General features: G+C 32.9%; 1 long non-coding RNA gene across 1 annotated transcript; it reads left to right on the plus strand.

The window, feature by feature from the left end:
- Positions 1-22,937: 22,937 nt before the first annotated feature.
- LOC144378434 (uncharacterized) lies at positions 22,938-215,035 on the plus strand. The gene is made up of 4 exons (XR_013440083.1): positions 22,938-23,108; positions 45,289-45,444; positions 157,215-157,333; positions 214,717-215,035. It is a non-coding gene; the product is annotated as an uncharacterized LOC144378434 (long non-coding RNA).
- Positions 215,036-288,358: the final 73,323 nt, after the last annotated feature.

Genomic DNA, 288,358 nt, shown 5'->3' on the forward strand with positions numbered 1-288,358 from the left:
TAAGCTTTTTCTTTCTCCAGATGTAAATTCAATAAGTGGCCTAAAAATCAATCTCTAAGCTATCCACACCCCGTAGCTCCCTTCACTTTATTGCAGACCTCCCTTTACTTTATTTCTCATTTGAACTGCAAACACACTTTTCTAGTGATATCACTAATGAACCACCAACAACTCTTTAAAAATATTCATAAGGAATAAGAATGACGTATATAAAACATAAGCTTATTATTAATCAACTACTTCCTTTCAAAGGTTTCGTGTGTCCTAACTCTGAAACTTTATCCCATAAGCCACTTACTAAGTTTTGTTATTTAGCTATTCCTGTTTCAGAATCCCTAAGGATCTTGCTATAGGTTTTAAAATTTTTTAAATTATTTTAAATTAATTCCATCATGTGCAGTTTTTTCAGGATGCACTAACAGGCTGACTTTGTCCACCTAAGAGTCATTTTTCTTGAGAATCTTTCTATAGACAACTTGTTTTCTCTGCCTGGCATATTTCTCTACATATCCCAGAAGAGCTTAACTAAATAGTACATCTTTGCAGATTTTTCCCCAAAATGGTAGGCTTTCATTCTAATTAATTATTGTGTAATACTTTTTTTTTTTTTGGTACCTGGATTGAACCCAGAGGCAATTAACCACTGAGACACATTCTTTGCCCTTTTTTGAATTTAATTTAGAGACAGGGTCTTGATAAGTTGCTTAGGGCCTACTAAGTTGCTGAGGCTGGCTTTGAACTTGCAATCCTCTTGCTTCAGCTTCCTGGTCTGCTGGGATTACAGGAGTGTGCCACCATGCTCAGCTGTCATACCTTATTTTACAGTTTATTTTTATGATCATGCACATTAATATTAAATAAAGTATTTACTTGATTTTTTTCACTTGTTTACTTTCCCTATTCTCTTGTCAGTTTGCAAGTATCTTGGAAATAGAGCCAATGCATGAAGAATCATTGCTACATATCTGGCACCCAAGACAAATGAGTCACATATTCTCTTAAATACACAAATACAAAGATGGTAAACACATGAATTCATTAGTAGAACGGAAATAGGCAATCAAATACAGGATATAATGAGAAATGAGAAAAGTAAGACTGTTTAAAATACTGTTTTTCAAACTGTTGTGTAAATAAAGTCTCTTGCAAAAAAAGTCTTGAGGGCTGGTGTAGACTCACCCTGCTCTACCTTGGCAAGTACTGCAGCCTCTTGTCCACCTGGTAGCACCATTATATGTTGGCCTAGACTCACTAAGAAGCAAAGAAGAAGAAAAAAGCAAACTTTTGATCTGTTGAGAAACAGAGACCTAGGCCTTTAATGTGATAAGAATTCTGTTTACATGCTTCAGGCAGTCAAGGAATTCATTTAAAATATATGCTAAATGTTGACTACATATGCATTTTTTTGTTTGTTTGTTTGAGAAAAGTGTTATCAGTCTCATCAGAAATTCAGGGAGTATCCATATCTTTGTTATCAACATAGTCTCTCACAACGCCTTAAATTAAACAACCCCCCCCCCAAAAAAAAACCAAGACAACTTAGTTTGTATGTTTATATACAAGTAGAAGTGTTTCATATCAAACAAGTTGGGCTGAGTGGTGTTAAATTAAAATCTTAGTTGCATCTTTACACTCTTTCTAGAGTGTTTAGTATAATATTATCCAATTCTGAAAAGAGGACACCATGCTTTATTCATCTGTGTCTATTATTGTCAAATAATGAAGTCTTAAAACAACTCATCTCTTCACAGAGTCTTTAATAACATTACTCTAATGAAAAATCACAAAGAACATAAAACATTATATACCCAGTACATTAGCTATATTGTTTAATCTCTTTAGAATCCCACAGGTAATAAGGCGGGGGCTAAGTGCACAGAATCCAATACAAAGATCTGGTTTTGAACTATAATTACAGGTAATTATGTGCCTTTGGATTAATTATTTCACATCTCTGTGCTGAAGTTTCATCATAAGTTGAAAGAAGATGATAATAGCACCTGGTTACTATGGTTCTGAGCAGTATTAGTAGATGGAAAGCACAAAGTGTGGCATATACATAGTAGGCATGAGACTCCTCGTTTTGCATGGTTCTGATGGGAAGACATTCCATTCTACCACGTTTAAGTAAATACCATCAGTCCCTCAAAATCAAATTCAAATTTTAGTGTTAGATGAACTGCTGTATTTAAGTACAAACTGAACTGCTAACTTTTTAGTACACAAATCAATTTGATTCATGTCACTTCCTTCAAAGACTGTGTTTGGTCATGACACAGATTTTGTTGGGTCTACTCCATGTCTTACAGAGCAGTTTATAAAACTAGATAAGTGAAAGAATCAATGGGACAACAAAGATGAAGGTGGAACAAATAAATGAAAAGAAATAGCACTAGAATAAGAATTAGCCATTAATATGCATGAGAAGATAGGTAATAACATGTATGAGGAAAAACTGGTTGTAACAAAAAAAGCATGGAGGTGTCATAGAGGAAGTATCACTGGCAAAACAAACCAACAAACTAACAACAACTTTGTTTTAAGGAAATCTCAGGGGATCCCACAACATTGATAGTACAAAGGATAAAATGTTAAGAGCTAGTCCTGCACAGTGGGAAGCCCTATAATCCCAGCAGCTCAGGAGGCTAAGACAGGAGGATGTTGAGTTCAAGGCCAGCCTCAGTAAAAGCAAGGAGTTAAGCAACTCAGGGAGTTCCCCGTGTCTAAATAAAATACAAAATAGGGCTGGGGATGTGACTCAGTGGTTGTGTGCCCCTAAATTCAATCCCTGGTACCTCCCCCAAAAAAGTTAAGAGCTGTTCCACTCTTACAAAGGATAATGAATGTTTAAGAAAGCATAGAAAAGCTGTGCATTCTCTTTCCTAAATTAAACAAAGGTGAAGTAGAAGGGAAAATATCTGAATTACTGATTTTTTTTATAAAGAATTAAAATAACTTGCTTCTAAATATTTCTAAAATTACCATGTACTAAATAAATGTTAATTTTCATAATTTTATTTCTTACATATTCATAACTTATAATAAGAGTTTTTTATATTTTCACACAAAAAATTAAATGTTGTAGTATAATTATAATTTTCCCCACTTATTATGATTAATTTGCATGGTTTCAGGTTGCAAGGTCATTTTATAGTGTTCTACTAGTACCATGCAAAGTGCCTGCATTAAATAAAACTTAGCCACATATTACTGATACAATTTTAATTATCCGATTGATATTTGCCTTTTCCATATTTGTGCTTTTTATTTCATCTTGTTTGTATGGTTCTGCATAGGTACTTTGTTAACTAAGATTTCTACTCTTTTTCTTTTAAAATATTCTTCTTTCCAATTTTAGTGCATTTTTAGGACAGAAAATGGTATTTTATAGAGAAATTTTAAAAACTTTAAATAGCAAAGTTGTTTAGTCTTTTCTTTCAGAATTTTGTAGTAGAACCACTATTTTAATAGCCTTTGAGAAGGTGATTAACCTCTCAGTCATTAGATTTATTTTAATTTATAAACTATATAGTACGTTACTACTTACCTAACACAATTGATATGAGTCGTAAATACACATATTTGTGTTAAGCCATAAAACCCAGACTGATCAGTGAGATGAACTATGTGAATCATAGTTATTTGTTTCAGCTAATACTAGTAGATCTATAAATTGAATGAGAGCAATAACAGGCATAATGGCTGTTTCTAGAAAGTTCTGAATATGCAAGACACACACAAGCAAAGATGCTTTCCTAGTGATAAGGTTAAAATAGAGAGAAACATAGAGGACTAAGAGAGCTTCCCTCCGTGTAAGCCAACCCATGTTATTGGTGCCAGGAAAGTAATTCTAGGACAGGTGGCATTTGTACTGAAAGAAGCACATTTAGAACAAAATCAATGAGATACGCAAAAGGGAGATAGAACAAAAATATTAAATTTAGGGAAATGCACATGGCTTGGGAGGACTGAAAATTAGTGAAGTGTTTAACTGGTTGGAGCTCATGCTTCAAATACATCTGAAAGGGAAAGACCAGGCCACATATAGAGTCAAATAAATAGCAACTAGAGCAAGCGAAATCTGCTGAACATAGGATTGTCATAGACTTATTTACAATTTAGAAAAACACAGAGTGGAAGTGGAAAGGAGACTGGATTAAGGAGGAATGAGGTTAATAGCAACAGTAGGTGTAAGGGGCAGCTGGAAGAATGATGTATGTGAGAGGTAGGAAAAACTGAATGGTGGAGGTAGTGAATGCTTGATGGATGAGGAGGAGGAGCCTAGGTGTTAGGAAGCAGAATTACAGACTTGGCACCAAGGAGTAGCAAGAAGTTGTTGATTTTGAAAGTGAATTTCTAACAGGAAAAAAAAGAGAAGAAAGAAATGGTTGTGGAATTTAATATCATCCACCTTTATTGTAACAGATGACTCTTGCTTTTTAAATATAACATGTTAATTTCAAAAGTAAGTTTAGCAATACCTCTATTTCAATTACAGATCTACATTTTTTCCAATGGTTATTTTCCTGTGAAGAGAATCTGGATTATTTTTTTTAAAGGGGGTGGACCACACAATGTAGTGCTGTATCTCAAAACACTCCAGATACTGTAACAAAAGGAACTCTCATCTCTTAAGAGCAGAGTGGGACACTCTGAGTATACCTGAATCCTTTGCATCTCAATGTCTTTTTGTTAAGGGCCCTCAAGAGAAATTGCTGTCTGATTTCAATGTGAACTAGAGTATATTTTCTCTTTAGCGATCATTTTGTTTGTATCTCATAGATAGTGTAAATTTTATAACTTACAAGCTTTTTTTATCAGTCAGATGTATTTCTGTGGTTTATCCACGGTAGACTTGTAGGTTATTATGACTTTTTTTTTTTATTCTGCTTTGTTCCTACATTTTTTTCTTTTTTTCTGAAATGTCACTCTTACCCTCCCATTTTATGCATCCTTGTAAGATATCTTAAATCATTTTGGGAACAATATGTGACATGCATAATAGACCAAAATCATTCTCAGCTTGATTCTTTCTGCATTGGGAAATGTGTTTCCTATTCATCAAGGTTAAAGAGTCCTCTGTATCCCTTTGCTACATTCTGTAAAATCACTCTGTCTGGAATCACTTTCCAAGAAGTTGATGCTTTGGATACATACAAAAAGAATGTCAAGTTTAGCTACTGCTCGTAACTCTAAAATCTTAATGCAGCCCCTGTTTTGAATTATGTCTTGGAAAATAATGAATTTTGACAAATGTGAAAGAATGACCACTAGAGGTACTCACCTAGACAAAAGATCTTTGGTGACTGTTAGGAGACACTGCCTAAGCTGCCCTACTCAGTTAATGCTATTGCTGTGGTATAAAGAGTGGACTAGAAAAAAGCATTGCTGATACCTAGTGTTTGACATTCCCCAAGTAAGTATAGCTACACACTACTTATGAAACTCCACTGGGAATTTCAATTTCATTATGTTATGGAAGAATGATCTAATTCAAAGGCATTTCTGCTTTGATAACTTATCTACCTTTAAAAATCACATTTCTTATTTCTATTTTCTGGCTGTATAAGAAGTAAAGAGAACATGTTTGACAGCTTATGAAAGATAATTGATGGTGATAGAGAAAATCATATAGCTTTGAACTAGAGCATAAAAATGACAAATCTATTACATGGGATCTTTCTCTTCCTCTGCAGCTTTAGGTATTTAGTCCTAAAATGGATCTAATTCATATAAAGGCAGCATTGTTGTAGCGTTTGGGGCTTACATTTTGATACATCAGTTATTAGGGTATGAAAGTCTGAAACTCCGGAATGAGATGCATATTGTGCCTGGTGAAGAGCAAGGGAGGTTGTCTTAAAGAGAACTGTGATATTTCTTGCACTGTAAGTATTCTCTTATCAAGGTAGAAGATGAACTACTCATAAGTTCTTCTCCCTGGGTAAAAGTTATTTAGAGATAGAATAAATGAAAATAAATTATGTTCTATAGAGCAGTAAAGCTTGTCAACTGATTCTGTTAATTAAGCCTTTAGATCAATGAAGTAAATTATTTACATTTTGGCATATTGAATTCTTTATGTCTGGATATATTCCCTACATAATTCTTACACATGATAAAACATACATTAATTAGTGTGTCATTTAAACAAGTTCTACTATAGGAACAAAAAGAACAACAACAAAAAAAATCTCTCTCTGAAACAGGATCTGGCGCTTTTACAGAAGAAAAAGGATCAAATGGTCTCTGTTGATCAGAAGTTACACAGGGGAAAATAAGTGTTTAAGGGTCGAGTTAGTTTTATTCTCAGTAATGTATAGGGAATATGCTAGATTTTCTAGCCTCTACCTCTCTACATATGGTATATAAGTCTTAATTTTTTTTTAGATAATATGGTAAGGATTAAATTGGAACAAAATACTTAAGAGCTTTTAAGATATGCATAGGAATTCTAGAATATAAAGTCCTAAATTCAAATCCTTTCTCTTCTAATTCTGACTTTTAAACACTTCCCTGCAATCATAAGATATATGCTGTGATCTGCAGGGAGTTGCGTGCAGCCAAGCCTGGATAAAACTGTGAAGAATATTCTCATTAATGTGCTGGAAATGGGATTGATAACACAGTATTCTAGGAAGTTTGACCTTTGCTGCCCACACTGAAGTTAAGAAATGTGTAAATATTCCTCCATGCTAACATTTGTTAAAAGAAAAAAAATGGACAAATGGTGGCTGAGCTGGTGTTTAGAGTATTTTCTCCTTTGACACTGTGAATATAGGGATTTTGGAGAGTAGCAAGTTTGTCACCAGAGGCCTCAGCAGAGGGCTGACAGCATGCCTTGTAATTCACAGCTTCAGGGTCAGACCCTTCGTGTTTGTACTTTCCAGGTTCCCACAAAGATAAAGGATCTTTTGTGTAGACCTTCAGTTTTGAAAATCAGAAGAAAGATAAGATTCACCTATAGAGAAGAGAGCAGATGAAAGAAAAAAAAAGAAATAGAGAAATAAGGAAAGACAGTATTAAAACTCAAAGCTCAAAATCTCAAATAAAACACTCAAAAACATACCATAAATAAATAAATATTAGTACAAAAAGAAGTCATTGTGGAGCTTAAATATATAACTTCATCTAAAAGTTTCCATTCAGAATGAAAGAAGAACATTATCTTTATTAATATTCAATTATGAGAACGGGGGTGTAGCTCCGTGGTGGAGCACTTGCCCCGCATCGGGGATGCCTGCTTTCAAAAGCAGACATATAAATAAATATCTATGTTCTAATAAAACTTTATTTACAAAAACAAGTAGCAAGCTAGATTTGGTGTATACATGCTTCTTTTGCAATTTCTATATAAATATACATATGTACACATGTGCATAAATATATGTATGTTTATACATATTGCATACACACATAAATACATAAAAATGCAAAAAAACCTCATATCCTACAGTAATAAAATGAAAGCCATGAGAGAAAGTTAAGATTACCGAATAAATCTAGGAAAATTAAAATGGAAACAGTAAGTGTTCTAGAGGAATAAATGAACAGATTTACAATGGAAATGAATGTATACCAGAAAAGGAATTATTAAGATAAACAAATTATTTATCAGAACCTGCAAATCAAATCAGCATATTGTACAGACTCACCAATTCCCAGGTCAGATTAAAGTAACGAAAGAAAAGTCTAGTCATGTTTGTTTAAACTTCTTAATGACTAATGTAAACAAAAAACCTTAACATTTTCATGCAATACAACTTATGCACAAGAAAAAATCAAGATTAAACCTGTCTCATAAATTGCTTTACTAGAAATTTTTTCTAATAAACACTGAACAATAATAATGCTGTATTCTTTATTCAGTCAAGTTATCATGATCCAAAAATATATGTGGAGGCTTAATAAAACATTTGAGTTTCCTAAACCTGAAATACAACAGCTGTCTACAAAGCTTCCATCTGGACCAATCCCCATAGCCCACATAGAACCTGAGGTGCAAGTGAACCAGACATAAGCACGAAGACCAAGCTGACTGCCAGGCTGCACATTAGAGTCTTTTGTCTTCGCTTCAAGAGTTTTGTGTCTTCTGCTAGAGTCCACAAAACTTTGGTAAGTTAACTTGGTAGCCTGCAAGAAGGGTGAAATATCAGGTCTTGACACAAATTACAATTCATCTCTCTCATGAAAGGTCCTTTATAGTAAAGGAAAATAAAAATGAAAGCCCATAGATAAGAAAATTATAGAGATCTTAGTGCATATATACCATGTTACATAGAACATATTGCATAATTGATTTAGCAGAAAATATGGTAGCATTTTAATATAGCTCTTCTCAGGTAGGAAGGAGAGAAAAGTTGTGGAAAAACCGAAAATAGTCATAATTTATGACAGTAATTTTCTTATTTGGTTGTATCCAATAGACTTTGTGGACCCTGGCTCTGCTAAATACATTATTCACAAACACTAAACAGTTTCATGAACAAATTAACGACACACCCGAATCCTAAGAAGACTGGAGGAGGGATGTGGAATGAGAAAGACCTCAGCAATCCTAAACTAGTGATCCATTGTACATATGAGTCATGATGCAGACAAGAGCATGGCATGTGAGATGATACTCAGTGTAGGAAAAGATGGCTCAAAGTAACTAGACTTAGGATTTCTAAAAAGATCTTATAGCATCAGGGTCCAGTGGTGTTAATACCGGTTCACTCTGTGTATGACAAGGGAGTTGCCTGGGATCATTTTCACCCTGGATCAGTGGATAAGAGTCCACAATAAAAATAAAAACAAGAAATCAGTACTGAAGGAGGGATGCTTAGAAGACCTCAAAGTGTTTTCCAGTTCCAAAATAATGTCTAGCTGATGCATCCACCCATGGCTCCTGAGGGCTTTCTTTTTAGTCCTAGTATTGGACTTATTTTTTGCTCTTGAATATGTGGTTGTTTTCATCTAGATGAGTTTTCTGAAGGAAAAAAAAAAACTAAAGAAATAAAATTTAACCAAATGACCTTTTTAATGTTTTCAATGTTAAAATTATTTTAAAATAGTTTTATTTTATTACTATAGGAATAGCATGAATATCTGCAGGATAGTAGTTTTTGATGCTTTTTAACAGAATCTGGTTACTCTCATGTGCCGTATCCTTCCCAACATAGCATAATTACTATTGTCATTAATTCAACCCAAGAAGAGATGCGAGAGTGTAACTCAGGGGTTTTGCTCTGCATTTGAGATTATGAGCATATATGCACGAGTATGCACATATTCATTTACTATGTTGACATTTAGTTTGTTTTCATCTCTTCACCAGAAATGGAAAACTGTAATTGTAAAGAAATGCTGATCATTTATTTAGTAGAAATTAGTCTATGTTACTATTGCTATTCCTATTTCTAGAAGAGGGAAAAAATACCGGAAGTGTGAGATGAGTTTTACTGAGATTTTGGTAGCAGGAGAAGCCATATCGATTGACATTACAAGTGTGCTGGGGAAGAAGGTGGTTTAGATTAAAGTAATAACCATAGAACAAAAGAGGTCCGGGGGGAACTACAAATGCACTGATGTTCTTTACACTTTATAGGTATATTTCCTTGGTGTTTCTTTGGTTTAACGTCTTCAACAATTTTTGCCTCTTTCAAAATATATTTCATCCTAGGTATTCAGAATGCCAAGTGTTATGGTTTTTCCTTGAATATGTATTTGTATTTTAAGAATTTCAATCCCAGGAAAACCTAGTACTAAACATTTTCAGGTATTCCGGGCAAATTTTTTTCATTATGTCTTTTTGTTAATCTATTTTATCTAATTAATACTTTGACTAAAAGAGAATTATTGGACTAATATAAATATGTCTTCCTTAATAAATAGGGAGAAGACACAAATAGTGCATGGTGACTCTTAACCACACTGCTTGAATTTTGTGCAAGTTTTAAAATATCTCTCATATAATTTTCTCATCATAAAACAAGGATGTGCTGTTGGTAAGATAGTACCTATAAAGATATAATAATATGATTTACACAAAGTAATCAATAAATGCTGTTAGGATTATGACTTTGTAAGCTGTTTGTTTCCTAGCACACTCATAGCAGCCAGCAAAATGTGATAATTACTCCTATTTTCATTTAGCTTTGATATTTCATTTCTTATATATATCATGAATATATAGTACCTATGAATCATTATTCAAGTTGGTCAGACACATGCTTTAATACTTTTGGAATGAAGCCAGAGATGCCAACACCAAAATTCCAGTGGAAAAGTGGGAGCCAAGAAAGAGTTAAGAAGTACAGCCAAGATTTGCTGAGTACATTGTTTTTCCCCTAATTAATCAATCTAGGAGAAGCTCCCGGAGAACACTCCTCTTATATGTTTCAAGTAGGCTGAACTCTAGGCTACCATGACTCTTAGAGGAAGACAAAAGAAGGCATTACAGACACAGGTTACTGTCCTTCTACCATTAAAAACAACAACAACAACAAAACATTTTTCCTAGGTTTTTATTCATAAGTATGTTTGTTGTATGTACTAGGGCCTCACTGGGATCCGTACCATTTTGTTCCTTGCAAAGATGGTGTATCACATAAAAATTACATATGATTTAGATCTTATGATGAACTGAATTGTTCCCTCTGCAATTTACATGTGGAGGCCTTAACTCCCGATACTTCACAATGGAACTATATTTGGACATAAGAACTTTAAATAGTAATTTAGATTTAATGAGGTCATAAGGGTGCAGCCATAATCTACCATGATAAATGTCCCCATAAGAAATGAATTAGAACCCAGGGAGTGCACATCACAGAGAAAAGATCACCTGAGGACACAGAAGAAAAGGGGGACTCCAAACTAGGATGAGAAATGTTAGAAGCCTAACCTGACGACAGCTTGACTTTGGACTTTCAGTTTCCAGAATAGTGAGAAAATAAATTTATGTGGTTCAAGCCACACAGTCTGTGGCATTTTGTTGTGGCCATCCTTATCAACAGAGTTACTAAACATGGATGAAAAGACCCCAAGATCTGGATGTACCAGCACCATCTAAAAGTTCTTGTACTATTGACATGACTCCCCAGTCATACCTGGATGAGTAAATAAACATACAATCCTGTCACAGAAAATCAGGGTCTGTTATGTTCTATGTAATATTTTTCTATTTCATGGAGGAAGAAGACCCTGTGAATTATATTTTCATAACTCTCTTCCATCATCCGCTTATAGGAAAAAGTACAGGTAAATATACCTACACTCATCCATTTGTAGATGGATGAGTGTAGGTATATTTTTCACCCTGCACAAAAGTCATATCAAAATGTAGCAAAGACTTAGGAATTAGACCACAAACCATGCACTTGGTAGAAAAAAAAAAAAACACAGGGTCTATGCTCCATCATATAGGTACAGGCTCTGACTTCTTAAAAAATAAAACAAACAAACCAACAAACAAACCCTAAATTTGAAGAAATAAAACCAAGAATCGATAAGTGGGGTACCATCAAACTAAAAAGCTTCTGTACATCAAATAAAACAAGTAAGAGTGTAAAGAGAACCAACAGAATGGGAAAAAAAAAATCTTTGTCTGCCACTTGTCTGACAGAGGATAGCCAGAGTGCATAAAGAACTCAAAACACCTAATGCCAAGAAAACAAATAATCCACAATTAATAAATGGGTCAAAGAAGTAAATAGAAATTCCTCTGAAGTGGAAATACAAATGGTTAACAAATATATGAAAAAATGCTAAATATCTTTAGTTATCAGGAAAATGAAAACTCCAATAGATTTCATCTCACCCCAGTCAGACAGAATGTCAACTTTCAAGACAGAAATGATAATAAATTCTGGAGAAGATTTTTGGAAAAAGATACACTTCATACATTGCTGGTGGGACTCTAAATGAGTATAATCACTACGGAAAATAGTGAGGAGACTCCTCAAAGAATGGAACCACTGTATAGTCCAGCTATCCCATTCCTTGGTACTTATCCAAAAAAAATTAAAATCAGCATACTATACTGATAGAGCCACTTCAGTGTTTATAGCAGCACAATTCACAAAAGCCAAATTATGGGATCAGCCCAGAGGCCATCAATAGATGAATGGATTAAAAAATGTGATGTATAAATATATATAGTGGAGTTTTACTTAGCCATTAAGGATGAAATTATGGCATTTGCTGGTAGATGGATGGAAATAGAGAATATATCATGCCAAGTGAAATAAGGCATTTTCAGAAAATCTAGGGTCAAATGATTTTTCTCATATGTGGAAGTTAGAGCAAAATAAGAGAAAGAAGGTGTTAGGGAAGGATGTTGGATATCATAAAAGTAAATGTAGATCAGTAGAATAGAAGGAGGAGAATGAGAAGAAGGGAAGAAAGATGGAAAGGGGATGAATTAAAATGTATGGAATGAATTAAACAATAGCATGTTATACACACATATAAATATACCAAAAAGAATCTCACCTGTTTATGTAGAAAATACCAATCAAAAATAGATAAATAAAGGAATGAAATCAAGCTCAGTAGAGGAGAGAGGAGAGAACAGTGGGAGGGTGGGCAGGGAGGGCAGAGGAAAGGGAGGAGAGAAATGGGGATTGAAACCAAATTTATTTCATGCAATATTTGCCAAATGAACCCTAATACTATGTATAAGAAAAACCAATTTGAAGAAAAGGTACCTACTCTCATCTCTCAACATTGACCTTCACATCTGGAGGTAGAGGCTTTAGGCAAGTGAGAGCTAAGGATGGATTCTTCTCTCTCTAAGCTTCTCTATAAGGATCATGAAACTTGGAATTGGATTAAAGATTAAATATTGCTCTCTAGCCAGTTCAAAACAATACCAGGTTAATAATGTTTGAAGACCTGGATTTTTGCCACTCTTTTCAGGCTTGATGTCCCTAGAAGACCAAAAGGCACTTTCTCAATTACATATCTTTGCAAAAAGTATAAGTTCACCCCACTGGACCAGTAGTTATTTGTCCACAAATCTTGAGGTACAATACCATCAGGTCTTTTAGTAGCAAATATGCCCACTCTGGTTCATATTAATCCCCAACAATGAAAGCCTTTTTAACTCCAGATAGATTGGTCTCCTTTTCTTTGAACTTGCCTTTTTATCTATTTTGAAGGATCCTGAATTTCTGGAAGTAGTTAAGTGAGAATGGAATAAATAATTGCCAGTTGGCCCAAGTCATGCTTTAAGAGGATGTACGTTACATCATGTGTACCAAATGCTCTACTCATTTTTGCTTATGGAATAATCTTGGAGAACATTAGCTCTTTTTGCTTTAAGTATGGTTGCAAAATCCATCCAGTCTTTTCAAAGCTATATCATTGGAAAGCAGACTTTTTTGGACTGGCGTCATATCTCAAAATGACATTAGGATGAAACTATTATTTGTAGTTCCAATTTCCATTTGAGAAAAGTGAAGTACACAAAAAATTAAGGAATTGTCTAAGTAACCAGCCAGTTGGTGGAGCCCGTATTCAAAGACAAGCAGTATGTTTTCCACACAGGCATTCTTCACAATCAATGTTCTTTTGGCCAGTATTAATCTTATATTCCTTTCCAATCTCATGCAGTGTCCAAAAGCTTGATGTATTATTTTAACCATTCTAAAATTACGCAGTAAAAGTGTTCTAGGGGAATGATAAAGGGGTGGGCAGGAAGTGATAAAGATCCTGGACTAATAGTGGGGGATAACTGAGATTTTAATGTAGGAACTCAGGTTGGAAAGTTTTTATGAGATTGATACCAATTGATATTGGACTTGCTCAACACTTAAATAAGAAACTAATTAGACACTTAGAATTAAATAGATTTTAGTATGCACCTGAATAAAGTGGCATTTTATTGGTGATCATCTTCCTTAATGAAACGCCAATCTTTTTTTTTTTTTACACTTAAGCACCTTATAAAATGTATCCAAAAGAGAGCGCATGGTCAGTTAAGCTAGAGACTATTAGAGATCATCTAAACCTGGCATCTTTTCTTAATATTACACTATCACAGCCTGTCAGATTTTACCTTTGGCTTCCTGGATTTATGAACAGATATTTTTTTTTTGCACAGCTTCTATTTTCAGTTCAGGCTCCATGCTTATTGAATCAGGAAGAACTTTTTAAGATATTTATGTCTACCTAATCTGACATCTGATTCTTCAAGGAGTTCTTATTTGCTTCAAAGTCTCCTAACAGTTCTGATTCTATTCTTGGACATCTCTCTAAATTCTCCCAACAGTAGTCAGGATGATACAAAGAATATAAACATAAATACATGTGCATAAATAAACTAGATTATACCAGTTCACACTTAAAATCTCTCAATTGGCATTTCTTCGTATTTGAAATAAAATTCCAACTCTTTCTCATAAGCTACATAGCTCTGCTTTATCTGGTCTCTGGCAAACTCACAGGCTCTATTAACTAATGAGGCTTCAGCTCACTAGCCTTCTTTCTATGGTTTGAATCTTTCAAGATTTCAAGCTCATTTTCACATAAGGATCTTTGTACTTGCTATATCCTATGGGATGCTTTTATTACAGCTGTCTCTGTCATGTTTCCAATAAAGCCTCATCACCTCAGAGATGCATATATCCATCCCTTTTCTCTCCCCTAGGATTCTTATTACTTTGACCCATTCACTTATTTTTTTTCCATAGAACTTAAAAAGGCACACCCACACACTGCTGGTGGGACTGCAAATTGGTACAGCCAATATGGAAAGCAGTATAGAGATTTCTTGGAAAATAGGAAATGTAACCACCATTTGACCCAGCTATCCCTCTCCTCCATCTATACCCAAAGGACTTAAAAACAGCATACTAAGGGACACAGCCACATCAATGTTTATAGCAGCACAATTCACAATAGCTAAACTGTGGAACCAACCTAGATGTCCTTCAATGGATGAATGGATAAAAAAAATGTGGCAATAAAAGATAATAAAATCATGGCATTTGCAGATAAATGGATGGAGTTAGAGAAATAAAGCTAAATGAAGTTAGCTAATCCCCCAAAACCAAATGTAGAATGTTTTCTTTGATATAAGGAGTCTGATTCAGAGTGGGGTAGAAAGCGGGAGGATGGGAGGAATAGATGAACTCTAGATAGGGCAGGGGGGCTGGAGGGGAAGGGAGGGGGCATGGAATTATCAATGATGGTGGAAGGTGATGATCATTATTATACAAAGTACATGTATGAAGACATGAATTGGTATGAATATATTGTGTATACAACCAGAGATATGAAAAATTATGCTCTATTACGTAATAAGAATTGTAATGCATTCTGCTGTTATATAAATTTTTAAAAAGGTACTGAAATTATTTCCCCACTTTGTTTACATGATGTTTCCCTCCCTTCTCAATTTATATCCTCAACTGGAACATCGATCCATGACAGCAGAATATGGCTAAGCTCATCCACCTCTGAACTGCCATAGTTTGATTTAGACATGATTTCTCCCTTAGAGGTTCATGTGTTTGAATTTTAGTTGCAGTTTGGTGGCATTGAAGTTTCACAAACCTTAAGAGGCTGGGTCTAATGGCAGATGATGAGCTCATGAGGATACCATGCATATGAAGAGATAAATGCTGTCTGAGACTGGGTCGGGTCTCTTGGGACTGGCCATTAAGGAAAAAGCCTTGCTCCCTCACTGAACATGTGCCCCTTCTGCAGTTGGTCGTTTCCCTTTCCTCTTTTCTACCAAGTTGTGATATAGCTGGGACCCCTCACAGATATGGAGTTTCTTTATCCACGCCCCCCCCCCACCATAGCGGCTACATGTAAAAGAAGACACACAATACTCTTCTGGGTCTAACTGGGTCTAACTGCTTTTGCTCAAAATTTTGATCCCCAGTTTGAGAGATGATCTCCATCTTCCTGCAAATGACCTAACTTCATTCTTCTTTAATGTGATATATATATCACATTTTCCTTACCATTAATGTGTTGATAAATACCTGGGCTGCTTCGATAACTTGGGTATTGTATTCTGATGTGATAAATATAGCTGTGCACATGTGTCTAAAGTTTGTTACATTTAATTCTTTTGGGTAAGTACCAAGGAGTGATATAACTGTATCATATGATATTTCCATTGTTAGCCTTTTGAGTAAGTGCCTTAGTGATTTCTGTAGTGGCAGTACCAATTTATATTTCTCAACAGAGTTAATTTTTCCCTACATCTTCATCAGTAATTAAATTCTTAGTATTCTCAATGACTGCCATTCTAACTGGAGTAAGATAGAATCTTAGTACATTTTTACTTTGCATTTCCTTGATGGTTGAAGATGTAGAACTTTTTTTTATACACTTGCTAGCCAAGCATCTGCTCAGTTTATATGGTCATTATTGATTGGGCTATTGGTCTTCTCAATATTGAGTTTTAAAAATTCCTCTATATTCTGGACATAAGTCCTCTGTCAGAAGAGTAGCCAGCGAAGATTTTCTGCCATTCTGACTGCTGTATCTTTACTCAGTTGTTTCCTTTGTTGTGCAGAGGCCTTTTAATTTGATGCCATCCTACTTACTCATTCTTTCTCCTATTTGCTGAGCTATCAGGTTCTTCTTTGGCAAGTCTTTGCCTGTGCCTATACATTGAAGAGTTTCCCCTAATTTTTATTCTGACAGTTATAATGTTTCTGGTCTTACAATGAATTCTTTGACCCATTTTAAATTGATTTTTATACATGGCAAGAGATATGGACCTAGTTTCATTCTTTACATCTGAATAACCAGTTTTCCCAGCACCACCAGTTAAAGAGGCTATTTTTTATGCACTGTATATTTTTGGCATTTTTTGTTTCAGAGTCAAGATAATGGTTGCTGTGTGGGTTTGTTTCTGAGGCTTCTATTCTGTTCCATTGGTTTATGTGCTTGTTTTATGACTTTGCCATGCTGTTTTGTTACCATGGCTCTGTAATATAATTTAAAATGAAATATCCTGATTGCACTGAATCTGCAGATTGCTTTTGATAATAAGACCACTTTAACAACATAACTTTTTTTATTCATGATCATGAGAGAGATCTTTATATCTTCTGTTGTCTTCTTCAACTTTACTATTCAGTTTTCTGTAAGTTTTATTAAAGAGGTCCTTCACCTCCTTGGTTTATTCAAAATATCCCCCCCCCCATTCTTTTCTCTTTGTCTTTTCTTTTGAGGCTATTATGAATAAAATTGTTTTCCTGATTTTTTTTTGAGCAGAATATTGGTGAACAGAAAAGTTACTGATTTTTTTTTTTATGATGGCTTGTATCCTGCTACTTCATTAAATTTGTTTATCAGCTCTAGAAGTCTTCTGGTTAAATATTTTTTCAGCATGCGATATCTCACCTGCAGATAGGGATATTTTAACTTCTTTATTTATGATTTGTATCATTTTTATTTCTTTCTCCAGCCTAAGTGTTCTGGCTAAAATTTAAAGTACTTTATCGAGTAGGAGTGGTGAGAGTGGACATTCTTGTTTTATTTCTGATTTTAGTGCAAATGCTTTCAATTTTTCCCCATTCAATATGATGTTGGCTTTGGTTTTGACATGTATAGCCTTTGTGATGGTGAGGTAAATTCCCTTTGTCCCTAATTTTTTCAGGATTTTTATCATGAAAGGGTATTGAAGGTTTTTTTTTTTTTTGCTTGTTTCATTTTTTTCTTCATCTATTGACAAGATTATGTGATTTTTGTCCTTAGTTCTTTATGTGGCATATAAAATATATTGATTTGCATCTGTTGAACCAGTCTTGCATCCTTGGAATGAAAGCAACTTGATGATGGTGTATACTCATTTTGAAGTGTGGTTAAATTTGCTTTACTAATATTTCATTGAGGTATTTGTATCTGCGTCCATCAATGTTATTAGTCTGTAGTTTCTGCTAGTGAAATGTTTTTGTCCTGTTTTGGTATCACAGTGATACTGGCTTTAAAGAGTGAGTTTGGAAGTATCCACTCTATTTCAAATTTATGAAATAATTTCAGGAGTATTGATATAAGTTCCTTGAAGATCTGTGACTTTGACTGTTCCTGGGTTTTTCTTTACTGGGAGGCATTTTAATATAGTTTCAATTTTATTGCTTGCTACTGGCTTATTTAGGTTTTCTATATCCTCTTCATTTAGTTTTGGTTGGCCATATATGTTAGAATTTCATTGATTTCTTTTAAATTTTCCTACTTACTGGAATATAAATTTTCAAAAGCATCCCTAATAACATTCTGGATTTCAGTTGTTTTTGCTATAATATCCCAATTTTTGTCACTGATTTTTAAAACTTGTGTCTTTTCTCTATTTATTTTGATTATTCTGGCTAGACAGTTGTCATAGTTTTAAATTTTTTTTCAATCAACTCTTTGTTTTGTTGAAACTTTGGATTGTTCCTTTACTTTCTATTTCATTATTTTCACCTCTCCCTTTATTATTTATTATTACTTTCCTTTCACTAATTTTAGGATGGGTTTGTTCTTGTTTTTCTAAGATCTTAAGATAGATGCATCATTTGGTTGTTTGAGATCCCTCTGGCTTGTCAATATAGAACACATAGCTATAGGCTTTCCTCCTAAAACTTTCATTGTGTTCCAGAGATTCTGGTATATTGTGTTTTCATCTTCATTTGTTTGTTAGAGTTGTTTATATTTTCTTTAATTTCTTTAATGATCTCTCACCATTTAAAAGTATATTAGTCAATCTCTACATAGTCCGAAAAGATGTAAAGCATTATTTCAGGTCTTCTTTTATTTTATTTTTTTTATTTATTACCACTTGCTTTATGCCCAATTCATCATGTGAAAATTTGGAAAAAAAATTCAAAAGCAGTTGAAAGATCGTCGTGTACTCCAAATGGACAGGAAAGAAAAAAACAACACTCCATGGTATAATATGGCTAAAAATGACAAAAAAAAGATTTTTCATAAAATATTCTGTAGATTTCTGTTCAATTGATTTATGGTAAAGTGTAAATCTGATGTGTCTTTGTTGATTTTCTGTCTAGTTGACCTGTCTGATAGTGAAAATTGTGTATTAAAGTTTCCCACTATCATTTTATTGAGGTCAATCAATATTTTTATAATGAGTAAAATTTGTTTTATGTATCTGGGTTCACCAACATTCAGAGCATGACTATTTACAATTCTTATATCTTCTTGTTGGACTGCTTCTTTTCCCAATATGTCATAGCCTTCTTTTTCTCTTCTGGCAAATTTTGGCTTGAAGTAAGCTTTTTTTTTTTTTTTAATAAAAGAAGAGCTATTGTTGCTTTGTTCCTATACAATTTGCATGGAATTTAATTTTTCCTCATTTCAGTTTCAGTCTGTGAATGTTTTTGTCTATGAGGTGTGGGAATTTTTAAAAATGCAATCTGCTAATATATGTGCCTTTTATTTGAAGAATTTGGACTATTTATATCAGTGTTATTGTAATCTGCTAGTATATGTCTTTTAGTTTGAGAATTTATACCATTTAAACCAGTGTTATTGTAGAAAGGTATATGTTACTAATATGATTTATTCTTCCTCATAGTCTTCATTATTGTCATCTTCTTCTGAGCAAATCCTATTCTTTCAATATGCTATGCAATGCTAGCATAGTGATCACAAATTCCTTTATTTTATGCTCATTTGGGTAGGTTTTTGTTTCTACCTTGATTCTGATGCATAGCTTTCCTGGCTGTAGTGATCGAGGTTGGCAGTTGCTTTCTTTCAGGGCTTGAATTTACCCATCCCTGCCCTTCTGGCTTTTGAAGTCTTTGCTGAGAAATCTGCTATTATTATGATTGGACTGCCTTTATAAGTGAGTTGGAACTTCTCTCTTGTAGCTTTTAAAATTCTTTCTTCATTCTGATTTTTTTTGTCATTTTTTGTTATATTATACCATGGAGTGTTTTTTTTTTTCCTGTCCACTTGGAGTTCTAAATGTCTTAAGTACATGCATATACATCTTGTTGTAAAATTTCAAAAAGTTTTCTATTGTTTTACTGAATAAATTTTCAATACCATTAGTCTCCTCTCCTTCCTCAAGACCTATGAGTTTTAAGTTTATCCTCTTAACATTTTCCTAGAACTCTTGTATATTCTGTTCATAGTTTCTAATTATTTTCATTTATGAATGTTATGATTGACCTTTTATTCAAGCCCTCATATTCTCTTTCTTGTCTGATCTGGTCTCTTGGTGAGACTCTTTACTGAGGGTTTTTTTTTTTTAATTATTGAATTTTTACATCCTAGTTTTCTGTTTGGTTCTTTCTCAGAATCTTTATTTTTGTTTTACATTCTGTATTTTCCCCCTTAGCTCATTTCTTAGGTCTCTCTTTTAGTTTATGGATCATTTTAACAATTAACTTTTTCAATTTTTCATCTGGCATTTCCTCCATTTAGATGTCTATGGGATCATAGTTATTGGAGTGCTATGTATTTTTGGAGACATCTCATTACCCTGATTTCTCATCTTACATGTTTCTATGTTGAAATTTGCACAGATGCTAGGACTGATCTCTCTCCTATTATAATAAGGTCCATTTAGTGAGTTGCTTTCTCTTTACTGTGTGCCTGGGCTGGGTACATCTCAGTGTCAAATCACCCACTCAATGTTATCAAAGAGCTATGATCATTCCCTAGCCTGCTTTGTGAGGAGATAAGTATCTGCTGAAATCAGCCATGTCAGAAAGAACCATATACTAAGAAACCATAAAAATTTATTGTAAATATTCTCTAGTCCAAAAGTGGAAATAGAAGAGCTCTCTTTCTCAAAATAAAATTACTATTAAACAATATAGGACATGGAAATAAAAAAGGAAGGAAGAAGAAGCCAGAAAAGATCTGTAGGGGCATGTGGAGATAAGCATATAATGCAAGAAGAAAAAAAAGAGAGTCTAAAAACCAGCAAGAAGAAAAAAGATGGAAATAATAAATCCATTTAAACCACTAAAACACACTGGGCAAGACCTTAGTGCATGCCTGTAATCCCAGATACTTGGGAGGCTGAGGGAGGAGGATCACAAGTTTGATTCCAAATTAGGCAACTTAGCAAGACCCTTTTTCAAAACAAAACAACAACAACAACAACAACTGGCAGTATAGCTCAGTAGTAGTTTAATCCATAGTACTGGGAAACAAACAAACAAACAAACATAAAAATGAATTAGTATGCAATATCAAATAATGTGGGGAATCTATCAAATCAACAGAGAAGAAATTATCAGTAAAATAAAAAAAAAACACTAACAAAGAGCCTTAAATAATTCCTTGTTGAGGTACTGGTGATAGATGTCTTACGGGGTCTTCCAGATTTGGATTCTATCAGGTTTTTTGGAGGTGCAGTAATTACCCGGGCCTCCTTGGCTCATTTATAAAGTTGATTGGGTGTGGATGTAGCAAGTACACCAACTATCACTGTGCTTGGCTGGGGAGCTGTGTATTTAATTTTCCTTCTACCCTAGTTTGCCTTTCTGTAGAATCCATGTCTTGGCACTTAGCTGTTCAACAGAAAGTGATGGAAGAAATGTCCTGTTATGCATAAATTATGATATGTGATGTGAGACTTCTTTTGTTTATTTTTAATCTAGATGTTCCTGAACATTAAATTTAACAAAATAATGATAAAAAAATATTTCTAAAGCTCTCAATCTTGATGTGGATAACCAAGGCCTTTACCACATGCCCAACACTGAACATATGCTAAATGCACCATGAGACTTCAAACATGCTCCCTAACTTGAACAAACTTCCACTTTTTTTCCAAGTAATCAAGCTATATATGCTGAAATAATTAAGAAATAAAAAAAATATATAACAGGAGGAATTTGGGTTTGGATCTAACAGGGAACCAGGAAGTCATTATTCCCATTTTTTCACAACAAGAAAAATAGCCAAGGAAACAACTAAAACCTTGCCTAATATCCATTAAAATGGCTAAAATAGGAAACACTGACAGCACAAGTTCTGGTAAGAATGTGAGGCAATAGGAACTCTCAGTCATCACAGGTTGGAATACAAAATGGCACAACCATGTTGGAAGGTATCTGCAGTTTCTTAGAAAGCTAATCATAACCTTACCAAATGGCCCAACAGTGATGTTCCTTGGGGCCAGCTTCTGCAACTTAGTGAGACCCTGTCCCCTATCTGGGATTGCAGATAAACAAACAAATAGGAAAAAGACTGCCCAAGTACCAAAACAAAGAACAACACCGGTTGACTTCTACCTGATGGTGGACACATGCAGAAACGCTTGGGGGAACTCACATTCTTTGGCGGTCAGCCCCTGGTGATTCAGGCTCCTGCTTCCTGTTGCTTTTACCCTATTCTGAGCCAAGTATGAATTTGTTTTACATGGGAAGAAGAGACTGTTCACTACCATCACATCATGTAAGCCCCGATGTTCCAAATCAGTTTACTCAATGGTCATCATTTTGTGAGATGCTTACAAAAAACTTCCATCAAGTGGTCGCCAATGTACCTCCACATGAAAGGTGAGTGAATTCCGGCATAGAAAGATTTGACTTGTTCCTTAGTGACTAAACAGTGTTTTTAATCCAGGAGTTCTGCACTGGTCCTGGGCTTGCTTCCCCTGGGCTTGCTTCCCCTGTGCTTGGGAAGTGGTGCACGGTGCCACTGTCTCCTGCGCAGAGTCAGGAGGCTGAGCATCATTAAGTACTTTCTACTTGGCCACCGCTGGCCTCAGGATGGGTCCCAGGTACTTTGAGGACAGGGGCCGCACTGGCTCCTACCCCACCTGGCTGAGCCGGCACCCTTCAGTGGAAGGCACCCGACCTGTAGCGCTAGCTGAGGGGCCTGTGCGAGCCGGGGCGGGGTCTGTGCGAGCCGGGGCGGGGTCTGTGCGAGCCGGGGCGGGGTCTGTGCGAGCCGGGGCGGGGTCTGTGCGATCCGGGGCGGGGCCTGTGCGAGCCGGGGCGGGGCCTGGCGGGAGCCGGGGCGGGGCCTGGCGGGAGCCCCTTCCCGGCCCAGAATTGGCGGCGGCTGCTGCAGTGAGGCGCTGAGTTGGCGTCCTGCAGTCTGCGAAGACTACAGCAGTGAACTTCTCTGGTTTCCAAGGCTCCTTGCAGATGTCCCACAGTAGGTGACCAGAACATCCGACAGGGGCGTGGCAGGTGGGTGTGTGGCCCGTTTGAGCTCCTGCAGGTGGGCTGTGGGTGGTGGCACTGAACGCGCAGGAGTGGTCACCACTGCCGCTAGCAGCCAGTTTGGGTTGAGTTCAGCAGTGGCCTCAGCAGCTCTTCCGCAGCGTGGGAGAAAGACCCAGTTACTCTCCGCTGTAGTCGGCAAACCCCGGCAGCGGTTTCTGCTCACCAGCTGTGTTTTGCTAAGTTCCGCAAACTTCTGACCTTTGTCTTTGTGTGTGTTACCTGCAAGGCAAGGAGTGCCCGATCCTTACTAGGGACAAGTATGATGGTATCTGTAATTTATAGCTCTCTGCCCCTGTGTGGGCCTCCAAGCTTGTCCTCACTCCAGGGTCAGGGTCCGAGGGGAGTACCTGTGGGGTTCAGGCGTTCGTGTTTTTCTTTCCCTTACTTTCTGAAGGAGAAGAGAAATATGTGTCTCATATGTGAAAGGAATGTGTAATAAAATATATTTATTAGTTGCACTTTCTGTGGATAAGCTATATTTAAGTGAATAAAAGTTTCTTCTTTTTTTAAAAAAAAAATTGCATGACATTTAAAAAGAGGTTGGTAGATTCTGTCCCCAGCTTTATGTTATCTTTAAGTACAATTTGCCTAGCAGCTTGGTTTCTTCAAAAGATCAAAGGAGTGGAATCAGATGATCAGTTCCAAAGTTCTGACAAATTTGTGGTACTTTTAATCTTCAAAATGGTAACACGTTTTGACATAGAACCCATTTTTGAACTCGGTGTAGGGAGAGGGGTCTTGGAATTGAATCCAGGGACATAGCTACACATCCAACCATTACTCTTTATTTTGAGATAGGGTCTCCCTAAGTTGCCCAGGTTGGCCTCCAACTTTCCATCCTTCTGCCTCAACCTCATGAGTGGCTGGGATTTATAGGTATGCATCACCCAGCCCATCTCATCTTGAATTTTCTCTGTTCCTATTTGAAAGATTCAGATAAATGCATGATGATAAAATGTAGATTTTTGGCTTGTTTTGCCTTATGGAGTGAAAGGAGATATTTCAACATAAAATAATTTTAAAATGTTTCGAATGATCCTTGGAAACAATCTCAGTAAATCTTTAGGTTCACTTTCTGAGTGAAGGGGTTGCAAAGATTTTACCTGCTGGAAAACAGGGAGGAAAATGATATGTCTTTTCAGACAAATGAAATACTAATGGCTTTGGCCAGTTGTAAACAGGTTTATAGATACTGCAAATATATTTGCAGAAGTCAAGGAGGTGACTCTCAGTTGGAAAAGTTGAGGTTCCAAAAGGCTACTGTCCTCTGCACTCCAGGTGAAGTAGAAAGGGAGGGTGCCATGTGCTTCCTCACTTGCTTTGCTTGCTACAGTTGGTTTGTTTGCTACTCACCAGATGCTCATAGCACTCCTGCCTTCCCTGTCCTCCACTAGTCAGAGTTGTGACAATGCAAAATGTTTTCAGACTATGACATTTGCCACATGTCACACAGGGGTGAAACTGCCAGTGAGAACCAATAGGTTAACATGAGAACCAATAGGTTGACCTATTTCTAGAACATGACAGTAATCTGTAACATTCATTAAATATACTACTGTACTTAATTGAGACAATCTTTGAGAAAATTAAATGTTTTGAACTTCTAAACAGTGAGGAAACATTAAAGGAATACATTAGCTTTACTGTTTCTTAAATTTATTGTTTTTTAGTATCTTAAAACTTTCTTAAAGTTTTATGGAGCACAGGCTATGTGAATTTTATTTTTTAGCTCAGTCCAAATCCTGAGAATGAAAATAGAATTGTTGCCTGGCACACAACTATAATCCCAGTGTCTCAGGAGGCTGAGGCAGGAGATCTGTAGTTCAAAGCCAGCTTCAGCAAAAGTGGGGCGCTAAGCAACTCAGTGAGATCCTGTCTGTAAATAAAAATACAAAATAGGGTTGGGGATGTGGCTCAGTGTTAAGCGCCCTTGAGTTCAATCCCCAGTAACCCCCCAAAAGAAATAAAACTGAATTGTTAAATATTCATTTAGATGTTCCATTTTTCAGTGGGTCTTTGCTTATGTTTATCTTACATTGGTTCAATTTTATAATGGTATTATTGGTCTACTTCTGTGGATTTGTATATACTATTACTATCTGCAGTGATTATAGAAAAAATTGACCATAAGTAGTGTTCACAGCAGGGTCATAATTGAGGCTGACTGTGTGGGTTGTGGTTGATGCTGATTATCTCTTTGTAACTTTTGAGTAAATGTAATTGATGTATCTGCTTTGTGACTTGATTTTTAGGGAATTATTATAATAATTTGATTTTTTCATGTACATTCTTAGAAAGCAAAAATGATTCTTAAGAGTATTATAAGTGATCCGTGTTTACTATTGTTTCAGACACTGAACTCTTATTGCTGAACTGTTTTGGTTGAATTCAAATGAGTCTGGATAGATTCTTAGTTTTTGGAAAAGATCTGTTTTCAAGAAACAAAAAAGAAAAAGAAAGAAAAATAAAGCCTGCATGAAAAGTGAATATTACTAGTGTACATTTATATATCTATAAAAGAGCATGCATAGTGTAATATAGATCAGGATAAACAATTTCTGAGTCTCTTGTTGGGCCACCCTCCAAATACTTTATATCTGAATGTGTCAAGCTTGTCTCCATGCTTTATTTCTTACCTATGTTTCCTCTAAATGAAGGGAGGTGTCATTTCAGATTCTACAATCCTAGGATCACTAATTTATTCCTCAAACCCTAAACATGGTGTTGATTAATAGAGGAAGAAAGTGACATACAAAATTTAAGTTTCTCCTTTGAGGTTATCATAGCTGGTCACTGGACTGATTCCTTGGTCAAGATGTTCCTAGAAAACACTTTCCTACTTTACTAGATGTAAATAAGAGAGCATTCATAGGCAATAGAGAGTTACACATTTTAAAGAGTAGTCCAGATCTTATGCAAGTGAGATTTGGAGACAAGTTGAAGCTTAAATTCTGACTGCTTGACTTATCTAAAGTAGATAATGAAATGTTTTTAGAAATAACAGAATAGCAGCAATCTTTAGAGGTCATGGTCTGTTGTACTAATATTTGTTTCAACTCTTATTTGTCTTAGGTTTGATAAATAAATAGTTTCCAAGTAGCAGGTAGGGAATTGGTGTTTGTCTAGTAAACTCGGCATCAAAAAAAAAAAAAAAAAGTAAAGAAAAAGAAAAAAATTAATCTTGTATAAGTTTGGACATGTTTACTTGTGATTTCCTGAGCTTATCATTTATGAAAGTATTTTTTTTAATATAACCAAGATAGTGTGTTTGGATTTTGATGCTTTAGGGGAAATATCCCAGGATGGTATTTTTGGTAGTTAAAGGTGAATGAGAAGAGGGTTCCTGAAAAAGCTAAATTGTGTCATGCTTGGAGGACTCTGGAAACAGTGTGGTTCATAGGTCCATGCTGTCCTGCTCTATCATGTTCTTAAATTATTTATTTAGTATCATTCAACCTATAAAACTTCCTGTTTCCCATATTTATGTAGCAAGTTAATATAGAAAAGCTAGTTTATTCCCACTAAGTTTTTTTTTTTCATGTCACTGAAGCTTTATATTCCCTCCTAGTTTTACTCCATTCAATTGTCTTATTGATTGCAGACTCATAAGTGGCTCAGATTTATCTTTTACAATATGTATGCCAACCTACTTGCAGCTCAGGTGTAAACCTTAACATGGCACATGGAAATAAGATCATTAGCCCAGAAATCTGTGTTGCTGGGGATTAAACACATTCTAATCTCTAGGAGTTTGGATCCTGCATGTCCTTTGCTGTCTTGCCTCTGGTGCTTGGGTACTATGGGAGGTTTTGGGGGTAGCAATTCTTAGATTATTTTAGGAGCACTGAATACCAAGTTGTTTTAAAATGGCTTCTTTAAGGGTTCTTACTTGGCGTTGCTTTATTTTTCCTCTGATTTCTTTGGCTCACTTAAAGTTCTTTCACTTTATCCAAGTCTTCAGTGAGACGTTATTTAACTGTAAGGTGGAAAGCCTTAGTTCCCAAAGAATATTAAAACTTGACTTAATGCAGTAGTCATAAATTTTAAGTAAATCTTAAACTTACATTTATCTAAAAAGGTAGGAAGGCAATTTGAAGCAGCAGTTTCCTTAAACATAATTCCCCTTAATTCCTTGTTTTTGTACTGATGTATTTTTTTAGACTACCTTAAGGACAATCATGACTTTCCATATCTGTGCCAAAGTACCCTAAAAATAAAGCAATAATATATTCAGCAAAAATGGCTTAAATGAGCCACTGAATTTTCAGAGGATTGTTGAAAAGTGTAACTCATTTTCTTTTTATTATTTCTGCTTTTCTTCTTTGAAATTTTCCCAAATAGCACTTCACTACAATGAAAAATAATATGGTGGTAGTAAGATTTTGTAAACTTGTTTTCTTTCTGTGAGGTGAAAATTTTGCTTTATTTTTATGCCTACCCCATCTTTGCAGTAGATTATCATTTCTGATTAAACAGGAACCAAATTTTTGCTCTGTATACAAGTATTTAAGGCACCAGGAAGCTCAAAATTTAATAGTTTATTCATTAAGGAATATCTATCTATCTATCTATCTATCTATCTATCTATCTATCTCTCTATATATATGATTCATTTTATATGTATTTATATATATGGCACATATATATGAAGTCATGTAGACCCTGACACTAAATCCCGGTATTATCTCTTACAGTGGGTTTAGAAGTTTTGCTTATCTGCTACAGAACTTTTTCTTTCTCTCAAATACAGATCATATGTACCTCATAGGGTTCCTATGAAGATCAGGTCAGTGGGATTAATACAGTGCCTGGTACATTACTAATCACTGCTGCAAGATCTCGCCTGTTCTGCCCTCCTCCTCACCCCAATCCCCATCTCCTCTTCTCTGATTTCACTTCCCACTGTTGGTTCCCTTCTCAGGCCCTGCTGGCCTCCAGGTCTATCACAGCACACTCCTACCTCCTGGCCTTTGCTTGTATTGGTCTCTGTTCTTTCCCCAGATATCCTCACAGCTGGCTTCCTCTGTTTATTCATCACTGTATCAGAGAAGTCTTTTCTGACATCCCATTTAAAGCATTCTCCTCCTTATACTACATTATTTTCTTAGTGCTATTTAACACATATTTAGTGATTTATTTTACAGAATGTGAAAGACAACAAATTTCCAGCAAACTTGGATTTTAAATTTTTTCACTCTTCTGTATCATCCCCGGAACATCATTTGGCATACAGTAGCCTCAGAACTTTTTAATGAATTACAATTCACATTTTCAGGAAAGACCAAACCCAACATTTGAAGAGAGTAGTTGTATCCCTTAAGTAGTCACCACCTAACCAAGACAACCAATTACATGAAGAGGACACGTGTTCACCTTGCTAGTTAGTACGTAGTAGGTTATCTTGGGCATATCAACAGGAATTTATATTATTTATCAAGAAGTTGAGTAGCATTACGTTATTTTTTAACAATAAATTAGGCTAAAATTGGAGACTAACTGAATTTGATGAAGTACAATGAAGTTTTTTTCTTCTTAATTCTCTTCTAGAATTCTTGTGCATGCTTTATGTTTTAACAGGAAAAACATCAACAAAATTTGATTGCCTGTTTAATTTTTCAGCTATTTGTAAAAATTGTTGAGTTTATATGAACTGGTATGAGAACAGAGTGAAGTTCAGGGCAGGCAAGAAGAAGTTTGGGAACAAGGTGGGACCCAGTGGTTTAGATTTAACTTGCAGGACTTTGGAAGGCCCCAACAGGATTTTAAGCACAATGAAATTGTACTTCTGACAACATTATGAACAGCTTACTGGGAGAGCTATTTAAGAAGATAGTACAAAATTGCTCTGTAGGGAAGATGAAGGCTGAATGATTTAATCACAACATACTGAATAGTGACTTCTGCATGTATAAGGAAGCTTTCTACTCTACAGGAATTTATAGTTCTACCACCCAAAGTAACATGTGAAGACATTTTATAATTAACCTAAATTTTGTAATTTGGAATCAGATTTCAAGATAGAAAGGCATGTAGCTCTACATTTTACATGCTTGATGAAATTGAAGCTCAGAGGTGACCTGACCTGTTCTAGGGAACAGAACTGGTTAATGACAGCTACTTGTCTTTACATTAGTGGAATATGTAATTCATTTTTATTCAATTATAAGCTGAAGGATTTAATAATAAGCAATAGCCATTTTATTTATTGAAATAAGCATATTTGTAAAACTACTTAGTGGATTATATTATGAGAAGTAATAGTTAATACACAATTGTTTTGGAATTTTATTTTCTTCTACTCTGACCCAGAATCTAGTTCCAGCTGTGACTGTGAGCAAATAAACTGGAGTCTCTAGGTCTCCATTCTAAATTTAAACAATAGAGATTGAATTTTTATGTCTTTTCAGATTTGTGTAGTAGTGGATAACTTATGCTATAGCCAGAAAAATTAAAATATATATCAAGCTAAACTTTTTTTCTACGGTACATTATCTAGCCCTTTATTTAAAATAGTCATGTATATATGCATAGAAATTTATACTGGCTGGTTACAAACATGAAATAGTAAATTAGGCACTGTGGGTATATTTGTTTTTCCTCGCCTTTTAAAATAATGTATTTCCCCTTAGGAAATATGAATGTCTGTGTGTAACAATTGAGTGCTTATAATACATTCCAGTCTGATGATGTTGGGCATAAGCAAAAACTTTCCCAAGTAACCAGATAGGGCTTGGTCAAACTTTTGTTTTATGACATTCACAGATATTATGTTAGAGACATCTGTTAATCTACTGTTTAAGTTAGCTTTTTTTGCTGCTATGACTAAAGGACCCAGCCAGAACAACTGTAAAGGAAGAAAGGCTTATTTAGGAGCTGGTGGTTTCAGAGGTCTTAGTCCTTAGAAGGCTGGCTCCATTCCTCAGGGCTGAAGGTAAGGCAGAACATCATGGTGGAAGAGTGTGGCGGAGGGAAGCAGCTCATATGATCAGAGGCAGAAGGAGACTCCATTCGCCAGATACAAAATATATACCCCCAAGTATCTGCAATTCCCACCTCTTGTAGTTATACCCTACCACTTCAATTACCACTCAGTTAATCCTGATAAGAGGATTAATTCTTCAATTGGGTTAAGACTCTTACAACCCAATCATTTCTCTGCTGAACATTCTTGCATTGTCTCACAGGTGAGCTTTGGGGGACACCTCACATGCAAACCATAACAACTGCGTATCTTAAATTTATAATGGGAGTGCAGAACTCAGACAAGATCTTACTGAAGACCACATATTTCTTTTGGGGGAAACAGAAAATAATTAATTTCAACATCAACCAAAATAAGCTGGATGTGGATGAGTATCAATCTATTATATCACTAAATATGCAGTGTTCAGATTTTCTATTTATCTTAAGTGATTTTTTGTAGTGTTTTAAAAACAATAAGAGAACAAATAAAGTCAATAACTCACCATTAGTAAATGTGCTTCACTTTTTTTTTTTTCCAGTTCTGAAGATCAAATCCAGGGCATTGTGTTTGCTAGACAAGCACACTGCCACATCCACAGCCATTCAATTTCTTTTAATGTGTAGTGTTGGACTTTTTTCTTTAAACCATTTTCATTTTGTGATTATTACATAAACTCCATTGGTTTTCCTTATTCTTGAGTTTCACATGACCTGAATTTTGCCTAATGCAAGCCCTTTTATCATGTATTTCTCTTATTTTTTTAATAAGTTGATTATTTTAGCTAAAAGCTTTAACAACTTTTTAACCAATTTAATGATTATTTTAGATCTGTTGTACTCATGATAATCTGGAAGATAGACAATTATACAGTTCATCAATTTTTTAAAAGTAAATTAATACAATAATTTACTCCTTCCTTCTTTACTTCTTTCCTTTCTTCCTACTAAGAATTGAACCAGGAGGCACTTATCACTACATTCCCAGCCCTTTTGATCTTTTTCTTTTTTGAGATAGGTTTGTCTTGAACTTGTGATCCTCCTGCCTCAGTCTCCCAAGTCACTGGGATTACAGATGCACACCACTGTACCTGACTAGTCTATTTTCTTAATGAAACAGAAAATGTGTTATAAGGCTGTGATAGAATTATGGAGCTGCCTTTTGCATAGTATAGGACCTATTTTGTCTCATCTTTCCAAATGTGGAACATCTATATTTTAAAATGGTATATAATATATAGTTATGTAGTATATACTATAAATTATGTAATACAATTATACTATAATACAAAGATTATAATTTTAAATGTAATAATAAATATGTGTTAGGTTTTTTTTGTTGTTGTTGTTGTTGTGAACAAAATACCTGACAAGATCAACATACAGAGGAAAGGTTTATTTAGGGCTCTCAATTTCAGAGGTTCAGACCATGGCTGGCTGACTCCATCACTCTAGTCCTAAATGAGGCAAGACATCATGTCAAAAGAATATGGCAGAGGAGAGCTCCTGAGATCACAGCAGCCAAGAAAACAGAGAGCAAGACGCCAAAATATAAGTCCTAAAGCCCACCTCCAGTGACTTCTTTTCTCCAGCCAGCTCCACCTGCAGTAATCTCCTGCATAATTCATTTATATTTAATCCACTGATTAATGCAATCATTATTATTTCTAATCATTTCACTTTGGAATATTCTTATATTAATACAGGAGCTCTTGGAGGACACTTCAATCCAAATAGTAATAAGATATAATACATAGATTATGACTTTCAGCCTATTTTAATGCATCTGCATCAATTTTATTGACATATCCCCAGAATTAAAACTTGGGACTTAATGGGTTAGCAGTGAAATAGAAGAAATTAGACTCTTTATGATTTATTTTTGAGGACATTTTTCAGAAACAAGATTAATGGAATATTGATGATATATGAATGACCCACATATGTGGGTCACTATCACACAATAATCATTATAGTGCAATAATTGAACAGCATGATTATTTGGCAAATAAAACTAATACCTTTCCTTCAAACAAAGATGGATCTGCTTATTTATATTTATGTTCCTAAAAGATTCAACATTCTTATACACAAAACTATGAAAAATATTCTACTAAAACCATAGTTATATGAGCTTTTAAGAAAACTTGATCATATTTATTGAAAGCATTTCTGAAAAATTTAAATTAGACATCCAGTATTACCCTGAGTATCTTGGGCAACCAACCCTCTTGTATTTATTAGTATGTCAATCACTTTGCTATGCATCTGCATTCATTCATCTATAATGTCTTTTAGTGAAATATTCCCTACTCATATAAAGTTACTATAAGTCTTGTCACTCTCCAACTTGGTAAACCAGGGCTGAATGTCTTATGCGAGGGCAGCTCACCTATAGGCTGACACTAACTTGTAATTTAAAATGTTTGTAGCTTACATCTGCAGAAACTCTGTGCAATTGGGCATAAAATATGAATTTTTTAATTCAAAATAATTCAAATCAACAAACTTTCATTTTGTGATAATTTGGTACAATATAGCATGCAGATCAATTAAACATAATTCCTCTCATCCAGTCCTTCATAATTTTCTATTTTAACATCTTACATATGTGAATTTTTGTTACTGAGTTAATAATGATTATAAATCACTTATTCCACATATGGCTGTAATCTGTTTCTGAGTTTGAGATGGAATATTTGCATTCTAGAGGCCAAAGTGAAAGTCACTGTTTGATTCACTTTTTAATTTAGGGCAAAAATTCTGTCTGCCGATGGTTCTTTAAACATTCAGTCTTGAACTTTGGCCTTGACATGTTTTCCACTTATGCTGTTCTATATACATCAGAATTTATGGAACCTTTGACATACTGTCTGCAAATTACCATAGAGATTATAGTTAGTTTGTTAACATCCACATAGCTCTTCAGTGCTCTGGTCATATTGTTGACATTTATCCCCTTTTACTTTGTGATATGCTTCAAAATGTATAACAGATATCTAGTGCTCAAGTGTTTATCTTGACTGTTTAGATACATCATCTAGTAATACTTACATATTTAATTGTCTATACATAGTTTTGATAATTGTTGTATAGAAATATTTAGAGAAGTTTCTGAGAAGTCTTTTTAATCAGGTAACTTTTAAATCAGCATGTATATCATGATTTCTAAATCCAACAAGTTCACTTCAACCTTATCTTAATGTATTGCTTCCAATACGCTAAAGGGTAAGTGAATTCCAATTTAAGCTTGCTTCTTCTTAAATATCTTTAATATTAAAAATTGCATATTCCTCATTCCGATTAGCCTATGTTTCAAATGCTAATTCCATGAGAGGATTTGTTCTTTGTATTCCATGAGAGGAAGAAATGTAGAGAAAAGATGAAACTAGCAAAAGTGATTCTTAACACTTTCAAAAAAGAAAAAAAAAAACTGGTAAAATTGTATGAATATCACATCAAGTGATCCAAGAGTGACATGGAAAGAATACAAAATCCTCCTTAGCATTTTAACTTACTATATTTCCAAAAAAATTAAATATGTTAAAATGGAGTTTCATCAACAGAATAAGGATAACACAAAATCGATTATGAAATATTGATGTTTGCAACATCAGCATTTATGATAGTCCTGAACATATTACACAAGTTATAAGTATTCAGGAATTAATCCAGAAATTTAAATGTTAAAATAACCTTTTTCTAATAGAATCACCTCATTGCAAAGGCATTAATTTGAACTAAAATTGCAGTAAATTCAAAACTGCATATATATATATATATCATAGCATGCTATTTCAACATTTGTTCTCATTTGTTTAATTTTTTTCCTTTGTGTTTCTAAGTTGCTATGATTTTTGATAGTTTTAATTTAAAAGAATACTATCAAGTTCTATGATGAAACTTTGTTCATGATTCTGTGCATATATGTATGTTTACTTGAATCTCAAATGTAAAAGTGTTTAAAATTCCTCTCTGAGTTCATCATTATAATTATTAACACAGAACAAATTATACAATTTATAGACTGCCATTTGTTCTAAGAAGAAACGACCTTTGAAGTCAACCAGTCAAGTTTAGGTAATTAATTGATGACTTCAAAATACTCAGAACTATGATATTATCATGTTATTAAGATTATGTGATACTTCTCAGGGTACAAAATGTAAATTAAGTGGAGGAATTAAGACATTATACTTTTAGAGAAGCTTGCAGGCTAGGAAAAAAGAAAAATAAAATCATATTTGAATACATAAAGTAAATATCTCTTAATGGAAGCTCATTTTTTCTGAATTTCCTTAATGTTTATGGAAAATTGCTCATTTCTACATTAATGTAAATTAGAATGCAGTTAATTTCAGGTCATTTAATGAAGTCTCACTTAGATAAGTATATCTGTTTTTCACACCATCTAACAGAGTAACACCACTTACCTGAGTTTTCAGTCAGTGGAGTTGTTAAGCAATCTTTTGTAAATTGGAATACTTCAATAGTACTTTACAGGTTCTTTTTATGCTAATGAGGCACTTGAGAAGCACTTTGAGTGTATCTAGAATTCCCTTGACTGTGTCAATCAAACTTGGAAAATGGTTTGCTAAATCACTCTTGTTCATGCTCTTTTTAAAAGAAAGCACTGTCCTGTCACTATCTTAATTCATAAATATAATAATAATTATAATAATCATTTAACATGTATGGAAGACATTTCTTTAAATAGACTGGGGCCTTCTAAATCATATTATCTAAAACCAAAACTTAAATAAAATTATAAGATTTTTCTTTTCTTTTGCCTTTAAAGAATGTATGAAAAGATGATTTCAATTAATTATATTTCATGTTATATCATATTCAATGTGATAATTCATTTAATCTAATGTGAAACAGAACACTGTGTTTTAACTCTATTAAAAAGCCAAATATTTGAAATTTTCTCAACTGCTTTTGTTATGCTCGAATTTGGGACCCCCACAAGACCACCAGAGACCAAGATCAATGTAAGCAGCAAAGAGGTGTTTATTGCCAGCTAGCTAGCTCCTCCTCACGCACACAGCAACTGGTAACACTGAGAGGCTCCTAGCCCAGGGTTTGCAGCAGTTTTATACACTCTTTGGGGATGGCAGGGACTTCACATACATCATAGCATCTCTTAGCAAATCATCACACAGCGAGGGAAAATCATAAAACAACTCTAAGACATGATTAGCACATTCACTGGTGGGAACAAGCTGGGTAAGGGTGATTGGTTAGTACAAGAGGGGGATTCATTTGAACTAATTGGTTTAAGCCATGAGGGGAGTACATGCTGACTTACATGGTTTCCCAACATGTTATCAACCACCATAAACTATTGGGAGAGTCATCTGGAATCCCAGGTATTTTCCCTGTCTCATGCTAGGGGGTTGCTATGGGTCCCCACCTAGCCTGACTGAGTCAGGGACACCTGGCTCAGCAGATCTCTCCAGTTATCTTCAGATAAACAACTCAGCAGGGTGGGTAATGTCTAGGAGTGCTCTGTGGGTCTTTCCATGGACAAGGGTCATGCCCCCTTCCTTGGACAGGCTTTGCTCTGAGGCAGAGGCTGGTTTTTCACTTTATATTCAATAATAAATTTTTATATAATTATGATCTCACAGATAACTCTTATACTTTTCTCTCAAATCACTGAAATCACAGATGGAAGAAATAAAGTTGCCAGAAATCAAATGACTTTCCCAAGGTCTGTAGCTAAGATTTGAGATAGATCTCTGGGTCACTAGTCCACAGATATTAATTGGATTTAATGCTTTCAAAACCTCACTGAGAATCCATACTAATAAATACCGATGTTATAACATATCTTGGCCTCCCACACCCAGAACATACAGGCAAACTCAGGTACATTTGTATCCATATCATTCTATTAATTAATTAATTAATTTTTTTTTTGTGTGTGTGTGTTTGTGTGTGCATTTTCTTGTTATATTGAAAAGTTCCTTTTCTTACAGCTGTCCACTGTAACCTATAGTATTGGAGAATTAAAATTAAGAGATGTTTAATAATGACAAGTAAGAACTGGAGTTTCTGTGGGGTGAGGTTTTCAGAGAAGAAGTTACTTTTCTAACTAAAATGCAACTCCAAAAATGTAGGCAGGGGAGGAAAATGAGTCAATTGTGAAGTATCTACAGGTGCATTAAGTGAAGATTTTAATGAAGTTTCAAGCTGTAACTGTGGAGCAAAAAATAAAAATTAAAAACAAAGCCATAGGGCTGGGGTTGTGACTCAGTGGTAGAGCACCGGACTAGCATGTGTGAAGCACTAGGTTTGATCCTCAGCACCATGTAAAAATAAAATAAAGGTATTGTGTCTACCTACAACTAAAATTATGTATTAAAAAATAAAACACAAAAACAAGGCTTAACCTGTAACTTAGTCATATGGAGGTAACAATCAAGTAGTCTTTGTGTGTTTAGGAAAAAATGAAGAATTTGCAGGGCTTAGAAGTGTAGGTCAGAACACCTCCTACCCATCACTCCTGCTGCAAGCCCTTCCCACCACAGAAAATTGGATCTGAGGTGGACATTACCTCAACCCCCAAGTTTGCTTCACTTCAGATTTAGTATCCTGCATGCTTCTGGCATCTGATTGGTGAAACTAGTTCCTACACATGCTCCCTAGTACCCAGGCAAGTGGCTGGAAGCACTAAATGTAAATTGTCCCAAGGACCAAGGGCGATCTAATATAGGATTTCATATACGTAGGAAAAGTGTTTGGATATAAAAAAGAAAAAAAATATGTTATTGCTATGCAGGGTTTATTATTCTAAATTCTTAAACTTTTTAAAAAATATTAAAGAATCTCCCTCTACATATATGAATAGGGAGGACTCCCTTAATTCATATGTTCAGCGAAAACAAGAAACATCTTTTGCACATCATTGATTTGGGTAAGATATTTTCTTTTTTCTGGGCACAAAACACACTGTTAGACTACAAGAAATATAAAAGTGCAGTCACATACAGGTATAACAATAACACTGATTTATAATATTGGAAAAACGTATCTAGCTGATATTTGTAATGAAGTATTAAGTATATTTCTTTATGTAGACAATGTCTAGCTTACTTGAATTACTGAACTGAAATAACATTAAAATTCATTTGGTACCCTCTCCAAGACTCCTCTGGTAAATATTGTCAGATGTATCAAATGACATTGTAGAAATTTGAATCATGGGTATTTCTCTCTTTTTCCTCATAAATAACTTTTGAAATGCCTCCTAATACCTAGAATATTTTGCTGCAGGTTTAAGCCACAATCTTTTAAAATTTGGATTAGATTGGTTTTCACTCATGAGCCCAAGCCTAACTGTATTCCAGTTCCCATATCTTTCTCTACAAAAACAGCAAAAGTTCTCTGGAATCATAGCAGAAATAATTGCCATCAATGATTGAACAAGGGAATGAGGAAATGTTGGGGTGTTAGGAAGTTGCATCCTTAATAAGAATGGGAACCTGTAAGGGTCCGGCAGAGCATCGGAGAAAGAGACCACACAAGAGACTGGCTCCATGCAATTGGCAAAAAGGGATTTATTGGGGATCCATTCCAGCACACTGGGGCTCCGTGCTCACTCAAGAAGGGAGAGCAGCCCAGAGCCCAGAGCAGAGGTCAAGCAGAGCTTAAGTACACTTTCTGGAGAGGGCGGTGGGCTTTGCATACATCAGAACAAATCATCATGAGGCGCGGAAAAATTGAACAACAACTCTGAGACGTGATTAGCACATTCATTGGCGGGAACAGGTCGGGCGGGGGTGATTGGTCATTCCTAAGCGGGTTACACATTCAAACTGATTGGTTTGGGCCCTGTGACAAACTGCACAGGGCCCTAGGCTAAATGGCCAGTAGGGCATTGTTTTAACTATCTCAGGAATTTCAGGTTCTGGGTGTAACAGAAGAACTTAATAAAACCTAATCTTTTACATTCAAGCTTTCCAGCTTAGAAACTTTACCCTTTCAAACCTAAGAAATGAGGGAGAAGAAATCTCAATTGAGCTGTCTTTCCATTATGGTAATGTTATGGAGCAGCATGGTTCCTCCTGAAAGAAGATAAAGGATAGCTGTGGATTTTTAAGTTGCCTTACCAACTCTTGTTTCTAGAACATCTCAGTAGCTAAATGTCTAAGAAGGTGTGGTCAACATTATCATCTAGTACTTGATAAATCCTTTGAACTATGTTTTTTGATAGCAATATCTCAAGCTTTTATTTGGCTTCCCCATCTCCTGACAATATTGCAATATCTTTTTTTCCTCTACTATCTGTCTGGGTCTGATAACTCTATGTCAGTCTTCATGGTAAGAATTTAAGGATCTTGACAGAGTCTCACTAAAACAATGGCTGAGATTAGCTAAAAGCTACCCTTTTAAATGCTAATTTTCATTGTAGTAGGACTTTTTAAATATACTAAATAGATATTTTAACAACAAAAAAATCAACAAAATGAAGAAGGAACCATGCAATACCCAAGCATCCTTAATTAATAGAGTTTCAAGATGCTTTATGGTTGAGTATATATATCTTGGCATCCTTGCAAGTCTGTCTGCACTTTTCCTCAGTAGCCAGGAAGAAAGTGTGGTTTCTGTAAACTACACAGCTCTGCAGCTTATTTCTGAATCAGTTCTCGAGTCCTTTTCTTCCTCTTCATAACATGATATACCCAATGAATACAGATATATGTGCAAATATACAATTAAAATAAACAAAAAAATAAAACTTTTTTAGTGATACAATGAAGAAACTAGACCCAAGTTTCTTGACATTGGTTCCTGACTACTTAGATCCGGGTATAGGAAACTAAGCAAAGTTACTGAGCATTTAAAAAAAAAAAAAAAAAAAGAAGCTAGTAAAGTCAAAGTAAATTGTATAGTCCATGAACCCATAGCTATGACATTATATATGTGTGTGTTTGTGTGTGTGTGTGTGCTCTATATTGTACCTGGGAATTGAATTCAGGGGCACTCAATCCCTGAGCCAGGGCCCCAGCCCTATTTTGTAATTTATTTAGATTCAGGGTCTCACCGAATTGTTTAGCACTTTGCTTTTTCTGAGGCTGGTTTTGAACTTGAGATCCTCCTATCTCAGCCTCCCAAGCCAGTGGGATTACAGGCATGTGCCACCATGGCCTGGGAGATTACATCTTAATGCCCAGCAACTAATTTTCTCTAGTCTGATAACATTTCTCTTTCAAGCAGCTAAATTTCTAATGGAGTGATTGATCTTCCTCATTATAGATGAATCAAGAGGGTGTGAGTTAAACAACAACAACAATACTCTCTCTGTGCAATACACAGGGACTGTCATTTACAATGCAATTTAAAAGATGTGTTCTGTATTTTGCAAACAATGTTATTAGGGTGTAAATAAATGCAACATATTTTTTAAATTCAAAATTATAATTCTGCAGTCTCAGTTTCATCTCTGAATCCTCTAGCCTCATTATTATCTCAACACACAAGTTAATCATAAAATCTGAGGTTTAATTGGGTTATTGGTAAATTTTGTAATGATGAAATCTGAGAGCTTACTACATTTACAGTGGTGAGAGCAAATCCCTTAAAGCTCAGTGACTTCATATTCTTAGGAATTTTATTACTATAATCTTTGTAAGACTAATGTTAATTTCATTCTCAAGTAAGTTCACGATCTTCTCTGTAATTTGCTCTTTGTGAGACATACAAATCTCTAATTTTGTCTGAGGGCTTTCCTGTCTTTGTGCTGATATTAGGTAGCCTTGGCTAGGGAAGTGGAGCTTTCTTCCATGTGGCTTCTTAACCACTGGGGGCTAGCTTCAACATTTTTCCTTGGCAGTGGCAGATTCTAAGAGAACAAGAGAAATGCTCCAGGACTCTCAAGGTCTAAGCTTAAACTGTCAAATGGTGTTTTCATGGAGAGACTGGATATACCACAGACAAGAATCAGACTACAATGAAAATAAAACTATGACCTACAATCTGCAGTAATCATCCCAGAAGTCCAGCTACTATTTCCAGTGAAACAGCCCAGGAAGACAAACAATAATGCCTTAATGTCAGCCCAGAATAGCCAGGGCTTTATTAATAATCAAGAACTTCTTTGATTATTGTTCTCACTTTCAGTTTTGAACCAACCAGAGACAGTCAAATGTGTACTCCTAACCCTTCGTGGAGGATGTTCTGTTTTAAGTAGCCTTTATGCAGTTCTCTGAACCCAGCAGTCTCCATCAGAACATAACTGAAGTCTTCCCTTTTTCCGTGATAAAGCTTTCCCATATTCTTTGCTTATTCTCATTTGGATGCACTGTTTTGACCATACCACTCTGTTCTCTTGGCCAAAAGTAGTCATAAATCTAGTTAGATTCAAAGAGTGAGGGAGGATGTTCTACTCCTCACATGAGGAGCTGCAAGGTTACCTTTTAGAGAAGAGAGCGTGGATACGGTGGGGGATATTTTGCAATCAATCTACCACAACTACCTCTATGGGTAAAAAACTTTCCTGTAAGTAATATTGAAACCTTTTTTGTTTTGTTTTGTTTTGAGGTGCTGGGGATTGAACCCAGGGCCTTGCACATACCCTAACATTGAAATATTTGTGTTTATTTTCTAGAGCCTCCAATTAAAGAAAGGTGAAAGTAATTAATTGCCTGTAATCTTTAATAATTTCAAATTAAGGAATCAATACATTTTAGATATTGTTTCTTTTCCTAACCAAGTCCTTTCAGTATATTTTTTATTAATTTTGAGAAAATAACGATTGCAAAACACATTCCTACTGGGTGAGTGTGAAGCAGTGAAGGACATATACGATAAAACAATGCCAAGATATTGTCAGTTCCTACTTAGAGACTTTGCATCAATCAACCTTCATTTCATGGACTCTTAACCCATTCCCTAATAGATTGCCCTTTTTTGTTTGTAACAGGTTTTCATGCCATTGAACTGACAGCATCTTATAATGAACTTTGATTCTGAGCTTTGAAAAAATAAAATAAAAATGAAAGCCTTCAGTGAGCAATCTTTTTAGCGGGTGACATATAGCATTTACCGCCAGAATTAAGGAGACAGTTTTCTAACTGATTTGAAAAGCTATGAGAAAGAATATATCTGCAGAAACAGCACATCTGCACAATTTTTTCCTTAATTGTCTATGTACAGTTAAGCTTCGGTAAAATAACTGTGAATCTTTCAAAATTTTATGCCTCAGTGGAGATGTTAGTCTACTTTTGTCTAACAAACTGAGGTGCTCTTTGCCTAAACTCATCAGATAATTTTGTTTATGTATAGGTGTACTAGCTTCACAACAGTCTCAGAATTTCTGTTAATTTGGCTTGAAGAATAATTAACATAAAATATTTATGTGTACTGTGTTATACTCTAGGGGAAGATCAGAACAGAAATATAGAATTAGGAACATAAAATTTCTGGAGTTATCTAAATAATCAGATACTTTTTTGTTGTATACTCTGAAAAAGTAGTTTAGCATGATGGAAAATCAGTTACCTCAATCATTTATCAGTTTGTAATGTAAATTTCCCTTTGACATGTCCTGTGAAAATGTAACATAATAATCGTTAAAAAAATACTATGTCAATTTTGAACTATTTTGTTTATGTGTCAAGTGAAATATAATATGTTGATTTCAAGAAAAATAGAATATTGTCATGCATTGTTAACAGAGACCTCTTCTGAAGAATGAGTCCTTAGATTTCTTTGTCTTCATGACAACATGGAGTATGTATCCAAAGATGGCTCTGATGCCCACAGGCAGTATGATCTTAAGACTACCTGGAAGTGCAGATATAACTGTATGGAAAAGGAGAAAGTATGAGTACAGTTTAAAATCACCTAACCGATAAACAAACATTTTGAAGTTTTGTTTATGTTGCATACATTATTAAGCCTATACATTTGTATGAATTCCTTTGTCTGGAAAATATAGACCATGCATTTCAAAGTCTGCTTCATTTTTTTTTTCACACAAATATATCATGCCAAACCTTTTCAAGGCAGTAAATATACATCTACATGATTTTTATTATCTGTTGCATGGTATCTTTTTATGTATCACTACTTTACAAATAGACTTTTAGTTTCTTTTTGTTTATATCAACTATAATAATTTTGAAAAATAATTCTATACATTTGTGGTCTTTTCTGTTTGTTATATGAAAATTCAGGAATTGCTATATTTTATAAAATTTCAAGTATTTTCTTGGTAATATTTACTCTGGATTCTTATGCTTTCTGATTGACTAGAAGAAAACTTCAATTATTTTTTTTTTATTTTACATGTTTAATCTTTAAAGGGAGATTAAGCTTATTTTTTAATTCTGATATTTTCTAATTTAAGTGAACCATTTGTATATTAAATATATTTAATCATTATACATATTTTGCTTAAATATACATTTGTACATTTATTTTAAAAAGTAATTAGATCCAACAATTCTTCTGGGTTTCTGCTTTTGGAGGGTCCTATACTTACATGTATATAGTTAATTGATAAAATTTAATAAACATCCAAATAATTCACTGAACAATACCAATGTTCTCCAACCCACAAAAGGACTAAGGAAAGAACTAGTTTTATATTGTGTGAAGCATATGCTATTGTGTCATTCAGAGTTGAAACACTGAACTATTTCTAAGTAAATATATCGCAATTGTGTTACAGCAAGCTTTTGAGGGCTCCATATAAAATGGAAATATTAATGGTAAACATTAATGGTATATAGATGTTCAGTAAGAAAGAAATAGTTTCTACATATTTTAGAAAGTCATAATTATGTTGACCTTTTTGGAAATCATATGAACATCTGAATAATTAAGATTTTAAGTATAAGAGTTACTCCAACTATGTACAATACCCTAGGCCACTGTCATACCAGTGCATGCCTCTCTCAAGTATCTACTTAGCCCTATCTAGCTTTCAGGAAACAAATTGCAACAAAAGAAACTGTTCTCAGTGGGTGGGTTGTATCTATATATTGCTTGAGCAATAGTATGAAAATATGTCATATAATAATACTGTTTTACTTGGCTTTCATTCTAATCATCTGGCAATTTCTTCCTCTCCGATGTGGGTTCTATATGACAAATTTCATCATTTTCCATGTTTATACTTTCCATTTACCAGGTCTTCTAAGTTTATATATTCTGCCTGAAAAAAAAACAACAACTACATTTTGCATTAGGAAAATATTAAATACAAATATATACTGATAGCTTTGGAAGACAGCATGATCTGAGTCATGAAGAATCTTAGGCTGATTTCCATCTTTTTAAAGCACTAGGAAAGCAGGGATAAGCATATTACAAGTTGGAGTAAGCTACAAATGCAGACTGTGTCAATCACTAAATAATTTGGGAATACAAATCAGTGGATTCCCTAGACCTTGAAGATAGACATGAAAAATGTAGAAAAAATAAAAGAATCTACTTCACTTTGAATTAGATCATAATCTCACTTTCAGAATAAGGTGTTTCATCTTCATGCCAACTATGATTTATATTCTCTGACTATTCTTTGCATACTTCAGGAAGTACATGATCCCCTTCATGCAATTTTGGATACTTGAATTTTGGATAGAATGTGACAACTCCTATATAACACCCAATCACATAGTTCTTTATTGTTCTTTTCCAAAGCACTCATAAATTCAGAAAAAAAAAACATTTTAGATGCTGTGAAATTTTTCCCTGTAATACTAAATGTTTCAATATTCTCCCAATTTCTATAAAATTGACCTCTGTTGTAGTCCAACAATCTTTGTAAGGCCTGGACATTTGTGAAAAATAAACCAACTTTATTGGACACCTCATACAAGGAAGAGGATAGGATCCAGAATTTAGGGATAAATCAGAACTAAATTCAAATTTCAAATAAAAAAATCAGGATGATTTTCCTTTTCTGAAATGATGGTCACCATAGAGGTCTTTGTGTGTCTTGATATTAGCTTAAATACAAACTCTAGGCACACAGCAGTTCTTTAATAAACAGAGTTTTAGGGGAGCCACATGTAGAAGCCTCAGGTAGTACTTCATTAAAGAGCAAAAGCAGCTGAATAGGTTTATGAGGCAAGATATTCTGAGAGAACAGGCCACCTCTGAACTACTTGTTCTCTACGAGGTCATTTTCTCTGTGGGGACTTCATACTTGTGACTCTCTGCCTGGAAAGCTTTTTCCTGGTCTTGTTACAGGTCTTTGCTGAAATGACACCTCCTCCAAGAAGCACCACCCTTGTTTCCCTTACTCTGCTGTAGTTTATTATCATTTCCTGAAAAATTGTAGAATACTTGTTTCTGTGTGTTTGATATAATGCAAATTGTAAGTGCAGGCACTGTTCTCCTTCTAAACTGAAAATGACATCTCCCCATGGCCTCTTGCTGCATTCTCCAGGCTTCCTATAAGCCTCTGTTTGTCTTGAATTTCTGATTATATTTCTCTCACTCCTCAGGTCACAATAATATCTAAAATAAATGAACGAGTTCCTTGGACATACTGTGATATTCACACATTCTTTAAATAAACAACTTCAAAGCATTACTTCTCCTTGGAGTATCCTTTAAGCACTTCTCTATATCAGATGGTTCTTGTTTATCTAGCAAATATGATTTTAACGTGGTTAGCACATCAACACACTAAGTAGACATTGGAGAAAAACTGAAATGAGGTGTGTTATTAATAAACACAAAGCATTTTGGCTAGATGACCTTTTCACCAATTCTCTTCTGGTAATCCTTCATTGCACGGTTATACTTGTAAAGAGCCCTCAATTACTTAACTTTTTTGTATCATAAAAATCCAGGTACAAGTGTTATCTTCTTATGAGGCTATATACTTCCGAGGGCAAAATGTAAGTCAGACTACTATTACTTGTTTGTAATTATAGTTTCAAACACAGTGTCACAGTAGCCAGTGGAAATGTGCAAAATAATTACTACAGCATATTTTAATTGGAAAATATTTTTATTGGGTGACATAGCATGGGCTTAATTACTGCCTCCACAATTTACAGTTCTTGTGATATGAATCAAGTTACTTCAACTTCTTTTACCTTAGATTATTTACATAAAGAGCCTGACATAGTTTGTTGACAGAATTATTTGTGAAAAAAGTAAATAAAACGTATATCCAGTAGAGGTGCAATCAATGTTGGTTCTGTTTTTTCTCTAGGCTCAGAATGAAGTCTGTTAGAAATGATCTCCTCTTCACCCTGTCCTGACAAAGTTGAAAGTTGACTGCACACTGCATGGTTTATCAGCTCTTTCATTTTCAAATGTGATTGGTGACCCAAGTGGTATTTTACCATTTTAACCATCACGATGCCCTGTAAGTCAATTTTGTTTATTTTTATTGTTTTAGAAGCATGTGCTTCTGAGAATCTGTATTCTCCTTTCTTTAAGAGCAATCAGCTGTATGTACTGGTAATCACTCCCATATTTTCAGAAGATGTGGTTTCCAGGACATTTATATATTTGCTTTTTAATTACTGTGCCCTCTTGTTTATCTAAAGTTGTGTTTTCACACTTTTTGACCTTAAGAATGATTTTCCTTAAAAATCTTTGAAAAGTTTGTAGAGCTTCTGTTTATCTGGGCTATAACTACCTATACTTATCAAATGTAAATATTATGTGTTTAATTCATTTAAAAATAATAAATGTCTTGTGTTAATGGACATAAGATTTTCACAAGATATAACTATATTTTTCAAAACAAAAATGGTATTTTAGTTCATAGAGTACAAATCTCTCTAATTCCCCACTTAAGAAAACACAGGGGCATTGTCATTTTTCATATGCCTTTGTCTTCTGTGATATGTTATCTTCTTAAAGTATTAGAAAAAAAATCAGCCTCATACAGATATTTAGAAAAAAGAGGCGTATTTTAGTCATTCTATTTTCAGAAAATTGTGGATAGTGTTTGCCGATACTACACTAATACTGAACAAGTTGTAGTTTCTTATAAGTTTGGTTGCAATGTGGAATTTAAAACTATAGACAGAAACTGAATTCTGTTCTAAAATCTATTGGTCTGTTTTGTACAGTGAATGGATTTGTACTCACCCATGGTTTTATAACATAACATGTTCATTAGAAAATATAGTCCCCCTTTGTCCGGCAATTATTTCAAAAGTTGGCACATTTTAATACAAAGAATAAAAAAGACACTTGTTATTAGAGATGATATTTAGAGAAAAACAATGTCAAGCATGAAAGAAGATACATGTTTCTCTAAATCTTAATATTGATGGAAAGCTTGAGTTGTATCATTGGCAACAAATACTATCAGTTGTTTGCCTGAGTGTGACCAGCTAAATGTTTGAAAAATGTCACAATGTGCATAACCATTGTTGGCCGATTAGTTGGTCACTGGAATGGAAATGATATTACATGAAAAACTTCTAGTTTGACTTGGAATTCAACAAAAATAAAAATAAGGAAGCTTACTTCTTCCTGTTAGAAATGGAGAGACTTCTCCCTCTCAGAGTATTTACTTAAAAAACTTTGTAAGTTCCTTTTCCATGTCTTTGAAAAGTATTAAGTCTCTCAACAATCCAGCTTTGTGAACTAGGAAAATCTTTTTCAAAGATCCTGACAATCATCTCCTCCAAATGTAACTGTCCAAAGACCATAGAACCCCTCCTTTCAGTTTCTGAGAGAAGATCTGTGAGTAAGGTAGAAATTTAATCTTGCTGGTTGTCTTGCTACCAACTACAAAACTTACTGCCATTAAAACAGACATTTGTTTTCCCATTGTACAATAATCAATTTTACTAAAATAGATGGTCACCCCAATTACTAGGTGAGTTTAGGGAGAAATGTGTTTAATAAGTGGTGTAGTCAAATCCTCTGTCTTGGGCTCTCATTATTTTAAGAACAGGATGTAACAAGTTGTAACACTTGACTACATAAAAGAGTGATACTTTTTTCTATCTTTGCAATATGTTAACAGATTGCCTGTGATGTGCATCTCATTCTGGTTTAATGTTTATTCAGTAATAAAGCAGTTTTTCCTCTCTGTTGCCTTCATGGATAAGTTTTCTGAGTTAGGGAATGTTCTTGTTTTCAAAATATATGTTGACATATTTTATGTGTACTTCCTGTTTTATCACCCAAGATTTTAAAATCATGTAAGAACCAGGTTCAAGGTTTAATTACATCAATCATTTTAATGCTTTACCAAGAACATCCTTAATTAAAATTGCTTTTTGTTTGTTCTTCTGAAAGTGCTTGGCAGTGAAGAATTCAGCTTCCAGACATTACCTTAGTTCACTCTAAAACATTGGAAGGTATATTTACCATTGGTTTTGTGCCAGTAGTGAAAATGTAAGTAAAGTAGAAGAGACAAATAATATCTCAGCATTATGAAAAACACAGTTTGGGATTCAGAGAAGTCTTGAGTGTCAGTATTCTTGAGTGTCAGTATTCTCCAGGGTTCCCAGACTCAGCTTGGATTTCAATGTAACTGTCCAAATTTCTATTCAGGTTTAGGTTGGAGGCCAAAGTCCAGTTACTTGGACCACATGATCTAATTAAAAGATGGTGGGCACCACACCTTTATTTTGATCAACATAATCATTTTTGAGGTTTTAACAATGAGACGAAGGCTATAAAGTTAATTGGGCCCTTGTTTTAAGGACAATTGATGGAGTTGTCTGAGATCTCCAGGACTGTGGTAGAGCTGCAGATGTTAAGGAGTTAATGTCCTCAGAGCTCTTGTAATGCCAGAGCAAGCAAGAACAGCAGACTGTTCTCAGGACATGCTCAGTTGACATGGCCAGACATGCCACAAGTTCCCCTTGAGATTGTGGACTTGCTTCATGTTTTTCCTTGTGGTGGGATTATTTAGGAAATATTCTTGTTATTTTATGCTTAGCTGCTAATTTAGATCTAGGACAAAGATTAAGGGAATAAATGTAAATGTAAAATTGTTTTTAAAAAGATATTTTGCTATTTTGCTTACTTAACCTCAAGGTTGCATTCCACGGTTGGGAACCCAGTGTGAACTATAAAATGCTGTTCTTGACAATAATCAACGTCCTTAGCTGCACCAAGCTTTGGATCTCCTATGTCCTTTCTTTTGTCTAGCTCAGCTCTTCAGTCCCTGTCAACAGACAACTAGTTCTTTAATTCTATAAAATGCATAACTTTATAATTTGCTCTTTGGTGTAAAGAATCATCTTTCTTTTCTCATGGCCCCAAATTTCTGGACTTTGTTTCTTTACATTTCTGATTCCAAGACAGCCATTTTTTTTCTTTTCTTTTTTTTTAATATTTCAAATTTAATTAAATATTTGCTTTTGCTGTTAAATTACTGAAGTGGAGTTGTAAATCCATATATTATAGATTTAGCCTTGAGTCCTCCAAGAAACTCCCACAGATTCTGGCCTAAGTATAGCAATAACATAGATCACTTGATAAGAAGATTCCATTCCTAAACTTACTGAATATAAAAACAGACTTCATGACTTAGTCTTCAAGAATATTTTCTAGAGTTTAAGTTAGTTATTATAGTACAATCTCCAGAGAGAAAGAATAGATCTATGGGTGTACATATACTTATTCATTCATTTATTAATTATAAGAACTGGCTCATGTTATTGTGATTGCAGAGGCTGAGAAGTTCTAGGATCTGTTGTCTTTTAGATGCAGAATCAGGAAGCCCTGTGATGTATAATTGAGTCTGACTCTGAAGGGCTGAGAACCAAGAGTGTCAATCTGCAAGAGCAAGAAAAGATGAACTTCTCATTTCATAGAGAGTTTGACCTTCCTCTGCTTCTTTGTTCTTGTGAGCCCCTAATAGAATGGATTTTGCCTGCCCACTTGGTGGAGGGTGGTCTTGATTACTTGATTTATTTATTCAGATACTCATCTTTTCCAGAAACACCCTTACAGTCTTGTCTTATCAGTTATCTGCACATTGCTTAGTCCAATCAAATTGAAGCATAAAACTAAACATCACCTACTAACAGTAGAAGCATAGAGAGGCAGTTCTGGCAGTAGATTTCTATTTATGTACACACATAATAGTATTATCAATGAAAATATTAAATATGAATTTCAAATTGCTTTTATTTAAGAGAATTTGAGAGCTTGGGAGTTAATGGTAGCTAAATAGTTATCATGTGTACATTAATTTGAATTTCCCATACTGAATTTCTTGCATTTTTGTAGTTGACCATCTATTAGCTGATAATGCTATTGCAGCATGAAATAAACAATAGTATTCTATTTAATAGATCCTTCAATAATAGTATGATATACTTAAAAATACCTGTATTCAATTAAGGTGGTATTATATTATTACCCATTGAATCTCCCTTTAATTACAGATAGGACAAACAATATCATAAACATTGAGATAGACTGACCTATGGAACAAAATAAAAACATATACAAGTTGAGTGAAATGAGGACTGTCTTTTTATAGAAACTGATACTGTACCATATACAAACTTTAACTTAAAATAGACTGCATATGGGTTAATAACACTGAAATCTCTGTGCAGGTATACTCATATTGAACAAATAACATGATGGCAAAGGGTGGCTTCCTTTTTTTTTAATTAGAAGAGGCAGAAACTAAAGATAGAAATGAGAGAGACTAGAAGGAACCATTTGTTAATTCAGTAGATTGAGAGTCATCAGTATGAATTCATGTTTAGCATAAAATAGACAGATAAATTATTATGAATGTTTGCATATGTGGGTTAGTGTACATAGGGATATTTCCACACAGAGAAAACCTAAATGCAACAATTCCCTGGTAACAATGAATACACCCAACACTCTGATCTTAGTTTACAATACCACTTTCCAATAAAAATAACCAGTGCTGGAGTTGGTTATTTATTCAGTGGCAGAGCACTTGCATCACAAGTGTGAGGCACTGGGTTCGATCCTAGCACCACATAAAAACAAAGATGTTGAGTCCACATACAACTTAAATAAAAATAAATAACCAGTGATACTTGGAGAAATGTCTGAGTTTAAGGCAGGAATATAAAGTATCAAAGATAAGTCTCAAGCATCTTGTGCTAGCGAGTAACAAAACTGAAATCCACTGATGGAGGTATGTCACAGTCAAAGAGGAAATAACTGAAAGACTCACTGGCGAAGGCTGGATAAATTTGAACGATAAAATAACATAGTATTAGATTATAACCCAAACTATGAATACTCAGTATTTCTAGACTGAAATAAATAAATGATTGGACATATTCATTGGGAAATAACCTAATTTTCTATGTAGAATTCCATGTATATTATATATAATCTATATCTGTGGATTCCATATCCATTTGACCCACGTGGATTGAAAATATTCAAGAAAAACAAATTCATCATTACTGAACATGTACAGATTATTTTTGTTTTATCCCACCCCCAAAAATCACATTCTAACAACTATTTACATTTACCTTGTACTAGTTACTATGAGTAAGAGATGATTTAAAAGTATATAAGGGATGTGTGTAAGTTACATGTAAATGCTATGTCATTTAAAGAAAGGATTTTGGTATCCATGATTTCAAAGAACCAATCCTACATGGATCCTGAGGAATGACTGTAATTTATGTAGCTACCCACTTCCTCAAGGAGGTGAAACATAATTCTCCATCCCTTAAAAATGAGCTACTTGAAGTACCTTGCTTCCAAACATTAAAGTAAATAAAATAAAAGAGTTTATTTTATGGGGTAGAAACCTGGCCAACTAAGTATCAGTTTTAATATCCAAGTCAGTTAATGGCATGTTCTCTTGATGTGATGTGACAATATTGGCTTTTCCCTTTTGTGCTTATTTTGCCCCAAACCTATAATCACAGTAATACTGTTACCGCTGTTTACCTCCCTTCCCCGAATGCTGAAGTATAACACCAGAGAAGCATGCTGAGGCAAGTCTAGAGTGGAAAGTGGAAGTCTTTATTAAAGGATAGCAAAAAAGACTTCCTCCCAGAGGAAGAAAGGGACCCCAAAGGCGGAATGCATGGAAAGGGGAGGTCTTCCCTTTTTTATATCTTAGGTCTTATTTTATTCCTCCCACATTCCTGTGCTTGTTTCCCTCTATCCTGCAGTGATAGAATGCACGTGGGAAGGCCAAAAGGTGGAGATAGGTGGACTGATGGGGCAGGGAGGAGTAATCTGGGCACAAAAGGCCTAGGGGGGTTTTATTAGTACCTCTCAGTTTGCTGGGAGCTACTTCTTTAACAGTTCTTTAGGATGAGTTCCTGGCCTTGGGGACATTACCATTTCAATTTCTCCAGGTATTGTTCTGGTTTCCTGGACTCCATTCTTGATAATGGTCTCCATTTTCATTAGACCTGACTTACCTAACTACAGCAAAAACTATCTGTAAATATGTTTTCAATACCATGAGGAAAAAAAAATCCATATTGTGTTACTTTCTACAAAACATCTGACCAGTACTTCTCCAAGTGTCAAGGTCATCAAAAATAAGGAAAGCCTAATGAGAAATTATAGTCCTGAAGGTCCTAAAAGACACTTAACACAATGCAGATGTGACTCTGCAACATGACTCTAAAATATGGCGACTGTGGGAAACCTAAGGAAAGAAAAGAAATTTAGTAAAAAGCCCACCCAAACCCCAAATCGAAATTTGTTTGAAATTTCTTTGAGTGTCATGGCTTTCTTATAGCTAAGAGACCTCACATACCAAAACCTCTTTCTTTAGTGAAGCATATATACTCTGTCTCATATCACTTAAAGTTCCAAGATTCTTGAAAATTAAAAAAAAAGGCACAAAAATGTTCTGCTGGGATAACTTTACTGTGACTTAAATATAGTTACATTTGTTCAGTTGTCATTTATCTTTGTAAAACTACATTAATTTAAATTTTATTTAAAAAGTGTATCTTCATTACTCTAAATCATACTTGTTTATGAAGACAGGGGAACATTAGATCTGTCCATCATCTGCTATGGTGTTTAAAATGCCAGAATTACAAAAATATCAAAATCAGAACATAAGATGGAATTTGAAATACTGGAAAGATTACTGAAAAAAATAACCACTGTGGTAATGTACCTAAAACAATTTTGTGATTGAAAAAATGGGCAAAGAAGATTATGTCTGGTAGTCTGATCTATGCTTTGATTCTACCTTTTGACTTCTAATATCATGATTCCCACCCTCAACTGGTAGACTTTTCCACATTGTGCATTTGTGTTTTTTTTAAAAAATAGTGGACCATAGCTTCTCAAAAGATTTAAAAAATATCACTAAGTTTCTACATTTTATTCTATGGCAGTTTATCACTCAGGAATGATAGAATAAATGTGCTGAAACAAAAGATAATGAAATCTAAAGTTTCTTAATATGAGAGAATAAGATTAATATCAATTCCTTATCGTATTCAAGGATATATTATCTAGTTTATGAACCATTCTTTGGCTTAAATTTCAGTCAGGTATACACATGATCATAAACTCTGTACTACCAAAATGAGTAGGGAAATGATGTCCTTAAAATCAAATATATATTTTATATGTCTTACATTGGCTTTTGGATAACTCATCTTTCAAAACACATTACCAAGCCCTTATTTTTTCAATATCAAAGTGTTATGGATGCCACCTATCCTATTTCTTATTTTTATTCCATATTTATACTTCATTGTAATAGAAATGCTTTCATTGACTTTTCAAATCATTTTGCAAGCACTTACTTCAATAGCAAAGGTACAGGTAAATGCATACAACTTACCCAGTTATATAAATGGTAATTTTGATAAATGTCATACACAGATGATAACTAGATATTTGCTTTTTTTTTCCAGATGGATTTATTCCAATAAGTAGTTCAATAGAGTATATAAATTGTGAGTTCAAATGATCGTATTTTGCATAAAATACTGAACTGAAACACAGTTCTCAATGATATAAATTGAAAAGTTTGCTGTTGTTTAAGATACTCTAAAACTAGACCTGATCTTTATACATCAAGAAATGAAAAATAATAACTCCAAAGACATTCAGCCATAATAAATGTGAAAATAAATCAATCACAGAAATTGATCCAAATATATTTGGGAATATAATCTGTAAAAACACTGTTAGTTTACTGGAAAAGATGTAATTGTTTATTCATACACAGAGGAACTCCTGAATATCAATTTGGAAATAAACAAAGTTGGAAACTTATGTAACAGAACATATAATTCAGACTTGATTGGAGACTTGAATATTAAAAGTGAAGAGCAGAAGGAAAAGTTTAGAAAACTAGCAACATTTTTAAATAACAATAAGTTTGGGGTGACTTTTTCTTATCATTAAGTCCCAAGTTTTCAAATTTGCAAATATTAAAATGAAATTTAATGGTTATGTTAAGATAGGTTGAAAATCATAATCTAAAGCATATGTATATTAATATTATAACACAATTATATTCATATTATTATTATCAAATAATTGTATACTCTATACTATATTTAAGTTTTTATGGGCATTCCACTTCTGGAAGGATGGGACAAAATGGATTAAAACAGAAATTTTAGCTTCTCTAAAAAGAAATATAGGTAATTTTATTCTGCAAACATTTAATTTTTTGGATGTCAAATTTAGAAAAGTTCTATCTAGATGCCAGAAAAGATTTAAAGTATAGATGAGATGTGATATTCATAATACATATGAAAATTTTGCAAATTGATAAAATAATGGAAGTGTCTATGACCAAATTCACATTAACTTGTATATGAACTAGAGGCTAAATGTTGGATTTTTTATTTCATAGTGGATCTAAGGCTGCTCCACACAATTTCTTAGAATGACTGTCTTTTCAGCTTTAAATTATTTTAGTTCCTTCATAAAAAAAAAAAGTATTGGCCATATATATGTGAGTCTATTTCTTGATCTCTGATTTATCTTGATCTCTGGTTTACCTTTATTCCCATACCACAGTGTTCTGATAACTGTAGATTCAGGGTACATTTTTAAACCAAAGTTAAAAATATGTATTTTTTCAAAAATGTTTTAAATATACTAGGTTATTTGATTTTCTAAATGAATTTTATAGTTTGTCAATTTCTTAAAAATAAATGCCAGTTTTGATTAGGATTGTGTTGAATCAGTAAATAAATTTGAGTAAAGAATGCCATTGTAACAATATTAATTCGTCCAACTTATAAGCAGATAATCATTATGACTTTTACTTCTTAATCTCCTAATAAACCTGGCAAGAATATTTGTTTTATTCTTGTTCTTAAGGTGAACACAGGTTGAAACAGTTGAACAACAATATGTATCAAATAAGATTAAATATAAATTTTATATTGAAATCCTTTATCAGATGAGAAAGATTCCCTGCCATGCAATATATGGATTAGTTTTAATTGTGGATTGGCATGAATTTGTTGGTTTCTTTTCTTCCAGCTATATTGAGGCAGTCATATTTTTTTTAGTTATCTAGTCAATTGATATTGTTAATTGCATTTATTAATTTTTAAATATTGATTCAGGCTTGCAATCCTGGGGTAAATCCAGCTTGATTTTTAATCCTTTTATGCATTGATGGACTTTGTTTTCTAAAATTTTATTAAGGATGGTTTCATCAAGTTTATAATGAATATGTATTATTGCTTTCTTAAATCTTTGTTAGTTTTTATTAGTGATATTAACTAGGCCTGGATTATATATTATGAGGAGGTTACTTGACTGTTTAGATCAAATCTAATTCTTCTTGCACAAAATTTAGTTTTGTGTCTTTTTAAGAGTTTGACATTTTATCTGTTATGTATTTAACTGAACAGATAATAGATTCTTCATATGATTCCTTTATGATAATTCTAATGCCTGATTAAAATCTCTCTGTTCCTAGCAACATTCCTTACTTAGAACTCTACTTATTTATTTTATTTAATATAACCAATGGCTAGTAATATGGCTTATATGCTGGACAGTTATCCATCCTTGTTCTGTAGCCTGTCTTCATCTGTCTACATATTTGTTTTGAAAATGGATTATTTAAAAAAAGTGTATGTGTAAGTTTTGCCATATCATCCAGTTTTACATTTTTTTCTTTACTTGGAGTATTTGGCTCATTTACATTTAATGTACTTTCATATTGGGTTCAAAACCATTGCCTTGCTGTTTGTTTGTTTTCTGTTTGTTCTATTATTTCTATAATGAAAACAAAAACAAAATACCAAAAAAACCCCTCCTTGCTTTCCTTTAGAATAGCATTATTTTCTTGTGCTTCAGATTACCTTTTCTGTTTGTTCATTAGGTATGCCTTCTTCATTTATACTTTGCTGATACTGCAGCTGAGGTTTGTTTGTTAATGTCTGGAGACATTTTAGGTTGATATGTTGGATGGGGAGTATGTGTGTAATTGGCATATTTGGGTCGAGGCTGGTGATTCAGTTGATCATCCTGCAAGGCAAACAGTAGCTTCCTACAACAATGAGTTATCAAATCCAAAATGCTATTAGTGCTGAGGTTGAAGAATCCTTATCTAAGATGTGTATTATATCATCCAGTGATATTAAAGCAGTTCTGTTAAAGCATAATTATCTTAAATCAGTGTATTTCTACTTCCTCCTATTATGTGCACTATCATTCTCCATTTTCTTCTGCATGTGTTAAAATCCTCACAGAGTATCACTTGTAATTTTGTTTTAATTGATTATTTAAAAATGATTATAAATGAGGAAAATAATTTATATTTACCCACATCATTTTATCTGACCCTTTATTCCATTATATGTATCTAAATCTCCTATAGTATTTTTTCATATTACCATGAAAAAATTCCTTTGACATTTCTTGCATACATTTCTATTGGCAATACATTCATTCTGAGGCAGATTTTATTTTAAAGATTTATCTTAACTGTGTTTAGAATTCTAAATTGATAATAGTTGCTTCTCTTTTACGTTATTCTTTTTTTTTCAGTCTTGAATAGTTATTGATAAAAGTTGAGTGTCATGATACACCATTGTTCCTCTCTAGATGGAGTGTATTTTCCCCTACTGCTATTAAGATTATCCCCCACTACTTGTATTCAACCATTTTATTATGGTGTGATTCTTTTTGTGTTTACTATGTTTACTGTCCATTATTATGTCTGTGGATTTCTAAATTCCATTTTCTGCATCACCCCACATGTTTTCTAGTATTCTTATGAGATATCTATTGACTGCTAACTTTTGTCCCTTAGATTACTGATGTTCTGCTGAGTTTTTAATGTCTGTCTCCTTCTATGTTTTACTTTGAATATTCTTAATTACTGTCTTTAAGTACATTGACATTTATTTTCTTCTGTAGTGTATATCCTACTAATAATCTTATCCAGTTTACTAAGATATTAAATATTTTATTCATTTATCATATAACAATTATGTATTTATTATATATGAATAGTAATATAACAATATAAGGTAAGTTATAAGTTAAGTTAATTGGGATCAATTTGCCCCCAGATTTGTGTGAAGGTTGACCATTCCCTGATGCTATTATAGCCCCTTCACTAAAATACATTTGTTCTGTAGATTCTATCTAATGTCCTGTGCATTATGAAGTTTTTACATTCTCCTTAGTGAAAATGAAAACAGTTCCCATCTCTGTGTGAACTGCAGGAATTGTTTGATCAACTGCTTTCCAGTGGGTCTTTTTTGGCTTTGGCATTTTAGTTCATTCACTCACAGATTGTCTGCCAAATACTTGAGGTGGGGAGTGTTTCTCTAGGCAACATATATATTTTTTTAATCTCTCTGTGTGCAGCCCCTTCAGCTCTGCTATTGTGCTACACAAATAATAGCCACATTGGCTTTTTCAAACTCTGGTATCTGTCTCTATCTCAGCAAGACTACTAGACTCTAATTTCACACTACCTTTGTTGGCATTTGGAAAGTGACTCTTGCAGTAATCTGGGACAATATTTAGATTTATCTTTTCTCTGTTTCCCTTCACCCCCTCAGTTACAACAGTCCTGCAAGGTCTGTTGTCCAATATCTAAAAAGAAAAAGCTCTGTCCAGTGTTCCATATATCTGTGATGAGATTACATCACAGATTCCTGAAGCAGGGAAGATTCTTTGGGAAGTTTTATAAACTTTATATAAAATGGAATGCTTTTTGAGCTTTTAAACAAATAGCTGATATCTTAATTTCTGCATCTTTTTTATGAAAATAAATGTGGTTCTCTATGTTTTATTAGAGTAGGTTTTATTATTATTTTCTCTCTAATAGTTAAGAGGGAAGAGGAAATAGGAGAATATTAGTCAAAGGATACAGTTAGGAAAAATAAGTTCAAGAGGTCTATTTGACAGCAAGGTGAGTATAGTTAATCTTATATTGTATTCTTGAAAAATGCAACGGCTTTATGTTCAGTGTTCTTAACACAGCATTGTTAACTCTGTGAGGGTAATGCATTTGTTATTTAGCTAAATTCAACCATTCCATTATTCATACATATATTTAAAAAATGTGTACATGTTAAAAACCTATATTGTTATCAATTTAAAATAATTAAGTATAATAAATGAAATGTTTCTTCTCTCAATCTCTTCTGCCTTCCACAAATGCACAATTCCACACAGTATTATCACACATGAAATACATATACACACAATATGCACTCACAAAATGAATGAACTTATGATAAGGTCACCTGTGATATCCTGTTGCTAAATTACCATCTCACTTGGGTAATCAGTTAATTACCCACTGAAGCATATTCGTCACTTTTCTTTCAGAATACCATTATATCTTTTTTTCTATTCATACTGAGTGGGTGGCTTCTACTCTGATTCCTTTAATGTTGATCTTGGAAAACTCTGGGGCTTAGTATTTATTCATCTAATCTTCTGTACCTGTGCTTTATTGACCTCATCTAGTTTCATGTATATATGTACCAGCAGCTAGAACATTGGTATCTTGAACTACACCTTTTATTTAAAGTCTTAATTCATATACACAAATGTTTGCTAATATTTCTACTAAAATTTCTCTAGATATTAAAGGAAGCTAAACTTTTCTTTCAACTCTAAAGGAACTCTCTCTCATATTCTTAGCTAATTTAATAGTAGTGATATCCTTCCAACTCCTTTTCTTTATTCTTTTGCATCTTTGATAACCACTCTGCAGTGCATTTGGAATTGACCACATTGTTGCTTTCAAAATACATGCAGGAGCCAGTTACTTCTCTTTGCTGCTTATTAGTACCATCTAATACTGTGCAAACCACAGTGAATGCTTGAGTGCAACATATATTTATTGAATTGGTATATTTAAATTATTCTAACCATAGATACTTTAATAATATTCACTGAATTTTTGGTATATCCCATATTTACTATATCAATAACCCTGTATAGTCAGGTTTTTTATTAGATTGGTCATAGTTTTATTTCAAGGCAAAATAAAACTATCAAGTTAGCTTTTGACCAAAGATGCTAATTTATATTGAAAATAATTGAGTGCATCTCATGGAACATAAAAATGAAAGTAGAGTGTGAAGTCATGTAGAAGTAATAAGGCAATGACAGATTATTAAGATTAATTATGTTTTAAATTTATGGATCACATGGATTTCTGCTTAATATTCTGTTTTTTTCATGGCCTTTACTATAACTTGCCCCTCCTCCACCTGTGGATGTATGTGATTACCCAGGTCCAACACACTTAGCTGTTTATTTTAAATTTAATATTATGGCTTTATAAGACTTGTATAAACCATTCCTTGTTGGGTATTTATGCTTATTCAGTTGTCTTAGGTTCCCTACCTGTAGTCACAGAATATAAAAAAGAACCTTAGTGACCCCAATTGTGTATAAAGTGGGTAATGATGGAAAGATATCTGAAATATAAAGATATTTTGATGTAATTATTTTTATATAACATATTGCTAGGAAAGAGAATCTTCAGGAGCCTAAGGAATTTGCCCAAGTTCATACAACTAAATTGTGAACATGTGACTTTTATTTATGTAGCAATGGAATAAAATTATCAAATTGGCTTTTAGAACGAATCAGTTTACATAAACTTCTGTCTTTTAAGAAAATTGCTAACCTAATCCATTCTTCTAGCCTGAAGAATGATGTGGGTAGTTTGCCATTTTTATATAAATTTGAAACATTGTAAGTAATTATCATAAAGAGTGCTTACCTGTTAATTGAAGTTTTAACTTAAAAAACCATTAGAATGATGAATAAAATATGGGTGATGTCTCTGTCTCTCTGTCTTTTCATCTCTCTTGCTCGCTCTCTAGTCTTTCAGTTTTCATTTAAGATAATGTAAGTGAACTTATTAAAGTTTCACTAATATAAAAACACAATCTTAATGACAGTTTTCCCCAAAGCCTTTTCAAAAATTGATAGAATAAAGGAAAACAAGTAGATAAGTTCTAGAAATTCATAGAATTTTAAACCCTGACAATATATGTAAATTCAAGAAAACTGGAAAGTTTTCTCAGAAAATAGAAATTAACAAAATTGACTTAAGTATGAAGATATTGGCCCAATTCTAATTAATAGAATGCAAAAGATTGTTTTTTTTTTAAAGAGAGAGTGAGAGAATTTTTTTAATATTTATTTTTTAGTTTTTGGCAGACACAACATCTTTGTTGGTATGTGGTGCTGAGGATCGAACCCGGGCCGCATGCATGCCAGGCGAGCGCATTACCGCCTGAGCCACATCCCCAGCCCAAGACTGTTCTTTACTCAAAACAGCACCAATGATTTTTGCAAAAATACATAAAGTTATGTTTATATATTATATTTCTATTTTCAAAAAACCTTTTTGAAATAAAATATTTGTAAACACCTCTTGAAATATATATATCTGTATGGCTATAGATACATTATTCTTTGAGTAAAGAAACTTTCAGATTGAAATGCAGTACAGAGACTTTCAGGGTTTATGAAAAGAATCAAATAGAAAATACCAACTGTGAAAAATTACTCTAGGATATATTCAAGAAAGTAAATTAGGAGCAAAGAGGAATAAGTTAGATTTAAACTATTTTTTTTTTTCAAAAGCATACATTGCAGCTTACATGTTTCCTCCAGATTGTGTATTCATATCTTTATTAAGCTACTTTACGTTTCTTGCTGGATCATTCATTAATAACTCAGAATAACTAATTGCGTAGTAGATTTTGTTCATCTTTCCCTCAGCCCAGTTGAATTTAGTTATATGTGTTCTGTATTCCTATGGTGTAAAGTAAAATTTTCACCTAGTACATATTTGCAAAGTGTTGTAGTAACTGATTTATTTTGTTTCATTTCCTTTTTCTCGACTAAACTGAAAGCCACTGAAAAAGACTTGGGATATGGTTTAAATGCCTTTGTGTTTCTAATACCAAGCACAATGTCTAGCAGATGGTAAAAAAATAATTAATATTGGTTTCATAATGTTGAGAAACAAATTTTATAGGATCTTGCAAAAGTGGTATGTAAATTAAAACAGTTACATATTAGACACACATAGATACTTCTAAACTCTAGTTGAGTAAAAACTTGCATTTATGGTAATAAAAGGTGTGGCAGCAATCTGTGGGAAGAGGAGAATGTGTTCTTTAGTTTAGACTCATTTGAAATAATAGCATGATGTGTCTTCTCCTAAGTAGATTTTTTTTTAGTTTGTGCTAAAATTGGGGAGATATTACCTCCTACTCTAGGGAAGCAAGCTGAATGGTACACAGTCCCTAGAACTCCAGGAAGAGGAAGTAGCTTATGTAAGATCTTGGAGGTGAAAAGTATAGCTCATTCATGTTGTTAAGTATTCAATCTGATTGAGCAGTGATAATGGTCAATTCACTTATAGTCATTTTTAATTCATTTTGATAACTGATAAGAGAGAATTTACAAGAAAGTTTAAGAGTAGATAAGAGGCAGCTGCTGCATCCTTTGAAGGCCTGACATCATTCAAACAATCAGGAGTAGATTGGAGGAACTAGAACTCCCAGAAGAGGAAGGAACTTATGCAAGATCTTGGAAGTGAAAGTATAGCACGTACGGGGGTTATTAACTATTCAATCTGATTGAGCAGGCATGATGATATAGGAAGCTGAAATGTATTCTCCATTTTATAAGGCAAATGATCTTTCTGCAGTAGATGGGATCATAGAAAATCAGGTTTCATTTTATAAAATATTTTAGTATTATTACTTTAATGTAGCATTGAATTTAAAGTCAGATTTTTGTATGAATAATCTCTTCCTTCATATTATAAAATAACTCATTTGGATTCGTTGTATTGGAGTCAGAACTATTGACTCAATCCTATGTAGGAAAAAAAAGAAGAGATACACAGGTAATGTACATCCTGTATTTGTATTTGTATTTGCTTCTTCCTTCCTCTCTTCCTCTTTTCCTTTGTCCTTTCTTCTTGCCAGCCTGTTCCTGCCTTTCATTTTGCTAGAATAACAATCTATTTCTTTTCACTGACGTGAGAATGACTTTTCATGGGTAGAATTATTTCTCCGTATATTATCCATAATGTTATTCCTCTCTCATGAGGAAAAGACAGTGGGTCCTCACTCAATCTTAGTTGTTGGAAATAGTGCAGGTTTATGTGAAATGGAGAGAAATACATTTTCATCCTTCTGTTTAGCAAAAACAAACAAACAAACATACAACAACAACAACAACAAATGAGTCAAGGCTGTGGCTGTGGCTTAGTGGTAGAGAGAGACACTAGGTTCTATCCTCAGCACCATATACTTATACCTCATACTTGTGTCACTAACTACAGTGTTATGTGAGGTATCCCCCCAAAGCTCCTGTGTTAATGAGGGAATCTTCAGAGGTAAAGTGATTAAATTGTGAGAGCAGTGACCTAATTAGTTCATCCTAGTTAGAATGGACTGGGCAGTAACTGTAGGCAAGTGAGACATGGCTGGAGGCGGTAGGTCACTGGGGGCATCCCTGGAAGGAAGTATCTTCCCTGAAGCCCTTCCTGCTCTCTCTCTGCTCCCTGATCATGATTTGAATAGCTCTTTCAACAGGGCGCTTCCTCTACGATGTTCTTTCTCATCATGGGCCCAGAGCAAGTGAGTCAGCCATCTGTGGACTCAGACCTCTGAAATCACTAGACTCAAATAAGCTTTTCCTCCTCTAAGTTGTTCTTTTCAGGTGTATTGGTCACAGAGATGAAAAAAAAAAACTCACTAAAACAATGTCATTTTACATATTTATTATTATCATCAATATTGTTCTTGAAGACTTACTTTGTGTTCAGTCACCAAGGAGAAATAATAAAACATGAAACTTTGGGGACACTTGTTTAGCTAATTAACCTGTTTGACTAGCTTCATTTAATCTGGTGCTTATGATATAAAATCACATTGAAATGTTAATTGAGCGTAAGGCAGAGTTGCATCTTTAGGTGGATCCTGTCCTAACTTGGAGTATCATAGGTCTTTAATTAAAATAATTGTTTATAAGTATTTGTGAATTTAAAATCATTAAGAAATATACCTGTTACATCAATTCTAAGGATTTTAAAATATCTTCAATCATTAAGTGGCCAAATTACCTTTAGTAAAAAGCCCAAAGCAGAATTATTCTACATAAAATATTTGCTTTAACTGGTAGTCTTATATTTGAATTGAGTTGATGTTTTTATTTAAGCCAGTTCATATTTTCTTTCTGCAGAGGTATAGCTGGAATTTAAAGCTCAATAATAAAAAAAAAAAACCAAGATTGCGATTTTTCTAATGAAAGGGATCTATAACTGTGCTGATAATCTTTCAATATATATGTGATTATCGATGAGTATGTTTAAATTTAAAGTATCATGATAAAGTTAAGTTTATTCAATGGCAGAGAAGGACAATTGTGATGGGTTTTGGATATAACAACCAAACTTCTTACCCTAGAATGAGAGGTTTTAAGAATATGTATTATACACAATGTTATTCCTCTCTCATGAGGAAGACCATAGGTCCTCCTCAATCTCAATTGTTGGAAATAGTGCAGGTTTATGTGAGGTGGAGAAAAATATATTTCCATCTTCTGTTTAGCAAAAAACAAACAAATGAATGAGTGAAGGGTTGAGGTTGTGGCTCAGTGTTGGAGTGCTTACAAATAAGTGTGAGGCACTTGGTTTCATCCTCAGCACTACATAAAAAATAAATTAATAAGCAAAGATATCGTGTGTCCATCTACAACTAAAAAATATAAACAAAAAACAAAACAAAAAAAGTCAGGAGGTGAAGAGTGTTCTGCAAATAGGACATTGACTGCTATTCTACCAGCATCTTTGTGTTGATTTGTGGAAGTTGTGCTACATTTCCTCTAAACCAGTGTTGTTCTGCAGTGCTATCAATAATCCTAGTATATGCAGAAAAAATGCAAACTAAACAAAGCAGAGAGAAAAGGATTTTAAATTGATTAAAAAATATTTGTGGTTTTAGTGAGCTCCATGCTGCCTCTTTGATTAAAACTTTTTTTTTTAGGTCACCCATATAGGATCCATTTCAACTCATTATTGAAAATTACCTCCCCTTAGTTATTTCAACTTGCTTTTTCACTGTATCTGTAAATCATGTTTACTTAAGTCCCTCAGATATAATAATTTCTAGTGTTCCTTTGAGCTTGTAAATATGAACTTTGGAGAAAATAATTAGTTGGTGACCTTATATAACATTACTGAATATCGATCGACAAGTTTGATCCTCTGATCTTTGATATAGAAACGATGATACATTTGTATTCTCAGGATTGTTGTAAATCCTTAGCTATAATCTCTTTTGAAGAATTTATCACAGTGATTGATGTAGAGATAATCCTGCAAAACATAGTTGATCCAAAAAGAGTTAAGGGTTCATCTGTGCAACCTGGTAAAACAGTATCTGTTAATATGATAGGCTTACTAACATTCCCAAACCAACAGGGCTAAGTATGTGTACTAGTATTTCTAAGTAAGATGTTTTCATCTTACTAAGAATTATTATAAAATAATGATTTCATATAATTTGAAACTGAAAAGCATCAAAAATACCATGGATGACCAGATTTAGAGGGAGAAAATTTTAACATATTCAAAAGAAAAATTACCTTTGTGGGTTTGTGCCATCCTATAATAATACCAGTAATGATTGTTTTTTAACAACATTTGTTTTACAGTTCTAAATTTAATTTCAAAGTTATTTCATTTTATTCATGGTATAAATCATACTAAAAATACTTGTCTTGATATGTCTAATAAATATCTTAATAAATATCATATCAATTAATAGATATATGTACAATGTATAGTATTTAGGAATATTTATTTCTAGTAGATTAATATTATTCTATAATAGAAATATAAACACATTAATAAATATGAACAACAAAAAATATTGTGTTTTCTATAACCTGTGTAATGGTAACATCCAAATATCTTTTCCTGGTGAAAGAAGTCCTCAAAACTAGCTTAATCCTTCTATTTATCTCTATATATCCTATCTTGCAGGCATACTGCATTATAGATGAGTGCTATGGTAATAAGATTTCCATTAATTGGGATTGGTAGAGAATAAATTGATACATGTTGTGGTTCTGCTTTTATAAACTGCATGCTAATTATACAAAATTTCAAAATGTAAAATATTATTTTGTCCTTGAAAACATTCACAAAACGAGTGTCATCTTGAACTTTTTACAGATTAATAAAGTGATAATCACAAACCTATAATACTTAAATTCATCTTAATAAGGGTCAGAGATGTGTTTTGACCCTCCATTTTTCTGGTGGTGTTTGTCTTTCTATTCTGCCCAACATTGCCTCATTTCTTTTTTTGTTTTTGTTTTTGGTGCTAGGGATTACACCAAGGCCTCAAACATGCTAGGAAACATGCTCTACCAATGAGCTACTTCTGCAACTCCTGCAGAATGTTCTTAAGGCAACAGTGCTTCATCTGTAAAAACCAAATCTTCCCCCAACACAAAGACTTAAACTTAAACTGTATTAAATTCATCATCTCTTTAAGTGGAAACCTCAGCCTTGTACCAGAATTTGTACAGAGTGTTATGTATACTAAGTTCTATAAAAGGCTACGCTAAAATAGTATTAGTATCTATATCACATTTTACTTGCTACCTTGCATTTTATACAAGCTATTTTACAATTGTATGTGTTCATGACAAACCTGTATTATAGAAAACAAATTTCAGGTAATATCTTTACATGTTTATACATCAGAAATTCAACTAAAATAACGTGGAACATAGATAATGTATGATTATCATATTTTAGTCATGGAAATGAAGGCATAATCTCATAAATTGAATGTATCTCTAATTTTTTATTCCATGTTTGGACCAGCCATTATTACTAGATTAACAATAAGCAAAATACAATTGTATAATAAACAATAAATTATTTTATGCAAAACCTACCTCCTGTACATGAAAACAAACTATGATAAGAAAAGTCATCCTGGAAATTACACCAATGCCAAAATAATCAAATGGTTTGTCACAAAGAATGGTCAATGTTAAAGGAAAATTATAGATTTCTGGTGAGTATCTTGCAGCATTTTAATCTCTTTGTAAGTGTTTTTCTAGGCAAGTATTGATGAACTAATGATTTGATGTGAACTGGTGTCAGAGCAAAAGTTGGATGGGGTAAAAGAAAGAGATAAGGAGGAAACACTGTGAATTTAACTCTCCTGAAATAAAAGGCAGGGGAAATTTTAAGGATAGAGGTGCGGGAATCTTAAGCCATCTGTGCTAATTGGCCTAACCCAGGACAAAATAGCCTTTCTTGTGTCTTTAAGACTGGAGGTAATTTTAAAACCTGGTGAAGGTGCCTGCCCAGTTAGGCTGCTAACCTCCCACAGAGAGGGGAATAAGGAGTGCTATATTCCATGATTACTTTTCAAAGGGATGCCTTCCAGGTCCTTGAGAAAGAAAGTCCTAGGTTATAAAAGTAATGAGAAGCTTTTGTAGAGATTTACATCTCAGAGGGCCTAAAAAGAGTTTACAGTTAGAGGTTTTCTGGAAAATCCTGTAAAAAATTGTAGGAGAGGAATTTTTAATGTTAGGCCATCTGAATTCTATAAAAGTGAGAAAAATCCAGGGACCAGAGACTTAGAGGCAGTAAGAAGTCTTTCTAAAATTCACTTAAACTGATGGGAATTTTATGTCTTTCTTAGTTACTAGAATAATCCTACCTGGCTTTACAGGGAGGGAGGAAGATTTAGGGAGAGAGAGGAAGAAAGAGAAGGAAACACATTTTAATCATACAAAGTAATCAGTAATGTTTCTCAATGGTATCAGGAATAAGGCTTTAATTTGGTTTAAGATGATGGACTGCTCATGCATATCTACATTTTCCCTTGTCCTCAACTACTGACAATTTTTTTCCATTGAAAAATATAGCCTGCCTCATATATGTTATTGAGCTACCTTCCCACAGAAAGTACCCCGAGTATTTCCAATATAGCTCTGTAATATAAAAAAGCATAAATAATGTGCATGTAAATTTTTTTTAGAATAACTAAACAGATGTATTTAAGGGCTGAGATTGTAGCCAGGTGGCAAAGTGCTTGCCCAGCTTGTGTGAGGCACTGGGTTCAATCCTTAGTACTGCATAAAAATAAATAAAGACATGCTGTCCATCTACAACTGCAAAAAAAAAAAAAAATTAAAAATGGTGCAACACTACATTGTGTACAGAGAAATGAAAAATTGTGCTACAGTTGTGTACAATTAAATTAAAATGCATTCTGCTGTCATATATAACTAATTAAAATAAATAAATAAATTTAAAATAAAAGAAACAACACAAAATGTGCAGATTAGAATTTTTTTCAAAAAAGGCAGAATCCTTGTCTCTATCATCTAATAAAAAAAATCCAAGAATGATATTAAGCTCAGGAGTAATTAATTGCAAAAGCTGTATGTAATAAGGAATCTGAATTTTAGGCAGTTGGATAGGATGGCAGAATCACCCTGTACATTTGTACTAAGAACCAATATGGGAGTCCGTGTTAGCATTTTTAGTTGATATTATAAAAAACAAGTAGATACCAGTAAAAACAAGTAGAAGTAACAGGCAAAAACCACCTCTTTTTCTACCACAGTCTAGTATTTGATTAATCATTTAACTCACACACACAAAAAAAAACTACTATAATCAGAACTAGTATTTACCAAGAAGTGAATTTGGCATAAAAAACACAAAACATTCAGAGAACTAAGAATCACTAAACATTATTGTGGCAAAAGGCCAATATGCTTAACAAAAGGAAGAACTATTATTTCACAAAGTGGAATTAACATGGTGCACATAAAAATTAAAGTAAACGTAGCATATTGAATAGTAATAGAGAATCCATAGGAATTAATTGAAAACTGTAAACCAAAGACAGATCATAAATGAAAAGGACAATTTGAGATGTTTGAAATTTAAAATGTACTCTCTAAAAGTAATAGTTGGGCTGATTTGCTTCATATTTTTTTTTTTATCAAAGTCAAATTGATGAAGCTAGAGGATTTTCCTAGGTGTCATGACAAAAGAAGCAGAAAAAGATGTGCTGAACTGGAGAGGGATGGGAAGCTGAGAGAGGATATTGTGTGTGGTAGTGCTCCTACATTTAAAGAGAAATTCAGAAGGAGGCGAGGAATGAAGTACAGAAAGTAATAAAATAATAAAGGGGAAAAACTGAGTTGAAGAAAATCATAAATCTTTGCATGACAGTTCCCAAGAGAACTTGAAGAGAATAAATGAAAAAGATATAAAACCAGGCAGAGGGTGATGCCACTTCTCAGAAAGAGAAAAACCTTAAAGGTTTGCAGGAGAAAAATTCCAAATTAACTACTGAAGAAAAACAAGCAACAGGACACCAGATTTTTCATGCTTAATTGAAAGACATTGGAAAGAAAAGTTTAGGACCTATCTGTGAACTGATTGCATTTAATCCCATGGAATTTAGGGAGATAGGGTAACCAAAATGGAGGTTACCCTATCAACCAAAAAGGAGGGTTCATGACCAGGGTCTGATCAAACTTACCAACTGAAATTGAAGACAGGAGTCAGTAAAGTAGACTGAAATTCAATGGGCAATATGATAGGGAGGTATTCTGGATTGTATAGTGTCAAGTGTTTTAAGAAAAAGAATTTGCTCCCGTTTAATCATGTTGAGAAATTGAGAATGATGCAGATAGAGGTAGGCATATTAAATTCAAAACATATAGTTTTGATGGCCTGATCAAAAATAACTTCACTGGAACAGTGGAAACTTAAACCAAATTCATGTAGGTTGATAAAACTAAGAAAGGAAGTGAAACATTTTATATATAATCATTTGGTATGATTTTAATGTCAATAAGATCAAATGGGATGTGAAAATTCTGAATAAGATATGGGAAAAAATAAAATCTAAGGGAAAGGTTAGGTCATGTTTGTATGTTTGAGGAATTGTGAGGAAGATGGTTAGCAGGTATTCAAATTTTTGTAAAATAAAGGGAGAGGTTTTGCTTTGATTTGAGGAGGAATATGTTCTCATTGTAAAACATAGAAAGTAGATAAAAATGACCTCATAAAATTTTATTTGCAGACTAATTGGGGGGGAATGTAAATGCATTTTATTCTGATTAAATCTATTTTATCAAGGAAGTATGAGGCTATAAGCTATCTTAAAAATGGAGTTGCAAGGAGAATCAGGAATTCTGGGGAGCACATGATTTTTAATAATCCTTGTAAGAAAAAAAAAGTTAATCTATCAATGTTCACTGGCTGGGTGGGATATAATTGGATTCACATATTTAACTGAATTCATTTGAGTGTCTGCATCATTCTCCAGCTGTTTAGGTATAGATATGGAAATAATTCAAGAAAGTTTTGAATTATTTTGAAAGGATTGGACAATCTTAAATCTAAGCAAGATCTCTGGATTGCACGTTGACCAACATAGAGGTGAAACCATGGGAGAACATGGCACGATGAAAACATTAAAAATAATGATGAGTTTTGGTACAATATGACCTCAGAATTGCTTTTCTGGGAGTATTTATTTAAGTTAGTTAGGAAGTTGTGATCATTGTGCATGTTTGAGAGGCAAGATAAATATTAAACTGAATTATCTCTAAGTACATTTCTTCCCCTGTTTTCTAAATTGTAGCAAGATTTTGCAGTTATTTATTTCAGGGAATTTCTAAAGGTAAAAGGCAGAAGAGACTAAAGTTAACTTCCTTGCCTACCTTTCTAAAAAAAATAAACAATGAAGATCAGTGATGATAAGGGTAGCTAGTAGAAGGACAGAAATTGCAGCCAGGCAGGACAAATGATTTTTGAAGACTAGGATTATCCTTAGGGACAATGTTGAATTTTGAATGAGCCCTGTACTCCTGTAAAACGTTCAAGATTAAAAAAAAAAACAAACAAAAAACTTCACCCTTTGTATTCAAAGAAATGACTCAGCACAAAGAACACCTCTTCCCCTTGTGGTTTATATAAGACTCATGTTGGCCAATCTTGTTCAGCAATAACAAGGCCGAACATAGAACCTACAAAGTCTGTTTATTTTCCTCATAAATGGTTTGCAGGGGGAACAAAATGCTTGTCGCCTTTCATTAAGATCTGTCTTTCCTCCAGGATCCTGGAGTGAGAATAGGCTGATCACAGGGTGAAATATCCTCATATCTGTTGGGCCACCTATACAGAACTTTTTCTACTCTTACTTAGGTCCCACTATAAAAAATCAAAACAAAAACCAAGGCGAAACAGTAGTTGTCTCCAGATAAATGTATGCAGGTTGGCTATCTGAAGTTTGATTTGAGATTGATGTTTACATATCTAGGCATAGCGGGAAGCCCAGAGTTAGAATTCATTTCATTTACGGTACAGAAAGGATAAATAGTCAGACTGCCCAAATCCTAGTTGTAATCAGCATCAACATAGACAAGGTTCTTTGATATGTTCTTTGTTATTTATTCCCATACAGATATTCCCTAAATGTAATCACATTAGTATGACTTGTGTTGCCCTATTTGGTTAAATTTACTTAAAACATGTTTGAGTTAAATTTCATTGTTTCCAGAACTGTTTTAATGATCCATTAGCTTTTTGGCATGTCCATTTAATGCATAGCTTCTAAATGCTGCATTTTGTTCTTTGTCTTGAATCCATTACACTTCACTTAACTATTCCCCTAAATAGAGCATGAAAGTTGCTAAGTAAATATATTTGTATAGTACTTTATGCTGATTTTTGTGAAAATAATCTCTAGCATATAAAGTCAAGGGTCATATAGAAATGTTTAATTAGATAAATCTATTTTACTTAGGTTTTTATTAAATGAATATGATGAATTTTCAGAATAGTTGAAATAATCTTCGATCTTACCACAAGCAAATGGGACTTCCTTCTTATGAAATACACTTAAATACATGGTATTGTAGATAATCTTTTGATAATAACAATAAATTTAGAGTAGTAAAATAATTATGATGTTAATTTGCATTTGTAGGATTACTAGTGATTTTAAGTATCTCAACTTATGTATATTAGCTAATTTTTTTCTGCAAAAATTTTTTTCATGCTTTGAGAAATTCTATTATATGCTCTAAATATCAATTCTTTATTACTTTAATATGTGGCAAATATATTTTCTTATTACCCATTCTATATCATCTTTTGCTTAATATAAATCTTTAACTTGGTACAGTCAAATCTAGCAGGTAAGCCTTATTTTTTTTGTATTTTTTTTAAAAAGTTCACTCCGATGCAAAGATATTTTTCACTCTTGCTTGTTAGGTTTACAATATGTACTTTTGTGTTTGAGGACATAATTAATCTCAGGCTCACTTTCATATGTGGCAAAAAGCAGGGTCTTGCTTCATTTTTGGCCATGAAGTGAACCAGTTTTCCCAAAACCATCTTATATACATTTATAATCTTATTACTTTTCGTAAGTTCTCATCATATATTTTTCCTTGAGCTCTTTATTTGGTTCCAGGAAATTGTTTATTTCTAAGCCAAGAATAAACTGTTTTCAGAATTAAAACTTCACACTGCTTAATTTATAAATTCATTGAGAACTGACAAAAGAGCAAACTAAATTCACAGACACCAAGATTTTGGTAAAATTTTCTTTGTATTTAAATATATTTTTAGATTAATGGAATATTAAAAAATTTTCCTTTAGGGCCATGGTTGTTGCTTAGCAGTAGAGTGCTCGCCTAATATGTGTGAGGCCCTAGGTTCGATCCTCAGCACCACATAAAATAAAAGATATTGTGTTCATCTACAACTAAAAATAAATTTATTTTTTAAAAAATTCCCTTTAATTTCTGATACATTCCTGTTATTTTTCTCCAGTAAGGAAATTTTTTTTTCAGGAAAAATTTAATCATTTTTGTATTTTCCTAAGATGTGAACATTTCTACCTCAATATTCAATGCTCTTTTATTATCTTACACTGTTTTTAAATACAATTTAAATGTATTTCTATGCTGATGGCTTCTTTTAATTGTAAAACAATACTACCCATCATAGGAAATATGGGATGAAGAAAAACTGCATGAGTCACATATTCTATTACTCTAGAACACCACCTTTAAGCATTAAACATCATTTAAGTCAGTTTTTCTACTCAGATATTTTCCAGTGATTTAGAGACTGTTTCTTTCTTTCATTTTTGTTTTTTAGAAATTCTATAACCTAAATAATTTTGGAGTAATCCTACAATTGATATTTCTTTAATTGTATCAAGTTAAAATTGTATCCTTTAAAATTTCTCATGTAGCCAAATTTGAGTAAATGTTTCATAGGTGAATAAGCATATGAAATTTTATCTGAAGTCTTTATTGTGTTTTCTGAAATATGCAGTTATTCTTAGGGATAAGAAAACTTCAGATTAGGTTGAAAGGAAATACTGAATATATTGTAAACATGCAGAGCCACTTATTTTGGACACAATATATTTTATTTAAAGTAATGGATATAATTAGTTAATAATGTGGGAAATGGAAATTGTAAAAAAACAAAAAACTAATTTTTCCACAGTCACTGTGTCCATGTAAGAATGGAGTTCAAACCAGTGTAAATCCTCTCATATAGGTAAGACATGAATGTATTATTTGCAATGAATAGCATAGTATTAAAAGAAGGCAATTCAGCTTTAAGTTCTTAATAAGCAAATATATTTGCACAAGGATATATAACAAAATTGACAATAAAAAAATAGAAGTGATTTTTATCACAAAATATTTTATCAGTCATTTCATAAATTTAGAACATTTTCTGCCTACATTAATGTAACCTAAACCCTATTATGGAGCACTGTATTTTTAAATTTTTCCTTATTTTGAAATATATTTACATGTTAGTTTTTATGAATATAATTGCCCATCAAAAGTAAAATCTGAATAACTACTGCCAATAACATGAATGATGTTTTAATTTAATATGTACCTCTTAGATTTGGCACATTTTGTGAAACTAACCTGTGGCTTCCAAATCAATAACACTAAATCAAAATCTTTAGGTCTACAAACTCTATCTTGGTGTTTGTAACTTCAGTCAGGTAGAATGAAGATAGCCTTAAATGTCTTCTTCCTCTATTTCATTTCTAATATTATCATGTGTTTTCCATTAAAAAATAAACAGTATTCAGGAGAAAAAAATAACATAGATAAATAGAAAATAAAATCTATAGCATTTAATAAATCCATGTATAATAATATCTTTTCTTAGGTACATGTTACTAATTCTAGATATAACATTATTAGTTGAATTATGCCTTGCCCCATTAACCCCAGATTCATATGGTGGAAGACCTAACTCCTAGTACCAAGAATGCAACAACACATTCTTATTTGGACATTGACTCATTGTGGATGTAATGAAGGTGATGTCAGTGGTGTGGAATTGGTCTCTAATTCCAATATGACTGCTGCTCCCTTAAAAATGGAATAGACAAGAGCAGAGGGAGAGCATTGCCTGACGCTAAGGAATCACCAAGATCTAAGAGAGAAGAGCCCCACCCACACTTTGGTTTGAGACGTCTGGCCTTTGGCACTGCATAATGGTGCATTTTTATTTTTTAAAGTCACCCAGTTTGTGGGATTTTGTTACTTCAGCCTTAGCAGATTTGATGCCAGAGAGGGTGGTGCTTTTGTAATGAATACTAAACATGTACATAGATGGTTGTGACTGAGCCAAGATAGACGCTGGAAGAACTCTGAGGTACATGATAGAAGAAGACTAGATTGGCTTGAAGAGATTCTAGAAATGAGAATGTTAAAAGTGCATCTGGTGAGGTCCTAGAAATGTTGATATGTTATGGAGAAACTGGTAGAAGATAATCCTTGGTATAAAATAGAAGAGAACTTGACTGAAGTGTTCTCTGTTTTATAGAAAGTGGATCTTATACATTATGAATGGTGTTCTCCTTTCTGCTTATAGTAAAATGAGGGAGGAAAGAAAGTATAGAAGAACCTGTTAATCAAAAAGGAACTAAAATCCTCAAAAATCTTCAGCTTATCCGTACTGAAAAACAAAATTAAAAAAAAAAATGTGCTTTGGAGAGACCTCCAAGAGTAGGGCAAGATACTTTGCTGCATCTCTCCATACACAATGCTAGTTTGATCTGAAGGAGACAGACAGGATGAGGTGCAGGAGGTTGTTGGACCTCTGGAATTTTATAGCAAAAATGGACCAACAGGGCTATGGATGTGTGTCCTTCAAGAAAAGGGAAAACTCATCTCAAAGGGGGCTAGAGTCCGTCTTCTATTTTCCTTGGATCCTGAGGGCCAGGCCATCACTGAGGGACGACAGCACTGGAATAAACTAGTACACTGCAGTAACCAACCAAGTCTGTTTTACTGCCCTCCTTTTGTAAGAAATAACATATGCAGGTACCATTTAATTCAGAATAATAGAAGCCTTCCTATAACCCTAGGTTAAAAGGAATCATTTCATTCTGTCATGTAGGCCCTTCACCTGTTGGTAGATAGAAAGTGTTATCTTTGAAACTCATCCCTAGAATTCTATTAGCTGACACTAGGAGAGAAATTTAATAAGGAATTAATGTTGATGGGTCTGACGTGTTCAGTGTTGCAAGGAAATGTCTAGTGAGTGTATTGACTGATAAAATGTAGAGCTAGATGTTTTCCAGCAATTTTCCAAGGATGAGGTTTAAAAAAATGAAGACATTAAGCATCCAATGAAACAAACCTACACAGGAACAGAACTGTTTTTGTAGAGCCTGAGAGAAATGTTGTTTTAGGAAGCACCATATTCATATCCCATCGTGTATGAATGAGCTCTATAGAAGGAATATGCACCTGAGTCAAAATGTCAAGAACTTATAAAAGTGTGAAATATAACTGATTTGAATGCGAAATTTAAAGCAAATATAGTACAAAATAGAAAGTTTAAAATATATACCACAGTTGACTACTCAAAAATAAACAACAAATTAATGTTAAAAGTATCTGGCAACCTTGAATGTCAAGTTATTTTATTATGTTGATCTAAAATAAAAGATCCAACGTATGCTGTGGTTTGCTTGATAAATCATAAGACTTTCCTTGCCAATTACCTTCAAAGTTACATGTTGCAGTTATAACCAAATGTTTGTTCAAATTAAACATTCAGATAATATTGCAATGAGAATATATAATACTAGTTCCTTTAGACCAAGGAATAGCCTTTTGGTGGAGAGGCCATGAGAGAGAGGAAAATTCCTTCTGGAACAGATCTTTATAATATTTTGAGGAGTTTTTTTATGGCTCGGATAAATTTCTAGGAAGCCTTAGTGATTTCTCTAGCTGATAGGGAATATCTAATTGGTTTGGTAGCTCCTTTGTTGTATCAATTTTAAGGATTGTAGACCAAGGCAATGTACACCTGAATTGAAAGTTCTCATCTTTTTCTCTGAAGGACTTTTAGGAAATTTAAAGGGACCATTACTTCTACTCAACAAACATAGTTTTGAAATATGTTGCCTGTATTCCCCACACATTTATCACAGAATGTTAACTCTTCAAAGCTGATAGACATTACCTATAATGTCAAGTATTTTGCAGGCAAAGATTTTGTAATATACTAACACAGTTAAGTGTTAATTTGGCAAAGGTCTTGGGAATTTTTATTCATTCAACCTCTGCTGTGAAGAGTCTAATTAAATGTGTCTTATCTCACCAGGCTTAACTGTGATAAATTTCTGCTTCAAAATTAATCTTTTGTCTTGGTATCATTCTTATTTTTTGTATAAATTGTATTGTACTTTTACTTTTCAGAGTGAGAGATGTCATTCTAATTAGGGTGCTAGCCTAAATAAAACAGGTACTTTTTGTTCAATAAATATAAGAAATACACGTGTGTAAAAGAAAGGAATTAAATAGGGAAATTATTGTATTAACTATTTGGATGGTTGTTTGCATGGATGACCTTTGAGAATTACTGGTTGGAAATAGTCACATGATAAATCTGCAGATACGTTTATAAAATGTTAACAAATTTAACTTGATTCAGGAAAAATAAGAAAAAATATACATGACTCAAGTATTTGTAAGTGAATACAAACTTTTATGGTAATGTTAAAAAGATTCCAACTAATATCTAAATTTATTTCCCATTTCATGTGTAAAAACTCTTACCCATTATGGTATTTACTGTAGTCTTAAATTTTAAATTTAACAGTGCATTATGATCATTGCTGTCATAAAGCCTTAACCTAATTATGACTTCCATGTGTTATGATTGAAACAACCAATTTCTCTTGCAGCTAGACAAAATGTATAATATAATATGCTTTCCATAATATTCTATATTATTCTGGTTTTAAAGTCTTGCATGTGCTAGTTCTGCAACTCTCAGTTAGTTTTAGAAATCAAAGCCTTAAAATGTTTTCTTCCCTTATTTAATAACTTATGAATTATTTAATTGATCTACTCTATCTTCAGTATCAAATGTAGCTTTGTATTTAAAAGTTGATTTTCAAAAGACTTTGGAATTCTTCACTAGATTTAAGGTTCCAGGATAACTACATTTGAAATGAGCCATTTGACTACTTAAAAACAAGCAAATTAGTCATTTTATCATACATATATTATAATATTTAGTTATTACAAAGTTATTAATGATGGTAGCAGTCACTTATCACATTTTTAACAGAATTAGTCAATAGTAGGGTTGGCTCATTTTTTTCTGCAAAGTTCCAGATAGTAAATATTTTGAATGTTTGCAGTTGTATAGTTTCTGTCACGAATACTCACCTCTGCTATTGTATTGTGAAAGCAGCCATAGACAATACATGAAGGAGAGTATGGTTGGGTCCAAAAAAACTCTAATGAAAACAGGCACCAGCCCCAAGTGCCCATGCAGGCCTTAGTTGATGTCCAACAACTTTATATCATTTTTAGTGTGAAATATATATTTTCAGTTTTCTCCTACTTATCTCCGCTTGTTGTTGCTACTTTTATTCTATTCTATACCAAACCTGAGTTTCTCTTTTTTGTCTTGCTTTTCTATTTCTTCTGCCATGATCACTGTCCTTCAGGCACAACATTTTTATAAACCAGAACCCCGTTTTTATACTTTATTCAAATACTTTTGTAAGTTTTTGTGCCACAGTCTCGTTTTGTCCTTCCATTCTGTTGTTCCTGTTGTTGTCCTAGTTTAGCAATTTACACTCTTGCTTTGAATATTAAAAATATTCTAAATGACCAGCACAGTGGAGCATGCCTATGACCTAGCAGCTTGGGAGACTGAGGCAGGAGGTTCCTAAGTTCAAAGCCAGCCTCAGCAACTTAGGGAAGTTCTGAGCAACTGGGTGAGACAATCGTGTCTCAAGATAAAAAGTAAAAGGAAATGTTGATGTGGCTCAGGCACCACTGGATTTAATTCTCAGTTCCAAATACACACACACACACACACACACACACACACACACATTCTAATCAATTTCTCCCCAAGTTTTTCTGACTCTCAAATATATTCATTCATACTGCTAAAACATTTTTAAACATTAGTGCAACTTCAAATCATACACCCACTTCTCTTCTGCACCTTCTCTAGTCCTGTTTCTGAGGATTCATTCTGCATTGTTCTTACTTTAGTCAGAAATGCCTGTGGATAAAAACAGTTGTCAAGGCTCAGTTTTCCTCCAGCCTGATCATTTGGTGACTTTTGACAGAGTACCCATTCCCTTCTGGAAACACTGTCTTCCTCTGAATTTCAGCACCCTGAACTTCCTTGGTTTTATCTCCTATGCTGCTGGCTACTGCTTTTATCTTCTTTGCTCCTTACTTCTCAGCTCTCTTAATGTTGATGTGCTTAGAACTGAGACTTCCCATTGAATTAAAATCAGCACCTGTTTTTCTTTCATGCTGTGGGAGGCTTAAACCACCATCATTCCCTTTGTTTGTGGTGTGGCTCATTTCTATTTTTTTAAAGGATATTAGTGTTTGATTTTTGTTGCAAAAGAGACAGATTTCAATATCAGGAGATTATCTGAGGGATTTGTTCATTTAATTATGGATTTTGGCATTATCAGATAAAAAGGAAAGTTGCTTTTATAATGGTTGTAATAAAAACAATATATTTTTCTTACCTGTCCTACAGGTTGAAAATGTATGTGAGAGAAAGTAAGTGGTAAAATGTTCTAATGCCTACAGCATTTTATTGCTTATACTATGTCCTTAAACCTAATTAATAATTAATTAAATACATTTCTGCTCACTGTTCTAAATATCAGTAATGTTTTTTTTGTGTGACAGTTTTCATCAAGGTGATAGTATTCTTGGAAATTCACAATTGTTTTATTACTTAGGGTATGAGAATTGCTTTTTTTCTACTCTCAGATTCTTATTTCACTCTATCATATTTCTTTACTCAATAATGTGTTATAATTTACGAGGAAGAAAAATACATGTTTATTCTAGCTTTATTAGATTCATTGTTTGCTAGATTCATCACATTTCTTCATGGGTTGAGAGATCACTCCTTTTTATTGGTGGAAGTTATTTCACTATATGTATGTGTCTCTCTCTCTGTGTGTATACATACACAAAATGTGTTCATCTATTCAGAGTAGTTGATTTTAGGGCATTTGGAGGAATTCCTGTTTGTGTGCTTTTACTTCTGTTGTATGCCCAACTTAATTGAATAACTGGAAATAACTAGGTTCCAAATCAGGATAGTTTTGTTAACTCAAGGTAAAGGTTTAATAATTAATAAAATAGCTCAACAAAAGAAATATAGTTTCTTTAGGCAGAAATTGCCTTTAGTGAATACAAAGTGTGAAAAAAGCCAAATGGATCAGCATTATGGTGGCCAATGTATAGTAATAAGACCTTAACCCTCATTACTTTGTGTGTAGATACATAGTCTTACCTCCATTTATCATGATCCTATACAAAATCCTGGCAGAGCACTGAAACTTTCTGCTACCCATTTCATCCTCTCCTTTCTAAAAACAGATTTAAGCCCTCTCAAAACCATGTTATATTTTTGCTTAGTGTCTTTGTTGTTCTTAAACATACCTATTACTTTTCCACTTTTCTCTCTCCCACCACAGTTTTATTTGTAAAAAGGCTACTTTGATTATTATTTAATGTGATCATAATTTAGAAGAATGAGATAATATAATAAAAGGTAGTCTTTAAGAAATTTTCTAGGAGATAATGAAATTACTGTTCATTCCTTAAGAGTGAATTATTAACAGGGGTGTGGTAGGCAAGGAAAAGGGTATTTTTTCAATGTCATTCCAAGTTATGGAAGACATAATGCCAATTATAATGTATTGACATGAGAGTAAAGGAAGAGACATTTTCAGATATGATAGGATAGAAACTTTGGGAAAAATGAGTGAAAGAAAAATTTGTGAATTAAAGAACATTAGCATCAATTGCCTAGTCAAAAATGAATTATCAGAGGTCATTGGTGAATCTGGGTGTGAAAAAAGTCTCCATTAAATCCTCATATAATGAACCAAGGCCAATAGTTGGCCAATAATGATTCCCATTTTACTTTGAAAAGGATCATCTCTTTTACTAGCATTTAAAGCATACCCTATGCAGAAAAATTCTCTACTCAACTCTGATAATCTGCCTTTCTTCATTGCAAAATTGAAAACAATTAAGTCAATTCTTTTAAATCAAGGATGAAGAACAGAAACTTCTGAGAACAGAACTGGTGAGTTTTATGGTTGAATTTTCCAGTTTGCTTTGGTTTGGCTGTGTTTCTGCATTCCTTTTCCATGCTGATTGGTGGCAGACAGCTGTGTCTACTTTAGGGCATAAACATATATTGAAAGGCCCTGTGTAATTTTTTGTCATTTTAGATGTCTATTATTTGTGATTCAAAATAATAAGGATGACAATAATTATTATTTTTATGTAAATGTTTTAGCATTAAATTTACATATAATATTTCTGTTGGTGCCTTGGTTTTATATAATTATAGGGCTTTTGATTAACTGGCTCTTGACAATGAAAATCATTTTCTTCAAAATTGACTCCATACACAAACCACAATATGTGTTTGCTTTTGTCTCTTTCATGTATTTTATCAGGTCTTTCTGTGAAAAAAAATTAAAAATGTCTACTGAATCGTTTGAATTTGCCAGCTACTAGAAATACACATATTATGTGTATTTCTGTACATTGGTATGGACTGATTCAAAACTGAACACTAAACCCTATAATTTGTGAAAATATTCAGGAAGTTAAAAATTATGTTATATAGATTAGTAAGGTTCTCCAGCAAAGCAGAACCAATATTATGTGAGTGAGTGTGTGTGTGTGTGTGTGTGTGTGTATGTGTGTGTGTTTGTGTTTGTGTGTGTGTGCATGCATGTGCATGGAATTAGTTCACAAATGTTGGACACTAAAAAGTCCTAAAATCTTCAGGGTGAATTGGAGAGTTGAAGACCCAAGAAAGCTAATGATGTATTTTTAGTCCAGGTCTGAAGGCACTAAAGCCAGATGGGGCAATGGTGAGGTTGTTTTGCAAAAGCTGTCAGACTGGAGACCCAGGAAATACCAATGTTTCTGTTTGAGTCTGAATGCAGGAAAAAAAAGCTAATGTTTGAAGGCAATCTAGCAAGCGCATTCTGTTCTATTTGGAGCTGGGTCAGCCTTTATGTACTCTTCAAGCCTTGAGTTGATTGGAAGAGGTGCCCTCACATTAGGGATGGTGAGGTGCTTTCACTATTTGACTAATTGAGTGTTATTCTTATCCACGGTCACCCTCTCAGACTCGCCCAGAATAATCTCTGACTCAATATCTGGACACTTCATGTCTTAGTCAAGTTAACATTTACAATTAATCATCATTCTATATCTGAATTTCCTACAAAAAAAATGAATACTGTATTACTAATTGATTGAGGAAGGAAATCTTGATGCATGCCGCTTAACAGTCTGCCAGGTTATAGATAGATACATAGCTACTTAGAGTGAGAGATAAATCCTGTATCTTACATTGCTACCTTTAAGTGCTAGCATAGGAATTTGTAGATTATTCATCACATCTTTGGTCATCTACTAAACTAACTCAGAATGAGTTTTGTATACTGCATTGGGACACTCCTGTGTCCATGTTCTTTTGGTCAACAGTAAATATGGGGCGTGATCCCTTCATGATACTGACAAAGGAAATGCTGGTATGGATGGGCACTGTTGGGCCATGCTGCCCTTTAGCCTTGTGCAGTAGTCTCTTAATAACATATAAACACCCAAATTCTTTAAAAAGTGTTTTAGTTAATGAATGTTTTAAAAGTTAATGTTCATAGTTGAGCAAAATGGAACGAGAGAGAGAGAGAGAGAGAGAGAGAGAGAGAGAGAGAGAGAGAGAAAAGAAAAACACAAGCCATCAAGTTAGCCACTAAAGCTACATGAGGTCACACAGAATAGGGTGCTACTTCTGGTTTTCTCTCTATTTGGCTTTCCAAATTCTGGGCAGTCTGCTTTCTCCAGGTCACCATAAGTTGTCCCTTTTCTGTGCTCATACAAAATCATTTTGGAAGCATCTGGAATTGCTGGGCAACTCTAAATAGGACACAGGTGGTATGAGGGAGAAGCACTTGCTTGTGCTGGCTCTGGGGCAGCTTGACCTGTCCTTCCTTATGAAAGTCTCAGGCAGGTCTGGCTCCTGTTTGGAATCTGAGTTCACTATTCTTCATGTCTATACTCAGAAGACCCATGTAATCACTTGGTATAGGGTTGACTCTGGGAAGACAACTACAACTTTATCCTCCCAGTCTTAGTGAAATTACTGGAAAGCACAATTAATACTTCTGGGAAATACAAGCTGGGATAAGAACTCAATTTTTAAATTTTAAATAATTCAACTTAAAACATGTGACCTCTATTTGCACACTTGGCTTGTGCTATGATGGTTAAAGCAATATGAGACCCTGCAGCTCATGCAAAGTGTGAGGAAAATCAATCAGAGGGCCAAGATTTTTGTAACCATATCCCTAAAGCAGGTTTGGGAACTGCATCAGTCATTGTAAAGTCAATGGGTGGGAGAGCTGAAAACAAGGTAGCAAAATCTTTGAAAATATATGCCTGCATTAGAGGGATTTGAGGGCTAATCAAAAATGCAATGAAAGTGTCAGAGCTAAGATTGCAAATCAGTGAACAGTATGTCTGTAAGGGCTGAGTCCCTGAATGCAGCTCCTTCTGAGAGTGCTGTCCACTGGCGGTGCATGACGTCTGATGTGCAGAAGGCAGCTTTTCCTCCAAGTCCTGCCAGGTAAGGACTCTGTAATTGCCTATGGTCAGATTGGAAAAATGACATAGGTTTTTAAGCAGAAGCTGGACCCAATCTACAAGCAGACTAGTGACATATTTTCTGAGACAATGACGTGGCATTTTTGATTAGTGCAAGTCAGCCAGCAAAAGAGGAGAAGGTAATCCAAATAAAGGCAGGGATCTCAGAAGTTCACCATCCTTGACCTCCCAAAGTACATTGTTGTAAGGAAATACACTTACTGAAATATGTTAGGGCTATGAACATAGGGAACAGAGTATTTAATCAAGAGAACAGGCTAGAGAAGAAGCACAGCAATTTCTAGAAGTACTCTTTAGAATTTTGGAAACTGAGATAGAAAAATACCACAATATGATATGACATTAAAAGCATACAGATAAATGTAAATGGAACAATATATAATCATATCACTGCAATAAGACCAGAAGAAAATAATAATAATGAACTAACGGTGGTTAAAGATACAGCTTTAAATTTTTTCTGTCAGTTATGTTTTCAAATTATCACTTCTTCTAATTGTCTCATGCTTGAATTTTATAAAATGATTCTTAGGCTCTTTTTAAATACCATCTCTCATTATATAGATTTCCTTTGTTTTCTTTAGAAATATTAGTTTATCATTTTCTCCATCTTAGAGAGACTATAATTTAGAGTGTCTTTAATATCAGTGGGAATATTGTCTTGACCTTTTTTTCTTCTTCAGTGACTCTAAATAAGGTTTGATCATATTTTGGTTCTTTAGTTATATTTAAGAAAAATGACTTTTTTTTCTAACTCCAGAATGCAGAGAATAGGCCAAGATAGCTCGTAGAATGCCTCACAATTTCTAAGATATCCTTGCTTTCCTCACGTTTTGTTTTAGCTAAAGCTTTTTACTTTGTTTCTATGTTTCCAGTCCTACTGTATTTGAATATATATATATATATGTCAGTTTCTCCTTAATAGGAGTTTTTATATAAATGATAAGATTTGACAAATTCCATGAGTTCAGGGAGCTCATATATTTGCACTCTGACCAATCACTGAAGGGTTATTTTATATAATTTATATGCAGCTTATATAATATATTGCCACTTTCTTCTGCAGTATTTAAATTGGCCATTTGTGGTTTCCAGTTGCCAATTAGGATAGTTTCCAATTCTTAAGACATGCTTGTGTTTCTTCTCCATTTATCAATGTTTTAGAGATTCAAATGAAGATCTTATTGCTTAGATTTTCTTTATATGTTTTATAAAAGTTTCTGGTTTCCTATTCTATTTGCTCTGATTTTCTGGAGGTATATGGGGAGATATCCATAGATTCAGTAATGTTTTATTTTCAGAATCTTTAGGTTTTTAAAAGTATATTAACTAGACCTACTGTTTATTTATTGAGTTTTACATAGTAGTGATCATCACATATATTAAGTATAAAGATGTATAGTATCCTTATATATTATGTTTTCTATTACAGTAACACCCAGAAAACCAGAATTATAGTGCTTAGCTGTAGTGGAAAACAAAGGGTAATATCTGAGCACATAGGAAGGGAGACAGTTCAAATAAGAGTATGTAAGTTGTGTCCACCATGAAGATCCGTTTTCCAGGAAGGTAGTATCTTAACGTCTTATAATTTATTTTATTTTACCAGGGATTGAATCCAGGAGGCGCTAGACCAACATCATCCCCATTCCTTTTTTATATTTTATTTACAGACAGGATCTTGCTGAGTTTCTTGGGGCTTGCTAAGTAAGTTGCTGAGGGTAGCTTTGAACTCACAATCCTCCTGCCTCAGTCTTCCCAACTGCCGGGATTACAGGCATGAGTGCACCACTTAAACCATTTTTTTTTTCATACCAAGGATTGAACTCAGGGGTACTTTACCTTTGAGCTACATCCCCAGCCCTATTTTGTATTTTATTAAGAGACAGGGTCTCACTGAGTTGCTTAGTGCCTTACCATTGATGAGGTTGGCCTTGATATCATGATGCTCCTGCCTTAGTTTCCCAAGCTGCTGGAATTACAAGCATGAGCAACTGTGCCCAGCCTTAACCAATTTTAATAGAAGTTAAATATGTTTTTAAATTAGTAGTCTATAAAGATGCTTGTGTTAATGATTGAACAGGAAAGATACATTTTCTGGTACTTATAATTTAATATGACTGATAAAGACATGCCAGCTAAAGAGTTTGTATTTTATATGGAAAGAAATGAATAGCAAATTAAACGTTTTTGGCATGAGAGTGACATGATCCTGTTTTATAACTGCCATTTGTCCCGAATTACAGTGAATACAATACATTCCTTGCATCTGCTTCAGTGATGGTAGGTCAGTGATCTACTCAAATTTATTTAATACACAATAAAAACAAGAGTAACCATAGTCAATATGCTTTGGCATTAAAAGTACAGTAGCCTGAAACTATTGCCTTGTTAGACCTTACAATCCATGTAATGTAATGTAAAGAGTATGTGCACAGTGAAAAATTAAATGAGAAAAAAGTCATTTGTCAAGAGTAATCAAAGAGCCTATTGTGGAATGAAAGAGAAAAGAATTAATCAGATACTAAATTTTTATTTTGTATGCCAGAATTTTTTTGTGGATTAACACAATAGCAGCAATATCTCCTCAGAATTTCTACATTTTGTCCAGAATCTTAAGGTCTAGTATTTTCCCACCTTTACTGAAGTATAATTGGCAAATAAAAAATAAATATGTTTGAAGTGCAAAACATGATGGTTAGATATAAATATACATTTTGAAATAATTCCCACAGTAAGCTAATGAACATATACATTTCCTTATAGAGTTGCATTATCTTTCTTTGTTTTTCCCAATGCTGAAATATGCTCTATTCACACCTTTCTCTTAGTGAATTTCAACTCTATCATGCATCATTATTAATTATAATCATTACTGTTAACCTTGATATAGTTATCCTGTCATAGGTTGTCAGAACTGCAAGTTTGTATTGTGACCAGCATCACCCTAATCCCAAGCCTCTGGTAATGGCCATTTTACTCTGTTTTTAGAAATTTGATTTCTTTGCACTCTGTATGTAAAGTGAAATTGTGTTCCTTATCTTTTGGGCTTTGGCTTATTTTACTTAACATATCGTCCCCCAGGTTCTTCCACATTATTGCAAATGTCAGGATTGCTCTTGTAAGGCTGATTAGTTTAAAATTCTGTGTATACCTACTATGTTTCATTTTATGCATTTGTTGCTAGATATTTCAGTTGATTCCTTATCTTGGTATTATGAATAATGGGTGGTGAAACATGGGAGTCTTGATATCTCCTTAATATATTAACTTCAGTTCCTTTAGATGTAAATCCATAAGTAGAGTTTTATACTATACAGTAGTCACAATTTTTGAGCAACTTCAACCATATTTTCTATAATAACTCTCTCATTTTGTATTTCCACCAACAGTGTAAAAGCATTCCCTTTATATTCTCTTCAAAACTTGTTTTCTTTTGATTTTTTGATAACAGCCATCATAACAGAGGTTAAGATGATATCTCATTGTGCTTTTGATTTGAATTCGTTTGATGCATATTTATTCTGTTGCACATTTTACCTGTATCTATTGGCCATTTCTATCTCTTTTTTAGAAAAATGTCCACTTAATTCTTTAGCTCTTTTTTCCTTTTTTTAAATTTTAAAGTTTTTTTTCTTTTTTAAAATTTTAACATTTTATCCATTGTATTTTTTAGCTCCAGAATTTCTCTCTTTTTTTTTTAGTATGATTTCTGTCACTTTTTAAACTTTTTTTTCCAATTTACCTTTTATTTCATTGAATTATCTTCGTATCTTTGTATTTTGATGAACCTCCTTTAAAAAAAAAAAACTCTTTGGCAATTCACGCAGCTTCAATTCTTTGCATTTCATTAGAAACATATTTCTGTGTTCCTTTGGTGGCATGTTTTCTTGATTTTTAATTTTAATTTTTATTTATTTTTTTATTCTTGTTCCTTAAAGCCTTGAATTTCTACCTAAAAGCAATAGCCACCTTCATTTTTCCTGAGTTTCTTTGGTGAAAAAAATACTTCACCACCAGACAACCTAGTTGGGGGCTCTCAGGATCTCTCAGACATTTATATGGTTGTTCCCACATCACACTGCTTGATAGCATATCATCTCTCCATCCTGTGAAGGCAAGCTTGGAGGTGAAAGTCTTCCATTTGTTTTTTCTAGAGGGGTGTCATGAAATGCTCAAATATGTGTACCTTCTTCAGTTGTGCACATTCACGCTGGATGTCTGCATTAGATTCTACCACTTATTCTCTGCAGGATCACACTCAGTGAGCCAAGGTGGTGCAGTGGGTTAGTGAGGGATGAGACTTGAAAAGTATTTGGGTTGCTTACTGGCTGGCTTGGTGGAGGATCCACAGGTTTATTTCTGGTTTTTATCATTTTCAGGATTTTGAGGGAAAAAATGAGCAGAGCATAGATTTTTATCTAAGTTTTGACATTCCAAAGTTCTGTGGCACTAACAAAAGAAAGAATGTCTCTAAATTATTTTTTTTTAATTTTTGACAATAAAATATATGCCATAAAGTATAAAGAAGAAGAATATTGTTCCAGCATGTTCCAGGGTTTGAGTTATGTATGATAAAGACATTTTGACTTTGCATGGACATTTAAGAAAAACACTCAAGGATACACTTTTTATTCTTCCAACTGTAAAATTAAGATATATGGCTTACCAGTTCCTTTTGTTTTCTTTTACACATGACATGTGGTCCAGACACATTATAGGTGAGAGTATTTTTGATTTTTTGCTGACTGAAAGTGGAGTGAATACAAGTTAAGTAGGGAAGAAAAGGACCAGCTTTCCTATTATTTTTTCCTTTTTCCTAGCTTGGTTAATAAAAGTTGACTTTATTATCTTTATTTTATGTTGCTAGTTTTTGTGTTTTCGGACTGTATGTATCTTTAAAATATAAGGTGACTTTGATCTGCTCTAATCCCTACAAAATCATGCTAAACAAAACAAATACACATTTATTCTGGAAACAATTGTTGAAGTTTAATTGAACACCAGGAAAGAAGAGGAGTTAATTTTAACAAAGGTAATCAGGCTCTGCATATGTAATGTGTCAATATTATATTTGAGCCTAAATATTCTTAGAAAGAGATATTTCGATCTAAAAATGATATTCTAATGTTTTGGGAAAGTTTATAGCACTGAACTAATTTTTTAAAAGAATAGAAATTCACCAAATAAATAACCTAACATTTCACCTCAAGTTCCTTGAAAAAAGAAGAACAAATCAATGCTAAAAGTAGTAGAAGATAGGGAATAACTAAAACAAGAGCTTAAATAAGTGGAATTGAAACAAAAGTGAAAAAATCAACAAAACAAAAAGTTGGTTCATTGAAAATATCAATAAATTTGATAAACCCTTAGCCATGCTAAAAAAGAGAAAGTGGGAAAAATCCCTCAAATTTCTAAACTTTGTGATGTAAAAGAAAATATCACCATGGACATAACTGAAATATAGAGGATAATCAGAAACTATTTTGCAAACATAGTCCAATGAAATATAAAATATTGAAGATATTGGATAATTTTTAGAGCTATATGACCTTTCCAAATTGAATCAGGAAGACATAGAAAATTTTAACCAATCAATTTCAAGCAATGGAATTGAAGATGCCATAAAAGCCTATCAACTAAGAAAAGCAAAGGACCAGATGGATTCTTAGCCATGATTTAGCATACCTTCAGAGAAGAACTAATACCAATTCTTCTCAAACTATTCCATTAAATAGAAAAAAGGGAACTCTTCTAAACTTGATATATGAAGCTAGTATCACCCTGATTGCAAAACTAGACAAAGACACACCAAGGAAAGAATTACTTCAGGCCAGTATCCCTAATGAACATAGATGCAAAAATTCTTAAAAAATACTGGCAAATTGCATACAAAAGTGCATTAAAAAGATAGTGCACCATGATCAAGTGGGGTTCAGGTTGAACATATGGTTCAACATATGGAACATATGGAATTTTAAACATATGGAAACCAATAAATGTAATTCACCATATCAATAGGCATAAAGACAAGAATCACATGATTATTTCAATAGATGAAGAAAAACCATTTGACAAAATACAACATCCATTCATGTTCAAAACACTAGAAAAACTAGGAATAGTAGGAACATATCTCAAGATTGTAAAAGATATATATATATATATATATATATATATATATATATATATATATGTTAAACCCAACATAATTCAAAATGGAGAAAAACTGAAAGCATTCCCTCTAAAAACTGGAACAAGACAGAGATGTGCATTTTCACTACTTCTGTTCAAAATAACCCTTGGAACTGTAACCAGAGCAATTAGGCAAAAGAAAGAATTTAAATTTAAAGGGATTCAAATAGAAAAGAAGAGGTCAAACTAGCCTCTTTTTTCTGATGACATGATTCTATATGTAAAAACCCCAAAAATCTCTACCAGAAAATTTCTAGAATTCAGAAAATATTTCAACAAATAGCATTATATAAAATTAACACCCATAAATCAATTGCATTCCTATACACCAATGATGAATCAGCTGAAAGAAAAGTTAGGAAAACTACCCCATTCACAATGACCTCAAAAAAAAAAAAGGAGGGGGGTGAAAATAAAAACTATGAACACTAAAGCAAGATTTTGAAGATAACCTTAGAATATGGAAAGGTCTCCTCTGTTGTTGGAAAGGCAGAATTAATATTATCAAAATGTCCATAATACCAAAAGTGCCATATAGATTTAATGCAATTCCTATTTAAATTCCAATGATGTTATTTGTAGAAATAGAAAAATTAGTCATGAAATTTAGAAAAATAAGAAGTCCAGAATAGCCAAAGCAATCCTTAGAAAAGTGAAGCAGGAAGCATCATAATACAAGACCTTAAATTGTACTACAGACCTATAATAATAAAATTGGCATGGTATTGGTACCAAAACAGACATTAAGATTAATGGAACAGAATAGAAGACACAGAGACAAAACCACATAAATGCAGTTATCTTATACTGGATAAAGGTATCACAAACATATGCTGGAGAAAAGATAGCTACTTCAACAAATGGTGCTGGGAAAAATGGAAATCTTTATGTAGCAGAATGAAATTTAACCCCTGTATCTCACCTTGCACAAAACTCAGTGAAGATCAAAGACCCAGACATTAGGCTAGAAACCCTAAATCTACTAGAAAAAAAGATAGGCCCAACATTCCCTTGTGTCAGCTTAGGGTATTAACTTTCTTCACAAGACTCCTAAAGTGCAAGAATCAACAAATGGGATTGTATCAAACTAAAAACCTTCTTCAAACTAAAAAGCACAGGAAAAAAAGAGTGCAGAGAGAGAGCCCAAAGAATGGGAGGAAATCTTTGGCAGCTGCACCTCAGATGGAGCATTAATCTCCAGGGTATATAAAGATCTCAAAAATCACCATAAAACCACTGCCCCCCAAAACAAAACAAAACAAAACAAATAACAATAAATGAGCTAAGTAATGGAATAGGTACTTCACAGAAGAAGAAATATGAATGGTCAAAAAATATATGAAAATATGTTCAACATCTCTATTAGAGAAATGCAAATTAAAACTACACGTAGATTTCATCTCACTCCAATCAGAATGCAACAATCAAGAATACAAGTAGTAATAAATTTTGACTAGGATCTGGGGAAGAGGGTACACTTATACATTGCTGGTGTATCTACAAATTGGTGCAACCACTTTGGAAAGCAGACTAGAGATTCCTCAGAAAACTTGAAATGGGACCACACTTTGACTTGGTTATCCCACAACTCAGCCAAAGGACTTAACATCAGCATACTACAGTAATACTGCCACATAAGTGTTTATAGCAGCTCAATTCACAATAGTGAAGATATGGAGCCAACCCAGGTGCCCTATAACAGATGAATTGATAAAGAAAATATGGTATATATACACAATGGCATATTACTCAGCCAAAATAAAAGCGTGGCTCTATTGCAATTGCTGGTAAATGGATGGATATGGAGATTATTTTGCTAAGTACAATAAGCCAATCATTAAAAACCAAAGGTTGAATGTTTTCTCTGAAATGTGGATTATAACACACAATTGGATGGGAAGGGGAAGAATAGAAGCTCATGAAATTAGACAAAGGGGAATAAGGGTACGGAAGGCAGAAAATGATAGGAAACAGTGGAATGCTTATGACATAACTCTTCTTCTATGTACATACATAAATACACCAAAGTGAATCACTCATCATCTACAACCTTAAGATTGGGATCCTAATTAGAATAAGATGTACTCTGTGTTTGAATAAATAAGTTAAATTATGCTCTACTGAAAGGTTTAACTAAAAAGAACAAAAATTAAAAATTATAAAAAGAAACAGTACTATGTGATTTTGTTTTAAGCATTTAGAATCAATGTGAGAGTTGCGGAAATACATTTAAGACATTGACTGGCAATTTTGTAGCAATAGATTATTGAAAGGACAATTATTTCTTTGGTCTAAACATTTATCTATGTAAATATGTGCCAAACTCATATCCAAACTAACACACTCATCTTTTTGTTTACTGTGATAGATGCTCATCATATTTAGGCCCTGATCTAAGGGCAATCAAAACCAAAGTCAGGAATTTAATTCATTAATTTTACCTAATTGCCTGTGTGATTGGTCAAGTCAGTTTTAATTGTTGAAAAGTCAGAAAATATTGCCACACAAATCTTTTAATTCACTAGGCAAGTCAAACATTCATAATAAGCAAAATAAAATATAAATATTTTGGTGGTTTATATTTTTTATTTAGAATTCATATAATTAACAGAATATTTTGAGAGTTGTTTCAATTTTTCACAACCACACTATTTGCAACTTACCATTTTGGGTAAAGTTCATTCTTTGATGATGTATTTGAATGTAATGACACATTTAAATATAACAATTATTTGTAAATATATATCAAAGTTTATGTTCAGAAAATATATTTGAAATGTTTGGTGGACATCTATACTTCTTTCTCATGTTTTCCTTATAGCCATTAGTGTTAAAATATTTTTCCTATTTTTTGCTGAAAAGATATTGAAATAGATTTCTTGCTGAGAAGACATTAGACATCAGAGTAGTTTAATTAGTGAGTGTGAAAATATTGAGTTTCCATAGGTTAGAGAAATTATATACCAGAAGAAGCCCAGGTGGAAGTTATGCACTATTCTACTATCACTTCTGAATTCATAGAGGTATTAATAACTGAACTTCAGTTATCTACACTGCATAAACAAATAAAGTAATGTATATATATACTCTATTTTATATTGTTCATTTGAATATGCATGTGTCTGCACACACATGATATACAGAATCTACATTATTTCCAATGCAAAGAAAGACAATGATGAGAAAATTAGATTGAATATGGAATACCTCATTATGGGAGAATTTCTTCTCACGAAAAATAATAATGAAGCTTCAAGTAAATTCCATGAGTAACTTGTTTGATAAGCAAGGATATCCATTTACTATTTGTAAATTGAATTATGTGTGATTGCCGTAGCTAACAAGTTGTGTGTTTGTGTGTGTGTGTGTGTGTGTGTGTGTTTGTAAATTCTTTATTAAAGACTGAAAGCCTTTGAGAGAGAGAAATTACATGAAGAATTGAGGTGACTGGATAGAACATCTAAAATCAATTACAAAACAAGACAAATACTCTTTTTTATTTTTTCTTGATTCTTGGATAGTTAACAGATGTTACCAATATTGGTATTTTGATGTTACCTATCAAGTAGATGAGACATTGCCAAGTTGAAAAAGCCTGAAAAACTCAACTCTACAAATAGTCTGTTTGAAACAACTACAAGAGGTAATATTTTCAACATAGCTAAATAAACAATAATTGAGGGAATGCTGAAGTGGAATCTACTAAGATGTGTTAGTGCTAATGTTGGTAAAAAAAAACATATCAAGCAAATAAAAGATCAGTAGGGGAAAATTTACAAAGTTTATACAAATAGAAGTTGTTTTATCTTTCAACTATTTATTAATTTATTGTATTATCCATTAGCAGGCATTTCATAAAATATACATTATACTCTTATGTACCAGAAGTTCATTGATTAATTTCATTTCCTCTTCAAACATTGTCAGTTATAAGACTTAGGAAAATAAGTGGAGTAACTTGATTTTCTTTATTAGACTTCAGTGTGATAGTTTAGCCATGGAGAACTTTTACTGGGACTTTTTCCATCCTTTGGACTAAAGCTGGCATTTATGACCTGATTAATCATTCTCAATTACTATTGGAAACACAGTGGCTTAGATATTGTTATTTTAATGTAGACTAGCTAATGCTTCTCAATGGATTTAACTAATAATTAAAAGGTAAAATTGTATTTATGTGTGAAATTCACATTGTGGTGTATTCATTTTGATGACAATCAGTTTTATTTGAATTACAATTGATATTACCCCTTTATGTACCTTCCATATAGTCAAAAATTATAAGAAGAAATGGGGTCTTCGTTTCAACACAGAATTTTAGTGGATACATTTTCTTATATTTTCCAAAGAAATTCAAAGATTTATGAAATTACTTAATGGTACAAATTATGAATTCTGCATAGCTTTCTATTGTATATGACTACTTTATAATGCAGTTATATGCTTACAGGCAAATAGTAAATAAAGAATATAATAGACTTCCATAAATGCATTCAAAGCATAAATATGCTCAAAAAGCATGTGCTTGACGATTAATAGTAATAACGGATAGTACATATCTGTGTGAAGATATTTTGAAGATAAATACATGAATTCATATTTCTTAGTAAATTATGAAACATTTTAGCCAGATTGTTGATAAGAAATAATATATTTGAGAACCACATAAATTGTTGTTATTCCCCTACAAATTTCAATCCCTTCAATAGATGAATGGATAAAGAAACTGTGATATATAAATACACACACACACACACACACAATGGAATAGTACTCAGCATTAAAAGAGAATAAAATCATGGCGTTTTCAGGTAAAGTGATGGAGTGGGAGAATATTGTGCTAAGCAAAGTAAGCCAATCCCCAAGAAACAAAGGCTGAATGTTCTTTCTGATAAATGGATGCCGATCCATAATGCAGGAGGTGTGGGGAGAATGGAGGAAGTTTGATTGGGTCAAGCATAGGGAGGTAAGGAGATGGGGTATTGAGGTAGGAAAGACAGTGGAATGAGACAAATATTATTCACCTAGGTACATGTATGACTACACATGTGGTGCAGCTGTACATCTTGTACAATCAGAAATGAAACATTATGCTCTATTTGTGTACAGTGAATCATAAAGCTTTCTGATGTCATGTATAACTGATTAGAACTAGTAAAAAATAAATTTAACAAAATTCTGTATTTTATGCCTAATAATAATTCATAATTAATTATGAATATTAATATCACATAGTAATATTGTGAAATTAATTAATATTATATGATATTATGTAATAATATTATGAACATTAACATATATAATGATATTCATAGTTAATTAATATAATATTCCTAATAATATTTTATTCCTAATAATCCTTCACTGTGTAATATTATGTTTATTATTATTAATGCAACATTTGCCTTAAATATAATATGAATGAAATATTATACGAAATTCTGTGTAAGAGTTTTATACCTTGTTATATGAACATCTACATAATGTGCTGATTTTACCTGTTGGTCTATATTGCCTAAAATATTTACTCTCTAACCCTTTATAGAATGTTTCCTGATCCTTGATATAGAAGACTATGTTAGTGTGAATGTATCTGTGTTGGGACTCAGATACATTGCATTAATATTAGAGCATAATATCAGTGCGTGAAAACTCTGAGTCAGGATCTTCTTCCTTACATGAAATGGAAAGTGCTAACATGATGATAGAACCCTCTTTGAATATGATTTATGATACAGAAAGCTTTTTTTTCTGATTGCCATCTCCATAAGGAATGAACAAAAAGAGCATACACAAGGCAGAGTGTCTCTCTTCTGATGGTTATTCCTCTCAGAGACAGAGTGGTAAATTGATATAAGGATTACTCTTAGTCATTTTTTCCATTTTGCTTCTATCATAAGCATCTGCTCATTTTATTGCTTGAGAACTCAGGAAGTCTCATTTATTTTTCAATTTCTGCTTGTCAGGAAATTTGGAATGGATTTGACAGGAAAGGAAAAGCATATTTCATTAAAAGATCATCAAATAATAAGTTCATCATTTTATTGTGCCCTTGTTATTAAAACTTAGCTTAAAGTTTGAGTTACTAAAGGGTTAGTAACTCAAAAAGAAAAAAGGAGTCATGCTTAGTGGCACACACACACATGTAATCACAGGTACTCCAGAGGTTAAAGCAGTAGAATTCCAAGTTTGAGGCCAGACTCTCAGCAACTTACTGAGGCTGTAAGCAATTTAGTGAGACCCTGTTTCAAATAAATAAATAAATAAATAAATAAATAAATAGGTCTGGGAATTTGGATCAGTGGAAAAATGCTCCTGAGTTCAATCCCCAGTACAAAACAACAACAACAAAAATGTGTGGGTTACAATCAGGTAATTTTTTTTCCCTTTTAACTCAGGTCTGTTTGTATAAATAGCACAGGAGGACAGCAGTCCCAATATATAATCAATATCCCAAAGGTCATACCAGCACACCAGTAAAATCATACCAGCATACCAGTCCTTCTGACCTAACATTGGTAGGCAGACATCACCACTGTGAAGTCTTTGTGGGGTCCTGGGCACCTATGAGAGCCTGGTCTATATTTAGAACTGATACAGGAACTGTGGCTGCAGCCTAAGTCACAGCCTGGACTTGGATTGATTCTTGATCTTGGGCTTTGGCATGCAGAGCCTGAGATCTTGGCAGTATAAGCATGAGCCCACTCCCCAGCTTGGCGGGGGAAGTGAGTGCAAGTAGATTTGAGCCTGCAGCTGATGGCCTTTGGGATTCAGGGCTAGAACTCCTTGGGCTTTACTAATCACCTTGATAAGCCTAGTATATGCACTTGGGGCTTTGATAGTGTTTGCGTGCATCTTCTTCAGGCACTTTTGTGTTTCTTGATAAATTATATGTTCCTTAGAATTCCTTATTCCTCCTTATTCCTTAATAGAATCATATCTTCATAAATAAGGTTCATTGATGCTATTTCTGTGCTCTTTGGAGAATAGTTGTGGGCAATATGGTTCTTGAATTTGGCCTTGCCTGCACCATAACCTACCTGACTCTGGTATTGATTAAACAGTTTGATCACACATTTGGTTTCTTCTTAATAAAACTATATTATTGAATGTGTTATTTCTAGCATTTGTAGATGGTTTCCTAGGAGATATAGGGAGGCTACCCTTGATAAATGGCAAGGAACCCGTTAATATGCCATTTGTGTTCTCATAAAGTTGCTGAATTTATGAGAATGCTCTTTAATGCTGAAATCTTTTTTAAGATAAAATTATCAAGAAGGTGGGAATCACATTGTTATATGAATTTATATGAGAACTTTGCTGAATTACTGTTATGAAAGGAAGGAGGATTTCTACTACCAAATCCATCACAATTCAAACCCTGAAACAGGAAAATGATGATCTTTCCTCAACCTCATCATATAATCTTATATGACTTAGTGATGCCTAAATTGACATAACTACAATTATCTTCTCATCATGTGATTTTTTAGTAGCTCTTATCATATCTCCAAACACTCATAAATCAGTTTTTTTTCTGGTGATTATGGTTTTCAACTATAAATTCAGGTACAGAGGATACGTTAATAGATTATAAAACATACAATAATTCTACTGGTGTTGGATCAGAGAATAATTTATCAAAGACAGAAAAGTCTCTAACAAATTGCAGGCTACTATGCTTCAGGATCTTTAAAACTTTTAAAAATGTACATTTCTCTTAAATTTATTGCATTACATTCACCTTTGAATACAAAACAGGACAAAAATTAAAGGACATTTAGATACGCATTTAAACATTATCATGGTATAGAAACTGAACAGTCCAGAATTTTTTTTATTTTTAACACAGACATATTTATTTTGATTGTCAGTCTGAACCAAATTATAAATACCAAAGCAAAGAATAGCAGAAATAGTGACATTTGGATAGAATTTAAGAACAAAAAGATTGGAAGTGTATTGGAAGGTATCTGTTACTATATAGAGATAATATATTGGTGAACAAAATAGCTTTAAAACTGTGCAGAGAGAATTCTAAATCTTATGTGAGAGACTTGTAAAACCTGATTCCAGAAACATTGTATCAAAAATACAGTTCTAGGTTTTCTTATTCCTTAAAGATTAATATTCATTAGAATGTCTTAATAACCAAGGCTTTCAATTTTTAGAACAGATGTTTACATGCATGCTTCACTGCTTTGTGAATAATATGACAAATATAATTACTTTTCAAAATGCTGAAATGCTTGCTTTGCAGAAATATAAGCATATAATAAGAATTTCCAAAATTTACAATTGGTTGTCTGATCTGCACATAAAGTATATGTATTTTGTCATACCACCTAACGTGCTCTGTCACTCTCACCAATTTAATTGCTTTGGTAGCAACTACTATTATACCAATGACTTCCAAGGAGTTTTATATTCAGTGTATAGCTTTCTGAATTCCTTGAATGTATTGATATTAAGATAGAAGATAAAAGCTGTGATGTTCTATGAAAGGTAAACAATAAAATCATTCCAATTTCCTAAGAACAAAGGAGGTTAATATTATACAAGCTTTAATAGAACAATTTATCATTGTGATTTAGAGCTTAGATTTATTTGTCCTTTGTGTTATACACTATATGATATGTGAAGTGATGCTGTTTTAGTCAGCTTTTCGCTGCTGTGACTAAAGAATCTGACCAGAACAGCTGTAAGAAGGAAAAGTTCATTTTAGGTCTCATGGTTTCAGAGGTGTCAGTCTGTAGACTGATGGCTCCATTCCTCAGGGCTCCAGTAAGACAGGAACATCATGGTGGAAGAGTGTGGCAGAGGGAAGCAGCTCACATCATCAAGAAGGAGAGAGAGAGAGAAAGAGAGAGGGGGGGGTGACTCTTCTTGCTAGATACAAATATATATACCAAATCGGTGCCCCAATTCCCACCTTGTCCAGCCACAGCCACACCCTATACTTCAGTTAATCCATCAGGGATCAACTCACTGATTAGGCTAAGGCTATAACCCAATCATTTCTCCTCCAAACCTTCTTGCATTGTCTCACATGTGAGCTTTCGGAGGATACCACATCTAAACCACAACAGATGCTAACATGTTGATAAAGTAACTTTACAATTAATTAATATCATATATCAGAGTTTGTCTATCTGATTATTACTTGAAATGATATTCTTTCTATGTTATGGCTTAGGAAATGTTCAGCACAATTGAATTTTGTAATCTAACGTTTCCCTCATCATTCAGCATGTCTCCTTTATTAATTCTGGCACTTGAAGGTGAGCTCTGACATTACAGTTGATAAAGTCTTCATTTAATGTGTCTTTTTTGGTTGGCATTATTTGGTTTACATGTGTAATTCTGTTACTAATGCCTTGCTTTCTAAACATGACAATATTTTTTTTCTGAGATGGGAATTCCAGTGTAACATTATAACCATACCATGTCACTTCCATCCTGTCTTAACTACTATAGATTTGTGTGTTAACGTTTGACATCTGGAATGGTGTCTTCTCCAACATTAGCTCTGTTCATTATTCTTTTATTATATCTTCTTTTCTTATTCTTCAAACTGGTCAATGTCAGTCGGCTTGTCTTCACGTGCACTGATTCTGCCTGCTTCAGTCTGCTACAGAGCTTCTGTCGTGAAATTTTCATTCCAGTTCTTATTCTTTTCCACTCCAGAATTTCTACTTGGAACATATAATTAATTTCTGTCTTTCTGTCTCTTTATATTTATTCTGTTTTATCAGATCTCATTCTCACACTTTGATTTTTTTTTTTTTGAAACAGTGGTAACCTCTAGCTCATTGAACACATTTAAAATTGTTGAGAGCCACTGCCAGTCAGAATGACACCTGGCATTTGCGAGAGGGAGTGTTTGAAAGTTGATGCCAGTGAACCATTGAGATGATGATTTGAGTTAAGCTATATATAATTGCTGTGATACTGGATTGATTGTATTGTATATTTGACCTTTACCATGGGGCAATGGGGCAGCTCTTGCTGCCTCAGGCGCCCCCACTGCTTTGGAGTCTGTAACAAAAAAGAGACAAAATGAAAGAATCACTGGAATTGAACAGGGGTGTGAAATGCAGGCTAACGTCATGTATGACCTCTTCAATTAAATAATAATAGAAAAAATTTCAAACCTTGACAAAAAGGTAGACATCTAGATGCAGAAGTTGTTCAGAATCTCAAGTAAACAAGACCAAAAAAAGAACCTCTTTATGACATATTATAATTAAAATGCCTAATGTACAGATAAAGGATATAATTGTAAAATCCTCAAGAGAAAAAAGTCATGTTATATTTAGAGGTAAGAGAGTCAAAATTACTTCTGATTATCAGCAAAAACACTAAAATCCAGAAAGGCTTGGAATAATGTGTTCCAAGCCCTGAAAGAAAATAATTGGTAAACAACATTGTCTCATGCACCGCATCTATATTTCAGAATCAAAGAAGACATGAAAATTTTCCCAGATAAGCAGAATCTAAAGCAATTCACATCTACTAAGCGAGCACTACAACTTTAAGTAATATTTCATACAGAACAAATTAAACAAACAAAAAACCCAACAGAGCTTAAAAATGGACAAATCTTATGTGAAGTAAGAAAATGAGAAACAAGACCAATTTAAATATTAGAAATAAATCAAAATGATAGGTATCAATAAACATCTCTAGAATAGCAATGAATGTAAATTGTCTCAACTCTCTAATTGAATGATATATGCTTGCAGAATGAATTAAAAAACAAGACCCAATGTGATCCTGCAACTTGTACACGTGGAAAAATAAGAATTCATACCCCATTTGAATCAAATGTATGATATGTCAAGATCATTATATTGTCTTGAGCAACCAATAAAAAAAAGAAAGAAAAAAAATCAAGACCCAAGTATATGTTATTTGCAAGCCAATTTAGTCATAATGTTCAATCTTCTTAATATGCTGTTAAATATGATTTGTTAATATTTTTATTAAGAACTTTTGCAGGCACGAACAGCCATAGGCTGAAATGGAAAGTATGGAAATTGATATACTATGCTAATTGAGACTGAAAAAAGCAGAAGTAGCTGTTCTCGTGTTCAAGAACAGAATTTAATCCAAAATAAATTAAAAAAATGTCACTATGTACTGGTAAGCCAAAAATATAACAAGAGTAAATATCTGTGTCCCAAATGTTGATGCACCAAATTATATAAAACAGACAGTATTCAGATTAAAAACTCAGATAAATTTCAGTACAATAATACTGGGTGACTTCTGTAACCAATGAATAGGTTATCTAGAAATAGACTAGTGAAAACTCTTGAGACATATAACATAAGTCAAATGAATGAAACAGACATTTACAGAATACACCATTCAACCAGAGCCTAATACACATTATTCTCAACTATCATGAAAATTTATTCAAAATAATCTATATTTTAGGCCACAAATCAACTCTTAGCAAATATAAAAAATAGAAATATATAATTACTTCCATCTTATCTAATCATAATGAAATGAAATTATAAATCAACACTAAAAATAAAGTAATCCTGACAGAAACTGTATGGATGATAGGAGAAATTAAAACACTTTTAAAATTAAATGAGAATAATGATACAGCATAGTAGAACCTCTGGAACATTATTAAGGGGGTTCCAAGAGGAAAGTTTAAGTGCTTACTGAGAATATAAGAAATATCCTACATAAAAACCTAATGATACATCTCAAATACCTTGAAAACAATAATAAACCAATTCCAAAATGATTAGAGGAAAGTAAATGATTAATATCAGTGCTGAAATCAATGAAATTGAGAATCAAAAACAATACAAAGGATTAAAGAAATAAAGAGTTGTTTCTCTTAAAAGATAAAAAAAAAGAGAAAAGGAGAATGATGGAATCCAAACTAACCAAGAGAAAAGGAGAGAAGAAACAAATTAACAAAATTAGAGGTGAAAAAGGAGAAATTACCACAGACATCACAGAAATCCAGAGGATCATTAAGGACTATTTTGAAAACTTATACTCCAATAAATTGGAATACATTTCTAGACACATACAGCCTGCCAAAGTTGAAATCAAGCAGACTTAGAAGATCTAAACAAACCAAAAAGTAGCAATAAGACAGAGGTAGCATACATAGCCTTCCAAGGATGACAACAACAACAAAAGCCCAGTAGCAGATGAATTCAGATCTTTAAAGAAGCAGTAATTTAAATGCTCCTTAAATTACTCCTTGAAATAGAAAGGAATGGAATGCTAGCATCACCCTCACACCAAAACCAGTTGAGGATAGATCAAGGAAAGAAATCTAAAGACCAATATTCTTGATGTACTTAGATGCAAAAGTTCTTAATAAAAATGTTAACAAATCATATTTAACAGCATATTAAGAAATTGTACATCATGACTACATTGACTTTAGCCCAGGGATGTAAGTATGGTCTAACATATGCAGATCAATAAATAAAATTTACTACATAAATAGGATTAATGACAAAATCTCAGCAGATACATAGAAAGACTTTCATAAAACTCAGCACCCATTCATGTAAAAATAACAAAACAATGAAGAAACTGGGAATAGAAGGAACCTACCTTAACATGAGTCTATATGTGAGAAACCTGAAGCCAACATCATAATAAATGGAGAAAAAACTGAAAGCATTTCCTTTAAAATCCTGAGTAAGACAATAATGTGCACTCTCACCATTCATCTTCAATGCAGTACTAGATGTTCAAGACAGAAGAATTAGGCAAAAGAAACCAATAATAGGTATAAAAATAGGAAAGGTAAATATCAAATTATCACTGTTTAAAAATGTCATGATTTTATACTTAGAAGATTTATAAATCTCCACCATAATAGAGATAGATTTAATAAACCAATTCATCACATTAACATATTTTAAAATCACCGTGCAAAAATTAAAAGCTTTCTCATTCACCAATAATGAGTCTGCTGAGAAAGGACTCAGGAAAATGATTCCATTCAGAGTCCCCTCAAAAGAAAGCAAACAAGCTAAATGACGAATAATCTAGCCAAGGAATTGAAAGACCTCTATAATGAAAACTATAGAACAGGGAAGAAAGAAACTGAAGAACACAGGAGAAGATGGAAAGACATCCTATGTTCAAGGGTAGGCAGAATTAATATTCCTAAAATGGCCATACTGCCTAAAGCAGTATATAGATTTAATGTACTCCCCATCAAAATACTAATGAAATTCTTCACATAACTAGAAAAAAATGGCCTTAAAAATTCACTTGGAAGAATAAGAGATTCACAAGATCAATGCAATTCTATGACAAATGAGCAATGCAGGAGGCATCACAATAGCTGACTAAAAATCACTTTTATTTACTATCTTTTTTTGGTACAAGAGTTTGAACCCAGGGCACTTAGCCACTGAACCACATCCAAGCCCTTTTCTGTTTTATTTCTTTTTATTTATTTATTTATTTATTTACTTACTTACTTACTTATTTTTGTGACAGGGCCTCACTAAATTGCTGAGACTGCCTTTGAACTTGAGGTCCTCAGGCCTTAGCCTCCCAAGATACTGAGATTACAGGCATTCACCACCATGCCTGGTTTACTTCATGATATACTACAGAGCTATAGTAATATAAACTGTGAGGTACTGACATAAAAAGAGACATAGACTAATGATATATAGAATAGAAGACCCAGGGACAAACCAACACCGATACAATCATCTGATCCTTACAAAGTTGCTGAAAACAAATGTCGTTTTAAAACAGCCTTTTTACAAATGATATTGGGAAAACTTGTTATCCACAAGTAGGAGAATGAGAGTAGATCCTTATCTGCTACCCTGAACAAAAGCCAACTCAAAATGGATAGGAATTAGACCAGAAACTATGCAACTCCTGGACAATACATAGATCTTCTCTTCAATATATAGACCCAGGCAATGACTATGTCAATAGGACCCATCAACTTCATGAAATGGTGCCAAAGGTCAATAAGTGGGATGGTAACAAATCAAAAAGCTTCTTCACAGTAAAAGAAAAATCAATTAAGAATGTGAAGAGAGAATCTGCATAATGGGATAAAATTCTTGCTAATAATTTTCTGACAGGGGATTAATATCCAGAATATATAAAGAACTCAAGAAACAACATCAGAACTTCAAATAACACAATTAATAAATGGACACATGCACTAAACAGATACTTCTCAAAAATACAAATGTAAAAAATCATTAGCTATTAGGAAAATGCAAATCCAAACTACACTGAGATTTCATCTTGTTCCTGCCGGAATGGCATTCATCAAGAAAACAAGCCATAATAAATAACTGGAGAAGGTAGAGAAAAGGGACACTTTTACACTGTTGGTGGGATTGTAAATTACTACAATCACCATGGAAACATTCCTCAAAGTTTAGGAATATAACCACCATATGACCTGGCGATACCACTCCTAAATATTTATCTTAAAACATTAAAGGCAGCATCATATAGTGATACATGCATACCCATGTTTATAGTGGGATAATTCACAATAACTAAACTATGGAACTATCCTGCTTCCTTCAAGGGATGAATGTATAATCATAATGTGGTTTATATACAGGATTGAGTTGTAGTCAACTATGAAGAAGAATGAAATTTTGACCATTGCAGGAAAAATGGATAGAACTTGAAAATATTATGTTAAGTGAAATAAGTCAAACTTGGAAAGTCAAGGTCATATGATTTCTCTCATATGTGGAAGTTAGGAAAAAGGAAGATAAAGTTGGGGAGGGACCTAATAAAAAATGCAGGGAGATAGGGAGAGTATGGAAAAGGGACCAGTGGGAGGGAAACAGGGATAGAAAAGGGAAATACTGGGGAAAGATATTCGCCAAATTACATTGGTATATTTTGTGCATGTATGAATATGTAACAACAAATCCTAGCATTTTATACAACAGTGTTATGTTCTGATGAAAATAAAAAAGATAAATAATTAAAATAACATACATCATTTATATAACTTAATTTCTAAGGAGCATTAAACAATTGGAAATTATACTCAACATTTGCTCAAAACATTCTGCATAGTTTTTATGTTTTATCAATAAATTTAAGAAATTTGAAACATAACAAATAACTATGCATGTGTATATATTTACATGTATACATATGTCTTCCTAATATGATTTTATAAAAATATATAATTTGAAACTTCTCAATGAGTGGAGTTGAATGTTGTCTTTAAACAAAATCAATCACTATAAAATTTGTACTTTTATAAGTTGTAAAAATCTAAGAAGTTTAAAAGTTGCTCCAAAATTTAATTTTAAGTATTTATGAGAATAAAAACCTACTATAATTAAACTGTTTTTTATTATTGTGTATTGTATTGGGAATTGAACCCAGAGCCTTTAACATTCAAGGAAAGTGCTTGACCACTGAGCTATATCCCTAGGGTAAAGCATACTTCTTAAGAAAACATGACTTTTATAGAACTCTTTTGAAAGCGTTCCAATATTCTCTGTATTCTAATTGGAAATGGTTCAACTGATATGATCAGTTATCAGAAAATCATTTTTTACAACATTGATTCTCTTGACACAGGTCTCAGATAAGTGTTTTTATAGATGATGGAACATTTCAGAAAAGAAATATGGTAAATGGGAAGTATGAAGAATTGTTTATGGTAATATTTAACATTTAATAGAAGTAGATGAAATTACTGATGTAAAAGTTTAATTTAAATGTTTTAAACATATAATTTTGAGTTTAATTTACAAGAGTAGTATATTCCTTAGCTGAGTGAGTTGGTACAAGCCTGTGTAATCCCAGAAGCTTGGGAGGCTGAGGCAGGAGGATCATGAGTTCAAAGCCAGCCTCAGCAAAAGCAAGGCACTAAGCAACTCAGTGAGACTGTCTTCAAATAAAACACAAAAGAGGGCTGGGAATGTAGGTCAATGGTTGAGTGCCCCTGAGTTTAATCCCCAGTACTGCCCCCACCCCCCTCAAAAAACCAAAACAAAACAGAGTAGTGTATTCCTTGATTGGTGCTGATGATAAACCATAGATTAAAAAAAAAAAAAGAAAAAAATGAAATGCTGGTGACACTTCCTTATATGAAGCATGGTTCATGTTTAGTAAGGCTAGAGTTCAGAGAACAAAAGATAAATAAACACTAATAACTAAAGATTTTTACATTTAGAATTGGCAATTAAGATGCACAGAAATGAACAGCATGGATAAAGGCTATTATAGCATGTGTTGATTATAGGAATAATGTTTACAATTTGCTCAATTACTAAAGCATATGTGATTTTAATGTGTTGATTGTTGATGACTAATTTCATATCTGTTATTGTAGAGGCAGAAGTCTTTCTAGTGTAATTTTAGAAATATCAACTAGGAAAAGATGCTTCTAAAATTTTTTTTCTCCAATTTATTTGTATTCATTTCTCAAATGTCAATCATTTTCACACCACTGGATTATTTATATAAAGCTAGTGCAAATTTGTAATTCTGATATTGAATAAATAGGACATTTAAAAAGTTTGATGTCAATTATCTTCTCAGATAAAGTATTTCATCAATTTATAGGAACATACATCAAATAAAGAATATACTAAAGGCCTGTAGAATGATAGACTTTCTAGAAGAATGGAAAGTTCTAAAATTAGAATCTGGAATTTGTGTGAAGGAACAATGATTCCTGTATTTGACTCCAAGAGTTGCTTGATGTGATATTCCTAAATACAGGAATATGCTAGCAACAATAGAGGCAAAATAATCTTAGGCTTCAGTTGTCTGTACACTGTTGACCTATTTTTTGTAATACTGTTCTGCTGACTTCATTTTTGGGAAATATCTAGAGAATGTGAGATATGGCAATGAATAAATATATTAAGTAAATTTGAGTAATATTTTCATTACCATACTCTACCACAAATACACTAAGAACTTTCATAGTTTGTTTTAACTTTAAAGAAAGTTTCTTATTTAATAAATTGAGGATATTTATTTCAGTAATTCCTTTCTAAGCCTAGATTCTAGATGAAATCATTATTCCTCCTTAAGCTATAAGAATATAATAGATAATAATAATGGATATAATATAATATATATGAATATACACAATATATATGAATAACATAATATAAATATATGAATATATAATATATTAATATAAAATATATATGAATTTATATGTAATATTAATATAATGGATATAATAGAAATTTTAAAAAATTATCTTAAATTTGACAATAAGTTAAAAAGTTGGGTAGCCTGTCATTTCAATATCATTCAATGACAAAGATTTATGTTTTGGGATGTATATGACTCAAAGTAGTATTTACAGTTGGATTATGTTCCAAGTGATAGTGCAGTTACATATGAACTTGTGAGAGAAATTTTGTAGAGTTGTAAATTATTTTTGTGTATGAGAATAGATAAACCCTCTGGTAATTATGCATTATTACATCTGGTAATGCTAGATGTTATCCAGGTTGTATCTAGGCTAATGGGTTTATTTTTTCACTGTCTAAAAATGACCAAAGTTCTCCATTGCTCTTTGTTTAACTACCTACAGTTCTCTTTTAGTTCAATAAAATATTTGGCATATGCTTATTCCATATTTGTAAGAGGGACATTTAAATATCTTTTAGCATTAAATAAATTTAAAATTACTTTTTATTGTAATGTGTGTGTTCAGAGAAAAATCATCATCTTTGTCTCAAATTTATTGCTACTAGGGACATTATTTATAAGAAGGGGATATTGTATATTAATTTTCATAAATTAGAAGATGATAATACTTGGAAGTATATGGTTTTGAAAGAACAGCATTAACATAATTCTGCTATGGTAAAGATGATTTTCAATTTTCAAAAATACCAAAGAAAACACTATTAAGGTGAAATATATTGATTTTTATTAGCATATAGTGTAAATATTACAATTTTGCAGGCCACTTTTTTCCCCCATTGCAGGAATATTATTATATCATTGGGAATTCTCTAAAAATAAAAATCCCCATGGTGACATCCAGACTTATTGAGGCAGTATATCTAGGAATGAGCCACATAATAAGTTTTATTTTTTTAAATATCAGTTAATTAAGATGTAAAATCTGATTTTGAGTTATATATCTAGTTTAATACTGGAGAGCTTTTCTATAATGATTTAAAAATTCATGCTAGCTTATGATTAGTAGACATGATAATTAAAGAATGATTGAAGTTATGATGATAAACTCTCCTTCCGGAAGGTACATTTTGATATATATAACAGTTATAGAAAGTTTAATGTAATATTCATTATTCATATTGAACTCAAGTATATAGATATTCAATTCCTTTTTTTTAAAAATTAGAACAGAAACAAATCTTCAAGTTTCAAGGGACAACTTTTTAATGTCATTTTGATAATCATAAGAATTCATGGAGGCCAGTGTTAAAGAAGTCAACTTTAGAAAAGAAATCAAATTCCTGAAAAATTATTATTGGTTTGAAAGAGACATCAGAGGACATTAGGGTAGTGGAAACCTTGAAACTTCAGGAGCATGTTGGAAACATAATTTGACTTTAGTTTGAGTATTGAAAGAAGAGTGATCCTGAAAAGTCAATCAAGTGAAAGGAAGAATGCGTTAGGACAGGATCACCAAGCATCTAGTTCCTTAGAGAGCTAAGGATGCACAACTTTATGCAAGTATTTTAGTTCATTGACATTTTTCTTAATTATATCCTAATAACATCCACAAAACTTAACAGTTTAAAAACTAGTCAATTACCAGAAACACTCAGATATGCTGGGATAACTAACAAAACAAAAATGAAAATACAATAAAAATTAACTGCCAGAAACTAATACTATCTAATGTGAAATTATCCCACTGAGTTTAAAGCCAGTGCCACTATTCTGAGGAAAATCTTAGTTTGCCAAGTAGTGGTTTAACTGGTCACAAATGACTGGAGAAATGTTAATTATAAGACATGTGGTGCCTGTTTCCACAGACTCATTCTCATTTAGAGACCCAAAGTTTAATGCTCAGGGTGTTCTGTGTATCATATCCACACTATGCTCCTATACTCTTGTACATGATTTCTATGTCCAGTCAAAATAGAAATACACAAAATTTAATTACACCATAAGTGTATGTGCAAGTTTGTAAATGTGTTTTATTGTGTGTGTGTGTGTGTGTATGTGTGTGTGTGTGTAAATGTGTGTGTGAGTGAAAGAGGGAGTGTGTTAGGGAGTGGGTGGGAATAATGTAGAGATTGAATGTGCATGCAAGTATTATGTTTCCCTTGTGAAGCCAGAATTTCTCTGCTGGTGAGTGGAATCTACCTAAGCTGCAAGCTTCTGCAGCCAAGAAAAGTGTTGCAGCTCTTAATGAGAGGCTATGTATAGACTATCCACTGTTGCAGCAGATCTCAGAAGCTCACCATTTGTTTCTTCTTTCTGGGTTCTTGTTTCACAAATATGAATAATTAGATGAGGAAGAGTGACTGCAAGAGTAGGATTTATTCAAATTTGAATAGAAACAGAACTCCTGCAGGGTGAGAGGGAATCCAAGAGTGGTTGCCATCTGAGTGTACTGATCTAGGGTTTTCTATAGCACCTGGGTCAATACTATTGATCCAAACTTATGCTAATCAAAGTTTGAAAAAACAGGAAGTCTATATTGGTTAACACTTGAGCCTAAACTTCCATTCAAGTCTGCCTTATTCTGTTGCCACTGGCTGTAATCATAGCTTATCAGGAGGTTGAGTTCAGCAGATCATCCATGCTAAGGGGTCAGAGGTACAGTGCTGTGTGGAGTGGGTGTCTGTATCAAACTGGGATGCAAGGCCCCTGGATGAGAAGTTGGTGAGATCTGCCTTGCCTTGACATTCAGTTGCCCATAATTTTAGGCATGCTTCATGCCAACCAGGCCTCAGACCCTGCTGGAATGGCAGGCTTCACATAGCTGCAGTCAGGGCTTGCCTCCTGCACTCCAGTGCCCCAGAGATGCCAATCTGGCAGTCCACCACTGTTTCTGGCTGGAATTAGTGGGCTGGCTATGCAGCTTGGTGGCTGGGAGCCATGCCATTTGTATGTGTGTATACTTGTGTGTGTTTATATAGGAGTATGAATGTGTGTGTATAATTATAGTATATTTTATTGTCCAGATAAAGAAGTCACTATGGAAAGTCTTATTCTGAAAGGGCTCAAGAGAAAAATGTCACCATAGCACACGAAGGGCTCTACCTGAGTGTTTAAAGATCTTCTGTATTAAAAAGACAAGTTCAATCCCTCATGGTGGTAGGAGTAATTTATTTCCCACTTCAGTTGAGTTAAAATAATTTAATATTTGCTAGAGTAGTGTGTACTGCAAAGAGGCTTTGCAGAACTGTGTGCTGTTTCATTGTGGATTTCATACAAAAGTTTCCATTTCCATTCAACTTATCAGACATCAAAATCAAAAGAAATGAAAATCCCCATTTTTTTAATGTACAGAGTCAATGTAGGTCTTGTCTCAAGGAATGTTAAAGTGATATACTCACAATGGTATAAGAAAACAGAAAAGAAATGCAAAATTCATTCTGTGCTTTTCAATTTTAGCATTGATGTTAAAGAACAAAGAAGCAATTCTTTTATTCTCATACACTTTCTCATACTGTGTCCTGCAGAACTATCCTAATGGATGATCTATGAAGAAAGGTCCTAATCAAAAGTATTTAGGAAAAATAGTAACTGTCTAATATACTTACTATATATTTCAATTTTGTTATATTGTTTAATTCTCACGACTAGAAAGGAAAATAAATTGTATTACTGTGATGATTTTCAGATGAGGAGATTGAGTATGGGCATGGTGTCCAGCTGTTAAGTAGTAGATCCAGAGTTCAAGTTCAAATCAGTTACTGAAGCTTCACTTAACCACAGTGCATGGAGTACTTCTTTCCCATGCCTTTCATCAGTAGAAAAAAAATTCTTGTTTTTTATAGTAAATTAGCCAATGCACTTTTATTTAAGATTGAATTTCCAACGTGTTTTTTATATGAAGTTATTTTTGTTGTATACGTAAAAGATGTACGAATTGATAATTTGATATACACGTACATCGTAAACTTATCACCACATAAAGTTAATTATCATATCTATCATCCTGCACCATTCTATTCTTTTTTCTTTTTTTATTTCTTCTTTTGTTTTTTTCCTCTTTCTTTTTTTTGGCAAAAGAGCATAAGTTCTATCCTTTCAATAAACATCAAATATACAGTACAGTATTAGTACCTCAAGTCCCCATATATGTGTTTAAAATCCAAATAGGCAGAAAACGTTTATCTTGTTTAACAGAAATACAGGCCTGTAGTAATGAATTCTGTGATTTTCTTTATTTCAATATATTTTTTCCTTCATTTTTGGAATTACCATTTGTTGGTTTGGGAGGTTTTTGTTAAAAAAAATATTTCTTTAAGAATGTTGAAGTTATCCCTTCATTGTCTTTTGGCTTACATAAATTTGATGAGAATTCCACTTTTCTTATTTTTGTTTCTCTTATGAAATGAAACCCCCTCCGCTGTTGTCTGTTTACTTTTGGTTTTCATTAGATTGAATATGTTCTCTAGGATGGCTTGTTGTTTATTTGTTTATTTATAGTTTGTTCTTGGCTTTAGCATACTCTGAGCTTCTTAGGGATGTGGTTGGTTATTTTTTGGCATCATGTGGACTCAGCCATTGTGCTTTCAGATGTTTCTTCTTCACAGTTTTTGCCCTTTTTCTAATGGGACTTCAAATTACAGCTGTTATATAATTTGATATTGTCCCACACTTCTTGGAGACTCAGGTTTTTGCTTTGCCCCTTACCTGTATTCTTCTGGCCTTCTTGGTTGACTTGTGTAATTTCTGTTGACTTATCTTAAAGTTCACTGATCCTTTTCCTGCCTCTGCCAAGTGTTCTGATGAGCCCTTCAAAGTATTGTTCTTCCTGCCTGTGTGTTTATTTCAGTACTACATCACCAATTCTTTTATATAATTCCCATCTTTATTGAACTTATCCATCTGCTCATACATGCTGAATTACTTTTTCCACTAGAGCCTTTAGCATATTAAATGTAGTAATTTTATTGCCTCTCCCAGATAAATCCACACTGGGATCATCTCTGAATATTGTTCTGTTAATCACTTTGCTTCTTGACAGAGATTTGTTTTATTCTGATGTCTTTATGTTTGAAAATTTTAATAGATTGCTTACCCTAGTGTCTAGACTATTAGAGGATGGGATATATAAAATATATCCCCTGAAATAATATACTTCTTTGGTAGGGTTAGCTCAATTCTGTCACAAGTTGAGCTGGGATTGGATTTTGTTGTTACTATGGTTACCCGGCAGGCACAACAGACTTCACATTTTTCTGGTGTTACCTTAGAATGAGGTCAGTATGTAGGAGCGTGTTTCTCAATATTCCATTCCTATCTTCCCCTTAACTTTTCCTCCACATATGCCCCTCAAATAAGCCTCATTCTATCCTCCTGTCTTCCTAAATAGTAGGCTAGTGTGTGTTACCTGCTGGCTGTCTGAGAAGAGGCTTTCTCATTCATCCTGCCCCTTTCCTAGTGGTAGAAGATCTCCAATGGATTGGACTCAAGATAATTTTATGAAAGGAATTTTTTTACTTTTAATCTTAATTCACCTGCGGCATGCTTTCTCCTTCTTGGGAAGTTTGTAAACAATTTTGCTTCATTTAATTTTCTTTTAATAAATTAAAATCACATTTCATTAATTTTAAAATGTCAGATAACTTCAGGTTGTTCCATACATAACAGGAAAATAGGAAAACAAAATTTTATCTTTTGCTAATTGATGCCTTCTTATTCTTCCTTCTTCTTGTGCTACAACTGCTGACTATTAGTAACTTTATTAATATTAACTTATTACATCTTAAGTAATTATTCATAATCCTGGCATTTTGTGTATAAATTGTGTACTAAAGATATAGGAAAAAACTATCTATTCTAATATTCACCATGAAATGTTTAAAATTAATTTTCTATTTTTATTATTCTCTACTTCTTTTGCCTTCATCTTTTCATTTTACTTTTCTTTCTTCCATTGGACATTTATTTTTTGCTTATTACATGCCAAACATATTGCTATGTCTGTACTTTGCTGAAATAATTTAAATTTTAAGAGGATGGTATTATAAGTTACATGAAAATTATAATATTACTAATAAATATTTCCTAATTACATAGCTGGTAAAAGGAAAGTCAAAAACTGGAGCTGGGAAGACTAACTTTTTCTCTGATATTCTTAATCATTATTAATCTTTAAGTTTGTATATGCATACATGCAGACTTGTGTTTTCAAAAACTTTGCAGTTCTAAGAATGTCTTTTTCTAATGCATACACATGTGAATGCTAACATTTTTTGAAAAAAAATTTACTCACTTATCTTCATTTCATTCTTCTACAAATGCTGCTCTATTGTTTTTTTAATTTAGTAATGTGAATCTAAAATTTGTCCTTATTTAACTAAACTGAATTTTCCTGAATAATATATTATTCTTAATGCTCCCTTTATTCTTAATATGAAACTATTATCCATCAACTTAGTCCATTTCTCTCAAATTTATCAGATATGACTGTTTTTTTATACAACATATATGTCATGCTAATTTTAGTAAGATGTTTTTATTTAAAAAATAACATCTTTGTGAATTTATCCTTGAGTGTTGATTATTGAACATTAATTATCCACATTGAGACCCAAGTGTTCTACAATCTGCATCTATTTTTCCAATCTCTGTTTTTGATTGTATTCTAGTGTAATTTATTTCAAAGCCTTCAACATCACTGATTACATTTTCTTCTGTGTTACTTTTGCCTATACTTAATCAAATGCAGATTTTATTCTCATTGTTTCACTTTTAAGGTCCACAAATTATTTTTCACTCTCTGGATTTGCACTGCATTTTAGTTTGCTAACAAAATGTGTAATCTTCCAAGATTTTATACCCCATGCATATTAAAATGTATTTTAAAATGTGATAGAGAATATAAGATGAGCACTATCAAAACATATACATATGGGTTTTTTATATAATTTTCAAAAAGTTTTATGTTCTTCCACTCATTTTATAGATATTTTAGGAAGGAAAATTTTCTCCCCTTTTAGTCACTCTTGAGAGAGATCAATCCAAACCTAGTATGTGCTGGAAAAGTATGGATTTTTCGAAAACAGTGTAAATGTCCAATTGGTTTCCATTAACATCATCCTCTAAAAAGCCAAGGAAGAAAACTTGGGTTGATGTAAATTTTAAGAGCCAGTTCAATTATCCAGCCATCAGAAAAAGTTGGCAGGCATCCAAGGCCCTAGGAATTCATTTAGATAAATTCTGTATTCATATAATATATTCCGTCTGTTTGGTGAGAATGCTGTGCCAGAGGCCCTTGTTTCCTGTGAACCAATTTCAGTTTGACCCAATTACCATCCCAATTAGTCTCTTCTGCCTTTGTGCTTTTACTGCATTCTCCTTTAGAAGAAGCAAGCAATGCCTCATTAAGAAGCAGTTGTCCAATGGCATGGTTTTGCTCCAGGGTGCTGATATAAAAAGCCAAAGCCCTACAACTTGACTACTGTGGAAGTCATTGAGTTAGAGATGTGAAAGGAACACCACTAAGAATTTTTCTAGTTTGTTCTCTGTGCATTAAATCTGGATGTAAATTTGGGATTGCTACAGTGATCACCTTATACAGTATCCTGAAGAGAGCAAGTTTTTCTTCCTAAAGAACTAGATTTTCTAAACTAGATTTAAGTGACTTTCTAGTCGTGATATAGGTCTTAATATTTTAAGAAATTTACATTGGCCATTTCAATATTGATAAATATATGACTTGCTTAAGTCATCATTATCACCTGTATGCTTTTCAACTTGAAACATTTATATATTTTGATATTTTTTATACATCTTCTGTTATATTTAATAGTCATTTTTTTCTCCCAACATTTCATATTTCTTCCTATTTTGGCTTTTATGGTTTCTTTTCTTGAAATATTTTATCTCTCACCTTTCTTTTCTGAATATCTGCCTTTAGACTCTACACAGTCACCATAGAAAGAAAAATATTATATACATGTCATAACATGATTTCAAATAACACATGCACAAACACAAACACATACTTTTAAATAATGTAGATCATTTACCCGTTCTAAGTTTTAATGCTTCATATTCAACTTCATTTGGGAAATCATAATTTGGATATCCAACAGTTACTTCAAATGCCACATACACCAATCTGTTTAATAATCAAGGGCTCCTTTTTATTTTAATTTGACTTGAATGACATCACATTCAAAATTACGCTAATCCAGAGGCTATGAGCCAACACTTCATTACATCTTTTCCATGCATCTAATAACTAAAAAATCCCAATTCTCTAAATGTTCTACTATCTTTATATTTTTTGTTCACGTTTCACTACTGCTATGACTGGTATCTTAGATCCATTGATTGAATTTATTTTTAGCCATCCTATAGTAACTCTCTCCAATATGACATCCTGATTTATAATAATCATCTAAAACCTCTATCATTTTTTCATATGAGTAACAATTTTATTTTGTTAAATACAAAAATTAATAAATACGTGTATTAGAAAATGCAATCACGATCTTTAAAGAAATATTTCAAATATGAACTCCACAGATAAAATTATTGCTGACAACAAATTTTCCTTTTTTATTTATTCTTTTGGTAATGTTATTGTGTGACAATTTTGTAACTTACTTTTCATGTTGTAAATTTTGTAATAAGTATTCTCCTAAGCTTTAAGACTTTAGTTTTTTTTAATATGTTGCCTTGTTTCATAAGAGGATTGCTATCTGTTGCCCTCCCACTTGCCATGTTTCTTAGTAATGGTTAGTAATGGTTGCATGTATTTGTCTTATTTCATTGGACTTTGAGGCCCTTGAAATCATAAGCTGTTTGTTAGTAATTCTGATATTTTCAGGCTATATTTTAGTGGACAGTATATGGAATCTGTTTATTAAATTTTGCTGAAGGAAACACTGCAGCATTACTAAATTGTTAAATATTTATGGTTTTTCTTCTAAATGATTGTAACATTTATTATACTTATCTCTTCCTTCTATTAAAATAGGGCCTACAGGAGTTGATGGGGAACTAGAACTATCAAAACTTAAGCCAATCTGTCTTATTTTTATCTTCTTTGGTTAACAATAACATTTCAGAGGAGAGAAAACAATAATTTGCCCTTTATTTTTCCAAAATTTGTCAACTTTCAAAATCTGAAGTCTTGAAAAATGCTATCATGATCATCCCAAATAGTCTATATCAAAGCAACAAATTCTTTTGATATTGCAGATATCAAACTGAATCATTAGAAGAAAGTTTAAGAATGTATTTTTTGAAAATGTAAAGGTTGATTTTCAATGATTAAAAATCAGTACTACAAATTATAAGGATAACATTACCATGTACAGCCAGGTATGATGGAACACACCTGTAATCCCAGCAACTGGGGGAGGCTAAAGCAGGGGGATCTCAAGTTTGAGGCCAGCCTCAGCAACTATCAAGATTCTGTCTATAAATAAAACATTAAAAAGGACCGGGGCTATAGCTCAGTGGCAAAGCACCCCTGGATCAATCTCCAGGAACAAACAAACAAACAAAAAAAAACTATAGTTACTTGAATCTGTTATGAATTCTATTTGTCATCTAACAATTTTATTCTATTCTGAATTAATTTTTAAATTAGCATAATTAAAAATTTTGAGAAAAATCGATAGTTCACAGAGAAGTGTGGATATTTAAAAAGCAGGACATAAATTGAAGGGACATGAAGTTTAATTTACTTTTTAAAATATTTTTTAGTTATACACGGACACAATATCTTTATTTTGTTTATTCATTTTTATGTGGTGCTGAGGATTGAACCCAGTGCCTCACATGTGTGAGGCAAGTGCTCTCAATTTACTTTTAACATTATTTAGGCATATTTTTAGCATAACAGCATCATGGAATTCTGTCTAGGTTCACTTTTAAGCAAGCAAATTTACAAATTTGGTAAAAGTAAAATGGAAAGACATTTGTTAAAGGAAAAGAATGACAAGACTGATTCAATTTCAATCACTGAAAAGCCGCCGACAATAGTGGAGAGTTGAGAATAATAGTGACTTGTATCTGTGTTTCTGTACACAGAGGAATTTACATAAAACATGGACACAGGATAGTCACATAGAATCTATTTTGCAACATACCCTGTAGAATCTAAAAGACCATGTAACGTGCCAGAAACATTTGATGAGATAGGGAAACACTTCTAGTTTTTTTTTTTTCAATCCCAGAGTTAAAAGCATTCTCAAAGTATAATTAACATAACCTTGAGTATCTCATCAGTTCAAAAGAATTGAAACCTGATGTGACAGAAAATTTAACTTCTCATGTGGAGTACTTTGAGAATGCTCTAGAATGTATAATATGGAAAAGGAAACAGGACGGCAGTACAGAATGAAATTAGGGTACCACTTCAAAGGATGATGGGAGAAAAAATAAGCATTAAAAACAAACAAATGATATATTTTCAGATGACATAAATAAATTCAAGCAGAAATGGTCAAGTTAGATAATCTGGAGTTATTTTAGATAATTGATACCTGACTTTACTTTGAAAAATAAGCAAACAAAACAGAATTTTTGAAAGTCAAAGCTAGTAGGCAAATCACAAAATATTGAAAAAATAATAGTTTTGAGGTTATTTTAAAGGCATAGAAAAATCAAGTGCTTTTGTATTTCATAGTAAGTGAGCCATTCTAATTTTAAAATTATTCCAGAGACATATGCAAAATCTAAGTAAATAGATGTATTTAATAAAGCAAATCATGTAAGACACAGGGAGCATTGAACAAATGGCCCTCCATGGAACTGTGTTGCCTACACTCAGGAAATTAGCAGTGTGAATTTCAAATTGACTTTAGGATTGGACACATTGGTTATTGAAATAAGATATCTTGCTTAAACATGGCAGAAATTAAATAAAATTTATTTGTATATAACTATACTCCAGTGGAAAACTTTTAAACTGTTGTATTATGTGAGAAATGTGTTTTTGCTTTTAGAGCCCTGCTCTATTAAGTACTGTAGTTTTTGCCAACAAAGTAAGTTGAAAGTATAGTAAAAGTCAGAAATCAACCAAATTATTATCTGATTAATGGAATAAGTGTATTTAACCAAACTTTTATATGGCTAATGGGATAAGTGTTTATGTATGGGTGATTTTAAGGACCATTGTTCTTAAAAATGAGAAAACCCTAGAAATACATAGCAATAAATTGAAAAGTACCTTTAGAAAGAGATGGGTATATCTTTTCTTATTCAATGGCAATTAAATTTACTCATAATTGAGTAAGTGTGAGCTTGAGTTTTTTAAAAAAGTGACTATGATTGGAACTGTGAACTTACATACTATTAACAATAACAACATATTAAAAGGGAAAAAATTAAATTGACACATAATAAATGCTAACCAGTCCATTGAGCATGTGGAGAATTATAAACTCTCTCGCTTTTGCTATGAGAGCATCCTAACACATTAATAAAAATCGTAATTCCTCTTTATTTTCAAGGAAAGTTCTGTCCAAAGGTCATTTTTACCTAAAATTGAATGATAATTAGAAAAAATATTTAGTTTATATTATGTATTTTTCTATTTATGTTTATATTTTATTGGTGCATTGCAGTTTTACATAGTTATAGAGTACATTTTGACATATTCCTAAATGCATATAACATCAGTGGCTCCATTTCAATCCCCAGTATGTCCCCTTACTTCCCCTCCTCCCTCCCTTGTCTGTCTTCATCTACTCTCCTATTAATCTATTTTTATTTTTGTTGTATTAATTAGATATAAATGACAGCAGAGTGCATTTTGACTCATTGTACACAAATGAAGCACAGCTTTTCACTTCTTTGGTTGTACATGATGTAGACTCACACAATTCATGCAGTCATACATGCACCTAGGATAATGATGTCTGTCTCATTCCACCATATTTCTTATCCCCATGCTCCCTGCCCACTCTTCCCTCCTTTTTGTCCAATCCAAAGTTCCTCAATTCTTGCCATGCACCTCCCCCCCATTATGGATCACCATTCATTTATCAATGAAAACATTTAGCTTTTGATTTTGGGGGGATTGGCTTATTTCACTTAGCATGATATTCTCTGACTCCATCCATTTACCTAGAAATGCCATAATTTTATTCTCTTTGAATGCTGAGTAATAGTCTATTGTATATATACCCATGGTTTCTTTATCCATTCATCTATTGAAGGGCATCTAGGTTGATTGGAGAGTTTAGCTATTGTGAATTGAGCTGATATAAACAAGTGATATGACTTCATCACTATACTATGCTGATTTTAAGTCCTTTAGGTATAGACTGAGGATTGGGATAGCTGGGACAAATCGTTGTTCCCTTCCAAGTTTTTTAAGGAATCTCCATATTGCCTATAAGAGTGTTTGCACCAATTTGCAGTCCCACCAGTAATGTATGAGTGTACCTTTCCCCCTACATCCATACTAACACTTATTGTTGCTTGTGTTCTTGATAAGTGAGATGAAATCTTAGAGTAGTTTTGATTTGCATTTCTCTAATTGCTAGAGATATTGAACATTTTTTCATCTATTTGTTGATTGGTTAAATATCTTCTTCTGATAAATGTCTGTTCATTTTCTTATTGATTGGGTTATTTGTGTATATTTTTAGTGTTGTTTTTGAGTTCTTTATATATCCTGGAAATTAGTGCTCTATCTGATATGTGTGTGGTATATATTATGTGTTAAGAAATGTTAATATAATAGATAAAAATCTTGAAAACCTTAATTTTTAGCCATAAACATACTGAATTCATGTTAGTATTTGAATTTAGTTCTTATCTGATCATTTACACCAATAACCACTATCTCAAATTTGATGTTTTAAATAAGTAATGAAAATGTAAAGTAAATACAAAAAATAAATAATCCAGTACATTGTATGCCTATACAGCCATCACCAAGTACCAAAAACTTTAATACATGATCAGTTTTATTTCAGGATATCAGGTAACTCCTGCAAGCTAATCATGGAGGAAATGATTAGATAATGAGATCTGAAATCTATTGTGGATTAAAGCATTTGTTGGATTGCTAATTTTAATGGCTTAATGAGCAGTAACTATAGATATAGCTGAAGGATTTAGGTAACCAAAGGTGTGCTCTTGGGGAATATATTATTTCTGTTTTTTCTTTTCTTTTATTATTATTTTTTCATTCAAACTCTCTCTGCTTTTGGGGGTTGCCATGTTCTGAGCTACTTTCCTCTGCCATGCCTTTTTTCCATGATGTTATGACTCACCTTGACCCTAGAGCAATTGAGGCGGCTAACTGTGGACTGAACCTCTGTAACTGTGAGCCAAAATATATTTCCTCCTCAAACTTATTCTTGGAGTATACTGATGACCTTGATAAAAATTTGACTAACACAGAAATTGATACTAAGAAGTAGGGTAGTTGCTACAACTAACCTAGCCATGTAGTTTGCAAACATTTGGAACTTATTTATTTGAGTAGATTGGAAAAAATTAGAAATGCATGCTGGGCAAACTTTAAAATGAACTTTGTAAGCAGAGTTTAATGGGGGATTCAAGTGAGAGCTCAGGAGACCAAAATGCTGATAGGACTCTGGACAGTAAAGACAGGGCTCGTGTGATTTCAGTGAGGAAGGAGGACTATATAGGAAATTGGAATAGAAGTTATTTGGGAAAAAAAGTTGTCTACATTTCCCCCATGTCCTAAGACTTTATGTGAGGCTGAATTTAAAAGTAATGGACTAATTAATATGGCAATGGAAATTTCAAGCCTGTACCACATTCAGGTGATCCCATGAATATTTCTTGTGGTTTTTTAGCCAAGTTTACTATGATAATCATGAGAAAAATTAAGAGAAAAAAATTTTAAAAGCTTGCAATTAGGTTAAAAAAGTGAATATAAAAATGGTTCCTTGAGGGTGTGTTTTTTTGAAGTGATTGTAGCTGCTAAAGAGATGCTAAGTACTTTTCAAATAGGATAGGAAAAATAGCTTGAGGGAATCTCAAGAATTGACAGCATCATTTTTATTTCAAGCTCAGGGTATAAAAGCAAAAATTACTTGTTGAAGAAACAAGGAAAGCATCTTCAGAATGAGGTTGAAGGGGTAGGAAGTTATTTCACTGTTATTAGCCTCCCAGATCCTAAAAGCTAATGTAGCCATGGGTGGTCCCAGGAGTCCTGGTGACTGCTATAGATGGCATCAGACTTAGCTTCATCCATGTGTATCTGGTTCTGCAAGAATTCAGGATGCTGTAATTAAAGGGTCATGGAGGTGTCAATCATGAATAAAGGGAAGATGTAGGAGGCCAGGGAAACTAGCAGGGTTGAAATCCCACCTGGAAGTTCCTGGGAGGGTTGAGTGTAAAGATGTGAGAAGAGAAACAAATTTACAGTGAAGACACCTGAGATAAAGAAAGATGAGTAATATGGAAAGTTTAACAAAGGAGGTAATCAAGCAGAGAAAAGCCAACATGAGGTTATGGGCTGAAATCAGTAACGCCATGTGGTAGAGCTATACAAGCAAATGTATTTTGTGTTGTCAGGTGAGTGTGGAATGTCATGGTTTGGATGTGAGGTATCCCCTAAAAGCTCACATGTGAGACATTGTGAGAGGGTTCAGAGGGGAAACAGTTAGGTTATGAGAACCTTAATCCAATCAGTGAATTAATCACCCAATGAGATTAATTGAGCAGTAACTGAAGATGGATGGCATGTGGTTAGAGGAGTTTTGGCTTTGGGAGCATGGCTTTAGGGAATATATTTGTATCTGGCAAGTGAAGGTATCTCTGTCTCTGCTTTCTGATGATAGTGTGAGCTTCTTCCCTCTGCCACATTCTTCCTCTATGATTTTCTGCCTTACCTTGAACTCCAAGGAATGGAGCCCGCTTTCTATGGACTAAGATTTCTACAACTATGAGCCCTCAAATAAACTTTTACTCCTCTACAGTTGTTTTGGTCAGATCCTTTAGTCACAGCAGCAAAAAAAGCTGACTAAAACTATGAAGGTATAGAAATTAACAGTAGGAAAATACAACACATAATGTGGGACCTGAAAGAAATTTTAGAACTGTCAAAGAAAATAACCAAAAATAAAATTTTTAGTGAAATGTTTTTAGTGATGAATGGAAATTATTGTAGAAATCAGTACAGTTGAGACTACAGAAAGGTAAATTATTCAATTTGAACAATAGGAATTATATGAAAAAGAATAAAAAGAAAAAACCAGCATTACAATCACAAATGATCTAACATTTTTGTCATTATCATCTTAAAAACAGAGAGTGAATATGATGTATTAAAAATGTGAATCTGAAAACTGAAAAAAAATACAGAGAAAATATTTTTATTTCTCTGCATGGTTAGGGTTTACAAAACAAAATAAAACTGGAATGAATCTAAGTTGAGTTAAACTTTTTTTTACATTAAAAGAGGACCGAATAGACAGATATTTCTATATCTATATTTTTACATTTCAGAGGGTATTAAAGATAAAACATAATATAGGCTCCCAACATTTATAATTTGGGGTTCTCCTTTAGTTCAAAGAATTAAAATAACTCAAAAAGAAAAGATTACATGAATATCCCTATATTTTAAAAATATATTAAATTGGTATAACTTTCTAAGGAGAAATTCCATGAATAAGTAATTTCACTGGCTTAATGCTGGTGATCATTAAAACAATATATTATGACCAATAATACATGATTCAAAAGATGTTATAGTTTTATATTTTACATTTAGACAGAGGTTGAATGGAATTTTTAGAAGCCACCAAAATTGTAAAGCAAAGAAAACAGAAATTAAAAGGGAAATAGGAGGATTCAAGAACTCTGGGACAACTACAAAAGGGAGTACAAGAAGTAGTAAAATGTCATTAAAGACTAGAAAAAAATCTGTGAAAGTAATATGATTTAAAATTTTCCAAAATTTCTACAAATCACAGATCCAGGAATCTCAGTAAAAATCAAGCAAGATGATTATGAAAATCTAATTTAGGCATATAATTTTTAAGCTACAGAATTTAAGAAATAAATAAAATACCTTGAAATAAGATATGGTAAAAACACAATATCTATTAAAAAACAACAGCAAGAATTGTGTGTAGATACTCTCCAGAAATTGTGTAACCAAGAAAATAGTGAAGTGAAATACATTACTAAAAAACAATAAAATTATCACATTTGCTGGATAGAACTGGAGAATATCACGCTAAGTGAAATAAGCCTGATTCAGAAAGTAAAATGTGGGAGTTAGTCCAAAATGCTAAACAAACAAACAAAAAAAAAAAAAAAACAAGAAAAGTGAGAGAGAAAGGAGAGAAAGGGAAAAGAGGAAGAATTCCATCAAAAATGAAGGAAGACTGTAGGTTAGATGACGGGGACTAAGGGCTATGGAGAAGGGACAAGATAATAGAAGAACAGGACAATGAATCTTACCTATCTTTTGTTTTTAGCAAACATTTTTAAAAAATAAGAATAAAAAAAATAAATTTCAACTTAGAATTGTGGTAGGCTATACCATTTAGGTTGTATAAGTATACTTGGTGATGTTCACATAACAAGTCATCTAAAGATGCACTTTTTAGTTCACATCCTCATCATTAAGTGATAAAGAATAAAAGGATGTGACGTATACTAATCCAGCTACATCAATAATCAATTTGAATTGCTGGTAGGCAATAGATACTAAGTAAACAACAGGTTATCAGAGTGGATCAAAAAACAAGATCTCCAATATATTATCTAGAGAAAACCAATTTAAACATAAATACACTTATAGATTAAAAATAAAGATGGGGAATAATATTTTTATCCTAACACTAATCAAAAGAAAGTGGAAGGCACTATATGGCAGTACATAATTCAAAATAAGGAAAGTTATGATAGATAAAGAAGGGTAGTACATATCAACAAAGGGCCTACTACCCCAGAAGACATAATCTCAACATGTATGCACCTGACAGCAGAGTATCAAAATGTCTGAGGCAAAATGGAGAGAATTCCAAGTAAGAGTAGACAAATCAAGTGTTGTATTTGGAGACTTTAACACTCATCTGTCATAAACGGAAAGATCCAATATGAAGAAAATCAGTAAGGACATAGTGTAATTCAACAATACCATCATTAAATTGATGTAATTCAGGGCTACAGACTGCTTTAGTCAACATCAACCACATTTCACATTCTTCTCAAACTTACATGGAAGTCTGAACAAATTAAACCACATTCTGAGACATGAAGAACCTCTAGGAATGTCTCCTACAGGTTCATATGTTGGACACTTGATCCCAGCTTCTAACAGTGTTGGGAAGTGGTGGAGATTTTAGGAGATTTGGGGCCTAATGTGGAGAGGAGTGTTCCTAGAGCATATCCTAAGCGGTTTTAGTCCTGGTCCCTTCCTCTCTTCCCTGGCCCTCTCTCCCTCCCTTTCTCTGCTTCCTAGGTGTCACAAGGTTAGTGGCTAGGCTTCAACATGCCCTTTTAATCCATTTCAAAAGTCAAATGTTAACTAAATATGATTATTGTACAATTAGAAGATTTTTAATAAAAACATATCCAGATAACTCCAAGATATTTACAAATTAACAGATACATTTTTTATTAAATGTATTCATTGATCAATGAGTAAATCACAAGACAAGTCAGAAAATATTTTTTATTTGAACACTTATGAGTACACAACCTAAAATTTTATGGGATGCAGCTAAAATACCACCATGAGAAGTAGTCATAATTATACATTTTTATTAACCACAAAAAACTTAAAATCTAAACATAAACTCAACATTAATAGAAGAAAGGGGAAAAAGAGTATAACCTATATCATTTTATTTATAAAATGTCCTAGAACTTGCAAAGCACATATATTGAAATCAGAATAGTGAATGCCTCTGTAATGTGAAGATAAATAGATTTGAAAGGGGCCTGAGAAAAGATTCAGGGTAATCACAATGCTCTATATTTTGATTGAGGTGTTGATTACATGGGTGAATAAATTGGTCAAAGCACAAGGATCTGCATAATTAACATCAGTGTATTTTCTGTATGCAACTCCACCTTAGTTAAAACAGAAAACCTGAATGTAAAAGAGAGGTTGTTTTTGTATTTGTTTTGCTTTGTTTTTGTAAACATGTTAACATATCTAAAGCAAAATATGAAGGACAACACTTATTCTTAGTACTTAAGTTGGACTGTGATATTTTATATTCATTTTGACTGCTTATTCTCCTATTTTATGTTTAGTGCAGCCCATTACAAATCTTTGTGTCGATTTCATAAACTCGCTGGTGAATAAACAATGCCATAGAATCCAGAATGTATTTCTCATCTCTATTTTTATAGTTAGGACTCAGTGTTATTATTGATTATATAAAGAGGAGAATATTTGAAACATTTTTTCTGTATTTGAGATAAAAACACAATAAAAAAACTTCATTACTAATTCATTCAATGTTTATGACTGTCTTACTTGGAAAAAATTAAATAAATTCAAAATCTTTACTCAGCAGCTGTAATATGATGGAAGAATAAAATGAGACCAACGTTGTTTATCTATAATACAATCCTCACAGCTGGCAAGTGTCAGAAAATTATTTCTTGGGACTGCTGCAATTTTCTTTTAAAACTACAAAAAATCAGTATCTATTGAGTTTTTTTTGTCATTTTCATTTCTTTGATTTTTAAATAGTTGGTTGAAAATCACACGTATGCATACATACATATTCACAAGCATATACAAGCTCAAATGCCATAAGAAATCAGGTTGAAGACTGGAATATTGTCACAAATGAGGAGTTATGAAGATCAGCCAGAAACAATTTCTTTCAAGTACAGTACATTTTTTCACAGGTGAGATAAAACATGTGAGAGTGGAAGTGGGAGAGTGGTAAAAATATCACATGAAATATATGATTTTAAACATATAATTTTTAGTTCAAATTGAGATATATTTCATGGAAGTGGTATGCAGGTTAAGTGTAAACCGTGAGATGAGAAATTAGTTAATGGGTACTGTAAACCCTCTGTGTCTTCATGTTTCACATTCATGGGTGAGGCTAACTGTGAATTAGAAAGCTGTAAATAAAAAAGTATCTGCATTAAACATATACAGACAATTTTCGACATTATCATTGTCTAAATAATATAGCATAACAACTATTTACATAGCATTTACATAGTGTTAGTTATAAGTAATCTAGTGATGATTGAATGTATTTGGGAAGATTGCATAAACTTTATACAAATATGCTATATTTTATATTAGGGATTCTAGCATCTTCAAGTTTGGGCATTAAAAAGTGGCTGGGAATCAATCCTCCTCAGATAGCAAGGAGTGACTATTTTATTGTCAAGAGACACATCTTCAGTTTATAAGACATCAATAACAAATATGTATGGGTACTAGGCCTTTTTGTTTTGATTAGATTGTATTGCATAGTAGAATTAAAGGAAACTCAAACTGATTTTATCTGTTTTACATTGGAAAATTCAGAGCACTGTTTATGGGAGGAGGAAAAAGTATACCCTCAAGATAGAGTGGAGGTGCCCCTCTACAATCACATATAAGGGGCTTAATTTCAGGAAAAGTCTAGGGAAACACAAGTAAGAGAAATTTGGTGGTACATGCAATATCTATGCTTGAAGCTTTGGAGAGAGAATTAGTCAAAAGTACTTCAAGAAAAGTTCCCTAGGTTTTATGAATTGAAACACCTTTGATATTTTTTAAAAGACTCTAGTAAAGAATTAAATTGCTTTGTCATTGCTTTTGCACATTTATGTGGTTTTTATAATATGCTGAAAGGACCATAATGAGACCCCGTTTTATTGAGTTATTTAAATAAATAAATTCAGAGTACATTTCTTTTTAAAGCATACATTGTTGTGAAAACAAATCATTGTATAATTACAATAATTGACAGGGTCTTGCTAAGTTACTTAGGAACTTAATAAGTTGCTGAGAACTGGCTTTGAACTTGCTATTCTCTTGTCTCAGCCTCCCACGCCACTCAGATTACAGAAGTGCACCACCACACCTGGCCTCACTTCTTTTTGAATTCATATTTAGCATTCTGTATCTTCCAAAATAAATTCATGCTATTTCCCAATTTTTCTTTCAGGTTTTATGTCCTAACACCTACTTATTCTCTGAATTTTTTAAACTTACTTTATTCAGTGCTTTGGCATGTGTGCACAGCTACAACCGGTTTTCTTGTGTACTCCTTCATTTTCCTTTCAATTTCCCCATTATTGACAGCTCTATGCCAAGTTGATAGTTATTTTATGCACTAATAAATTGATTATCCCTTTTCTCTGAAAGATTCAATGTCTAATGACTGCTTAAACCTACTCCTGTAATGGCTATGTCTTCAGTGTTTCTGATGTCTCTTTTTTCTTTTCTTTTTCTTTCTTTTTTTTTTTTTCATTGATTGTTAGGCAGCCCTCTGTTGTTTCACCTGTCCTGACTTTCTTTTGGACTGTGGTGATCTCTTTTGCAAAGTTCAATTTTTGGTCCAATTATGTTCCTTTTTTCTTTCTTCTAATGCAGTCCTACCAGGCGTCCTACATATGTTAACCAGCTTCTTAACCTTTACATCCAAAAGTGCAGAAGGGCTAAAATAATTTATAGTAGATCAGGAAACCAGAAAGCAGTCTTTGGCACACCCTTTGCTTTTAATGAGAATCATGATTTGATTAATCAGATGGATGAACAAAAACTTGTGTCATGCCCAGCTGTAGCACTTTATGATCAGCCCCTCCCAATACTGAATCATTTATAGCATTGGATTTCTGCCTTGGCATGTTCTCTTGAGTTTGAAATTTGAACTGTTGCCTAGGAAGCCTTGTTTTTGTCTTTTACTTATTAGTTTGGAACTCTGGAGGCCAATAATTGCCTGAATAGTATCCAAAATACTAATTTTTTAGACTGCATTCATTTCACCATTTGGCTGTCTACATTGGGACCAACCTTTGCAATTTTAATGATTCCTATATCCCCTATAATTACGTAATCCTGACTCCTTGAAACTCTATTTGTGTATAAAATCAAATTGGTTTGTATGTGAATTCATCAATAAACAGATAATGTACAGTTATCATTTGGGCTGATGATATTAAGAACCTTAATTCTACATAATGTTTATTGGCTATAAGATAACTCCTACAATGTCTCTAAATAATTAAGACTTTAATTAATAATTGAGGGTGCTCCAAAATTTTTTGCCTATTCTTAAAATGGAAACTAAATATATGACAACATTTTTTTTTTTTGGATCTAAATGTATCTTTAGGTTATAACTTACTGTGAAGCTCTTGATCAGGGAGGGGAAGGGGGCACTTCTTGGAAGGGGCCATTATGCAAGAAGGACAAATGAACCTAGAAGTTTATTTATTTTACTATAATTGACTTAATTATACCCAACTATATATACCTCTATAGAAGTGAAATAGTGGCAGATATAACTTAGAATTCTATGGGTTTTTAATTACTAAATGCAATTGATAGTCAAAACATGTCTCTAAATACACCACGGATAAAGTTTTCTATGCAATATTAAGCACGTTTTTTTCCTTACATTTAAAACAATATTTTCAAGGTTAAACTTGCAGTTTCTCAAAGTGTCACATAATGGAATAAAAAAAAAAATGACACCGATGTCCTAAGAAACTATTCAAACTTCCCTCTCAGTCCATTGACACCTCTGTAGCTCTCAGTATTTCTCACTTCCATCATTGTAAGAGTCACTTAAATGTTTTCTGCTCTTTTAATGCTATTCTCTTTTATTTTCATCTGGTACACTGATTTCAAGTGTTGTTTCTAAAATATTATTGGTCACTATGTTCCCATCAGTGCAAGCTACACCACATACACTCAGTACAAAATTTAAGGTCTCTATGCAAGATACAAAAACAAACAAACAAACAAACAAACAAACAAACCCAAATCTGAGTTCTGGGTACCCACCTACTCTTTCTTAATTTCATGTCTTTTATAATTGAATGTTTGTTCTTAGGGATTGATTTTGCAAATGAGAGTTTGTATGTTCTTTGATCAGCTAGATTTATGTTGGCTGTAGTTAATAGGCAACATTAGAGAAAGATCAGAAGTTGAAAGAAAGATTATCTTTTTATTGTTGTTTCAAGTCCCTGTCAGTATTCCTTCAGTGACAGCGGTCAGTTGCCAGCAACTACTTGTATTCCTAGCACCAGGATCTCTGGGTTCACTCAGGGATACTGAGAGCAAAGAAACAATGCCCTATGTCAAACAGAATCTATACCCTCCCATATCCACTAGGAATCAAACTCTGACTTGTCTGAGATCCTCAAAGGCTTCTGTTCACAAAAAGTGTGAATTTCATGCACAGTCCATGTCTGTGGTGTGAACAAGCTCGAGGTCCAAGAGCTGGGAGTGCAGTGCTACCTCCTTTCACCTCACACACACTTTCCCTGGGCCCTTAGATTATCATAAAAACAACAGTTCCCTATGGTTTTCTGCCTGTGGCAGTTAGAATATATTCTTTCAATTATTGATTTCTGAATAGCTACAAGGATACTTTTTAATCTATAGCTATATAATGTTTAATGAATTACCTCTATTAAAAATCTTTTGCTTGAAATATGTAAGGGCAAAAAGGTGATGATAAAAGTTTAACTACTGGCTATGGCAGAGGCAGGGGAGGCTTGGAAAGAAGAAATCGTGACTTTGCAGAATTTGGTATTTCTTAGATAAATTCTGCCTTTGTGGATGATTTCAGATCACCAATATGTCATTGACTGCAGAGTTATGAAGACAGGTACACAATGTATTCGCCATGATGGGCTCACTTCAGCACACTACTATATGTATTTTCTGTGCTCTTACTGGTCCATGAATGAAGCAGTGATAGATACAACCAGATGTAGGCAATGACCTTGATGATGACATTCTGGAATTGTTATAGTTTAGCTGTTGCCCTTGGCACCATATTGAATTTCTTTATAAGGGAAAGATGTCTACTGGGACCATGGCATGTGTTGATGTATGTACTAATTTAATTATCAACACTGACTGCTCAGTATGATAGACCTGGGGAAGATAAAACTATGGCTACTGTTCTTGACATTACAATAATGACACCTACTAGCAACTCAGGATGGCTATATATGACTGAAATACAGAGTTGACAGAATAAAAAATAATGAGATAAGGGAAGAAAACTTTTAGTTCAAGAAATAATGGTAGAATTGGTGTTCTCCTGGAGCAAGACTTCTTGTAGTTAAAGTTAGATATGACTGAATATTTTACCAAAAATGTAATTGAGTATGTTGTAGAATAACCATATAAACTGGAGGTTTGTCAAGCATGTAGTGTAACAACCAAGACCCTTTTGAGACTAAGTGGATTCACGACTTGAAATGACATTCAGATGAAACTAAGAATCTTGATTCTCCAAGATACTCTTGGTTTCCATTGTCAGTAGTCTCCACCCATTTAAAAATAATTACTTAAAGAACATTGTAACAGTTTTGTCTTTAGGAAACCCTTCAAAAGAGACTATTTATACTTCTGAAAATACACTACTTCCATACTTTGTGTCTTCTAAGATTATTCCTAGAATTATATATCAACCAACTGTGGGAATTCAAGTATCAAATGTGACACAGGAAGTAAAGATATATTCTCAAGAAATGTAACCAATTTATACTAATTTGCTTTTATGCAGGCTTATGAGAAAACATATACTACTAGATTATTAAGGTGTTAGAGTAAAGAGGATCCCTCTGGTTTGGATAAAGTTTGTCTCCCAAAAGTTTTTTGCTGGAAGCTTGGTCTTAAATATTATGTTGTTGAGAGATGGGAGGAAATTTTAAGAGGTGAGGCTTAGTGGGAGATAATTAGGTCATGGAGGAACCACCCTCAGAAGGAATTAATATCCATGGTTGTGGGACAGGTCTTCTGGGACTGGTTGGAGTAAGTTGTTAATGACAAAGCATAGAGTAAAAAAGCAAGGCCACTCCATGTGTTCAGTTCCTGCTACACATACTACTCACCTCAAAATTCATGAGCCAAAATATACCTCATTTTCTCGTGAATTTACCTAGCCTCAGATATTTTATAATAGCAACACAAAATAGACTAAGATAAAGTAAGAGTAAATTATTTTTAAGATACTTTATCAGAGATGCTGGATTTTGTATATTAGTTCTACAGTTGGAGTGGCTAAATTTGTTTGGTTAACCTATTGAAATATGAAAATAGTGACTTGTATCCAAGGACTATAAGAGTCAGCATTTCTCTATATAATGTAAAGGAACAATGAGAGAGAGAGAGGGAGAGAGAGAGGGAGAGAGAGAGAGAGAGAGAGAGAGAGAGAGAGAGAGAGAGAGAGAGAGAGAGAGAGAGAGAGAGGAGAAACAGATGCTAAAGGTGATGGAAAAATTGAGAAACTTCTTTAGAAAAGATCTTCACATACACATCCTCCTAAATACAGAGAGATGTCAAAAGAAAATTGCTTTACTGAGATTTGAGAAATTCACATAAAGTACTGCAATAGTTGGACAATTTAGGTAGACTGATCATAAGAAGTACTGCTGTGAAGACCATATTCTCGATTTCAAAGGAACATAATTGCTGTCCTCAAAGGCTCATATTTGGAAGCAAAGACAAAAGGTTAACATAATGATGTAAACCACAGGGGTTTTATTGATGATGAAATAATCTCAAATTTACCAGGAAATGTTTAGATAATGTGCTAAAGTGTTATTTAGTTAAATAGATACATAATTTACAGATATGCAGCATAAATCTGACTCCAATTGATGCAATGGAATATTTCGACCTCTCACTAAAGTGCAAGACCATGGTCTAGCTTTCCAGCCTATACCTCCTTAACTTCAGTTTCCTAAGCCATCTTCATTGGGATCTGTGGCCACTCACAGATCCATATAGCTGGGATAGTTCAATAAATCAATACCACTAGCACACACACACACACACACACACACACACAATATACATACTTTAAAGATGAAGGTAGTGCTTTCTATCACAATTTACATGTTTAGTCTGTGCAGAGCTTTGTTAAACTCTGTTGTAGCTGCAGTTTTTAATGCAATATCTTTACTGGTGCAAGGCCTGTATAACTTCATATGGAGCTATTAATCTATCAATTGCTCTTTTCACTATACTAATTAAGAAGGATGACTAGAATCAATTTATTTTACCTGAAAAGAAAAACAATACATTTTTTGTGGACTTGCCTCACATCAATATTACTTCTCATTCTCTAAGCAGAGAATAGTGCAAAGATCCTGACACCTTTGACACAGCAGAATATAACAGTTTATGTGTTCCATTGACAGCAGCATACTGACTACTCTGAGGAGGAGGAAATTGCAAATAATTCAACGAACGAGGTATGACACGTGCATGTTAAAGAGTGAGTAATAAATCTCATGCAAAATTCAAGGTCCATTCATGTCAGTGAAATTCCCAGGCATCTTACAGTCTAAAAAAAATTGTCATGGTATCCTTTTCAAATAGGGTCACAAGTTGTTGCTATTTCCATAGTCTGTTGTCAAGAAATAGACATACAATACTTGGGGGTCCTCTTCCATTTCAGGCACCATAAACTGCTATGAAGTACTTCACTAGACTGCAGGTTTGAGGGTGATGCTGAGCAAGAAAAGACTGCAACAATTCCAGGATACATCACAAGCTGTGTTACTTGACTGGACTTTAGAACCCAGCAGGTCCAACTGCTCTTTAATAGTCTGTTTCAAATAAGTATGTCATAATAAATCTCTAAAAATCCCCAATAGAAGATTCACAGAGGTGATCCTTAGGGATTTAGGCTCTTCTTCAGATGCAGGAGATACTCATCATAGCAGGCTATTAGGACTTAGAAACTTAATGCCTATCTGTGGGACATAAGGTGCTTAAATAGCCTGAGGTGTCATGTTTAATTTAATTTGAAACCATCTATATCCTTGATCTTGAGTGAGAGCTGTTTCTCAGGCACAGTTTTGTTTCTCACCCTCCCTCTGGCTGTCTTCCTTTCTCCCTCAAACCATGACTGCCTACCTTTTCCTGGGGAATTCTCTGAATATTTGTCAGACTTTATTTTCTTTTTTAAATCTGGGTTCTACATACTACTTTGATTTCCACTGAAGATAGGTTACAGTAGTAATGGGAACATGCCTTAATGACACCAGCCAGTTCATCAATTCCTTTGGCTTCACTGTTTAAATAAGGAGTTGGTCAAAGTTTTGGCTGGATAGTAAGGAATTGTGTAGCAACCATTGGTAATATCTCCAAAATGCATGACTAGAGTTTTGGATTAACAACTGGGAATAGGATTAGAACAAATATGTTAATACAATGTGCACGCTGCGTGCATACATGTAGATGAAAGCTATATATGAAATTACCTTGTGTCACTCACATACATTGTATATCTTAATAAACTTCTACTTCTGCATCTAAAATTTCATTATTTGGTCAATAAAACACATTGTTACTGTGTTTACTACTATATTTGTTAGTGTTTAAGAGGTAGAGAGTGAGGGTTAGAAGAATTAATAATGCATTTAATGATAAAAACTATGAATATGTATGTATGTATACAATGCATGTATATTTGCATGTGTTTATTCACATAAATATGCCTTATGTAGTTATACAAAAAATACACACCAAATTCATATATATGAGGTGTGTGTGTATATATATAACTATAAATATATATATATATATGTATATATATATAGTTGTGATTTTTTTGTTTGCTAAAGCAAAGGGTGATATACATCTTAAATGCATAATCCATTTTATTCAAAAATGGAGAGAAAATAAATATCAGGTTAGCAAGTAAACTGAGTTAGGATGGAGGGATAATCTCAGACAAAGAAGTACATGTTAATCATACAAAATGATCATGAAAAGTTTTAATATCTTTATATATAATTCATTCATATATATATATTCCATCTTATGAATTTCTTCCATAATGGAAGCACTAGGATGATGACTTTGTGGTCCACACTTTCATTCAAGTTTGACTTTTTTGAAGAGCTCTTTGAGGAGACTTTGAAAAACTCTGTCCTTGTCTAGTTTATTAATTTAAGTCATTATTATATTTGTATTGTTTTAATTTTTCATTTGCTATATTTTTGTGCCAAATATTAATTTTGTGGCTCTGTTATTAACACTATAAGGAACCTGGTTTAAAAACTATTTCTTGGGTAAATTTAAGAAAGTTTAAGGTCTTGAAGAAGATCATAGTCATAATGCAATTACTGGTTCTGCCACCAACTGGTCATTAACTTTTTTGTATACATTATAATTTCATAAAGTCTCAGTTTCATCACTTAGTAAATAGGGAAAATAAAAGTATTTTCCACAAAAATTATTTTCATGAGGCAACATACTATATTAGAAAGAACTTATGCAAATGCTTAATATTTATTTACTAACTAGAAAATTTATTTGCATTCCTAGTTACTTAAGGTATTGTGTTAGTCTAATTTGCATATTTGATTGAAGATGATGAACATTTACTTAAGCATAAAACATGTTATCAGTCATGTATTGTACATATCATGGGTTTGAAAATGTTTGAAGACATTACAATAACTATAATCCAAAATTTTTTTTATTCCAACAATTTATCTGAATTTAAACATTACTTTAGCAAGTTTATTTATTTATTATTTTTCTATGCATTGAATTTCTGTATTTAAACTGCATGAGACTTCAAGCTGTGCTTTCAATTAACTCCAAAAAACTTCCATTTGCAGCAGCAAGGAGTCCCATCACAGAGGGTAATATCTGCAATCTGTTTTTCATCTTATAATTACACACGAAATCTTCTAACAAAGGAATGCTCACAAGAGACACAATCCAGTATAATCACACATAGATGTAGATCACTTAAAATGTCTTGCTTTTCATTATCATCTTTTTTAAAAGATCTAAGTTCTTTTGATAGATTTGATTCAAAGGCAAAGAAACATTTAAGAAATGTATGTGTATATGTTGTTTTCATTTGTTTTAAATGATGATGATTTTCTGTTTCTGGTGTTATTCTTTATATAATGCAGCAGTTATATGCACAGGCTCTTGCAGCCCGGCTTTGCATTCTGTATTCATTCATAATCAACGCTACAATCTTGAGCAAGTTACACAATTTTTCTGGACCATAATTTCATTCATATAATAAAATTAATACCCAGTTTGATTATTATGATTTTCAAAGAAACTAATATACTTGATAGAACAAACCTGAAAAAAGTACTTATTGGCTGTCAATATTTACTTGCATATTCTCCTCATTCAAGCACATGAAATTTTAACTGCTTTCTGAGCTTGGAAGCACAATCTTCAAATGTGCCAGTGCAGGTTTGACTTCATTCATTTTGATTGGTGGGTATATGTGCAAATTCACTTTCAGTTCTTTCAATTGTTTTCAATATTCTTTTTACTTATTTATTGATATGTGATTAATTGTCATAATTATGTGTAAAGTCTGATGATTCTAAGGATTAATCTTTACTCATTCCACAAAATATCTTGACTTCATATGTGCAAGTATGTTTTAATCCTAGTAGTGTTATTAATTTGAAGTTGCATATAGTAGAAAAAATAAGTGAAAATCCTTCACATGCACACATATACACCCAGCAATGGTCAAGGAGAAAAGAGGAGAAGAAAAAAATTCATCCACCTCTATTTTGGGCTTGCCCTATTTGAAAGAAAATGTAAGAATTGAGATTATAGGTAAATAAAAATAAATTAGGTAAAATACAATACAATAGGTAACTAATAGAAAAGAGGCAAGTGAACAGATATGTTTCTGGCTTTAAAATGCTAGGAAGAAATATCTTTTGTATGTAAAAATTAGGTCCCTCATATTTAGTTATTCCCACATTACCTATCTTGACCCTAGATTTATATGTGTGAGCCAATATAATTAGATTTAAAATATAAATATCTCTCCTTAAAAATGGCTACCTCTGTTTGTGTATATAGGGGTCTGTGCAAAATTTATTGCCATTTTCTCTTTAATCATCTGCAGATTTATGTCTCTCGGGCTTATATCTCATAAAGAAAGAAGAAGAAGGTTTCAGTGAAAGTTTTTAATGCACATACTTTGCAGTTTTTGAAGGAAAAATATACTTGGTCCTGCTGTTTTGTCCTTGAGTCAGATAGACTTTGTAAAAAGGAACCTGAATGAAATACATTCAAATTATAGATAATTAGCATCCACAAAAATCTTACAGTCTTAAATGAAACTAGTAGGTTTGTGTGCCCTGTATATTCTTACAGCTTACCTCTTTACCTCTCCTTATTCCTCCTTTCATTCCTTACTTTATAAAATTCAAAATACATATTATGCAAGACAGATAAATTGTAAAGCTTTAAATATGCAAGTTTTACCAGAGAGACAAATTCTTTCAATATTTGGAACTGGAAAATAAAGGACATATATGAGTCAATAATGGGTAATCAGGGTTGTACATAAGAATGTCATGGAAAAGAACATCATGTACATCATGAAAAAAGAACATCATGCCTAGAGTTCAGGAAGGACAGAGAATGTTAATAAAAGTGAAAAAAAGTTTGGCATGTTTGGATCTTAGGTATCTGGAGAGTAGAGGAGAGAATAATAAATGCAACTGCTTGTAGATATATTCAGTTTGTTTGAGCATTTTCACAGTAAGATGAATGACTACCGAAGTTTCAGTTGTTAGGTGAATGACATTGTCAAATACAAGTGTTAGGAAAACAACCTCTGTTCCTGTTTGAATGGGAAAAAAATGGCTAAAGGTTAGAGAAGCAGTAATAGTATAAGTTCCAATGTGCTAAGAGAGAAGATGATCATCTATAATTATGTTAGAACATTAAAAATAGAAAAAAATTGTACTTATTTAAAATTATTTTCCAGGTCTTCATAAATTAAAAATGAAAGGATCAGGCAACATAAAGATGATGCTCCTATTTCCAGCATTGGCAGATATATGAATGTTGGTGGTACTTGCTAAACTAGAGATCATGAAATTTCTCAAAGTACATTAGAGGGAAAAACATCAATTTAATTATGGACACATTGAGTTATAAAGTCATACAAATTTTTAAGTGTACATGTGCAGTTGTCAATTTCTGCCTCAATTGGAGAGAGATAATACAGAAGTGTGACTATAATAACCTATTACATAGTTCACAATAACCTAGTATATAGTTATGCATGAATATAAGAAAGGAGCTAGAAGTCTCCAAACACAATGTAAAGATGGAAATGTCAATCACCCTGATATAATTAGTACACACTGTATACACAAATCATCACATGGCACCCCATAAATATGGACAATTAAAGGAACAATAAAAATCGAATCTATTGGATTGTGAAGATTATAAAAACAAAGGGTCAATGACATGCTGGGGAAAAACTCAGCATGTAAAATTGGTGAAACAGGAAGACATTGACAAGTTTGGGGTGGGAATAGAAAGGTGGGAAAAAAAAGCTGGTCAATATGAAAACAATTGAAGAGGAGATTCAAAGAAATGTCAGATTAGGACATTTAATATCAAAATAATTTAATTAATTTGGAAAATAATGTCATTATTCTGACAATTGAATATGCACACAGTACTGTATCTCAACTGTGCTTTTCTTAGATCTTTATCCTGGAGGAAATCTTAAATTTGAATATGAAGATAACCATCAAAACATGCAGAGCAGTATTCATTGTATTACTATAAGATAATAACACCAATATCTTTATAATAATATCTGAAAATAACTTCCTTTAGTAAGAAAGTAAAAAATGAATTATAGAAAAATCTTAAAAGAACATTATAAAACTATTAAAATCAATAAAATTATACTTGCAGATCAAAGTAGATAAAGTGTTAGAAATAGAATGTTAGTAAAAAACACAAAAAAACATAACATCTGCATGGAAATTATGATGTATCTCAAAACCAAGGAAAACATCAATTTTTCCTGTATGGATATGTGCATGAATTAATAAAAATTATTTTAAAGGACAGAAAAGGAATTTTTAAGTTTAAATTTAAAGGAGTAACCCTAGGAGGCAAGCAAAGGGTTGTTGTGACAAAACTAAGTGGCTATGTGCGAAAACCCGTCCTTCCCTCATCACAAAACTGGATAACTCAGCAGGGGTCATTTATGAGAGCAGATGAGACACCCTTATCTTCAAGAGAATGTTCATGACAATGATACACACAATTTAATATCTAGATCAAAGATAGTAAGACTTCACATATTTTTTTATACATTCTACACAGAAATTTTGATGTGACAGCAATCCAATTTCAACCATGGAAATGAAGAAAATAGCTATGGTTGAGAGAAAAAATATTATGGAGTAACCAGTTTTAAAAAGACCTATAGCCCTCAGATTGACTTACAAGGTTCACCTTGGACTGTTACTAAAGATAAAAATATTTTCATCTTTTTAAAGCCACTGAAACAGTCATTGTTTTATGACCTTCTTAAGCAACCTGAACTTCCCATAGCCAACACAAATGGGGAAGGAGAGATGCACTATCAATGTTTATTTTACTTATGTATATGGGGAAAATAAAGACATGAGAAAAAAAGTAAATGACCTTCCATGAATTATAACATTAAAACATAAATATGATATGGTCCCTAATTAAGGAATGAACTTTCATGAAAGAAAAAAATAATAAAACATTCAAATATATGTTGACTTGAATTTCTCAGAACCAGTTTATTAATATAGACAACTGTAACATAAACAATATGTTACATGTTTCCTTTTTCAGTCTTTACCTGTGTTTAAGGAGTAACAGTAAAAACGTTAGACTATATTGTTATCCCAGTGTACAAAGGTTCTATTACCTTATAATTTTATTGTAGAAGCCACACAACTCTCTTGGTTGCCCCTGAAAGTAAAGAGAGTAAGAGACTCTCATTCCAAATCACATATATTTAGATCTGGAAGACACATATGCTATAACTAAATTACTCACATTCTTCACATCACAACAGTCTCAGGTCCTTGCTGATTACAGAGGAGATGAAAGACAATTTTTCCAAATTCTATAGAAGAGTAGATACAGAGATCTCATCAAAATTAAAGCTCAGGATCACTAGCTGATGATCAGTAGCACTATTTTGAGGGGGAAGAAAGGTGGTTGTATATGCTTCAACTGTGAAACATGTTTGTAACAGATCTTTAGCAGCAATTAATTATTATAAAATACATGGTTAAAGATTACCTGAGAAAATTGACTCTACTTGAGAAAAGTGACTCTTGAGTATCTTTAATATGCAAAGCATCATGCCTTATAATGTGTTCTGCTTTCAATTATTCACTTTATTTTTATAAATAAAATACTCTTTCTCAAATAAGGAGGACATTGCAAAATAATAATAAATCAGCTAACAGTTTAATTATAAATACCTTGACAGATTGCATAACAAATAATTGAATTATTACAGATGTTTCTTATTCTACTGTATTAGGTTGTTCATTGACATAGGTTATAAAATTTTCCCTGCTCTACAGCCTGAGAGCACTAACATATTTGGTGTTTAATGGGCAATATTACTGTAATACTGTTTTACTCCACAATAATTCAATTCCCAAAACGGCATTTGGGTGTGGAATCGTGGTTTAATTTAAAAGGGAACGTGAATTAATTCTTAATTTAAAAAATCATAATGTTATTGATTCTGAATAAACTTGTTTAAAACCTTTTCTCTAGTTAATAATCTTGTTGAAATTTTATTTTTAAGTCAGCATAAAATCAAAATAATATAACAATAAGAACTATGAAAGCCAATTGCAAAAAACCATAACAAAATTTGTATTATCTTTCCTATCTTTTTGGGCAGATGTAAAAATTTCCTACAGTGGCATCATCAGTTTTCTAGGTAATATAAAATAAGTAGTAATTGCATAAATTTCGGAATTATATTCTACCTGCTCAGTAGATTAACATTGTTTTCATCTTGAAAAATTTGTTTGATATTAAAATTTGGTTTTCTAATTTATAAAATGTAGTTAATAAAAATAGATACCACATTGGAATGTGAAAAGGATTATTCTAAGATTCTTGGTATCCCTCGGACATATAGCATATACTATTGTCCAAACAATTCCTCCCTTTGTTTTCAAAAAAGAAAAATGATACAGGGAAAATGTGAGGACTGTCAGCCCTGGTGTAAACATCTTCACCTACTCTCAGAGAACAACTTTACCAGAACATTTCCTGTGATGGCAGAACTAATATTTTATTTTTAGGCCATAGGTGAAAAAAAAAGAGATATAATAATACCAAGGAAGACCCTCTCATATAACTGAAATGCTTGCTAGTCTTTTCTTTGAAAGGATAGCATCATTAGCTCTGGGAACTTATCTTTTTAAATTAAGAATTAATTTGCATTCCCTTTTAATTAAGATTTCTTTTCCAAAAAAAAAATCACTGAAATGGCCTAAATAATTTTATTAACTTTTGTTACTTTCCTAACTGCTTATGTTTATCCCTTTAGAAAAAGATAGCTCTTCAAGTGTTCAGTACTCTACTGAATAAAAGATTTAGATGGGCTCAGTTGCTGCTGATATAAAAACATAATAACCATTGAGTGATTTGAAATAAGACCAAAAGCATTGACTCTTAAGGCCGAAGAACAATACTTGGCATAGAATAAGAGCTGGATACATGCTAATGAATAGAAAATGTAAACATGTATGCGATTTTTCCTAAGATTTATTTTGTAACCATTCTTTATTCATTGTTTCTAACAATAAAGATTTTGTCTTATTGACAAATTAATAAAATGCATAAAAGTAAGTAAATTTGATTTTAGTTTTTTTCTCAGGGTAAGAAACTTCGTTTTACAATTTTGCATACGGGCAGGTCAAACTGTATCAAGAGGATCACTTCTTAAGCTCATATGTGTCACACATTATGTTTGAGTTCCTATTTTCCAAATATTTGTACTATACAAATTAAGAGATGCAAATATGTATTGTAGTGATAATTCAAAATCAGTTTTTTCTTTTTATAAAATCATGAGTTTATTTGTATTATATCCATGTATTGATGATATTTTTGTGCCTATAAAATGGTACTTTGGGTGAAAAAAATGAGATATTTTAGTTGCTGAGGGATGAGGAAAAAACAAATGTGGTGTTCATTTATAAATAACATAATTTGTCAACGAAGACTAAGCAGGGTCACAATTTCCTATATATATGATTTATAAATGCTATAAGTCAAAAAAGAACAGGAAAATTGAATTATGGCATAGAACACAATAATGAAAGCATGCCAAATATATAACAGAAGCTAGATTACAGCAGATGGTATAATATTTCTCATTATTTCCTTTTTATATAAATAGTTCGGTCATTAACAGCAACCCTCTCACATATTGCATCTTTATTGTAATGAAAATTGTAATAAAAGATTTAAGTATGTTTTTATTAGTTTTCAGTGAAATATTGTGGGGTAAACTATTAAACTGAATGACCAAGAACAAAAATGGATGGGTAGTTTAAAACTATATCATCACAACATATGAAAAAGATAATGCAATAAATATGACAATGACTAACATGTCTTACGTTATAACCCAAGTGAAGCAAAACAAATTGAGCAAATAAAGAGCATCTCACATATATTACTGTTGTTAACTTGTATTTATTTGGCTTTATAGTCTATTATTGTAAATCTTAATTTATATTTCATATTTTAAGAGAGTCATGATACTAAGACATTAATATGAGGTTTTATTGTACTGTCCATTTGGGCTTACTAGTGCATTAATCCCATAGTTAGCAATATGGGGACCAATGCTAATATGAAGCTCCCCCTACCTGTTATGCCCTTAAAAATCACCTGTTTAAATCCATCAGGGCTTATTTCTCCTTGCCAGAGAAATCTGAGGTGTGCCAGTGTATCTAGCAGCTACCACTATGCCCCTGCTTAGAACTACTCATCTGTTCCTTAGGGTATAGCATCTACTTTTAATATGACTAACAATAAATTTTAAATTCAACTTTATGTTGATATTACAAAATTTGTGTAATATGTATTACTAAACAAATACATTTTAGAATATTGTTTTGTGCTAGTTCAAGAATTGATTTTTTAAAAAGACAAAAATTTTAGCTGTCACTTGTACTGAATGAGAATATGGTTTGAATAAATTTAAGCTCAAATGACATCTAGATTAACATTTTCATTTATGATAATGTGCCAGCTTTATAAACATTACTTAACAGTTTTCTCTATTAAACATTGATCATTTTACTAATATTGAGCTCTCATATAAACTGCATAAATTCTCTTTCTCACCAAATTTGGCTTTCCCCACTATGTAATACTTTCACTCAAACAAAGGATATGTGAAAAACCCAACTTCATACTATGCTTATTTTTTCTATCTTTTTTTAAGATTTTAGATATAGTTTTTAAATATTTACACATCATATTTTCCCATATTAAGGTTGCCTGTTCTTGTGTGAATACAGTAATTTTTCATCATATAGTACATTATCACAGTTCAAGACTGAAATTTACCATTGATGACAGTCTCTACCTTTTACTCTTGAGGTGCTCTTTAATCTACCAGGAAAATATTGATTCTGGAACTAGAGCTCAAATCCAAACTCTGCTACTAAATTGTCATGTGAATTTTGAATGTTTCTTAATCATATAAATCATATGAATTATGATTAACCTAAATGAAATGCTTTATGGTAATTATATGAATTAACATTGGCGAGAAAATTGAAATACTTTCTGGCATAGAAAGAACTAATCAAATATTTATTTAAAAGTCAAGTATTTTTCGAAGGCCCATAATACTTTGAGATATCATGGTGCTTTATCTGATATTTAAGATCTTTTAAAAAATTCTGAATAACCTTCATTTGCTACGTTTCCTCATGCATACTGCTCAAATAACATATTCAGTAGAGTTTTTTGAAATCATTAACATGAATGCCATTGTGCTGCTGATGGTGATTGTTGTTAGGTGGAGTGTTCCTACATAGCAGTCAAAATAATCTCTACCTGACTGCATGATAATTGTTAATATAATAAATGTATCTCTTTCCATGGTTGCTTGAGTGGAAAAAGGGCAATAAAGAAGATAGAAGCTTAACAGATTTCCCAATACTATACTATTTTGATATTTCACCTGCCACCTATTCAGCTTTTGTCTCACTGCTTTATCCACTAAGCCTAACTTTATAATGTTTCCGGGATCTAACATCTGGGATGCCCTCCACTGGAGTACCAATATTCAGAGGAGGGTGGTTGGTCGGAAGGAACATGGTCTATTCAAGCACTGACAATTTTGATAAGTTAGATAGAGGTTTAGGTCTCAAAGGTCTATCATGAGAGGGTTCAGGGGTACAAAGGACTTTCATGGAGAGGAAAGGGAGGTATATAGTAAGCAGGAAACCTTGGTGCTGGGTAGGGCATTCCCCACCCACAGCTGTGTATCCATTCTTTTTCTCTGAGAGGAACATCACAGTGGACATTAAGCTCACGCAGCTAGTTAACTAAAATCCAGGAAAGGGCTTCTCTTCAGCAGAAATGATTAGGAAGGGGTGGAAGGCAAAGTACACATTCACAGAAGCTTCTATTACATTAAGGTCATTAAACCACAGAAGATATGCAGGCAGGAACAAATTCAGCAAATCATTCTGAGTTACCCAAAATGTCTACATAGGTATTTTTTCACCATGCCATACCATATTCACAAGAAGGGATTTATTTGTTCTCAATACATAAAGCTAGTTACAGAAAAAAAAACACAAAAAAACCTGTGCTCCTAACTGGCATGTGTTGCCCTTTTATTTAGTATGTAATATGAAAGTAAAGTTATGTGTTTGAAGGAAACAATTTCACTTATAGATATTTCCCTCAGAAATTGTGCTGCAATATATTTAGACTGCTAGCAACTCCAATTTGAATGACACCTTTCACTTAAAAATCACATCTTGCAATTCCCACATCTTGGAAACAAAATAGACTTGTAGCATTGACATAAGAATTTCGGGATACCAAAAGAGAATGAGTGTTGAAAAGACTCTTATGGAAAGGAAAAGGAGGTTGAATAAGCAGGAAGGCTGGTGCTGGGGAGGGTGTTCATCATCCACAGTTGTGTTGCCTCCTGTGGCAGGAACATCCCAATGGATTTCAAGCTCAGGCAGCTAGTTAACCATAAACCATTCAATGCATATGGAATCCCAGCCCATTGTCTTGCATGTGTGTCCTTTCCAACAGTTTGCCTATAGACTGAAGAAAGCAACAAAACTGTAAGATGACCATAAAACATCTAGAAGAAACAGACCTCTAGGAGCATGATGACCAAGATATGAACATAGCCTCAGTATAACAGTAAGATGCACATTGCTGGATGGAGAATTAGATGCTGATGAGATGTGTGATGCAGGGAATACATGATTTAAACAGGTGAGGACACTGCACAAGCACAAGGAAAACTGTGAAATCTTGTAACCCTGCCTACCTTCATCTTCAGTTCATCCCTCTACCTACTGTCCCTGTCTAACTCTTAAAACTCCACACCAAGAAAGCACTGCATCACTGCACTGCTCCACCTCTTTCTAAGCTTTCCCACCCTCCCATTCTTGAGTATGTCTTTTATAGTCCACCTTTTGCTCAACTATTCAAACCCGAGGCATCCTTAAGTTATTTTCTGCAACCTAGTCAAGAACATGAAATTTCCAAGTCTATGTCTCCTTTCTTGGCACAAAAATGGCATATACTAATTGTGCAATATACTAATTGTGTTAATATAATAAATGTATCTTGGAGAACTCAGACCCCTGCACAGTGATACTTGCCTATCATCTATTTTAAAACTATCATTTCTTCAATCAATTTATCTATCATGAATGCATGCCACAGTCTGGCTGGGCACAATTCACGAGCCACTTGTCAAGCAGAAACGAACTTTATGTTTAGAACACACACACTGCACCACAGGAGCTCTTCTGGAATTCCCTCAGAGCTCAGCTGCCACCACTGGCTTCCTGGGAGCCCCTCAACCCCCACTCCTCCCGCTCTTGAGGCCAATTGGCTGGGTGGTGTGGGTGGAGACAAAAGAGTCCCCCAATGAGCAGCTCCATGGTCTGGAAGGGCGGGGAAACAGCCCAATGAGCATCACTGCAGAGGAGCCAATCAGCTGGCAGCTGGAAGTTTGCTGGGGCCTCTTTGGCTGTGGCTCTCAACAAATGCATCCAACCATCAGTCCATAGAACTATCTACTTCTCCCTAGAGTAAGAGAAGCAATATTTTCCAGGGAAATTTAAGCAACTTTCATTCCTCTGATTCTCATTTGCTCATAATATGAAAAGAGTTGACTAAAAGTATTCAAGTATCTTGAGATAATTCCATATATATCCCTAAATTATCTTTCAGCTTTCTGCCTACATGTTTCTGGAAATTTTGATTTGTATATTTATGATAGAATAAGCAAAACAAAGTTTATCCAGAGAAAATCATAAGCTTCTTGAAAAACTCTTGGGCATTAAATTGTTTATTTCCAATGCCTTATTAAAATTTTTCATGTGAGAAGCTCAAATACCTTAATCTTTTTTCTCATAATATATAAATCTTGAACTTACAAATAGTATTGCTCTTAGTTTAAGTAAAGTTTATAACAGGAAATGATATTTTTTTCTTAGTAGCAGTTTACCTCCAAGTTGGTGAAAGTCAGAATAAGTATGAAAAATGTGAGTTAACCTTGTTTGGAAGCAGCAAAAAGAATACTGTTTGATATATTTGCACAATTAGTATATGCCATTTTTGTGCCAATAAACAAGATTTTTGATTGTTCAGTGTACTTTCTGAACATATCAACCACCACAAATGTTTCCAACTGACAATGTGTTTCTAGTATTTTCAGGCAAACACTATACTCAGATGAATAAGTTCATAGACCTAAAAGGTTGACTAAAATGTTGAGAGAATTCATTTATTTCATAGAGCAGAGGGCAATCAACTGATTATATTGGTATGTAGTAATCATAATAGCTTGAACACATATAGAAATTGATAATGTTCTTTTTATAAAATGTTTATAATTTCAGAAATTCATTTTTACCCAGTGGCTTTGGAAGGCTGAGGCAAGAGTATCACAAGTTCAAAGCCAGCTTCAGCAAATTAGCAGACTCTGATTCAAATTAAAAAAAGAAAAAGGAATGTAGTTCAATAGTTAGCACCCCTAAATTAAATCCCCAATACAAAATAACAAAAACAAAAACAAAAACACAAAACAAAACACCCTCAATTTCTTAAAGTGAAATTTAAACTAAGGCATGGTGATTTTTAAAATATGTGGTGCTACTGATAAGGAATTTTAGATAACCTTTGAAATAATGTTGGTCATTAGTATCAATTAGCATTTTTGGATGATAAATTCCTATATTTTGTCCTCAACATTTTGTTGCCCAAACAAAACCAAAGACTACAGAAGTAATTATTTCATTATTCCAATGTGTAGAAAGATTCCATAAATAATTATATGATTTTATGTGTTACATAAAATATTGGGGGTACCTTAATACTTTTGTCTAAAACATACTTTGGAGACTTCTTTAGCAATGGAATGAAAATTTCAGAACACTAAACAATAATGGCTGTTGCCAAGGTTTTGTGAAATGCTTGCATTCAAACTATACAACGCCTAAACAATATATAGATCAAGTTTATTGCTTGTAAATTCCTAATTTAAGGTGAATAACTTTAATTGCTGAGTAGTGCTAAGTTCAATGACTATGTTTGCTCACAGAGATTGGGGAGCATTGAGGGAATGGGTGACAAAGTGATTTTATTGCATCCTTTAGCAGAGACACTCTGCTGAAACGATGTGTATTAGTGTTTATTAATGTTCTCACTAAGATTGTCACACTATGATAAATGCAATTACAATCCAGAACCATCATGGAAATCTGATTTATTTTATCTTGAATACATGGGATCATATTTCTTCCTATTCCCATTAGAGAGATATACCTATCACTAAAACATAAAAACTACATTCAACTTTTTTTTATTAGTTGTTCAAAACATCACATAGCTCTTGACATATCATATTTCATACATTTGATTCAAGTGGGTTATGAACTCCCATTTTTACCCCATATACAGATTGCAGAATCACATCAGTTATACATCCACGTTTTTACATATTGCCATACTAGTGTCTGTTATATTCTGCTGCCTTTCCTATCCTTTACTATCCCTCCTCCCCTCCCATCCCCTCCCATCTTCTCTCTCTACCCCATCTACTGTAATTCATTTCTCTCCCTTGTTTTTTCCCTTTTCCCTTACTTCCTCTTATATGTAATTTTGTATAACAATGAGGGTCTCCTTCCATTTCCATGCAATTTCCCTTCTTTCTCCCTTTCCCTCCCACCTCTCATCCCTGTTTAATCTTAATCTTCTTCTCTTGCTCTTCCTCCTTACTCTGTTCTTAGTTGCTCTCCTTATATCAAAGAAGACATTTGGCATTTGTTTTTTAGGGATTGACTAGCTTCACTTAGCATAATCTGCTCTAGTGTCATCCATTTCCCTGCAAATGCCATGATTTTGTCATTTTTTAGTGCTGAGTAGTACTCCATTGTGTAAAAATGCCACATTTTTTTTTATCCATTCATCTATTGAAGGGCATCTAGGTTGGTTCCACAGACTAGCTATTGTGAATTGTGTTGCTATGAACATCGATGTAGCAGTATCCCTCTTTTAAGGTCTTTAGGGAATAGTCCAAGAAGGGGAATAGCTGGGTCAAATGGTGGTTCCATTTCCAGCTTTCCAAGGAATCTCCATACTGCTTTCCAAATTAGCTGCACCAGTTTGCGATCCCACCAGCAATGTACAAGTGTACCCTTTTCCCCACATTCTCGCCAGCACTTGTTGTTGTTTGACTTCATAAAGGCTGCCAATCTTACTGGAGTGAGATGGTATCTTAGGGTGGTTTTGATTTGCATTTCTCTCACTGCTAGAGATGGTGAGCATTTTTTCATGTACTTGTTGATTGTTTGTATGTCCTCCTCTGAGAAGTGTCTGTTCAGGTCCTTGGCCCACTTATTGATTGGGTTGTTTTCTTATTGTTTAATTTTTTGAGTTCTTTGTATACTCTGGATATTAGGGCTCTATCTGAAGTGTGAGGAATAAAAAATTACTTCCACAAAGACACTACATTCAACTTTAGGGTTTGTGGTTTTATAGTCATTCAAGCTGACTTAAAGAGACTCAACAGAGACAAAAACTTTAGAGATGTTTCAAGCAGCAACTAGTGAAACTCACTAAAGTCTCTTTGAACTTTTGTCTCAAAGCTTCAAATGTATGGAGACCTCAGTGCTACAGCTGTACAAAGCATAGAAAATTATTTCTGTGTGATAACTAGAACATTAGATTTTGGCTTAAAGTCACCAATGAACAAAATTAGGCAAAATTAAGGCAATATTTCTTCACCATACTTATTCTGGCAATTTAAACATTTGCATTTGTGGCAATTTTGATTAGCACATTATTTTTTATTACTGAGTTTTTACAATTTAAAGTGTTGCTAGTTTGGTATTTTTTAATTAAAATAAATTTGTTCATACATTTCTAAGAGAGTTTGAGTCTTTTAGAAAATACTGCCTTCCTGGGATGGTCCAAACCCCTGACTAATTTTATTTTTGATTTTCATAGATTAAAGTTTACTCTTCCTGCTATATAATTCTGGTGATTTATGAAAAATACATAATGGCATGGATCTTATACCATAGTACCACACATCTCTACCTCTATTACTCTCCTGCTCAGCTCAACCTTGGGAAACTTGCTTTCGTTCCTGCAAATTCAGCTTTGCTAAAATGTTCCATGAACAGAATTGCATGTTATGCGGAGTTCTTTTTTTCCTCTGTCTACTTTCGCTTAGCAACCCATCATTAATATCTATTCATAGCTCTGGGCTTTTTCTTCCCTGGCTACTATTCCAATGTATACATGTGGCAGTTTCTTTAGTCATTCACATTTTGAAAGACAGCTTAGGGGCTTTCAGTTTGGGAAAATTATGAAAAAGCCACTATTCACACTTATACTTTTAGTAGTCATAAGATGTCAAGTGAATTGGGCAAAATATCTCAGGCATGAATTCCGGGTCTTATGAAAACTGTGTATTTAAAAGATGTTTTCTAGCAAGTGTAGCAGTGAGTGACAGTTCATTTAAATTGCAGCGATTTTAATGTATTTTAATTTGCATTTCACTAGTGACAAAAGATGTTGAGCCTCTTTTCATATGTTTACTTGCTAACTGTATATGTCTTCTTTGGTGTGTGTTGAGTCAAATGTTTTTACGAAAAAGTTTGGTTTTCATATTCAGAGAGTGTTAAAATTACACTTAAAAGCCTACCTACCTGTTAACTGGTAATAATTCTATGACAATTTCAAGCCAAAGCTCAAAAAGGGGAGTGTGTCCAAAACCACTTTTCATTTTTCCCTTTCATTGTTCTGAAACAGATGTTTAACTTTGCTAAAATTACTGATGAAGATATTTCTGTTGGAAGATGTCTGCCAAAACAATGAGCACTTTGGTTTAACAACTAAACTGTAATTTTTATCCAATGTCAGAAACATACGTTTGATTCTGGGGGAAAAAGCCAATCTGCAAAAATTGTGGTACTATACTGACTGCCTGAAATAAAACTATAATGACATATGTACTTTTATCTCTACATATTAATGATAGCTTATAGTGATCACATCTATATGTTAATTTTAGCTTATAGTGATATTTATGTTAGGAATCAATATCACTGTATGTCATATATTAAATGGAAAATATTTTAAGCATATAATATTATTACATATACACTCTGTGCTATATGTTAAGTCTTCAGATAATAATTCTTCCTATAATGGATCTTTGTATTCTTTGAATAATTTTTCCCTATTTCCTATCCTGCCACTCCCTGGTGAACACCATTCTACTCTTAGCCTTAATGAGTTGGGCTTTTTTTGGATTGAACGTATAAGTGAGAACATTCACACTTTTAATTTTTTAAGTATAGTTCAATAAAAATGGAAAGATAAAAACAATGCAAAATAAAGCAGTAAAGCATTTATATTTTCTTTAATAAATTTATTTTTAAGATGCTCTATTTTAATTAACTGAATCCTCTTTCAAAATTATTTGATATTTGTGAATTTATTTATTTTTTATTTTTATTTTTTAAAGAGAGAGGAGGAGAGAAAGGGGGAGAAAAAGGGGAGAGAGAGACAGACAGACAGAGAGAGAGAGAGAGAGAGAGAGAGAGAGAGAGAGAGAATATTTTTAATATTTTTAATATTTATTTTTCAGTTTTTGGTGGACACAACAACTTTATTTTATTTTATGTGGTGCTGAGGATCGAACCCAGCGCCCAGCGCATACCAGGCGAGCACTTTACCGCTTGAGCCACATCTCCAGCCCAATATTTGTGAATTTAAATTAATAATAATGTCATATATATCATTGCTTAGCAATAATAAATAATATGCAATATTTATAATGTTCTGGCTAGAAGTCACATTTAATCAAACATTTATATTATATTCATTGTATCTTTAGAATTTCTTATTTATAATAAATACATTTATAGATTTTATATAATCTATAATTATTTATAGATTTAGATATTTTTGTGACAAATGTGTTGTTTTTACATAATTAGTATATAATATAATAAACTTATTTCATGGTACACTTGAATCCTACTTTCAGAAATAACACAGTATGTATTTATTTATCTATAAAATATAAAGGTTGATTTGTTTGTGCACCTGCCTATTTTTATTTAATATTTGATACTTGATAGGATATATTTTGAAAGTGGTAATCAAAGATATAGGACAGGATCTAAATATGCTGGCTGCCCTAGAAAAATGATATGTAGTGCTGAGGATTGAACCCAGCGCCCCGCGCATACCAGTCAGAGAAATGCAGTGGAGGAAGTCAGAAAGAGTCTAAGAGTAAAAAGAATTTGCACACCATTAATATATATTAATATATAGATGTGATTACTATAAGCTATCGGTAATATGTAGATGTGAAAATACATATGTAACTGTATTTTTATTTCAGATATAAGGATATCGAGTGAATAAGCCAGAGAGCTGTTTATTTTTGTTTGTTTGTTTTAAATACTTAAACTCTAGTTCCTTCCATCATGGCAGAAATCTAGCAGTAGACAAGAGCCTTTTCTTGGGTATACATGATTTATTAATTGAAAATAATCACTGTTGGTATGGAAAAAATGTGGATAGCTATCTACTTTATTATTTGGTACACTATTTGGAGGTTCACAAGAAGAGTTCACAAGAGGGTCTTTACCACATAGTGTGAAAGGCAGAATGAAAATCCTCAAAGACATTTTAATGTGTTCAAAAATTCCCATAGTTTTGGTGAGCATTGCTTTCATCTGAGTTAGATCACCAAATACTGATGGAAATAGATCTTACCAATAAGACAACCATGAAAAAAAGTGTGTCCAAAACCACTTTTCATTTTTCCCTTTCATTTTTCTGAAACAGATGTTTAACTTTGCTAAAATTACTGATAAAGATATTTCTGTTGGAAGATGTCTGCCAAAACAATGAGCACTTTGGTTTGACAACTAAAAAAGTGAAGGAATTTCTTCATATAAATTAAAACAATTTGACTTAAAAGGCTTATAACACATGATATTAATGCTAGTGTGTCTAAAATTCCAATTATCATAGTAATTCAACATTATAAAATTTTGTTTTTCACCCATAATATCCTTACTAGCTGAGGAATTTAGACTGCTATCATTCTCTGATGATGACCTTATAAAAGTGGGATATAGACCATATTTATTCACATGCTATTCAGAATTCAATATAGAGGAAGGTGGAAAATACAGTTTCTCTTCTCTTCAAGAAGAGGATATTGAAATACTTATTCAAAACATGTCATATTTCAGCCACAGGAAATTACAGTCATTGGGATAAATGAAATGACCCAATCAGAAATAAATAAATAAATAAACAAGAAGATGGTTGACTATATAAAATGGAATAAGCAAAGACAGAACAAGGATAAAAAATCTGTACAAGTTTTATGTAAAAAAAAAAATCTGTGTCCTGAGGGCTTCTTAATGGCTATGTGTAAACTACAAGCAAAATACACAAGTAATTCTAAATTTGTTCTTTTAGGGATAGTGAAAGAAAGATGTGAGAACTCTCTCTTCAGTGCCATCTATTCGTGATTCCTCCAAGACTCCCAGGACTATTTCTTTCATTGGTTGGTCTTCCTGGAAGGTTCTAGCTCCTAGGGGGTCTCAGTAACATGTTTGCTCCCCTTTGTCCTCAGTTACAGAGTCTGGGATAATTTCTTCCTACTGTTGTTAATGCTGTTGTCTTTCACCTTCTCCTCCTAACTCTACCTGATATAAGTTATCCTTCTCTTAAAACTTCTTCATTAAAATCTTAGGCCGACCCTTTTTCCACAGTGTATTCCTATCCTACACAATTTACCTTTTGTTCCAGTCAGTTCCAAAGGATAGGCCTGAAGATATGCATGTGTATGCTATGCCCATTTTCTTGTTTAACTCAGTTTTATTATGTTTCAGAAACATAAAGTTATAGGAGCAAAGATGTAGCCTTTTCCAAATGGAAGGTCCTGAAATTACATGGCAATAAAAATTAGCTTTCTATTTTTTACCTCAAAAACAGCGGGGAATGAGGGGAAGAGAATGTCAGCGACGCATAGGAAGGACCTAGAAAAATGCCACTTAAAACATTTTGATTGAAGAGAATTCTAGGCTCCTAATTCAATGTGAACAATCACAGTTTTCCTACCTTCTATCCGATTATTTGTGTATCATCTATCTGTATTTATTTCCTTTTGGTGGTAAAAATTCATAAATTTAGTGGATTAAGACAACAGAAATTTATTATTCGCTTTTTCTGGAGGTAAGGAATCTGATGATCTCACTGGGTACATTGGAGTATAAAAGGGTAGCATTCATTCTGTATCTTTTGTAGGAGTTTGGTGTTCTTGCATTTTCTAATTCCTCGAGGCTGCTTGCATTCTCTGGGTGGTGTCCCCATTATTCCATCTTTGAACTCAGCAATGTTTTCATGCTACTCTGTGCCTCTGATTCTGCCATAGCATGTTTTTGCTAAAATTCTGATTCTGTTTTAGCCCTCCTATTTAGTTTTTAGGGGTACTGGTGGGTTTATTAGGGGCACAGAATAATGCAGGATAATTGTGCATTGTATTATCAGTTTTCTAGCAACGTTAAATCTATTTGCAATTTCAATTACTTTTTGTCAGGTAATATAATATTTTCTGATTCTGTTTATTAAGACATGGCCATCTTTGAGGATTTTCATTCTGCCTTTCACACTATCATCCACATAATCTTCTAGCATCTATTAACCTGACAATTTGGAATAAAGTTACTGAATATAAAAAGCTCAGTATTATATGAGGTCTAACATTATTTATTGATATTCCACAAAAAAGAGAAAAAAAAATTTAATGTAACTGAACAACCAGAGAAGCAATGCTTTATATGTTCTCCAAAGAGGAAATTGCAAAGTACAAAGTCCTTTCAATGAATTCAACATGGAGCCTGCTTACCTCAGCAGCAAGAGGACATACAGACAGAGTACCTGGATCATTCTGGTCATAACACTATGTCCAAGACAAAGGAGAGCCAGTATTTAGGAGTGCTCATTGTCATGGATGCAAAAATTTTATAGCTAATCATAGACCAACACTGAACACCTAAAGACACTCTCAGTGAAAGACAATATCCCCTAGTTGTTATTGGGAATCGAAATACATGAAACCAACCAAGAGAGCAATGATAGGATGTTAGTATAACCAGGCACTTCACAAAACTTTAGCTTGGAAGAAATCTAGACCTGGACTAAAATATAAATTATAATGCTTGATAGGTCAATTATGATTTCTTCATTTTCACACAATTCTGGTAACTTGAAATATGAATAAGAGTAAACAACAACAAAAACCCAAACAAAAAAGCCTGTACACAAATTTTTATAGTGTCTCTATTTATAATAGCCCTAACTGAAAACAAGCCCAAAGACTTCAGTGGTTAAATAGTTTTAAAAAAATCTGGTACATTCATAAAATGGAATACTACTGAACATTAAATGCAAGCAAATTATCAACACGTAGTACCACATATATTGTCTGCACGGCATCATACTTAGATAAAGAAGTTAATCTTAAAAATCTTATGCTATGTGGTTCTATTTATAAATTATTCTTTTTAATTTTTTTATTAGTTGCTCAAAACATTACAATGATCTTTTAACACATCTATAATGGAGATTATTGATTGATGGTAACTATCAGTTGGGCAAAAGGACTGATTGTGAAAATAAAGAGAATCAAATCCTTTATAATAATGAATAGTTGAAATATTTGTTACACAAATGAAAATATAGAGTTAAATTGCATAAACTGTAAACAGACATACATATACACAAGCATGAGAAATGGAATGCATGGAAAATAAGAGAAAACTGAAGAAGATCTTTCACTACATTGGCAGTGTAGCATCACGTCGATTCCCTCATTTTGATTTTTTACAACATTTATAGAAGATACTGCTTTGGGGGAAAAGTAGGTGAAAAGTTCATAGGACTCTGCACTACTTTGTTGTATTTCTCTAAGTCTACAATGATTTCAAAACTAAAAGAAAAAAAATCAAACCAAGCACATAAATCACTTAGCCCAAGACCTGCTACATAATTGAGTGCTCAATAAACTATGGTTATTATTTTCAGTATTGGCTGAATACTGAAATACTAAAATGAATTGATGGGCAAGGAAAGAAGCAAAGAATATATCACTAATTCAAAAAGAAAAGAATATAAAGCTACACTAAATGACTAGTTTCTTCCTGAGAAGATACTGGAGGTTATGTTGTGTTCCTACACACATTATGTAAATCAAGTGTGTGGATTTAGTGTTATCCATAAGATGAGTTTTTAAATTCATAAATAAATTAAAAGTTGAAAATTTAGCAACAAAGTATACAGGCTCTCAGATATGAATATCTACTTGGTGTATATATTGGAACTATTTCTAATGAAATTAAGCTATATGGTAAGGATTATAAAACCCCAGAGCAACTGAATTTTTCTTTACAAAGCACTACTGTTCTTCAGGAATTGAATAATATGAATGGGGCTTCAAATATGTATATAATGATTGCACACAATTGCTCAATTCTATATTATCAAGAAATAATTTGTTCCATGAGATATAACAAATCATATTAAATGGAAAATTCACTACTATACATCCACAGTATGTATTGTGCTGTCCAGTTATTAATTCAATATAATGAGCTTGAACACACTTATACTATCCCAGCTATGATAAGAATTCAGCTCAAACACTCCTGTTCTATATTTGAGCAAATGTAAAGGAAAGAATAATTGGAGTTTCCAATTTACGATAATCATTCAAAGAAATATTTCCTTAATTACTTTAGGTATCTACCTTCACAAATAAGGAATATTTTAGATTAGAAAAGAAACAACCAAATAAATGATAATCATTATGTTTGTTTATGCTTATGTTTATGCTCATGTTTAAATACTTGGGAAAAAATAGCAGCAACACAAAGTTGGGAACAGGATAAGTCATACACATACATACACATACACATACACACATACATATATATGAACACAAAAGAGAATATGAAAATGAAAACATTTGTTGCTGGCAAACAACTGACATCTGGCTGCATAATATCAAGTTAACATGTATTTCATGCAGATAAATAATGTGAAAAGCTGATAGAAAATTATACTATTCTTCCATGTATCTTATTTAGTATTCTGTCTACCTATGTGCTCATCAAGGAAACTGTCGTAATGTTAGTTTCAATGTTAATACACATAGCTTCGGTGGATTTTGCTAGATCCTGCGGCACAGCTTTAATATAAATTCTGTTTGATGAACAAGGTAATTAATCAATTTTAGCATGGAAAATTTTCATCAGCAATGCAACCTATCCTGATCTATCCCCATCTTGCTATTTTATAGATTTATATTCAGCATATATATAGTGTATCTTATTTGGGTTTAGGCAGTTTTTTTTTTTCTGGTACTGGAGATTGAAACCAGGGTTACTTAACCACTGAACCACATCACCAGACCTTTTAAAAAATATATTATTAGAGGCAGGGTCTTGCTGAGTTGCTAAGTGCTTCATTAAGCTTATGAGACTGTCTTTGAACTTGAGTTCCTCCTGCCTCAGTCTCCTGAGATGCTGTGTTTAGAGGTTTGCAAAAAACTATGGACCATATTGTCTAGCACTTCTACTTTGATTTTTAATTTTATATTTTTAATGTTACTGGAAATAAGAATAAAATCACTCAGTAAAATTATTCACACGTGTATTGCTACATACATATGACAGATAATGAGCAGCATTTTGACAGAATACTAATAGAAAAGATTAAAATAGATCATTTAAAATGTATCCATGTATCTGTCATTGTATATTTTTGTCCTAAGATAGACTGACAAAATAGTTTATAATTTCTAAATTTTTTGTCATTACTTCAAAGACAGTATTTGTAAATATTGAAAATACTTCTAAATACACAAGGCAATATCTGTATTTTCATACTGATTTTGTTGCTTTACAATAATGTAACTTGTTTTGAATTCTAAATTATCAGAGATTATCAATTTACTGTTTTTGTAGCTAACCTATTTAATTAAAAAGCTATAAACAAAACTCTCAATGACATTGATACTATGATCATATTGAGAAATAATAAGTAAAAGCAATGAGTAATTCATTTGTATTATAACCAGAGAAGGAATGTTAACATCCTCCTGAATTTAATTAATACTATGTATAATTTTAGCCTGGTGTTCACAGTTATAAATGCAATATACAAAGGCACCCAAAGCAGAGCCTCATTCCAAACAGAATTAGGAATACACACTTTGTGTTCACATAGCATATGGAACATATTTCCAGCCTATGTACCTATCAAGTCTTCATGGAATTAATGACTTGTTATTAGTTCTTTACTGGATTGTGATCTCCTTGAGGGTAGGGAGATCCTTTTAAAAGCCAAAATAGTTAGCTTAGTGGTAAGTCATTATTCCACCAAAGTTCAATAATTGATTGCCTGAATAAACTAGCACCTTTTTAACGTAAACTTCATTGGAAATAATGAGCATCTGAACGTGAGAAGATCCACTGGAGTACTTATGCTACATTTTTTATATTGGAAGGGTTGACTAGGGGTATTGGCCTTTGTGTCATATTTATGTTTGAATCCCAGTTCACTCACTTAATGGCTACAAAATTTTTTGCTCATAATTTTTTGGCCACCATGTTTATTCAAATTTTAAAGGACAGAATAAGCCTCTTCCATTTTGCATTTGCAATTTTTTTTATTCCAGCATACTAAGCATTTCCTAACTTCTTTTTTTCACTGTTTATCAGTATATCATGACATTAAAAATCATAACAAAAGAAAAAGAAATAAATGTAAAATGTGTTTTTAAATTTTTATAGTATTATTTAGGAGATAAAATATGCCAACAATTTTTAGAAGAAGGAGAGATAATGGGAGGAGAGAAAGAGAAATTTGGGAGTACCATCAGTCTGCCAGGTTGGGGAGGCCTCTGCAGAAACAGCTCAGACTTAGAGACACTGCTCCCTGTGAGCCTTCAAGCACCTGGAGGGAGCTTCCAGGCAGCTCAGGCATCCAGTAAGTTCACAGAAAGGGTGATTAGAATGAATGTTCCCAGGAGAAAATAACAACTATAAGAAGTTGTGAAGAAGAGGCTGGTTATGATAATTAAACATGTTTAATGTTAGGTTTCCCGGAAACAATCTTTAGCTGATGTTTGTGCACAAGTGAGTTATTTAATAAGTTTTCTTATGAGTGTAAAGAGGAAAAGACAGTAGGGACTGAGAAAAGATTTTGAGAGTTTGATCTTGGGAAAAATCATACACCACGTATTGATTCCAGAGAGCTCTGGGAAATTAGGTTATACCTCAGTGTTTTGGGACTCTGAGCTGGGTCAAAAGAAGTCAGAGGCTTCCACAGTCTTACCTGCCAGTCTTTAGGTAATAGAGACTGTTTTATGTGTATTGGAAAAGAAAGGGAAGTGATAAGAATATCAATGTACTTCCTGCTCTCTGTATATTAGGAAGAAATGACCTTCCATGTCTGAGACTATTATTTTTTTTTTTTTCTAAAAGCATCCATAGCTACACTAGGCATATGAAGACAAAGAGCAAGACACTCTACCATGGAGAAAAAGTGAATGGAAACATCTGAGTGGAGAGCAATCTTCTCTACTATGTGTATATACTAGGGGTAGAAGGAGGTCAACTTGTAGGAAAAACAGAAATGATAGCCATGAATGTGCAAAAAAAAAGACCCATCTTTGAAGCATTGACAATATATTGCTCTTTACATCTGATTACTATTCCAGGGCAGAAATTAAATTCTATTTTGGAATTTTGGAATTTCTTTTCCAGCTGTTGCTTTAAAATTACCAGAAAGAAAAGAAAAATAATAATTCAGTATTTCCCAGGTCAACCACTTGTAGAATGAATCACACTCCTAAACTTCTAAAAATGTATTTGGTCTTATTCTTTCTGTCATTTAAAGGTCACTAGAGATCCCAATTATCAACTAGAATCCCTGCTCTTGAACAATTTTTCCGAGTCAAAGGAAAAAAAAAGTTATTCACACTTCTCTATGGGCCCTAAAGTCAAGCCACAAGCTATCACAGTCTTACCGGCTAGCAGGCTAGCATTTTATTATAGATAACCTTCCACTCAAATACTTCAGATGATAACTTATCTTTTAACCTGTCTTAACCCATTCATTTAAACAATAGGCAAGACTATTCTGTCACTTTGGTTCTCTCACCAGCTCTTCCCTTACTTTTTTTTTTGAGAGAGAGAGAGAGAGAGAGAGAGAGAGAGAGAGAGAGAGAGAGAAGGAGAGAGAGAGAGAGAGAATTTTTAATATTTATTTTTTAGTTTTCAGCGGACACAACATCTTTGTATGTGGTGCTGAGGATCAAACCCCGGCCGCAGGCATCAGTCAAGCGTGCTACTGCTTGAGCCACATCCCCAACCCTCCCTTACTTACTTCTAAGGTCAGTAGACACTTTTTTAAAATCATATTTAGATTTCTACAATTGTGAGTCCAATCCAGGGGAAACGTGTACCTTAATCTTTCCAATGTTTTACCCCTGCCATAAAAAATTAAGCATTTGGGGGCAGAAGATAGGAGAAAGGAAAAAGAAGTTGGAAAATGTCTGCTACTTGAAGCAAAGAAATAGCATTCTTAATTTGTTTTCCTTGTTTATGTATCAACTTTCAAATGTCAAATAATGACATGAGACTCGTTTTACACATCTTGGTGAAAATTAGATTGGAGAAAGGTTTAGAGGTACTGATCTTGGAGAATATTTCATATTTTATGAATTTCTGAATTTATATCATGTGCGCACTGAGTTTGCTTTTATCAACTTTTATAGCTCACTGGAAGAGCACATGCTTAATAAGACCAAGGCTTTGGGTTTAATCCCTAGTACCAAAAAAGCCAAAAGAATTATTTAATGAGTTTTGAGGTAATGTATATTTTTGTTTGTTTTACTGCCATATTTCTGAGTTTTCTGTTTGATTATTAAACTTCTTATTGACTTCTGAGGAACACATGCAAGTTTTACTTTCCAAAGTTTATCCACCTTAACCCTTGTCCCAGATACAGAGTTTGGATTCTGAACTCTTGTTTTAATTTGTAAACTCATGATCACCAATTTTGAAAACACTCAGACATGGTTTCACTTGAAATAGATTCATTTTAAAACAGGGAAAAAGTAATCTCTTATATGGGGCTCTTCAAAGTTTTCCCATAGATTAATGGTTGTCTTTCTCTACAAACAAGGTATTTTCTAAAAATTACCCATTTCCTATTTTTGTTAATAGACTATATTTATGATTTATGCAGTAAATGAAGGAATTAATAGTGCATAATGCAGTGATAAAGGAATTTTCTTAGTTATATATTTGGAGAAACTTCCTCCATCCTTTTAATATTAATTTATTCTATAATACATCTACTTAATTGTATATATTTTTGCTATTATCTTAAAACTATTTAATCAATTAAAACTATTTAATCAATTTAATCATTTTTATCTCTTCCAGCATTTTAATTCCCTCCAGCCATTACTAAACCCTGCTTTAAATGGTGTACTTTGGATGAATTTATTTATATTCTGTTCCATAATTATGCTAACTGCAAATTGGGGCTTGTTTCAACCTTATATGTACCCATTTTTGCCTATTATATTGAAATAAATCTATGGGAAATAATTTGAAATGGGATATTACATATGATATAAATTCAATGCAACCAAAAATCAAATGGTTGGAATTTGTCATTTTCTCATGAAAAAAATCAATTAATAATGTTATGTATCTTCCTTAATTCGATTTTGTTCAAAATTATCTAATTAAAACTTGAGTAGCAAAAGAAAAATAAGAAGAATTATGTATCCATTTTTTTAATAAAAGTGTTTATATCAGAAGATTAAAGGAAACAGTAAGTTTGCTAGGAGGCAGTAGTATGCTCTGAAATCAACCAAAATCAGGTTTAATTTACATGTTTGCTATACTGGGAAATGAAGCACAGTATCTCTAGTGGTTTCAATTTTTTCTTTGTATTATCCTTAGCAAACATATCCTAAATGTACTAAATGCAGATTTTTTTAGAAATTCTATTTTATTTGCATTTTTATCAAATGTTTGACCCAGTCTGATATGGTAGTGCACACCTGTAATCACAGCTACTTGGGAGGCTGAGGCAGGAGGATTGCAATTCCAAGGTCAGCCTCAGAAATTCATCCCTGGGATGAACCAAATTTGATCATGATTCGCTATCTTTTTTAATAATGTTTTCGTAGGGTGATTTTCTAGGGTTTTATTAAAAATTTTTGTATTTATGTTCACCAGGGATATTGGTCTGAAGTTTTCTTTCCTTGATATGTCTGTCTGGTTGTGGTATCTTCAGGGTGATATTACCTTCATAGAATGAGTTTGGAAGGATTCTTTCCTTCTCTATTTCATGGAATATTTTGAGGAGGACTGCTGTAAGTTCTTCTTTGAAGGTCTGGTAGAACTCAGATGAGAATCCATCTGGTCCTGGGCTTTTCTTCATTGGTTGGTTTTGATGGTGTCTTCAGATTCATGGCTTGAAATTGGTATGCTCAAATTTTCTGAGTCCTACTGTTTCAATTTGGGCAGTTCATATGTCCCTAGAAATTTTTCCATACCATCATGATTTTCTATTTCATTTGAATATAGATTTTCAAACTACCTTATGATTATCATATGTATTTCAATAGTGTTTGTGTTGATAGTGATAGTGATAGGTGATAGTGATCTGAATTTTCTCTCTCTTTTTCTGCATTATCTTGGCTAAGCGTTTATCAATTTTATTAATTTTTTTCAAATAACAAACTTTTTGTCAATTTTTTGGATTGTTCCTTTTGTTTTGATTTCGCTGTCAGTCTATGTGATATAATGATTTTGAACATTTTTCATTTTTATAGACTTAAAATAGAAAAGAAGGCATATTCCTTTAAGATGGGATAACAGAAGGCTTTGTCCAGTTCTTGATTTCAGTTACACTATTTCCACATAAAAAACGATGGGTATACATGTGGTCTGAATTAATAAATTGGTAAATAAGCCTATTTGAAGGTATGACAAGATATCCTGAATTCACTGTTCTGTAGAACTTGGGTTTAATTCCTGTATGTCCATCTCTGAATACCTTAAACATATATAGAACACATTTTTGCAAGGAAGTTCCAGAGAGAAGGAAGAGCATTGCTAACCATCTCCTTAGAATTATTAAGTATTTCCTAATGATGGGTGTTTCCCTGCTTGTTGAAGATCTAGTGTTTACTATGATGCTCAGACTAAAAGCAATGGCTCAATAAATATTTACTGAAAGAATATGCATCCCTTGTTGAGTTTTACTTTTGGTTTCATTAATAAAGTCATCATACCTCCCATCAGAAACCAGATTCTAAGCCTATGGATTTAGCATTTTAGTAATTCCTAACAGGAAAATTTCCTTTATGTTTTCCTCTGCTGTTAGGTTATGGATTTAGTTCAGGCCCTATAACAATGGATATTGATATGAAGAAAATATATTCCCCACAGTTCAGTAGGCTGTAAGTCTGAGATTTGCATGCTATCATGATAGAAGTTCAGTGAGGGCCCTCTTCTGAAATGCAGATTTCTTCTGTATCCTCACAGGCAGAAAGAGTAAGGAGAACTCTCTGGAGCTTCTTTAATAAGGACACCACACTCATTCATGAGGATTCCCCCCTCATGCGCTTATTGCCTCCCAGTGTCCCTATCTCCGAATACTATAACATTGGAGTTAGGATTTGAACATATGAGTTTTGAGGGAAGTGTACATTGTAGAGGCCATTAAATGATAAAGCATATTTGAAATCTTTCAGAAATTTCAAAAATTTGAGAATTTTTAAAGGCAGTATCAACCTAGTCAAGTTAGAAGCAAAAAATCAAAGTAAAACTATAGCAATTAATCCAAAGAAAGGTTTGGACCAAGATTTGGAAAAATTGCTTCATGAAAGTAGAAGGTGGTGAACATAAGACGCAAACCTGGAGCCTCGATGCAATGTAAATGACTTTGTGCAGAATGAAATGTGAATTTAAAATTGTGTTCATAATGATCTTCATTAGTTTCCCTTTCATTGGACAAATATTAATTAACTCTAAACTTATCCTGTGCAGGATCGTTTGCTAGGCTTATTGAAGTATGCTTTTCAGTAAAGGCAGAGAGGTAATCTATGTGGAATATTCCCATGAAATATCCTGTAAGACAAATGATGCTGCTTTATGAAAATTTCAGCTTCTACGTCACACATTATCTCATAAGGAATCAGTATCCCAATACTTTATAGGGATTTTTCAAAAATAAAGCAAAGGGACCACAGTATTAGAAAAAAAAAGTTGTTTGAATAAATATTCATGATTATTTATTGAAATTTAGCTTAAATCCTTAAGAAAATGTTTGATGGAGTTGAGGTACCCCATTAAAAATATCTAAAAATAGGAGTGTACCAGAAACATAAGACCCTTAAATTCAATGACGGTAACAGGTGCAGCTTTAATGAAATACATTAGCATGTTAAAATAAACAAAGCTAAACATAGTCAGATGGATAATGATCAACATCTTTATTTACTGAATTCTACAGCAAAGACTAAAGACATTGGAGAAATGTGCCTTTAAAATAAGACATCAGTCTCAAAGAAGCTATTTTAGCCTTTGCAGATTGTAAAACATTATTGCTCTATTTTTTCCATGTACATAGGGTATAAACATCTGGCAAAATTTTTGACTATATCAATAAAATAAATTTTGCATGTAAGTGAAGAACTAACTATACAGAATCCCATTTATGTGTATAGGGACGGATATCATAGAACTGCAAGCACACAAATAAATGCTCCTGTGAAGCTTTTTTTTTTTTTAACAAATTATCAGTTGAATCCTCATTGATAGGACCAAACTCTTTTCCAAATTCATGTCTTCCAAACAGTATTACAAATGGCATTAGGAAATTATCCATAGGAAGAGTACTTTTGTTAAAAGTATACTCAGTGTTTGAAGAGTTCTGGATTTATCATGATATATGTGTGAGAATTCCCTGTCCTGATACTTCATGAATATTGTGATTATTAACAATGGTATGGAAAGAAAGTACTTAAAATTGGAACCTTTTGAAAGATGAGGCTGATAGCTTTAGTGGCTTGCCAAAGGTGATGCCTCTGCAGCTTTTATTGCTTGGAGAACATACAAAGGAATTAGAAGCTTTGATCATAAGGGAAAAAAGGAAATAGTTCTTTCTGAAGTTTCATGCTTGAGTTAGGCAAAAAGAAATTGCAGCTGCAATGAGAAAATGGAATATTACCTACCTGTTTTCAGAAAACAGTAATTGTGTTGTTGATGGCTAATTTAAAACATCAATGCACCTCCTAATAGTCCTTTCCTCTAAAACCTCAGTAAGCTCAGAAACGTTCCCATCATCACCAGACTTCAAATCGTCCTGAGATTTATTAACAGTGGGAAAAAACTCTGTCTCTCTCTCTCTCTCTCTCTCTCTCTCTCTCTCTCTCTCTCTCTCTCTCTCTCTTTGTCAACATCATTGACAAGTGAGAATAGCATAACTGAAGGAAGAGAAAGGAAAGAGTTGAGTAAAAAACTCAGTGAAGTGTTTCACAATCCTGAAAAAAAAAAAGGCTCCAAACTACCAATAATAAAAACAAGGGGGAAAAATAACAACAGTGAGAAGAAATGGTATTTAAGTTGACTTTGAAGAAGTAGAAAATGTTTCTAAATTTCTCTAAAACACTTAGATAATATGGACACTTACACCATTCTCAAATACACCATTATCAAATGTGCTTTAAAATGATTTTCAATAAAATTGCATTATTTCCACCATAACATGTTTAAACTTCACAAGTTATTAAGAGGATGCAAATTCTGAAGAAAATTCTGGTGTAAATTTCCATACTTTTGAAATTATACATCAATGCAATTTTTTCAAATTATATATAGGCTTAGACATCAAAAGTGCCAAGAATCTACATTTTTTTTTCACTAAGAAACAAGGGACACATTAATAAATCCTCTTTTCTTGTTTTATGTAACTTTTCTCCCTTCTTCCTTTATGTCTTCTCTCCATCATATATTCATAAAATATTTTCTTAAGTGCTAGTACTAAATTATTTCCTTATCTTTTTACAATCTTAGAGTTTATATGACACTTAAAAGTGTTAAGACTTTCAACATTCCATTCTTATTCACTTTCCATTTTCTGAATTCTATAATTTTTAGATAGAACAAGATTTAAGCTATCATATATATTCTAAAGAATGTAAAACACAAAAATATAATGATTATATTTATGCAGGTATTCAGCATTTCTGATGCCATGTTTTTCTGTGTGCATTCAAATTTAATTGTGATGTCATTTTCTTTCAACCTGAAGACACTTTAATTATCATTTACTTTCATTCACAAGTGATACTTGTGAATTAGTTTTTCTTTATGTAAAAATTTCTTTTTTTTTACTTTTTCAGAGATTTTTCCACTGATATATAATTCTGTATTTATGGCTATTCTCCTTTCAAAAACTTAAAAGATAATTTTGTCCTTTTTTTGATCCGTAGTTTCTGATGAGACATCAAATGTAAATCAATTACTTTATATTTAAAATGTTTTTTTCTTGTTGCTTCACGATTTGCTTTTCCCCTTTGTATTACAGTACTTAGAAGATGACAGGCAGACACATTTTCTCATTTATGTGTGTCTATCTTAGGATTTCTTAAGCTTCTAAAAAAACCATGTATCTATCTTTCTTCAAAATTTGGTTAAGTTCTTGACCATTATATGCCCTATGAAATTCTTTCTTAAATTCTGGAACAGGAATCAACAATATATTAGAGGTTTTTTTAAATTTTTTTATACACCACCTAGGTCCTAAAGATTTAGTTCGGATTTTTCAGTCTATTTTTTTTATATTTCAGATTGCATAAATTATTCATTTTTTTCATGCTTACTATTTCCTCTGTCATCTTTATACTGCTTTTAAGTTCCATAAGTCGCTGTTTTTTATTTTATTGTTTTTCAAATTCTGACAGTTCTTTGAATTCTTTCATATGTTTTGTATTTCTCCGGTAATATATCCTATATATTCTTTTATGATGTTTTTCCTTCACCTCTTTAAATGTATTTACAATAAATGTTCTTAAATCCTCTTTTGAGAGGTGTGAAATCTAGGCCACATCAGATTTGCTGTTGACCCTTGCAAATGGCTAATGTTTGTCTGTTTTTTCTATGTGAAGGATTGTGTCATGTACCCTAAGCATTATAAAGGTTATGTTTTAAATAATTTAAATAATGTTTTATATAATTTGGAAGAATATTGATGGTTTGTTTAAATTCAAGTTGAAGAATCTGTTAGCATTAGTTTGATTCTCAGTTAAATGTCAGTTTTCCTTTTCTTTCTTTCTGTAATTCTCCCTTGACCTGGATGCTTGGATTCTGTTTTCTGGTTTTATATTTGAGAAAGAAGGTGGTTTACCAATGGAGCTTTAGCCTTCCTGCATCACACACTGATATCAATCTTCTTTTAGTACAAAGCTACACAATGTTGCTTATATATTATGCACAGCTCCCTCAAAGCTTAAGTCCCTTCAAAACTTTGCTTTCTTTTCATGTCTTTTAGCCATTGCATAACTAGTTGTGTTTGTATCTTACCTAGAGTCTATATATAGTTGACCACCAATTTGTGGTAAACTTACACCATTATTTCAGAAGTAGACTCGGAGCATATAATTTGTATTCCTGAAAGATTGATGTGTTTTATTTTTATTACAAACAACTCATAGTGTTTACATGAGACACAGGAAATAGGGAATATATGGAGACCTATAAGTCCCTTCTCCTCCCATTGATATAAAAATTCACATCTATTTCTTCATTTCCTTTTTTTTAAAGGCATGAGTGATTTAGTCACTTTGCAAAACCAACAAATTCCATAAACAAAAGAAACTAATAAATTAAGTGTATATGAGTTAGTTAGACTACCTTAGAAAAATGTAAATGGTTGATCTATGAACAGGAATTTTCATCTCTTTTTAAAAATATATGTTTACAACACTTGAATCACTACAATACATTAAAGAAAATCTCTTGACAATGATTTTTAAATAAAGAATAAAGAAGGAAGCTGGAAAATCCATGAGATCATACAAAAGAGAGATCAAAAATAAAAATACTGAATGAAACATGTAATGAATTAAAGAGAGATAACAAGATACAATAGAAGAAAAAAAGACATTATTATATGAACAGCCAGGTCATATTTTACTGCAAAAGTGAAATATGCAAAAGAAGGCAAGAGAAAAAACTATATATCTTTGTTTCTTCCTAAATTTTACCAGGATTTGCTTTGTATCTCTCATGTAGATATGATAAATATAAAATGTCATTGTAACTAATATGCATGATTCAAAATATATGAATTTCCTTGGTTCTGAAATGCTTAATTTCCTAGGTAACTATCAGAAGCCCATCTTCCAGAATGAAGAGTTGTCAGTCAATGGAATAGTTAAAAACATTTTTTAAGTATGTATTTACATGAATGAGCACCCATTCATCTCTGATAAGGTATTTGTGATTTATGCCACTTTACAATGCAGACTATAAGCAACATTTAAGTATTGACATAGCTAATCACACAAAGATGAAATTTATTTAATAATTGCACACTTTTGGAGGAAAAAAAGAGGGTCCCAGGTAGATGGTAATATTTTCTCTAAAGCCTGTGCCATGTTTGAAAGACTATATTTTCTGAGGTTAAGTCTTCTAAACATGAGATTAATGTACTCATCCCCAAGGGTTAGAAACTGATTGAGCTTAATGAGAATTTGAGTGTATTGAAAGGATATAAAGGAAGAGTCTTCTGAAAAGAGTTTCAATTTAAAATAAAATAACATAATATTCTCTTGCCAAATTTCAACATTGATTGTTTTATTTTACACACTATTTTCTTTTTTTGTGTGGTGGGGGTCCCAGGATTTAACTCAGTGGCATTTGGCCACTGAGCCATATCCCCAGCCCTATTTTAAATTTTATTCCGAGACAAGGTCTCACTGGGTTGTTTAGCACCTCGCCTTTGCTGAGGCTGGCTTTGAACTCATGATCCTCCTGTTTCAGCCTCCCAAGCAGCAGGGATCATTGGCGTATGCCACCATGCCTGGCTAGTTATTTTATTTTATACAATATTTTGTGATATAATCAAGATGTGTATGCTATACAGAATGTTAAGACCCCCTAACATAAGCATAAAAGCTTATCACTTTGAACTGCTTTACTAATTTTTGTTTTCATTTTTTACTTTGTATTTAACAGGTTTTTAACAACATTGATTATACATTTACTCTCTCTCCTATATTGCTATCAAAGAACATACATAATAAATAATTGCTACTCTTTAAAAAGTCTATTGACATGGATATTATATATTTATTTATATATATAAATATATAAATATATATATATATATATATATTAGTCTAAATTTATCATTCCAGAAAGAAAACAATAACCACAAAGAATGAAAAGTTACATAAATGATTTAGTGATATGCTAAACATAGTTCACCTCAAATTTATATATGTGACTATGACAGGTTTTGCAGGGAATGTTTGTTGCATTTTATTGTAATGAGTTACATTTTTATAATAAGTTATATGTTTCAGTGGTTGACAAATATGTAAATTTGATTCAGCTTCTGGAATATTACATTACTTTTTTCAGTTAATAGTTTTACACTCTCAACAAATCACAAACATAAGCTTTCTCTGAAATTGAACCCCTTATGATACCTACACAACTATAAAGTAGGCTGGTTTTTCAAATCTTATGACACAAGTTACATATAACACTATCATTAAGGTAACTCTCTTCCAGGTAAAAGTGTATTTATATTTCTCCTTTAAAATCAAATAATTTTGGTTATTTTATTGAAGTATAATTTAAAAGTTGCATTTAAGAAGTACATATAACTGCAGCATATTAGCAGTTTTTCCTCTACTAATATCTGCCCTGAAACATTTTAAGAATAACTCAGACATAATCAAATAATGATGGGAAAATTCAACTGAGGGGAAACTGTATAACTAACATACAATTTGTGAGTGGATTAGAAGATACATTTTCTAAAATTAATAAGACAAAACCAAATAGGATACTATGATTTAAATTTTTTGTACTAACCAGTAGTAATTTGGCAAAATGATTATATTTTCCAAATGAAAGGAGACAGTAGATATATATAGATCTTAAGTAACCTCACTACACATATATGTTTAGTAAATATGCAAGATGATGGATGTGTTAATTGACTTGAATGTAGCAATCATTTGTCAATGTGTGTTGGTGAGCAGATGTGTGAATATATCTCATAACGTTGTATACATACAATTTTGTTTTTTAATTATACTACAATAAAGCCTTAGAAAATAACACAATGTAAGTAACTCTAAGAAGGGTAGTTCAAGAACAAAGTCACTTATATATTTTTTGTTAGCCAGTTTAATCTGCTGTTCTTTAAGGTTGAAATGATGTTCCTGTTTTGAAGTTTGGGTGCTAAACCAAAAAGAGAATTCTGGCTGGATGCCATATAAAGGAACTTCTATTATGTGCAGGGCTAAAATAAATACTGTGTTTTCATATGAAAAATATTAAAGAATTTTCATAAGTTTGGGGGAGAAACCCTGAAGATAATGTTCAGCATGCTGAAATTTTAATATGAAAATATGGCAGTTTTTTTGTCTGAATAAGGCTGGATGTTCTGCATCCAAGCCTTTGCAAATGAAGCCAGTATCTGGGTGAGTGTCACTTGTTGTGCTTTGAAACTACTGTGATGCTTTCAATGAGGTGATCTCCTGTATTTATTTTATGATATAACAAATAAAAAATGCCTTTATTTTCTAGGATAATGAAGACAGATATGAATGACCTTATACAAATTGTATGAATTTGTACCGTGTCTTCCAAATGTCATTGCTAGCAGCAATTTGTTTGAAAATTTGTTTGTAAAAGCTGAGGCCCTGGTATGCTATCAAGGCTTGAGAAATTCAGGGCAGCTCCAGGATTGTGATGCTAATAGTAATTTATTCCTGATCATTTTTTTTTCTCAAAGCCAATGTATTTGAGGTTAGGTTTCTGATTAGAAATGGTTCAAATACCAGTAATATTTTTGAAATGATATTTGTATAGCTTTGTTCATTGTTCTCCATGTTATAAAGGCCAACCATAAAAGATTTTGAAAATGAAGAGCTGCTCCTTAGATGATATGACTGCAAAATATGATTAGCCTTTGTGCTTTTGGAGTAACTTCATTTTGGAGATTTTTTTTTTTAAGGAAAGCTTGTACCGACAAACAATAACAAAAACAACAACAAAAGCACTTGCAAGGAAAATTATACAAAAGACAAATTATATATCAGCAAATACATAGACATAAACATGGAGTAGTGAATACAGTTATTAGGAGAATATTCATTCATACCTCAGATAAAATATTTTCAAACAAAAAATATGACAGAAAAATTAGGTACATAAGATAGAGTTATTGCCACATGAAAGAAGATTATTGGCGAGTAAAACAAAACTCTTGCCCTACCCACGGCCTGAACATAAGAGCAAAGAAGATTCTCAAATTTCCAAAAATAAACTATGAATATTAAAAGCAATTGATTCACATAACCATGTTTATATTTGAGATTTTAAATGGCAAAATCATTTGCTTTATTTGCTCTTTGCTTCTAAAGATTATATTAACAATATTTTTAAATTTATGAAAAGAAGAAAGTCATAGTATATTACAAATCAATAAATTTTACAATTCCCCAAAAATAACTCAAGTATCTTTGTCTGTCATATATGCTTTCCTAGATACACTAAGAAATAAGTATGCATATTTCTAAATTTCGGGTATTGATGTTGATTCATAACTGTAAGATATGAAGATGTGCTTACTATGATCTGCCATCCCATGTGATTTTGGCACATACTTGTTGTATCTTAGTCATTTATATTTTTAAAGCTTTCTTTCTTTTTCCCCCCTAGTACTCAGGAATTAAACCAAGGGGAGTTCTACCACTGAGGTACATTGCCAGCCTTTTCTATTTGTTTTGTTTTATTTTATTTTACTTTGAAAGTATGTCTTGTTAAATGTTCAGGCTGGCCTTCAGTTTGACATTCTACTGCGTCAACCTCCAGAGTAGCTGGGATTGCAGGCATATGCCACTGTGCCTAGCCTCCATATTTAATTTAATATAATTGACTAATTTATCATTAAATAATAAATGTGTTCTTAAAAATTGTGTGGATAAACTATGTAACTATTGACAGTATGGGAGGTTAAAAAATAAATGTAAAAACGACAGAGTCAGAATAACATCTTTTTAGGAAAATAAAAATAAAATCGTACAAAGAAAAAATAAAGAAGGAATGAAGGAAACAGAATAGGAGGAAGATCACTTTCAGGAGAAAAGGAATAATAACTCTAATATTAAAGATTATATCCTAAGAAAGTAAAAATAATTGAATGAAGATTGTCTGTTGTGGGACAAATTATTAATCAGGTGGGAAAATTTCAAAAATACTCATTGAAAGGATAGAGTATCCTTACCATTTAGGTACATATGAATTTTATGTTTTCTGAGATATAAATAAACTATGACACACGTGATCTTTATGGTGAGAATGAAAAATGAATTCCATTGGTGAGATATGAAGTGAAACACTTTAATTTTTAATTTTCTATTATATCATAACTAAGATTATTGTACCATATACTTTGTTAATTTTACATGTATCAACCATTATGTGGTCTTACCAAGAAATCAGAATAAGTTTACTCCTTTGAGATTTTCTAGGCATCAATGAACACATCCTTACTTATTTAACCATTGCATGCTGCTACTATGCCATAGAGTAGCGTGAGCATTTGATAACTTTACACCAGTACTAGTCTGGGAATCCTGCAGTGGCAGGAAATTATATGTTTTATGTTTCACAAATAGCAGAGTGTCTGCAATATGTTATTATCACTCAAAGTTCAGTTCAGCATATTCATTTTGTATGTTTTCTTAAAAGGAAGAGTTGAATCTTAAAATTCTATGTCTGCTTTGAAAGAGTTTCCATTTCAAACTTGAGAGATGTTATTAATCTGAAAGTACAAAACAAATTTTCATATGTACAAAAATGTTTAGAATAGGACAGAAGTTAAAGAGATGTCTTTGTCATTTTAAAATGTCTCTTCTAAGTGTTTTCATACTGTCTGAAGTATTTTTCCAATTATTAACTTTGTAAATATAGCAAAATATTTAAACATTATGGTTTAAGTTAATTAGTCAATAAAATTTAATTTTCAGGAAAGGCTAAAGGTAACTTTAGGAAATTTGTTTCTTTTAAGTTTTAACACATGCATTACTCTAAAAGAGGCAGAACTGTGCACAATGTAAGATGGTATGTTTTCTTGGACTGGCTAGACAGTATGTCACCTTAAAAAAAGATTCATTTAAGTCAATGATTAGATTTTATGTAAAGCCACACTTTTAGATTAAATAATTTGCACTATTTAGTCTTACTTAATAGTAAAATAAAGCTCATAAAGGCCTATTCCCCTTAAAATATGAAACGATATATATACATACACATATATGATAGAAATGAGATTATATTAAATGAACTTCAATAAATATGTCTATCACAGTTGTATAAGAAAAAAAATTATGCAGATTTTACTGTTGATAAAACTGTAGCACTATACTAGGTTTCAAAATTTTAAGAGCTGCAATTGTAAGAAAAAGATGAAGTCCAGGAAAATAATAACATTTAGTTACATCAAAAATATAATAATTCCCATAGAATATTTATTATCTACACTTTAAAACAAAATTTTGGATTATCTTCCACAACAAGATGATTTTTGTCACAAAAATGAAGTGCTAATAATGATTTCTTCATAGTAACATTGCATTTTTGGTCTTTATTTTAACTGATATTAATGTTGAAAAAGTTTGTTCAATTTATATATTCCTATTCAGCATTAAAAAAATAAAAGACCTCAAAAATATATGAACCATATTCTTCAACTCCAAATACCTTGCTAATATCTTAATCGGAAAATATATTTATTTGACTTCTATATTGTGAAAATGGTTTATAAAATTTGCATATAAAACAAGAACATGGCCTGGGGATGTAGCTCAAGCAGTAATGTCCTGCCTGGCCTGGTTCAATCCTCAGCAACACATAAAAAACAAAGATGTTGTGTCCACCGAAAACTGAAAAATAAATATTAAAAAAACTCTCTCTCTCTCTCTCTCTCTCTCTCTCTCTCTCTCTCTCTCTCTCTCTCTCTCTCTCTCTCTTTAAAAAAATGGTTTAAAAAAAAACAAGAACATGGTGTCATTGATAAAAAACTGGAACTTTCTTTAAATAACACTTATTTTTCTATACATTTTTTGAGAAAATGTTGCATAAAATATTAATGTATAAAGTCAGAGTGTGTATTTGATATTAAATCCAGGTCATAATTATACATTTTTGGCTAATATCATTTACATTCACATACAAGCATAGATATGGACACAAACACATCCAATTTTCATGTTCTATAGAGAAACAAGTAACCAAATAAGACTATGACAAAAAAAAGTTGCTTTTTCATTTCAAGTTCTTGCAGTGATATCTAACCTGGACTGAGGTTTGGAAATTTTAAAGCTCATAAATTATATAAAATTTCTGTAAAAATAATACTTTATGAAATACTTTATTTAATTGAGTAGTCTATCTCTAATGCAACACTATTAAATATCACCATAAGTAGAATAAATTGGTCTTTTTTCCCCTTCCATCAATGGAATGGTCTTAGGATGACTTTGTGACACACAGAACGTGATTAATAAATATTTGCTGATTGAATCAATGAATAAAAATAAATAAATTATGTCTTGGGGATTTTAAAAAAATATTACCTCCATTTTTTTTTATTTATAAAAGGATAACAATATAAAGAATGTCCAGTACACTTGTGGGGTGGTTGCTATTATGACCCTCATATTAAATATCCACTTTTAATATGAACTTTACTGATAGCACATTGACTACATTGATGTTGCAGTTACCACATTATCATATGATGATAATACAGGCAAGCTTATTCTATGTAGGAGCATACATACACACAAAAAAACACACAAAAAAACACACACACACACACATAAGGGAACAGCATAAAATATTCTCTATATATAAATAATTAGTTCTCAAAATGGAACTCTCTCCTTTTCTGTTCACACCATTTTCTTTGCCTGACATTAAAAAAGAGAACATAACTAAAATTACTGTGTAAACTGCTACACATCGTGTAAATAACTTTTGAAACTTTTCTTGAATCAATAAAATTGAACTCTTTCTTTCACATAACAACTGGAATGGCACTTTTAGTCTTATAAGAGCATTTGCTTTATGCCTCTTTTTTTATATAATCACTGGCTGGCTTGTAATTGTTATGAGATATATGGTGTTTCCTCATTACATGGGACTAAACTACAGAATGGGTGGGAGGGATTTGACAATTTTTTAATTTACAGCCATCTAATACATCAATAGGAGTACAAAAAGAAATAGATTCTAAGTCTTTGTATAAAGCTAAATTGGAACTCTGACAGTTCCAATGCTACAATTATAACATTACAACATTACAATGTTACAATTCACTGAGACTATAGATTATAGTCTCTCACAAAATGTGAGTCTAATTTTAAAAATATCAAGAATAACCTAACCAATGTTATTTTTGTCAAGTTTGCTCATTATTTACCAGTAGGTCTCCAAATCTATAACAACATAGATTTTAGGAAAAGCCATAGGTGATGGTAGGATTTATTGGCAATCTCTATAGCTAGCACAGCAGGAATTTTCAAATAACTTGAAGCATAAGGAATCATCAGCTCTCTGTTTTGCAAATTCAAACAATTCAGGTCAACAGGGCTACAATTTGTGTTTTAATCAGGGCCACACATAGTTTTTAATCTTGTTAACATAGAGGGATTTTTATGATGCATATCTCTTTGAATAGAGCCTAGGTACTAGAGGTGGACATGCTCAAATAATCAGGAAATATTACCTATGCTTACAAAAATGAAAAAAAAGTCAGAAAAATAACATTGTAAATACAGATATCTATAATAACATATTTAAACCAAGGAGGCAAAATTATTAGTCTGCAAAGATAAGATTTTCAGCCATTAAAACAAACAAAACCATATCAAAACCAACAAATGAAAGCAAAGATTTGCTTTTTAGTTACTTTTAGCATTTTATTTCATTTTGCTTTTCTTTTCATCTTTCTCAAAATGGTTGCAGAATTCAGGGGAAAAGAGAATATAATACTAGACACATTTAGCACTTTATAATAATAACTTAGTAAATTTTCACTCAGTATTTTCAAGAGAGGATTCTTGTTTTTGTTCAGTGAGGAAGTTTGATGTTGCACAGATGCAAAGTGGTACTTTGGATCTACTTGTAAAGATCTTTCTATTTGGATATTTTGCAACTCAGTTCAACAAGCACATGTTAAGTACAGGAGGATTTTTAAAAACACCTCCAAGTAGTGGGGAAAGCACTCTGCTTTCTTACAGTGAACAAACCAAGATGGATAAGATATGGCCCTATTCTCTAAAAGCTCAATGCATAGTTGGCGGATTTGAAGTGAAACAAACATGGTAAAAACTATGCAAAATCCCCAAGGTGTGTTGTCTTAAAACAAGATGGAAAAGGAAAAGCTTGAGTTAAGCAAAAGTCATATATAAGGGAATCAGTTTGAATAGTTTCTGAAATACCCATCAGACATTTAGCTTAATTAATTAATTAATTAATTAATTTGGGGGGCTACTGGGGATTGAACTCAGGGGCACTCGACCACTGAAACACATCCTCAGCCATATTTTTTTTTTTAACTTAATGTAGAGACAGGGTCTCACTGAGTTTCTTAGCACCTCACCATTGCTGAGCAGGCTTTGAACACATGATCCTCCTGCCTCAGCCTCCTGAGCCACTGGAATTAGAGGTATCCACCACTGTGCCTGGCTTCCATCAGACTTTTAAAAGCAGTACATTCTAGATTTAAAAATTTGAAAAAAGGTCTAGAGGAGGGAGTATAAAAAGGATTGGACTAGTAAATTGATGTATTATAAGATGGTCAAGTTAGTATAACATAATCTCAGCAGTAACTAGTTATGTAATATCTGTATATTTCATATTATATTAATATCTACAGTACTGTTGAAGACCATCATAGAAATGGAGGATGGGGTTTGGTAGGTATATTAAAGATTATCTACCGTTATGGGTTAGATATTAGGTATTCTCCCCAAAGCTCATATGTTAAACAATGCAAGAAAGATTGGAGGTGAAATGATTTTGTTATGAGAGGTTTAACCTAATCAGTGCAGTAATAGAGTTGAATCGATTACTGAGTAATAATTGTAGGCAGGAGAGTGTGGCTGGAGGAGGCAGGTCACTGGAGGCATGCTTTTGGGGTGTATATTTTGTCCCTGTTAAGTGGATCATTTTCTCTCTCTGCTTTTGGGTGTCCATGCCCTGACATGATTTTCTCCTTCAAATATTTCTCCTCCACCACGATGTTCTGCCTCATCTCAGACAACAGTGCAATGGAGTTTGTCATCTATGGACCAAGACCTTGGAAACTGAGCCCCTTAAAATAAACTTTCCTCCTCTGAACTTGTTCTTGTCTGGTCTTTTAATCAAATCAACAAAAAAGCCGACTTGCAGACATTTACTTACATACATTATTTTCATATCATGGAGCTTCTGGTTTATTAGCCTACCTGACCTTTTACAATGGGAATTCTGGGGACATAGCTTCTTAAAGGAGGTCTTGAAGACTGAAAATAAGGGTTCTCTTCTCATTGGTTCCTCTGTTCACAAGAAAACTGTGTAAGTGATTCAATACAGTTTGCTCTTTCAAAGTTAGAAATGATGACTCTGGTTTATTAAAAAAAAGAGAGAGAAAAAAACTTATGAGTTGTGTGAATCCTTTTGCATTTTTTAAAACCAAATCAAAGATTTTATTTAGTATATGATGTGAAACATAACACTCAATGAGGAAATGTTAGATTAAGTTTTTGTACTTTGTACAGAAAAGAATAGCAATAGGATACCAAAGGGTTTAACAAATCTCTATATTCATGTAAAAATTATATTTTAATTTTTTATGTATTATTATTTAACATTGTTAGCTGCTCTGTCTTTTGTGTTTCTTTTTTTAATTTTTATTTTTTAGCTGTACAACATCTTCTGAGAATCAAACCCAGTGCCTCATATGTGGAATGTAAGTACTCCACCACTGAGCTATGGTTCCAGCCCTGTCCTTTGTGTCTTTATTTTTTATTTCTCTTTTTTTTTTTTTGATACAGTCAAGGATAGTTATTAAATATCATTTTAATAAAATAGATCTTTGTTTCTCTAAATAATAAATTTACTTAACCTTATAGGATCTATGGTTTATTTTTCTTATAAAATCAAGCAAAATATTATACAGTTCTTGAAGTTGAATGAACCCATATTCCCAGACAGCTTTTCATTCTAATCTAAGCTACACTATCACCTTATTGACACCATTCATACCATATTATTCTCAGATGAAATAATGCATTCAGTTTCACATGGAAATCAACTTGACATGTGAATCTTCTTAAAAGCACCAACATGATGTAAACTTCTTGCTTTGTGTTGTTCTTCTTTTACCTTTTTTTTTTTTTTAAATTGCTTGTTGTTGCTATATTTGGTTTCCTTTATTTAATGTTAAAGCTATTTTCTACAATATTTTTTCTATATTTATGCTCATAAGTTTAAAAATTGTTTCGCTCAGGGTCCATGTCAAGTGACTCCGGAGGTTAAGGCAAGATAATCCCAAAGGCAAGGCCAGCTTCAACAACTTAACGAGAATCTGTCTCAAAAAAAAAAAAAAAAAAAAAAACATAATTAAAGGTGGTGGGGATGTAGTTTAATAGTAGTAATAGTAGAAGTAGAAGTAGTAGTAGTAGTAGTAGTAGTAGTAGTAGTAGTAGTAGTAGTAGTAGTTGTAGTACTGGGTTCATCTTCAGTACTTTAAATAAAAAGTCACTTTATTTTGATGTATTTTACAACCCTCAGTGAAATATTTATATTGTATAAAGTACTTCACAAATATTGACTGAAGATATCACATAAAATAAAGTTCCCCCTGCCAAATTCTAGTACCTTGATATATGATTCCTATCACGAGCATTTCAAAACATGACCACTAAAAATCAATACAAGAAAGGATGGTATTTATATTATGTATAGGTCAAGACTGAAACTGAGTTTAGAGACATGGGGAGAGGTTGAAAACACCTTTATAGTGAGAATTATTAGAATTTTTCTATCTGAAGAAGCCTGAGTAAACTTGCTAAGATAGAAATTCTACTAGACAAAAGTGTCATGGAAAGAAAGTCATTTTATCATTTTTATTCTTACAAGTACAAATGGAAAATATGTAGGGAAAAGATATTATATATGTGTATTCACATATAAAATAATAATTATACATTAATACACATCTAGTAATATAAATATATTAACAATTATATAATATATATTGATAATTTAATAGATATTAAGATATTATATATATATATATTATATGTGTTTGTGTGGGTGTTTATATTTTTATAAACATACTACTAAACATGTATAACTAGAAAATAATTACCTGTTTGGGAGATTACAGTTGGCTCAAAAATTTCTTGTATTTGTGTATAGGGGTATATGTGTATGTATATATACATATATGTGTGTGTGTATGTATGTATATATATATATATATATATATATATACACACACACAATTTTATATATGAATATATGTCCAAAAATATCATACAATTATTTAGGACACAGCAAACTCAAAATATGAAAAGCAAAGAAAGGGTATCTTGATTCCAAACAATTTCTCTTCCCTAAAAATTTTCATAAAGAAAATCAATTGATATAGCCATATTCCCTTGTAACCATGCTAATCTAACCTCTTGGTTTTATTTACTGTTGGAAACCTATGGAAAATTATTTTCCATGAAATACTCTTAATGGGATATATTTTGTCTGCCAAATGGCTTATTAAAACATTCAAATTTATGGAACACAAGCCACTAGAAAATGTCTGTGATCACTTGTGATTATCAAAAGTATAAATAGAGATGTTGCATGATTAAAATCACTATGTTTGTGCAGGTGACGCCCTGGTGCATCTTCTGGGAACTTTCATGTTAAAAACTGAACAGAACCCTGTTCTTATATGGGAAGGAAGAATCTCAAATGCTTGTCAGACATTGCCAAGTTTGAAACCAATAGCCTGGTCTGCTTGCATTCTTAAACCCTTAGTAAAACCACTGAGGGTAAAAGATGTGTCTTGTGGTAAAAGATGACCTTTGTGTTATGTCAGTGAACATGAATGAGTTTTAGATTTGCACATACTAACTACCTAACAATATTAATCATCCAATACTCAAGAAGTTCTGTTCTTGGAAATCACCTTCTTATGGCAATTGGTGAAAGTTTAGGAAGAAGTCTATTAAAAGTGATAATCCTATATGATTGTCATACAATTTAGTAATTGCACATGTTGCCATTAATGCTAAACACCTTCATACAAAAATTTGCCTGTGAATATCCATAGCAGCCTAATTCACAGTAGCCTCAAAGTGTGATGAGACAGGATACCCTTCAGTTAGTGAATGGTTAGACAAATTGTGGTATAAAGATACTGTGGAATATTTACCAATAAAAAATAATAAGTCATCCATATTAACAGTGTCAATTCTAGGCAATTATGAATGTCAAAATATATTTGAAAAAGTTTATATATGGTTTGATTCATTTATATAATATCTTTGACAGGATAAAATTTTAAAAATGCAAAGAAATTAGTAATTGTCAAGTATTAGTGACAGAGATTGAGGAGATGTGAGGAAGATATTTTATTTTAGAATTCTTCTGTAACTTTATGGTGGTGGATACATAAATCTGCACATCTCATAAAATTTCATAGAACTAAACAACAAAATTACAGAAAGATTTTGATTTCCTTGAGTTCAGAGTCTGCTTATTTAGACGTACATTCATTGAATACAAACATGAATGATGTTCTCCCTAAGTCAAATGGCACCTCTTCTAAAGCATGGAAGAAACACAATAGGTACCATAAGGGAAAAAAACAGGACAAATAACAAGCCTGATATAGCTCTAACTTTCTTTGAGGAAATAATATGAAAGCTGAGTTTTGGCAGCTGAACAGATTTCACCTCTCCAGAGGAGTAAGATGGGTGTTAATTAAAGGAAGAAAATAGAATGGGCAGAAATAGCAAAGAAAATAAGGCCCATGAGGCTAGGACTTACAGGCCTGAAAGGGGTAGGTTTAAAGATAGGAATCAAGGGCTAGACTGTTTAGGGTATACATGTTTTTTCCCATAATTGTTCATTCAAGTGAAAGAGTGGCATTAATTGAGAAATGTGACACTGAGAGAATAACTATGAAGATAAGCAGAATGGCCATTAACATGGTTTTATATATTAGGCTACATGAATTTGAAAGAGAGGGTGGGGAGAGGAGATGATTCATTAACCAGATACCTTTGGCTGTGGCCAAGAACACCTAAGCAGAAAACAGAGTTAAGTTTTAATTTTAAAGAATGATATCACTTAGAGGTCATGTAAAGATGAAGAAAATACATGAGATAATGGCTGGATAATTTCATGTGTTTTTGATTGATTTAAAATGAAATAGACTATCCAAGGGGGCATTATCGTTTCAGAAGTATATTTTGAAAAAAAAAATGAGACTAAAGGAAAATAAACTATGTAATAACATTCTTAATAAGTTAAAAAACAGGACTCCAATAAGGTTTTGTTCTCCAACTAGAGGATACTCATTTCCTGTATTATACAAAAGGAAAAAAAAAAAAGAAAAGAAAAGGATGGCTACAGATGCAGGATTATAAAACCTGTACCAAAGTTTGAAAGACTGACCACTTGAAGGATTTTCTATCGAAGAGTGAAGTAAGTCATTTATTGAGACAGAGGGTATGGTACCATTGGAAGAGAAGTAAATGAATGAACAGAGTCAAGAAAATTTAAAATTGTTATTTTTAGGGTCTAAGAGGTCACCAGATTTCTAGACCAGAATGAGAATATCACTTGATTCTCATGACTGTATTATAGCAAAAATTGACCCAGTTCTGTGAATTTGTACAAAATTGTTAAACTGTTCAGGGATGGGCCTGGAAAAATTGTTGAGCTCTTCCACAACTGAAAGAATTTCAGCAGATAGATTGGGGCAAATACTTGGTTGTTCAGCAGATGCATCTATATTCTCTTCCTGGGTACAAAACTGGCTAAATATTGCATTCTTTCTTGCATGTGGATCTGATCAGTTGATTTCCAGCGCCCCCCCCCCAAAAAAAAATTATCTTAGGTATGTTCAAGGGTGACACAGGGAATAATCCCATTACTGTGTGCTTTTTCTTTTTTCACCTGATTGAGATAAATTTGTCAGGGCAACCTCAGAAGCTCCATGTTGAAAATGACAGGAACACCATCAAGCAATTTCCGCCTTTGACCATGTGATAGAAAGGTACCCAAGTGGCATCTATGACACCCAAATAATTTTTCTGAGGAGGAAACAAATGTAATTTGTGATGAGTGAGTGGTAGGTACTTTTTTTCCAGGAAACACATGATAAAAAATCATTTGGTTATTGTGGGCTCCAAGGGCTCTGTTTCAACTGCTTAACCCTGCAATTGATGCCAAAGAAGCCACAGACAAAACACTAACAAATGAACATGGCTGAGTTCAAACACAGTTTATCTACTAAAACAGGCTCTGTCCTGGATCAACAAACTATAGTTCACTGGCATTTAGTATTAAGTCCTGAAATTTTGGTGTGCATTTTTTTTTTCCTGAAATGGGCCTGTCCAAACTACTGTACATGTATCATGAAAGTTTATAGGTTCAGGGAAATTTAATGTATCACAAAGTGTATTTTGCAATAACAGTGCATAAAAATGGATTTATTTAAGGAAAGAAATGAAGTGATACCATAGTGTACTAAGGACAAACAGTGGACTTGGGCATGGTGGTACATGCCTGTAATTTCCAGCAACCCTGAAGGCTGAGGCTAGAGGACTGCAAGGCCCTGGACATCTTAGCAAAACTCTGACTAAAATTAAGAAAAAAAAAAAAAGAAAGAAAGAAAAAGAAAAAGCCTGAGGATACAGGTCATTGGTAAAGCTCCCCTGGGTTCAATCCCCAGAAGCAAAAAAATAAAATAAAATAAAATAAAAAGTGTAAAAAATGGAGTCAAGAATAGTACGTCATAATAAAATTGATGAATTGTACTAATGGGATTAATTTACTAAGCCAGGGTAGAAGTAGTTTTGAATTAGTCATATGGGAATTAATGACAAGTTTTAGAGTGTGGTGTTGTGAATATGTGACAGAAAACCAAATGTAAATAAGGTGTGCATATTTATAGTAATTGGAGTGCCTTACTACTTCAGTATTTCAATGTGAAAAGCCAAGATTAAGCCAAGAACCAACATTTATGGAATGGTAGATAAAGAACTGAATACTAACATCCCAATATTTTATTCTAATTCCTTTATAATATGTAATATATTCCTTTATATGTGTAATATATATATATATATATATATATACATGCATACATGTATTTCTTATAGAAATTGAGACATACCCCAATACATATACAGATTACATATATATGTACACACAAATTTTGTATGTATATGCACACATAAATGTGGATAGAGAGTAGATAGATATACATAGACAGAGATATATGTTTAGATATTTGTATGTGCCATTTCTGTTACAAAGATGCCAACCAGATCCTTCATTTCAAATTTGTGTAAGGCCAGAGTTTCTCAACTCAAGAGGAAAAAGAAAAATATATTGGGTGACCAGGGATGGTGACACATGCCTGTAATTCCAGCGATTCAGGAAGCTAGGGCAGAAGCATCACAATTTCAGGGACAGCCCCAGCAACTTAGTGAGATGCTGTGTCAAAACAAAAAATGAAAAGGGTTTGGCAGGCACTTCAGTGGTAGAGTGGCTTTGGGTTCAATCCCTAGTACTCCCCCGAAATATACATGGGCTAGATATGTAGCTCAGTAGTAAAGTGCTCACGTAGCATGTGAGAAGCTCTGGGTCCCCAGTATTTCCAAAAAACAAATGCATGTGTGTGTGTGTGTGTGTGTGTGTGTGTGTGTGTGTGTGTGTGTGTGTTGTTTTTACAATCCTATAATTAAGTGACCTCCAATCAAGGAGAGGTCATTTTTTTCTGCATTCTAAATTGGATTTATCTGAAGTAGTGAAATATTTTAAGAAGTGAAGAGGGGATTTGTTTTACAATAATCCTAATAAATAGAAAAGCATCCTGGAAAGAAAACACAACAGAAAAAAATGTGTTTGGATCTTAAAATATAATTTCAGTGCAAAATATCTTGTTTATATTTAAGTTTTCTGATATAAGTTGATATCTGGCAGGTTAAAGATACATCATATCACAAATCTCAAAACAATTGCTCATGCAATAGGCACTACATTACTTTGTCTTTGAAAAATACACAACTAATTCATGTTACCACAAAGAAGGTAAATGTTTTCCCTCATCATAAACTATTCCCTAATTATCAAGTATCTTAATTCTTTTGCACAAACTCCTTTTAGCCAGGTTCACTAACTGATGCTACATTTGCAGAGATGAAAAAATGATTGCCAAACAACTTAGAATAATTCGTCCAAGAACCTGCAATAATTTCAACATTGTTTTATTAATTACTAAACAGATTAGTTGAGATTATACTTTTTAAAATATTCTTGGTGTGATAAGAATCTGTTTAGTGTAAAACTAAATGCTTGAATTATACTGTTACTAAAGGTGAAATGATGGCATCTATATTTCTGACAGTTTTACTCCCCTGGCTCTCAGCAAACACTACCCAGTAATAGTATAGCAAGTACAGGAACACATTTTATTCTGATATTTTCTATTAAACTTTTTATTACATGCTAATGAGTCCTATTAAATTATTTGTTCTCAAATAAAGTTTTGTCACTGAATGCATCCTTATTCAAAGTGTCATTTATTCATAGCTTATGTTTAACCAAATCAATTTATATTAAATTTTACCTTTTCCCAGAAAAGATTAAGGTTTAATTAGGATTGAAGCCACTGATTCTGATTGTCCTATCTACAATCTAGAACAAATTAATGCCCTTTCTTCTTTTTTTTTCGGGGGGGGGGGGTACTGGGTTTTAAACTCAGGGGCATTAAACTACTGAGCCACATCCCCTGTCCTATTTTGTATTTTATTAAGAGACATGGTCTCAGTTCCTTAGTGCCTCCTTATTGCTGAGGCAGGCTTTAAATTTGTGACCCTCCTGTCTCAGCCTCCTATGCTGCCGGAATTACAGGCGTGCACAACCACAAATGTTAATAAAAACGTTAATTTTTTCCTCCTCAACCAAGACGTGAGAATCCTCACTTGAAGGAAGGAAGGTTTAATAGTTATTTGAATGAACTGAATTGAAGGAGAATATTGAGGACAAGTTAGGTATTGCTAATAAAAAAGGGATGAAGGAAGGGATGAAGGCTGGTTAGACTTTCATTCACTTTCACTAACTGCAAAGGGAAAAGGTAGAGTTTTCTTACTCTGGTTGTACCTTACATGACCTAGGTATGAAGATAAAATTGCCTCAGGATTTCACCCTGAATAAGCAACAGCAGTTTAAACATTCACTTCGGTACCAAATTGGATACTAAGTGCAGATAATTTGTTTCTGATGTGAAGAGATTTCTAAAGAAATTTTTTGTTCTTACTTCTACCTAATGTATTTTGCTGGACTTGTGAAAAAACTCAAAATCCCAATGATGAAAGATTTTATCCTGGGATGGTGATATACTCAATTGGTAGAGTGCTTCCCTCGCATGCACAAAGCCCTGCTGCAATTATTGCAGGTTCTTGCACAAAAACAAACAACAACAATTTAAAAAAAAAGATTTTATCCTACAATATCTGCAGCACAATAATTTACACATATTCTGTTTTAATTATTTTTAAAAAATCAGAATTTTCTGTTATCAGCTGGTTGTCAGGTTTAAATAGAATTAAAATTCTTACACTAAAAAAATTTAAAAAACTATTAAGTAGAAGGAAAGTTTAAAAACAATTAAATAGAAAGAAAGGGAAGAAGTAATTTCTGTGCCTGTGATAGTCATCTGTTAAAATTAGAGTAGTATTTGATAGGTTGCATTTTATACCTGGCAAATGAAATTACGTGTATAAGATAGTACATCACACTGCCTAAATGTTAGGAGACATTAATATTTGATTAAAGAGGAAGTAAAACAACACATGGGGATTGAGACTGCCTTTAGGCTTTCATCACTATTCTGCGAATGGATTGGTAGAGTGCAGAATTCTGAGCTTGTCTAATATATTAAGCTGCTTTTAATGCATAGAACATTATCCTACTGGCCTGAACAAATTGCAGCTGCTTCCAAAAAGTCCCTATTCACCATTAAAGAGTTCATGTAGTAGGTGCATATGGCTTAATGTGTACATTAATATGGTTACTTAGGGTGAAATCATGGATTACACCAGCACGGTGGATATACCGACAAATATATTCTGTTTATACTTCACCCCATCTGTTTACATGGCATGATGCCCACTCATAAGTTAATCAAACCTTCTCTGAGAAGATCTGCCAAAAAGACATTGGAAGGGCAACCTGCAAATTTTGGAAAGGCAAAGGCAAATAAGGAAGCCAATTTAAATTAATATGTTGAATAATAACAAAAATCCTGAATACTGTGATAGCTTCTGATGAAAAGAGATTTTGACAAAAATAAACTGTTGTGTAAATTACATAATTTAAGAATATTCATTTAAAGTTGACATAATTAGTATAATTCAATTAGAAATGAATCTTACAATAAATCTTAAGTCGAAATCTCCAAAAAGGAATTTATTAAATGATACATTCAAATACTTCTAATCAATTTTCTCTTTTATCTATTAAAAAATGGCTAAAATAAAAACCTCCAAACAAACAACAACAAAAAGAAAAAAAAACAGACATTTCTTTTTCACTTTAACACAGAAATATTTCCATGAATACAAGAGATTTTTTTCTTCCTTGAGGGAAACAGAATTAAGTGGTGTTTTCCTTGGAACTGCATTCTAAAACTTTCCACTTGAAAAGAGGACTAAGGTTTGCATGCTTTCTTTTTCTTTTCTTCTTCTGTTATATTTTTACTCATAGTGCTCTGAAAGTCTCTGGTCTGATTATAATTGTCTAATATCTACTACTTTTCTTCAGTATCCTGTCTGCTCATTCTCTTCTCTGGGAAGGAAAGACTATTTTGTGAACTTAAAAATATCTAAATTGAGGCTGTAATGGCTACAGGAGTTAATTTTGACTTTTTATGATAGACCTCTTGAAAACCATACCAACACATCAGGGAAAATGCCTTATGTGGCGATACTTGTACTAAACACATGTAGAAATTCCTCCATTTAATAATTTCACAGCTTAGGAATTAACACTATCATTTTATTGTATATTGATTTAAAGTTGTGAATATCATATCACACATTTAGTACCTCAGGTTTTACTAAAAACAAATTTCATCTGGTAATGTCAGTTTTTGGAAAACCTTCAGGAAAGCAATAACATTTGCACTAGACCTTGAAAAATGAGTAGGCATTAAGCCAATTTTTGTTGTATAGCCTTGGTGTGCTAAATAGGAGTCACTTGGCACTTACCATTACCAGCAGAAGAAATGATTTATACGGTAAAGGTCAGGAATTTGGAATAAAAAAGATGTGCAATACTATGGCATATATTAAGAGGAAATTACCTAAAGCCCTAATATTCCATGTTTTGATTTTAAACATGTTTTTGGAAATAATTGTTCTCAATTTAACTATACTCTGATAATTTTTAAAATTAAGCGTCTTGCCTCTCTCAATTTTTCTCATACTTACTTCCCATTAATGCTAATAAGAACCACTAATCTTGATGTTATAAATCTCATAATTATGTTAATAGGAGAGCAATGAGATTTTCAACAATAATTTTATAATATCTATGTATTCTATGTAAGTCACTTCCCAGTTAAATCATTAAATATTAGAATATGGTCATGTATCACTTAATGAAGGGAAACTCTCTTAGAAATACGCTGTTAGGTGATTTGATCACTGTGAAAATATCATAGAATATGAATATAAAATTTAGATGGTTATGAATTCCCTAGGAAGTCGAACCTTATGAGACACTGTTTCACATGCAGTCTGTTATTAAGCAAATACTTGTTATAGAGCACATGTCTATATATCTATCCGAAAATATTCAAATCCACTTTTAGAAATATAAGAAAGATATAATAGTTGTATGAATGTGAAATTTTAATTATAAAAAATCGCAAAAATAGCATCTGCTTTTAAGTGAAAAAGCATCAGAAATATGCACTTGTTCTAACTTAGTTCACCAGATTTCATTATGACAAAAGGGCTAGTTAGTCCTTGTCGGGGAAGTTTGACAGAAGTAGATGATTACTGGGCACAGAGAATAAAATGGAGATGAATTTTAATGTACTTATTTGGAAGTGTAAAACAGATTGTTGCACAAAAGCATCAAACAAAAATATTCCTATAAACTGTTATTTTTACGTACATAAGGAAAGTCCATTTGTTTGTATTCTGTGAAATAAATGAGAATTTAAATATTCATAGGCTGAGAATATTCATCATCACACCCATTCATATGGAAATATACCTTAAAAAAAGAAATAATGGGACCATTTGCACAAATCTCCAAAATTCTAACTAACTTCCTACTCATGTCATGGTCAGTCTGTTAACTTTAAGAAAAGTTGGTAATGCATGGAAATATAAAATGATGAATGTTTGTGTAAAATTATGAATGACTTTGAGAGAAAAGTGTTTGATCTGTTTCTAATGGAAGTATACAGAAATATAAGTAAATAAAAATCTACAATGTTTTAAGGGCATAAAAATTACACACAAATTTTTAGGAGAAATGTAAATTTGACTGTTCATTAAATAGAATTATTTTATAATGTCTAGTAGGAGTCAAAGTACACATTTTCTTACTTGTCACTTCTACTTTGAGAAAATTTTCCATCAGTCACACTAATATATATGCACCTAGAGAGAGTATATTATGTATATTGTATCATACTGGTACTCAATCCAGAAAAAATTCTTTCTTAAAGCAATGTTCAGACAATGTTATATTTAAATTATTTTAAAATTCTCATTACATTTTGCTTGTTAATAACATTAAATATAAAAGGCATGGGGCCAGAGATCCATTGCATAACTCCCTTTCCCAATGTCACATTAAGGGTCAAAATATTTAATTAAGGAGCATATATAAACAAAACAGAATTTGAATAGTTTGTATTTTTTGCCATCTCTTAATACATAATTAACTACATAAACAATAATCCTACACAATCTCAATTACTATAGCTTAATAATACATTTCATGTGTGGTATATCTTGGCTGTTCCCAGCTCTATGAACTTCCACACACTAAAGGATAGAGCATTCCAGTCCTGCATACACACCAACACACTCATGCAATGCAAACTTTGGGATTTTGATTAAGATTGCTAATTAATATGGTTCACAAGTTTAAAGCCAGACTCAACAACTTAGCAAGACCCTGAGCAACGTAGCTAGACACACTGTCTCAAATTAAATTAAAAATGGACTAGGGATATGGGCCTGTGATAAAGCACCCGTGGGTTCAATCCCTGGTACCAAAAAAAAAAAAGGCATATTTAATTAAATCTTTTCATTTATATAGATTTACTTAACTGTGTTTCAGTAAAATGTTAAAAGTGATCAACTTTTTTGTTAAAAAATTTTGGTTGTATCAGACAGGGAAAGCAGATTTATTATTTTGTTTGTGATGGAAAACATACAGGAAAGAGCAAAATAAAATAAAGTGCCAGTAGGAAAAAATAATTTGACAATAAATTTAGACCCTGTAAAATTCTGTATATTCTGTATATTCTGATGAAACAAATGATTATGGAATACCATATCTTGCATTTTAATTTTTTTTGGTCTCACTCTCTTAGTTTCTACTTGTGGATAAAGAAAACAAGAAAAAGTAAAGAAAGGGGGAAAAAAGCATAACTGTCATCAGAAATGTAAGAAGTAATAAGGCAAAAAGAGTTTACATATTATCAAAATGATGAATTCTAAATCTCTAGAGATTTTAAGAAACATGACAAGCTGCTTTGAGCATGGTAAGGAAGAACAAAGAATCAAGAACAGACAAGTAAAAAAATAGAAAAAAGTGAGATAATTGTCTTTAAATGTATTAAGATTTATAATATAAAAATAATAATATTTCACAGCACTGGTGCAGGAGTTTTTAAAAGAAAAAAAACAATAATTATCTGAAAACAGTGATTTAAATATGTGTGTGTTTTTTAATGCAGAGCTGGCTTTATACATGACTGAAAAAATCATGGCCTATTGACTAAGTGTGTTCTTAGGACAATAGGCTATCTGCAAGGAAAAAAACATTATACAAATTGGATACTAACTATACAGCAGTCATGAAAATCAACTTGTCATTTTTTTTAAAAAAAGTAAAATTGCATATTTAAAAATGCAATTAAATATTAGAATTTTAATGATATATTTCATATGGTAAATATGCCAATATTGCAGGAAAATGAATATATTTGACTATTTAAACTATGGAATTCATATATCAAAATAGATAAAATTAAAGAGAAAAAACAAGCCAAACACTGGGAGAGGAATCTTTAATTATAAGGGAATGGTACCAGGATATATAAAGTATATTTTTGAATGAAAAGCAAATTTAAAATAAATGACTAAAGATTATGGCTTTGCACTGGCACTAAAAATCAATAAACAGCCAAAAAATGTAGAAAAAGAATATCTGTGGTAAGCCCTAAAATTAATATATGCTGCCTTGATATCTGATATAATTAGGAGAGTTATATCCAAACCATAATTTTCTCTTCTTCACCCTACTCTTGTCGTCTGGACAAGCAAAACTCTTCACCAAATGGACCAAGTAAGGTTTTGCTTACACAAAGTGTCAGTTCCTTACCAGTCTTTCCAGATATGCAAACAAGCCAGTGAAATCCCCCAGAGGATGAGAAGGACACCATCATGCTCTTATTGCTCCAAATCCTGCCTCTCACAGATCGGGGTTTTCTACTCTCCTAAGGGCAACACTCCTGTGTTCCACTGCCATGTAATGACCCTCTTGCCCTGGACTGTGAGCATCTATTACAAATAAACTGATCTTGATCTCAGCTGTTCAATGTTTGGTTATCCCCATTACCCAGGTGTGGTATCTTGCCCTCTCCTAGAAGTGAGAACTTACCTCTTTCAGCAAAGATGTGATATATATGATGTCACATATCACTACAATAAGTAGCACCTAAACCAACCACTCATAAACTCCAGAAAATTTGAATGATAACATGTGTGTTGTAGCTTAGATATGAGTTGTCCCCCAAGAGCTCATGTGTGAGACAGTTCAAGAATTTTCAGAGGTGAAATGATTAGATTATTAGAGCTGTAACATGATGAGTGGATTACTACACAGAAGTGGATTAACTATAGTGATCACAATAGGCAGGCAGGGTGTGGCTGGAGGAGACAGGTCACTGGGGGTGTGTCTTTGAGGTTTACTTTTTGTCCTTAGAGACTGGAGTGATCTTTGGACTTCCTGTTGCCATGTCATGAGTTACTTTCCTCTGTCATGATATTCTGCATCCACTGGGCACAGAGCTATGGAGCCAGTTGCCCTGGGACTGAACCTCTGAAATCCTGAACCAAAAATCCACTTTTCTTCCTCTACATTGTTATAGTGAAATCTTCGGGTCACAGAACTGCAAAACAGACTAAAAGTGAGAGTGAGGTAGTTGAGAAATGGGAATTTCCTACTAAAGGTAAAATATTTTTAAAGGCCATTTAAGATGGAGTTGCCTGTATGTAGGGGAGAGAGGGGAAGGGAAGGGAGACTCCTATGATGTACAACAGAGATAATTACAGGAGGTTTACAAATTGGGTTTTTCTGCTTTCTAACAACAGATGCATATTTTTCCAATTACTTTTGTATTGTTTCTAATAGTGTGCTTTTTAGTGCCCTTCACACTAAATAATGCCAAAAGTACATGGCACAAGCAATTAGAAAAACAATGATTAGTTTATGAGGGTAAGCATATATTTATTCACTAAAAAGATTCATAGACAAAATGTTCTATGCATACACATACATTGATGTGCAATTAGATTGGAATTTTAGAAAGAAATATACATAACAAGTAGATGCAGGACTTTGATCAGTTAAATTTGGTTTTTGTATTTTTTATATGCAAATACGTGAGATATTTGAAGCAACAGAACTTTGGAGAAGATAGTGTAGAGTTTTTAGAAGATTCCCTTTGATCACTAACCTCAAAAAGAAAGTTTCCATCTTTAATTTTTATGACCATTTAAGTCCCAAATAAAAACAGAAAAAATAACACATGAGTCTTCAACAGGAGGAAACAGATTAGAGTCAAGGCTAAAAGACTCTTTGATAATAAAACCTGAACTCTCTGGAGGCTAATACAGGTTTTCAGTGACAGGTAACAAAAAGAGGATTTTCAATGTATTTTCCAGGCTTTGGTACATAAAAACATTGGAAATATCGTTGGTGTTGTACATCAAACATAGCCCTTGGCTCTTTTCATATAGACTTGCAGCCACATGCACACTCACTAGCTGTAAGAAGTATTTGGAGTATTTTTAAGGGACTTGACTTTTGAATTTTAATATGACTTATTTTTAGCAAATATCTCATCTAAATATGTTTCCTGGAGAGACTGCAGAAGATGAATTTGAAAAGTAGGTGTTTGACCTTGATTGATTAAAACCAGAGACCCAGTCATATGTCTCTGTATTCCTGTATGTGCAGGTGAAAGAGTGACCATGAAGGAATTGGTGCCAGTGAGTAAAAATCATACTTACCTGCTGAGAAGTGCCCCGAGAAACCTTTATACTCCTCTACTCAAAGTGATATATCTACAGAAATGTGGCTTAAAAAGGGCAAAGAGACTTAAACTGTTTTATGAGCAGTGGGTTGAATTTTAATAGCATCATTAGACCATGGTGTGTGACTTATTGTCACTCTAAAATGTGCATTATAAAAAAAATCAAAAGCTAATAAAAGTGTTATTTAGGTGATAACTTCATCTATAGAAGGTCAGATGTAAGAGGATGGCAAATTGACTGGTTAATTGTTCTCATTAAGCATACAGGTTATCTTAAATTTGTATTATCAGTGTGACCTTCAGAAGAAAAATGCCCTGACCACATGATCAACATCCTCTCCTTTTTCAGTGTTGTTTCAGTCTGTCATTCTAAATGATAAAATAAATGTAAGTGCTCTGTTTAAAGCACATGCCAAAGTCATGTTTATGTAACCAAGGATTTATGGAAAATACATAAATTCTTAAGAGGTGCAGGATTGAAGATATAGGATGAACCACAAAAAAGTATAGCATATAGCAATCAAATTAACATCAAAGTGTTATTCTTTATTGTGAGAAAAGAATCATAGGACATAAATACAGTATATGCTGTATGTCCAATAGAGTATGGTGCTAAACACTGATGTCCATTGCTAATGAGATTTATTTTTAAGTTCTGTAGCAAAAGAGAAGCTTTTTTTTTTTAAACTGTGTACCAGGAACTACAGTTCCAAATTAAATCCTCTCTATGAAGAAGGTGGTACTCTACTTTTCATGTTGCTGCTGAGTCATCAGGGCCCAGTGTTTGGACTAGAATATTCTTGTGCAGTAATCCCACTGTTTCACCACCCAGACAAGCTATTAAGTTTTCTTGTTGACAATGCCTATCACAAAATTATTTAAAAATTCCTGGGAACTAGATTAAGGAGGCCTGAGTTTTTACTCAGGCTACTGTTTGAAAGTTTGACAATGTCAATTCAGTCAACTTGAGTCTGATTTTGTTTCTATATTTTCAAAATAAAAGAGTAAAGAGTTTGAGATCTACTGAATACATATTATGTCCAAGGGGATTCTGATTTTATATTTGATATAATTTTAAGCCATCATTATTACTTAAATCTTGTTAGTCTTATTTTAATTGGGGAAACATTTAGGTTCACCAAAGTTAAATAATGTACTTGAATATTTGATGACTAATTCCAATCTGACTACAAAGTTGTTTATTTTTCTGTCAAAGGAATAGGCTAGATGAATTATAAGATATTTTCTACTTCATAATAGCCAATTGTTGGTCTTTCTAGCTGTGCTCAAGGGTTAGTGATGACTAATTATAATTTAAATTTAGTAGAAAATCTATGAGTCTCTTAAATTACCTGATGCACTATACTACATTCCAAAGCCTATCCTCTTTTGGCAATGAGAATGTCTAAATTGGATGCATGTTCTAAGTGAGCATAACTAAAAGGGGTAGAATAAATGTACTCTTAAAAATTAACTGAAAGCACTGGAAAAGTTAGACAGTAAGGAATTGTAGGGAAAATGTCAAGTCTATGAAAATAAAATTCATAGAGATGAGTGCATTATTGCAGACCATTTTCCTTTAGTATTATCTTATAATTTCAGGAAAGGCTACTGGGAAAATTGAAAAAAAAATGAATTGGTTTTTAAACAGGGTCATAGGAAAAAAAAGTGAAAATTTGAATTGAGGACTTAGTAAACTTGAGATTTCTCATGAACTGTGGATTGTGGATTGACTACTGAATAGAGATAAGGTGACATTGAAAACATCCAGAATATTTAGGATTACTGCTATCTATAGCAATGGTTTAAGGTAATCAGAATTGATAATTTTAGTTACTGACCAGAAGAAAATTAAAATGATCTCTTGAGGAATGTAACATCATCCTAGGCTTCAAGTTATGTCTCTATTTTTCATGTTATTTTGGCTAGCAATCAGGTACAGTAATAGATACCATAACTAAATGTAGACTAGTGATAACTAGAGTGGGGAGAGAAATGGGGGAGAACAGATATTGAGGATGGGAGTGGATTCGAAGGTACACTTTGTATGCCTGTGCTGAAACATCACACTGAACCACATTAATAAGTAAAATTAATCCATATTAAAATAAAATAAATGGCCAAGTAAAATAATAGACAATAGAAACAAACTTCTAGTGAATAAAAACTCTACAGATTAAAGCATAGAGAAATCACAGGCTGAAATGAAATGGAGTTGGCATATTATTAAGAGTTTTCTGGAGAAAAATATCTCATACATATGTATGCATGTGTGTTTATATATGTGTGTGTGGGTGGGTTGGTGTATACACACATATGTATATATTTCTATTTATCTCTACAGATGTGGATGTATCTATGAGTGAGGATATATGGTTCATTTATATGTATATGGCTTATATTCATGCACATATACATACAGAGACACACACAGAAACAAAGAGAGAAAAATTATTAAGAAATTGGCTCGTGAGATTTTTGGCCTGGATTCTAGTTAGACTGCCAATCTGTACATTCTGGTAGGAGCTGAGATTGCAGTCCTGAGCCCGAAATCCACAAAGCAGGCCAGCAAGCTGGAAAATCAGGCAAGTTTGCTGTTTCAATGATGAGGCAAAATTTCTTCTTCAAGAAACCTGTCTTTGCTTTGAAACTCTTAACCTAATTAAATGAAGTCCATTCACGTAATCAACAGTGATTATCTTTAATAAAAGCCTACAGATTGCAATGTAAATCGCATTTCAAAAATACAACTAGTATGTTCCACAGCCTAATCAAGGTGATGTACAAGATTAATCATCACTAGTGATATAAATTAAAATAGACAAAATCAAATGCATATAATCATGTATATAATAAATTTCACACAAAGAAATGATAGGAAAGAGTAATATTCGAAGAATAATGGTGAGAATATTCAGTTATTGATGACAATACATCAAATCACAAACTCAAAAAAACTTAAAAAAACACTAAATGCCAGGCATGGTAGTAACCCAGTGGGTTGGAAGGCCGAGGCAGGAGGATTGCAAGTTCAAAGACAGCCTTGGCAAGTTAGAGAGGCCCTGCCTCAAAAAAAAAAAAAAAAAAAAAAAAAATCCTTAACACTGCCATGAAATTAAATATATAATACACTTTAAAAATGATAAATTTCAGGTAAAAAGAAAATCAACTGAAATCACAGAGAGGAATTAAAAGGCCATCTTTAAAGCAGAAGAACACATTTACAACTAAATTCTCCACCCAAAAGCATGGATATCTATAGGAAATACAACATGCTCAAGTATGAAAAGATGATTGACATTCCAGAAACTACTCTAGAAAAATATTATTATTTAACAGTGAAATTGTATAATTTTTATACAATGTGTCAAAAAATAGAAGAGGAGCCCATAATCAAATAGTACATTTTAACATACCTGTCTGAGTAATTAAAAATATAAGCAGACAAAATATGTAGCGGTACCTTTGAAGATCTGAACAATATGATTTTATATCATCTGGTACACACAAATGTGCATATGTATAGTTTAATATATGTACATATAAAATGTATGCATGTTCATGATATGCATGCATTATAAATAATATGTATGTATAACCACACATGCATACAAGTAAAACAAAATTGTACAGAAATAATTTAGAAAACACATTCTTTTATGAGTACCAGGACCAATTGATAAGAAAAACCAAGTATTGGAAATCAAGAAAACCATTCTGTTCACAAAAGCCTCAAAACAATAATAATAATTTAAGAATAAATCTAACCAATGATGCCAAAGACCTCCACAATGAAAACTATAGTAAGCTGAAAACAGAAACTGAAGAATACCTTAAAAGTTGGAAAGACCTCCCATGTTCTTAGATAGGCAGAATTAATACTGTCAAAGTGGTCACATTACCAAAAGCAATGTATACATCCAGTAATATCACAGCATGAGAATAAAACAGAGCTAAAATTCAATTGGAAAAATAAAAAACTCATAACCAAAGCAATACTTAGCAAGCAGAGCAATGCTGGAGACATTGCAATACCTGATATCAAATTATACTACAGAGTCATGGTAACAAAAACTGAATAGATACAGATATGAAGACCAATGGAATAGAAGAGAAGGCAGAGACAAACCCATATGATATCATCATCCAATATATGAAGATGGTGCTAAAAACATAACTTAGAGAAAAGATAGCCTTTTAACAAATGGTGCTGGGAAAACTATATATCCATAGTTAGAAGAATAAAACTAGATCCCTGTCTCTCACCCTACACAACTCAATTCAAAGTGGATCAAAAACATTAGAATTAAAATAGAAATTTTGCAACAGCTAGAAGAAAATGTAGATGCAACAATCCAACATATTGGCATAGGCAACCAGCTCCCTTAACAGTACCCGCAAAGTTCAAAAATAAAACCAAGAACCAGTAAGTGGCAAGGCAACAAATTAAAAATGCATTCACACTGCAAAGGATAAACAAGTGTGAACAGAAAACCTGCAAAAGTGGAGAAAAATCTTTGCCACCTACTCCAATAAGAGATTAATATACAGAATTTACATAGAACTTAAAAAATTTAACATCCAAAACAAAACATCAACAAAAGTAATCCAATCAATAAATTGGCCAAAGAACTAACCAGACATTTCTAAAATGAAGAAATACAAATAGCCGACAAATATTTGAAAAAAAAAATTCTACATTTCTAACAATCCAAGAAATGCAAATCAAAACTACATTGAGATTTTAACTCACTCTAGTTAGAATGGCAATCATCAAACATAAAAATGATACAAAATGCTGGCAAGAACATGGGCAAGAGGCAGGGTAGTATAGATATATTATTGGTGAGCTGCAAATTAGTACATCTACTCTGGAAAGCCATTGGCATAGGGGGATTTATCAAAAGACTAGGAATAGAACCACCATAAGACCCAGCTATGCCATGGCTTTACACATATCCAAAGGCACTGAAGTCAGTATGCTATAGTGATACAGCCCGATCAATGTTTATAGCAGCATACTTTGTAACAACCAACTTATGGAACTTCCCAGGTGACTATAAACAGACAAATGGGTAAAGAAAATGTGGTATATATGCACAATGGAGTTTTCTCAGTTATAAAGAATAAAATTATATCATTTGTTGGTAAATAGATAGAACTGGAGTGTATTATGCTAGGTAAAATAAGACAGACTGAGAATGTCAAAAGTTGCAACCCCCAAAACCCAAAGGCCAAATGTTCTCTCTAATAAGTGAATGCTATCCCATAATGGGGGATGGGGGGGAGGGGAGAATGAAGGAATTTGATGGGCAAAGGACGGGAGAGGGAGGAAAGGGGAGGGGACATGAGGGTAGGAAAATGGTGGAATGAGATGAACATTACTACCTAAGGTACATGTATGACTGCACATGTGGTGACACTCTACATCATGCACAACCAGAGAAATGAAAAATTGTCCTCCATTTGTGTACAATGAGTCGAAATGCATTCTGCTATCATGTATAACTAATTAGAACAAATTTTAAAAATAAAAAAATGTTTGGGAATGTTGCTCAGTGGTTAACCACCCCTGAGTTCATTCCCTGATATCAAAAACAAACAAACAATCAAACAAGTAAGAATAAAAAAAAAGAATGTCGAAAGTTGAATGTTTTCTTTCTTATGCAGGAAGCTAGAGAGAAATAAGGAGATAAAAGTGAGGAGGATACAATGAAAATAAAAGAGAGATCAGTGGAGTAGAGATGGGGATTGATGGGGAGAAAGGAGTGAGAGGAAAAGGGAAGAACTATGGAATAAAATTGATCAAATGATGCTTTGTGCATTTATGAATATACTATCCTCCACTTTTATGTGTATATATAAAGAACCATTTAAAAATCAATCATGAAATAGAAGGAAAACCAGTAGAGTTGAGGAAAGGGAACAAAGGAAGTGAGGAGGAGAAGGTACAGTTGAAGTCCTGGGATTGCAATGGAGCAAATTATCTTCCATGGATGTATGAATATGTCAATATTAAACTAACCATTATGCATAACTGTAATGCACTAATAAAAACATTTCAAAAATATACCAATTGGCTGGATACATACATGGCATATGACTGTAATCCCAGCAGCTCAGGTGACGGAGGCAGGAGGATCACAAGTTCAAAGAGAGCCTCAGCAACAGTGAGTCTCTAAGCAATTTAACTTGACTCTCTCTCAAAATAAAAAAAAAAATTAAAAAGGGCTGGGGATGTGTCTCAGTGGTTAAGTGCCCCTGAGATCAATCTCTGGTACAAAAAAAAATACATATTACTATATCACTATGCTAGTCTCAAAGAATATGATAATTTATATCATTCAGTTTATGTCCTCTGACCAATGTGAAATATTTTTAAAATTATTCAGTATTCACCATATAGCTGAATATTTAAAAATCCAAATAAACGATTCAAATGTGAAAACTACCACAGTAGTAATTAGAAGATATGTTGAGCTGAATTAGAAAACAAGGATATATAAAAATTGTAGTTATCCTGCTATATATGTAATTAGAAAAAATTTTAAAACCTCAAATGTCTAAATTAGAGAAATATAGGCTGAGAAAATGAGATAATAGCATGAATTAAAAGATTTTAAAAGAGTTAAATATAAAGGAGGAGAAAGAATGATAAAAATAATATTTTAATTAATATTTAAAAACATTTCAATAGGGAGAATTGGTAAGCATATGTAAAGGCAGAGAAAATAAATAACCCCCCTACTTTGAGACTCAACTACCAAAAGGAAGGTAGTCACAAATAAGTATATGAGAATGAAAAATATACACCATTTATTGAGTAGAATCTTGTAAATCATAGTAACTTGATTTTGTATAAAATTCAAACTAATAGTGATAATCATAAAGTGAAATATATCCAAAATTAAAAATGATAGGATAAATAAAAATATTTCATGTAGTGTCTCACCAACAAAATGCAGAAAGCATTTAAGAAAAAAAAGTCATAATTATGAAACAATCATACCATCTGAGATCATATGCCTATTTTCAGTGAAAACTGTTTCCGCACACATTTAATGCATATGATCTGGCAAGTTCTAACGTAAGCATACATGTATGATACTGCCATCACAATCAAGGTCAAAACATATACATCCAAACTCCAAAATGTTCTTCTGTCCCTTTGCTTGTGTCTCTGTGTGTATTTGCCTGTGTGTGGTAAATATATGGAACATGTTATCTAGCTTGTTAAGTTTTTAACTACATGAAAATATATTGTTAACTACAAACACAATGTTGCAGAGCAGATCTCTAAAAGTTAAATTGATTAATCTTATATATCAGTACCTTTATTTCCAGTGAACAGTTTTATATTTCTCCCTCCTCGTTTTCCCTGGTAACTACCATTCTATTTTCTGCTTCTCTGAATTTGACTATTTACTGTGCCTCATAAAATGAAAGCAGGTGGTATTTGAACTTCTGTGACTGACATTTCACTTAACAAAACATATTCAAAGTGTATCTTAAGTTCATTGGTATTGTTGAAAATGGTAAAAATTTCCTTCTTTTTAAGGATAAATAATATTCCATTGTATCCATATAGCACATTTTGTTGGATAGTTACATGGAAAAAATATATTTTTTTAAAATTTTGCCTCACAAGGTGAAGTGCAAATATAAACACAAACTGCCTAACAGAAAACATTCTGTTAATAATGTAGGAGAATATTTTATGAAATCTGAAGTAGGAAAACAGTTATTAACATAAGCACATCAGTTAAATAAATTAAAATTAAGTTAGTTTGAAATGAAATTATTAAGGTGAAATTGCAAGCCAAAAAGTGTGAAGTGATTAATAGTATGTTTTATCAATTGTCTGTAGAAAACATAAAGAACTTGTGTGAATAAACAAGAAATCAATATAAAGAGTTAAGAATTTTGAACACATAAGTGATTATTCAAATGACCTAAAATATATTTGTAAAGAAACTTCAATTTGGTTGTCACAAAATTCCAAACTCAAAGTAAATGCAAAAAGCACTGTATCAGTAAATCTAAAATCTGTCTTTTGAGTTGTCTGTGATTAGGGAGCGGAAAAACATTGATGACACTGCTTATTATGGTTGAACATATGTATAGTCTGTTATCTATCAATTCCCTATGTATCAAGGAACATGCGCAGGAATGTTCTCAGGAGCATCACTTGTAGTTTTTAGAAAATTATACACACAAAATCTCATTCATCTAGAACTGTAGATCGAAATATAGCAATATAGGAAAAGAAACATAGCAACCATAAAAGGCAGAAAATATTTTCTAAACAAAATCACACAGTTCAGATAACGATCAGAATTGGGAGAGACTAATATGCAACATTGTTTATTTTTGATAAATAATTGGTCACACTGTGGAACACTATAGTTCAATTAAATGCAATGATACACTGCAACTACAGACAGTAGTATGGATTAATCTCACAAACAATATTGGGCACAAATCAGATATAAAGCTTTCTATGATGCATAATTCTCACTGAAGTGCAAAGCCAGACAATTCTGAATTATAGAGTTAGAAGTCAGGATACTAGTTATGTTGAGGGCACAAGGAAAACATAGTAAGGTGAAAGGAGAAGGCTTCTGGGTTCCTGGAAATGTGGTGTACTTTCTTGAGTGCTGGTAAAGCAAATGTTATATTTATGGTAATTCATTGAAAACAATGTTTATGGATCATTCAGTTTTGTATATACATTAAATGTCACAATTTAAAATTTTTAAATAAATAAATCAATGTAAAAATAAAAGTTAAAAATGAAACAATGGCAGGTGCTGCTAAACTTGGAATATGTATGTGATCAAATATCATTATAAAATTCAAACAGTAAAATCCTGTTTGAATTGATGAACTCAGCACCTGACATGTTCAGAGTAATTGTGGTAAATGCCTATTGTTCAAAGATATCCTTAGGCAATGGTTCATTCAAGCTTTAATTAATTAGAAAGTTTTTATTGACTTCATAAATCTGGACTACTTTAGCTATGAATACCCCAAATTCAGGACAAAAATATATGCCTTCTCATTAAGAATATATTTTTCTATAATTATTCTATGTGAAAGAGGGAACTTACATTTTATTTATTCTACCCCAACTTGTAGATTCACTTTAGATTTCGTGACTTCCTGTCACAGAAACATTACTACCTTTAACAAAGTAGGCGTTCATAGAAATCTTTCCCAGTCTCTCTTTCTCTTAAGTTTGGTTTTAAATAAGACATTCTCTCCTAAAATCTTATACTGTCAAATTCTTTCTTTCATATATTCTCTCTTATTTAGCTGAACTGCACTCTCACTGAGGTGTCTACATTTTTGTCAATCATTAGTTCTTGTTCTTCACTATCTTTCTCCCACAGTAGCTCATCTCTTCCACAACCCTTTGTCAACAACTTTTCCTGTTGACCAATTTCCCTTCCCTGTCATTCACTTGACAAATTAACCTTTCTTCTCACACCTTCTCACTGACTTCAGTATTCTAGAATCTAATTCCACCTAACTGTGCCCCAAAAGTAATCAATGTATTGAATGCAATGAACAATTTTTCATTATTAGATTAGTCTAAATTTCTAACTTTTTGGAGTTGTGAAGTTTCCTTCTCTCCTGAGATGCTATGTTTTAGCTTGCAGATCTAGCTTGCTGGTAGTAAATTTTTATTTATTTTTCCTGTTTCTCTGACTGCTTTTTCCTAGAACCATTGTATAAATGATGTTTCTCATGAATCTGTGCTTCTAGGACGTACCGAGCAATTTATTTTTTTTTTAACTTCATGAATCCTCCGTAATGATAGGATGATGGCATCTATGTTACAGTACTCTGAAACAATGACTGGGTACTGATAATTCATAGAAGAATCTCAGGAAATAGCTCTAGGTGAGGGTGGGAGTGAGAAAAGGACAGGAAGTTTCAAAAAACAGATGTGTTACAGTTAAGAAATTATTTTGAGTATCTGGAGATAAATTCTGCTGATTCTTAGAATCAGGGTAGTATATATATTATTCGATTATTCAACCGGGCTCAAGGCAGTGGGGATATTTATCCACTGTTGCATAGAGAATTGCTCCTAAAGTTAATTCCTCAGTGTGTTTAGCCTATTTGTATACAGAGAGCTCTAATGTGTCCAGAAAATTTCTTAAAGAAAGACAAAAAAAATTCTTGTAGCTGAAAGTCAGGTAGGTTTATATGAATACGGGAAGAAGAGTAGAGGAAATGAGATCAATCAGACTCAGGTTCTGCCACAGGCCATTTCCACATGACAGATTCAATTATACACTTCACATAAAATTTACCTTGTACTATCTACCAATAGCTACCAAGGTAGCGAACATTTACAACTAAAATAAGTTAAGTAATTAATTAATTTAATTAAACAAAGAATGTGGGGCAAGCCATACACCATGTTGATAGATGTAGTTAATCTCAAATCTGAAATTATTCTCTGTCATCTCCTTTCTCATACATTCTAAAATTCTTTGCTATCTTCAGAACTTCTATTGGTCTATGTCATTTGCTCAGTGAGTGACCAGAACTTCATCCCTGGCATCTCTAAGCTCCTGTTTAGAGTGCTTTCTCAGACCATCATTGCTAGAATATTTCATATTCAAACACACATTCTTGGAATCTTCTGTAATAAGAAACACTCCTCACTGGCCCCTTTACAATAATAAACACATATCACTTGACTGGAAATTGACTCCTTTCTTTCCATTTATGTCTAATACTTTCATGTATAGATGATGAAGGTGAGCATTAGCAGGAGTATTTTTAATTTTAGTGGAATGTGTTCTGTGTTTAGTGGTAAAAGTGTTCTCTTCCATTTACAGAACAGTAGCAGGGACTGAAAGTACAAACCCTCCCTGACTGTGAGTGATAATGAGAAGGTTTACTCCTATTTCTATCCCTCGTTTCCAATAATCATGGAAGTTAGCTAGGGACCCAGTGAAAATTCCAATTCATACCCAGTAGTACTAGGGAAAGCCCACAGCTCTGAAACCCTAAAACCTTTCCAGATAAAGCCAAAATTGTTGATCTGGATATCACACCTTGAGTAACAAGGCTACTTTTTATTTGTGATTCTTATCACATATTTTACTTCTGACAATATGATCCTTGCTATTTGCTATTTGTTCGGCAAGTGATCCAATTTTAGAATGACATCCTAAGGATTTGATTTCAGGAACTATAGTAGAATTCTTTTTTTTTTTTTTTGATACCAGGGATTGAATCTAGAGGTGCTTAACCACTGAGGCACATCCTCAGCCCTTTATATATTTTATTTTGATACAGAATCTTCTAAATTGCTAAAGGCCTCACTATTGCTGAGGCTGGCATTGAACTTATAGTCCTCTTGCCTCAGTCTCCCAAGCCGCTGAGATTACAGGTTTGCACCACTGTACCTGGTTATAATTCTTTTCCTTCCCAAACTTTCCTTTCTAGTTAGTTACTGAGATTACTGAGATTTTATAAATTTGTGTCTTTTATCTTTATTTCTCATTTTCAGTTTTGGAAACTGGTTATTTCTTTGCTGTTTTTCCCCACAGCCACTAAACTTGCTACTTGTTTCTGAATTGTCATAATCCATTTCTACGTTGCATATAGACAGATATTTCTAAATCATACTTCTTCCCCTATTCATTCCTGCTTCATACATATTTAGAAAGATTAAATTACCCATCTGGAAAATGTCCAAATGATGCTTCATGCCTGAAAAATAAAAGTGCATATCAAATTAACCCCAGTCTCTTTGTATTTAACAACAGCCAAACCTCCAGTTTGCAATCATGATTGTTACTTGCCAACTATTAATTACCAGGAACAAGTATATTCGTAAATGATAATATATAATATCTAAGGAAATGAATAAAGTATGGTATAAAATGAATTTTATGTAAATTTATCTCATTAAAATTAATAGGAATGTTTAAATTTTTATTCAATTCACACCATATCTGAGAGTTATGAGTCAAATATATATTAATATCTCTATTTTGGAAGAAAAGGAAGGAGACCAACATTCAGGGAACTTATTATTAGCCTTATTTTCACAGACTAGAAAAAAGGTTAAAGAAGTTAAATCATTTATCAAAATCATACATCCAGTGAGTGAGAGATTAGTTTAAAAAAACATAGTCTGACTCCATAATCATCACATTCTCTTACAACTTTGCACGGTTGTTCTTACTGACTACATAATCATATCCTTCACATCTGCTTTCTTCAGCTCTAAATAATATATTTAAGAGCATTTCTGTGCTTTATAGAGACATTATCTGAGTCAATGACAAAGATCAGATATTTATACTTGTAATCCAGCATTTTCTCTCCTGCTCATAACAACCTCAATTTTTTAACTATAGACTAGTTTGTGACACCCTTGATTTAGTTAGTATGTATATTTAAGTTATAGATTTTCAAAGATGAAATATTTTATTAGTTCTGCTGAAGGATCAAGTTCCCTATATTGCAACAACATGAAATCTATACTTATGTGATACCAAAGATCTGCATTTCAAAACATTTGTCTCTGAAGATAAACCATCCAACCAAGCCAGGTGTGCATTTTTATGGACTGCATATGTAAATTCATATGTTAAGTAAGATGATGTTCCTTATATAGGTTCCCACTCCTTGGGTTTGCTTTCCACTGATTTTCTTTTTACATTATCTTATATATTCTTTACTCCCTGACAATTTCTTGGTTCAGGAATGCTGTCTTAGATTTGAAGTCTCTCAAATGACTGATCTTTATTGCACATTTAGTATTCTTTACTTTTCTAACTGTTGAAATTCTAAGTTTCATGAATATTATTCTTGCAATATGCCAGGAAATTAAAATAAATGATGGTATGAGGATGAAAATTTTCCAGAGGGCCTATGGATATTTTTAAAGGATGCTAATTAGGAAGTAAAAGAAACTGAATTATAGTGTAGAAAGCTTTGTCTAGTTGCATTGTCAAAGCAGGCTGCAATATGGTAATCCTGAAGAGCAGCATGTTTAGTGTGAGAATCTGTGAGCCAAATAGTGTACACACAGACCAATGTTCATTTTACAAAAGTCCAATTGAACTACAGGATTTGGGGGCCTCATTATGTAACAATAAGTGTGTTTCTAAACTCCTTTGTGTTTCTCATATCACTATACCTCTTTCAATTAACCTATTGTCCTCCATGAAATATGCTGAATCAATGGTAACATAGAATAAAATTTCTTTTTAAATTAAAGAAAAGTCAATCAAAACACAGGCTTTCTTTATATCTTAGGAATGGGATAAAAGAGTAGATGAGAATTATTTGACAAGATGGTTCTGTCAGATTTAACTAATTTCCTGAAACAACATTCATTTCCAAATCTTCTCCATTTTTACTTTCTAGTAAAGACACAGCCAAAAAACTAAATATAGACAACATTAGATATTTATTTTTGAAAACCAAATTTTCTCCTTGAAAACAATAACTCAAAGCTCATATTATTTTAAAAGTGCTACATTAAAACACACTATATTCTACATCTCAACCCCAAATCCCCAGCCAGTTTTTAATATGAAAATGTATATAAACAGTTTACCCTATAGTACAGAAAATGCTTAAAACTGCTTCCTAAATTGTCAGTTAATTGTTAACAGTTGCTTTGTATTCAGTAATTTTTTGTGTGCTAAATGCCAACCTCCCAAATGCTTTGTAAGAATAATAATATCACATTTGTTAAAGCCACAGGAAATCAATTTTGCTCTCACCTGAAGGCAAGAAAATGTCTATGTGATACAGGCCATTAGAAGGAAATTATCAGAGCATAATTTTGAAACTCAGGCATATGAAAATGCAATCCTATCAAAAATCCAGCACACAAGAAACATTGTTCTCTAACTGTTAACTCTATTAATAAGAAACAAATTCTAAATTAAGGAAAAAACTACAATTACTGGAAAGAAATTTGGTAGATCACAGAATTTTAAAAAATCTTGAATATCAGGTACCAGGAAAGTCACAAAAGAAGATAGCTCTGGGGTTGTGAGGGTAGTTGAAGCTTAAGGATTATTTTTGGTATAATTTCTATTAATTACTTATTTCTTTGACTTTATCTGCTAAATATTCATATTTGTAGAAGAGTGAGTCTCTTATGTGTGTTGTCATGTATTCATCTACTCATATTTCTGGATATAGAATTAACAGTTTTCTTTTTGAATAAACACTAAAGAGATAAAATCAACAATTAAAAATGCTTTCCCAGCATACTAACTGACTACAAAACAAATGCACATATACATTCCTATATAGCATACACACACACACACACACACACACACACACACACACACACAATTTTTACTAAACACATAATTCTATAAAATGTTCTTAGAGTCTATGGACTATCTACCTCACTAATTGAGACAATAGTGTCTGTGTAGAGATAATTTTTAATGGTTTCTCTAACCTCTGAACATGTAGTCTGTGGTGTGCCTCATTTCTCCTCTAATTTAATCACAATCATGGGAAAAATAAAAGAAAAGGGGGAAGTAGTTTATACAACATATATAATGTTTAATATGCATTCATATGTGCTTGAGTATTTAGCAAGCAAGAAAGAGGCTACACTTTCTGAATGTGGGTGGCATTTGTGAATCCCATGCTCCATTTCTCAATAACTCCATTTCTTGCTTTCAAATGGCCCTTTAGCTAGATTGTAAAGTGCTATGTTGAGTAGCTAATTGACCTTGAGTAATTTTAAGGATATTCAAGATCACTTAACTCAGGTTTTATTTTTTTACATTATCAGGATGGCAGAATAGAAGGTTCCAGATCTCTTCTCTACATAAAAATGCCAACTTGGGTAATCACTCAAGAATGAAAATACTTTTATGGGAGCTAAAACTGTGAGAGTTTCACATATTTTGATGGAGCAAAAGATAAGAGAGCAGATACACTGAAGAGTGTTTAAAAAAAAAACAGTTCCCTTTTTTTGTGTGTCACCCTTTCTTCAAGACAGCAGAGGTTAGTGCCAAGACAAGACTAACTTATGCTGCAATGTCTTCGAAAGGGATATGCTAGAGCAAAGTAGAACCTAGCTTTATCTACTTAACGGCGGCTGTCCAGGAACCAACTTCTGTATCTCAGCACTCAGAACACTTAAGAAATCAATATAGCTGAATCATTTAGGAGCTGGGAAAAAAAATAGGAGTGCACTGCTATTAAAAAGACGTTCTCAGCAATCATCATATTTCCTGCTAACTCACTAGACAACTTCATCAAGAGACCTGTTCTTGAATCATGTAGGAAAATAACTTACCATGAACACTCCCACCAACCACCTACTATGTGTCCACAGCACTATGTATCACCCATGAACAGCACCCTGTTTACCTTCATGCACTTCCAACATTATCTTCTGTATACACCACAATGGAGTATGTGAATCTGAACAGCTGTTGTGACTCAACTCGTTTTGGATAAAGGACACTAACTTAAATACTTCCAAACACAGTTGTAGGAAAATAATATAGTAGGTTTTCAGCACCAAGCCTGAATACAAAGAATACAAAGCCTGAACTGACAAATCCAAAAAAGAACCTCAGAAGCACACTTGGTCAAACAACAATTTAACTTGTAGACATATCATTTGAAATTGTTCATTCATATCGTTTCCAGGGAGAAAAGGAAGATAAATTGACATCAAACTCATTAAAAATAATGATGACAAGAGGCTTCTTGTATCTATAGAGGGATATGAACACTGAGATCCATGAATTCCAAATAAATAAGAACTGAAAATTCTGAAAACAGTAAGGAAAAAATAACTCATCACATGGAAGGGTGTTCTCATCAACTTATCAGTGGGTTTCTCAAAGAGTGTTTTGCATGTCAGTAAAGACTGGGGTGATAATGTCCAAGGGCTCAAAGAAAAATAAAAAAGAGAGGAAAGCTGAGTACAGCAAAACTGATAATCATGCTATACTTTAGTAATAAGTAAAGATATAGATTTTCTGTGCAAAAGCTGAGGGAATCCATCACCCCTAAATATGTCTTGAAAGAAATGCTAAGGGGGATTAAAGTTGAAATGAAGTGCAACCTGAAAAAAATATAAGATTATAAAATTATTACTAAGAAGAAGAATGAAGTCTAACACAGAATACTCAGAAAATTTTTGATGGATGTGTAAAATCACTTTTAACCTAGTACAAAAGTTAAAAGCCAAAAGTTTAACAGATAAGTATTGCTACAATGATTTTATAATGAATATACAATGCATAAATGTATCTGTGGATAAAAGTAAAAGTGTAGAGTTTTTATCAAGTTAAAATAGACTCATAGCTATAAGTTTTTATATAAGACTCATGTTGATAACAAAGAAAAGATTTCTAGCATGTAAATTCAAGTTAAAGAGATAGGCATCAAAGCTTACTTCTACAAACATCAACTAACAATGACAATATTAAATACTTACCTATAAATACTTTAAATATAAATGGATTTGTTTCTCTATTCAAAAAACAGTGTCTTTTATCTTGTATCTTTGACATTATGTTCGCCAGTTCTATCCATTTTACTGTAGATTACAGAATTTTCTTCTTTGGGGGGACTATATAATATTCAAATAAAAAGTGTGGGAAGGAAAAATAGAAGCTCACTAGATTAGACAAAGAGGGATAAAAGGAAGGGATAGGTCATAGGAATAGGAAAGATAGTATAATGAGTTGGACATAATTTTCCTATGTTCATGTATGAATATATAACCTCTGAAACTACACATCATGTACAATCACAAGAATGGGAAGTTACACCCCAGGCATGTGTGATATGTCAAAATATACTCTACTGTCATGTGTATATAAAATTTTTTTTAAAAAACTAAGAGAAAAGAAAAAAACACTCAAAATGATTGAACAGATAAATAAATAATCTAAACATATCCTGCCTACAAAAGACCCACTTTATATTTAATTTTGTTAAAAATATCTGATTGATACACGATATGTGTACATAATAATGAGGTATAAGGTGCTGTTTTAATTTATGTATATATTGTGTACTGATAAATTTAGGGTAATTGTTGCATACATTACCTTAAATTTTGTCACTTCTTTATGGTGAATATATTAAAAATCTTTTTCTAAATAAATTACAATGTATTATTATTATTATTATTAATTTTATCAACCTTTCTTTTTTTGCCAGGGAGGTACCAGAGATTGAACTCAGGGGAACCTGACCACTGAGCCACATCCCTATTCATATTTTGTATTTTATTAAAGACAGGGACTCACTGAGTTGCTTAGCGCCTTGCTACATTGTTGAGGCTGCTTTGAACTCTCAATCCTCTTGCCTCTGCCTCCCAAGCTGCTGAGATTGCAGGTGTGTGCCACTGTGCCCAGTTTATTCCCCTTTCTGTGCCATACAACTCCAAAACTTATTCTTCCAATGTAGCATTAATTCTCTAACAATTGATCAGACTCTCAGTATCCCTCTTCCTTTGACTCTACAGGATCTGGTAATAATTATTATACTCTCAAATTCTATGAGATCAACATTTTTAGATTTATTTTATAAGTGAAATCATGCAGTGTTTGTCTTTTTGTGGCTGACTTATTTCACTTAACATAATATCCTACAGGTTCATTCATGTTATCATAAATGAAAGTATCCCATTATTATTTGTGGCTGCAATAACATTGGATTTTGTATGTATTTTCTATTTTCTTTATACATTTGTCCCTTGATGTAAATTTATAATGGATCCATTTCATTAGTGTTTCCATAAATCTGGGATTAAAATGTCTTTTTGGCATGTTGATTTCATTTCCTTTGGATTTAAACCGAGTAGTAGTATTTCTGGGTCATTCATTATAGATATAGTTTTTAAAAATCTTTTTATAAAGACTTATTTTTGCAAGCAAAAGAAAAGAAAAGAAATTATAGCTTTGGTTTACTGGATCATGAATGTATTGCCTGTAAGCTTCAAGTATCCTTGTTATTATTTTTATATAAAATGCAAATTTTCAGATCTCAGATATTCTCTGATTTTTCTTTTTGTCAGGTACAGTATAATATAACAAACAGAACATTCTTAGGCAAGATGGTTTTAGTTTTCCAATTAAAAGATCATGTCCCAAAATCTGTGTGCTAGCTATAATCTTATCATGGATTTGTCAGTTTAAGACAAATTTAAGTATTTATGATATTGTAATCACACACACTGATTCCATGTATCAGTAATGACCTTAGAAGAAAGTAGGAAAAGTGTGTTTTCCCTTCATCTCAAGAAAAAAAATACTTCTTATTCTAATTATTCACTCTTTAACTTATATTATATAATTTTAATAAATATTTTAATTTGATATGACAATTAAAAAACAAAAAAAAACCTTTATACCATTTTTTACTAAATATTATAGTAATTTACATTCTCACCAACAGTGTATTTTGTGTTCCTCTTTCTCTAAGTTCTTGCCAACATTTTAAATTTCTTGGCATTTTGGTAATACCTGTTCTAACTAGGATGAAATGATATCTGAGTTTTGTTTACATTTCTTTAATTATTTATGATATTGGTCAGTATCTATAAATTATTATCCAGTTGTTTGATTTCTTTTGATAAATGTCTATTCAAAGGTTTATTTTATGTATATATTCTTAAGTTGACTGCTTTTATCATATCATTGTTGTGTGCTGTTTTGCTATTGAGTTGTTTGAATTCTTAAAAATTCTTCTATTAAATCCTTGTCAAATATATAGTTTGCAAATATGTTCTCCCATACTCTAGACTATTGTTTTGTTCTTCTCTTTTGATTGTGTCTTTAACTTATGCCTCCTTCATAAAAAAAATTATTTGGCTGTAAATGTATGGGCTTGTATCTGGGCTCTCTATTATGTTCCACTGATGTGTGTACCTGTTTTTATGCCAACATCATTTTGTTTTGATTACCATAGGTTGGTATTATATTTTGATATATCTGCCAGTAGCTTGCTTCCAGCTTTGCTCTTTGCTCAAGATTAGTTTGGCTCTTTGTAAGTATTTGTGGTTTAATATGAATTTTCAGATTTTTTTCTAATTCTGTGAAGAATGACACTGGTATTCTGCAGAGAATTCAATTAAATCAGAACATTACTTGGGTGGTATGGAGATATTAATAATATCAATTCTTCTAATCCATGAACAATGGATATCTTTTTAATAATTTTCGTGAAAGTTTTGTAGTTTTCATTGAAGAGAATTTTCACCTCTTTGGCTAAGTTTATACTTTGGTATTTTTTGTATCTACTATAAATTTAATGGTTTCTTCACTTCTATTTTACATAGTTCACTATCAGCATATAGAAGTACTATTGATTTTTGCATGTTGATTTTGTAACCACTAACTTAACTAAATTTGTTTATTAGTTATAGCAGGTTTTTTTATTGTTGTTGTTGTTGTCTGTAAAATCTTGAGGATTTCCAATGTATGAAATAATTTTATCTACCAAGATGGCAAAGATGGACAATTTGACTTGTACTTTTCAATTTGGATACCCTTTATTCTTTAGTCTAGCCTAACTTTTCTGGCTAAAATTTCTAGTCTATGCTGAATAAAAATGTTGAAAGCAGGCCTCCTTTTCTCATTCTAAAATGTAAGAGGAAATCTGGAAATCTCACAATTTTTTCCTAGTTAGTATGATATTAGCTGTGGACTCATCATATATTGCCTTTATTTTTTTAACACAAATTCTTTTTGCATTTAATTTGTTTAGAGTTTCCATTATGAATGGATATGAATTTTCTAAAATGTTTTATATCATCTATTGAAATTGATGCATGGATTTTGTGACTGATTCTTATAATATGGTTATAGTGTGGTGTACCACATTTATTAATTTGCATGTGATGAACTATCCTTTCATCTGAGGAAAGAATCCAGCTTAATCATAGTGAATGATACCTTAATGTGCTGTTGAATTTCCTTTGTTAGTATTTTACTGAGGATTTTGTGTCTGTATTTTAGGGATATTGGCCCATATAGTTTTCTTTCCTTGTTGTACACTTATAGAATTTTCATATCAGGATAGTGCTGGCCTTATAGTTGTTTGAAATAATTCCCTCCATTTCAGTTTTTGAATGGTTTGAGGAAAATTTATATTTTTCTTCTTCACATCTTTGATAGAATTTATCAGTGAAGCCATCTGGTCCTGGGCTTTCCTTTGATTGAATTGATTTAATCTTGTCATTCATAATTGGTCTGTGCAGGGTTTCTATTTCTTCATTATTCAATGTGGATAGAGTCTATGTGTTCAGGAATTTATCCATTTCTTTTTGATTGTCTGATTTTTTGGTGTAAAATAGTCATAATATTTCCTCATGATTGTTTTTTCATAGTGTCAGTTGCAATATCTCCATTTTTCATCTCTTCCTCACAAATCAGTTCAAAAATATTTCTGAATTTGAATTCTTTATGTCTTATTAAGATATCTTGTTCACAAACAAACAGGCCTAGTGACACATGTCTGTGATTTCAGAAGAAATAGGAGGGTCACAATTTGGGGGTGAGACTGGGCTACCTATATTAACCTTGTCTCAAAAAAAAAATTAAGTGCTAAGTATGTACCTCAGTGATAGAGTACACTAGGTTTAATAGAAACAAAAACAAACAAAAAGTTAGCTTAATCACACGTGGCTCTGCATTATATGAAATAGCATACCATTAAAGTAGCAGGATTTTGCATGGCTTTAGTCTTTGTTACATACTGCCTTTTATTTTCAGGTTCATTCAATATTGTATTGCAATAATGGTGAACAGAATATTTTCTATTTGATGATGCCTTCATTGGTCTGTGTCCCTACACTAGAATGTATCATAATTCTAGACATTTGATTTGTTTCAAAAGCAATACAATTTAGGGTGTTTGATACATTTGCTGGATAAAAATCAACTCCTTTTGAGACACCTCATTTAGTGGAAAATATAATAACAACTTTTCTAGTTTAGAGCATTCTGAGTGTCATGAAATGTTTTACACCAGCAAAGAGAGTTTTCCTGGTGTTTTCTAGAACTTTATTGTACATTCCATGATCAATCAAAAATTGAAGAGGAGCCATAATACACACAGCTTTGGCAATGTGTCTACCTGATGAACATCTGCATTTACCTTAGGGATGGTATTTTAAGATTTTTTTTTAAGTTTTAGTAGAATAAAGGGACTCCAGTAGTTTCATATGGAATCCTTAATTCACAATAGATATTACTTCAAAAGTAGGGAACTGGTGATGGAATTTGCAGTGTTTTTAAAGTATTCAGTTAAATTATATGTTGAACCATTGGGAAATGTACACACACTTTATTGGAAATCACACTGCACTGATATAAAATAAAATTGAATCAAAGCACTATTTGGACATTGCTTTATTAATGACTTTTAATTATGATTATTATAATAATGAATTAATAATTTTTAAAATGTGGTTCCATTTTTCAAGAATATCTCTGATTTCAAAGACTTCTAAAACTATAATCGCATTCAATTTTATCAGTGCTACAAATGTACATGTTTTCTAGATACCTAACTGACTCCTTGTTTTAGTGTATTTTAAAATATTAATTGGCCAAGTGACAAAAATATACCCTATAATTTTACAGATTTTACATAATTGTTAGTGATCACTACATATCAGCATTATTAATACTCAGATTAATTTAATGATTTAGCAAATATCATATATTTAGTATCTGAATAGGAATTATTCTGTATTCTATATAGAATTCTACAAATATGACTTTTCTTTCTAATTTTGGGTATCCCTTTTAGAAGGGTAACTTCTTACAAGACATTGACTTCTTTTATCTATATTAGTTTGAGTCTAAAAGATGAATCATTATTCTCCACAACTAAGCCAAATAGTGAAAATACCTCCCTGCCATCCTAATGAGAAAAGACTTTTTTAGTGTGGCAACTTCATTTGTCCAGGTAACACTGAGAAATCAGTGTGGCTAGTTTCAAACTTTGAACATCAGTAATATTAGGCTATTTTATATCTACTAAGTGGGCAAAATAGAAATAATGACATTTCATATTTGGTCTTCAACATTAGCAAGATATGAGTTGAGTTGTTGCTTATGAAATCCCAACATTATAAAGTTAACTGAAATGATCTAACCTTGGTTTTTACAGTCTAGTTGAGACAACTTCTGAGCATGTTTCTGATGATAACTAATATCATGTTTAAATCTCCAAGGGTTTTCAATTTAGCCTACTATCTGATTAATTCTTTACTCAATTTTATGTGTACAAGATATGTTCCCAATGAATTGAACTTAAAGAATGTGTTGTATGCTAATAGGAATCACCTTAATCAAACCCTAATTAACCAATTTATAAGATTTACTGAAACATTTTATTTCCTCTTAAATAATGTCCACATAAATTTGAGGATTTAAAATTAATGAAATGTTTTGTAACACTGATGCACACTCTGTTCCTTGTTTTGACTGGCTTCTTAATATAACTAAGTAGTTCTTAGTCTTGTGAAAATTAATTCTTTGTCTCATTGTAAATAAATAAATTAATGTACAAACTAGAGGAAAGGTGGCATTAGAAACAAATTTCCTTTTCTCAAAAGTAGGTTAAATTCTTTGCTAAAACCCATTATAGAACAGCCCCTATTATGTGATACTGTGGAATTATGAATTTTATGTGGGCAGCAAAATTTAATTAAATGAAACAAAACAAAACAGAGTAAGACACATTCCATTTAGTCTACTCATATGCTTTTATGCTTCTACCACATATTCAAGAGTCCATTATAAATCCAATGGTTTTAATTAGAAAAAAATACAGAATTCTAATGGAAATCTTATATATAAATAAAATTTTGTGTACATATATTATATATATATGTATTTTTTCTGATCTTATTTAACAGGATTTATGATTCACAAGTTAGCTACTGAAATTTATTTAATATCATCCATGAATTTTAAAATATTCTTTGTTATGACCATAGCATACATTCTACCAGAAAGACCTCTTTTATTTATTTTTTAAAGTTATGGATTTATTGATATAATCTTTGAAATTATAAAATTGTTATTTCTGCATATATTGACATAGTTCATTTTTAAAAGATTTCTATCACTCTTAGAAGGCAACTGATACCCATTAGCAACCATTCTACATTCCTTAGTCCCTCTAGTCTATGAAAAATACCAGTCAATTTTCTGTCCCTACTGAGCTGACTGTACTGAACATTTCACATAAATGGTATTTTTTAAACTTCCATCTTTAATTTAGCATGTTATTTATAAGGTTCTTCATCAGTACTTCATTTCCAAATAATATTAAACTTATGAATATACTTCATTATCCTATTCTATTTACCTATGTGTCAGTTCATGGATATTAGTGTTGAGTTTACAGTTTGGTTGTTATGAATACTACTGCTATGAAACATTTGTACATGTGTTTTTGTGGCCTTGTGTTTTCCGTTATCAAGGGCATATACATACACACAACATTATGCTTTCTGGGTTTTATGATAAACCTACAGGTAACCTTTTGCAATTTCCTCACTTAAATTTCCACCAGCAATGTAGAAGAGTTCTAATTACTTTGCATTCTCTTTAACACATTATAATATCTGTGTTTTTTATTATAATAATTCTGACATGGATGAAATGATATCTAATTATCCTAATGAGATAGATTTGGGGCCAATTTCCAATAGTTTGCCTTTCCCTAATGAATAACAATATTGATAATCTTATTTATTTGCCTATGATCACTTGTAGATCCTTTTACTTATTTGTTTTTTATTTTTAATTAACTTTTGTTATTTATATGTGACAGCAGAATGCATTACAATTCTTATTACACCTATAGATCATAATTTTTCATATCTCTGGTTGTATACAAAGTATGTTCACACCAATTCTTGTGTTCATACATGTACTTTGGATAATAATGACCATCACATTCCGCCAGCATTTCTAACCACATGCCCTCTCCCCACCCCTCCCATCCCTCTGACCTATCTTGAGTTCATCTATTCCTCCCATGCTCCCTCTCCCTACCCCACTATGAATCAGCCTCCTAATATCAGAGAAAACATTCAGCATTTGGTTATTTGGGATTGGCTAACTTCACTTAGCATTATCTTCTCTAATTCCATCTATTTACCTGCAAATGCCATGATTTTATTCTCTTTTATTGCTGAGTAATGTTAACTGTGAATATATGCAACATTTTTTTTAATCCATTCATCTACTGAAGAGCATCTAGATTGGTTCTACAGTTTAGCTACTGTGAATTGTGCTGTTATAAACGTTGATGTGGCTATGTCCCTGTATATGCTGTTGTTAAGTCCTTTGGGTGTAGACCGAGGAGAGGGACAGCTGGGTCAAATGGTGGTTCCATTCCCAATTTTCCAAGAAATCTCCATGCTGCTTTCCACATTGGTTGCACCAATTTGCAGTCCCAACAGCAGTGTATGAGTACCTTTTTCCCCAAATCCTCGCCATCATTTATTGTTTTTTGCATTCAAAATAGCTGCCATTCTTACTGGAGTGAGATGAAATCTTAGAGTAATTTTGATTTGCATTTCTCTAATTGCTAGTGATGTTGAACATTTTTTTTTCATATATTTGTTGATTAAAGGTGCCAAAAAACATGCATTGGAGAAAAGAGCCTTTTCAACAAATGGTGCTGAGAAAACTAGGACTCCGTATGCAACAAAATGAAATTAAACTCCTATGTCTCACCATGCACAAAACTCAACTCAAAATGGATCAAGGATTTAAGAATAAAACCAGAGACTCTGTGTCTAATAGAAGAAAAAGTCGGACCTAATCTCCATCATGTGGGATTAAGCACATCCTCCTTAATAAGATTCTTTTGGCACAAGAATTAAAATCAAGGATAAATAAATTGGATGAATTTACAGCAAAAAGTTTCTTCCCAACAAAAGAAACAATCTGTGAGGTAAATAGAGACTCTACATCTTGGGAGCAAATCTTTACCTCTCACACATCAGATAGAGCACTAATCTGTAGGGTATATAAAGAATTGAAAAAGCTAACACCAAAAAAAAAATAAATAAATAAATGGAACAAAGACCCATTGATCTATTTTAAATAAATGTCTATTCAAATCCTTGGATGATTTTTTAAATTGGACTATTTATCTTTTTAGTATTAGTGGCATGGATTATTTTATATTTTAGATGAAAACTCATCTAATAGTGTGCTTTTTAGCACAAACATTTTAATTTGGTGAAGTTCTAGTTATTTACATTTTTTCCTTTTCCTTGTTGTTTATGTTTTTGTGGTTGTACCTTTTTTTTTTTTTTTTTTTTTAACCAGGTATTGAACCTAGGGAAGCTTAACAACTGAGACACTTCCCAGGTCTTTTTATATTTTTCTTTTTAGACAATATCTCATTAAGCTTTTTAGGGCCTCCCTATGTTGTTGAGGCTGGCCTCAAACTTGCAACTCTCCTAGCTCAGTGTCTCCAGTTACTGGGACTACAGGCTTGTACCACTGCCCTTGGCTTGTTGTATTTTAAATAATGTGTTCCTATTTAATGGGTATTTAGATGTGTGACTGTTTTCTTTTTAAGAGTTTTTTTTATTATAACTATCATATATCTTGAAATTAGTTTTGAATGTTGTGCAACGTGGTTTCAATTCAATTCTTTTGCATATGGTATTCAGCTGTCCAGCATCATCTTTTGAATGGTGGATTCTTTCTCCATTGAATTGATTTGATACATGACTGGAAAACAATTGAACATAAATGTGAAGACTTTTTCATAAATTCAATTCTATTTCATTACTTTACTAAGTCTATCATTTTGCCAAAACTTTCATATCTTGATTATGATAGATCTGTAGTATGTTTTAAAGTCTCATTTTGTAAGCCCTCAAAATTTGTTTAGCTTTTTCAATATCATTTTGATTCTTCTAAATTCCTTGTTTTTACTTAGAAATTTTAAGTTCAGCTTTTCAACTTCTGTAAAAGAGCCAGGTTGCACTGTGTTTAAGATTCCATTGAATCTCCAGAATAATAATGACATTTTTAAAAATTCATATTTCTCTATTTTTAACCTCCTTTAATTTCTTTCAATTATGTTTTATACTTTATATAAGTTTTACACTTCTTTGGACAAATATATCCCTAAATGTTTTATTCATTTTAATGATATTAAAATGGAATTGTTTTCCTAATTTTATTTTGGATTATTCATTGCAGACATAAAGAAATGCATTTGACTTATTATATTGATATTTTATTCTTCAACCTTTCTGATCTTTTGTTAAGGGAGTCTTCAAAATTTTCTGTGTAGAAGATAATGCAATGTACAATGGAAAATGATTTTACTCCATTCTTTGCAATCTGGAGGACTTACATTCTGTTTCTTCATTTTCTTTGGTAGAACCTCCAGGAAAATGTTGAAGGTAAGTGACATATGTACTCATTCTTGTATTTTCCTACTACAATGGAGGAATATATTCAGTTTTCCATAATTGAGTTTTGTGTTAGCTTTGTGTTTTCTGCAGATGCTATTTATTATGTTTTAGTCCTGACTTTTTGAAAGTTCATTTTTTAAATTTATTATCATGAAGGGATGTTCATTTTTGTCAAATTCTTTTTTGCATGTACTTATTTCTTTTTGTGTTGTCATAAATGTTTATAAGATGTTAAACCCATCCTGCATTTTGGGATAAATCCTATTCAGTCATGGTATATAATCCTCCTTATAAGTCACAGGATTTAGTGCACTATTATTTTTAGCATATTTCATTTATTAGAAGTATTGATCTCTAGTTGTTTTTATGTGATGTCTTTGTCTTGTTTTGGTATTATAAATGTTCACCAACATATCCTGTAGTTATGCCCCATGCAACCCAGCATAAATTGAAAATATTCTAAACTGAAAATGCAGTTGGTGCACCTAACCTATTGAACTTCCTAGCTTAGCAGAACAGTATTGATACCAGTTTTTGCCCCAGTGGTCACATGGATGACTGGGTGCTGTGGCTGGTTGTCATTACATAGTAAGAGAATATCAGACTTCATAGAAAATAGTTCAGGAAAAGACCATAATTCAAAACTTGAAGTACAATTTATAGTAAATGATTGTTATTTTAATAGCAATGTGAAGTTGAAAAAGTGAAATCAAACCATTATAAATAAAATATTGTATATGTTATGGTTTGGATAAAGGGTGTTCCCAAAAGCTTATTCGGGAGAAAATGCAAAGATGCTCATAGGTGAAATGATTAGATTATGAGCATTGTATGATTGTATGGCCTAATTGATGAAATAATCTACTCATACTAGTTAACTAGATGGTAACTGTAGGCAAGAAGGGTGGGGCTGGTGGAAGTAGTTTACTGGGGGTGTGCTTTTAGAATGTATACATTTTTCCCAGGTAAATGAAACTCTCTTCCCTTGTCTCTCTTTTTTTCCTCTTCCCCTGACACTTAATGTCCTGAGCTATTTTTCACCATGATGTTCTATATCATCTTGGCCCCAGAGGTAGAAAGCCAGCCATCTATGGACTGAGACCTCTGAAACCATGAGCCAGAGTAAATATTTCTGTCTCCCTATTGTTCTTACTGTCTTTGAGTCACAGTTATGAAAAGGCTGAGTAAAAGAGTCTATATTGGAATATAATGTATATATTGTTCTTATTGTAATTTGTTACTAGGAAAGTAATGTTCCTTACTCTATTGTTTTTTGGATGAGCTTATGAAAAATTCGTATTTATTCTTTTTTAAGTAAGTTCAAAGTTTACCAGTAAATCAATCTGCTACTTGCTTTCTTTGTGGATATTTTATTAGCTGCAATTTTAATTTTGTGTATGTTATATGTCTATTCAGATTCTCTATTTCTCCTTTCAATTTCTATATTTTTTATTCTTTTCGGAATTTGTCTATTATATTTAAGTTTTTGTGTATAGATGCTTCTCGTATTCACTTAAACCTTTTATATAGTTTTTAAGTTTACTTTATATTCTGGTGTTCTTTGCACAATATGGTGAACATTGTTAAAAATAATACTGTATACTTCAAAATAACTACAAGTGATGATTTTAGAAGATTCACCCAAAGAAATGATACATGGTTGAGGTGGTGAATATACTAACTATCCCAACTTGGTCATTACAAATATATAGATGTATCAAAACATGATGCTTTATTTCTATTGATTTGATTGCAAATTGTCCTTTATTTATTCCTAATTTTAATCATTTGAATATTGTCTTTTTCTCCCCTTGGTTAGTCTAGCTAAAGATGGTGAATTTTGCTATTTTTTTCAAAGAAACAACTTACACTTTTGGTGATGTTCAGTATTTCATGAAGTTTTACTGCCAAAGGAAATAAATTCTTTTCATGGTAATGCAATAGGGTAAGCACACCAGATTCAAAGACAGAATGCCTTTATATGATATTTATGCTTTATACATTAATAGGGAGACATAAAAAAGGTATTACAGATGAATTCACATTTGATATTGTTATTGTGAGCTCTGCAAGTCTTTGTCAGTGATATGAATAGGAAATGTTTATCTCAGTATTCAGCTGGTTGCACAGAAACAGAGTTCAGCTAATCATCCACCAACAAACAGGGAGTTGGTGGTTCTGTGTCTGGCCTGGTCAGCATGTTCATGTAAGGGCAAGCATCTATGTATGGCCATGTCACAAATAAGTAAAGGAGTCACCCATATGTCTTACCAAAGTCACAAGAAGTCTTATCTAAATCATATAAGCAGATTGAAGTCTTATCTAAATCATATAGGCAGATTGGTTCTTTTTGTAAGCCACATCACAGAATAAAACAGGATGAGGAGTTTTTTGGGGGTATTTTTTTGTTGTTGTTTGTTTGTATGTTTGTTTTTTGAATTTTTTTCATCACTGTATTGCAGTACTACATGGCTCAGGTTATGTGCAGCATAATTAACATCCAGAGCTTTTTATTGCTTTTCTTCAACTGGCTTTGGTTTCAGTTTCTTCTAATTTTCCAATGTCTTAAGTAAAAATTACATTATTGAGTGTTTGGTTCTTTTTTAATACAGGCTTTTGCAGTTGCAAGCTTTCTAGAATCACTGCTTTAATTGCATGCCATAAGTTTTGTTACATCATCTGAATGTACAAAAATTATCATTCATTTTTTTTCATGATGGTTGAATATCATTCATCACTGAAAATCCCAAAAGCAGACATGAATCACCAGAGTAGGGTGAATCTGGGTCTAGAAAGACTCTGATATTTGTATCATCATTGCAAAAATCATTTGAATCCTGTTGAAGCATGGAGGTAAATATTAGTTGATGGAGATCACTGAAGATAATATGCCTCTAAAAGGGATATATGAAATAAGATACACACATATTAGTATAAAATCATGTTAAAATAAAGAGCCAGGAGTTGAACTCTGAAACTATCGAATCTAGAGGTTAGAGTCCCCAAAGTTAGTGAGTGAAGGTCATTTTGTTAAGCAGCAAAGCTCATTGATTTTAAGGTACTAATGTTCTCAATAATGTTGTACACTGTCTTTCTTATCAATTATTTTAGTTCATGCACAACCTGAGCATTTTGCTGTACTTTCTCTGTGATTTAGACATCAGCTTGTTCAGGGAGAAATTAGCCCACTCTTACTCTCCTACAGTAGTAAATTCTTCAAGGAATATACAAATTTGTTAGGCTTTTTTAACAGTACTTCCACTGATCCCAGAGTTAAAAACCCAGCTGGAAGTCAAACCACAGTTCCAAGAAGGATCCTGTAATTGGGGTTTTACATTCTATGACTAAATAGGGACTAACGATTTGGAGGGTTGTTGGTAATATTGGGAAAAAAACGGAAAAATTATCATCTAACCAATGTTTCCAATTAAATCCTTTTGACATGTTAGACAGATAATTATTAAACTTACACATATTACTACATTGTTATGAGGTTAAGAAAACTAATAAGAAATTCTGAACTCTAGAGTCTTTGGTGGGGAAAAAACAAAACAAAGATATACATTTTATTTTTGCTTATAAATTCATAGTCTGTTAAATTGTTAGGAGATATAAATCATGTAAGAAAAAGTAGTTTCCATGTATCTAGAATATGCAACATTAAAGCATTGGTAATATCCCAAGGGAAAAAAAACATAATTATCTATCATGAGTTTCATTTAGTTATATGTTTTTAATTATTTTTCAACTTAATCTTGGTTTAGAAATGTCATGAGCACATCTGTTTTTCCACTAGATTTCTGTAAATTCTGACTTACTCAACTATTTGTAGTCTTGAAGTTATTTCTGATATGCTGTCAGAAGTCTATTCTTAAAAGTACCTGACTGGCTTAGTTGTTTTTTGAGAACATCTGAGATATTCATTTTTGTTAAAGCCAAGCACTGTTCTCTAGTCGATTTTCAAATGCATTTGGGAAAATATCAAATTGTTTATAAGAGAAACAATTGTCTGTAAATGATAAAAGATTTAAAACAACTGTTAAACTTAATGTGAAATTTCAAAAGTGAAAGATCTGGTGAGAGTATATTATGGGACTAATATAACTGATAAGAAAATGTTTCTGTGACATACAAAACAAACTTCAGTCAATGGGAAAAAGTTTTAGACAAGATATTTATAAATATAATAAGTATTCTCATTTTTAAAAAAGACTCAATAATATATCTCATTTATAAAAATGAGCAAACATAGTATTTACAGTGAAAAATATTCATATTTATATAATCCAGAGTTATAAACACCATGAATATACTGAACATATGCATATGATTCTTGATTTATTGGACTTAATGGTCCCAACAGACCCATTGTAGGTTGAAAATATTGTGCATAAAAATGCGTTTTAAGCATGTAAACTATAAAACATCATAACTTAACATTGCCTACCTTAAATGTGCTCAGAACACTTACATTAGCTTACAGTTGAGCAAAAGCATCTAATACAAAATTTTTCTTTTAACAAAGTGTTGTGTTGCATATCTCATATGCACATACAGACTGGTATTTTGAAGACATCTTGGGATGCAAAAATCACTAAACAAAATATCCCCAAAGCATTAGCACTGTCATGTACCAGATCAGTGGTTTGCCTTTGTGATTGCATAGCTGTCAGGGAGCTGAAGTTTGCTGCTGCTGCTCACCATCAGGAAAGAGTATGGTACCAAAAATTGCTAGCCCAACAAAAGATCAAGTTTCAATGTTTAAGGAACACTCTTATGGTTTAGTTATGAAGTGTCTTAATACCACAGTTGTGTGATAATCAAGGAAGTTTAGAGGTGAAATGATTGCATCACTGCATTAATCCACTGATGGAGATTAACTATAAGGTGTTCCTGGAGGAGGTGGGTCATTGGGGGGCATGCCTTTGGGGTTTATTTTTTGTCAGTAGTGAGGAGAGCTGTCTTTTCTCTCCCCATTTCCAGTGGCCAAGTCCTGAGCTTCTTTCCTCCACCACACTCTTCTGCCATGATGTTCTGCCATATCTTTGGCCCAGAACAATGGAGCTGACTGTGGATTGAGAACTCTAAAAGTGTGAACCCCCAAAGAAACTTTTTCTCCTCTAATTGTTCATGTCAGATCTTTTGGGAACAGCAGCAAAACAACTGACTAGAACAACATTAAAGCAGCAGTTATATACACTTTCTACTGAATGTGTACTTCTTTTGCACCATCAAAAGTTTAAAAATTGTAAATGAATCATCATAAATTCATGAGGTTCTAAATAACTGTATATTACAGAAACATATTAGGGAAATGGTCACCATTCCCAGTTGAAAACCACTGAACTATATTGGATCTATTTCAGGAAGTAAAATTGTGACCACATAAATATCTTAAAAGCAACTAATAATGTGATTTTTGAAAGTATGACAATTTCATATTAGTGTGGTCTAAATAGTAGGCAAAGTAGCACCAGGATTCTGATGAAATATCACGGACAGCAAGTTCAGTGACAAGTCTCTAGAATATTTACATTATTTCTGCAGTATTTATATTAACAGAAATTCACACATACAAATTTAAGCCAGAGAAGGTTAAGTACTTCTGATTTGACACTTTCCTTGAAACTCTTATTATATAACTTAATTATTTATAGGATCTCCTTTTTCTAGGGAAAAGAACAAATCTTCTGTTATATCTCTAGGAACTCCTGGGAAATCTCAAAGACAGCTTTACGTGCAAAAGATATCATTTACGATGTGGTTTGGGGAAGGTAAAATATCAAAAGTTGTCAGGAGATTTCAAAAATTGATGAAGTAAGATTATGGGTTAGTAAGAAACAATACTTGGCCACCTACTTAAAAAAGTGCCAATAAAAGACTTAAAATAAACATAGGAGGTGAAATGACTTAAGAAACTTAGATTTCTTAAAAGTGAGAATACTTAGTTCTAAATAATAACTGAAAAACGTCACTATAAACCATAGGAAATTTTTCAGATAAGAGACCAAATCTTTGCCTCTTAGGCTGATTACTCAGAGGTTAAAAAAAAAAAATGCTTTTACAATATTCCATTTAAAGCAGACCACAATCCAACAAAAACAATTTTTAATAGAAAGCAAATTTTTGTTTTTTGACACCATAATTTTCAAACTAAAATTCTTAAATATATATATATATATATTAAAATTAATATATATAAATTTTAATTACCTTTGAAAATGACAAATAAAATTCCCGTTCCATGAACTTCCTACAACTTCCTAAATCTCTTTAGTTTTGTTCTTTACATTCCATATTCTATTCTGAAAGTCATTTTTTTAAAAAAAAATATAAACTACTTTATTTATCTTTTAAGAAATATGCATTCTGCATACCTTATGAAAGTTGTCCTCTGCCACTACTGAACCTAATAGAGCCTCATGTACAGAAATTGACTATGATCTTCATCCATAGTATCTTCAGTTTCACAAAGAAAACTAGGATGTAGATAATTTCAACTATAATACATTATCAGATATACAGACTAGCAAAGCTTACATACACATCACAACATTTTATAGCAATATGCTTCTTTATAGTACAATGTAGCTCAATGTAGAAAAAAATGAACTCATTTATCAGAAGACACAGATATATGTAAATATAACTTCTCTATGCCCTAAAATTAAGGGGTGAAAATATACTCAGTAATCAATGTTTCACTGTTTTATATTGCTTGTGAGACTGCAAATTTGTGAAAACACTATGGAAAGCAGTCTGGATATTCCTCAGAAAGCTTAGAATTGAACCACCATTTGATCTAGTTATCCCACGCCTTGGTCTATACCTAAAGGAGTTAAAATCAGCATATATCAGAGACACAGCCACATCAATGTGTATGTAGAGCAGCTCAATTCACAATAGCCAAGCTATGAAACCAATCTAGGTTTCCTTCAATGGATGAATGGATAAAGAAAATATGGTATATATACACAATGGAATATTACTCAGCCATACAGAGGAATGGCATTTGCTGGTAAGAAGATGGAATTGGTGAGCTTCATGCTAAGTGAAATTAGCCAATCCTCCCAAAATACAAAGGTTGAATGTTCTCTCAGATATGTGGATGCTAACCCATAAAAAGGGAATATGGTGAGGGGAGGAATAGAAGTCCTTTGGAGTAGACAAAGGGAAACAAGGGAAAGGAGTTGGGGATGAGGAAGGAAGGGCAGTAATATTCATTAGACATAACTTTTTTAGCCTTCCATCTGAATTCATAACCAGGGTAACTTTGCATCATGTACAACCACAAAAATAGGATCCTAATTAGAATAAGTCATACTCCACGCCTTTGTACTATGCTAAAATATAAACTACATTGTACTGTCTTGTAAAACTAAAAAGAACAAATGAAAGTTTAAAAATAATCAATGCTTTGAAGTCTTTATTAAACCACAATCTGATCCTTCTCACAAACAGTTGCTATGGCTTTGTTTCTTGCTTAATTGTTTAGTGTCCTCACTACTTAGCAAAATCTGTTTTCCTACGAGGGCAAAGTATCAGATGTCACTCCTCTAAAGATACAGACTTGGCAAGAGGGCACACATTCTGGAATTCCAGTGGTTTCAGGAAGATTCTATTTGAATGCTTCATTCCCTGATCTGTCTACCTCTGTTGGTATCACACCCAGATTTTTATCTCCACTATTTGTCAGATAGTTGATATATGGTCCTCAAAGTTCTTCTGCAACATTGATCGCTTCACCGTCTCCTCTAACTAAATTCTAAGTCCTTTGCAGAGGTAATTTCTGAGGTTTATTTTTCTGACCCAGGAGGGCTTTTTCTTGGGAGTCATGCCTAGCTTTATTAACAGGGAATTGGCTGGGGATACAGCCTCTCATTTATCTGTTTGCAGCTCCTGGCAGGAAACCTGACCTCAAAGGCAAGTTGGGTCTTGTTCTCAGACTGCCTTGCCCGGAGCCCAGAGTCTACTCTAATGGTGTTTGGCCAGGTGGAAGAAGGAAGCCTTCATTCTTTCAGCAGCTCTTGCTGAGAATTTACTCTCTGCATCTTGAATCTGGCGAAATGAGAAATGCTGGTGATTTCCCCTCCTGAGGAAATACTATATCCCTTGACTGGGAGCTGAAGGAAAAGGGAACCCTCCTTATTGTTCACATTTACTCAGATGGGAGGGAGGAGTATCCTTTTTCCCCCAGACAAAAGAGAGCCAAATATTTAGTAAATTTTCTTAAATAAACGTTTCTTTATGCATTGCACACCCTTAGGAAAATCCTTGAGATTTTAAATAGTTGAGTTTTTCATAATTTTAACCAGTTTTTTTTTCCTCCTGGAATATAGGTCTACAGAGTTCCTCACATTATTATTCTCAAAGTGAAAGTTTAAAAGAGAGTTGCCTAGGTTTTCTCCAATGATAAACTAGGTGGAGATATTCTTAACAGTTAATTTAATTTCTTTTCAAATGAAAGAGCTTCCTTCTGGGCATGTAGGTATGAATGTGGGAGTCAGGTAACTCACCTGAATTCAAATAGATGAATCTAAACTGGGCCACTCATGTCAATGATTCTTTCATGCATTCTGTCTTGTGTTACTAGTTTATAGCTATTCATTTACTCAGACAGTCTGTGGATTTTTGTTATTTCAGCCTGGCTAGGCTAGCATTGTGTGTTATAATTTCTTTACTGGAGTAGTTCCTAATTATCATGGACCACAAAAGTATATTTTTGCAAAATTTGGGAGGAAGAAGTAAATCAACATTCATTTATTAATTTATATTCAAATTATTAAGAAAAGTATAGCATGCATGCTTCACACCTGTATTCTTTCATTTTCTAGTTCACTGTGTTGCTGAGGAGTACCAAAAGTGTTCGTAGCTTCTCCACCTCTCTCCAGGCCCAGTTTTTGTCACTGTTGAACCAGATGAATGCTTAGCTTTGTCATAAATGGTGCAAAATCCTTCAATATACCTTATCATTGAGACTGGAGACTTTAAGATGGAGAGATACTGGTATGAAATCTATTTTGTCCTCCTGATCTCATAGGTAGTAGCTTATGTTTTCATTTCCTACTTCACATCCTTCTTCCCTTTGGCTTGCCTGATTATTCTAGGGTCTACCATCCCAGATGCAAAGACAACCATATTAATTACATTACACAGACTATAATTTGCTAATACACATTCACAGTCTTAAAGAGGAAAATAATAGACTGGTTTGATCCAGTGAAAACTTGGACAAAGTCTGATATCTCCTTAGTTATTTTCTTTAACCTTCTCAGGATATAGGCATTGGTAGTTAATATACAATTGTTAAATTACCAGCAAAGTTTTAGACAAATTTGTTGTCATTTGAAAATTGAAGTGGAGGGCTGGGGATGTGGCTCAAGCAGTAGCACGCTCGCCTGGCATGCGTGCGGCACTGGGTTCGATCCTCAGCACCACAAACAAATAAAAAATAAATATGTTATGTCTGCCGAAAACTAAAAAAATAAATATTAAAAAATTCTCTATCTCTCTCTCTCAAAAAAAAAAGAAAGAAAGAAAAAGAAAGAAAGAAAATTGAAGTGGAGAACTTCATGGGATGTGCTGCTGTTGAAAACATCCCACTTATGGGATGTTCCAACTATTATTTGGTACTAACATATGAGTTTATTATGATAAAGAGAGATAAACTACTTTTATAATGAGAGTAAAGACATACTCAAATGATGAAATAATTTCTGTGGCAGGTTTGCATTGATTTATGGATTTTAGAGGACCCACATCCAAACCTTTTACGGGTAGCTAACATTAAGAAGATGTGAAATCCTATTGTCTTATAGTACTGCCTTTGAAAGTAAACGAGGACATGTGGTTAATGGAGCTCCTATAAGACTATTGCGTAATTATTATTTTCAATTTTACCATACTTTTCTGTGTTGGAAACATTCTTCACAAAACTTTTTCTTCTATCTTCAGTTTCTAAATATACATGTTTGTAATGAAGGACAGTTCTCCCTTTGTTGGTGAAAAGTTTTGATAGTACGTATCATGGCTGCATATCTCACAGCAGTGGTGATTAAAGCTACAACCTATGAGATCAGGAACTAGATTTTATCTTCTCTTTTCCAAGTACATTTGGCTCATATGTTTATGATATGTCATATAAGTGTTAGTTTCTAATCAACTTGTCATAGAAACAGATACTTTGAATATATTGGGAAGTCCTAGCTTGACTTCTATTAATGACTTGACTCTCTAAAGTGGGTAAATTACCATTGAATTTCTGATCAAAGTTTTTCTTCATACCCTTTTTTCTTCATTTTCTTTGACCAAATCATTGATTTCCTGCTTCAGATTTACATCCTGCAAAATGTCATTTAAATGACACTACTGATTTCAACTGGTTGGTTATTTATATAATATTATCAGAGGACAATACAGCTCCATGATGCCCAGTGGGAAAAACTTCACCCTTTATTGAATCATTGAATAGTGATACTATATTTTCATATTTGAAATCATATTTGGCAATTTTAGTTGCATTTTCATATTTGAAATCATATTTGGCAAATTTAGTTGTATTTCTAGATTTTTTCCTTTATCTACTAGCAAACGTTCATTATTAAAGACATTATTTATTGGTGTAGTATGTGTCAAAGTTATGCTGTATTACTAACAGGCATTTATAAAACCATATTCAAACATGAGCTCAGAGATACATTTTCTGGGCCAGCAGACAAAGACGTCTGCCAAGAAGCCACAACTAGCCACTCTGATGTGGGGAAATTGAGCTTCTGGAAGTCAACACAACTCTGATAACACAAACATTGAATGAGAAAGCGTTTATTAGATATTTCAAATTCTACGATTCTTAGTTTAGCATGTACTATTATGTGAAGTCCTGAAAATTTAAAAAGACAATCATAGAAATTGAGTTTTGAAAAGAAAAAAAAATGCATGAAATTGTGTGGTTGTCTTTCATAGACAGGGAGGTGATAGAACATTGAGTTTCTCTGAGTAGACTAGTACCAGAGAAAGCATTGGAAGAATCAACATGTGGAGAAGAATGTAGACTGTTATCCAGATGATTAATGAAAAACAAATCATTTCTTTTAAGGTGAAAGAGTTATAAAGAACCTATCCACATTGATTAAAGTAACTGGATAAGTGCTCAATTGTCCATTTCACTTTGCTCGTGTGGGTAGAACCTAGGAATAGGTCATCTCATCTGAGTGAGAGGAATTGAATTTGACAGAGCACAGGGAATGGGGTCACTATTTAGTAAATTGCCTCTTCAAGTGCAATTATCTATTCAAGACATAAGTCAATAAAATTCCACCAGTCTTTGGTTTCTTTGGTTTTCTTCTGTTTACACCTTTTTTTTTTCTTTTTTTCATTGTCGTATTTACAACATGCATTTTATTTGCTGATAAAAAAAAATTATCTACTTTTCAATTTCAGCAGATATTTTCATTGAAAACTGATAGGTTATCTCCAGGAGCTGCTGGTATTTTCTTAGGTAGTATCAATCTTCACAAGGTGGATATTCATAGCAGAGAGAGGATTATATTATAATAATACATTCATACTTGAAAATTGATATTTTGAAATTGCTTTAAAAATTTAAATTTCTTTTCAGTAACAAATTTGAGTAAGAATGAAAAAAAGTTTTATGTTTTCCACTTCCTCCTTCCCCTAACCTGATAAAATACAAACAAACACACACATACACACACACACACACACACACACACAGAAAGAGAGAGAGAGAGAGAGAGAGAGAGAGAGAGAGAGAGGGAGAGGAAGACAGAAGTGAATCATGCCAAAATAGGCATTATTATTCTTGTGGTAATGCTATGCTTTAATATAAACATAGAGATTAAATTCTAATTTCTTTTGTAATTATTTTTAATTACAATAATTGTTCCTTTATCATAAAATAAATCTTCTTAGATTTTAATACATTTAAGCATTATTACTTTATTTTGATCATGGATATAAAAATATGACTTCTTGAAAAGGGAAATTTTTAAGATCAATTTTGGAGAAAAATCATAACTTGAATGACTTATCATTCTACAATTTTTGTATCATTGATACCAAAAACTGTATTAGAGGCAAGTGGAAAATACTAGAAGATTATTTTGAATTATGTGTACTTGTATACATGTACAATGTCCCCTTTACTAAACTTGCAAACATTTTTCTGTCTCAAAGCACTCAAAATAATCATTGATAAGTTATAACCATTAAAAAAAATAGTCTTACAGCCAGTTGAAAACATTAGAGCTTGTAAAATATTCAGAAATGTCTGAAGAATGTGGCATGTAATCATTGCAGATGATATCAGTGCTCAACCCAGAATTACTTTTATTAACCATGGTTATGTATATAAACTTCCACTTTACTTTGAATGCTTTGAGCCACCCAGAACCTGGAGCATCAAAGTCCTGCCCTAGCCTCTTAGACCTTGCTGTGATCTGTGTACTCAGAGCCTCATATCGCAGAGAATCAATGTTCCCCAACTGGTTCCCTTAAACAATGAGTGATAGATAATTGGATATAAATACTCGAGCTTGCTTGCTCTTGAATAGTAGCACAATTTATGAGGAATTACATTGTCATTAAAATTTCAAGGGAGGATTGAATCAAATTTATCACCTGTGGAACTTTGCTTGATATTTTGTCTTTGCTTAGGCTTTCTGGTTGGTAAGTCTCACTCCCTACACTTACAGTATCCCACATACCTCCCAGAATATTACTTATCCATTTCTATTTAAATTCTTATTTGTTGTTGTTGTTGTTGATGTTATTGTTTCTGGGAAACCTAAACTAATATACTAAGTTGCACACGTAGTATTAAGTAGCAGATTTTAAGATGAGACACTGTATTTGAATTATCTCTGAACAGACTAAAATAGAAACATTTTTTTTTAGCAAATAGAGTATAGATAACTCATTTTATGCTGTAATACTGCAGTGGCTAACCCTGCCCATAAGTAATTGGGTAAAATTAATGTTGAAAATGATATACTGGCCTTGTAGTATCTCTGTCTTCAGGTAGATTTGGGAAAAACATAGCTTAAAATGTTACAAAGTCAGTTGTGTTCACTAAATTCCACTGGTGTCCTGAGGAAAAACAAAGTCATTTACCATTTCAGAGTCTGATGAGCATTTTAGAATGTCTCTATGGAAGAAGAAAAGAACCTTCATTTTTGATACCCAGAGACCTTTATCATAAGGCTAGCAGAACTAAAGAAAAGAGTAATTTGAAGTTTCAGCAAATCACTTATATCTAAGTGAAATGACTTTAGAAATGGGGAGATGGAAAGCGAGGCTCTTATGAAACTGCATTCTCCATCAATGGACTGATAGATTATTCAAAAAGAGTCTGAGTAAGAGCACTTAGTCACCAGACACAGGATAGACGTAATTACCTAACAGACTCTGCAATCACATGGAAATTTCTCAACATTACCCACAGAGAACTTGGCAATGATAATTTAATCTTGGTGTTTCTTGGAGGAAATATGATTTGTTGACAAAAAATTCAAATGATATACTTTAAAAAGTGGATGAATGAAAGACTGAATTCTTCCAATGGAAAATCACAATCTCCCATTGTTTACCTATTCCAGACACTTTTTGAATCAGAGATAATTTATTTAAAAAGGCTAACATTCCTTGAAGGATTATGCTATGACCCATAAAGTGAACACAGTAACAATTCCTTCAAGTCTTTCTCCAAAATTATGTTTGGTCACTCACTTGAGAAAGTGTACAATGGGGAGAGAGAAGTACACTAATTTTACAAAAATATATTAGACTTTGTGTCTAAGTTAACACTTGAACCATGGACTGTCTTTTGTATGCAGGTGTTCAGAATCCATATGGTAAATTAAATCATTTCCAAATAATGTTTCTCACTGGTTCCATCACATTAAGGTAGAGGATTAAAAGTCCTCAAGTACATATTCAGAATGGATACACTTGGCACCTGAAAAAGCCATAATTATTTCCTTGAATTGTGGACTAAGGATCCTTGAAATTGCCAAATGTTCCCAACATTGTAAATTAGAGGCAATGCCGTGTACTGAGGAGAAAGGTAAATACCAAGGCCATTTTTAAAACATAATGATTAAGTTTTTATCGTCCTTCCCTTGTCCCCATTTATGTTAAATTCCATTTCTTGGATCAAAAGGATCCCACAGATGATAGTTCACTTCTGAAATCTCTCTGCTCTGGTATATCATCTGTTGTATAGATCTGATATATGCATTCTTTTCAAAATGCAGAAGGACAGAAGTATATTCACTCAGACTTGAAATCATTACAAATTTAAGGTTTGCTTCAAATCTATGCTTAAATCAATACCCTCTAGTATAATATATTCCAAAGAATCCTCTAAATCTGTATGCATCAAAGAAATATATTTGGTGATATTATGTTAGACCCAAAGAGTAGAAAATGGTAAAGTTCTAGATATTCTTGTGAGACTTACAAATTACAAATGCTAGAAAATAATTTATGTGAGAAATTAAGGAGCTTTCATATTGTATAAACTTGTAGGATCCCAGTGAAAAGAAAAAAGAACAAAAGAAAGCCTTCAAGTGGAAAGAAGAGCCTGTGCATTGCAATTCCTACCACTAACACTCTGGGCTTGGAAGGCCAGTTTGAATTCTGACTGGCTACTGTGGAATACTGCTCTAAAATAATTTATCAGGTAATTTTGAAGGGTGTGTTCTGTGAGTGGATGCAATCACACTTTGGGGCATTTATTAGTCAATTTATAAAAAAATACTTAAGGTAATTGACTCATAAATACAGAAGTTTTATTTTAGCTCCCATTTCTAGAGGTTTCAGTCCAGGATTGGTTGGCTCAGTTGTTCTTGGCCTGTGGTAAAACATCATGGTGGGAATAGATAATAGAGGAAGATCATTCACCCCCAAATCAGGAAGCAATAGAGAGGAAGGAAGGAAACAGGACACCATTATTTCCTTCAAGCACACAATCCCCAAAGACAAAAAGACATCTTCCTAGGTCTTACCTCTTTCTACTACTTTCCAATAATGCTAAACTGGGAATCACAATTTTAACACATGGATGGGCCTTTGGGGAACAATTCAGATGCAGGCTATAGTAGACCCTGATACCTAATATGTTGAGTGTTGCTTTTAAGAAGGCAGTGTACATTACATACCATTTAAAAAACTTTTAAAGCCTTAACAGTGAGTTGTAGCACAGACACCTAGATGTAAGAGTAAAGCCATCGTGTCTCCAATGAACAATTACATATAATTTATAGAGTTTTGGAAAGCCCAGCAGCTTCCTAACATGTAATAGTGGTGGTTAATCCAGTATAGAGGCTCTCAGGCCCAGAGGACAAAAGAAGTTATGTAAATTAGTACATAGTGCTCCATGAACTCAACCGTTGATGATCCTTCATATTGTACCAACGCATTAATGAAGTTTATTAGGGTCTACTAATGGAAGAAACAAATAGATCCTGCTTTGTATGGTTTTGTAAGCAAAGACTGAGAGCTGCCAGAAAACACTATCAATTTGGCAGGTCCTTGAGAGACAGAGATATGGTAGAAATTATACCAATGATAGAATTTTGAGAGGTGGACCTGACTGTGGAACAATTTCTGAAGAGAAAAATGATCTGAGGTACGATTATTTATGGAACCCTAGACAATGGCTAACAGCTTTGCTTGTTCAGAATCTTGGAAGGAGTAATCCCAGAAGAAAGGGATAAGGCGGACCAGTGAAGCCAGGCGCAGAGGCGCATGCTTAGCCTATAATCCTAGTGTTTATGAGGCTGAGGTAGGAGGACCTAGCAAATTCAAAGCTAGCCTTAGCAATTTAGGGACGTCCTAAGCAATTTAGGTGAGACACTATCTCAAATTAAAACTGGGAAGGGGATACAGCTCAGTGGTTAAGTGTTCCTAGGTTCAACCCCTGGTCCAAATAAATAAGTAAAGAGATAAGGAAGTCCAGTGAAAAAGTATCCCCAGGAAGAACCAATGGAGTGAAGATAAGTGTGAACAAGCTGAAAGGGAGCCAGTGCACATCCCCAAGTTCCACTGCAAAACAAATACAAAATGCAGGTGACAGATCTATATATGTAGCTAGATATTAGCAAAACTCTACTCTCAATAACTGGGAAATTGGCCCATACATTAAGTGACTTGGAATGGGCCCAACAACTTAAATCTTTTTTTTTTTAAGAGAGAGAGAGAGAGAGAGAGAGAATTTTTAATATTTATTTTTTAGTTCTCGGCAGACACAACATCTTTGTTGGTATGTGGTGCTGAGGATCGAACCGGGCCACACGCATGACAGGCGAGCGCGCTACCGCTTGAGCCACATCCCCAGCCCCAACAACTTAAATCTTAATGAGGTTACAGATGGTGTAACACCGCATACTGTTTTCAAGTTTATATATATATACACTTTCTAAAAAATCTCTCTCTATATATATATATATGAGCACATTCTAAAATAATGATTAAAGTATATTAAAATAAATACATCAACCAATTTTTTCTTTATTATCAAGGATTATGGACTGTACTTTATTGTGTGCTGTAATTTTATATCACTGGCAGTATAGGTTTGTTTACAACAGCAGCATCAGCAACATATAAAAAATGCATAATGTCTACAACGCCATTATGTGATAAAATTTTTGTACTCTTTATATTCTTATAGGACCACCATCATATCTGTGGTCTGTTATTAATGGAAGCATCACTAAATGGTGCATGGTTATAATCATTCTGAATGGGACCAAAATGTGTTTTGTGTAAGGGTGTGTCTTTCTCCACTGCACTGCCTCAGAACAGCCTGATTGTGCCAGGGCTGAGAATATACGATTTATCAATGTGAGATCAAACACTGATACTCTATTGATCAAAATATCTGCATTTTGTAGGAGTTTGATCATAGGACCCACATGTTATACCTTCTAATACTGAAACACTTAGGGCAGTCATTTGAATAGAATATTTTAAAAGACCTCTTAAGAACACATGAAACACCATTCATGTCTTCATACATGCACTTAGGGTCATTACCCTAAGTCAAACTCATTCCACCATCTTTTCTACCCCCAGGCCCCCTCCTTTTCCCACCCTTCCCTTTACTTTTTCTAAAAAGTTCCTTCATTCCTTCCATGCCCCCACCATCCTTCACCATTATGAGTTAGCATCCTCCTATCAAAGAAAACATTCATTAGGTCTTTGATTTGGGGGAGATTGATTTACTTAACTTAGCATGATATTCTCCAACTCTGTCTATTTACCTGCAAATGCCATGATTTTTTTCTCTTTTAATGCTTAGTAATATTGCATAGTGTGTGTATGTGTATGTGTGTGTGTGTGTGTGTGTGTGTGTGTATAAAAGTTTCCATATCCATTCATCTACTGAAGGGAATCTAGATTGGTTTCACAATTTAACTATTGTGAACTGTGCTTCTATAAACATTGATGTGACTGTGCCCCTGTAGTATGTTGTTTTTAAATTCTTTGAGTATAAACCAAGGAATGGGATAGCTGGTCAAATGGTGGTTCCACTCCAAGTTTTCCAAGGAATTTTCATGCTGCTTTCCATATTGGCTGCACCAATTTGCAGTCCCACCAGCAATGTATGAGTGTGCCTCTTCCCCACATCTTTGTCCACATGTATTGTTTGTATTTCTGCCATTTTGACTGGAGTGAGATGAAGTGTTAGAATAGTTTTGATTTGCATTTCTCTAATTGCTAAAGATGTTGAACATTTTTCGTTTGTTTGTTCTGAGAAGAGTCTATACAGTTCCTTGGCCCATTTATTGGTTGGGTTATTTGTTTACTTGTTTGTTTTTTACTATTAAGATTTTTGAGTGCTTTATATATCCTAGAGATTAGTGCCATATCTGATGTGCTTGTAGTAAAGATTTGCTCCCGTTCTATAGGCTCTCCATTCACCTCACTGTTCATTTCTTTTGCTGAGAAGAAGCATTTTAGTTTGAATCCATCCCATTCATTGGTTCTTGGTTTTAATTCTTGCACTATAGGAGTCTTATTAAGGAAGCTGGGGCCTGATCTGACACTTGGGTATACTTTTTCTTTCATTAAGTGCAAAGTCTCTAGTTTAATTCTTAGATCCTTCATCCACTTTGAGTTGAGTTTTGTGCATGGTGAGAAATAGAGGTTTAATTTCATTTTGTTACATGTGGATTTCCAGTTTTCCCAGGATGATTTGTTGAAGAGACTATTTTTTCTCCAATATATGTTTGGTGTCTTTGTCTAATATGAGATAACTGTAATCATGTGGGTTTGTCTCTGTGTCTTCTATCCTGTAACATTGGTCTGCAGGTCTATTATTGTTCTGTAGTATGGTTTAAGGTCTGGAATAGTAATGCTACTATTTCACTCTTCTTGTTAAGGATTGCTTTGGCTATTCTGGGTCTCTTATTTTTCCAGATGAATTTCATTATTGCTTTTTCTATTTCTATGAAGAATGTTATTGGGATTTTGATTGGGATTGCAATTGAATCTGTATAGTGCTTTTGGTAGGATGGTCATTTTGACAATATTAATTCTGCCTATCTAAGAACAAGGTAGATCTTTCATCTTCTAAGGTCTTCTTTAATTTCTTTCTTTAGCATTCTGTAGTTTTCATTGTAGAGGTCTTTCACCTCTTTTGCTAAATTGATTCCCAAGTATTTTATTTATTTGTTTATTTTTCTTGAGGCTATTGTCAATGGGGTGGTTTTCCTTCTTTCTCTTTCTGAGGATTTGTCACTGATGTACAGAAATGCCTTTGATTTATAGGTGTTTATTTTATATCCTTTTACTTTGCTGAATTTGTTTACTTGTTCAAAAATTTTCTGGTGGAATGTTTTGGGTCTTCTGGTATAGAACCATATCATCGGTAAATAGGATAATTTTGAGTTCTTCTTTTCCTATCTGTATCCCTTTAATTTCTTTCATCTTTCAAATTGGCTGGAGTTTTAAGAACCATGTTAAATATAAGTGATGAAAGAGGGCATCCCTGTCTTATTCCAGTTTTTAGAGGAAATGCTTTCAATTTTTTCTCCATTTAGAATGAGGTTGACCTGAGGCTTAGCATAGATAGCTTTTACAGTGTTGAGATACGTTCCTGGTATCCCTAGTTTTTCTAATGTTTTGAACATGAAGGGGTGCTGTATTTTGTCAAATGCTTTCTCTGCATCTATTGAGATGATTATGTGATTTTTATCTTTGAGTTGATTTCCTTATGTTGCACTGAAATTGCATCCCTAAGATGAAATCTACTGATCATGGTGCACTATCTTTTTGATATGTTTTTTGTATTTGATTTGCCAGAATTTTATTGAGAAGTTTTGCATCTATGTTCATTAGAGATATTGGTCTGAAGTTTTCTTTCTTTGATATCTCTTTGGTTGTGGAGGAGGGTGATATTGGCCTCATAGCATGTGTTTGGAATTGTTCTCTCTTTTTCTATTTCATGAAATAGTTTGAGGAGTATTGGTATTAGTTCTTCTTTAAAGGCTTTGTAGAACTCAGCTGTGTATCTGTCCTGTCCTGGGCTTTTCTTGGTTGGTAGGCTTCTGGTGGCCTCCTCTATTTCATTGCTTGAAATTAATCTGTTTAAATTGTGTATATCATTCTTTTTTTTTGAGCAAGTCATATGCCTCTAGAAATTTGTCAATGCCTTTGATATTTTCTATTTTATGAAATACAAATTTTCAAAAAAATGTACTTACCTTCTGTATTTCTGTAGTGTCCATTGAGATATTTCCTTTTTCATCAAGGATTTTAGTAATTTGAGCTTTCTCTCTCCTTTGCTTCCTTAGCATGCTAATGGTTTATCAATTTTATTTATATTTTCAAAGAACCAACTTTTTGATTTGTTAATTTTTTCAATTGTTTCCTTTTTCCTTTTTGCAGTTTCATTGATTTCAGCCATGATTTCCTGTCTTCTACGGCTTTTGGGATTGATTTGTTCTTCTTTTTCTAGGGCTTTGAGTGACTTGAAAAAAATGTGCTCTATATGGGTAATATGAAGTGAATTGCATTCTGCTGTCATATATAACAAATTAGAATAAATAAATAAATTAATATTTTTTAAAAAGAACACATGAAGCTATCTACTAATGCCTTCTTCAATTTCTTTCTTTAATGTTCTGTAGTTTTGATTGTAGAGTTCTTTCACCTGTTTTGTTATATTGATTCCCAAATATTTTATTTTCCTTTTTTGAGGCTATTGTGAATAAGGTAGTTTTCCTAATTTCTCTTCAGTTGATTCATCACTGTTGTATAAGAATGCAATTGATTTATGGGTGTTAGTTTTACATCCTGCTACTTTGCTGAATTCATTTATGAACTCTAGAAGTTTTCTGGTAGAATTTTTGGAGTCTTCTAATAAAGAAAAATGTTCAGCAAATAGGGGTAGTTTTGCATTCTTCTTTTCCTATTTGTATCCCTTTAATTTCTTTCTTTTGTCTAATTGCTCTGGTTAGAGTTTCAAGGACTATGTTGGATAGAGTGGTAAAAGAGGGTGTCCTTGTCTTGTTCCAGTTTTTACAGGGAATACTTTCTGCTTTTCTCCATTTAGAATGATGCTGGGCTTGGGTTTAAAATATATAGCTTTAACACTGTTGAGGTATGTTCCTACTATGCCTAGTTTTTTTAACATTTTAAATATGAATGGATGCTATGTTTTGTTAAATGTTTTCTCTGCATCTATGGAGATAATCATATGATTCTTGTCTTTAAATCTATTGATGTGATAAAATACATTTATTGATATCTGTATGATGAACCAAACTTGCATCCCTAGGATAAACCCCACTTGATCTTGGTGCACTATCTTCTTAATGTGTTTTTTTTTAATCTGATTTGCCAGAATTTTATTAATAATTTTTGCATCTATGTTCACAAGTGATTTTGTTCTGAAGTTTCCTTGATGTGTCTTTGTTTGGTTTTGTTATCAGACTGATACTACCTTCAGGGAATGAGTTTGGAAGGGTTTCCTCCTTTTCTATTTCATAGAATAATTTGAAGGTTATTGGTGTCAATTCTTCTTTGAAGGTCTGGTAGAACTCAGTTAAGAATCTCTCTGGTCCTGGACTTTCCTTAGTTGGTAAGCTTTTTTTTTTTTTTTTTTTTAAAGAGAGAGTGAGAGAGGAGAGTGAGAGAGGAGAGAGAGAGAGAGAGAGAGAGAGAGAGAGAGAGAGAGAGAGAGAGAGAGAGAATTTTTAATGTTTTATTGTTTAGTTCTCGGCGGACACAACATCTTAGTTGGTATGTGGTGCTGAGGATCGAACCCGGGCCGCACGCATGTCAGGTGAGCACGCTACCGCTTGAGCCACATCCCCAGCCCAGTTGGTAAGCTTTTGATGGTGTCTTCAATTTCATTGTTTGAAATTGATATGCTTAAATGTTTTATGTCCTCCTGATTGAATTTGAGTAGGTCATATGTCTCTAGAAATTTGTCAGTGTCTTCAAGATTTTGAATTTTATTAGATTATAGATTTTCAAAATAGTTTTTGATTATCGTCTATATTTCAGTAGTGTCCATCGTGAAGTTTTCTTTTTCATCACAAATTGTATGAAGTTGAATTTTCTCTCTCTTTTTCTTCATTAGCATAGCTAATGGTTTATCAATATTTATTTATTTATTTTAGCTTAAATATTTTTAAAAATTTTTTTTATTAGTTGCTCAAAACATTACAATGATCTTGACATATCATACATTTGAATAAAGTGGGGTATGAATTCTTTTTTTTCCACCTGTACAGATTGCAGTATCACATTGGTTTTACAGCCTCGTTTATACATACAGCCATATTAGTGTCTATGGTATTCTGCTACCCTTCCTATTCCTCCATTCCCTCCCTTCCCCTCCCATCAACTCTCTCTACCCACTCTATGACACTTTTCTCTCTCTCTCTCTCTCTTTTTTATTCTTCCTCACACCATCTTATATGTAATTTTGCATAACAATGAGGGTCTCCTTCCATTTTCCATGCGATTCCCCTTCTCTCTCCCATTCCCATGCATCTCTCATCCCTATTTAATGGTAAACTTCGTCTCGTGCTCTTCCTCCCTGCTCTGTTTTGAGTCACCCCTTCTATACCAAAGAAGATATTCGGCTCTTCAATAGATGAATGGATAAAAAAAATGTGGAATTTATACACAATGGAATATTACTCAGCACTAAAAAATAACAAAATCATGGCATTTGCAGGGAAATGGATGGCATTAGAGCAGATTATGCTGAGTGAAGCTGGCCAATCCCTAAGGAGCAATTTTTTTTTATTTTTTCAAAACTTTTTTGAATGGTTTGGTTGATTGTTTTAATTGATTCTTCTGTTTCAATTATATTGATTCCAGCTCTTATTTTAATGTTTCCCTGTCTTCTAAGGCTTTTGGTGTTGATTTGTTCTTTTTCTAGGGCTTTGAGATGTAATGTTAGGCTATTTATTTGGTGATTATTTTAATGAATAAGCTCAAAGCAATGAACTTTTCTCTTAGAACTGCCTTTATAGTATCCCAGAGATTGTGATATGTTGTGTTGCTTTTCTCATTTATCTCTAAGATCTCCCATGTTATTGGATAAGCAGAATTAAATATTGTCAAAATGGCCATACAACCAAAAGTTCTATGCAGATTTAATGTAATTCCTTTTAAAATTCTAATGGAATTATTTATAGAAAGAGAAAAAGCAGTCATTACATTTATTTTGCAAAATCAGATACCCCAAATAGCCAAAGCAATTGTTAGCAAGAAAAGTAAAGCAGAATGCATCACAATTCCAGACTTTAAATTATATTAGAGAGATATTGTAACAAAAATGGCATGGTATTGGCATCAAACAGACATGTAGACCAATAGTATAGAAGACACAGAGACTATCAGGGTTTTTAGCCCTCCATTTCCTCCTCACCTGGGGGAGAGATGGAGAAAGCATGCCCTGCCAGGACAAGCTAAGAAAGGCAAAGGTTAACTAGTTGCCTGCACCTAGCCCTCCCTCGCTGGAGGATAATCAGACAAGCCAGGGAGAGTAGTCAAAGCAGGATCTCCTTTATTGAGGAAGAACACATGGCCAATATACTGCATAGGAGTCAATCAGGATAAAGGTCAGAGGGGTGGAGCAAGTTTTCGTGTACACCCATCCCATGGTCTGTAAGGGAAGGCAGGAGCTGTCCACTAGGGTGGAAGAGTCCTGGACCTATCCTGGAAGTAGTCTGTTTTCTCGGTCAGTCACCACCCACAGCACCGCCTCCTGGCTGATCTCCGGGCACTATCCCAGCCACATGTGCAGCCCCAAGACTGGGAAGTGGGCAGCGAGTCATGCCCTACAAGAGACAAACCCACAAAAACACATTTATCTCATACTAGCCAAAGGAACCAAAAACATACATTGGAGAAAAGATAGTCTCTTAAACAAATAGTGCTGGGAAAACTGGAAGTCCATGTTTAGCAAAATGACCTATCTCTTTCCCTGCACAAAACTCAACTTGCAGTGGATCAGAACCTAGGCATTAGACGAGAGACCTGCACCTAATAGATGATAAAGTGGGCCCAAATTTGTATCATGTCAGCTTAGGAAGTGACTTCCTTACAAGAATCCCAAAGTGCAAGAAGTAAAATCCTTACTCAATAAACGGGATGGTATCAAACTAAAAAGTTTCTTCACAGAAATGCAAATAATCAATAACATGAAGAGAGAACCTACAGAATGGGAGAAAGTCTTTGCTTCCTACACCTCCGAGCATTCATCTCCAGGTATATAAAGAACTCAAAAAACTTAACATCAAAAACAAAACAAAACAAAAATAAAATAAAATATAAATAACCTAATCAATAGATGAGTAAGGAATTGAACAGGCTCTTCACAGAAGAAAAATTACAATTGGTCAACAAATATATGAAAAAATATTCAACATCCCTAGCAGTTAGATAAATGCAAATTAAAACTATACTGAGCTTCCATCTCACTCCAATCAGAATGACAATCAGAAGAATATAAGTAACAATAAATGTTGGCGAGAATGTGGGGAAAGATATAAACACTCATGCATTGCTGGTGGGTCTGCAAATTGATGCAACCACTCTGGAAAATAGTATGAAGATTCCTCACAAAACTTATAATGGAACCACCATTTTACCAGGTCATCCCATTCCTAGGTATTTACCTAAAGAACTTAAAATCAGCATATTGCAGTGACACAGCCAAATTAATGTTTATAGCAGCTCAATTCATAATAGTCAAGATATGGAAGCCACCTAGGTACCCTTCAACATAGGAATGGATAAAAGACAATGTGGTATATATACACAATGAAATATTACTCAGTCATAAGGAAAAATGAAATTATGGCATTTGCAGGTAAATGGCTGGAACTAGAAAAAAAATTATCCTAAGTAAAATAAGCCAATCCTCCAAAACAAAGGCAAAATATTTTCTCTGATGTGTAGGTCATATCAGATAACTCATAATAAGGGGCAGGTAGAGGAGAATAGAAGTTGTTTGGATTAGACACAGGAGAATGAAGGGAAGGGAGAGGAAACTGGAATAAGAAAGATAGTAGAATCAATCATACATTATTTTTCTAAGTTCATATATGAATACATGATCCATGTAATTCCACACCATGTACAAACAGAAGAATGGGAAGTTGTACTCCATGTATGTATTGTATGTTATAATGCATTCTACTGTCATGTATAACTAAAAAGAACAAATTAAATAAATTAATTAATTAATAAAACGAATGCATGAAGCCAGGTACTGTGACTCACCCATATAATCTAAGTGACTCAGGAAGCTGAGGCAGGAGGATGGCAAGTTCAAGGCTAGCCTCAACACCTTAGTGAGATCCTGTTCCAAAATTTTAAACACACACACACACACACACACACACACACACACACACACAGAGCTAGGAATGTAGCACAGAGGTGAAGTGCCTCTGGGTTCAATCCCATAACTCTAAAAAATAATTCTTATATGGGAACTTCACTTGGGAGATGGCATCTAATCAATTTAGGGTGCTGGTCCTCAAAGGGATGTCTATACCAAGAGTCGATGGCCATTATGTAGTTCTATTGCCTCAGAAAGAAAGAATGAAATTGGGAATCAAAAGGTTCAAATGTCTCCTTTCGCTTTTATTTCAAAGAAGTTATTTGGAAAATGAACATTTCCTGATTCAAAATTTTAAATTCAGTGTATCTAGAGACCCTGGGAAACACTGGGAGACTCATTAAAATTTTTACTAAACTGTAGGTACTACTGCCACATGGTCGTTTTTGATACTCATTAGAATAAACAAAAGGCATATAAATGGTACAAATATTTAATCTTAATAATCATGAGATGGTAGAGTATTATAAATTTGACGTGTGCAGGAGGAAGTCAGTCTGGAAACCAGGAACCCACTGGCCATCTCTTTCCCACTCCCAGGTGTAATCTGTGAACTGCTTATTCCAGGCAAGTGAATGAGCAGCCTGGACTCAGGGATGCGAGCAATCAGAGTCACTCAGAATAGTATCACAGACTAAGGGAGTGTGGGCCTAGTGAAGGTTAAACTACAATGGGTGACAGAGGTGGTCTGTTCTGCTTAAGTACAGTGATCTGTGCTGACCAGGATCGAAACATTTTCTGGCAGTTACAGCCTTGGTAATGACTTGAGCAGCAGGGACTACAGCTCATCAGGGTAATTGTCCTCTTGCATTGTTTGCCTACTTTGCAATAATGACTAGTTACCATTCCTAAGTATCAGTGTGGAAAATCCAGAGGCATGAGACATGGGTGTACCTGAGGCTGCTGCAGATACTGTTGTTTCTTTGGCTATGACCTAGTATCACTTTATCAGTTTGGGGCACGTTACCCTCCAATGTGCATTATTACCAACAAGCAGCCCTGAAGGGCCTGTTGAGAGAGCTGCTTTTCGTCTGCAGGAGATCATTTCCTTGCAAGTGCAAGGGTAGCTGGAAGAGCCTGGGAATTTGTATGTTCTCAGTGGCAATCATTAACTAATTCTTGATGGGTTTGGGATGATCAATTTAGACTCCAATGAAAGACAATCCATGATACTATCTGAGCTTAGAGGGACTTAATATCAGAGGTTTACTTGTTTTACTTCATTCTTTATGTCCATTATTCCACCATCTACTGTTCTTTCTTGGAAATGCGTCTATTCTGAATAAATAATTTTCATGAAATTCCTCCTCCTTGCATCTGCTTCTGGAAAAATCTAGTTTCCAAAAAAATCACAATGTATAGCTTATCAAAACGAGCTGATTGTAAAAATAATACTGCAAAGTTTTACTAGGAAATTAATGACAAATTAGAGTAAACTAAGCATACAGAAATTTAAAAAAGTAAAATAATAGCATGCCACAGATGCAGCAATACATTTTCATCAATCGTTATTCACTGGTTTTGTTTTTTTCCACCTCTTATATAATCGTGATCTTAACAAAATATTATCATGGAAGTCAACAGAAACAACTAATAAAAAAAAAAACTGGTTTCTTTTGACAGTTTCCCATGACCTGACTAAAGAGGAAATATTTGTTTTGCAACTTGCAGATGAAGTTGGTGGAATGTAATTGAAGCAAGTGCTCCTTGATATGTTTTCCACAAATCTTCAAAATATGTTTATGCAGGGATCAGTGTCATGCATTTCCTTAAATCCTTAAATGTTCACTACCATTTTAAATGTATACACAAATACAAACAGAAAAGTTCAATATGGCTTCAAGAAGTTAAAACACTGCTTCTGAAATGAGGGTGTAATTGAAACACCTCACTGACCTCTTCCTCCTACATTCTGCCTGATCGATTTTTATTGAGGAATAATTCACGTGTGATAAACTGAATCATTGAAAAGTGTGCAGTCAGTGAGTTCTAAGAGATGTATGAACCTGCACAGCCAGAACCACAATCAAGACACAGAACATTTCTGTCACTCTCAAAGCTCCCTTGTACTCCTTTGCCGTCTATATTTCTTTCTGTCATTGGCGCATGTGGATGCTGATGTTGTTTCTGTCACTTGAATTAATTTGCCTTTTTATATAAATGGAATCATATGACATGCAGTCTTTTGTGACTGGCTTCTTTCATTCCACATCCTTTTGAGATTCATTCATGTTGCGGGGTGTCATCCCCACTTATCACATGGAATCCTGATAATGCTTCACCCTGCTTCTTGCACAGGTGGTTTTTTATGTAAATGTAGCAATACATCAAAACCAAAAACTGCACATCATGTTATGATCCCACTATTTACTGACATAGACTCAAATATATGTGAGTTGTTTTTTTATGATTCTTCCCCATATATAGATTTATATAACTACCCCAAAATCCAGAACATAATTATTCTATCAGTATAAAGAAATTTCTTATCATACCCCTTTAAAATATGACACTCACCCCAACACCCCTCTCTCTTGGCAAGCAGTATTCTACATAATTTTGTTATTTTAACAATATCACATAATTGGTATCATAGACTATGTGATCTTTTGAGATGGACTCTTTTTCATTGAATATAACTCCCTTGAGATAAACAGGAGTGTTTCCTGTATCAACAGTCTATTCCCTTCTATGTATGACTAATGTCTAACAGTATAAATAGAGTATATTTTGCATTCTGTTTAACTATTTGATAAATATTTGTAAATTAATTTGTAAATTGATTAAAACTATTATGAATACACAAGTAGTTGACTAGAATATAATATTTTCATTTCTTTTTTTAATACCTAGTAAGGATATTAATAGGATTTATAATAAACACTTACATTATAAGAAGCTATTTAATTTTTACAAAATGTAATGAAATTTTATATCCACGAGCATTCATCAGCTGGACTCTTTATTGTTGATTATAATATTCAGTTGAAATAATTTCTTGTTTTATATGGTTTGACCTTTCATTTTGTTATCAAAGAATATTTTTTTTGATACAGCTTTAGCTATTTTTCTTAATTTTGTGATTTATTCTGTTTGTTTCCTACATAAGAAATTCAAGTATCAGAAAGACTTTCCTTACATTTTCCTTTAGCAGATTTTAGGCTTAGCTTTCACACCTATGGTTATAATCAAATTGGAAAACATGATTAGTTATGATACAACCTAAGCTTTGTTGTACTTTTCTTTTAATACCATAGTGCTCTTTTCAGAAAACTTATTTTTTTCAGGCCAGGCAGGATACATATCTATAATCCCAACAACTCAGGAGACTGAGGTAGGAAGATTGCAAGGTCAAGGTCAGCCTCAGTACCCTAGAGACTCTGCCTCAAAATTAAAATAAGAAGTACTAGGGATGTAACTCAGTAGTACAACACAAGTGAGTTAAATTCCTAGTACCAAAAAATAAAAATAAAAAAACTCTTTTCCATGTTGACTTATGTGGTAACTGTCAAAAAGCTGCTGAGCTTGTCTGTGGGTCTATTTCTGGATTCTTATCAGTTTTATTGATCTATATATCATTTGTTTCACCAACTCTATACTTTCTTGATTTTTATTGCTTTATATAGCTTAACTTTTAGTAGAGTAAATACTTCAGTTTTGTTTTACTTGCTTAAAGTTACTTTCACAGTTACACTTTTATGCAGATTCTATAACCAACTTGCCCCTTTCCACCACAATGCCACTGGATGTGAAATTTCTGAAACAATGAAATTATAAAAGTAGTTCACACTTATGTTTTCTCTAATGTATCTCAGCATCCTGTAGGTTGCAGTGTGTGTGTGTGTGTGTGTGTGTGTGTGTGTGTGGGTGTGTGTGTGTGTGAGGTTTAAGTATACATATATGTATTCCTAATTATTTTGTGTTGTTTGGGAATAATGTGAGTGAAATAAATCAAATTATTCTATTTTGATTACCAAATTTTTGAATATTTTCATAAGATTGCAATAAATTTTGCATAATGTGTTCAAATAACCAATGGGAAAAAGATAGTTTTATTAATCAATAGATATTCATTGAGAAAAATTTGTTTTATATGAGCATGAATATTGTTATGAAAAATAATAATGATGATCAATATTTAACCTTTATCTGGGAATTATGGTGCATGCTTGTAATTCCAGTGGCTCAGAAGGCCGAGGCAAGAGGATTGCCAGTTCAAAGCCAGCATCAGCAAAACAAGGTGCTAAGCAACTCAGTCAGAACCTATCTGGTTTTAAAATACCAAATAGGGCTGGGAATGTGGCTCAGGGTTTGAGTGCCCCAGAGTTTGGTACCAGGTACCAAAAAAAAAAAATTGTTATTTCTTATAAAAAAATCTATGCTTTATTATATAATATTTCCTTCATGTAAAATTCAAAATATTGTGTATTTCCCACTTAGCTTTAAATGCTGCCAGACATGAGGAAAGTTAAAATTGCTGTCTTAGTTAATTATTTTTCACTGTCTTTAAAATGAGTAATTGGTAAATAGGATTCTAAAGCAAGCTAAACTCCTGTGTCAATAAGGAATTGACAAACTCTGCACTATCTTGTGATATTGGTATGGTAAACTCTTTGTGAACTGATGGTGTCTCCAGCCATTTATGTAGAGTCTGATTGGCTACATTGAATATTAAATTTACTTTCATGGTTCATAAGCTATAGATTGCTTAGTAGAGCTTTTACACATATATTTAAATGCAAAATATAAAGCCTCCTTCTAACTGAAACTCAAATTTGAGTTTTGGAGCATACCTATAATTATGTATTGGTATACATAATTATATATTTTTTTAGTTTCATTATAAATCTCATATGTGTTTTTTTCTGTCTGTTAATAACAAAACTCCAGATTCTCACTATTATAATGGTACCAATAATCGAAAGAATAGGTATAGGACCTATGTTAGTTTTGAGAATATGTAAGCATCAGTGAGATGTTGTGAACTCTTACACTGGATAAAATTTCCTGTGAAGATTGAATATAAATATTCCGACTAGGTGAGACCTGGGTCACAGAGTGACAGGATGCTGCCTCTTTCTGGCCCACCATCTTGAAGTTTCTCTCTATATTGAATATAAATATATTCTTTATATTTATATGTAACTTACTCCATACTATCTCAGTTAAATTAATAATATGTCCAATGTGATTTGTTAAAAATGCAAATTCAGGGATTTAATGTAATGTCACCAATAAGATACATCTATTTATTGTATTTTTTAATGGAAGGAACTAATATGTCAATGATGTAACTTACTTGAACCATGATTGTCATTTAAATATGTATTCAGAAAAGAAAATGAGTTTCCAAATTAAAATCTAAAAACTATTTATTTAATATGTCAATATGAAAAGTTACTTATTTTAATTTAAGTTTTGTCAGCCAAGGTCCATGGGCAGAGAATATATAACAACTCTATGTTGTAAGTGTAGTTATATTTATTCCATGTTTTTAAGAGCTCAAGGGATGGTTTTTAGGAAGAAAAAAAAATGTAAGAAATAATTCTTGATAGAATACTGCCCCTAGTGGCAAAGCCAGGAAAGGAAAAGAAAGAGAAACAAAGGGAAAAGAAAAACAAAACAAAACTTAACAGGAAAACATATTCCAAAGTATCCTGAATGAGACTAAACTGCCGAAAGCATTGGTTGTCAGGAGAATTTACTAATAACCTATGTATTTTTTTATTCCTGGATTAATGTTTAAATACTAGGTCTGAAAGGAGAGTGAATTTAAAATTTCAGCATAGTGAGCCATTGCTGCAGAACAGACTACCACCAGCAGAACTCATGCCATCCTGTTTGAGTAAGTGACACAAACAGGAACTAAAACTCTCAACTATAAGCCAGTTTTTCCTTTTGAAAAAAAAATATTTATTTATGAACCCTTATGAGGTGGACAACATAGCAACTAATATGAAACTTGTATAAAACAGTCGATTTTCCCCAAATCCCTTAAGGGTAGTGGAAGATGTTTCAGTGAGCATACAGACTCTCAGTTGAACTCTGAATTTCATGGTAAGCAGTAACTCTGCAACTCCTCTTTCCCCAAGGATGATTTTTTATTCTAATCAAGGGCTAAAATTTGAAAATTCTAGCATGTTCTTATCCAAACAGTCAATGCATGAGGCAGAGAAAGCAGAGATTTTGTTCATCACTTGAGCTTGGAGTAACAAAATTAGATACATGAAGATCACCAAACACAAAATCAGTATTTCTGAAGCCTGAGTGTGCATGGAGCATGGAATTAAATAGATCTGTCTAGATGTCTGTAAAGCAGAATATCTCTTTCTATAGTATCTAGCTGAGGGACACACACCTCCAAGTAGAAGATCTCCAGTTAATACAAGAAGTCCTCAGTTAAAAATTCAGTAGGACTGGGCTGGGGTGTAGCTCAGTGAGTGTAGCTAGCACATGTGAGGCCCTGGGTTTGATCCTCAACACCACATATATAAATAAATAAATAAATAAATAAAGATATTATGTTCATCTACAACTAAAAAATAAAAATAAAAAATTCAGTAGGACTAATTTCAAGGAACTATTGTAAAACAAATTAGACTGAACCTTATCAAAACAGAAGTCTAAAATCTATTAAGCTCAGCCACTGACTGGGGTAAGGAAGCCAGTCAACCATTGCTTCAGAGAATAATGGTGACTCCTTCAGGGATAAGATAACACTGTGGAATCTAAAATTATCATATATGATATTTAGCATTAGATTAAAATGTTACTAGGCAGAATAAAAATAATTTAAAGATATGAATAGTAAACCAAAAACTCTTCACATATTATCTATATGTAGCTATTATAGTCATTAGATTATAAATTTGTTTTGAGAATGTCTTGATAAGATTAAAATAGAAAGTAAGTATCTAAAGTGAAGTTTGTTAAATTAATACCTTGACTTAGAGTTTAAAAAGCAGCATAGTGAAAAAGAAAAATGGAATGATTAAACCAAAATACTGTGTTAAGACTATCAAAATTGGAGCCAAGAGACACAATATATATTGGAAGATAATGAACAGAACAAAAGATAAGCTGAGCACAGAAAACGTCAAAACTAAAAATAACTCAGCACTGCAAAAGATAAATAAAGTGAAATAAAAATGATTAAAGTGCATTGAGGATACGGTAAAAACAATGTAGAAAAAGGTATACTGCATATATAACTGATGATTATTTTTTTATAATTATGAAATACACCAACCTTCGGATTCAAAATGCTTTTCCAATACCAAGAAAGTTATGTACAATGAAAGCATACATAGACACAAAATAAAAGTAAAATATGGAGACCATTCATTGAAAAAGAATATTTTCTGTGAAATATCAACCCTGAGAATGTTAGTAGACTTATCACTTTGATTGGTGGATGCTGCAAAAAATAAAATGTGATAATGAAGTATATCTTCAAAATCCTGATGTAAAATAAATGACAAATTAGATCACTCTATCTATGTAAAATATAGGCAAAAATAATTGATGCTTGAACATACAAAACAATTACAGTAACATTCTGCTGGCTTTTCAAATGTGTCTTACTATAATTCAGATGTCTATCACAAAATGTTATAAGGTGGGGTACTTATAAATAACAGAAACTTATTTCTTATAGTTCCAGAGGCTGGAAGGCTAAAATCAGAGTTCTATCATGACTGGGTCCTATGGAAAGGCTTCTTCTCAGGGACACGCTGTTGAAACCAAGTTTTCCACTTCTGCTGGTGGTTGTGGTCTGCATGAGCCGCAGGCCTCTCCAGCAGAGAAAGGGATTGCCACTCTGAATGGCAGGCTATACCTTCAGTGTTGTGGCAGACTCAAGCAACTCACTGCCAATTTCTTCTTTCTCAGTTGTTGCCTCACAAATTTGAAAAATAAAACTTCAGGAACAAGGAAAGCAAGTGCAAGGAGTAGGATTTACTCAAGAATAGAAACAGAAACAGAACCCTTGGAAATCAAGAGTGGACCCCATAGCAGGTTTCTGACTGAGTATGCTAGTCCAGGGGTTTATACAGCACTTGGGTCAATACTATTGGTCCAAATGTATGCTAATGAGGGTTTGGAAAGGTACCAATGCTATTAGTCCAAAATTATGGTAATTAAGAGTTTGGAAAAGAACTAGTGATAGGTTAACTCTTCCACTCAAGTCCGTTGCCCTTCCACTTTCTCACAGCTCATCTGAAATCCTAGTTGTCCTAAAAGTTGTAGTCAGTGTGAGGAGTACTGGTCAGGCCTTCCAGCCTCTAGAACTGTTGTAGTCAGCTTTTTAGCTGCTGTGACTAAAAGACCCAACCAACTGTAGAGGAGGAAAAGTTTATTTGAGGGCTCATGGTTTCAGAGGTCTTAGTCCATAAAAAGCCAGCTCTATTGGTCTGGGCTGGAGGTGAGGCTGAATCTTATGCAGAAAAGTGTGGCGGAGGGAAGCAGCTCACATTGTGATCAGGAAGCAGAGACAGCCTTTCTACTCTCCAATAAAAAAAAAAAAAAATATGCCCCAAAGCCACGCCCCCATCCCTCCTCCTACAGATACACCCTACCACTTCAGTTACCACTCAGTTAATCCCTATCAGGGTATTAATTCACTGATTGAGTTAAGACTCTTATAACCCAATCATTTCTCCTCTGAACCTTCTCTCATTGTTGCACATGTGAGCTGGTGGGGACACTTCACATCCAAACCAAAACAAGAATTCTGAGAAATAAGTCTCTGAAATTATTCCTCAACCACACATACTTTCCATATTCTACTCATTGAGAGAATGTCACTGGGGGCAATGTACACTTAAAGAGTGAGAATTATGCTCTCCCACCTTGAGGGAAGAGTATTTATGTTGTTTATAACTATTCTACATGAGAGATTAGTATGTTCTCCCCATTAATTCACTCCATAATTTCCTTATACAATTATGGACAATGATCTCATTTTAATTAGTTAATATTTACAAAACTATCTATTTATTGGGGTTACTAGGATAACTATTAATCAAATTATCAAAAATACAACTAAAAATGAATATAGAGAAATACTTTAAAATTAGAATGGTGAATTCAAGTTTGTGTGTTCAAGGAAAAAAAAAGGAATATATCATATTGGTTCAAAAGAATTTAAACAGAAAGTTTAAACTGAAAGACTATATAGTACCACAATAAATAAACTTCATAATGCAAAGAAAGTGAGTTTTAGCACAACTCAACGTACAAAAATAATTCAGTTGTTTTCTGAACACAAAATTTTATTCAAAATAATAGCAAAAATAGAAACAGAAATTCTGTAAATACATTTAAATTAACTCAAACTCCCTAATATCTGGCTCAGGTGCTAAAGAGAAAATCAGAAATAACCAGAGAAACTACGAAATATTCTACCTAAAAAGTATAGAAATTTCCATCCTGTCTTTTGTGATTGCCCTTGAACTTTGCCAAATTTGAATTATCCATATCTAAATGGGTCTACTTCTGGAATTATAATTGTTTTTCTTTGACATTTATGTCTGTTTTCACATGACTATCACACTTTCTTGAAATCTGTAATCATAAAAAAATATTTAAAATAAAAGTTTTCATTTCTGTAGTTTTTGTGATGGTGGGGATTAAACATAGGATCCTTTGAATAAAGAGGCAAATGCTCCATCACTGGACTACATTACCCTCAAAATATGTTTCTATATCTACCAACTAAGTCATGTTTGAAATTTTTGGTGTCTATTTAAGATTTGAGTATTTCCATATTAATGTTAGTATTAACTTATCAGTTTCTATTCAAATATATTTTGACTGGATTGAATCTATACCCGTCATTTTAAGGAGAATTTACATCTTAAAAATATGTCCTACAATTCATGGGCACCTGATTCACTTATTTATTGACTCACTTATTTAGTTCTGATTTCTCTCAAGGATACTTAATAGACTTTAGGGTACAAATCTTGCACACTGTCAGATTCATCCTTAATTACTTTATATTTTGATGCTATTGTAAATTCATATTTTAAATTTCCAATTTCCAATTTATTTTTTGGTATACAGAAATGCAACTGAATTATGCATATACATATATGTATTAAACTCACTTATTACTTTTAATAGTCTTTTGTAAAGTCCATTGATCTTTTAATATAGATAAGCATAAAATATTTAAACAAAATTTAACTTCTTTGTTACATTTAGAAGACATATATTTCCTACTTATAGCATTGACTGAAACTTTTGCTACACTGTTACATAAAATAGTAAGAGCTGATATTGCTTTGTTTTTGATATTAAAGATAAAAATTGTAATTTTCCAATATTATTTCTGATGCTTTCTGTAGAACTCTTGTAGCTTTTCTTCATATCAGCTTGAATATTTCCTTCTGGTGTTATATTACCCTTAATTTCATTTCTAGCATAAGCTCATTTGACCATGATGTATTATCACTTTAATATATTGTTAGATTTGATTTTATAATTTTTTTATTAAGAACATTTGCAACAGAATTCATGATGCAAGCCTGAACTTTTCTTTTCCTGAAATGTTGCTGCCTCTTTTTGTAATCAGAAAATCATTGCCTTATATAATGAAATGGGAAGTAGCCATTTCCCTGTAATTTAAATAAGAAAGCATACAATTTGCATTCTTTTTAACTGAATATATCATGGAGTTTAATAAAGAAGATATCAGGGTTTGATATATATTTTTGTGGAAAGGTGTTTACATACAAATTCAATGCCTTCAATAGATAAAATATGGACCACTTAACTATTTTTCCTTAAGTAGTAGTAGTATGTAGTAATGTGTATCTTTCAAGCAATTTGTTCATTTCATCAGTTATATAATAATTCATTATTATAAACTTGTTCACTCTGTTTCCTTATCATTTTCTGAAACATTTCAAATTTTCCTTATGTAGCCTTTCTAATACTGATAATAGAAATTTATGTCTGTCTGTTCATATTCTGATCCATGTCTCCAAGCAGCTTATTTTATATTCTCAGATAACCATATTTTGGTTGCCTTTTTTAAATTGTTCTCTCATTTTGAATTTTTTTTCTTATTTTTCTAGCTTCATAAGTTATTTGAGACTTTCTTATTTTGTCATATAGGTAATTACTGCTATAAATTTTCTGCTACATATAAGTTTGGTGGTTTTTTTTAAATATTTATGTATTATCCTTTTTTTTAAATAAGGATAAAAATTATAATTCTGTTTTTAATTTTTCTGTTACCTGTGAGATATATAGAACTGCATCATTGAGTTTCTGAGAGAATTCATCTTTGTTATTAATATATATTTTAATTCATTTTAGTCAGATAATAGATTTTATGTTAACCACTTAATTCTGAATAAAATTATTATCCCCTAATTATATTGGATTTATATATTTATTTATATATAAATATATATTAATAAGTATCTACAAATAAACACTTAAATTATACTAAAATCCAAAATATGTTCTATCTTCAGAAATTGTTTTGCACTTGTTAACTATGCAGATTCATCTCTTTTTAGATGATAGTTTCCATAAACATCAAATAGATCAAGTTGTCTGATGGAGTTGCTCAAATCTTGATATACTTCCTCATAACTTAATTCTTTTATTAGTTATTAATATTACATACATTCATCAGAATAGATACATTTATTTTCCAATTGAAATATTAGTTTAAATTTAATTGTCAGTTTTTCTTTGTTTCAATAAGTTCTCATTGCATTGCACTTTTGCATAAATGAAAGGTAAAATAATTAATTTGGAATTTTGAGACAAGAGACAGACAATCTGAAGTCATCACTAGTTCAACTACTTATTAGCTGTACAATCTTGAAAAGCCTGTTTATTTATTTATTTACTTATTAAGTGGTAATTATAAAGTCATAATTTCAAAGAGCTTTTGGGATAGTGAAAGTTAACAGGGATTCACATAAAATTGTTTTGAATGAATTAACTAAATACATGAGCATTTTGCTTTATAGTATAATGTAAAGTTTTGCTATTTAACTATATCTTATGAAATCATAATATACTTTTAATCTCATAATATGTAAGTAATGTCATTATACCACAGTAATTCAAATAATGAAACTTAAATGGAAAAAATAAAGTGATGTATCTAATATTTGATTAGTTACCAAGTAAGAAATGATCAATAACTCTAGTTTTCTGATAATAAAACTGATTTTAACTGGAATTTTTTCTCATTATAATATATGCTTTAGTTAAGATAAAATTGGTATATATGTGTGGTTCACAAATTTTCTAGATAAACATATATAGATACATAAAGATGGTCTCATACCAGAGTTCATTATGAACTAATATAACCTGACAGTTGTTAAATGATCAAAATTCATTCCCATGCAGGTTAGAAAATATATGCTGCTCCAGGTCCCATACTGCTCTTATCTCATCAATCTTGCTTCTCCCTGAGGACCCCCAGGAAGTCCTTGCTAGCACTTGATGCTACAAAATTGTTCCAGAGTCTTATTTCAGTGCATAGGCAATACTGTAGAATATCTTTTGTGTGTTTCTGTTCTGTATCAATTGTCACATATTTTCATTCCCACTAAATTTACAAATAGTTATTGGAACAGGCACATGGAAATCTTCTTGTGATATGATGTCTGAAATTCCAGCAGAATAAGCTGATTGCACTGCAGGTTTTTCTAGCCGTTATTGAGCATTTAATACGTGTGAGGAAATTTAGTAGGTGTTTTCATACACTTCCATGAGGGAAATGATGACTAATAACTTTTCAATGCCAGCAGGGAACATTTATTAGTCATTCAGTTTCTCCTTTCTTAAAGATGTCAGTCATACTTTGGATTTCCTGATTTAGAAAATCAATTCAGGAAATACATATATAGTTGTACATTGGTATTCATTTGTACAAACAATGTAAAAATTCACATTTCTGAATTCTATCTGCATCTATTGATAATATCACCTTCCTCAGCAATCAATATGCCATGCCTTCTCACAATGCATTAATAGTAAAAGTATGCTGAAATTTGTTTCTATAGATTTAAGCAGCTATAAAAAATATTAATTCAGTTTTTGAAGTCTACAGAATTTTAGGAAGTAATTTTTTGTTACTTATTTTTTCTTTGTAAGGCATCTACATGTTTATCATTAAATAACTGTATTTAAGGGATTGGACCACGCAGTAGGTAGGATAGTGTCAAAGTATATATGAACTAAAATAATTGTTGCCCTCATGGAGATTCCTGCTGCATACTAACTCACAGATTTTAGGAAAATATTGACGTAGAAAGTGACTTCAACCTAGCAAAAATTATACAGCTTATTAATCAAGGAAGGTATAGCGTATTCATCTTTCTCATTTTTAGTCATGCAAATATTTGTTAATGGAATGCAGAAGTGTTAATTTTATCTATGAGAATCTAGAGAAGAGACCTGGCGAATAAAGATGAACCCCCGACATCTGAAGGTCTTCTGAGACAAAGCACACAAGCAACCATCCCAAAACTTTCTCTTTCTGTATAACTACAAACAATTATTCCCCCCCCCCAAAAAAAAACGCACTATGAACCAGCAGTTTTGGCCATCTCTCTCTCTCAGTTTTCTCAACAAAGAGAATATGAATTTTGAGGAAAAATGACATATTCAGACTCCAGTGGTGTATTCAGAGGCAGAAATGTATCTTCAATAGCAAAATCAGGTGCACCACTTGGATAATTCAAATCCATATAGTACCTGTAACATTTTTGTCACATACTTATGTGTCCAAATATTACATTTTGTTTACCTCTATTTTCTCTAATTTTATTAGTTACTAATAGAAGTTTTACCATATTATCTCTAAAACTAATTTGAATATGTTTTCCAAATAAATCTAATTATGTACTTCTTATTGGATTTATTTTTCAAACATCTGTATTCTGCATTAATTTTAGCAACTTGTACTTTAATTTTCTAATGAAATCACTACCTATTAAGTGTATTAATCTTGAAATACTGCAGAATTTATTTTTAAAAATCTTAATAGTTCATCATGTTTAAATCTATAAGTTTTTAGTTTTTATTTACCTTTGGGGCAACAACGTTCCTCCAGGGAATCAAATACAGTGCTCTTCATCTATGGTCATCTACACAGGGAGTGGTTTTATTACATAGAAAAAATAAATAAATTTTCATTTTGGAAAGAAAGAAAAGATGATCTTAAATCATAGGCTTGAAAAATGAATGAAAGAATAGATGAAATAAATACAAGACAGCTGAATTTTCAGATGTTCATTTAAAAAAGCATTTTTCCATTCTTATCTATAAATTTTGGAGAAGACCAGTTCATAAAAATAAAAACACATTAGGAAAGTGACATTGACATTTAAAGATATCTGGAGTCTAAAATTCAGTGAATGTGTGGAAAGCCTTTCATAATTCAACTGTAGCCTTGCCTGAGATGGGTGAACTCATTTGAGCCATTTTAAGTAGGATTCTGTGCACATCATGATCTCAGAATTGCTCTATTAAAAGTGAATAACAAGTCCACTGCTGCTGCTGACAGAGGTTTTCTTTCATTACTAGTGTGTGAGGACCTTTTGGCAGGATGTCATCTGGGTGGCTGTGACATCTTATTGATCCAGGTGCAAACTATCCCTGGATGCTCTGCTCAGCTATGAATTGGCTTCCTCCTCATACCTACTCCTAAGCAGTCTAGGGAATTCTGAGAAAGTTTGGGGCCTGATTAAAATCTGAGCTGAGATTTTTTTGACACTATTATAAACTACATGCAGAATCTATCATTTCAAAATATTTCAAATAAGTTCCTGTTGCTTATTTACTCATGTATTCTTCAGGGCTGATTAAAACTTTATAAAAATTAATATTAACCTGATAATATAATGTTGCTTTTTATACATGACATTGAATTTTTGAAATTTCAACTTCATGTATTAATTATATTTATAAAATTGAAATAAAACAACATTATTCCTAGGATGTGTTGCTTGAATATGATTTATTAAACTATTTTAAAATATTAGGATAAATGTGGAAATATTAATAGAGTAATAGAGATAGCCAAAGTTATAGTTGTCATATGTCTCAATAGGAACCTCTATTATCTTTAGGTCTCAATGTCATACATAGTTTTATGTTAATTGCTTCTTGTCATCCACATTTTGTCATCAATTTTTGTTCTTTACTATAAAGATTAGAAAAGTGAAGGTGAGATTGGACATAATATACACCAAATTCTGAAACAAATCTACTTCAATATGTTTCCGCCAATTATGTGTTTTCTTATGAACACATTTTCCTCTAAAGTTTAGTTTTTTATATCAATAGGTTGTTTTCAGAATATGGAGAAAATAAAAGTAAAAAAGATTAATTCTAATTTTAATTATAAGAATCATTAAATTATTTTATAATAAGAACAAAACAAAACAAAATATAGAAATGAAAGTAGAAACACAATAGTTTTTATCATTATATTCTTTTTTAAAAAAATGTTTTTATTTATGGATGGACACAATACCTTTAATTAATTAATTTAGTTTTATGTAGTGAACCCAGTGCCTCACACCTGCTAGGCAAGCACTGCACCACTGAAGCACAATCTCAGCCCTATCATTATATTGTTATTCATCATCCAATGGCAGAACAAAACTCACTTACTTGTGATATTTTCAGAGAGTAAAACTGAAAGGGCTTCATCTCCAGAATAGGAGCATTCTGTCCAGAATTCCATGTTTCTGTGCTGTAATTCAGGATTGATGTATTTTGTAGAACACACGCACACATACACACTAAAAACAAAACTGCAGCAATTAACTTGAAAGAGATATGAACTCAGTGGGCTTTGGTTGATTGGCTTTCAGAATTGAAAGCATGAAACAGTAGCACCTAAATAGTTACTGCATGGCAATATGCTCATCCGTTCTGTGTCCTGAAACATTCTGCTATAGGCTGAGCTTCATTTTTTACTGTTTCTACATTAAGTACAAAACAGGCTAATATCCTATAGAACAATGCAATTACAACTTCTTGGGTTATCTCTGCTCCTGAACAGAAATCTACAGGTGAACAAGCAAATGCACAGTATCAGGGCTACACTCCAATAGTGCATTGCAAAATCAAGCATAGATAAATTCTCAGAATAGTCTTTAGGTGGACTTATTAAATACTATCCCTGTTTGACATGGAAAGACGATTCTGTAGTCTTTTTCCTTTGTTTTATTTTTTAAAGTTTTGAGTGACAGAGATATTACCAATACATTGACCAAACATTTATTGAATTCATATTCAAGTATCAAATATAATGCCAAAAATATTTGATGGGCATTTAATATATAATAGGTACTATGGAAACATTATATAATATCACGTCACAAAATTACAAGCTTTCTGTATTTCTGCTTTCCATGTACTCACAAAAGAGACAAGATAAATGTCCCATAAATATACAATTAAATATATAACTGCAATGTGTTTGTTATTTTCAGTTTTAGAATTAAGTTCTGTGAGTGATGCAGAAGCAGACAATGGTACTACACATATTGCCTTAAGAGTTTAAGAAAGATCCAGATGTTAGGAATCTTTCAATGACATTTTTTTGAAGGAGGAATACGAGTTCCCAAAAGTAAAAGAGAGGGTGCAGCATGGAAGGAAAAATTGAGTGAAGAGTGTCAGGTCAGATGGGATATGTCTCATGTCATACTCCACACAATTAGATGGCCTGAAGCACTTTTTTTTTAAATTGGTATGAGACTAAACATGTAGACCAACGTGAAATCTTGGAATACTTATGAACTTTTCAGAGAATTTATATTTCAGTCTGTAGAAAATGGCAAAAGAAACAATTAAGGGCTGAGACCGTAGCTCAGTGGTAGAGTGCCCTCCTTGCATGTGTGAGGCACCGGGTTCGATCCTCATCACCACATACATGATAAATAAAGACATGTGTCCAACCACAACTGAAAAAAAATTTTTTTTAAAAAAAAGAAGCAATTAAATAGAGCAGTGACAGAATCAGATTTGTATTGAGTGAAAAGGGATTGACAGATATGACGAGGATTGGCAGGACAGTGAGAAGACCTGAGGGCTGAAGACCAGCAGCATGTCATTATCATAATTTGCACAAGACACCGTACAGCCGTAAAATGGTCTCAGCTGAATTGAAGAAATAGAGTCAGCATAGTATGTTTTAGAAGGAGAAGGAGGAAGAAAAGGAAAAACAGAATGATTCCTGAGAAATTGCCTTGGGCAATTAGATGAGTGATAATGCTATCAAATATAATAGCAAATGTATTATGTTCAAGACAGGAGGTGATGATTAATGTCTTGGACAAAATGATTGTAATATGCCTATATTATATCAATGGGAAAATACCAAATAGGGATTGAAAATATGGGAGTGGAACCTGGGAATTAGGTCTGAATGGCACAGATTGGAAGGTCACCGACACATTAGTGATTCTCAGAGACCAGTAGCAATACCAAGTGAATGAGACAAACTTTAGAACTTGCATCATTAAATCTTTGAATATGATTTAAACAATTATTCCAATTGTATAGAGAAAGACAAGAAACTGTAGAATAAAATTGCAGAAACTCAGACAAAAGAAAAATGACAAAAATTGTTGGACTCAGCTTGTGTCAGTGCAGAGTAATATATTACAATCATAACTAATTTACAAGTTATCTCTTTCTCCTGTATTATTCGGGCAGGTAAAAATATTTGATGGGCATTTAATATATAATAGGTACTGTGGAAACATTATATAATATCACATCACAAAATTGCAAGCATACTAGTCAGTATGTACAATCATGTATGATACGGCAAAATAAGTGACTTATTTAGTAAATTATGGAGATAACATAACTGGTTGGGGACAGTCAAAAGGTCTTCAAAGACTGAGATATGAAAGACTAGATTAGTACCTGGTAAAAAGACTCTGTTTTATTTATTTCACTTAAATTTTAATGAAGGTTTAATCTTAAAATTTCTTTTGCTTTCCAAACTTTTTAAAGTTCACTGCATATTAAGCCTTAGTCTGTGTGCCTCATGCAAGAGTAACTAATTTTATCCTTGCAAAGAGCCTAAGGAGCAGATGCTATCATTATACATAATTTTAGGATAGGAAAATGGAAGCTGTCTCAAAAAGGGGGATAACTTCCTTGATAATACAGAAGTAAAGTTTTATATTACCCTATTTCTCCCTTTGAAACATAATCATGGTCTCAGTGATTATTCAGCATAATCTTAGGACCAAATTATCCATTATAATACAAGCATAGCCAAGGCTTTTTTCTATTTGCACCCTCAGGTCTTGGTTGCATAGTAGATGCATCCAGTTACTAAAGTCCACGCAAGGTCCCTGTAAACATTCTGAGCATAACTAGGCAATCAGAATGCAGTAGTCAGAGTCCTGGCTCAGTGAGGGACAGAACACGTAACTAAGGGTCAACCAGAATGTGGTAAACAGACACAGCAAAGAAAAACAAGATTTACTGAGAAACTATCTTGTACTAAGAATCCTAGTATAAAGGTTAGAGAAAATGCTCACCTGAATTCTAGAAGGGAGAGTATAACCAACTAATTAACGGACAAATAAACTATGGTTTCAATTGATTCAATGACCTATTCAGTGTTACAGAGCATATCATGAATCCAAATTTCATTCTCTTTCCCAATGGAACTTGCTACACTTCCAAATAAAATACATTCCATTTGTAGTAGATATATATTAGCAGTTAAGTCTATTGACATGTAAAATAGAACAATTTTACTTTTCTGATTACAAAATAGTCACCTTATGATTTATCACTATTCATGCTGTAAGCAGGACATCTCTTTGTCCTTTTTGAGAAGTTATGGAATATATTTGCATTTTACCTGAATCACCACTGGATGGATGATGGTTAATGCTACTTTAAATATAAGTATATGAACTATATGTCTCCTAAAACAGAGAGTTCTAGGAGGCATCTCCTAAACACAACTATAGAAAAGAAAAATAACTTTGTCCGTGATCAATACATACATATATACATAGACACATACAACATACTAATAAAAATAGCACACACAAACAGAGAGAGAGAGAGAGAGAGAGAGAGAGAGAGAGAGAGAGAGAAAGGTAGAAGTAGAGAAATTTACTTAGGTAGTCTATCATAAGGAGAGATTTGTGTCTACTTCTAACTTAGAAACATTGCAAAAGAACTATTCAGCCATGTAGGAATGATGCAAACATATTGCTAAGATCAGTCAGCCCTGAGGTGCTTTTCTTAAGAAAGTGCTGATCATGTAAGTTAATATTGCTTTTGGAAAGCTTTAACTTATGTATTCAATTTATTTTCAAGTTAAAAGCAACTGCCCAAATGATCTAGATGTCAAAACCCAAAGCACAGAAAAAAATAGCATTTTATTTGTTTTAAGGGCAGCGTAGCTTTGACCTCCTTATCTGCATGATAGTATTCTAATAGCTCTGTCATCAGTTCAAGACTAGAGAAAAGCAAACTTCCAACATAGTCTGGGAAGCACTGTTTTAAGTCAAAGACATTGGGAGGCACATTTCCTCCTAATAGTTTTCTAACCTCATTCTCAACATCAAAGATACCACTTAGGTCAGGGAAAGAATCCTCTAGTACCAATTCCTAGATGGTACATATTTGTAAATGAGATGAATTTCTTTATAGACTTTAATAAGCACATGAATTGCAGCATATTCTGAGAGGCATAACAGAAGGCTTTGTCACAAGAACAAAATCTTATAAACTAAGATCACTAAACATAAAGATTAGTCTCATTATTTAATTCATTTGAGGAATAAGATTAAATCCTTAAGAGAAGATTTCTAGAGCCAAATCCTAAGAAAATTATCCACTAGGTGACCTAGTAGATAATTTCTAACTTCTTATATTTTAAGACAAATATATAATTAAAGTTATGTATAATTACACAACTTACACTACAATGAAAATTATGTATAATTGCAATTACAAGTATATAATTAAAATTATGTATAATTATCTAATTATAATAGCATTCATATTTCTGAGACATGCATCAATGCAACCATATAAACTATTATCTTCAAGTATAGGAAAAAGGAACTGCATCTTAATTTTTTTTTAGTATTGTATTATATGTATTGTATTTGCTGAATTAGTAATAGAATTTGAAAGTTATGTGTGTATTTCAGAAAGTAGGGATTCTGATGCATCCAAAAGATTAAGCAAACTTTCTCCATTTTCAGAACTAAAATGAAATATTTTCCATATATATTCTTAATTTAATCTTAAAGGCTTTTTAAAAAATCTATTGAAATATTTTCATGGTATAATAGCAGAGAATATTAAAAGACAAATGTTCAACATACATACTTTTGATTAAAATTCTTAAACAGAATTATTAAAGCTTTCATCCTCTCATTCCTTGTGTCTGATTTTCTTAGTTCTATAAACCTGATTTGAATTATTGTTGCATTTTTATGGCTCAGGTTTGTCTCCAGGGATTGAAAGAAAATTAAATGTGTCTATTAATAACTGCTGTCTTTCAAGATCTTGGACAAAATAAGTGGATTCATTGCCAGTATTTTGCTACCCAGGCCCACTCAGCCAACACAAGTCACCTTACTCTCATTTGTGCAAGTCTTTAAAGTTCAGGTTATTACTATGTAATCTTAGAAGATAAGAATATTAAAAAACCTGTCACCTATGGGTTTGGAAATGTTTTTATCCCTCAAAAAGGGGTTCACAGGTGCCAAAAAAATGCATGTTTGTAGATTAATTATCTTTAAAACACATTTTAGTATTGGAGTGGTTATAGAAAAACATCATTTTATAAGTTTTTTAAATTGGTTCTGGGATACCTGGTATCCATCTGATCTGATAAGTTTTACATATTTCAATGAATGTATTTCCAGTTGCAGAGAAATAACTGATTGTTCATGTTGTGATTTGGCAGTATATAAACAAACTATTACATTGGAAAAGCAGCCTCTTATAAGAAATGAGGATCTAAGGAACTCTGTATATGATATTTTTGAATAATTTTGTTAAACAACAAAATGAAATAGGCTGGTTTCTTCGAAGGTTGCTGAAGAAAGTATGGAAAGAAACTGATAAACTAAATGTATTGAATTCCTAACTCAAACACCAAAAAAAATATCTGAAAACTACTTATATATGGTCTGATGGAGACCCTTATGTCCTACAGCTGCAGGGCTAAGGTTGCTGAAGATCAAATTTAGAATCTGAGGGTGCAAGTCACTGATTGTAATGCAAATTCAACTTCCAGCCTGTGTTTGTCAGCTTTCCATCCAATACTTAATGAGAACAGTTTATAGGAGGAAACATTTATTTTGGCTCAGGGGGTCAGAGCTCCATATGTCACCAGCTGACTCCATGGCACTGGACCTGAGGCCATGGAAGAACATGGTGGAAGGATTTATCACCTTCCTTCCTCTCTTTCTGAGCAGATATGGAGAGACATCCCTGGAAGGCTCCTTTACCACCTTTTTGCAATGTAGGAAAGATCAGAGGCATGAGAAGAAAGAATAAAAGGGGCCAGACACCCGCACTCACAAACTGGGACTCCTCCTCTGTAGATTAGTTCCTGTCTCTCTGTTCTATCCTTTAAATAAAGCTTTTTGCTCTTACTTTGGCATTTCTCGGTTATTCAACCTTCAACACGAGTGAACAGGACTTGGAACACTGATATCATCTCTGGTCTCAACTAGACTCAAGTTCCAACAAATCTCTGAGGGTGAATTACAAAGCATGACCCATATTGAAACTGGAGTCCTCCAAAAGAATTAATTTTCTATAAGTTAAATTTTCATACTAACATGGACAAAAATCTGGGGAACATATTTTGGAATGAATATAAGAGTGTGTAATTATAGTGAACATAAGGTCTGATCAAGTCAAATCTATTGGTATGGGCTCACTCTTCACATTAAATATTGCAGCTCAGGAAATTAGAAAGGGCTCCAACACTTTGTTTTTGTTGGTTTGATTGACTGGAATTTAGACCAAAAGTTGCCAACAGTTAACAAGTTTGAAATTCTTTAATTTACATGGTTTAAGGTATACAAAGAAATTTAAAGTCTTAGACTTGAATTTTGTACTTATTTGATTATAATTCAATATGTTTCACCAATATTGTTTAAGAAATAAATTGATGAGAGTAGACTCAGTATCCTTGATGAGCTCTGTGATGACCTTCTGTGAACAATAATTTATATCAAAGACTGGGTCCACTGAATTGGGGTTCCTACATGCAATGGAGTAATTATATCCTGGAATAGAAGGGGCTTTGTGTCAGTATCCAACAACCAAAGACAAAGTGGATATGCTTATCTGTAGTAGATAAGAGAATCAAAACAATGATCAGAATGCATGCTTCACAGACCTGTGATGCTGGCTATTTGACCATGGTGTTCATAATTGGGAATTCTACTAAATAGAAATAAGAATTCATTAAATTTCTTGCAATATATATATATATACATACAGAAAAAGTTCTACATCGGGGAAATGAAAGCCTAACATGAATCACAAAAACAGAAACAATCCCTCTGTCAATTTCCATAGTTGAGCCAGTATAATCCCAGAACTCATTGAATGAAAGAGAATCTAGTTACTCCAATGTAAATATTTTTGGACATTAGAAAAAAAGTGTACACTGTTAATTTTTTCTCCCAAAAATTTCCAGAGGAAATGTGGCCTTTGAACAAGGTAACTGTGCATTGAGGAGAAGGAAATAGAGACTACGGGACATTGAACCTGAACTGGCATTCATGCCAGGAAACTAAAAATAACACCCCCAAATGTCTAGGATGTCCATTAGTCAAAAAATGTGCATATGAAGGTCACCTGATCAATGGAATTTTTAGCTCAGATGTCTCTCATAGAGGGCTCATTCGATCCCCAAACCCATCCTGTGGCAGCTAACCTTATAATTGGAATAGACATGTTCAAGAGCTGACAGAATCCCCAGATAGACATTCTGATCTGTGGAGGAAGGGCTTTATGGTGGCAAAGGCCAAATTCCAACTACCAGGACTGCTTCATCCTAACAAAACAGTAAGTCCAAAGCAATCCCATACTTCCTGGAGGGTCCTCAGAGACTAGTGCCACCATCAAGGGCAGTTGTTTGTAGAGAATGACAGGACCTTGCATAAATCCTGAGGGCTTGCACCGTGATTCACATATGGGATTCTGGGAAAGTCTCCAAACAGCATCCCCATCTGTCAGTAACAATTAAGTTACCTTCAGATTTGCTGGATTATATATGACCCAAGTGGCAGTGAAGTTTGCTTGGCAACCTGGACTTGTTGAAGAGCCTTCCATGTCCTTTTCAAAAACATCAGGTTTCATGGGTGGTGTTTCTTACCATATCCCAATTCAATTCATCTATTTGGCTTGTGCAGAAGATACATGATATTTGGAGACTAATAATGTATTATTACAAGCTTAACCCAGTGATGAATTCCCTTGCAGCTCATGTACAGGGTGATTTTATTGCTTGTTCAATTTAGCACATCCCCTTGTAACTGACATGCAGCTATTTATCTGGCAAATGCCTTTTTCTCCAAACCTATCCACAAGGCCCACTAGAAGACATCTATGTTAAGCTGAAAAGACCATAATATATCGTCGCTGCCTTAACTCTAGAGTATACCAATTCTCTATCCTTGTGTCATAATTTAGTCATCAGAGAACTTGATCACCTTTCCTTTACACAAGATATTACACTGTTTCTTTGTATTGATCCATGCTTATTGACTCTAGTGAGAAAAAAAGGAGTAACTTATCTAAATTTACTGGTAGAACATCTGCATGTCACAAGGTAGGAAACCAATCAGACAAAAATTCCACCTCAGTGAAACTTCTAGAGGTCAAGTAATGTGGGCATGATGAGATTAACTTTCTAAGATGGAGAATAAGTTGTATTGAATGCTACTGACAACCCAAAGAGAGACAATAGATAGCATTCCTCGTGCTAGCCAAAGCAGCAAACCAAATGGTGCTCATGTTGCCTGCAAAATTCCAACATATGCATTATTTAATTTGCTACTCTGGCTATTTTATTTAGTGACCTGAAAAGCTGATCATTTTGAGTAGAACACAGAATGCTCTATAACAAGTCCAGGCACCATGTAAACTGCACTGCTTCTTAGGTAATAGAACCATGCAAATTCAGTGATACCCTAAGTGTTAGCGATAGACAGGGTTGCAGTCTGGAGCCCTTCCAAGGCCCCCATATGTAGATCACAGTGCAGACCCTTAGGATTTGGGAGAAAAGCAGCACTGTCATCCTCTGCAAATAACTACACTTCCTTTGAGACAAAATTCTTGGCTTGATACTGGGTTTTAGTAGAAAATTTACTAAACTTAGGCCACCACGTTATTATGAGACTTGAGATGACAATCATTAACTACATGTTACCTCATTCCCTTGGCCATAAAGATGATTATGAACAGCAGCACTCTATCATCAAATAGAAGTTATATGTATATAATCAAGCCCTAGGAGAACCTGAGGGAACAATTAAATTTTATGTAGAAGAGGCCCAATATCCATTGTCCCCTTCTCTAGAACTTTATCTTCCCTCTGTCATATGGCACCTATTGAAAAATTTGGACTTCCTTAAAATTAGTTGATAGAGGAAGAGAATATTCAGGTCTGGTTTATGGAGAGTTCTTCATTATGTGTGTGCACTGCTCAAAAGTGAAAAATTGTAATACTATAGTCCCTTTTTAGGACATCACTGAAGAACAGCAATCAAGGGAAACACTACTAGTGAGCAGAACTCTGACCAGTTCTCCTGGTTATTTATGTTGCTTGGAAGGAGAAATGGCCAGATTTATAGCTATATATTGATTAATGAATTGGGAACAATGTTTGAACTAGAAGTCAAAGACTTGGAAGCAACAAGATTGGTAATTTTTAGTAAGCAAATTTGGAAAAGATGTATGTGAATAGAACTCTCTGAATGGGAGAAAAGATTGAAGATATTTTTTTTCTCCATGTGATTGTCCATCAAATAGTGACCACAGTCAAGAAAGATGTTGATAAATAAGCAAAATTAATAATCTGTTCTGTAGATATCAGTTAAGATATTTTTCCAACCACCCAATGGGTTCATGGACAGTGTCTGTAGAGGCAAAAAATGAAAATTATGAATTGGCCTAGCATCATGGACTTCCTCTCTTCAAGGCTGACTTGAGTTTAGCCACTATTAAGTGCTGAATCTTCCAGCAGAGACAAATCCTGAGTCCTTGGTACATCTCCATTTTCCAGGGTGATATGTTATCTACCTGGTGGGAGGTCAACTACATTAGACTATTTTCATTATAGAAGAGGCTAACCTTTGATCCTTCTGGATAGAACCTTACTCTGGATATAGATTTCCATTTTCTGCATGTAATGCTTTTGCCAAAAATACAATATATAAGTTTATATAATGCTTTATATACTGTCATGATATTTTATACACTACTGTTTCATATCGAAGAACTCATTTCATAATAAAAGAAAAGTGGAAATGGGATAATTCTCATGGAATTCACTGACCTCGCCATGTTGAAATATCCTGGATTAATAAAATAGTGAAATGACAATTTGAAGATTCAATTACTATGCCAGCTAGGTAGCAGAACCTTTCAGGGCTCAAATAAGTTTCCATAGAAAGCTGTATATTCTATAATTATCATGCAACATATAATACTATTTCTCTCATAATAAGAATTCATGACTCCAAGAATCACAGGGTATAAATAGGAATGAGACAATTCATTATTACCCCTGGTGACCCATTAGCAAAATTTTAGTTTTTTTATGATCACAGCATTTTACTCAGTTATTCTAGTTGAAATACAAAGAATGCTTCTACAAGGTGGTATGAGAATTCCATTAAAGTGAAAGTTTAGACTGCCACTTATACATTTTTGCCTTTGAATTAATAGGCAAACAATGTAAGTACTGTGCTGGCTAGAGTGATTCTTACTGATTAACAAGGAAAAATTGGACCACTGCTACTACAAAGAGGTATGGAAAAGTCTGAAATTCAGAAGGTTCCTTAAGGCATCTATTAATATAACCATGCCTTTTAATTTAGACCAATAGAAAACTTTAGCAACCCAATACAGGTAAAACTGCCACAGGCTCAGATGCTTCAGAAATGAAAGTTTGTTTCACTCAACCAGTAAAAGATCACAGCCAGATAAGATTCTTGCATGAGGTATAGAGAAAATGAAATAGGTACCAGAAGGCTGCTATTAAAATACTACCTGTGACCACATAAGCTATTATAGAAATAAGAAATAAAGAATGTGATCTATTTATTTATTTATTTATTTTTATTTTATTTATTTATTTATTTATTTTTATTTATTTATTTATTTATTTTGTTATGAACATGTGTGTGTGTATGAATGTGTTAGTAAATATATATTTCTCTCACAGCAAGGATTCATGACTGTAAGATACAGGAGAGAAAATATATATCTTTGTTTTCTTCCCTCTCAACTTCTTGTTATATAACATACGATTTACTGACTCTGTATTATATTTAGCTACTGTTAATTTACACCATAGTATTTAAGTATTGGGTTAGCAATAAGGTGAACAAACATTACTCAAGAATGTTACTTTTTTATTCTGAGGAAGGGGGTTAGTCCATTCTGAATTGGATGAAAGATGTTTGAATCCAGTTATGTAGAATTATTACCCTGTATTGTATTCTTTTGAATATTAATTATGATTTATGAAAATATGTTTGTGTGAAGAACTGAGAGAGGACAGAGTTTTGATGTTTAGTTTTATGTGTCAACTTGACTGAATCACAGATAATCAAGGTATTTGACCAAACATCATTTGGATGTTTAAATAAAACTCACATTTAAACTGGTAGACTGAACAAAGCAGATTGCCCTGCGTAATGTAGATGGGTCTCAGCCAATTGATTGAAGCTATAATAGAATGAAAGACTAAATCATTCCTGAAGAAGGAAATCTGTCCTGGCTAACTCTCTTAGAACTGAGACATTTGATTTTTCCTGCCTTGGTACTCAAACTAAACTATCAGATCTTATAAACCCTGGAAGATTCCTTCGGACTGGAATTGCATCTTCAGGTCATCTTGTTTGTAAGCCTCTCATTTTAGTCTAGAAGTATGCAATCTTGGGTTTCTAACTTGGTAACTCATGCAGCCATTTTGCTATTTTGGGTCTTAGCCTTCATAATTGAGTCAGCCAATTTGTTCTAATCAAGAAGTAATCAAGGCAGTAAATAATAAATAAATATCCTATTGGCTCTGTTTCTCTTTAGAACCTTGAGTAGTACACTCAACAAGACTTTGAGCTTTAATTTTATGACTTTGCCCCTGGTCATAGATATAAATAATAAATATGACTATAGCTTGGCAGTTATAACATTCCACATTAGACCAAATTTTACCTAGCTTTCTTTATGACAAATAATGATAAATGTTTACATTTTTATAACTAAAATAGGGCAAACAAAGCCAATCTCATATTTTATAAGAGCCTACCACTTAAATTTTAATGAATAATTTAAGTATATATAAGTATATGTGTATATATACATTTATATACATATATATGCATATATATTATTAAATATATATATATATATATGTCTTCCCTTTGTGCTTGTGATAGAGTGACTTTTACTTCACGATAATATATTGACATATTTATCTATTTAATGGCTTGAAATATAAAGGTCTCTGCACAGTATTTTAAAATATAACTATGTATATGACCCTGTATGTTTTTTATATTGATCAGAGTTACAAAAGCAACACTATTTACAGTGTTCTATTTTGCTGATTCTGTTCTTAGGCCCAGAATAGTTTGTGACTTTAGTGTTTATGCAGTATTCTATTTAAAGAAATACTTCACTCTGTGATTTTTTTTGTATCATCTGCTCCTATTTTTTATCATCACTTTCATAATATGACTGATTAAAATTAGTCACTGCTATAAGTAGCATTAGTATCTGAAATCCTTCAGTATACTTCAAAATAAAAGTTTAGAATGCAATTACTAAACTCTCATATTTTGTTTCCTATCAACTGTTTATAAGAAATGGAAGAAAAAGAGTCATGAAAAATGTTTCTCTAGTTTTTAATTATGTGTATACATGTATATCTAATAGGGTCTCCAGTTCCAACATGTGAAAATAATAACAATAATCAAAGATCATGCAGTCAAGTGGGTCAAATTCATTTACAAATCAACTTTTTTGCTTTAATATATTTTAATTGATTTATCTTCAAATGGGCACTTATCTGCATCAAGGTATTTACCACTCCTGTCTCCATAACAAGCAAATAACAGAAAATTATAGGTATTTTTAAGAAGATATATAGTATTTGGCTTGACAATTATCACCATTCTACTGGCAATATGAATGTTGTTTCACTTTTTAAGTTCCTTTCTTCTATTAATAAAATCATGTTTTATTTAATAGCACATTTGTTACAAATGATGCCATTATTATAAACATTTCCAACTTTAATTCAACTTAAATATTTTCCCAGTATAACACTTGGAAAATTAGAGCATGGAAGATTGATCTGAAGTGATACATTTACTATTTCATGTATATTGAAAAATGCATTTTAGGCACTGAAAATTGTTAAATGTCTTACTTGATTACAAATAATTAATATGTAAAAGTCAGTTGCATTCTGGAATGGTGTAAAATATTGGTTTTTATGACAGAGAAATAGAAATGAATGTTATCTTCCTTCAAAAATATGACTCTAAGATGACTCTATAAACATTTAAAAAGATTAAATTCATCAGGAAAACAAAATACATGTCCTTGAAACCCTATATCCTTCATTTCAGTTTGATTGCCTCATCACATTGCTAACATATTAGATAATTAAATGGACACACAAGTACTAGCTATTTAAAGTAACTTTCAATAATAGATTCATTGAGTATGTATGAAGCATCAGGTTCATGAAGTAAAAATAAACACGTAGTTCAAGGAGAGGAAGAATATATGAGACATAAGTTGTTATCTGCCACGTAATCTGCATTTTTTAGTCAGTTGTCAAATTTGATTAATTGTGTGTTCAAGGGACAACCAGTACACAGCAGGCTTCTTTAGATCCAGAAATTTCCAATGTCCTTCACCAATAGCAGGGATGGATCTGTTTGCATTTTCTACTTCTCCTGCATTGCATATAGATTAGAAGCTTCCTATACAGAAGCACAATGGACTGGGTGCATCTGTTCTGAGAGAGAAAAAGAGTAAGACTAGAACAGGCCCTTGGAAACAACCATTTGCATATCCAGGGATCTCAAAACAATATTTCAGTAGAGACAGTTTCAAATGGATTTACCAGCTTAAAACCTATGTATTGGGAAGCATTCTTCCTGGAGAAAGATTGCAATGAAGTAATCTGCAGTCTATGTGGAGATGGAGTGCAAGTGATAAAAGAACTAGAAAATATATATTGGAGGCAAACCTCTTTGCCACCAAAGTATAAAGCACACAGCACACCCTTTGTAATAATAGAACTTCCCAAGTTCACACTAGGTGGATGTATGATTCTGGGAGTTTTCTGAGACTCATTGTCATGATTTGTGAGCATCTGCTTCCATACTCCCCTGTGATATTTGAAAGTTTGCACTTTCTTCACTTACTACAATGTACTTAATATTAAATGTATATTTAAAACATAATTTTTTGGCATTGAAAATATTTCACTTTGTTAGAAGTAATTGACATTGGGCTGGGAATGTGGCTCAAGTGGTAGCGCGCTCACCTGGCCAGCATTCAGCCTGGGTTCGATCCTCGGCACCACATACAAACAAAGATGTTGTGTCCGCCGAGAACTAAAAACATTAAAATTCTCTCTCTCTCTCTCTTTAAAAAAAGTTCTTTTAAAAAAGTAATTGACATAGATCCATTGCACTGGTGTAAAATTCTATTTTCTAAAGTACCTAAGTAAGAAGCTAATGTGAGGACTCAAGTTGGAACTACAAATTACTGTTTCATGGTGTTTGGTTTTCTTCATGTGAGCCTATAGGTTGAATGCTTATGTTTCCCAAATTCATATAAAAAAAAATCCTTAGTGAGATTTTGTTTGGGAGTTGGCCTTCAGAAGCTAACTAGGTTTGGAGGGATCCATCTTCCTGATGGAATTAGTATTCTCATATTAAAAAAAAAATATGTTGGACAGCTTGCTTTCTCCTCCCCCCTCTCCCTGTCTTCTTCTGTCACATGAAGCTATATGATGAAGGATCCATCTAGGGGTAATGACAAGAGCCTTCACAGAAAGCAGAAGAATAAGTCTGTTGTTTAGCCATCCAATCTATAATGCCTTCTCATGGAAACTCAAACTAAGTTGTCCTTGAATTTTCAAAATAGACATTAAACTGAGAAACATTTTTTTTGTACTATATTATCTGATGTTCATCAGAGGAATCATGGTGAAATGAGCTTACCTAATAGTATGAGAAATCATCTAAAAAGTACAAAGATCAAAATTCAAAAGGATAAAATTCATATTAAGCTTCTAAGTGCTGAAATTAATCTTAAGCATTTTTAAACATAAAAACATGTAGTGTTTTGAGGAAAACATCTTGCAAATCAGTAGGGCTTGTGTGATTTTTCTGGCTTTGCTGTCTTGGATCTACATTACCTTAAAAAGGTGGTTTCACATCTATGAACACCAGTGTATTCATAATTTGCCATTTTCATATACTGTTTTGAGAATTGCATAACATGTTAACTGAGAAAATAATACGTGGAAAAAATATCTATTTCAATGATAATTTACTCTTGGTCAAGCATTGATGGTTTAAAACAAGTTCATGTCCATTATGTTCTATATGTGCTCCTGCAAGTATTTCCACATGGGAAATTAAATATACAAATCTTGAATAAATAAGGTTTCATGTAAAAAAAAAGTTAAATAAAAAAGTTTTAAATATTTTAAGAAAAAAAAAAGTCTTCTCATAGTGTTATCAGTAAGAAGTTTTAGAGAACCACTTTGTATCCACTCATTGTTTACGACTTATTCTGGTAAATATTTATTTTTCCTTAAATGTCTTGATGTATTTTTAAAAAATTATATATAAACATTTGTGTAGTTATCAAGTTCTTTTGAGTTTTCTCTGAATCATTGTTATAATGTGTGGATTTATATATTTTCTGATGAATACATCAAGATCTACATATTATAGAATACAGTGAATTATAATGGTTTCTACTATAAGTAGCTATAAGGGTTACATCCCATGATCATTGAAACTTGACTTCTTTCTGAAACAGTCATTGACAAAATTGCATATGTGGATGAAAGCTTAGCCTTTAGACCTCTGCTAAAATAAAAAAAAAAATAGTATTTAACAAGAAAAGATTTAATGTTTGAACAGCAGTGCTCTGTCTGAGGGGAATTCTAGTATTGCTTGTGAAGAATGTTCTGGGAGACAGCTATTAAAAACACAACAAGTTGACTGAAGTTTGTAAATTAATTTAGCAATTGCTATGACAAAGCTACAGGCATAGAGCTAGCTAATAAAAAGTGTCAATCATGTAGCCTTTAAATAAAGGTACAAGAGAGCAGCTATTATAAACTTTAATGGTGCTGCAATATTTAATATTTCTTCCAGACATGGCCTTGTATAATAAATCCCAGGTTGTTTCTAGGAAAGGAGAACAAATTAACTAAACTCTCATAAGTCCAGTACTTTGTTTTTTCTTTTACCTGTATCTTTGAAGTTTCTGAATTTTTAAATTAATATGATAGATATTAGAGGGATTGAAGTACACATGTTTAGGCAGAAGATGTGAACAAACTCTTCAATTTTCCACAAACTATATTAAATATAGTTTATTCAGGATATAGATAAGAGACAGATATTCTCTTAGGACTGAATAATCATAAATTTAAAAATGGATCAAACTCTCTAGCATATGGATTTACCAATTTAATAAAACCAATATAAATATTAAAATAACATATTATACATGATAAATATAAACAATTTTTATCTGTGAACTTTAAAGAATCAGTATGTATGTGAAACTTCAGTGTGTAGAATATACCTCCTCCTCCACACTCATTATATTAACTTGAGTACCTTCTGGTCAAAGATGCTGCTGAGTGTCCATTCTCTTTAGCATGGAGACTCAGATGACATTATTTAATAGGTATTTTGAGTATCAGAGCAGGGTAGCAAGAATAGTACCTGCCCTCTCCTGTTTTACCACCAAAATGCCATGTTAGTGGTCCATTGAAAGTGCAATGGTTATGTTCTTCTTTTATTAGCTGGATTGCAAAATATGTTTGTCTGTGTGCCTCAACCCTTCTCCCCTAAGTTTAGACTATGAAATGATAATCATAAGAGGAAGAAGTGATCATTACTAATGTTCAGGATTCTGAAAATTTTCACTAGTTTTTTCGGTTTGCACTGTTTCTAATTCAAACTTACATAAGGTACTATTCAACTTAAAAACTCTACACATTCACCTTTTATTTTCTGATCTTTTTATGATGTGATTTGTTGAAAGCCACAGACAAGTCAAGATGGTGCCTGGCACTTTGCCAAGAGGAGTGGTTTGAGAAGTAACGATACCGAGCCATTAAGATGATAGAGATTCCTTAATGACTGACTGCTGTGTCTAGATTATGTCAATTAAATTAAGCTGTGTGTAATCATTAAGATGATGATTCCTTATTGGTTGACTGCTGTATCTAGTTTATGTTAATTAAGTTAAGCTGTGTGTAATTAGTTGGGTATATATACTTCTCTGTCCCATAATAAAGCGGCTCCTGCTGTATCAATCTTCACAAGTTGCTTTTGACTCGCCCCCCCCCCCCCAATACCCACCATATCCAGCCAAGGGGTGAAATCTAAACACACAATTCTTGCCTTTTATTCTCTCCCCCACTCATGAAGAACAATACAGAGCTAAGGTTAAAGTCTACCTGGGATTAAGCCTGGTTGCTGGCCTCATTAATGCTTAACCTCCCTGTGCTGAGTTTCTCAGCTGTGTAAGAAAGTAAACGTATTAGTGTGGGAATGCAGCTCAATGGTGGGGTGCTTGTTGAGCATGCTGAAAGCTCTAAGTTCCATCCCCAGCACCAGAGGAGGGAGAGAGAAAGAGAAAAAAAATAGATACAAAACCATAGGTCATGTAAAGGTTTCAACATGCTGATCTATGAAGAATGGCACTCAGCATAAAATCTGGCATAAGGTAATCTCTCTGCAAATGTTAAGATTGATCCTCCTTTAATTCATCTTATATTGATATTGTACTTTGTGGTTTTCAAAGCATTTCTTTAAATACAATCACCTGTGATAAAGGCAAACAGGAATGTTTTTCCCCTACTTAAAGCATGATGAAATATGATTCGGAGCAAGATGAAGGGATGTGTTCTGTTTTTGCTTCATTATGGGAGGAAGAACTTGAACCACTAGAGAGGAGCGTAGAAGGTGTCCAAAGAAGGATGCATCAGGAAAAGTCATTTACTTTTCATAACCAGGCAAAAACCATGATGTACCAGATTGAATACAGAAACATGTCAGATTCCAAAAAGAAGTGACTGAGTAAAGAAAATTTCATGAAACCCCAAACCTATCAAAGCCCTATATATTTAATATGTAAAGTTTGGAGAAATAATAGAGAATAATAATTGGAAGAAAAGTTTTGGAGCATTCTGAATGTACCTTGCTTGAATTACAGACTGCTAATCATGGCTCCTATAAAGGCAGGTCATTTTTTTTTTGTATTTTGCTTCTTTTATCTAAATAGTGAAGGTAATAATAAGGTTTTTACAAGATCTAACATTTGCGAAGTGCCTGCAAGATTAATGGGCATACAGCAAGAGCTATTTACCATTTTTATTAAATTAAAAACATTAAATTAAAAGAACATAGAAAGGAAACTGGTAAAAAAAAAAGGTATTGGAATTAGTTTTCAATTTGCTTTAACATCTGTGCCAAAGAATTTGAAATTCTAGATAATTGGGAGGTTTTGGATTCAGATTCTCGTCACTTGGTGTACATAAACACAAGTCGTAGAAGGCATAAAATAATTCATAATTTCACATTCTGCTCTGCAGATATTTCACTTCAAAGTGCAGGTAGTCTAATTCATCAATCTGCATATTAGCACTAGGTAATTCCAGTCTGGGAGATAAATGGATAACATTCAGAGAAAACCTGCTATGAGATAGCATGAACCAAGTTATACAGCTCTAAGTCACCATTTTTATTTCCATCATCTTCCCTTCTTCACAACAGTGCATTTATTTTATTTCAACACAGAAGGATATTAGAGTATCTGACTACCAGCAAAATCATCTTCCCCTTGTATCCCTTACAATCGAGTAGTCTTCAGCCCTGTGGATTTTTAAAACTATGTTTAACAGAGGGAAAATCTGACCATGAATTAAAAAGGGAAATACTTTTGAGGGTGGAATACCTTTTCCACTCATACTGAGAAATATAAATGTGACCTCTTCTAGATTACAATGTAGAGTGGCTTCTAGTTTCACAACTGATAAAAAGCAAAAGAACAACTGAATATGCTGCTACAGAGATTGTAAACCCCTAATCATGAACCCTTCAAACTAGGCTGAGCCATAGCAGCAGGTATTTTTCTGAAAAATAATTGTTGATTCCACGTACAAAAATTTGCTTCTATATTTCTAAGCACCTCTATCCAAGCAAATTCGTTTTTTTTTTTTAATCGCATGGGAAATATAGTTGTCTCTTAGGCAATGCTTTTGGAATTTTTTGAAACAAGACAAACTGTTATGGCACAAAGTTATTTTAAGTGTTTTCATTAATCACAGATGTTGTAAAACACATGCAATATTATATTTGGAAATGTTCATAGTCACTAAAGTCGTATGACTCCAAAACATATTCATCTCCTCCATACACTGAACCTGGAATTAAGTGCTTTTCATGTTTAGTTCTCATAGATTTGTTGTTGCAAGATCTCTATTAAGTGAAATGTGCTCATTTGTCTCTGCTCTGGGAAACTATCATTTCCCTAGATAGCCAGTCTCCTAGGGATTTGTAGTGCCATCTAATGAGTTTATAGTCAACACAATTTATCATATGCAAGTTATAAAGTCACTATGTGTTTGGATAAAGCCCTTAGTTCTTCCAAAACAAGAAATAAAAAAAAAGGGAAAGAACATTGACTCATTTTTCATGCTACATGCTACATCTCTTTGTGGTCTTTCTCTTCTTTGCTGCAGAATCATTCATTCATTAACTGTAGTACACACTATAACATTTTGCAATGAGAATGCACTGATAAGAGAACAGGGCTGGATTTACAGGTTTATTTTCCAGAATCATTTCTTACCATGTCCATTAAATCAACCATCATTCCCAGCTTCTTGGGAATATAGATCAATTCCTGTCTCCATAAGGATAGCATAGTATCAAATCCAAAACTTAATCCTATTAATTTCTGCCTGTCAAAATTCTATCTATCCTAGAATACCATCTTATATAATTACCTTTTAATGCTTAGATCTTGAGCTAATTGTACTTGTTCTCACAAGAAAAATGCAGCATTTTTTGCCATTTATCATTAAATACAGGAAGTATGTAATTATTTCTACTACTTTGTTCATACCTATTAATTTTTTTCTTGAAATTATTATCTCCTTTCCCCTACACTTTTGTCTATGTACACATATGAGCAGTCATTACTTGTTTTGATGTAAAAGCAAAATATATGCTTGAAAATAAATAGCAAAGATGTCTAAAATACAATTAAATAAAATCACATCGAAGGTTAAATAAGAAAAAAAATGTACTTTAGGAATAATATCTATCTAGTCATTCTGGATCCTAACTGAACAATTGTATGTCACTTTTGTGAGTAAATTTAAAAGAATGCTCATTTTAGTATCATTTCATGGTGTCACAATTACATAGTTTCTAATATTAATGACGATGTATGAACTCTGGAAGAAAAACATTTCCGATTAAGGTAGTTTTCCAATGTTGTAACTAATGATGTTTCTTTTGTAAGAATCCTCATTTTCTCACATACATTTGGAGAATTGCTTAACTTCCTAACACCTAAAGGTCTTCCATAGCAAAGGAGGACAAAATAGCATCTGAATCATAAAAATAGTTTGTGGGTTAAATATTAAGACACATAAAACAATGCCTGGTTCTCTTGAAGCCTGATAAATGCTGTCTCCTTGTTAAGACTTGAGTCTTACATTCCAGTCATTGGCCTGAATACAAGCACGAAAATTCCAGTAGTCTTGAAAGAGAGGTATGTGTTTTTAAATACATGTTTAAATGCCTATTCTTTCTCTTGTGTGTTCAGCAAATACTTCTTGAGCAGCTACTATGTGCCTGGTGGGTATCACAGTATATAGAATTGACCATTTTGCAACTTCCATTTTTGGGGTGAGGCGAGACATAAGTAATTATGTCAATTAGCAAATGTCCTTAGGTAGAAAAGGAGAGTAAACACCATCAAAGGGATAAAATGTGACCACCAATGTCCTTTGGATTGGGGAAGTAAAAAAAAATATGTAATTAAAAATTTGAAAAAAATAAGAACACAAGAGGGAAAAAATGTACTATTGGAACTTTTGGGGGGAACAGAAACTCTAACAAATGCATGGCCAGCAAAGAGGAGGGGAAAGTCCACAAAATGGAAAAAAAAAGAAAGTGGTGTGATGGGGATCACAAGAAGGCCCAGCACCACAGTGTACTATTTGAGGGGAAGAGACAGGAGAGTAGGTAAGAGAGTTCTTCACGGGCCTTGGATATGCTGTCCACAAGGCTGAGGGAAAAGTCTGAATTTTATGTCAAGGCACTGGAAGGATTTTAAGAAAGAAAATAACATAATCTGATTTGTGTGGTAAAATTTCACACTGACTGCTGTGTGGAGAATGGATTGTAGGAGTGGAAATTAGAAGGCAAAGATGAGCATTAAGAAGTGGTTCCAGTTATCCAGATGTAAGAGGATGGTGTCTTGGTGAGAAAGTCAGTGAATATAACTGGGACCATTGATTTACATAGGACTGTCACTCAAGAGGAAAATCCTGTCCTTAGTAATTTAATTAGTGCATTATGCTAATTAGTGAATTGCAACATGGTCCTTCTGCCTAGAATTAGAGGTTAGAAAGATGAGCAAGGCTTAAGATAGCATTTGATGATTTGTATTAGTTTACCAGAATATAGCAATATGACATCATATTGAATGTCTATGATGTGAATGGCATAATAGGTAATATTTTATTTTGTTCACTCATTTCTTTTCATTTTCTCACAGGGTATGACTTATTCTCATCTTTAAACACTTGAGTGGATGCTGTAACCATTTTGAAAGTTCAGCAGTCCAGGTAGAAATGAAAGGCACAACTTTTAGAAAATAAAAGGAAATGTTTGAGTACTTGTAAAAAGTTAGAAATTGATAGGGGAAGAAAATAGCTACTTCTTATAAAAACAATGATCTGATATTGATGTTCAAATTAAAGTCTTCAACTGATATATATTTATCTCCTAATGGTTATATTTATTTGTATATAATATTGATGGTAGTAGTTAACATTACCCTAAGTGAATACAAAATATTCATGTTGTCTAGGAAAAACCAGAATTGATAGTTCTGCTGGTTTCCATAGACACTTATTGAAGATTTATTAAAAACCAGCACTAGACTATGCTCTCAAGGATTTTATAATCTTTTGTGAGGACCAAGGCATATAAACTGATTATTTGAACACAATGTAAAAAGTATTAAATTACAAAAAGCACAAAGAGTACCCCACAGCACAGCAGTAAGGGGATTGTTCCAGCCCCCACCTTTAGGAAACATGGCATAGAGGAGACAGTGCCTCAGGTGACTCTTGAAGAAATGAGCAAGAGAATGGCAGGTGAAGGAAGGTGATAAGACCTTTCCTGGCAAGGTGGCGGCATGTCTAAAGAAGGGTTGCCTGAAAAACTTGATGGTAAAAGGAAATGCCAAATAATTTTACATTATAATACCGTGAGGGGGAACTGTGGAATTTTATGCCATAGAAGTATCTATGGAAAAAATCATAGGCATTGACTTATTTTTATTCATAAAAGGAACATTCTAAAGAGTTAAAAGCACTATCTATAATATCTACCTTTGGAGAAAATGGAAATTTAAAAAAAATCATCATTCAGCAGTGCTTTTAATAACATTTGGTATCAATCATAACTTTATGAAAAAACTAAAAATATATATTCAATAATAATAACTAAAATTTTAAAATGTACTATATTTTATGTATACATATACTCAGGTACCTACATATATGCACACATATGCACTAATATTTACTAAGATTATGGATATATGCTAAACCTTGCTCCTAATACTTAATGAAGATATTGTCATTAATGTCTCAACATACATTATAATTGATGCTCTTTTTACACTTTTTTTTATAGCTGCCAAAAATGAGTCTTGGGTATGTGTGAATTATCTTTAGCTAAATGGAAGTAACTATTCCATTTTGGTGTTGCAATTCCTGCTTTTTTATGACTGATTTATCTGAATCTAGCATTTGAGTAACTATGCATTATTAATTTACATTCAAGAGAAAGTACTGTGTGTGTCTTCATTTCGTAGAGTTGCTATAATAAAGTCCATGAACGCAGTCACTCTTGGAGGAAAGCTGAACTGGTTTAAGAGGGAAGGAAGGAAGACTTTTCAGAATACTGTAGTAAGCAAGAAGACTATTGTAGTGAGCAGCTCTGCTGAAACAAGAGGAAGAATTTTTAGAGAGTGGGGAAAGCTATGGAAATGTGGTGGAGGTCATTAGAGGGCAAGTTGTTCTAGGCGATTAGGATAAGGTCATCTGTGTTGGCTAATTGATGCATGTGCCAGTTAGGCTGTAGCTCTCCATAAAGACCCGGGAGAGTCCTAGGAGCTCTTTCTTGATCTTTACCTTCAAAGGGAGGGATCCCAGGTCCTTATAAAAGAATTCCTGAGTCCTGAAACTGGTGAGAGGATTTGAACAGATTTAAAAGGGCAGAGAAAGAAGTTACCAGTTGTCTTTTACGTAAATGCTCTAACAAAAGGAAGATTAAGAGTCTGAGGCCAGGAAGAAAGCTGTCTAAGGTTTGTTCAAGTTGAGCAGAACATTAATATCCTCTATGTTTAAACAGCAAAAATCTCTTGTCTTACATTTCTGGAAACTCAAAATCAATGGTCAAGGTACCCACAGAGTTGGTCCCTTCTGAGAGTTGTCACAAAGAATATGTATATATACTCCTGCCTTTTTTTTTTTTGAGCATCTTATTTGTTATCATTCAAATTCTTTACACATGATATCAGAATGTGTTTTTGACATACATGTAAGAAGTATAATTTCTCATTCTTTTGGTTGTACATGATGTAGAATTACATTGGTTGTGTAATCATATATGCACATAAGGTTGTGTATGTGTGTATAATATTTTTTTGTAAGTGAACATGATACCTCTATCTATCTATCTATCTATCTATCTATCTATCTATCTATCTATCTATCTATCTATCTATTTATTTTTATGTGGTACTGAAGCTCAAACCCAGTGCCTCACACATGGTAGGCAAGCACTCTGCCACTGAGCTACAGCCCCAGCCCACATAAGAGTGTTAATGTATAATTTATTCTACTATCTTTCCTATTCACATTCCCCCTCTATGGAAGGTATAGGCCAAATCTTAACAGCCATCTGGTAAAAGAATACACACGGTAGGCAAATAACAATATTTAACAAAATGCTCCTTATTATGTGTCATCAAGGAAATATAAGTTAAAAATCTAAGACATTACTACTCAACTATTAAAATGGCCAAAATTCAGAAGACTGACACCACCATGTGCTGGTGAGGATGTGGAGCAATACGAATTTGCATTCATTCCCCACAGAAATTCAAAATAACAGAGTCCCTTTAGAGGACAAACCACCCCCAACATGGAAGTCCTTAATCACAGCATATGAGACTGTGACCTCATTTGAAAAAATAATGTAATGCTGCTTGGGTGAGGTCTGCTAGCCATAAGTAATTTCCTGACCTGTAGGTTTGTGTCCTTATAACAAGTTGATGCATGGACCCAAGTGCACAGGGAGAGAAAAGACTTTGAACCATGTAAAGAGGACAGCCATGGAGAAAGGTCAAGCCTAGGAATGCCCAGGATTGGCAGCCAATGACTAGGCCCACATCTACATCATGTCAGCTTAGGAAATGACATGATTCCTTACTTATTTAACAAGACTCCTAAAGTGCTTAACAAGTAAAATCAAGAATCAATAAACACTAGTAGAATGAGTAGGACATCGTTACCCTATATATGTATATGATTATATGATCAGTGTGGCTCTACATAATGTACAACTAGAAAAATGAAAAGTTATACTCCATTTATGTAAGATGTGTCAAAATGCATTCCACTATCATATAAAACTAAATAGAACAAATTAGGAAAAGGCAAATATCTAAAAATGTAACCATTAAAAAAAAGAATCAATAAATCAAATGGAATCAAACTAAAGAGCTTCACCAAAGCAAAAGAAAAAATAATCAAAAACTTGAAAAAAGAGCCTATAGAATGGGAGAAATATCTTTAACACCTGCACCTCAGATACAACATTAATCTCCAGAATATAAAGAATACAAAAAACTTAACACCAAAAATCAAATAACACAACCAATAAATGGGCTAAGGAACTGAACAGGGCCTAACCTATTAATAAATGTTCAATATTCACCTTTATAATAATTTTTCTCCTAGTTAGTCTAAAACTGGAGAGGCTATTTTTTTCTTCCTCAAATTTATCACTTATATATTGAAAATGTTTCCAAATTATAAAATGAGGTTTGTCCTATTTAATTAAATCCTAATTAAAGCACATAGAGTATGTTTCCAATTAAAACATAAAATTGAGAAATAAATCACAATACATTTTTATTTCACTATATATTCATTGTAAATTTTATGCCATTTTTTGTTTTGCAAAAAACTGGGATATGAACATTATGAAAAGTAATTGTGTCAGTATTACTTAAAGTCATTTATTAATAAACTGTCTTGTGCAAGATTAGGATGCATGAAATACTGGTGAATATATGTTAATGCAATGGCAACGATCGTGTGTTGAAATACAGTATGAAATTTTCCTAAGTATTTATTTCTTAATCTATATAATATTTACTAGAAACATGATGCCAATATCATCTAAGTATAAGTTTTTACATATTTGTGTAAATACTTTTGTGTTATTCTTGTTGAATTCATGTAAGTGAAAATAAAGTGTGAGTTGTTTTCTGACATTTTATGTACAACGAGAAGCTGTTACTCTTGGGTTTTTCTGTTCTGCGGCTGAAACATTCTAGGTCAACAGGAGATGAGAGAAGAGCAGGGAGATATTGGAACAGTCGGAGGTGGGACAAGAGGGTGTCATTGATTATGTCAACAACACAAGTAAACTTGAAGAGGAACACAGGAACAGAATAAAGTAGCTAAAGATGCTTCAGTACAACACAGGGTGAAAACTGCTTTGTAGAAGGTCAAACTGAGTAGGAAGAGAGTAAGTTTTTGATACAAAGAAAAAAGAGTTTTCTCAAGTTTCTTAGAAATAAAAAAAAGTCAATATAATTTCAAAAGTAATTTGTAAAATAATGGCAGTTGGATCTTCTTTAAATAGAAAACAGGAACGAGGTGTTCACTTTTACATCAGATAACATGGTGGTATATAAGTAAAATTTCCTATAAATGATTTAACTTACCATAAAGTAAAAAGAGTCAGTCTTGAGTGAAAATAACAGATATTGAAACATAAAGGAGTTCATTTCTGGATGCTTGAAAACCTTAAGTAGAATGCAAATGAGTCTTCTAGAAGGAAAACAATGCTGAGACCCAAACGAAGACCAGTGGATAGTATTTGCTCTTGTATTGAGGTATAAAGTGTTTGTTTCAAAGTTTGTAACTGAAGCTCATTGCTAAAAAGAAATTAAAATATGAGGAAAATAAAATCCCCAAGCTGATCTTTGTCATGGTCTAAATTTACCCTTTTTAAGCTGTTTTTAGCCAGATAGTTTTCTCAAATTTTATAGTTGATTTAATCTCTACAGCATTAATCTCATTGTGACTATCTGATGATATGACGATATTTTTCTCTGTATAGAGCTACAAGGAATATTTTATACTGCATTAGATCTTGTACGTTTTCTCTAAAATGTCTTAACCTTTATCTTTCTGAATTTGGTAAAAATCATTTAAGCAACAGTAAAATTTACATTTATCATAGTTTTGTGGATGAAGGTTTTGGTTCATTGTAAATGGTCCGATTATATATAAAAGTTGTCTGACTAAGCAAATATTTAGAGGTTTTTTTTAATGGTACCAGGGATTGAACTCAGGGGCAGTTGGTCACTGAGCCACATCCCCAGGCCTATTTTGTATTTTATTTAGAGACAGGATCTCACTGAGTTGCTTAGCACCTTGCTTTTGCTGAGGCTGGCTTTGAACTCCTGTAAGAAGCATCTGCCATAGACATGCTGGGACTCATCAAGTTGCTAACCATAAGGGACAACAGCCATTGAATTGCTTAGTTACCTCTGCTTGCAATTGATAAAGAGCTGTAAGGGGCACTAGCCATAGGCATGCTTAGCAATGACTGGTTACAAATTGATAGGGAGCACAGCTCTATGGACATGAGCAAAGAACATGCCCAGTTGCAATTACATCTCCTCACAGGGCATAACCAGTGGACATTGACTTTCACTGGGTGTAACCAATCACCAACATACACCACCAACTTAGAACTATATTTAAATTGCTGGTCCTGCCACATTGAACTGTTTTGTTCCAAGAACATCAGTGAGACTGGTCACCTTAATGTCCATCCTTGGTCTGATTCCACCATTCCCTGACGTCCAGCCATCAACTATAGAGAATCACCAGACAAGGACAACATTGGCTCTTTGGCTAAGAGAAGTCACATGGTATCAGAGGTATTTTGGGGCTCATGGTTGCCCTGGGATTGTGTGATTTGCTTATACTATTTAATTAATGTCCATTGAATGCTAGTTGGGGTGCTCCAGCACACCCAATACTTTTGCATAATTGCTTATATTTGATGATTGGTGAGATCTAATATATGCTTTTAAAGACAATCTGCCTCTGAGTAATTATCAATAGTGGTACTCAAATAACTCCTCATCCTCCTGCCTCAGCCTCCTGAGCCTCTGGGATATAGGCATGTGCCATTGAACCCAGCTAGATATTTGAAAACTATAGGCAAACAAAAATTAAACAATAGCATGAAATATACTGGACTAAGAAAATTGAGGGGGGAAAATAAATAGCAGCAGGTGGAATTACTTCGTAATTATTATGAATAATAGGATAAATCCTTCTTATACAATGCTTTAGATGAACTCAGATCTGTAAACGATGTTTCCTCATATAAATATTTCTGATAGCTTTATATAAATGAAAAAAGACTAGTTGTTAAATATACAAGTGGAACATTTTTATTTTCCAGGATAATATATTCATAGGAAGACATTCTAACCCTAAAGCCATGAAAAAAAAAGTATTCAGTAATTTTGGTTTAAAATGTACACAATAACACAAAAAATTATGTCAAATATGTATACTTACAGAAATATCAATTTTGTACCGATGAGCCACATACACTACTTTAACCCATTAACCCACAATCATTTACTGTTTCTACAGTATACAGTGTAATATTAGCAATCTGGTAACCAAGGTAAGGCTTACAGAAATTAACACAAACTTATAGGTCCTATTCAAATAGTGCTTTGGGATCATTTTTTTGAGACTCATTGAATTTCCCTACATCTAGTCACCTCAAAGAAATCCAAAGAGCTAAAAACATCTCTACCAAAAACAAAGAGGATCACTCTTTGTTTTGTCTGATTGATTTGTCTTTTCCCTGCACAGAAAACAAAACAAACCAAAACAAGCACAGAAGCCAACCATCCAGAGACTGGAGATTTGGGGAAGCAGCCTTCTTTGTTTAGAATTTCTTTCTTGGTTTTCTATAAGTATCTGAAGCTGAAGATTGGTTAGCTAAAATGAGTACTGATGACTGAACTAGAGAGAATTTAAATAGACTACGTGTAAAGTAATTTATTATAAAGAATTTTCTCTGTCCATTTCTGAGTTGTGCATAGTCTCTTTGAAACAGAAGATCTATACTCAAACTGCTTTCAAAATCTCAAACAGGGCCTGGGGTTGTGGCTCAGGGATAGAGCACTTGCCCAACAGGTGTGAGGTACTGAGTTCCATCCTTAACACCACATATAAATAAATAAAATAAAATGTATTATGTTCACCTACAACTAAAACAAATATTTTTTTAAAAAATAGGAAAGCATTTACATCATGATCGTTATGTGTTTCTAATTAATTCACTGTCTATTCCTAACATTACACATAAAAAATACTGAAAGAAGAACATTATTTTTAAAGGTCTAAATTTTTAATCATGTGGTCTTTAGTCTTTAGTAATGTTTTACAGTATGTGCAATCAATATCAATAAATTTGTCAGCTATGGACTATGGAACAATCAATCCAAGAATCATGTTGTCTTACACCACCAAAACAAAAAAGCAAGTAGAGAAACAATAATCAAAAAACAAACAAACAAACAAACAAAAACATTTTCCTACTACTCATTGTGTAAATGTAAATTGCAGGGTGAAAAATGTGGATGGATTGGCTTCAGGCTGCAGGATCTCTGATCTTGGATTTACAAAGCAGATTTTCCTACATTTTATGTCTACACCTTTCTTTAAATCATCAATTACTTTGGGTGTGTTTTCCCATAGAGGATTATTTTCATGCAAAAGAAGAAATGGAAACTCATGCTACTTTGTAAATCATTGATTTGGCATATTAATGGAACAGGGAATATACTTTATCTGCTTTTGTGAATTATAAAGTTTCTTGGCGAAAAGAACACCGAATTGAACACAATAATCAAATTTACCAGTTAGTAATATCATTTTCAGTTTTTACAGATTGAGTGGAATATACCACAGTAGAGCCAAATATTTTGTGTTTTGGTTGTAGATAAGCCTAATTGGTTTGCTGACATTTTTAAAAAGCATTTATTTAAAAACACAATGTACAGGCTGGGATTGTGGCCTATCAGTAGAGTGGTCACCTAGCATGTGCAAGGCACTGAGTTCAGTCCTCAGCACCACATAATAATAATAAATAAAATAAAGGTATTGTGTCCAACTACAACTAAAAAAAAATTAAAAATACACTTTTAACTTTTTCTTGGCTTAAAAATAATTTTAAATCATTTTCGGAGGAACGATTAAAATAGTAGAATACATCTCTGTAGCTATGAACTTTTTCATGGATTAATTATAAAACATAACTGTAGATACAATTGTGAAAGTGGTAGAGAAGCTAAGAAAAAGAAAGATGGTCAAGAACATAGGAAGGGAATTCCATAGATGCAGATCAATTTTACCTCTCTTCCTGGAACATCAAAAATCTAGTTTTATCACTTTAGTTTACAATTTTCCACATTCTAGGTTAACTTTATAGTAAAATCACAGTAAGGGTTCAACAAAGAAAATGATTTTACTTTAAAAACATTAAGAAGATATATGACTATAAAAGCAAGTTGAGAGAAATACAGAATGTTCAGCCTTTTTTTTTTTTTGTAAGAAGGAAAAACAGGGAATAAAGAGTTTGGAGGTAAAACTCAGTGTTAATGATAATGAAATTATAAGGTTGTTGGAAAAGAGTAAAATTTAGTAGAACAATGGTCTATAGTCATAACCATCATGACTGGAAACTTTCAATTTTGTACTTACAAAATGTGGGTGTCAAATATGATCATGTAAGGTAAATGTTCCAATTTCAGAATTCAAGAACCATCAATGAACTGAAACCACTGTCAGGACAGGAATAAGTAGTGAAATGCATTTTAAAAGTTCAGAATATCTTTGAATTTGGGGAATACAGTTATTTTTAGTCAGTCTAGGAAATGATCCAAGATCTCTGTCCTGAATAACTAGAGGTATAATAATGGTATTTGTTAAGATAAATTTTTTTAAAAAAGGTTTCATTGAAAAAGAACATTTGGGGAAAATATTATCCAAAAATTACATTTTGGTATGTTAATTGCATGACCCTGTGAGAATCTAAGTGTATTTTTGATGGGCATTTGTAAATTATTCATTGTAGTTAAGAGTTATATTGAAAGTCAAGATCATATGATGAGGTTCTGGAGAATAGTAGAAAAAAGGAGCTGAAAAGGTGTTGTTTAAATATAGATGTAATAAATTTATGTTATAGGAATTTTATTGATTTCTCATGAATAATAGTTATTTCATCTCATAACATGTGTTAGTTCAACTTAAAAAAAAAAGAAAGGGACAGATCTAAAACTTTCTGGTTTAATTATTATTGTTATATTTAATATTTAATTCTTATTTAATTATTGTTATTAAGCAATAAATATTGTAATATTTAATTATTATTGTTATTACCTGGAAGATAATAACAGATAGAAATTAGATATTTTAGAGCTTGAATGAATGCTACAAAGTTTGGTTTAGACATTTCAAATGTATAGAAAATCTATACATATAAACCAATGTTTACAAAGTAAGACATTAAGAATCTTCATAATAGAATATACTAAAAGTAAAATTTAGATGAGATATATTTTTTGATGGATCATATGAGGACCCTTCTCATCACTCTGATGGTCTTCTTTTCTATTTGGCATTTTTCTCTTTTGGTATGCTTTGCCTCATTAACACAAACTTTTATGCCTGATCACTTTTTGAACTTTGGCTCTTTTTTTTTTCTAAAATGAATATATAAAAATTAATTGAGCACAAGGAATAAATTAAGAGGTTGGAAGATCATTTACAA

Source organism: Ictidomys tridecemlineatus, chromosome 6 (assembly GCF_052094955.1).
Source record: "Ictidomys tridecemlineatus isolate mIctTri1 chromosome 6, mIctTri1.hap1, whole genome shotgun sequence".
Classification (NCBI taxonomy): domain Eukaryota; kingdom Metazoa; phylum Chordata; class Mammalia; order Rodentia; family Sciuridae; genus Ictidomys; species Ictidomys tridecemlineatus.